Below are 288,358 nucleotides of genomic sequence, written 5' to 3' on the forward strand. Positions count from 1 at the left end.
GCTCTGCTTTTCATTTCTCGTGCCTTCTGTGCTTATTTGGAGATGCCACGTTGGTAGAACTTCTTAGTTCTACTGTCGTTGGAAAGACAACCTGAACTTGTTAGGTCTGTAATACGGACAAGGTCAATGTCAGCCTGGGGAAGCTGTAAAACCGTATTTTGAGTTGTTTGTAGGGCAGCTAGAGATAACTGCGAATGTGTGAAGGGGTGCTAGTATGCAGGAATCCTGTTACAGTTTTTGAGTTCCCGGTGTGTTCCTTGGAGCCTAGTGTCAGGCATATACTAGATGTTCAATTAACGTCATTCTGTGCAGTCCTTGCACTGCTTAGGGGCCTGTGGCACTTAGGGAATCACTGTATATTTGGATTGTGAGGGGGCTGGGATTTAAACTTTTTCTTCTGTTCAGTGTCCTGAATTTATAAAAATGGTGATTATGTTTTACACTTTTGTTAGATGTTTATGATACTAAGAAATGTGATTTAAACGTATATAGTACACAGTAAGAAGCTTACCAAGTTGAAAATGATTAATTTTCCTTACTGAAGACACAAAAGCGTAATTCTTGAAGAAATAGTGTTGCATGGGTAACTACTCTAAATTATTTTGAATAATTTGCTTTTGTTACGTTTTTAGTTTCTTTGCTGTGTTTTTGGTAACGAAGACCTTGACTCTTATATTGCGTTTAAAATATTTCCAATTGACTGACAATCTTATTACTTTCTTTTTCTTGATTCATTTTACCAGCTATAAACAGAAAAAGCAGAAGTCTGCTTCAGAAGTAGCTATTCCTTGTGGTGGAGTCCTGTCATTAGTTACCCTTTCAGAGAACAGCCTCATTGGAGGTATTTAGTCTTTTGGAAAAGCAGACCAAAGAGTTGTCACAGGTTGGCAGGCTCTGTGATAATTTATTCATTTATATCTCTCATGATATACAGAGGCGTGTGGTAGCCAGTGGTCAGAGATCAATGAGATTGGGAATTTTCTTATTGGCTTTGCTATTGTAGCTTGATCAATACACAGTTAATCCCTGTTTTTTGTTTCACCTTGTCCTTAGCTTGGTTCTCAATGAGATGTAATGCTTTTTGTCACCTGTGACTTTAGGCAGGGTTTCCCCATTTCCTTGTGGCTCTTACAAACACACTGATAAGCACTGAAATTTCTAGCCTCATGGATGTCTGGTGTTTGTGGAAGAGTTAGCAAAAGCATTGGGTGCAACATGTGTTATCATTTTGTTCCATTCCTTCCCCCTTTCAATCTCTAAATCAAAAATTTCCACTTGACCCCGTTTGAATGTCTCGTCCTGAATGAATCCCTTCTTGTAGTATTTTACTGGTGTGGTTATTACAGCACTAAACATCCTGCTTGGTGTCATAATTGAACCAAAGGGGCTGCGTTACTGTGTCTTCTCACAAATGCTTGCTGTTTTTGTAATTATATTTATTTCTTCATTTATAAAGTTATTTTGAGTGCTGTTCTGTGCCATGCACTTACTTAGCATTTTATGTGAGTTATCTCATTTATTTACTTTAATTTATTTTTGGTATTTACCGACTTTTTAAAAAAATTTATTTAAATTGTGATGGTAATATACACACACGTACATATATACTGTAAAATTTGCCATTTTAACCATTTAAAAATGTACAATTCAGTGGTATTAATTACTTTTACAGTGTTGTGCTATCATCACCACCTTCCATCACTAAAACTTTGTCATCACCCCAAACGGAAACTCGGCTCTTATTAAGCAACGCTTCTGTATTCCTCATTCCCCAAGTCCCTGGTGTTCTCTAATCTACTTTCTGTCTCTATGAATTTGCTTATTCTAGAGATTTCATATAAGTGGAATCATACAACATTTACCCTTTTGCGTCCAGCTTATTTCACTTAATGTTCTTGTGTACAAGTGTTTGCGTGGGCGTGCACTTTCTTTTCTCTTGTATATATACCTGGGAATTGCTCGGTCATTTGTTAACTCTATGTTTAAACTTTTGAGGAGCTGCCAGAGCATTTTTTTCCAAAGTACTGCACAATTTTATATGTCTACTGGCAATGTAAGAGAGTTCCAGTTTCTCTACATCCTCATCAGCACTTGGTGGTGTTTGTCTTTTTGATTTTAGCCATCCTAGTGAGTGTGAAGTGGTATCTCATTGTGGTTTTGATTTGCTTATCAAGTGGCTTGAGAGGTTGAACATCTTTTTATATGCAATTGAAATTTAAATATAAACTGCTGTCTCTGTATTCTTTCTGAATATGTTGGTGCTGACATTTTCTCAAGTTTCCTTTATTAGCATCAAAATTTGGAGTCAAGCCTCGAGTTGCATGTAACTTGCCTGAAGACCAAACTTGGGTGATTCTTTGGCTTAGGACAGTGGCACAGTGGTTTGAAAGCAGAAGTTATTCACCGATATTACTTAATTAAATCAATGCATTGGCCAAAATGTATGACAGAAGGCAAGGAGAGGGGCTTCAGGAATTGGGCAAAGCCAACTAATGATAGAAGTAAAACTGTTAAAAAGTCTCGAGAGTTAAAAAAACATCCTGGGGATAGCATTGGACATATGGGGGCTGGATTTGAAACTGGCTGGAACATGCTTAAAGAATGCTAATTAATAAGTCAGTATCAAATTGGCAGAATGTCAGTAGTTACACCACAAACTGCTCAACACTTTTGAGAGTAACTGGCATGCTAACTTACGTGGGACATTCAATTTTTATACCAGAATACAGTTCTTATGCTGGATAAGACTCTTGTTTGTAAGTAATAGAAACCAACTCAAGATCATTTAAGTTTTGTTCTTTTTTAATTTAGAAGTGATTAGTGTTAATTTTTTTAGAGACACAGAATGGCTTCCAGACCTCATGGGTAGTGGACTGCTCCTCATCGTGCGTTCCCTGCTCTCTCTGTACAACTGTCTCTTCTTTTTTCTTTTTTTTCCCCCAGACTGGCTGGTGATGGGAAGGCCATCAAGATTCTGGCTTCGGATCTCTACTAACTGATGTCATTCTTCTCTCTCCTGAAGCCTTTCATTACATTTTTCTTACTTCTGAATCGACAGCCCAAAAACATAGTTCCCAACACTTTCTGAACTTGAGCATCACACCTGGGTGAGAGTGTAGCAGGTGTTCAGGATAAACTCCAGATAACCTCAGCAGTCCAGGAGGGCAGGTAGAAACCTGTTAGATAATGTTTAAAAAGCATGAATGTATGTTCCACTTAGAGTTTGGGGGCAAAAAAAGAAAAAAGAAGAGACAGTTGTACAGAGAGAGCAGGGAACGCATGATGGGGAGCAGTCCGCGGCTGGAGGCCTGACCCCATTCCTGGGCCATGTGTTTGAGGGCCCCCCCCCCCCCAGTACTCTCAGGGCAGCGCAGCCTTTAGCTATTGTTTTCAGCTGCATAATCTGCATTTTAAGTTCCACTTTGAGAAAGTGGGGTAGTTAGAAGAGCAGAAGCAAAATGGTGAGAGTAAACCCTGCCATGGCTAGAAGTGTAATTTTGGTGGAGGAAAGAGTAAATGGCAGATAAGACAGTTTCCTTCCCCTATTAGAATTCCAAGCAGACACAAAGGGACTTGGTCTGGGTTGTTCCAAAGGTGAGAGTTAGCGAGAGGCATATTTTAAATGAATGTAAGAAAAGATTTTGTAATTCTTAGAAACAGAGTAAGTTGCTGCCTAAAAATTTGTGCTTCCTAGGTTGGAACTGGGTTCCTTACCATTTGTCCAGGTTATTATAGATACTGAAGGTATTTTTGTCCTTCAGGAAAAGTTTCCCTAGATCCCTTCTGTACTTTTTGCATTGTTTGTTCACGGCAGTAGTCAATACGTAGGCATTATAATTAGACCATGTCACTATACAGTATGTCTAGAAGTACATGAGAAACGTGCATATACACATTTGGGCATACATTGTTTTTACATGTAGAGCCCTCAGTTTTTTGCATATGGAGAATTTTCTTTCTGTATTCTGTGAGGCCTATTTTACGTTTCCTTCTGCCTCTCCATTGCCCCCAAATCCTTTCAGTTGTCTCCTGCCTCTGTTTGTGTGTTTGGGGCAACTGTGACTAATTTTGATGGTAGCCTAAACAAAATGCAATTAGGGAAATCTTGTGCCAAGCGGGCATCTGCTTCAGTGTTTGCCTTCCTTAAAGTACGTAATCAGGAGTTTGCTTTAAACACCGTATGGACTTATGTTTGAATTGAGGAGGGTGCTGACATTGTCTAGGGACCATGGATGCAACTGTGTACAAGAAAGTAAAGCCAGCAACCCAAGAGACCATCTGTGGTTTGGGGAGGATAATTTTCTTGGTGATTGGTCAGACTTAGATGCATCAGGAATGGTGTTCGAGTGTGCATGTGTGTGCATGTGTGCACACATCAGGGTGTGCTGTGTGCTTTAGCTCAGTTAAGGAAAGAAGACAACAAGAGGTCTAACAAAGAAAGGGAAGGATGTGGTATTAAAATTTATGAGACATATGGCCAAAATTCAATGATAAAATCTGAGTGACACTTGAAGGCTGTAGATAACAATATTGGTATAAAAGAGCTTTTCTTTTCTTTTTACTATGGTAGGCACATTTAATTTAGAAATGAAGCTGAGTTTTTTCTTTTTTGTATTACGTATGCTATTTTGGTGGCAGAAGGCATGTGGGGTTCTACTTATTATCTGGCTTTTTTGATATGAGACAAGTACATGTAAATATAAATCTTCATATAAAATTATAAAAAATTGATTTTTCCCTTTTGGATGTATGAGTGATCATGGTGGAAAATTTGGAAAAAATAGAAAAATAGGAATAAGAATAAAATCATTGCCTTTTAACCCACCACTGAGATAGGCAAGCTATTATTTTGGTACTTTTTCCAATCATTCTTCTTTATTATTAGAATATACAAGTATTATATAATATATAGAGATATGTACATATTCACACACAAATGTATGTACACTTCTGCACACAAATATCTCAATGGTCTGGATATAGGTAATTATGTTATAAAGAGTTTGTTGGTGGTAATTTGAAGGTACATCTTCTCTTTTAAACAGTGTCTTTGGGATATTTTATTTATCTGAAATGTAATTTATCTCAAATTGGATTCTTCTTAGAATATTATTTAGTAGTAAAGAAATATAATCAACAGTCAAAATTGTATTTGGGCACAATTCTCTGCTTTTGTAGAAAGCAAAGAGAGTATTCTAGTTTAAGGGCAAAAAACTTAAGAATCTAAGGCCTTGGTTATAAAGTTTAGACCCTGGTATTCTAAAAACAACAAATTTTACCCTTATCCTGGTGTTTCTTTGTAAACTTTTCTCTACTCTCCACTCACCACTTAAACCTCAGCCAAACTTCAATTTTAATGGTTGAAAATAGAGTTTTTTTTTGTTTTTTTTTAATCTTCATTTTATTGAGATATATTCACATACCACGCAGTCATACAAAACAAATCATACATTCGATTGTTCACAGTACCATTACATAGTTGTACATTTGAAAATAGAGTTTTAATCGTTTTTGAGGGGGTCAGGGATAAATATATTTAAAATAATTTAATGGTCAGAGGAATGACGAATATTTGTTTTTCTTTTATAAATACATTCCAAAGTTATCAGTTGGCTGGTGATAGCTTTGGTCCTAGAAGTTAAATAAATAAATTCTGGGAACCAAATCTTGTTCCTTGTTACTTTGGGGAGATTTGTCTTCTTGCTGAGACCCTGATGTTTTCCTTCCCATTCAGGGATACTTTGAAAGGACAAGTTCCTTAACAGGGGCAGAGTGATGAGTGGGAACTCATAGGGCATTTGTGAGGATGTCCCGGGGGGTCTCAGGTTACACAGCCCTCCTGTTCCTATCCACCTCTTCCTTCCACCCTGAGATTCAGATTAATTTAGAGGGTGTATCAGATCCTCTGGTTCAGGGATATGGAATGGGGTGTATGTGTGAGATTACAGAAGTTCCCCAGATGGTATTGATGCTGGCAAAGGAGAGAGATCCAAAAGGCATTTGGATATGTGCATACAGAGGCGTACAAGGTGCAGTGGAGAGGAACCAAAGGGAAGTTTGAGAAGCAGTTGTCAAAGCCATAGGAGGTGTCTTCATTTCCTGGGGCTGCTGAAACACACTGCCAGAAATCAGGTGGCTTAAAACAACAGACATTTATTGATTCCCAGTTCCTCGGGCTAGATGTCTGAAATCAAGGTGTCAGCTGGGCTGGGCTTTCTCTGATGTCCACAGGAACAATCTGTTCCATGCTTCTCCCTTGGCTTCTGGCAGTGGCTTGCTGGTAATTCATGGTGCCCCATGCCTCAGTCGTCAACTGACATTCTCCCGTTTGTCCGAGTCCAAATTTCTTCTTATAAGGACACCAGTCATGTGGATTAAGGGTCACCCTATTCCAGAATGACCACGTTGTGACTTAACTAATTCCACCTGTAACAACCCCATTTCCCAATAAGGTCACATTCTGAGGTATGGGAAAGTAGGACCTCAACATATCTTCTTGCGGGACACAATTTAATTCCATTATAGGAGGGAAAGTGGGCATTTTTGAAATTATCTTCATTGTATTCATTTCCTGCCTTCTTCTAATAGCACTAGTATATGATTAATGAGTGGGAGCCACCCCTGCCCCTTGCAGCCCAGCAGTGCGCTTTGGGAGGGCTTGGTTCTCCATCCAGCGTTGGCATTCTTCTTTGTGCCAGAGCACTAATCCTGTTGGACTGGAGGCTCACAAGGCTTTTCTGTAATGGTCACAGCATTCAAATGCAGAGACGTTCCCAAAAGATGGGCATAGCTAGTCCTTGCAGGTGCTACGTAGATATAAAGGAGGCTGAAGACCCAATGGCGTGCATTCAGGGTGACATCTGGGAAGGAGGGGTGTTTGTCCAGCGTCCTTTGCTGGCACTAAGCTTGAGAGAGAAGAGGGGAAGCATGCAGAGGGAGCTGTTGCTTCTGTGCACTTGGCTGTTGGGTGGGTAGAGAACAATAACTAGAGATCACTGGGGTTTAGGGCCAAAAGAGGGATTTTTATTTTCAAGTTGGGGGAGAAGCAAGCAAATGTGTGTAGAAGAATGTTTAGGTCTGATCATTTTCTTGAATTATTCACCCTAAATCCCTTCTGCCCATTGAACTTCATCTCAAAACTGAGAATCTCTCTGAATGAGCTTACTATTCTCATCTCTACTTACCACTTAAAAAAAAAATTCCTGAAACCTTGCTGCTTCTCTCTGTTTTCTCCTTGTTCTACTTTGCTACTTATTGTCACTTCAGTGCTTTGTACAGCACTGACCACATGTTAGGTACTCAAGATATATTTGTTGTATGAGTTAAAAAAGGTAGTTTTGTATCTTTCTTGGTTTGTGGCATCATCATCTATCCAGTTCCTCATGTGTCTCCCTGCCCCTCCGCTTCCCCCTTTCCCATTTACCCTTTCCCTTCCTCTTTCCCTTATCCTTTCTCTTCATTTCTGTGGCTCCTGTTTTGGTTTAGATTTCTGTGCTCTCTTGCCAGACCGCTTTCCATGGCTGTTTTCCCACAGTTCTCAGTGGTTCTCGATGGTTTTCAAGTTGTGGCCTAGCAGGAGGTGGCTATAGATGCCCCACTGAGATCCCAAAGTCTCTGTGTTTCATTCTGAGCCTTCAGTTCAAACCTTTTCATCTCACAGCAGTGGTTGAGTAAAGGATGAGTCGGTCGTATCCCGTGCATTTATCAGGCAAATATAATATAATATCTGGCAGTTGGTCCTAAAGGATTTCCTCAGGTTCCATTTTTCATGCCGAGAAAGCTAAGGAACTCTAGCCAAGTGACTGTTGTGGTGTCTTCAGACCTTGGGTAGCAAAATTGGACTATGTTTCCCCTCATTTTTAGCAGAAGAGTTGCCAACTTCAGGCGTGTTGGAAGTTAAGAGTGAGTGAGCGAGATGTGCCAGCCTTTGACGTGTAACTAGAGAATAATGAGATTCCTCCAGTGGAGAGCTGGGGGGACTCCTTGTCCTCCACAGTCTTATCTCATATATTGCCCAAGGGTTGTTTTCATTTTTCTTCTTTTGACTTGTCTGCAGTTGAATTAATTCAGTTTCAAGAATTGTCTGTTGTTAACTGCATAAACTCATTTGGGGAGGAACGAGAGGGCAGGATCTGAAAATATGGTTGTCACTAGAGGACCCTGAATATTTCCTTTGACCCTGTCTTGGATAGCCGGGTTCAAGAGCTTTTTCGGTGAACCTAGGATCCGAGTCTTCAGAGGAGCTGAGGAGTTGGAAGAACTTATCCATCCTCAGCTCTGTTTATCTTGTTGCCTGCTGAGAGGGCAACTGTACAAGTTGAGAACATTGGATGCGTCCTAAAAGTTCTTGTTAAGAATTCTGCATTGAGTGGTTAGTTCAACAGAAGCCAGGACCCAAGTGTTTTAACCCTTGGTTCTCCTCAGGGTTCAAAGCCTAGCTTTTTCTAGAGAAACGTTGCCCTTGTTCCATTGTTAGCCTGAAAAATATCTCAAAGGAACCAAAAAACATGCAGGAACAAATTGTCATTCAGTAACTGGGTGGCCCGCTCTCTACGCCATCTCATGTTACACTTTGAACCTCCCCACCGTCCCTTCCTGAATGATCCTGTGGAAAATGCCCTGGGTGAGTTACTCAGCCTCCCTTGGCTTGACTGTCGTCATCTGTAAAACCAAGGGAATGCTACTAAATGAGCTCTCAGCCTGCTTCCCGCCTTGCATTCTGGGAGTCTGTGAAGCAAGACAGAAGCCAGTCCTGTCGCCTGAATGATAAGGAAAGTTGGCAGAGCTGCCCCTGGGGTTCTCAAGCCAAACAATCTACAAGAATTCCAGGGATTTGTTTTGCAGCGTGTGTTGACCCCCATATGTTTCTAATCACCAGTGTGGAGTATAAACTAAAATCCTCAGAGGGCTCGTATTGAAGTTGTCCTCAGGAACTTTTGGTTGCTGGTCACGAAACACAGCTCTAGTGGTTCAGATTGATAGTGAAACATGTTAATTCCTTGAGACTCTCGTCACCTAGGGTACTGGGTGACAAACCCAAATGACACAGGAGCGGGGAAGGCATATGAGAAAACGATGGCTGTGGGCCTGTGAGACGGCGGAGCCAGGCCATCCTTGAGGGCTGGTTGCTGTGGCCAAGGCCCCATGTTGCCAAATCTTTGTATGTTTCAAATGTCGGAAATCCTCATTTTTATGTGAAATCTCCTTATTTTTAAATATTGGATGAAAAAGGAAAAAACGTTTTCTTTAAACAGCCCACAGTCCAAACAAAACATTATCTGTGGGCCACACACACCCTCAGGCCACCCTGAGGCATTTATCTGGGTGTACAGACCACAGTATTTCTTGTACACGCTATTTTTAAAAAACCTTTTTATTTTGAACAATTTCAAATCTACAGATTGAGGGACTACTATAATGAAGCCCCATACAACCCGCCATGTACCATTGCTTGTTTTCAATGATTAGCAACCCACTCCCCACGGACTGCATTGAAGCAAATCTTGGACACCATGTCGTCTCATCTATAGACATCCATATCTATTGCTAAAAGATAAGAACATAAAAAGCCATATGAACTCTAATTCCTTAATATTATCAAATATCCAGCCAGTTTTCAAACTTACTTTCACTTCACGGTTGTGTTATTTTTTATTTTATTTTGAAATGATTTAAAATTTGCAGGAATGTTGCAAATTCATACAAATTCTAATACAGAGACCTCCAGTGTATACCCCTTATACTGATACATGCTACAATCTGGATGAACCTTGAACACATATTGAGTGAAATAACCTATATGCAAAAGGAGAAATATTGTATGATTCCACGTGTATGAAATAACTAGAACATGCAAATTCATAGAGACAGAAAGTAAAGTACAGGTTGTCAGAGGCTGGGAGCAAGGGTAAAGGGGATATATCCCCAATACCCAAATTTATGAACTTTTAGTATTTTGCCACATTTGTTATATCATTGTATCTATCCCTCTATGTGTCTGTCTATCATCTGTTCTCTAAGCCTTTGAGAGTTCGTACATCATATTCCTTTGCCATTTAATACTTCCATGTATATTTCCTAAAGAACAAGGATATTCACTTATGTAACATTATGTATAATTATCAAGTGAGTAATTTAACATTGATGTGAAGCGTACAGTCTATATTCTGATTTTTTCGATTTTCCCAATAATACCCTTTTACTCCTCCATTATTAGATCCAGTTGAGGATCATATATGTATTTCATTGTCTTGTAATTCTCTCTGTCTCTCTCTCCCTTTTAAAAATTGCGGTAGTGTGTACACACACACACACACACACACACACACACATACCATAAAATATCCCATTTCAACCACTCCCAAGCTTCCAATTCGCTGGCATTAGTCACATTCATAATGAGCTACCATCACCATCATCTGTCACTGGAGCCTTTCCATCACCTTAAGCAGAAACCTTGAACCCATTATGCATTAACTCCCCCTCCCCCTTGCTGCCTGCCCCTGGCAACCTGTACTCTACTTTCTGTCTCTATAAATTTGGATGTTCTTGTGATTTCATATATGTGGAATCATGCAATATCTGTCCTTTTGTGTCGGGATTATTTCACTCGATATGATGTCTTCAGGTTCATCCAGGTTGTAGCATGTATCAGAACTTCATTCTTTTTTATGCTGAGTGACATTCTATTGCATGTATGTACCACATTTTGTTTTTCTGTTCATCCATTGATGGACACTTGGGGTGCTTCCACCTTTTGGCTCCTGCGAATAGTGTTGCTGTGAACATTGGTGTACAAGTATCTGTTTGAGTCCTTGCTTTCAATTCTTTTGGGTATACACCTCCAAGTGGCATTGTTGGGTCCTGTGTTTATGTTAATTCCGTGTTTAGCTTTTTGAGGAACTGCCAAATTGTTTTCCACAGCAGTTGCACTATTTTACATTCCTACCAACAGTGTACAGGGTTCTTATTTCTCTGCATCTGTGTCAGCACTTGTTATTTTCCATTTTTAAAAAATAATAGCCATTCTATAATGGGTATGAGGTGGCATCTCATTGTGGTTTTGATTAGCATTTCCCTAATGGCTAATAATGATGGGCATCTTCTCTTGTGCTTATTGGCCATTGTATATTTTATTTGGAGAAATGTGAATTCAAGTGCTTTGCTCATTTAAAAAATTTTGTTGTTTGGCCTTTTTTGTTGTGGAGTTGTAGTAGTTCTTCTATATTTTGGATATTAAACCATTATCAGATATGTGTTTTCTAGATATTTTCTCCAATTTTGTACAACATCCATCTTGTAATTTTTTTTCACTTTTTTTTAATTTAGAGAAGTTATAGGTTTACAGAAAAATCATGTAGAAAATACAGAGTTCCCATATACCCCCCTCTTATTAATACCTTGGATTAGTGTAGTATATTTGTTACAATTGATGAAAGAACATTTTTATAATTATACTCCTAACTATAATCCATGGTTTACATTAGGGTTCACTGTTTTTGTTGTACAATGCTATTTCTTTTTAAAATTAAAAATTTTTTTTATTCTAGTAATATTTAACCTAAAATTTCCCCTTTTAACCACATTCAAATATATAATTCAGTACGGTTAATTATATTCATAGTATAGTTCTACCATTACCAAAACTTTTCCATCGCGCCGAATAGAAACTCTATATAATTCAAGCATTAACTCCTCATTCCTTAACCCACCCCGTCCCCTGGTAACCCACAGTCTAGTTTCTGATTTTATGAATTTACTAAGTCTTATAAGTTTTTAATAGCTTATTTTTTTATATTAGGGTAAAAAAATAAAATTTGCCATTTTAACCATTTTTAAGCCTACAATTCAGTAACATTAATGACATCCACTATGTTGTTGCAACCATCATCACCATCTACTTCCAAAATGTTTCATCACCCCCAAACAGAAACTTTGTATCTCTTAGGCAATAACTCCCCATTCTTCCCTTCCTTCAGCCCCTGGTACTGCTGAATCTATTTTCTGTCTCTGTGAATTTGCCTGTGCTAGATATTTCATATGAGTGGAATCATATGATATTTGTATGCTTATTTTACTTGTCAGCTCATCTTTTTGAATCCTGATTCAGATAACATCCATACATTGCAACTGATATGTTTTAAGTCTCTTATAATCAATAGATTCCCCTCACCCTCTTTTTCTTTCATATTTATTTTTTCTTATTATACTTTATTTGTTGAAGAGAGCAGTCTTTTGTCCTGTAGACTTTCCCACATTCTGGATGTTGTTGATTGCATCCCTATGGTTTAGTGCAAAATGTACACCCTAATTTAATAGTTTTAGTTTTATAGCATATAAAGAGTCTATATACTTACATCTTACCAGTTTTGCCTCATTTTCCATCTGCTACCACGTGTAGTTTACCATCATGAGTCCCTGCTTTATAGGGGTTTCTCTCCTGGAAAGAAAATAGTATTAAACATGGCCCTGTGTCCTTTTTCCTTTACAAATAAAAGTGTATTTTTACTTTTAAAAATCTGAGTTCTTGTTAGCCTATACCTGCCTGGGTTTGGGATCTGATCATGAGTCTATCTGACACCTGCAAGAGTGTTCCTGAAATATTCTGGGCTATCTTGCAATGTGAAAGCTTGGTTGCTTTTTCTTCGCTTTTCAAACTCCTGGCCACAAATAGGAAGCCTACAGAATAATTTTGGATTTGAATTTTTAGAATTTGAAATCAAGGCACACTGTGGCACGTTAATTAGAAACGTTACATATGTGGCCCAACTATGAAATTCAAATTATATGAATAATTTGTGTAGCTACAAACAGTAAAAATTGCAGGAAAGGTTCACGTGGATGTTTTGAAAAGGTGGAAAGTTTAAAATAAATTATTTTGAAATATTATAGGCCTTATAAGAATGGGGCCCAAGAAATGAAATAGGGAGTCAACATCAATTTAGAATTTTAATTAAAATCTTTCATGAAGTTAATGTGATTGGTGAACTTCTTTTGTTAGCTTATCATCAAGTTGATTAAGTTCCTTTAACATAATATAAATGAGTTAATTTTTTCAATATGAAGCTTTGCATCTAGTTTCTGTCTAATACTGGGACAAGTCTCCCATGATAATTTGTATATGGACTATTTTTGGGTTTCAGCACATTGATTGATTGAAACTTGCTCAGCACTAGAATTTGCTCTGTAGGTCTTCATTTGTGGTCCATGAAGCAGTTTAGAGAAGAAAAACGGCCATTAAAATTATATTGATTAAGTTTGAATTTATTTCAAAATAAAAATTAAAAAAAAATTATGTTGAGATGATTCCAAACAGTGTGTCATTTGAAGTTAAAATATTATCATATAGGTGGGCCATGAGGATGCCAAAAAAAACCAACACACAAGAACGAATCTGTAAATAATGTGAGCAGTGAGCCCTTCTAAGACTTGACGTGATCAACGTGGAGTTACGAAAACTGTGAAGGAACAGAATGTTGCTGTCTTGGTTGTAAAGGAGTGGCTGAGTCCTGTCAGATTCTCTGGCTCCCCCTATCTGGGCTGCACCTTCAGTGAGAAGAAACTATTCTTGCCAAATTCATTTGAGATTAAGTTTGGGTCGAATACCAAGGTATTCAGTTTCCGTTGCTATGGAGATTTCTTCACAAAGAAAAAGAACACAGATACATTTTAAATGGATAGCCAGAGAATTAAGAAATGTATTTTGCTATTTTCCGTCTATCTGCCTGGGTACTTCTAGTTCCATTCTGTAGATTTGTAAATGAAATCTTAGTATGACGTGATTTGAAATCAAGCAAAGAGTTACGGTGGCAAAGCTGTGTTGCCACTCTTAAAGCCCTGTGCTCTGTTTGCTGTTCGTAGTGTTGATAATTGAAAAATACCGTTGAGCCCTGTTTTAAGGGCACGTTGCTTGGGTGGGTGGGGATGAGGGCAAATGCTGACCCAGCCTGAGCTGTAATGTTAGTGTCCTCCCCTCCTCTCCCTTGCCCTCCCTCCTTACCTTCCTTTGGCCCCCGGCATACTTTAAGTCACTACTGTTTTTAGTAGTCCCTAAGTATGTGTATTAGTTTTCTAATGCTGCCATAATAATGGACTACAAAATGGATGGCTTAAAGCAACAAAATTTATTCTCTCAATGTTCTGGAGGCTGGAAGTTTCAAATCAAGGGGTTGGCAGGGTCATGTGCTGAGGGCTTTAAGGAAGCATCCTCCTTGCCTCTTCCTGGCACCTGGTGACTCCCGGCAGTCCTTGGCTTGTAGCTGCATCACTCCAGTCACTTCCCCTGTTGTCATGTGGCCTTCCTCCCTGGGTATCTCTCTGTGCGTCCTCTCCTCTTCTTACAAGGACACTAGACATTGAATTTAGGGCCTTCCCTAATCCACTATGACCTCACCTTAACTAATTATTGCTGCGAAGACCCTTTTTCTAAATAAGGCTACATTCTGAGGTTCCCAATAGACGTGAATTTGGGGGGAGGGTATTACTTAACCCACTCCAGCATCCTGTTTTTAATAGCCCCTGAGTCTCTGGGTAGCATATATTTACTGTAGAAGGCCGTAGTATATGGCTATAAAATGCTGGTCTTGAAGGTGACATTAGCTTTCTCCTGAGGTTTGGCTGGTAGAGAAGAATGGGAGGGGCAGGGGGGTGCTGCAGAGAGCTCACTGAGTGTCGATTCTGGCACTCGAGCCAAGGGTCACACGCTCCTGGACCTCTGCTAACGTAGGGAGGGTCGTGTTTGCATCCATTTGGGACGTGTGTAAGTTCACTAACATCGATGAGGCCATGGCCAGAATTCATTCACCAGGTTCCTGCCTTTTTAATTCCCTGTTGTCTTTTATTCCTTCCCCTTTCCTCTCTGTTCTCTTCCTGCCACCCTCCTTATCATTTCGTTTGTTCATAGTCTTCACCTAATTTCTTCATTGGCTTTTACCTATTTCAAATCTCACCCCATAAGTCTCCAAGATGCCACCTCTTTAACGTGATAGACTAAGAGTTGCTCTTGGCAAGGGGCTAAATCCAGGGTCAAGGTCACCTGTGCAGTTGACTGTCTGTGAACTATGCCAACAGTCCCTAAGGACTAAGATTCATGGCCGTGGTATCCGACAGTGGGGGGTCTGGTTGTTGGGGTGGCCTCTCCTGGGGTTGCCCCTCCAGTCACACTTTGACAGTGGAATTCTGTGATCGTCGAGAAGTACGATTCAATTCAGGAAACAAGTATTGAGCACCTGGATGTTCCAGGTGCTGTGACAAGTGCTGGGGGTATAGAACTAGGCGAGACAAGAGACCCTGTCCATAGGTGCTTAGAGCCCCATGGGTGAGACAGACATGTCAGCAAACACACAGAAAAGAGTATGATAGAGGCAGAAGGAGAGTATACACAAAGCACAGAGTAGGACAGTTGTCGGGGTTGACTGAGGTGATCTTCTCTTCTTGTCACAGACTCTATCAAGGGTCCTTAAACCCTGGCCTGCAGGCCAATTCCTGCCCCCCTTCTCTTTTTGTAAGGCCCACGAACTCAGAAGGACTTTGATATTTTTAAACAGCTGGGGAAAAATTGAGAATAATAATAATAATAATTTGAGCTTGTGAAATTTATATGAAATTCAAATTTCAGTGTCCATGAAACAAATTTTATTGGAACAAAACCCTGCTCATTTATTTACAAATCATCTACAGCTGCTTTCGCCTTGTGACGACAGAGATGGCACTGTCAGCAAAAGCTTAAAAAATTTAGTATTTGGTTCCTCATAGGAAAAGTTTGCCCACCCCTGGGCTATACCATTATCCAACAGTTGTGGTCCCGGCTGCCTGGCCCCTGCTTGCCCCCACCTCCATCAACACATGCCCACTCAGTTGTGACTGTCACCATTCCCTTATCTGTCTGTCCATCCATCCATGCACCCTGGCATCATGGCCTCAGCTGCTCCAGGACCTGCTTATAGAGGAGAAGACAGAACAACCATTCCTGCAGGTAGAGCTGCACTTCTTTCTCCATCCTTGGCTGATGTTCCAGGATGTTCTCAATCACACCATCCCAGACTCACACTTACCCTCCTCGACTTGGCACCACTGTCCTCAGTTACTGGTTGCAGTAACCGCATGGAGCTCGTCCATCTTCCCTGCAGATGCTGGGGGCAGGCGTGGGTATTCAGCCCAGGCCTTTGAAGGGCTTCTCATTTGATCACAATTTCAGTGTGAGAAATGGCGCTGCATTCATTAAGCTGGAAGAGAGCTCTCTGCAAGCATTTTTATTGTTAAATGGCCCTTTGCTTAACTAATTTTCTCCACCTGGGATACTTTTTATATTTTGTGGCCCATAGAAATGTAAAACAATTCAGTGCTGGGGCCTCTGAAACCACTCTAGGAACTGGGGAGCCTGAGAAGCTCACCATGGAGCTGCTTAAGAAAGCAATTGGTTGGTACAACTGTGAAGGCCTTTTTGTCCTCCTGTAAAACGCCAAAATTAATGTATGTTATTAACCAAGATAAAAGATGTGTGAAGTCAACACAAACTACTTCTGCCACCCCGCCTAGCAAGTGACCATCCCTGGAGTTGTCATAGGGCTGCCCTCCCCACCCCCAGACTTTCTCTCATGCTGTTTCTTTCTTGAAATTGAGCACCACTGTTCTCTCTTTAAACAAAGTGCTTCAGAAAATATGCAGGAAGAAGCCTTTTTTAAATTTCCTTCCTGTGGTTCCTTTGCATGTTGTATGGTTTTTAGAGGCACTTATTTTGGCTGTCCCAAGTGCAGAGTTTCCTCGAAACCAGAGTGCTTTCTTTTGGAAGAGCTCTAAGATTCTAATCTGGAAACTGCAAAAGCATCTCCAACTGCTGCTTCATTTTCTCTTCTTAATTTGGGGGTGATCAGCATTCTTACAGAAGAGAGAAAAAACCAAGATCTTCAGCATGTGGCTATTCAACTTTTAGAAAGGTAAAATGAAGATTAAATAAAGAAATAAAGAAGGATGTTAGTTGGGGAGAAAACATTAACATACAGTTTGAAAAGAAATAGAGAAAGTGTACAGACTAACTATATATTTATAAATACACATATATATATTTACAAACATGTAGTATAGATGTGTTTTGTGGACAGATCTTTTCAGCCTTTCACCCCTATAAAACAATATCAACAATAAAATCATTAAAAAACAAACAGAAAAACAAAATCGTAATCCTATTAGTTGGAACTTTGGGTTACAAGGGTCAGAAATCCAATTTGATTTAATGCCAAAGTGGGAATGTATTGGCTCATGTAAGGATGAGGGCAATGCTTATTCCCCTGGTCGAGGGGATTAAGAAGGCACCAGCGGGTCCCTCTGTTTCTCATTTCTGATTCTCCCTGATTAAGATTAGTTCTTACAGGCCAGCTTGAACCAACTATGGACATGGTGCTGACAGCTCTAGACTAACATGGTCATTAAAAAAAAAAAAATCCCAAGGAAGTTCTCTGATTGGCTAACATGGACCATGGCCCCACCTCTGGACCAATCACTGTGTCCAGGGCTGGAGGTTGGATGACTACCCCATTCTCGATCACGTGCCCATCTTTGTGGTTAGGATCAGTGGAAGAAAGTACAGAGGTGCTGTGCAGAAAAAAAACAATCCTGCCCACAAAAGACATCAAAGAACTACATATCCTGTTATATAAGCTGGATGCTAATCAGAAATAGAGTTACTAACTGCCTTGCAGCGTAGAATAGAAAGATAGGGTGCTTGTTGCCTCCAAGAGGCAGTAGGCTGCCATTTCTTTACAAATAAAAATTTAGGCAGATTCATGGATAATGTATCCATGATTCATCATGAGGAGAAAGGCAACATGTTGGGTGGATGGCCTGAATCTTTGGGTTCAATGTGGGGGAAGATAGTCACACCTCCCCACATCTTCGCTGCCACCAGGTTGGAAGCATCAGGTCCACAGTTCATGGAGTCCAGTGGAGAGGAAATGGCGTTAAAAGGGTGGGTGCACTGTGCCCACCTTCATATGCTGCTTTTGTTTTTAAAAGAAAGTCATGGCAAGGGGCATATTCTTATGCCAGTCGTTGGGATTGAATCATGTCCCCCACAAAAGGCATGTTCAGATCCCAAACCCCTGGTCTTGTGGGTGTGAACCCATTTATAAATAGGACCTTTGAAGATGTTATTAGCTAAGGTTTGCCCAGACTGAATGTGGGTGGGCCTTAATCCAATATGACCAAAGTCCTTATAAGCAGAGGAAATTGGACCCAGAAAGAGAAGCCATGAGAGAGGCCAGAAGCTGGAAGTCAACAGGATGCAGAAGAGACGGGAGAAGATGCTGTCATGTGCATTGCTGTGTGGTGGAAAAGCCAAAGACCTCCAGGATTGCTGGCCAGCCAGATGACACCAAGAAAGCAAGTCTTCTGACCTCTGACGGCACGAGCCAATGAATTCCTATTGTTAAGACAATCCATTGTATGGTATGTGTTTTAGCAACTAGGTAACTGAAACACTAGCCATGTATATATATGTATATATGCATATCTACATATATATATGCATACATACATATATGCATACATGCATGTGTGTGTATTCATACACACACATACACATGAATGATAATATTACCTAAAGAAGAATCATCTGCATCTATGACCTATGACCTATTATTAATTTAATAGTTGGAGAAGAAAACCCTAGTGACCAAAGTGTCTCCTTTAGAACAAATAAGTTACCTTATCTGGCTTTAGCTGTCTTATTCATTGAACTTTGGGGGAGATTTAATGAAGCAGTGATATTTATTCATGCTTTTGTATTTATAGCCTAAAATGAAAAAGGATTTCTTATTTTTTGGGGGGGTGGTGGTTAATATTAAATGCAAAATATTTTTCTCCAAGACAGTTTTGTTTTCCTGTGGATTTTATGTGTTCTTCTTAAATTGTGGAACATACTACATATCCAGAAAAGTATATAAAACATGAATATGCATCCTAATGGGCAGTGTGTTCATCACCAGCTTAAGAAAATGGAGCCTTGTTTAGTCCCCTACCTCACACCATATACAAAAATCAACTCAAATGGATCAAGAACCTCAATATAAGAGCTGAAACTATGAAACTCTTAGAAGGTGACATAGGGACAAATCTTTATGACTTGGGATTTGGCAGTGATTCTTAGCTGTTACACCAAAGGCATGATCAGTAAAAGAAACAGTAGATAAATTTGACTTCATCAAAATTAAAAACTTTTGTGCATCAAAGGAATTATCAAGAAAGTGAAAAGACAACCTGTGGAATAGGAGAAAGTAGTTGTAAACTACGTACTGCGCAAGGGCTTAATATCTTTTATAATGGAATGACAAAAAGACAAATAACCCAGTTAAAAAATGGGCAAAAGACTTGAATAAACATTTTTCCAAAGAAGACATATATGGTGGTTTGGAGCTGTGTGTACCCCAGAAAAACTTTCACATTCCTGTGGGTATGAACCCATTGTAAGTAGGACCGTGTGATGAGGTTCCTTCAGTTAAGGTGTGGCCCAGCCCAGTCAGGATGGGTCTTAATCCTATTACTGGAGCCCTATATAAGCAGAATGAAGTTCAGATTTAGAGGAAGCCAGAGGGAGCAGCCAGAAGCTAAACATCAATGGAATCAGAAGAGAAGAGAGAGACCAGGCTATGTGCCTTGTTGTGTGACAAGCTAAGGACCAACGATTGCCAGTAGTGAGCCCCAGAATGTCACAGTCTTTGCAGAGAAAGCGTTGCTTTGATGATGCCTTGTTTTAGACTTTCTCCTAATCTCAAACAGTGCAAATGAATAAATTAATATTGTTTAAGTCGATCCATCACATGGTATTTTCTTGAGAAGTCAAGGAAATGAAAACAATATAGAAATGGCCAATAAGCATATGAAAAGAAGCTCAACATCATTAGCCATCCAGGAAATGCATATCAAAACCATAATGAGATACCATGTCACACCCACAAGGATGGCTAATATTAAAAAAAATTAAATGGAAAATAACGTGTTGGAGAGGCTGTGAGAAATTGGAACTCGTATTTATTGTCGGTGGGAGTGTAAAATTTAGCAGCCTCTGTGGGAAGCAATATGGCGGTTCCTCAAAAAGTTAGATGTAGAATTACTATATAACTTGCCAATCTCACTTCTAGGTATATATCCCAAAAGAAGTGAAAACAGGGTCTGAAACAGATGCTTGTACACCAGTGTTTATAGCAGCATTATTCATGATAGCCAGAAAGTGGAAACCACCCATATGCCCATCAACAAATGACTGGATAAACAAAATGTGGTACCTACACACATTAGAACGTTATTCGACCATAAGAAAGAATGAAGTTTTGAGACATGCTGCAACATGGAAGAACCTTGAAAACATTATGTTCAGTGAAATAAGCAAGGCACGTAAGAACAAATATTGTTTGATATCACTTATAAGCAATGACTAGAAATAGCACACTAGCAGAGATAGGTAGTAGATAGAATTTAACAGGAGATGTGGAATGGGGGTAAGGAGAGTGTTTGGGGGAAAATAGTTTGGCCACTGGCCAAAGGCAGAAAAAAAAAAAGAGAGAGAGAGCAATAGCACCTCCTCTCATTCAATTTCGTAGCCCTAAAAGTGATCACTTTACTATCTAAACAAAATTATAGCATTTCTAGAACTCTTCCTAACAAATGATTACTAATCTTATTCATTTTCAAAGAGACTATCCACCAAGGTGGAGAGTTCAAGAACCATAGAATCAGTAAAACTCGAGAGGCATGGCTATCTGGGGGAGAACTATAATTTGACAATCTTAAAAACAATGCCTCTTAAACTTTAGCTTGCATGAGAACTCTCTTAAAAAAAAAAAAAAAGAAAGGGAACCTTGCCAGCCCTCCAGAAAAACCTCCCTTCCCACCCTCGTTACAGTCTCCTTCCCTACCTCCTAAAGATAACAACTTAGGCTTGACGTTTCCCGACTTTCCTGGAAATCAGATTTAGCTTTTCTTTGCACTGTCACTTCTCAAGTGTGCATACCAAAGCATTGTAGTTTAGTTTTGCTTGCTTTTGAATCTTACATGAGTGGAATCATACGTCATTGAATAATCTGAGTCTGGCTTCATTTCCTCACCCTTTTGTGTGTGTGTGTGTGTGTGTGTGTGTGAGAGAGAGAGAGAGAGAGAGAGAGAGAGAGCGAGAGAAAGAGAGAGAGAGAGAGAGAGTGAGAGAGAGAGAGAGTCATTTCTCTTCGTAACTCGTTTGTCCACTTTCATTGTTACAAAGTTTCATTGCAGGAATTGCCTGTAATTTACCCATTCTACTGCTGATGAACCTGTGAGTTAGTTCCACCATTTGGCTATTATAAATAATGCTGGAATGGACTTTTGGGACATAGTGCCCAGTGCGTATTCTTAGGAGTGGAATGACTGATTCTTCATCTTTTATAGATAAAGTGGTTGACCCAGTTACAGTCTCCCTAGGAGTGTAAGGGAGTTCCTGTGGTTTCTCGTCTTCAGGGAAACCATGGTATTATCAGTCATTTAAATTGTAGCTAGTCTGATAACAATAAGTGGTATTTCCTGGTTTTAATTTACATTTTTCTGATAACCAGTGAAGTTGAACTCCTCTTAAATTTATTGGGTTTTTGAATATCCTCTTGTGTGAACTGCAAATCACTTGTCCATTTTTCTATTTGATTGTTGGTCTTTTCCGTATTGATTTGTAGTTTTTTCCTCCATTTTTACATATTCTGTATAATATCCCCTTTTTGGCACGAGTTACAGATATTATCTCCCAGTATGGCTTGCCTTTTCATTCTCTTATTATTATTTTTTTAATAAATTAAAGTTTTTAATCTGAATGTAGTCAGAATTATCAACTATTTGTCTTTTGTGTGCATCCTATTTGAAAAATCTCTTCTTGCTCCAAGAGTACTTAGTTACCTTAGATTACAAACTCTTGCATAAACTGGGACTTTTATCCCTTCCCAGCTGATACAGGGGCATTAGAATATTTTAACTCCCTTTTACCCCCTACTGGTTTATATGACATTGTTGTTGTATGTATGTATTATTTATACCATTTTAAACCTCCCAAGATGACATCGTCATCGTCATAGTCTCATTATTATCACCCTCATTATTGCACGCATCTTTCTGTCTGTTTCTCTCAAGTTGCCCTTATTACATTCGATATAGAATTCTAGATTGGCAATTATTTTCCTGGACCCTTAGAAGACATCAGTTGATTATCTTCTGGTTTCCGTTGAGGAGTCAGAGTCAGCTGGCAGCCCCATTGGTGTTTCTTTGTAGGTTATGAGATTTTGTCTTGAGGGGCTGCTTTTAAGGGTATGGCACATCTAGGTTTAAATATCTTTTTACTTATTCTGTTTGCACTTTGTAGGGCTCCTTGAATCTGTAGATTGATACATTTTTTCTGTTTGGGGATATTTCCAGCCATAACTTTCTGCCCAATTTTCTTTTTTTCTGCTTATTATTTTCATTGTATTCTCTATTTCTCTTTCCTTCTCTTCCTGCATTTTTCATCTATTTGTCACTTCATGCTTCATCTACCAACCTAGTGTTGTGGAAAGGAAATATTATTTACTTGGTCACCAATTGTCTTTTAGGTCCTTCTGTGTCTAGGTACTGTCCTGGGTCCTTGGATTACTTCAGTGAACAAAAGAGGCAAAGATTTGAGAATTGCCATTAAACAATGAGCATAATAAATAATCAAATGACATGGTGTGTTAGAAGGTGGTAAGTGCTGTTGAAAAGTGAAAAAGTAGAGCTGCGTTAGGGAGGTCGGTAGTTCCAGGGAGAAAAGTTGGCCAATTAGGGTACAGAATTGAGAAGGTGCTATTTGAATGAAGACTGAAAGAATGTGAAGGAATTTGCTAATTGCATGCATAGAATGTTCCAGAAAGGGGGAGGGAGGGTATCTGGAAAGTTCAGGGGACGCAAGGAGGCCAAGTGTGACCGAAGTTGTGTGAACAAAGGAGAAGGAACAGCAGCAGAAGTCAGAGAGGTGACTTTTGGACTTAGCCTTTCACTTCTGGATTGAGTAGAGGAGTGATGTGATCTGATTTACAATTTAAAGGCATCCCTCTGGCTCCTAGGATGAGAAGAGTAGATGTCAAGAGTAGAAAACAGGAGATGGGTCAGGAGGCTTTGGTTGTAGTCCGGTAGGGAGAGAGCAGTGGCTCAGATATAGTGGCAGCAGTGGAGGCGAGGAGAAGAGATTTAGATTTGCATGTGTTTTGAAAGTAGACTCAAAGCAATTTTCTGACTGACTAGATGCGGGAGTGTGGGACAAAAGAGTTCAAACATGGCTCCAAGTATTTTGAGTGGACAATTAATTGGGAGGGTTGAGTTGTCCTCAGCTGAGATGGGAAAGGTGCCTGGTAGACATCCAGATGGATGTGTCAGGACATGGTTGGAAATTTGAGTGTGGATTCTGGGAGGAGCAGTATGAGTTGGAAATATGAATTGAGAGTTAGAATGTGGCTGGTATTGAAAGTCATGAGCCTGGATGGTATCACTAAGATTGCAGGTTAATTTCTCCAGAAGCAGACAGGGAGATGGCATGTTTATGAGGGCACAGCATCTGTGAAAGGGAGGGGTGGGATGAGGGAAGCTGTATTGGACAGAGGAAGAAGTCAAACTGATGCAGACCAATCTGGCAGGGAGCTCTGGAGCTACTCTTGTTCATCAGAGTTGTCCTGGGTGGACTGATGTGACTGGGCCTCTATCCCTGCCTTGCTCAGTCATTGGATATGGGCTTTCCTGGGAAGTGCCTCTCTGTACTCATACCGACCCTATAGGACTGGATGCCTGAAGGCAGCAAGGCCTTCCTTGGAGGGGATCTGGACAGCCATCCATGTACCTCCCCCACCAAAGAACTGAGAGTAGACAGAAGAAAGAGGAGGGCCATGCCCTGGTGCTTTCCAACATTTAAGAGGTCAGGGAAGAGAAGAGGACGAACCAGCAAAGACAAGCAGCAAAGGAGAAAAATAGTCCAAAGAATCATGGTGTCTTGGAAGCCAAGCGAAGTGTATATATGAAGGTGGAGCAAGTAATCACTGAGGTTCAATGCTGCTGATCTAACAGGTCAGGTATGATGTGGAATGGGAAAGAAGCCTTGGATTTACAAATGTGGATGTCATTAGTGACCTTGAGAAAAGCGTGTGAATGGATAGAAGTTTCATTGGAGTGGGTTTAAGAAACAATGAGAAAAGAAGAACAGGACACAGCAAATGGGGCTGCCTCTCAAGGTTTCTGCAAAGGAGGAGAAGAAAATAACAGCATATTTTAAAACTTATGAGGATGATCCAGTAGAATAGGGGTATTTGATGATTTAGAAGAAAGAGAGGAAAATTGCTGGAACATTGTTCTTGAATGATGGGGAATGGGTGGGATAAGACCTAGTCACATGTGGAGAGATTGGTTTTGGATAGGAGCATGGATCCTCAGTCTATGGGAATAGGCAGGAAGGTAGAGTACAGGGGTGCAGATAGATACTTGGAGGTCTACTGTAGTCCTTTCTGATTGCTTCAGTTTTTTCAGAGACGTAGGACAAAGGACATCAGCAGAGAAAAAAAATGTGGGGTTAAAGTTACTGGGGACTTGGGAAGAGAAGATATTGAGATGAGTGGGTGAGTGATGGACAGGGAACTGGGGTGTGGTTAGCCATGGCATTTAAGGGCACCCCTTAAGTTTGTGGCCATGAGTTTCAAGTGAGGCCATTCAGAGTTTTTTTCCCCCTTTAGCCACAGTCAACTGTTTGGGTGCAGGCATGAACAAGGGAGTTTGGGATTTAACCAAGTTGATGTTTTTGCAAAAAAAAAAAAAAAGTGAACAAGTAAGAGAGGGGTCAAGGGGTTGAGGGAAGGAATGTAAAAGTAGGCTGTGGAATCTATGGTTTGTCAAGGAGGAGGCTGAGGCATCCAGGATGTAAGGACCAGCAAGAGGTGGAGGATTGTTGGGGCTGGGGTATGAGAGGGAGTGGTCTGGAAAGATAGGAGGTGATGAGCTACGGGTGGGATGGGAGACTAATTGGTATCTTTCCCCCTTTTGTTAACAGCCCCATTTATTTCAGTGATTTAGCATTCAGCATCTTAAAAAAATTCTCAGTGAGTGTTATGGTATAAATTGAAAAGTCCAAGTATTGTGCATTATTAGAATAAATGTCTATTTCCCCCCCCGTTGTTCCTTCTTTGTCTCCTTGCTGTTTGGCAAGGACTCTGCTTCTGTGGCTAAAGGGGAGCTCTCAGGCCTGAGTGGTTTTGATTATGCTTCTGGTCTTCACCTACATCATGGGGTAATGGATTACTGTGACTCAATTTAAGTCAACAATATTTATTGAGAGTCTGCCATGTGCTCAACTCTCTCTCCTAGTCACTTGTGATTCAGTTGTGAGCCAAATGGATAAACGTTTCTGTCCTCAAACTGCTTACATTCTAGCAGAGTAGAGAAACAAAAACTGGGCAAATGTTTAGTTTGTATATAAAAGAGAAAACAATAAAGTAAGAAAGTGGGAAAGGAAGGGGTTCAGGGGTGGAGGTAGGGGTAGTGCCTGAGAGGGGGTTGCTGTAAAGGTGACACTGAATGAAGACTTGAGTCAAAGGCTACAGGTAAACCCAAGACAAGGACAAGTCCCCACAGGAGCAAAAAAAATGCATTGGAGGTCTGTCCTTATGAAAACAAAAACCCACATTCATGCCAAAGGCCAAGAATATTGTTTTGGGTTATGAAAACGGAATGAGTCAATAGGATCTGTGTATGTGCCAATATATCTACCTGATTGTAGAAATGGACAGTTCATTAAGAGCTACATTTGATTTTTTGGGGTGGTGGGTTGGGGGATGGTGTCTGGTGACTGCTCCTGCAGGAGGCTGCTGACTTCAGACCCAGCCACCCTGACTAATTTTTGCCACTGGAAAGTTATGTGTGCAAGGGATTACAGCTGTTCTTTTAATGAGCTGAGTTCATCTGTGGCCAGAAAAAGAACAAAGGCTCCCAGAGTACAGGGCTTTGGGAGGGGTGAGACATCTGAATCATAAGCCCAAGTCTAAGAAAGGTGTGTGAATTTCTTGCAGCTGAGAAAAGTAAGTCAGAGATGCTCAGCTCAGCAGGTTGGCAGCGTTGCGGTCCAAGGCTGGGAAATTCCTTTTCTCAGAAAACAGACAGCTGGGAGTGAGGGCTGGGCTTTGGTCTTTCAGGTGAGCCCACCCCATGCCGTAAGCATGTGCAACTCTTGGCACCTGGGCCGAGAGCAGTGCGTCATCCCCGTGAGTCACCTACCATGTTTTACTGAGAAATCTGGGAGAGAGTGCAAGCTGGCTCAGCTGCCAGCGAGATTCTGCTCAGTATGTGTTGCTTTGGATTGTGAACCAACATTAGCATTTCAGGAGAAGTGTTGTAAACAGATCAGTATAAAACTGTCCACCCAGTGGTTCATTATCTCTGCCCAGACTTTCAACTTGCTCTTGTGGGAGATCTTGGATCTGGTGAAGGAGGCCAGTGAGTACATGTAGAAATTACATATGCATGCATTATGCATAGTCATTGGCTATTGCCCAATTTAATTTGCTCATGTCACATACGTTTTTCAGGTCACCTTTTGCAGACAAAGTGATGATGAACTTCCAGGAGCTTCATGATGAACCGTAAAATATGTTGCTTGTCTATTCAATTTGGCCTTGAGATGGGAATGAGGTATGCTGTGAGTAAGTGCAGCTTTTGGGAATCAGACTCAGCTCTCTGACTTTGTGAGCCAAGAAGCTGTGAATAATGGAAATAGAGGTGATGATCATAATAAAAGCAAACATCACAGCTGGGAGGATGCTGGGGTCAATTACGATGACAAGACTGCAGCCCACATGTAGCAGTGTGGTGGTGCAGAGCTGGGGTCCTGGCTCGGAGGGCCCCAGGTTTGCATTTCTGTTCTGCCACCTACTTGTTGAGCAGCTTTGGGCTGTTCCCTTAGCCTCTCCGTACCTCAGTTTCTTTATCTGTAAAATGGGGCTGGTAATACTACCTTGTTGAGTTGTTGTGACGATGGGGTGCAAAAGTGGATGAGCAATCCCCTAGCCCAGTGATTATCACATGAAGTGTTCAGTAAATGCGAGAGTCCCATCATCACTGTTATCCTCTCAACGCCTTGAAGGAGAGGCTAGGCTCATTCTTGTTTTGCAGATGATGGTCTATTGCTTTAAAAGATTAGGTGATGGGGGATTAGAAAAGGGACACTAAGCTGGTCTAGGATTCTAACCCACACTGCCTGGCACCCCAGGCTGTGCCTTGACCCCTCTGAAATAAAAGCTTTTGGGATGCACAGTCTCCAAGAGTGTGTTCTATTAAAACATGTGCCCTTTTGTCTTTTCAAATGAAAATTTGCTTTTGATATATGTATATATATTTTTTCCCAAGTACTGTGGTTCTGGACTCATATCCCTCCCTCCCTGGTTTCTTAAGCAACTTTGAAGATTTGGGGCTGCAAGGGGTTGGTGGAGTCAGATCCACGGGAGACGTGTTCCGTGCAGCTGGATATTGTGGACGTTCTTGACATGAAAAGGCATGCCTTGTTTAACCTTTGTAATTGGGAAAGATTTCGTTCGATAGGTTAGACAATCCCATTCCATCTTGTACAGTCAGCGAAGTGGCTCTTTAGGTGTGATTAAAATCGTGGAGATTTGACAGGGAGAATAGGCACATTTTAAAGCTTGGTTAATGTGTATACATGAGAGTTTCGATTACTTTTCTAGCAGCGATATTTTTAAGAGCTACCTGTACCTGAGTAAATAGGTTGAAAATGATGTTAATTTTCTGCATCAGTAGAGACATATTTTAATTTCTCGGAGCTCTGTGGGTAGGACGTTTCCAACTAGGGGCGTCCATGTCTTTGGCTAAGTTGTCCACGTGACCTCTGGGCATGTGTGGATCTGTCCGCCGTCTCCACCAGGCTTTCCCCAAGGTCTTGCTAAGCCTGCTGCTATAATTTTTTTGGGAGGATTCTGGCTGCTAGTGATTCAGACTGCCTTCAGCCAGCCCAGATTGACTACATCCTTCAATCTTAGGTCTCCGAGCCTCTTGTTTGCTTATTTGGGGCCGAGCCCATACATTTCTTATGCACCCCCATATGATGGTTTGCTTATTAGTTCTAGATGGGCTCAGTTTATATTATTTTTATTATTATGTGCCTTTTGTACTATGTCGGGGCCCAAAGTTATACATGCATACACAGCATTTGATGTTTATTTTATGGAACTTGTTTTTAAAAAAGAGATGATAATTGCATGGTGGGCCATTCAGCAGATTCCTTTCAGCCGGTTTGAGTTTTAGGCTGCAGCTGCCCCTGCTTCATTGTGTGAGCCTGAGCTAGTCACTCAACCCTTCTGACCTCGGATGACTGAGTGATTAATCAGACCCCCTTTCAGCTCTTAAATATATGGATCTTTGACCCTTCATGGGTCTATTGCTATGCCTCGGGGCATGTACTATTTTGAGAGACAGGCCTGGTGTATTTCCTGATTGAAAATGATCTTTGCATGTTGAGCTTTCGTTTACATTAGGAAAAACGGCACCAAGTGCTCTTAGAGACCTCTATAGAGCCTAATGGCTTGGCTCTTGGAAGGGAAGGCAAGACAAGTGCATTCTTTTAGCGCAACTCTCCCCCCACCACCGTCACTCATTAGAAGTTACCTAATTTTAATTGATTGTGTGCCTTTCATTAGCAGAGAATCCTGTGGGGTGTCGGGTGTCATAAGGGGGAGTGTGGGTGTGGCCCTTTCATTTGACTGTTGCACCCAAGAGCTAGGCTTGTGGTTCCCATCCTGCATCTTCCCATTTCCCTCCTCCCCTCCTCCCCAAATATGGTTAGGTCCAAAAAATTTGAAATGACAGTTACCACTGTATCTTTAATATAAAAATAGATGCTGTTAATTCGGCTAGCCTTTTGTGCCAAGGGTATGCATGGCTCATGGAATCAACCACCCAAGGGCAAGCTGCTGCTGCCCCAAAGCAGAGGCTCTGGGGGGAGACTCAACATCTCAAGAGGTTCCTCTGTGGTTCTGGGGTCCGGGAAGGGGCTCCACACTCTTGTTCAGCGCACTTCTAGTGCTTGAATTGCACTTCACTTCAAAATAGCACTGTCTTCATTGAAACATTGTTTAAAAATATAAGCTTTGCGTATTTCCTGATTGAAAATTTGGATGTTTCGAGTTCCTTACCATTGAGGAAAAATGTTTGGCATGCGCCCCCTACAGAATCCCATGAGCCCATGCACCCCACGTCAGCTGGCACATATGTAAATTTCCCATTTTACCGAAGGGGAAACTAAGAGGTTTGCTCCGAGTTCTTCTTCTGGTAGTTGGTGGAGTGTAGACTGGTACCAGGTCTTCTAACTGCACACCCTCGCCTCGCCCACTGCAAAGGAACCTCCCCTCCTATGGGAACACTTCCGGACCTAGCTTTGTTACACGATAACGGTGAGGATTCTAGGGCTGTCCTGGCTACACATTCTTTGGAGAGAAGTCAGGAGTGAAATTAAAACTTGACTTTGTATCTTCTTAACTTACGTTATTCAGCATTATCTTACTTTTATTGCCAGTAATAATAATTAGTGTCATTCGTGGCTGCCGCTCAGGGAGACCTCTGAAAGATCCCACACCAGGGAAGGCCCAGATGCTCCCACCCCCACAAACCACATGTACCTCTTGTGCAAGGCGCACGCCTCACTGTGTGTGGGGCTGGGACAGCATCTGGTCCCATATGGTTTATTGCTCGTCGGTGCTAAGGGTTCACGGACTTTTCCTCTGCCTTTTTGGTTACCTTTATCCTCTGGGTGCACTTCCTCTCTTTCCCCCTCCACCCTTCTCATGGAAGCCGGTTATAAATCCAACTTCCGTTACAAGTATGAGGTCCGCCAATGAATCCTGAATCTTAGCTTTGGCATGTTAGATAAAAGTGGTTCTGCAAGGAAGTCCCATTCGGGGCAGTGAAAACAACGCAGTTTTAAAATCATGGAAACATATCGTTGGAAGATAGAGCTGGGAGGCTAGAGAAAATGAAATCAAATATCATCATCATGTAGTTGAAGAAACTGAAGCCCCTGGATTTTAAGGGACTTGCTGCACAGTTTTCTGCAGTGGCATTTAAAGGCTATTAGAATTTGCTTGGCCACACTTCAAAAGACCTTCTATTTTTGAGGACTATCTCTGCTTATTTGTTAGGTAACCAGTTTTCAGGTAGAGTAAACTATTTTAAGAGTCTTTAATTTTTGTTGGTGCAAGGTGTAATTTGAAATAGCCAAACCCTCTCCTATCACATCACATTCGAGACGGCACCCGAAGGAACAAAAGTTATTTTACTCTCAGAGAAAAGGAAGGCCTTGTTCAGGGCAGAACCAAGGGTTTTCAGAACATGTCAGTTTTCCAGAGCACAGCCTCGGATCACCGAGCATGGGAGTTGGTGGGATGGGTCCATATTTAGACCTTTAATCAGTTTCTAGTATAAAAAATTGATTTTGGCATTCAGCAGGTAGCCAACCACAAAATGTATTCATGAAAAACCCGAACTTCCATAGCGACACCATACAATTAAGGGGATCTGTATTTGGAACGGCAATTATGCTGGGAAATCATCTTTTTATTTAGATCCAGATAATTTGACCGTGTTAATTAACAGCCCTGTTGGACTTCACGTAACTTGACGAGAAGAGCACGCTTCTCCCCAGCTCTGGTGCTACTACGCTGTGGCTGTGCTGTTGCTGGGTGACAGCAGGTCCATGGTCAATCTTCCTTAGGCCCCCAGCGCGAGTTGGAGAAGGTGGAGGTATGTTCCATTGCAGGCATTGCCATCAAATTCTCAGACCTTGTCGGCCCAGCTGATGGCAACCCTTTTGTGTGCAGCTGCCTAAATTCCAAATCAGGTTGGTTCCAAAGACGCTGGAACAGAAATCCAGAAGATCCTAGCTTAAGGAGGCCACTCTTGCTATTGAGAACATAATTTCAGGGGAATTGAAAAAGCTCTTGAGGATGTAATAAAAACAGTAAGATAAAGACTGAATTAAAATCTTTGGGGGAAAATAAGCTCATTTTCAACTCTCCATAGGTCTTCATTTCTGACTGTAAATTCAGCTGACAACAGAGAAAAGAGGTTTAACCCTTTGTGATTTTTCTCCACACACCAAGTGTATTTTGCAACATGTATTTATTTGTTTTTTATGTAGTCCTCTTAATGTCTGTTTCATTTGCTCTTGCCTCAATATCCATTAACAGTACAGATACCTTAAAAAGGTGTCAAGGTTTATAGTTTTCTAAATATTTTTACATAAGTGTTTCATTTGAGTTAATGTGTGATTATTTTTGTAACTAGTATTATTTATCATTGTCCTCAGGTTTATCTTCATCTTGGGAAATTGTTAGAGACAAAAGACAACTGTGCTCCCTCTACTGGTTGCATTTCTTCAGAGCAGAAATTCTGTAACATTCACTCCTATGTTGGTTGTTTTTGGTGGGACTCGTAACTACCTTTGTGTTGTCTTTCTTTTTCCAAATTCACATGGCTTTTTAAAAGCAGAACTAGTGGCTTTCAAAACTACGTGGTAAGAAGGGGATAATTTTTAAAGAGGGATAGGGTGCTTTCCTTGCTACCCATTTGTTTAGTGGTGTGTGGAGGGGATACCCCAACTTTGCATTCCTCTGAGTGGGGGGCATGGCCCTCCTGCTTTGGTAGGAGAAGAGGCACACTCCCGGGGGGCTTGTGACCCCCATCTGGGGGCCTCTGGGGTTCACCTTTAGAGGGGCAGCCTTTTCTGGCTGGGTGTTCTGAAATCTGTCAGCCACTGAACGAAACCAGCACATTTTACATGTTAATTACAAACTCAGGTTGTAATGTAGACGCTTTAGGTTGCTTTAGACTCTTTACCTTAAGGTGCCCTGGGGAGTTCTCCAGAAGCAATGGTAGGGCACCCGTTATTTTCAGGCCTAAGAGATGGGAAGTCGGTGGGGACTGATTCAGTTCAATCCAACATGCATTTATTGAGCACTTACTGTATGTAAGGATTCAGGGGGATTCAAGATGATCAGGGTCATGTGCCCCTGCCCCTCTTTTGAGAAACACTGAAGGAGAAGGGGGGGAGAAAAGCTCTCCTCCCATTCTAAGCATCAATTAAATAATGTCAGAAAGAAGAAAAAAAATATGGCCTTCTAGAGTTAAGAAACACTTTTTAGGTAATGATGAGACAGAAAGCCTGTAGAAAAGATGTCTTCACTTTGTAAGACTATCACTTTGACTGGTAGACTTCATGCTGCTTACATCTACTCCCCCGCCCCCCACCTTTCCCAGGCGATTTGTAACTTTCTTTTTGATGAGGCTTAATGAGATTAAACGTCCTTCTTGTAAACAGAGTGTTTCCAGCCCAGGCTAATGATTGTCAACGGAAAAATGACTGATAGGGTCCAAGCCTTCCTTTGTCTTTCTTTTGCATCTTTGCATATTGTGCACCCCCCCATCCCACCCCCACTGTGCTATCTTGGATTTTAAAGCTCATACCACAGCTTTACATCATCTTCTTCCAACCCTCTTCTTGAGTATTTTCATTGAAGTCCTACAGAAGTCTTTAGCTGAGTGAGTTCATGGACCCCAAAGCTGTGTCCCAAACCACGGAGTGCTTTTCCACTTCTGAGCCCAGCGCCACTTTCTTCTGAGCCCACACAGATGAATCTCAGCCACGAAATACTACTTAACATTACGCAGATTAAACAAATAGAAATGTTATGTTTTATTTATAAGTCCCTGGAGAGTCTCTTCATAATGTTGATGATATATGGAATAAATTAATTAAATGGCAGCTGATGGTGAAGCCTCTATCCCAGTGTTTCTCAACAGCAAGATGATTAGCATTTGGGGTGAGATACTTTTTTGTTGTGGGGGACTGTCCTCTGCATTGTAGAATATTTCACAGCATCCTAACCTCTACTCATTACATGCCAGTAGCACCCCTCCTCCGCAGTTGTGATAACCAAAAATGTCTCTAGACTTGGTTAAATATTCCTGGGGGCAAAATCTCCTCTGATTAAGGTCTACTGGTCTGTCCAAAATTCTCATCTTTCATTCTGCTTCTCCAGAAGGCTTTTTCATGGGTGGTTTTTTGTCCATTTGTTCATTGAATCACTCATGCATTCATTTATCAAGTCTTTATTAAATTTCTACTTATGCCAGCGAAGGAACCAGGAATACAAGATGAACCAGGCATCTACTTCTTCTCATTCATATAGGTATGAAGAATATATGTGTACATATATATATTTGAGTCAATTTTGAATGCATCCTGGTTTCTACCCTGTAGATTCTTATTATTATCCTGAAAGTTCCCTTTTCTGAGTGTTGCTCCCAGGCTGTAACTCTAGTTGGCATTTGAGTAATTATGACTCCTTAAATGAATGTTGTGTTTCTGTTTCTGTAGCCCAGGTTTTTGAGGAAAGCCCCTACAGTGTGGGTCAGTTTCCTTGGCTTGCCACAGCTGTTACCTTGTAAAATGATAATGCTCTATTAATCTATCAATTTTATCCTTGAATGCTGCCCCCGTTTCAGATTCGGCCTCTCACTTGACACTGGATCTGCTGTTTCCTGATACTGTGATTTCTTTCATTCTCTTTAACCAGCCACCTGCGGCTTTATTCAACCTACTGGTCATTGTAAGTTTTATGTAATGAAACTTCTGTTTGGGAACCAAGGTCCACCCCAGCAGAGGGATACTCATTTAGCTGGTTTCTGGCAAATTCTGTTTAAGTTAGCATGTTTCCTTTACAATTTTTAGAAACTGCAATGTGAGAATGGCCAATGGGAAATCAGATTTATCACAGTGTTATTTCTAGGGGGAGGGAAGGAGAGCATATTTCAGGGAGGGGTTGACAGCTTTAACTATGTTGGTAATTTTTACTACTTGTGCTGGATGGCAGGCATTTCAGCATTCATAATATTATTTTAAAATATATTTTTGTATACCCAAAATATTTTGTAGTAAGTTTTAAAGAAAAAAAAATAGCCATTTGAGAGGTCTCTCTTTTTTTTTTTCCCGTCTGTTGCTCTTTTTATATAGATATGGGAGCTTGGGCTTCAGTAGCATAACTCCCCAAATTTCTGTCCCTCAGGGGAGAAGAGGAAGGGGAGGCAGTTATTTGAGAGTTCTAGCTTTTTAAATCCTGTAAGAGTTGCCTTGCTTACTTGTCATGTGGTGTTGAAAAAAATTTGACGGGAACTTAGACTGTCGGTGGGGTGAAGAGGTTCACCTATAAAATGGGCAAGTTCTGTTATAAATAAATTTCTCCTATGGATGTAAGGCAGCAGGGTCCCGGCGCTCGGAGGCTCTGAATGACAGCCGCCTGAGGTCTGGCCTCGCCAATTCCGAAGGGGAGAATTAAATTGGAGAAGGAGGCGGAGAGGAGGGAGGTGGTGATGGTGGGTGGGGAGGAGCGACAAACCCTCTCCAACACACCCAAATGACCAGATTCATCATAGCACGAAACTTCACAAGTTACACCCACTCCCTCTGCCAGAAGCCGAGGGAAGGCTGCTGCTTCCTCATTTCTGTTACTGGAAGTTTGAGAGATGTGAAGGCAGGAGAACATGTGCGCCTCGCTGAGCCGTGGTGAGCTGTAATTTTAAAACCGATTCTTTCTCCCGGCCAAATTTCGTGGTGTGGGGTGGCGAGGGGAAGTGGCCGATAGTGCAGGTCTGGACCAGAAGCGGCCGGGTGAGAGCCCCGAGGTCAGCTGGGGCTGGGGGAACCGTGCGCCCCCGAGCCCCGCGCCTGCTAAGAGCGGGCGGCGGCTCCATGCTGCGCCCCGGGCGCTGCGCTTTTCCTGCTGAGCTTGCTGGGGACGCCGCGGTTTACTGTGGTTCCAGGGGAAAAGGGCTCGGGGCTTGGAAAGCGCTTCCCCCTGTCTTCTGTAATCCTCGATCGCCTGGGATCCGATCGTCACCCTCTTGGGTGGGGAGGCTGCCGGATCATGTTACCCACTGAAGATGCGCCCTGCCCCGCCCCGGCTGCCCCACTGCCCGTTGAGTAATTACAGGTCACCGTGGTTGAAAATGAACCCCGGGAAAGGCTTGGGGTTGGAGTGAGCCCAATTACCTACCTTAGAAAACCTAAGCAGTGGCGCCTGACGGGCAACTGTCTCTCGGGCTTCTAGTGTAGGGCATGGAAGTCTCCAGCGTCTGTTAATTGTGTGTTGAAGTTAGTTCCGCTCCAGGCTCCTGGCTATTGAGGTGCTATTTGTTCATCTGCAACTCTTTGACAATGTCAGTCTTTTTGGCCTGCAGCTGGGTTATCTTCTGATTTGATTGCCTAAGTCCATTTCGGGGAGAGGGAGGAGGTTTAGGTGGAGAGTGGGACTACGTTGGGATCTTTGCTAAGGGACACTTAATGGCCCAGCAAAGGATAAACTTGGCCAAAGGTAAACTTTCTAACACCCGTTCCTTAGGTTCTCTTTTGAGCCCTTCTAAGAGCCTTCCTTTGGCATATCTGGCTTTTTGCTGCTGGCATCGAAGGTCAGATTGAGGCTTTTGGTTTTGACTGTTACATGCTTCACCCATTTCCTATCTGATCAGTGGTTTAGTAAGTAAGGCACAGCAGTCCCAGCAAGTTTTTGTTTTTGTTTTAATTTTTAATTTTTTAAAAGCAAATCCTTCATAATAATTCTTAGAGAATTTCCTTAGAGAATTGCAAGAAACAAAGGTAAAGAACTGTGTGGCTCTTGTTAAGCTTACAGCCAGGCCAAAAATTCATTTTACAGTAGTGTTTCTCCCGGTTATGGGGTCGGTGCCATTGGGAGGGAGTTAGATGATGTCATCATCTTCCCAACACCAGAGCAGGTGTCTTGGCGTTCTCAGCATACCTGCCTCGGGAATTTTGGGGTTAAGGGGACAGGTTGCTGTGGCTGGAGTTTACTTAGTTTACTTTGACCCCCAGCTTCCTTGAGGTTAAAGATACAGAAGTAAAAGGAAATTACTTTTAAACCAACGTAGATATGTCTGGGGAAGAGCGACAGGTTGCACAATCCAGTGCTCTGACACCTGCTAGAGATCCGTGTTGCAATTCCCTGTGGGCCCAAGAAAGTTCTAAGCAGGCAGAGGTGTGCATTGTGCTAATGTGATGCTTGGGGCCACTCCCCTGTCCCTCCTAGTCCCTTTTAGTAACTCGTCGAACATGAAAAACGACCAAATCTGATCTCATGATAGTGCTGGTGAAACTGACTAATAGACCCTCGTTCATGGAATTTTATGAAACAATAATCCATAGCTAGAGAAAGGGGAAGAAATTATTCACAGAGTAGAGGTTTTTTGGTATTGTCACATGGTGCTGTTAGAGGACCTCATTATGTAGCTATTCAAAATTGGGGTTAATTTTATATGACAGTGCAGGTGTGAGAGAAGGAATTATTGCATCATGACTTTTCTTATGTCTTCTCTCCTCCCGCCCCCAGGAAACAACCTGATTTGGCTCTGGCTGTTTGTATTTTAATTGAATCATAAACAAACACTACCTCCTTTCTTGAGTTTGCATGCATTTTAAAAATTCTGCCCTTTGGAACCCTGTCAAAAAGATTTCAGAAGCCCTTGAAAACAAGCAACTGAATCTCTTAACTGCAAGGAGGAAGACATTATGTATTTATCTTTATGTGTCTTTGACATAGAAAATGTTTTTAGTTTTATGATAAAAACATACCTGGTATTCTTGACTATCAGACACATTGGACCAAATTGTTCCAAGGTGGATTTTTGTGTTTTCACTGGGGCATACCCTCTGAAATTTTTGGAAACACCGAACTAGAATTTGCAAAACAGTTACTTGGTAATCTAATGTGAATTGTAGCTATTTTCAACCCACTTGACAATACAGATTTACTTTCCACCGGGGCAGAGCAAATTTCCTATAATGACTGAGGAAGAACATTTCATTTTGGTTAATATTTAATGCATGAGGCTTGGCATTTTAAAGATTTCTCAGAACTTCCTCTTTTTGAGCACGTGGCAGTGAAAGAGCAGGAACTGTGGAGTTGTGAAAGACCTGGGTTTGATTTCTGCCCTGCCACTTTTAGCTGTGTGGCCACAGGAAATTCGCCTAACCTCTCTGAGTTTATAGTTCCCCAACTGTGAAATGGGAATAATGAAAACTGCTGTGGGGGGCTGTTGTGAAAATGCAATGCGAGTATTCATTTAAGGTACGTGTCTTGGGGTCTGGCACTTTGTAAATTGTAGTACGAGAGTTGTTCTCTTGTACCTCCAACTTCGTAATGTCTATGCCTTCTTTCCAGAAATATGAAAGGTTATTGCAATAGAATAAAACAAAAATCACTTCTTCCTCTTTGTCCATTTATTTGTTCTCTCTTCACTGTGGGCAAGTGGTGTTACCAGTGTTACTCTCCATATTTTCAATATTTTCATCTCATTATCTTAATTGATTTGTGGTAAACTGGCTGCATATCTCTCCTTCAATTTTTATCTTACCTTCCCCAGTTCATCTCACTGCTCTATTCTTATTTCATCTGTTTGCTATGCTTAGGGTACAAATGAAGTGAATTCGAGCCTCAGACTTGGCAGAAACTGGGATGTAAGTGGGGTCGCATCTATCAGGCCACGTTTGTTAAATTTAGCTACTCAAGAATTTCACTTGGAGATAGATGGTTCCTATAATTGCCGAATCACTTTTTATTGGCGTTGCATTTTTTGAGAATGTTTCTCCAGGCTTTGAAATTCCTGAGTACTTTTGTGGGGGGTTGAGGGGTATGGGTCCTTGAGTGCTATGGTTGACCTTGAAATCAAGAAAGGAAATTAAAAGCCCAAGGCAAAAGCTGCTTGGCTGGTTAACATTCTTCCACAAAAGAATATAGAGTTATTGAAGTTGCTCAGCCCTAAACCATTTGTTCTCCCAAGGATTTGTCAGTTGAGAAGGTCCTAAGGAATATAGGGCATGATTAGTTAGGGTATTTATTTGTGCATGTAGTATTGCAAGGGGCTGAACTGGGGATATGAGGGACTGGGACTTGGGCAAAGGTTTCTTTTGCTTTATGTAATGTGCTAATGTCATTTGCCGTTTTGCCCAAGGAGTAAGTCTGGTTTCACGTTGTGTGTTGTCAGTCGTCCTCAGGTGTGGAGTTACTTTGAAAAAGACAACTGGCCAGCTGTACATGTTCTGACATGCCTTCTGAGACCCAGTGTGCTGAGTGACAGTGCTGGTGATGCCATTTTGTTTCACTTTGTGTTTTTTGAGAACGGAGAACAGGGAAGAGTGGTTTTCAGAAACATTTTGCAACCTCTCTTCTCCAGGTTATTTTGATGCTGTTGCTTGAGAACATGTGGGTTCTATTAGCATGGCATTCACTGGTAAAGCTTTTGGGGGCAGGCTCATTGCTTTTGAAAAGTTTTCTTTGTCTAGTGGTTAGGTGTGAATTTGTGAGATCTTGCACTGAATCCCGGAGCCGTGTGTGGTACTATATACACCAATGTTTAGGAACTCTGATTTCCTTAGATAGGAGATGTTGATAGGCAAAAATAACTGTTGTCAAGGGGCTTTCTATAAGGCCATAGTTGAATAAAGTCCTGCTTATATCTTCTAGAGTATTAAAATACTAATTGCCAACATTTATTGAGTGTGTATGACATACAAGGTACTTTTTCCATGTTATCTCATGTTTCTAAGGCTGATCTTGCAACCTTGCAACCTTGAGAAGTATATGAAAAATTTGCACAAACCCATTATTTTCTTATGTCTACTCTTGTAGGTAGAACTACTGAGCGCTGGGGCCCACCTTTCTAGACCCAAGAGGAGGAGAAGGACGAGGTGGGTTGGTTCTGAACCTCGCCTCTGACCTAGGGCGCGAGCAGCCCCTGCGGATGGCACGTTTGGAGATCTTGAGAAAGCCTTTTCTGTTTGGGATGGGGTAAGTGTGGCATTTGCAGAAGACTGGGGAATGGAGGATGTCAGCTTTTAAAGTCCTTGTTTGTTTTGCGATCCAGCCCAAATCCAGCCTGTTCAGGGACAATGTCAAGTTCATTATCTGTGACTATTGGTTTGGCGGGAAGAGGGACTGACCCTGGCCAATTGTCCCCACTTGCAATCGAGGCTTTGATTTTGGCTTCCTGGGAACCTTCTGATATTTAGGGTTCCATTCTTACTGGGTTGTTACCCAGGACAAGCCAGTCGTGGGTTGATGGGACAGCCCCCGTGAACCACGGCTCACTCACTGGTGTCATTTCCTTAGATTCTCGGATTATATGGTTGTGGATATTTTATGCAGTAATTATCCTGCCTGCTTCTTCCTGACTTCCCTTTTGCCACCCCCATGAGAGTGGGGATGGGGAAGGAGGAATGGATTTGCACTGCAGCGGGGGAAACTCTGTATCAGAGTGTGTTGCTCCTGGGATGTTGGCCGTGAGATCACGTTACTTTTGACAAGAGAGGATGAGCCTTCATCCAAATGGCAAAGTGGGGTTGGTTAAATAGTGTTTCACCTGGGCCTCAGTGCTGTGCTCACATTGGAGGTGTTCAGTAGATGCATTTTTTTTTCTCCAGAAAGGATCAAGTGGTTAAATCACAAGATTCACAGTCATTGAGAGGAAAGAAATATGCTGCAAAGATGCCTTCCTTACCCCTCTGTGTCCCTTCTAGGGACAACCAGCAGAAAGGGCTGTGGGCACTTGAGTTTCCCGTCTGTCAAATGGGGACAGTGTCATCTGCTATCCGCCCTCCGCCCCCTACCCCCATCCCTGCAATCTCCATCTCCATTTACCTTACAAGGGTAGAATGATTTAGACCAAAAGGGGGCTGTATAACTATACGAGTTGCTGCTGTGCTTTTCAGATTTGCCTTCCTCCCATGAACAAACCCACCCAAACTTTGTTAGCTGGGGACATGCTGTGATACTGACATTTTTCAGGTGTTGTTTGCTTGCCACGGAACTGGAACAAAATTTGAGACTACTGACTCAGCAAACCAGACTTGCAGATGTTTCCGTAATCAAGGTGGAAGATCCTTGCTGCTTTCAAAGTTTCCCATCTAGCATTCCAGGCCCCACTTTGCAGTTCTTGCTGTGACTTGTTTCTCTGGTCTTACCTGTTGCTGCTTTCCGCCCAAATCCAGACTTAGCCCCTCCCTTCCCTGCCTGTGTGCAGTGGCTGGTAGAGACCTCTCTTGCAGTACTTGGATCAAACCGTATTTCATACTTGGGTTATGTGCTTTTATTTAGGGAGTAAAAAATAAATACATAAGTAAATAAAAAGGGAATACAATAATAATAATAATAATAATAATAATAATAATAATAATAATAAAAACCCAACTAACCTTGGTGCTCTGCCTTGGATCTCCTGTACCTTTTGTGTGATCTCCCCCCCCACGTGTTTTGCTCCTGTCTAGTGCTCCCCTCCCCCATATTATTTTTGCCCCTGTCTGGCCAGCACCTGCCTCTCTCTGTTGAAAGGCTGCCCTTAAGGGCTTGGATCCCACTCTCCTGAGTGTCTGGGATTCCCTTGTGCCCCCAGGGCAGCCCTGAGCCAGGGCTAACAATTCCCCAAGTGCACATAGTCCAGGGCAACTCTGAGCTTTCCCCCGTCCTGTCCTGTTTCCAGAGAGCCCCGTGGCTTCCTGCCATGTCCCACGCACCCACTCCCCGTCTGGGTTTCTCTGGAAACGCTTCCTAATAAATTACTGAAACACAAATTCTCATCTCAGGCTGACCTGCATAACTTGACCGAGCAACAGAGTACAAAAGTGGGAGCTTGGATTCAAACCAGTGGGCTGCTGGGGGTCCCTCCAGGGCTTGTGTTTTTCTTTCTGTTTGCCTTGGCATGGATGGCAGTGACTGCCACAGCGTGAACAGTGTTTGCTTGGTGAGTGGCTGATGAGCCGGGCTCTCCTCTGTGCCGTCCCCTGCACCAGCCTGTTTCCTATCTCTGGGCCGTTGTACTTGCTGGGTTTTACACCTGGAACGACTTCCCACCAGCTCTCTGCTTATTCAGACTCTACCTCTCCTTCAGGGTCAGCTCAAACCCACCTTCTCCGGGCCTTCAAGGGCCACCTTGTCTGTCTGCACAGTCCACTGCCATTTTTTTTTACTCTCAGGACTAGTGTTAGTGTTAGATGTTTCTTTTTCTATCTTCTCCCCCTGGCCCAATGTATTTGCGAATAATTGAGAGCTGTGATTATTCCCTGTACCATGTAATAAATGTGTGATTCTTTTTGGATGAATTAAACCTGGTCGGAGCTATCCAAAGAAATAGATGTTTCCGGGCTTTTGGAATGAAGGGAAATGATGGGGTGAAAGAGCAAAGCTAAAATAAGTGAGGGGCAGATCTAAAAATTGTCAGGCCAGGTTGGTGTGAGCCGTGTGTGTGTTTTCACACTGCAGCTGTTCATGTCGAATCATAGAGTGGATGGCTCATCTCTTGGCGTCAAGCACAGCGACTCCCTCGTGTAACCCCCACCCCCACCTCCTGGGAATTTAAGCAAATTGATGTGATGAATAATGTGGATTCTTTTCCAGTACTTAGGAAGCGGTTTAATAAAGTTCACGCAAATGGTAGGTGAAACATGTCATGCATCTTTTTTTCCTCCCCAGAAATTGCTAATATTTGAAAGATAACAGAACCGTCCCTCTTCCCTCTGCAGACACAGTGTGTTGAGTTTTTGCTGTTGGCCAGCCAAACAGTGCACAATAACCCCTTGACTTTTGCCTCTTGGCTGTGCCTCTTTTGTTAGCTAGTAGAAACAGGGCTAAGGCTGCAAGTGAAGATGCAAAGGAAGGGAGACCAGCATACATTGAGCACGTACTGTGTACATAGCATTCTACTGAGTGCTCACCAATTGAGTCCATGTTTGAATCTCACTACAACTCTATAATGGGCGTATTCTTATCTCCAAGTCTAAACTGACTGGAAATCCATGTGACTGGATGAAAATTACTCCATGGTGGTGGCGACTCTGTATTTGAACTCTGTTCGAACTGACTTTCAAATCCGTGGCCGTTCACATGATGCTTCTGGATATAAACGGGTGTTTGGACGACGATGTCCAATGTTTGTATCGACTCAGAATTCTGAGAGTCCTGGGCTCATTTCTGATCCATACCTTTTCCATTTCAGCCAGTTTCTCTTAGTGCTTCATTGTTCTTGAATTTGTAGAAGTAAATATTGTCTGAAATACTGTGTTTGGGAGGGTCTTTGGAGATAACAATATTTTACATTGGAGATCTGACTTTATTATTTTATTAGTTTCTGTTTATTTTTGTTTGGCTTTTTTTCGTAATCGGTTTTTAATTTTTTTTTGCTCTCTTCGATTTTTTAAAAAGTTTCTTCATTTTGCTTATTGTTTTACTGTATTTTTAGATGCCCATTCATAGATGAATCGATCGAGCTGGTTCTTTGAACACCCTCAAGAAAGTTGAATAACTTTATCCTTCTTTGTAAGTCTAAGGCTTTCCTCTGTGTGTCGTGTTCTCTGGCACAAGCCCGGGATGTTGCTTTCTTGGGTATGATTCTGCAGGACGCCCTGGAGCTATTCCCTGTCCTCTCCCTCTCCTGCCCACATTGCATAAACACCGGTGTGGCAGGACAGATGGCTGCTCCGGGGCTCCTTTGATGTCACATTTGGTTGCCTGGGCAGGGGGTAGGGGTAGTTGCGGCCAGTCTCCGTGGGAGGAGGAGCTAACTGGGAATTGCCCACTTGCCAGTGGGTAAACAAAAGCTGAACTCCAGGAAAGCTGGGCACCTTGGTCCCCGCACATGCTGGGGCAGTCATGGAGTTAGATTTACGTAAGTGTGTTGAGCCTGGGAGGAAGCCAGTCTGCTCAGAGCACAGCCTTTTCTCTCTGCTCCTAACTGATGCTCACTGGAGTTGGGTTTTATTAGGGAAATGTGAATGAACGTGGGGAGGGGAGAGGGATGGTGATCAGAGTGACGGGGCTGCAGATAGTTACGTCCAGAGCTAGGAAAAAAAGAGATCATTCCAGAGGCCTGGGTTATCTTTACTGGATGCTCAGGTAAAAGTACCTGGAATCCCAGGGAGTCAAGATAGAGCAGTAGGTGCCCTGTTATCAGGCAGACTATTTGCTGGTCAAACAGCATCAATCTGAGTAATGGGGAATGAAGGTTTTAATGGCAAATAGGGAGTGAGAGGATAAACACCCAAACAGGAAGGGAATGAGACAGTAGAGACATTCCTGAAAGAAAAATCAAGAGTTGATAGTCCGTGAAAATAAACTGGTTTTTAATGGTTTTAGCTTTAGGGGGACCTCTGGAGGTAATTACAAGCACCCACATGCAAACCAAGCATGCAGTTATCGAAGTGCGGAAGCCGAAGGCCAGGAGGGTCAACTGAATCCTTTCCTAGTCTAGCCTCTGGATAGTAACTGCTGCCATTTATTTTTCTAATGTATTTGCAGAAGTCACAATGCGCCAAATTAAGAGAATGTATTCAAGTTAACACAGCGACAGTTTCTATGCTTCCTGTTGATTTTGAGGGGGAAAATGGGGGATCAGCTCATCCATTCATTCTTTCAACAGATACTTCAGTGAGCAGCCATGGGTATTTTTCTGTATTGGTGGCAGTGAGGTGTGACTTACAGATCTTGCCTTCAAAGAGCTTACAGTCAAGTTGGTAAGAAACTAGAATGCCATGAAGACCAAAGGAGGGGTCTAAAGTAGGAGCTTGGGAAAATTGAAGGGTCAGGACATTAGCCATTCAATGGTGATGGCTAAAGATGGGAAACTTACTAACCATAATATTATTCATTTCTGCGCCTATTGAGTGATTGAGTGCTTGTTCTCTCTGTCACAGTTCTAAATGTATCAACACATTTAGTCTTTACCGAAATTTGGTGAGGTATACTTATCCCAGTTATACAGATGAGGAAACTGAGGCTGAGAGAAGGAAAGGAGACACAATTAGTGTATGCCCTGGCAGCTTGAACACCAAACTACTACTGCCTCGGTGTCTGGCTGCTTTGGGTAGCGTAGAACCCCGGGCCTCCGTGGTTTTCCTGTATTGGTAGAAGCATCAGTGCATCTGTGGTTTTTGTTTCTTTTTAAAAGTCAGTGCAAGACAACCAGAGTGGGCTCTTAAGAGTTTCTGCTTCGCTTTTCTCAATGTTTAGAGAAGTCTAGTTTGTGTGGATGATTGTCAGGCCATTTAGTCCTGAAACCATCTGAGCAGCAGCCTTTTTAGGTCAATGAGGGTTGATTTTAATTATCAGATAAATAGCCTATGAATATGAGTGGGAGTTTTGTTACTCAGTTCCTTGGTAGTGGTTTGAAAGTTTTCTCTGGGTGCATCAGTGTTGAAAGGGGTAAAGTGGAGCTAGAAACTGTCTCAGGTTAGGGCAGTCAGCTGGTGATTTTTGTTTCTTTGGTGAGTGGTTCTTTTTGTTTTTTTTTTTTTTTAATTGAGGTATGTGACGGTAGCTGTAGTAAGTTCAGTCACTTATGTTTAATCAAAATGACTAGACATCGGGCTAGGAGTCAAGAGACCCAAATACTCCTGACTTCTCCCATAACTTTTTGCCCTTTAAGCAAGCCAGGTTGCTCAGGAAATTGTATTCTCAGCATCCTTGTGGGGCATAGGAATCTCTACAGGCAAAGACTGTAATACAGATTATTTTGTATCAAAACTCAACTTTTAGCTTGTTATCACTACAGTACATTATTATTTAAATGTATTGTTTCACACCCAGCTACAGTGGCTAGATTTTATATTTTGGAGTTATATCTAAAGGAATTGTCATCTTCTGGTTGTGATCTGGAAATAATTTTCAGCTGTAGAGAAATTAAAGGAGGAAAATACACCTTTTTTGTTGCTAGCCAGACAAAGGGAACTTAGGAGCACATACTTGATTTTTCTTGGTAATTGGATACATTATACAGGAGGCTACTCTTTTGTTGGGACCTTATAGCTAAAAGAAAGCATAAAGCAGATCTGAATGTTAAATATTTCCCTCTTCTCAAGAGCACATCAACTTGGGGTTTAGACTCATTTTGCTTACCTCTTATTTCATTAACTTAGAATCAGAACAAAATGGTGCAAGTGAGAATGTCGGTCTTTTCAGAGATCAAGGCCATGACCCTTTTCTTTGAATTCCCTGGAGCTTTTTTCTCACAAAGTGGGGTGGGCTTGGAGCCCAGGAATACATGCAGGATATGGGGAATTCACCCGCAATATGTCAACCTTGAGTAGGAAAGAAAGCACTGAAAAACAAAAGGCCTTCCAAAGTGCCTTTTGATTTGATTTGATTTTTTAAAACTTTTATGGCTCAGTAGAGGATTTCCAGTCCTGAGTTGTGTGGTAGTGAGGGTCTTTCATACCACGAATGTGTTTTCTATTTTAGCAATTGTTGAGAAATGGTTTCTTTTGGAGTATCGTGTCTTAAAACTCTTTGGGGATTTTGGACATTGGTTGTCCTCAAGTTTTCCTTGAGAGTTACGGGGTTGGTAATCTTTTTTGAGTAGTTTGTGTCTGGGAGCCTGGGATCTGTGTTTTGAGGTGGTGGTCTCTTGTTTTCCAGGAGACAGGTCTATCTGACTTGAGATGTATGCGTTTTTGTGATTCTATTTAATGATTAGAATGTGGATTTTGATACACAATTGGCTGAATCTATGTTTGCTTTACTAATTCATTTCTAGACCTGGGTCCAGGTCCCTGGGTCTTTGTATTAAAATTTGCCATAATCCTACTTGTTTGAGTGTTTGAAATGCATTCTTCAGTCAACAATTTTTGTAGCACCTGCTGTGTGCCTCATTCATCAAGAGGGTCATGGAATTCAAATACAAATATGGCAGATAGGGTGGGCCCCTCAGAGGGCTAAGTGAAATGGAATTGGCAACAAAAATCCCACAGGCAAGTTTTATTAGTAAGAACAAAAGAAAATTTTCAAAACCTATTTGATGTTTCAGACTTTATAAGTACATTTGAAGTGCTTAAAGAAACCATAATGTTAGAAATGGATGCATGTGTGTATAAAACTGAAACCAGACTCCTTTGCCAAATCCAATTCCTCAAAAACATTCCTAGAAAGAGGCGCTTTCCCGGAGAGAACGAAGCCAATGTCATCTTCAACCGCCTCTGTGGATCTTGTGCTCCGCTAAGATGCTGTTGAAAACATGCAAAACAAAATTGAGGTGACACAGCCCAGACATCTCTTCACAGGGACTCAGTGTAATGTCTCTGACCCACATTCCTTCTCAGAATCCTCTACCGCTTCTCTGTCTGCTTAGCCATCCGTGGGTAGTACAAGGGGATCCCTTGTTAAGCATGAGGCTCTGGTATTCAGCTGGTGAGAACTGGTGGCTTCTTAGCTTCGAAAGCATTGATTTCAAGATCTTGTTTCCTTCCTTCTGGTCGTGTGTCCTGCCAGGGCTGTTCATACTAAGGACAAGAGTTGCCTTTTTAGGTGAGTGGATTATGTGATAGAGTCCATGTTTGCCAGGCTTGCCTGTATTGGGGATTGCTGGGTCGTGGGTTGAGCTTTGATGATAGTATTTGAAGGTACGATGGCTTGGGGACCAGAAGTATCACAGCCTACCTTGACCCTGTCCCCCTTCCCTTGAGAAGTTCTTAAAGGAGACAGGACACATAAGTCATGAAGCTGAGTAATTCTGGAGATTCTTCTGGAATCTGACATCAGTGTTTCTCCTTGAGGGTTGTCTTTCAACCTTTCTGAAGGCTCCTTTGTTTCTTCAACACAAATTTATTAAGCACCCCACTTTGTGTCAGGTGCAATTCCAGCTACTGGGGATATAGTATTGAAGAAGACTGAGAGGAATCCCTTCCCTTGCATAACTGACATTCACAAAGGGGAAGACAGACAGTAAATGAATAGTTTAAGCCTGTAGTATGCCAGAAGGTGGTAACTGTTATGGAGAGCAATGAAGCAAGGAAGGCATCTAGGAAGTGTTGGGAGTTTGAACTTTTGAATAGGGTGTTAGAAAGGCCTCACTCATGGATGATATTGGAGCAGAGATGGCAGTGGGTGGAGAGAGTGAGCCTCTCTGGTAACTAGATGGGGAGCCATCGAGGCCGAGGGTTGTACCTGCCATATTGGAGGCCCGGCATGGAGGTCATGAAGACCTGGGTGGAGAGAGAAAGGGGACAGTCGAGAAGAGGAACACAAGAGGGGTGGTATGGGGAGAATCGGGTAGGACTTTTGGCAACATGGCAAGTGTTTTAAGGATTGTGGCGGAAGAGAGATGTGATCTGATTTAGGTCCCAATAGGATCAACTCTGAATGCCCTGTTGGGCGTAGGCTAAACAGCTTCCTCATTTTGACGATGGTGTTCAGTAATCATTGTATCTGGGCGATGATTAAGCTTTGTTATTGTGCACACAACCCAGACCTGCTGGTGCTCTTGGGTCTTTATTAGTTTTTTTGCAACTTCTCTAGCATAAGTCTCTTTTCTTTATAGTTGGTGAGAAAAGGGACTTTCATAATGCAAGGGTAGTTAGCTGATGAGTTTTATAATGAGTATAAGAGTTTCTGAAAAGTGCTTAAAGGTAATTTGGGATTCTCTGCAGCCCAATATTTCATTTATCTTTAGAGCAGAAAAATCCTCTTCCCTCTGTTTAACTGTATTTTGCCTCTTAGACCCTCTGTTCTGTCTTTAATCATAATCCAACTCTCCTTTTCATTGAAGACTTCCCTTTTTGGTTCAGGCTGCTTATCTGGAGCTTTCAGTTCTGGGAAAAAAAAAAAAAATGAACCATACGTCATGTGTATTACCTTTTAACTGGAGCCACATATTGAATCATAGCCTGAATATATTTTGTAGATCTCTGAGCCTTTCAAAAATACAAACCTGAGTTTTTTTGGCTTTTGACCCTTCTGAGCCCATTTTAAGTGGCATGTGGTAAACTTTTCCACAGATGTTAGTTCTGTGTACTTTGAAGAAAATAATAACTTTCACATCTGGTCTTCTTTTCATCTAGAGATCTTAAAACCCCAAGTGCACGTTAATTCCACCTCCCATTACTGGGAGGTAGGGAAGGATGGAGGGCCTTGGCTTTAATCACTGCTGATGCAAAGGGGATGGAAAGACAGCCTCTGGGCCCGACAGTAACCAGCATTTTGCATTTGGCGAATGCCTTTCTTTTAGTATTTTAAATACTACGCAAGTATTACCTGTTGGGAAGTGCAGTGTCCTGTGTCTCTGCATGGAGCTGGGACTATCCCTGGAAGCTAGGGACTGGTCACTTCAGTGTTGTCACTTCCCAGGGCTGTTTGCTTTCTCATTCCTGGGCTCCCAGGGGCTTCCTGTGGATGACCCGGAGTCTCTGGTGCTGAGTGCAAGTAGGGGCTGTTTGGTTTTCTTTCCATCTTTTCCGGTTTGTATGCAGATAGGGCAGGAGTTCCGTTCCAACTTCGGCTGCCTTCCAAGCTGGTAAGGAGCAACTCTCATCGAGAGTTGCTCACCTGAACCCCCTCCCTCTAAAATTTCGCCCTGGTGTCTTGGAAGAAGAAAAAGACGGCAGAGAGCCAGGTCTTTCTCCAGCGCCGCCCAAGTCCATTCCTGATAAAGGAAGGCATTGGTTTTACCCGTAAGAAAAACAGAATGGGACAAAAACCCAAACTAGAAAATAGTCATGTCATGAACAGGTGGGAAATTCTGCTGCTCACCTGTGGGAGGGGAGGTAACTGGAGGTCACTGAGATTGGAGTGCTTTTAGACACAGCCACTGTCATTCAGGGGGTGGGGTGGGGGCTGCTGCATGATGAATGGGGGGAAGGCAGACCTGGGGCTGCAACTGATTTGCAGAAGGATTAGACTTCTTTGATTTTAAATAGAAAGTCTTTAGCACTCTTTAAAGAAAAAAAATTCCTAAATTCCAATATAGAGAATTTTATTAATTTTGCAACATAATGTTGCCTCTGTTCACAGTTACATGTGGAAAGAAACCACGTAAATACAAAATGCTGAAAAGTTTGGGTTCTTTGAATGCTCCCTCCAGGTGACACATCAGACCGTAGGAGGAGCCTGCCGGTTCCTGATTTCTTTTCATCTTCTTGACTTAAAAGGTAGAAAGATGTCTATACTTCTGCAGCATGAGATGAATGTTCATGTTATTTTAGGTGACGAACCTTCTGAGTAAATTTTAAAAGCACGCCCTGGGAGAATGTTTCCTTCCTTGATTCTTATCTAATCGTTTTGAACTGCAAAAAAAAAAAAATACTTCTGTTCTTTCATTTAATTCTTAGAGTGTTGGTGTGTTTTTTGCTTATTTTGGTGGAACTGTAGTGGACAGATCATCTGTTCTTAATATACTGTTGTGGAATAGGTATTCACCATTTCCTTGTTCTGTGGGAGCCCTAGTTGGCAAGGCAACTCTTGGAAAGTTCCTTAAATAGGTAAATAATTGGAGGAAAGAAATGACTTAGAAAACCACTCTGTTATTTGGAAAACAAAACAAGCCCAATAATCTACCTCCCTCATGCAAGTCACTCTTTTTAGTTGAATAGCTAATCCTTTTGCTCCTGGCAGTGGCAGGGCCCTGGAGATGGAACCCTATAATTCTGAGATAGCCTTGAGGCCACCTGAAGGTAGAGGCAGCAGAAGAGATGGCTAAGAGCAGTGCACTGAGAAAGTTCCTAGGCCACGGCTTACTTGCTGTGTGACCTTGGGCAAGTCACTTAACCTCTCTGGGCTTTGGTTTTCTCATTTATAAAGTGGGGAGTAATACCTTCCTTCGAGAACTTTCAGAAGATTCAAACATTTCATCAGTGTCTGACATATATTGCAGTTGCTCAAAAAGCGTCAAGGGCTATTGCCGTCACTGTAGGCAGGAGACAAATGAGTGTTACTGGAAGTCTTAGAGCTATTTGTAGGCCCTCTCTTACTAAACCCTTGTAGGATTTCACACTTTGCATTCTGGTATATGCCTTCTCAGGCTGGGTCTCCTGCCTATGAAGTTGAAAGTCTCCCTTTCACTATCGGCAGGAGATGGCCATGTGATTGCAAATTACTGTCCAGGCCTTTGTTTTCTGCTTCTTTTCTTGATGTGTTGGTAGCACCACTTGTTTATGGCGTCTTTGTGAATTTCCTCGTCTCTCTTCACTTTGCCTGGGAGGGCCAGAAGTGTACATAACGCTCCACCATGAAGTTCACCGGGGAACTCCAAAGTTCCCCAGGCAGCCCCGAGTTCCCCAAAGAGGAATTTGGCTCGCTGCTTCATGGCTGAGGGGATCACACTCGAGCTGTGTGGGAGAATGTGAAGTGGGCTCAGGCATCAGTGACTGCTTGCTGCACCCATGAAAATAGAAAATGAAGGCATACGTGTGGCATGCCCGCATCATTTAAAAAATTCATCTGGTCTGGGAAATACTATTCAACAGTAATGTGAATCAGTGACTGTAACAGAACCAGCTCTGGGATGGATATTGCAGATGGAGATCGATGAGATACAGCCTTTGCCTCCTGGCGGAAGTGATGGGAAGGTCAGTATTCAAGGACAGAGAGGAAGGCAGTGGCGGCAATGGAAATATATGCTGGAAGGGGCACGGGGTCAAGGTTCAGACCGTGGGAGCGGGAACCAAATTGGGGTGAATGTGGACAAGTTACTGCCACTCTTGGCGCTTCAGTTCCCAGACTTGTAGGGTGGGGGTAATGGTACCCACCTCATGGAGCTGGTGTGAGGAGCTGGTGTAAGAGGAGGGTCTGGCCTCTTCAGTCAAGGTGAGCTGGAATCATCCTCTGTCCTGTTATGAACACACAGAGCAAGTGCGATGGAGTCCGGTGGGCAAGGGGAAGAAGGAGCAAGGGAGCCTTTTGAGAGAAGTTAGACTCCGAGCCAGCCTTTTCGTTCTCTTCTGGATATTTTTAAATGGTCACGCCCATTCGCTGAAGAAAGAGTAGAAAATACAGATAAGCAAAAAGAAGACTATAGAAACCACCCCTTAACCTGCATCCAGAGATAGCCTCTATTAACATTTGGCATATTTTTTCCTTCTAGATTTCTTGTTTTCCTCCTTTTGCCTCTAACATACCTAGATCTAGAGCAGGTTAGATTTTGTGCTCGCTGCTGGCCTAGAAGATCCCAAAGAGACGAGGAAGAAAGTTTGAGCTAGGTGTGCCTGGTCTTTCTCCCAAACCCGACTGCTCATGTAAGTGACTGCTTCCCTGGAGATGGGCATGAGCCCGTGGAGAGGCCCAGAAGTTTATCACAGCTGAGGATGGGACACACCTGCCATTAAAGGAATGTATGCTTTCTTTTTGGACATGGTTTTACCATGGTGGCCCTTTTTCTTTCTTAGAAGTTGAGTCCAAGAGTCCGATGGTCCCACTAACATTTTTACTGTCTTATATCCTACCCCATCTGACCACAGTTGTTTTCAGGATGCTGCTAATGTTAATAAGTTTTAATCTTACTGTTGAAGAGTTTCTCTATTTTTCTCAATATTCAAATGCTTTTTTTTGAAACCTTCTTCATCTCAGGATCAATGTGATCCCTACCCCACTGCCACTTAACTACCCGATGCAAGACCCTTAATATTCCAGAGCCTTAGTTTTCTCATCTGATAATTGTCCCTGATACCAATATTCTTCTGCCAGGATTGTGCAGAAGACTAAATTAGTTTATAGATGTAAGATCCATAGTGTGCGAACATCTGTCATGATTATTATTAGTTGTACTATTGTATACTATGATTATTATTATTAGTTATACTATTGTATTCTATGCCACCATCTCTTTAGATATTCTGAGAATCTGCTAAGTCGTCTACTCTGGCTGCACTGACTAAGCAGGCATGCACTCTGGGGCATAGTAGTGTTGTCGTTTCTAAAGCATCTGTTTAATCTTTTTTTAAATTTTTACTTTTTAAATGTTGTCTGCTTAACTCCTGATTTATTGTATAAATTATTTTACCCCCACACATCATGAATGTCATTAAAAGAACAGTCTGCCTTTCCTTTCTCTATATTGTGAACCAACATTCTGTTCACCTAAATGTTGCAAATGTTGATTTTTTGGAACGCAGATGGGTGTCTCCCCCGAAGACGTGGAATAAAACTTAAACCTCGAGTGTCAGGATCTGATTAAAGTGAACATCGTAAAAGAATACACAAAGAGCGTTAAGTAATTTTCCTAGTGCCCCCCTCCCAGAGGTACTTTTTACAGGTACCATGTTGATCTTTAAGGAAAGAGGTTTGTTGAATTTCCAGGACTATCAAATATACTCAGAGCAAATGTCAGTCCCAAATAAGAGTATTCAAATTCATAGGGAAAAAAAAGCAGTTATGCATAAAAACCTTGTACCTGCACCACTTATAGTGTATTGGAAGAAGAATTTAAGTTTGAGCTTGCTGTACATTATAAAATAATAATACGTAGGACACATTGTATGCCTATAAACATTTTTTTTGGCACTGTAGGTGAGCAGCTGCTGTAATTTAAGGGCTGTGTGTGATGTGCATTTGAGTGGATTGCCAAGCTGTTTCCCATAGATCTGACCGACCTGCATTAAAATTGTGCCTCCACAACTCTTTTCTGTACCATGGCCTACACTTTTATTTCTGCCCCCTTTACATAATATTTTCATATTCTCTTTTCTTTTCTTGCCCTCATTCTCCCTGGCTATAAAACCTTCCCTTAGGAAGGTGTACAGTTCCTAGAATCTAGCAGAATTCTATAGGAAAGGGGACATGTGCTTGAGGTCAAATGGGTGGAATTTTTGTTGGGTTATTTCCAAGAACTTGGGCAAATTAGTTAACTTCTTTGAGCCTCAGTTTGCACATTTGTAAAATGAACCTATTACTATCTGTGGATTCAGTGAACACTTTGATACTGATAAAAATTGAATTACTTCCCTTAAGGGTATCTATTTTATTTTTTTAGGTTTTAAGGCAGTTGTAGGTTTACAGAGAAATCATACAGAATTTCCATATCCCACTCCCCACCCTCTCAACACTTCCCCCTCCCTAGTCTCCCTATTATTAGCGTTTTGCATTAGTATGGTACATTTGTTACAATTGATCAAGCAGTTTTATTATAATTTTATTATTAACTAAAGTCCAGTTTATATTAGGGTTCACTCTTTGTGCTGTATATTCTATGTTCTGTTTTTGTTTTTTAAAATTTTTATTATAGTAATATATATATATACACACAACATAAAATATTCCATTTTTAACCACTTTCATAAAGTGTGCAATTTAGTGGTTTTAATTACATTTATAATGTTGCGCTACCATCAACATCATCCATTGCCAAAAATTTCCCTTCCCCTTAAACAGAAAATCTGCATCAATTAAGCATTAACTCTCCATTCCCCACCTACACCCTGCTGCTGATAACCTGCATTCTAATTTCTGACTATGAATTTGCATCTTTTTTATTTCATATAAGTCAGATCATAGAATATTTGGACTTTTGTGTCTGGCTTATTTCACTCAACATGAGGTCTCCAGGGTTCATCCATGTTGTGGCATGTATCAGAACCTCATACCTTTTGCAGTTGAGTAATATTTCTTTGTATGCATATATTATATTTTGTTTGTCCATTCATCTGACGGACACTTGGAGTGCTTCCATCATTTGGCAATTGTGAATAATGCCTCTGTGAGTATCGGTGTTCAAATATGTCTTCTAGTCCCTGCTTTCAATTCTTTTGGGTATATACCTAGAAGTGGGAATGCTGAGTCATTTGGTAATTCTATAGTTAACTTGCTGATGAACCACCAAACCATGTTCTACACCATTTTACATTCTCACCACCAGTGCATGAGAGTTCCTTTTTCTCTGCATCCTCATGAACACTTGTTATTTTCTATTTTTCTTCTTTAAATTATAACCATTCTGGTGGAATGTGAAGTGGTATCCTTGTGGTTTTGATTTGCATTTCCCTTATTGCTAATGATGTTGGGTATCTTTTCATGTGCTTATTGGCCATTTGTAGATCTTCTTTGGAGAAATGTCTATTCAAATCCTTTGCCCATTTAAAAATTGGGTTGTTTGTCTTTTTGTTGTTGAGTTGTATGCATTCTTTATATATACTGGGTATTAACCCTTATCAGATATGTGGTTTCTAAAAATTGTCTCCTATAAGTTGTTTCTTCACTTTCTTTATAATGCCCTTAGGTGCACAAAACTTTTAAATTTTGATAAAGCCCAGTTTATCTATTTTTTCTGTGTTGCTCATGCTTTTGGTATAAAGATTAACTAAGAATTCATCACCTCATACAAGGTCCTGAAGATGGTCCCTTATGTTTTCTCCTGGTTTTATATTCTGGTTCTTATAATTAGGTCTTTGATCCATTTTGAGTTAATTTTTCTATATGGTGTGAGATAAGGTTCCACTTGAATTCCTTTGCATGTGGATACCCAGTTTTTCCAGCACCATTTGTTGAAAGACAGTTCTTTCCCCTTTAAGAGGACTTGCTTCCCTTGTCAAAAATCAGTTGGCCATAGATGTTTATTTCTGAATTATCAATTCTGTTCCATTGATCTATTTGTCTGTCCCTGTACCAGTACCATGCTGTTTTGATTATTGTGGCTTTGTAAGAAGTTTTAAGATTGGGACTATGACCCTTCCAACTTTGTTGTTCTTTTCTAAGAGCTTTCTGTCTATTCAGGGCCCCTTGTTCTTGCATATGAATTTGATGATTGGCTTTCCAAAGAAGGCTTTTGAGGTTTTTATTAGGGTTGTATTTAATAAGGTTATATGTCTCTTATGAAGAGAAATAATTTAAAAAAATAAATATGCCATAACATGGATGAACCTTGAATAATTAAAAAAAAAAAAACAACAGAAGAATTCTTTCTAAGTATTTTGTGAACAAAAGGGGTCTTTATAGACTCCATGAAATGTTAGGATTTCTGTCTTCCTACTATTTGCCTCTGATAGTATATGCTACACAACACATACTAATTATACTAACTAGTATTTATTATCTTTTACGTTCCAGTATTGTATGCTGTGTATACTATCTCATCTACCCTTCATAGCTCACCTTGATTCCAGAGGTATTACAAGGAAGCCCATTTATAGATGAGAAACTGAAGTTCACTGGGATTAAGGAATTCATTCAATATTCTTTCTGACCCCAAAGCCCAAATTCTCAATTATTGCTCAATCTTCTATCTCTGTAAAGAGCTGGACTTGTGAGTCAAGAATAGAAATCTACCCCTGCACGCCCACTCCTTTTTTGGGGTGCTCCTTAGGCACACATTTATTCTGACATGGAGGAAATAGAGCTTTTTGGGAATTTTTACTTAGACCCAGGTGTGTGAAGCTGGGCTTTGAAGAAATTATTCATTAAATAGGGTGAAGAGTGATGGTAAAACCACCTTCCTTTGCTATTTGGGTCAAAATCTATACCCTAAGTCCCAAGAATCTTGATGGGCATGTTTGACTTAAATGTTTAAAGCTTTCATCTTTTACTTGTCAGTGTCTTAAAGAGAAAACAATTTGTTAGTAATATAAACTATTCCCCAAATCAAGTCAATCTCCTTTTTAGGAAACTGGCAGGCTTCGAAGGATATTAATTCCTCTAAGTTAGCAAATTTTTATAATAGTCTTCTTGTTGTATTGACCAAGAAGTGTCAGAAAATATTTCATGACAATGAAGAAACAGGGGAAGAGAATTGAGCTTTTTCTCCTTTGTTCCAGACAAGTGTCCTGGCTGTTCACTGTTTACATATTGTGGGTGAGTCCTGCCAAGCCAGTGCAGGTGTTGCTGACTTGTTAAGACAAGTAGAAGTTGACTTTGTTTTCGCTTAAGAGAAGTTGGAATGCAGTCCTTTGTCAAAGGATCTCATTACACTGGTTACCAAACTAAATGTAAATATATAAAAATGCAAATTACGCTCTGCTGTAGAAATATATATTTTGACACCCTGCCTTAAGCAGTTTTCCTCAATGCATCTGGCTGGTGCCATCCCCCACGTCACCCCTAGTATTGTATAACCTTTCCTTTTGGGTTTTTGGCTACAATAATGAGAGGACTTTTCCAACTTGTCTGCTGTGTCATTTTCGTGTCACCAAATTGGTATTAGATAATGAAGTAGCTAGAGGTTTCTATTTGGTTTCCATTTGGGAGCTATTAAATCTGGGTTTTCAGGATTCAAGTATGTCCAGGTCATAAACCTGCGAAATTAATTAGCATTTATGACAGTAAATTTCCAAGACTTTCTTTGCATCTATCTTTTTTTTTTTTTTTTTTTTTTTTTTGTAGCTTTGCAACCATCCAAAAGATTCTCACAGGAGTTTAACTCACAAAGCAGGTTTTTGTCAGCTCAGGCTGCCATCTGTAATATACAACCTGAAATTTCAGTGGCTTCATACACACAGCGGTTTATTTATTGCTTATGTCATAGAGCTGTGTGGTTGGCTGTGGGAGGAGGTGGTGGTTGCTCTCTGTCTCTCTTCAAATGGTCATCCAGGTGTCCCAGCTTCTTCCATCTGGTCGGTCCTAGGTTGGCTCCTCTGTGTCTGGTGTCCAGGGAAGCAGAGAGAGCATCCCTGGAGGATCTCAGGGGACTTTCTGGGGTGGGGTCTGGAGGTAGCACACGTTCCTTGGGTCACCTTCCATTGGCCAGAACTTAGGCCTGTGGCTCCCGGGTAGCAGTGTCTAGGATGGGAAGAGTACATTTCTTTACTGCTCAGGTGAAAAAGGCATCCATTTAGTGTCTCTGCCACAATGGAGTATTTAAACTTAATCTTTAGGGTTTCTGAAAGTGAAATGTTTATTAGCAAGACCTTGGTGGCGGAATGTACTTTACTTAGTACCTATTTATTTGATCTGGATTTCCAGATTCATTTTCACCTTAGGTGTTTATGAGCCTCCCACAAATGGGGAAGAGGGGGATTTGGGGATTTTGTTTTTTAAAGTGGTGCACTAGAAACTTTGCTTCTTTGTTTGATGACGGGTTTATAACCTGCTCAAAGACCCCGGATAAATGTCTGGTCATGTATGATGTATTCTAGTTATAATCAAATTTGGGGTTTTAAAAAATTTTTTTAATTTGTTTTTATTGTGAACTTTAACAGATACACTTAACAGTGATAACTTTCAAAGTACAGTTTTACAAGTAGTTAGAAAGCAAATTTCAAAGTATGTCATGGGTCACAGTTCCACAACTTCAACCATTTCCATTATAGTAAAATGTAACATATATACAGAAAGGTGTCATCTCTCGATGTACAGCTCAACAAGCAGTCATATAGGTAATTTCAAAAATTGTTATGGGTTAGAGTTCCACAGTTTCAGTTCTTTCCTTATTATGCAATACAAGGTATATACAGAAAGGTGAAGACCTTCAAGGCATAATTCAATGAGTAGCTATAGAGCAAATCCCAAAGGATGCTATAGGCTACCATTCCATATGTAATTTACCTCTTTCTAGCCCTTCCAACATCCCAGCATCCAAAAAAAAAAATCTATAATTATATAGTTTCAGTATTCATAGACCTTTGTTAAATCTTATCTTGTTTGTTGCTACCCCTTCCTCTCATTTAATCTCTTTCTCCAACTTTAGGGGTCTCTAGACAGTGAGCACCCTAAGTTGTTCATATTGAAAGGGGGTGTTGACAGCATGAAAGGGGGCCACATCTGATAGTTGATCTTAAACAGGCTGTTGCCTCTGGGTTTTAGGACTTGTCTGGTATAGGAACACTCTGGTGGATTTAAGTTTCTAAAAGAGAAAACTTGTGAGTGCATCTTTTATAGAATCCCATGTAGGCACTTAGGTATTTGGAGACTACTTTTGGTAAGGGCATAGCATACTGTGGTCATTTGGCATGTCTAGCTGGAGCTTGCATAAGAGAAACCTCCAGAATACCCTCTCATCTCTATTTGGGATCTCTCAGCCACTGTAACCTCGCTTGTTACCTTTCTGTTTTCCCCCCTTTTGGTCAGGTAGGCATTTTCAATCCCTTGCTGCCAGGACCGGGCTTATTCCTGGGAATCATGTCCCATGTCACCAAGGAGATTCATTCCCCTGGGAGTCACGTCCCCATGGTGGGGGAGATTGATGAATTTATTTGCCGAGTTGAGTTTAGAAAGAGGCCACATCTGAGCAACAAAAGAGGTTCCCTGGAGGTGTCTCTTAGGCATAATTATAGAAAGGCTCTGCCTCCCGTTTACAACCCTAAGTTTCACAAGAGCAAGTCTCAGGTTGAGGGCTTGGTTTATTAAGTAATGGGTTCCTAACTTCACTTAATATATTTTCTATCAATTTTTTTTTTTTTTTTTTTTTTTTTTTTAGTGGTTCCTCATAGAGATCTCTGCTGACTTTAGAGGTAATGGAAGGTTCATCTCTGTTCCTTGCTTTTCCCTGAGTTTATCGCTGACCATAGCTTTTCAGAGTTAGAAAGGCCCATCTTCATGTTTTGTCATTTGAGAAGCATCCGTCCTGACTTTTCTAGAGAAATACAGCAAGACTTTACTATTTCAGAGCACAGGATTACATTACATGATTTTTCCTGATAAAAGATATTTTGCTATTAATACCAAAATACCAAGCACTTAAATAGTTGTGGAAGAATCTAAAACATTTCATACCACTTCAACAAATAATTAAAAAAAATTTCCTACCGTTTCATACTTTTACCATTCATCTTCAAAAGAATATGTTAAGCATACGTTAATCTTTAGATATTCCCCCTGCTCAATTCGATCATTAAATTGTGCTGAGATTTGGTGAAGCAGAGGCTCTTGAGGTCTGTTTAAGACCCAGAATGGTGAGACTTTCCAGTTAATGACATTTCCTTTTCTATGATTGCTTCCTTCCCCCCATCACCTCAGGTGTGGTTTTCCACCCCGCTGTCCCCAGCACTATCCCCTCCAACTCCCTGCCTTTACTTTGCTGTAGTCCCTCAAACCAGATAACCCGAGATTGTTAAAATTGAGAATCTGTAGGCCCTAATGAGAACTAGAGCAGAGTGACCATCCCGACAGACCCAAGTTCAGACTCCTCAGCCTGGCACCTAATGACCTTTGGCAGCGAGCTAATCTGGTTCCAGCCGATTGCAAAACGCAACTACCCCCACCCTCATCACACACACAATGCTACCCCCTCTTCCCGAGCCACGCTGGGCTCCTTGTTCTCTGAGCACCCCAAATTATAATAGTAATAAATACAAATAAATGTTAATTGAGTGCTTACTATGTGCCAGCTTCTCTTCTAAAATATCCCAGTGCATTTAATCCTCTCAAGGACTCCACCACCTGGGGCTATTTTCTCCCCTTTACACATGAGGAAAGGAGATGCAGAGAGGTTAATAACTTGCCCAAGGGCACTTAGGTGGGGACAGCTGAGCTGTCCATCAGGCAGTCCTGACTGCTTGCAATAGCAGCTCTCCTCTGCCGAGCTGCCCTCTGCATCCTTTTAGACTAGTTGGGGGCAAACTTCTCTCATATATTTTCTTGGAATAATGCACTTTATTTTTAGAGCAGTTTTAGATATACAGAAGAATAAAGTACCTACAGTACAGAGAGTCTCCCCACCCTGTTTCTCCTGTTATTAACATCTTGCATTAGTGTGGCACCTTTGTTACAGTTGATGAACCAATTTTGATACATTATTGGTAACGAACCCCCAGTTTTTATCCCTCCCGCAATACAACTGAGCCTCTACATCTTTCTGTAACTCTCCTTCATCTCACACTGTGGCCTCTGAACAAGATTGTGCCGGTGCTTGCAAAGTTTTCCCTGACTTGTCAGATTGTCACATCTGTTCGCTAGCTTCCCTCCCAGTGCTAGACTTTGAGATTCTTAAGGACAGGGCCAGGGCCTGGCAAAGTGGCGGTGACCTTTTATTAAGCACCGGTGGTTTGATCAGCATTAGAGATTAGCAAGTCCAGCTCCCCATTTTCCAGATGACGTAACTGAGGCTTAAAGTGGTATTGTGCACAGATTTCTCTGGGATGGTTCTGGGATTAGAACCCATGTCTTCAAAGTCTGTGAGAACACTGACTTTGGAATCGGGACTCAGCAGAACTTTTGGTTTTGTTCTTTAGTTCCTGGCAGGGTTTTGCATGTCTATGGGCTCTCAGATACGGGAAGTTTTTCTGAGCATTCCGTGTACTTATCATATACATGAGGTGTTGGCTGCAGTCATCGGAGTGGCTTGTCAAGAAAAGACATAAGGTGAAGCCCCAAAATGACACAAACCTGCTGACTGAGGGCTCCAAGATTCTGGTGAGGACAAGAAGAGCACATTAATGCATGCAGCTAAAAACTATCCCCTTAATATGAAACTAGCCGATTGCACACATTATTTCATTAATTCTCATATTTAATGTAGTAATTCACTTGCTAAATTGTTTCATTATACAAATTATTTGTCTGTATCTGTACCTGTATGTAACTTGGAATAAATAAGTTACCAAGTTTAAAATTGTGCTTTTCTCTTGATATTCATCACAGACTTAGAGAAGAATTGGCAGTACAGTACAGAGAACTTTATTGTCTTAAAGCATTTGAGAGTAAATTGCCGTTAACCTGGATATGAGTGCATTTCCTATAAACAAGGACGTTTTCCCAAATAACCACCATCCAAGGATCAAAATCATGGAATGAGCTGGAATGTTCCTGCATTCTACTCCTCAGCCCCCATTCCAGGGTTTGCCACTTGTCCTGAGTGAGCATGGGGCTGGTGCCCTTTAAAATAGCAGACGTTCCCAGTTGAGAATCATGTGCTGGGTTTCGTCATCGTGTATCCTTAGACTCCTTCAGTAAGGAAGAGTTCCTTGCTCTTGGCAACCATGACCTCGCTTCTTTTGAAGAGTACAAGCCAGTTATTTCCATTTGGGTTTATCTGGTCTTTTCTCGTGATTAGATTCAGGTTCTGCATTACCGGAAGACGTGCCATCAGTGACAGAGTGGAGGGTCCTTCTCGCTGGGTCTCCTTGGGGAGCTCCCAGTTTTGACTTGTTCCATTTCTGTTGATGTCTATGCACTTTGATCACTTGATTAAGCTGGTGTCTGCCAGGTTTTTCCATTATGAAGTTACTCTTTTCCTCTTTGTCATTAGTAAATGCATTGTGGAGTGAAACTTCGAAATGACGTAGATGTCCTGTTTCTTATCAGACTTTTTATTTAGTTATGTATCTCTGTGGACTCATGGTGCCCTATTTTATTTGATAAGTTATAATCTGTTACCATTATTATTCTTCTTTCTAAGAATCTTTTTTTTATTAGAAAAATTGTAGGTTTGCAGAAAGATCATGCAGACATGCAGCAAATACAGAATTCCCGTATCCCCTCACTGCCATCCCATTATTAACACCTCACAGTACAGTGGTACATTTGTTACAATTGATGAACAGATATTATTATAATTATATAATTAACTGTAGTCCATAGTTCACATTAGGGTTTTCTGTTTGTGTTGTATAGTCCAGTGGGTTTCTAGTAACATATACCACCTAAAATTTTGCCTTTAAATTCTTCAAATATATAATTCAGCGCTCACAGTTATGCTTTGTGGCTTAAATGTCCCCGATTCGGCCTGTGCAGGCCCATCTGTCCTTTTGTTTCCTGTCCGTCCTCGCTCCCACGTCCCATCCTTCCTCCTCCAGCTGGACCCCGATGCACCTGTCCACACTTGTCCCCCGTTTGGGTACTGTCATCCCCATGCCAGGTGCCCCCATGGAGGGTCAGCTCCCCAGCACCCCCAGTCTATTAACAGGTTTTTAAATGCAAATTTCTCCTTCATTATATTGGGCATAAATAAACCACAGAACTTTTTAACTGTTTCAGGGAGCATTATTTTTGTTCCTAAACTGAAAAAATGAGGCCAGTCTAGAATTTGCACACTGTGATGCCTCTCTGGAGCCTCTCTGCCTCCAGGTGCCTTTTTATACAAATTATTAAAAATCTTAGGAGAAATTCAGTCATGTTAAATCCAAAGATTGAAAATGTTGTAAAGCCATGTTCTCCCGGCATCTGGGTGTTGATAAGATTTCCAAGGAGAGGTGTGGGTGGGGCAGTGGAAATCTTATCAGAGGAGTTTGTAAGGATTATTTTCAGTCCTTAGCCATGGTTCTGTAAGGAAGGAAAAAAAGCTGATAACCTGTTTGTTTATGTGTTTTATAGTTTATGCTTCTCTTTCCTTCATTTCCTTTCTTTTTCTTTACCCCCATTGTTCCAGTTTGCTAAAGCTGCCATTATGCAAAATACCAGAAATGGATTGGCTTTTATAAAGGGGATTTATTAGGTTACAGATTTACAGTTCTAAGGCCATAAAAATGTCCAGACTAAGGCATCAACAAGAGGATACCTTCACTGAAAAAAGGCTGATGGCATTCGGAACACCTCTGTCAGCTGGGAAGGCACATGGCTGGTGCCTGCTGATCCTTTGCTCCTAGGTTGTGTTTAAAAATGGCCTTCTCCAAACTGTCTCTGGGCTTCTGTCTCTCTTACTTCTCTCTCTCAGTTCCTTTGCATCCTTGCTTCTTCTCCCAGGGCATTTCTCTCTAAGCATCTGGGGGTCCTCTCTTAGCTTCTTGGTGGCAAACTCTGGGCTTCATCTCTTAGCTGAGCATCTCCAAACATCTTTCTGTCTGCATCTCCAAGAATCTGGTCTCCGTCGGCTCTGAGCTCTCTCTCTTGCGTGCGCATTCTCTCTTTCCCTCCCTCCCTCCCTCCGTACCCCTCCACCCCCCAGCTCTCCTAAGGACGCCAGTAAACTAATCTGGACCCACCTTGAATGGGTGGGGTCACATCTCCCTGGAAATAATCTAATCACAGATCTCACTTACAGTTGGATGGGTGCATCTCCATGGAAACAACCTAATCAAAAGATCCCACCCATAATAAGTCTGCCCCCAAAAGATTTCATTAAAGAACAAAGTCTTTCCTGGGGGTACATAACAGATTCAAACCAGCACGCCCATCCTCATCCGTCCTGTCTCCCCATTGCTTTTGAATCCTGTGACTGTCTTTTTGACAGCTGTTGAACCAAGCACTCAATCGTTTTCACTTAATTTTCCATATGGTTCGTTGTAATTTGCCACACTAAGAACAATCATCTGACTTCTTGTCCCCAAGTGTAATTTTAAGAAATTGTTTATAGATTCATGTTTTTTTTTTAAATAATAATATTTTATTGGAGTGACAATCATAGTGAACATTTCTAGTTGCACATCTTAAGCAGAATGTTTAAAATTTTTACCATTTGTTTTCTGAACACAAGTCTGTACACACACATAAAACCACTAGTCTCCACTCAGGCCAGTGCAATGAAATAGATTTATCTGAGATAGGAGTTGGAAACATTTATAAGTTAAAAACATGTCAATGAAATAATATTGCAGTCTGTTAGCAGAATTAATTAGGACTAAAGTTTTTTTTTGTCACCTTGAATTTTAAGTAACTGAACCCACATTAAACAATATCTTAGCTATGTTCCTGTTTTAGCACATCACTCTGACTTTGGCGCATTGGAGCTGCTTGGCTGAAGTGAATTAAGCTGGACCATCAGTTTTGAGGTTTGCAAGATAGACTTTTTTCTTTTTGAAAAGCAGTTTTATTGATAGATATTCACATACCATACAATCCATCTAAAGTGTCCAATCAATGGCTTTTAGTTTATACACAGAGTTGTGCATTCATCACTATAGTCAATTTTAGAACATTTTCATTGCTCCAAAAAGAGAAGCCCCATACCCCTCAGCAGTCACCTCTCCATCCTTCTAGCCTTCTCTATTCCTCCGTAACCACTAATTTATTTCTGTCTCTATAGATTTATTTATATTTACATTTTATGTAAATAGAATCATACAAATTATAGGACTTTGTGTTTGGTTTCTTTCACTTAGCATGATTTTTTTTAGTTACTACTATTATTTTGTTAATTAGAAAAGTTGTAGAGTTGCAGAAAAACACTAAAAAAACCAGCATTCTCATATATCCCCCATTACTGACACTTTGCATTAGTGTGGTACCTTTGTTACAACTGATGAAAGAATATTATAATAGTCCTGTTAACTATAGTTCATCATTTACATCAGGATATTTGTTTCTCTTATATGACCCTGTTATTAACACCTTGTATTAGTGTCATATACTTGTTATAGTTCACGAAAGATCATCCTTATTCTTGTACTGTTAACTCCAGTCCATGTCCACAACAGGGTTCACGTGTTACATGTTTTATCTCCTAACTTTCATTCTAGTAACATACACAACCCAAAACTTACCTTTTCAATCATATTCACATACATAATTCAGTGCTGTTAATTACACTCAAAAGTAATGTGCTACCATCACCACCATCCTTTTCCAAACCTTTACAATCAACCACACTAGAAATTCTGTGCACATTAAGCATCAGCTCCCGTTCTCTGTCCCAGTCTATCCCCTGGTAACCTGTATTCTAGATTCTAACTCCACGTGTTTGCTTGTTGTAGTTAATTCATATCTGTGTGATCATACAATATTTGACCTTTTGTGTCTAGGTTATTTCACTCAGCGTAATGTCCTCAAGGTTCATCAGTGTGCATGCCTCAAGATTTCATTCCTTTTTAGAACTGAAGACTATTTCATCATATGTATATACCATATTTTGTTTATCCGTTCATCAGTTGAGGGACATTTGGGTTGCTACGTCTTTTGGCAATTGTGAATAAGGCTGCTATGAACACTGGCCTGCAAATCTCTGTTCAAGTACCTGCTTTCAATTCTTCTGGGTATTTACCTTGTAGAAGAATTTCTGGGCCACATGGTAATTCTATATTAAGCTTCCTGAGGAACTGCCAAACTGTCTTTCACAGTGGCTACACCATTTTGCATTCCTATCAACACTGAATGTGTGTTTCTGTATCTCCACATCATCTCCAACATTTGGAATTTTCTGTTTTTTTCTAATAGTAGCCATTATGGTGGGTGTGAAATGGTATCTCATTGTGGTTTTGGTTTGCATTTCCCTAATAGCTAGTAATGTTGAGCAACTTTTTATGTGCTTTTTAGCCATTTGTATGTCCTCTTTGAAGAAATGTCTATTCAAGTCTTTTGCCCATTTATTAACTGGGTTTTTTGTCTTTTTAGTGTTGAGTTGTATGATTTCGTTATATATCCTAGATAGTAAATGCTTATCGGATGAGTGGTTTCCAAATGTTTTGTTCTATTGAATAGGCTGTCTTTTCACTTTTGTGGCAAAGTCCTTTGCACAAAAGGTTTTAATTTTGAGGAAGTCCCATTTTTCTATTTTTTCTTTTGTTGCTTGTGGTTTGGGTAAAGTCTAAGAAACCATTGCCTACCACAGGATCTTTATTTTTAAATTCAATTTTATTGAGATATATTCACATACCATACAATCATCCACAGTTACAGTCAGTTGTTCACAGTACCGTTATATAGTTTTGCATTCATCACCACAATCACTTTTTGAACATTTTCGTTGCCATAAAAAAAATAAGAATAAAAAATAAAGTAGAAAAAAGAGCACCCAAAACGTCCCGTACCCCCCATCCCTCCCTATAATTCATTTACTTTTTGTCCTAACTTTTCTACTCATCTGTCCATATACTGGATAAAGAGAGTGGGAGCCACAAGGTTTTCACAGTCACACGATCACACAGTGTAAGCTATATGGTTACACAATCATCTTCAAGAATCAAGGCTACTGTAGTTCATCAGTTTCACGTATTTCCTTCTGTCTATACCAATAAACTAAAAATTAAAAATGGATATCCATATAACATAAGAATAACCTCCAGAATTACATCTTGACTCCATCTGAGATCTCTCAGCCACTGAAACTTTATTTTGTTTTATTTCTCTTCCTCCTTTTGGTCCAAGAAGGCTTTCTTGCTTCCACGATGCCAGATCCAGGCTTATCCTGGGAGTCATGTCCCACGTTGCCAGGGAGATTTACACCCCTGGGAGTAATGTCCCACGTAGCAGGGAAGGAAGTGAGTTTACCTGCTGAGCTACCACAGGATCTTGAAGATGTTTCTCTACTTTTTCTTCTAGGTGTTTTATAGTCCTGGTTCTTTATATTTAGGTCTTTGATTCATTGTGAGTTATTTTTTGTATATAATGTGAGACAGGGTTCCTCTTTGATTCTTTTGCATATGAATATCCAGTTCTGCCAGCACCATTTGTTGAAAATACTGTTCTCTTGGTAGTCTTGTCAAAAATCAATTGGCCATAGAAATGAGGGTGTATTTCTGAACTCTCAATTTGATTCCATTGGTCACTATATCTATTCTTATGCCTGTACCATGCGTTTTGACCTGTATAGCTTTGTAATATGCTTTAAAGTCAAGAAGCGTGAGACTTCCAGCTTTGTTCTTCTTTTTAAAGATGTCTTTGGCTATTCAGGGACCCTTACCCTTCCAAATAATTTTGATAATCAGCTTTTCCATTTCTGAAAAATTGGTTGAAGGGAATTTTTTAAATTCAGTTTCACTGAGATATATTCATATACCAAACAATCATCCACAGTGAACAATCAACTGTTTACATTACCATTATATAGTCATGCATTCATTTCCACAATCAATTTTTGAACATTTTTATTACCACACACAAAAAAGAAGAATAAAAGTTGAAGTGAAAAACAACACCCAAAACATCCCATACCCCTAGTCTCTCCCTATTATTTATTTACTTTTTGTCCTCATTTTTCTATTCATCTGTCCATACACTGTATAAAGGGAATGGGAGCCACAAAATTTTCAAAGTCATGTGGTCACACAGCGTAAGCTATATAGTTATACAATTATCTTCAAGAATAAAGGCTACCGGGTTGCAGTTCAACAGTTTCAGGTATTTCCTTCTAGCTATTCCAATACACTAAAAACTAAAAATGGATATCTATGTAATGCATAAGAATACCCTCCAGAATGACCTGACCTCTCAACTCTATTTGAGATCTCTCAGCCACTGAAAATTAATTTTGTTTCCTTTCTCTTCCCCCTTTTGGTCCAAAAAGGCTTTCTCAATCCCATGAAGCCAGAGCAAGCTCATCCCCAGGAGTCATATCCCATATTGCCAGGGAAATTTACACCCCTGGGAATCAAGTCCCACATGGGGGGAGGGCAGTGAGTTTACCTGCATAGTTGGCTTAGAGAGAAAGGCCACATCTGAGCAAAAAAAGAGGCTCTTTGGGGTTGACTCAGGCACAATTTTAAGTAGGCTTAGCCTCTCCTTTTCAGTAACAAGCTTCATAAGGGCAAGTCTCAAGATCAATGGCTCGGCTTTGTAAATTGGTAGACCGCAATGCTTGTGAGAGTATCATTAATTTCCCAGGTGGAGAAATTTGATATTCCCACATTTTCCCCCAGTCCCTCATGGAGGGTTTGCAAATGCGTCTTTATTCTCTGTCCAAATTACTCTGGGATGTATTGGGGCTTCACACTAACCTGTACAAACCAACCAGATTTCACTCCCTATTCAACATTCCATGTAATTATGTTGTTTGAATAAATGGACCATACAAGTTAAATTATATAGTGTGTTACAAAAAATATAGATTTTGCACCTAATAAACATCTCTTCCTTTGGTCTCACACAAAAGTTGAAGTTTTAAAACACTGTCAATATCATCCTTTACTCTTTAGTCTGATTTACCTTAGTCCTAAGCAAGTCCATTTTGTTCATATCTGTAATTGAAGTCTGATCTCTTTTTTCAGACTCCTTAACATTTGCTGTGTTGGGTAATGCTGACATTCGTAGCTACTGGACTCTGGCTCTGAGTCTCAGGTGTCACACAGATACCCAAAGTTCCAGAGACCGACCAGGTTATACACAAAGAGCTCAGCATCTCAGAATTTAGAAATAACCATTACAACTCAGCAATAGATATAACTGCTGTAAGAGCTTACAATGTAGGAAACTTTACAATAAGCCTTCCCCTGATAATCAACGTTCTTAGACTGAATTCTCAGAGTTTGCACATTTTAGTTAGTCCATATTAGTGAGGCATTATAATTTTTTTTTTTCCATTTCTGGTTAGTTCACTCAACATACTGTCCTCAATGTCCATTCACCTCACAACTTCACTCCTTCTTGTAGCAGCTCAATATTCCATTGTATGTATATACCACAGTTTACCATTCTGTTGATCAGTTGATGTACCCTTAGGCCATCTCCATTCACTGCAAAATGTGAATACTGACATCATTAACCCTACTGTGCATATGTCCATTTGTGTCCCTCTTTTCAGTTCTTCCAAGTATATACCCAATAACCAAGTTGCAGGACCATAAGGCAACCCCATGTTTAGCTTTCTGTGGAATCACCACACTGTGCTCCAGATCAGCTGCACCAGTCTACTTCCCCATCAATGGTAATTAGATACATCCCTTTCGCCACATTTTCTCCAGCACTTGTATTGTATCCCTCTGTTTATTTTTCTGATGATTTTATTCACACACCATACATTCCATCCTAGGTAAACAAACAGTGGTTCCCTGCATAATCACATAGTTACGCTGCATTCACTACCACTGTCTATATAAGGACATTTCCATTTCTTCCACAAAGAAAAAGAGGCAAAAACACTAAAAAAAAAAAAAAAAAAAAAAAAAAAAAAAGACAACTAAAAACCAACAACAAAGAAAGTAAAATTAAGATACAGTAAAAAAGTCAGACAATACCACCAATGCCAAGAATCCCATATCCCTCCCTTATATTCCTCTCTTATAGACATTTAGCTTTTGTATATTGCCTTTGTTACAATTAGTGGAAGCATATTACAATGTTACTGTTAACTATAGACTCTAGTTTGCATTGATTATATTTTTTCCTCAATACCACTCCATTTTTAACACCTTGCAAAGTTGACATTCATTTATTCTCCCTTATGTAAAAACATACTTGTACATTTAATCACAGTCATTGACCACTTTAGGTTTTATTAAGTTATACCATCCCAGTGTTTATCTTCTGTCTTTCCTTCTGGTGTCCCACATGCCCCTAACCTTCTCTTTCAATGATACTCACAGTCATCTTTGTTCAGTGTACTTACATTATTCTGCTATCATCTCCTAATATTTTGCTTCAAACCTCTCTCCCCTGTCTTTTCCTATCTGCCTGTAGTGCTCCCTTTAGTATTTCCTGTAGAGCAGGAAATCTTGTTCACAAACTCTCTCTGTGTCTGTTTGTCTGGGAATATTTTAAACTCTCCCTCATTTTGAAGGACAGTTTTGCTGGATATAGAATTCTTGGTTGGCAGTTTTTTCTTTCAGTATCTTAAATATATCATACCACTGCCTTCTGGCCTCCATGGTTTCTGCTGAGAAATCTGCACGTAGTCTTATGGAGCTTCCCTCATATGTGATGGATCACTTTTCTCTTGCTGCTTTCGGGATTCTCTCTTTGTCTTTGATGCTTGATAATCTGATTATTAAGTGTCTTGGCATAGGTCTAGATCGATCTTTTATCATATTATTCTTTTCCTTTATTGGTCCTGTGTCTAGATGTTCTATCTGTTGACAAGTGGTGTATTTAAATCACCAACTTTATTGTAGAGGTGTCTATTCCTCCCTTCAATTTTGCCAGTGTTCACCTCATGTATTTTGAGGCACCATTGTTGCCATAAATGTTTATGATTGTTACTTCTTCTGGGGGGTTGGCCCTTTTACTGCTATGTGGGATCCTTCCTTGTCTCTTACAAGAATTTTGCATTTAAATTCTATTTTGTCCAATATTAGTATAGCTACTCTGGCTCTGTTTTGGTTACTATCTTCATGGAATATCATTTTCCAACCTATTACTTTCATCCTATTTGTGTCTTTGGGTCTAAGGTGAGTCTCTTGGAAGCAGCATATAGTTGGATCATGCTTTTTTTTTTTTAATCCATTCTGCCAATCTATGTCTTTTGACTGGGGAGTTTAATCCATTAACATTCAATATTAATATTATAAAGGCAGTAATTACTTCAGCCATTTTATCCTTTGTTTTTTGTATATATATGGCTCTTTCTTTTTACCCTTTTATTTACCTTTACTGATAATCTTCATTTCTTCACACTGCTCCAAGCCACTGTCTCCTGTCTTTTCCTTTCAGTTTGCAGCACTACCTTTATTTTTTCTTGTAGGGCCGGTCTCTTATTGAAGAACTCTCTCAGTTTCTATTTATTTGTCAATATTTTAAACTCTCCCTCATTTTTGAGGGACCATTATGCCACATAAACAATTCTTGGTTGGCACTCTTTCTCTTTCAGTACATTAAATATATCATACTACTGTTTTCTCACCTTCATGGTTTCTGATGAGAAATCGGGACTTAGTCTTATTGCGGATCCTTTCATGTGACGAATCTCTTTTTTTTTTGCTGCTTTCAGAATTTTCTCTTTTCTTCTTTGGCTGTTGGCATTCTGATTAATATGTGTCTTAGGGAAGGTCTGCTAGGATTTATTCTGTTTGGAGTACGTTGCTCCTCTTGGTCATTTATATTTTTGTCTTTCGTAAGAGTTGGGAAATTTTTGGCCATTATTTCCTGAAATATTCTTTCTGCCCCCTTTCCCTTCTCTCCTCCTTCTAGGATACTCATGTCGCATATGTTTATGCACTTCATGCTGCCATTTAAATCCCTGGGATCTTGCTCTATTTTTTCCATTTTTTTCTCTATCTGTTCTCCTGAGTGCTAGATTTTAATTGTCCTGTCTTCTAGTTCACTTATTCTTTCTTCTGCTTGTCATAGCTCCTGTTGTATGCTTCTAGTTTATTTTTAATCTCTTCTGTTGTGACTTTCATCCCCATTATTTATGTTTCTTTTTATACTTTCAAATTCTTCTTTATCCTTACACCTTGTCTTCTTAAAATCAGTCATTATCTCTTTAGCCACATTTTCCTTCATCTCCTTGAATTGATTTAGGAGATTGTTTTGAACATCTTTGATTAATTGTTACAAATTCTGTGTCTCTTCTGAAGTTTTAATTTTTTCCTTAACGAGGCGATAGCTCCATCTTCTTAATATGGCTTGTAATTTTTTGCTGATGTCTAGGCATCCGGTTATCTTGCTGTGATTACACTGGAGGTCAGTTTCTCTCTCTGGCTTAGGGTTTTATTGTTTGGCTTGTGTTAAGGCTCTTCTTTGACACTTGTTTCAACTTATTCTAGACCTTTAGAAAATCCTGTGTTTAACTGATTAGGTTTTTTCAGCTCTTCTTCATCTGATTCTTGCCCTGTACGTGTGGTACAATATTTAAGATTGCACTTCTTCTGCAGTTGTTTCACCTTCAAGAGAAAGCTTCCTTTTCTCTGCTCCTTCTTTGGAAATCTTGTAATATTCTGTTTTTGTTTTGTTTTTAGTTTTTTGTTTTTGTCTCTATAATTGTTACTCTTCTTTGTCTCCAGCTGCTTTTATCTGAAGGTCAGATTCTGGGAAGAGGGTCATCCTGGAGAGAACATTCCCAAGTCAGTATTTACCAACCAAAACAGGGTCAGGGACCCAAGAATGGTGTACAGAGTAGCCCCAAAGTGCCCTGGGGTTGGGATCTGGAAGGATGCCAGACGCTTCTTTGATGTCTTCACAAAACTGTACTTTCCTGGCCTGCGCAGCAAATGTATCCCTTTAGCTACCTGTTCCCCCAGCCCTGCAGAAGTGCTGCGTCTTTAAATCTCTACCACCTTTGCCCCTGCCTGCGATGGTGTTGAAATAATGGCTGTCCAGGGCGGGTTGAAACTATCTTATAGCTAGGACCCAGTGATCTGAATTTGCTAATCAAAAACTGTGATCAGTGATTGGCTGTTCCCACCCTTGTTTTGGGGGAAGAGTATTCTTATGTCCCTTTCTTCCACCGGTGAGCTACCCAGGGACTGGACCGCAAGCACCCATGAGTGTGGGGGATGGGCACTGGCAGCCACCATGTAAAAAGAGCAACTCACTGCTCTTTTCTGTACTTTATTAGCCTCTTCCTCTCACTCTGCATTGGTTGCTGTACAGTGTTCTGGCCTCTGGAGCCCCCAGACATTTGTTTCAGACAATTCCTGCTTGTTTAATAGCTGTTTTGGTAGAAGGACTTCTACCAATCTTCTCCCAAAGTCTGACTTGGGATAGGTTTCTTAAGAATAGATTTTCCTGACAGCTTCCTATGAATGAAGAGCATTTGAATCCTGAGCACTTTGAATTAAACTTTCCGAGATTTATTTTTTTCTCTCCTTCATTTTCCTTTCTTCCAACAACTCACTTGGAGGACTACCATTTACTGTTTCTTATATCTCTGGTACTAACTTAGATAGAAAACCTTTAGGTCAGCCTGCAATTTGTGATAAAACTGAAAGAGTTTTATATTTGATTTAAGAGTTAATGAAGTCTATGAACATGTCTAGCTTTCACAGTCAAATGGAGGCCGTAATTCTCAGGAACACTGCCAAGCAAATGTCATATATTTCATTGCTTTTGGTAAGTAGGACCCTGGGGCAGTGTTACATATGTATTCACTATGTAATTTGCTTTCTCCTTTATCTTAGTCATTTTTTCCTAAGAGTCGGTATGTTGTTGTTGTTGTTGTTGTTCAGGGCCTACTTCCTTTTTGTTTTAACACTTGTAATCACTTTGATGCTAATGATTGTGAAGGCAATACTGCTTTATAATCCAGAGTGTCCAGAAGTTAAAATTGACTGTGGATAGCATTGCAAGACTTTTGCAGAATATTTGACATCTTAAGCATGTGTTGAGTAATAATGTTTTTATTCTCTGAGTATGATATCCTACCTGGATAGCAGGGACAGGCAACCAAGTATTTGTGTTGTATTTTGATTCATTTACCAAGAGTTTAATTCCTATCTAGAGTTTAATTCCTATTTATAATCCACAAATGTCCTTAGTTAGTGCTTTGTCAATGTTCTTTAGTTATGAGTTGCATACTAAGCAAGTCTAGAAAAGAATGAGAGATTGAACTCAGGGCTTGTATTTTATAGTTGTAAGTTCTCCTGTAGCAGTGTAGCTTTTATGAACAGGGGCCTAGAGAAGGCCACTGGTTTCCAGCCCTTGGTTCCTGGTCTGGGTCCTTCCTGGCTAATTGGCAAAGAGAGTCATATCTATACCACAGAGTTGATGCAACGCCTCTCCCTCTCCCCAAGGGTAAGCACTGGAGACATACCATCTCATGCGTAATAGCTGTTGTTTACAGTTGTTAGCAAAAAGTGATCAGATCACATCATGTCTCTCTGGGTGAACTGTGCTCTAAATTCACAATTCAGATTGTTCCTGTCACTTCCTTATAGAGCAGTGGGGTATCTAGTCTGAGTCATATTTTTGTTGCTGGCTTTTCTGAGTTAACTTCATGGTAAGCCCTTTTAGCTACTGGTGCCTCTTACCATGAAATATTCGGCTTTTACCACTCCTTAGTGTGCCCTTTTAAATCTTACAGAATTAATTATATTACTATAAATTAATATCTATAAATACCATAGGATTACTATCTATATAAGTATTTTAATATGATTGAAAGTCTCATTTGCTTTGTGCCTCCTGGTCCAGTTCTGGGTCAGTAATAATGTATCACCCATTGGCAATATTCTTTCCAAGACTTAAATTTTTGTTTTCAATCATCTTTAATAAGTAATGGTTACTGATATTTAAAAGATGAACTTTTGTGATTTTTAATTTTGGGTTACAATAATCTTTTTATAAAGCTTGCAAAGATGTGAAAAAAAATCAGCTAGAGATTTGGTGTGTTATCTTACAAGGCAATGATCTTGTAAAGAGTTGTCATTTCTCACCCTTGTAATTTATCTTTGATAAGAGATGCTGGATGTCCATCATAACTTTTTATGTAGCATGCCTTCCCATTCTATGTGAGGGTTTCATGTGTTTTTATTGTAATTAATAAGAAAGGAGATTTCATTAACACAGACACTAATTTCCCAGAGCATCTTTTCATTATTGCATACTAGTTTATTTTTTGAAAACTTTTAATTATGGAGCAGGAGCCTGGAGACTATGATGACTAATAAATATCTAGATGTAATAGAAGATCCTACATTGTTTTCTGCCATCTATTGATCACTTCTATGACTCAGGCAGTAGACTGTGTAGTTTCCAATGGATTGTTCCATATAACAACCCTATTCAATGTCAGAACTCTCATTATTTCCATTTTACCAACGAGGAAACTGAGGCTTAGTAAAGTGAAGTAACTCCCCACAGTCATTTAGGCATTACGTAGCAGAAGCAAATCCCCGCCTGAGTTTCTCTGCCTGTCAAGTTCATGCTCTGAGTAATAATCTCTGTCTTGTGTGGCTTGTATGGCTAAGGTAATGCTGTTGGGTTTGAGACTTCTCTTGTTTGGAAACAGTCCTTATTATGATGGATGCCTTTGGGTTTCTTTCATCATTGCTCAAGACCTGTTCTTTATCTGTTTCAGATTTCATTTTGAGATTAATAATTAACCCTTAAGGGCTTTTCCCATTGTGTCGTGTTCAAACAGAAAGAACCTGACAAACTCCCATTATAAATTGAACATACGTAACAAACAGCACAAGCCCTAGCAAGAAGTAACAGTTGACAGGTTTAATGTTTCCGCCACTGAAGACTGGGCCAATGTCAGCAGTTAATTGCATTCTCAGAAATGGCAAAGAAGGGGAGGGTGGTGATGTGGTTACATGGCCAGTTTTACTGTTTGAAAACCAGGGATGTGTTTTCCATCATTCTGGAAGGCATGGGAGGCTTATTTTTAATTGGATCCCATAAGGAGATATCAAAGTCTATTTAAGAATTAAATATGCATACCTTGTTACAGATTGTTTTTGAACAATTCGATGCTGTGTCTTAAAGGTTTTTGGAAACACTGTGTTAAAAAAGAAAGAAAATAAAAAATAAATCTATGATTAAAAACTTTAGTTCCTGGTTATTGAAGTTTTTGTTTGTAATTAGTAGGAAGAAGCTGCTAATGAGGTATATTAAAATTCAAATCTAAGTATTGTTGCTGAATTAAATCACCTGCCAAACCTGTGTGCTTGCTCACCCTGTACCTCCTTACCTCTGATATACTTATTTAGGGTAGAGTGATATATTTGTTTCTCCTCTGACTTCCTGATGCCGGGTCTTGTAAAAAGGGTTAAGTATATTTACCATTATACTTTTTTTAAAAATTATTTTTTAAGCATTTATTCCAGATATTACACACACATACAAAGGCACCCACGAACCTCCAAATGGATCTGATCTTTGCCCAGTGGGTAAGAGGTGGGTGGGTAAGAGCTGAGGAGGATGTCGGGCTGGTCATCATTGTTTTCTTTGTGGTCTGTGTGCTACCTTTATGGCTGAGGGAAAAATTTGGAAGTTGGAAGATAGAAAATTGATGTGGGAAGATAACCTGATTAGGGCAGTGCTGGCACTGCAAATTAAGGAAACACCTTGATTAAGTTGGTTCTTCATTCCGCAAGTAGACTGGGTCTGTAGTAATATGAAAGAGCACATTTCCTTAAGATGGTTTCCCATAGTAGTCATCCATGCAGCACTAGTTGTTCCACAGATTATTGACAGATAGTCCACAAAATAAGGTTCCATGATTAAGAAAGTTTGGGAAACGTTGGGTTAAATAAAGTAAAATGCACCTCTGGATTGCAGAAGTTGGAGTTCCCAGTTTTGACCACAGAATGCCTATTTCTTGGGGTACCTATAGACATTCCTTCTGTTTCTACAGAATACATGTAACTATTAGAAGGCATGTGAAGGAGTGAAATTTTTGAAGGAAGTAGACCTGGGCTCCAGTGATGGCCAAGTCACCTGGGCTCCAGTGATGGCCAAGTCACCCTCCCATCCAGGAGGCCATAGCATGTTACTTATATAGAAGTGGGTGTAAAAGAAATACACAACCCCGCCCCCTTGGGTCATTGTGATGATCAAATCACGTAAAACACTTTCACATTATTAAGTATCACAAAGATACAAGTTATTATTCCCCCTAAATTTTTATGATGTGGGATGGGTCTTTTTTATTTATTTTTCCAGTTTACTACCCTGGTACCATTCTTGTAACACACAGCACAGTGTGGGAAAGGGTGCATGCATTTGGAGAGCATTACCCGGAGCTGCCTTGTACAGCCAGTGCCCACGCTTTCAGGAGAGGGCCCATCAGGGATGTGCCTTTGAGAAGAGTTGATAAAGAATCCAGTCCTGCCTCAAATTAGAAATGAAAGGACTCTTTCTTCTTAAACCAGGTACTTGAAATAGAAGAGACATGAGTTTCAACACCTGGGTATTGTCTCTTATTCATGAGGATGATTTATGGACTCACAGGATTTTTTCAATTTCATATTTCGTCCTAAAATGGTGGCTTTTGACATGGGGCTCTTTTTGGGAAACCCTTCACAACTTTTAGGATAAAAATTGTCCATTTCATATATTTTTAATTTTTTTAATTTTTGAAATACTTTTAAACTTACAGGATAGTTACAAAAAATAATAATACAAACCTCATGCAGGGAACTTCAGCATGGTACCCCACCATTTCATATTTAAATAGCCTAGTATTTGAAATTACTTGATCTTACCTATTTAAATAAAACCTTTTGAATGTGTTCTTTTAGAATGAGTATTTTCCTCTTTACCATGTTTTTATGGTAAAATTATTTATCCAAGTACAAAAAAAAAAACCCATTCAAAATTAGAAATGTTTCTTTTCCCCAAGGATTTCAGCAATATTCTGATGTAGATAGGTTGGTTAAATAAAATGCCAAAATGATGATCAGATTTGTTTCCTTGGTAATCATAAAGTCCAGCTAAAAAAATCCCAAGTCAAATTAAACTGCCATTTTATCCTATTGTGTATCCTGTCAAAAGATAAATGTATTTTTACCTTTTCCCTGAAGCATGTATTGAATTGAAAAGAGTTTTACTTTATCAGTGTTGTCTTGGTATGAAGAATTTCATTAAATTGTTTCCCACCCTCCCTGTAGCACTTGAGTTCATCATATGGCACTTAGCTCTTCTGCCTCATCTTATGTTTTCTGGACCCTCGTCTCATTTCTCCCCCCACCCCCGCTAAGTGAAAGATCATGTGGGTTCTTAAAGATCAGTAAGCCTTCCTCATCTTAGTTTCCCCTGTGGAATCCTGCTTGACCTGTGCACCTTCCTCAGTGTGGGTGCTTAGCACCCATGCAATAGAATCAGGCTGAGAATGAATTGAGACCGAAGTTTGAAAGCAATAATCGAACGAAGTTTTTTTTTCTGATGAAAAACGACGTCAGGATCTCATTTACCTTCGTGGCAAGCCGAGCTGAGGGACGGCACAGCGCAGATGGCAGGCCTGTTCCTGCGAGTGGTGAGGACAAAGTGAGAGAAACAGAATGAAACAGGTGGTTCAGGAGCTGGCACCCTGGTGCCGACATTAGTTCCAGCCACACACGGTCCCCACGTCCCTGTGCTTGTGCAAGTGAGGCATTGGCAGCACCAGAAGGCTAATGTTATTTTGATCATCAAGCTCTATTTAGTGAATACACTTGATTAATCTCCCTCCCTCTTCTCATGGCTGCTACTTTGAATGGAAAATTACTACTGGGGGAAAAAAAATCCCTATAATTTATTATCACACAATACCTTTTTCCCATTTTACACGCCATACCCAGCAGCAGACTTTTCAGCAACACCTGCCATTTTTAAAGCACTTACTAGGTACTGAATTTTCTTGAGGAAGAATCTGATAGAATAGAAAAATGAAGCAATCTGCTTCGAGTTAAGAAATTATCCTGGTACTCCAAAATGAATACGCACCACGAATGTTCTTTGGTTTAGCCTTGGAAAATTCAAGACCCCTGCCTCACGGAAGAAGCAGAATTAGAAAGGCGTCCTAAGCCAAAACTCTCAGCTTGCTTTCTCTTGGAGTGAATTTTTCCCAAAAGGCTTGGGGAGATTGGGAGTTAGTCAGTCTTGAGCCTCCTGAGAATTGGTTTGGTTTAAATGTGGTATTGTCAGTTCTAACTAGCTGGGAGGAAAGGCTTTCCCAGTGTGAGGCATTAGTCACGCGGAGGGTGTAGGAGGGTGTTGAACAATCATTCTGACCTTCCCCCCTATTTCTGGGTTTTCAAGCTGAACTTAAAGCCCAGCTGCATCTGACTTGAGGACTTGCTGTGGACCCTCCCACCCCCTCCTGTTGTGCACTGGAAGCCTCGGCTTAGAGGTGGGAGAGGGTGGTGATTTCAGCTCTGTGATTAGAGCAGAAATGTCGCCCCAGAGAAGCATGTGTACCCAGGAGCTTTGTAATTTGGGGGTGGTGCTATTAAAAATAATGGTTTAACCTGCTTCTGATTGCGCCTAAGAGTCTCCCCCAGAGAACCTCTTTGTTGCTCAGATGTGGCCTCTCTCTCTAAGCTAACTTAGCAGGTAAGCTCACTACCCTCCCCCCTACATAGGACCTGACTCCCAGGGGTGTAAATCTCCCTGGCAATGCAGGATTTTACTCCCAGGGATGAGCCTGGACTCGGCATCAAGGGATTAAGACCATCTTCTTGACCAAAAGGGGAATGTGAAATGAAACAAAATAAAGTTTCAGTAGCTGAGAGATTTCGAATGGAGTCAAGAGGTCATTCTGGTGGGCATTCTTATGTGCTATATAGATATCCCTTTTGAGGTTTTAGTGTACTGGAATAGCTAGAAGTAAATACTTGAAACTGTCAAACTGTAACGATTGTCTAACTATGTAGCTTACATGGGGTGACAGTGTGATTGTGAAAACCTTGTGGATCGCACTCCCTTTGTCCAGTGTATGGATGGATGAGTAGAAAAATGGGGACAAAAACTAAATAAAAAGTAGGGTGGGATGGCGAGGGATGATTTGGGTGTTCTTTTTTACTTTTATTTTTTATTCTTATTCTTATTCTTTCTGGTGTAAATTAATGTTCAAAAATAGATTGGGGTGATGATTGCACAACTGTGTGATGGTACTGTGAACACTTGATTGTACACCATGGATGATTGTTCTAGTTTGCTAATGCTTCCAGAATGCAAAACACCAGAAATGGATTGGCTTTTATAAAGGGGGTTTATTTGGTTACACACTTACAGTCTTAAGGCCATAAAATGTCCAAGGTAATGCATCAACCATTGGGTACCTTCACTGGAGGATGGCCAGTGGTATCTGGAAAACCTCTGTTAGCTGGGAAGGCATATGGCTGGCGTCTGCTCCAAGTTCTGGTTTCAGAATGGCTTTCTCCCAGGATGTTCCTCTCTAGGCCACAGCTCCTCTCCAAAATGTCACTCTCAGTTGCTCTTCGGGTGTTTGCCCTTTCTTAGCTTCTCTGGAGCAAAAGTCTGCTTTCTAAGACCATCTCCAAAATGTCTTTGTAAACTGCAGTTCCTCTCTCAGCTCCTGTGCATTCTTCAAAGTGTCCCTCTTGGCTGCAGCAAGTTCGCTCCTTCTGTCTGAACATTTATAGGGCTCCAGTGAACTAATCAAGGCCCACGCTGAATGGGCAGGGCCACATCTCCATGGAAACTATCCAATTAGAGTCATCACCCACAGTTGGGTGGGTCACATCTCCATGGAAACACTCAAAGAATTACAAACTAATCAATACTGATACATCTGCCCGCACAAGATTACATCAAAGGTAATGGTGTTTTGGGGGACATAATACATTCAGACCGGCACAATGATTGTATGGTATGTGAATATATCTCAATAAAGCTGAATTTAAAAAAAAAAAAAAGAGTAATGGTTTGAGAATAATGAGGAGGGCACTCAAGACCCAGGAGATGAGGTATAAACTACTGTACTATCTGTGACTGTGTGTGAGTGTGAGTGTGTGTGTGTTCCAATCTGCCAGTATAAATGTTAAAGTCACAGACAGCCATGACCTTGTGATGTTGGCTATGAAGAGATGCAAGCTGGGAGGGGAGCTGTTGTCTAGAAAGGTGTGGTAAAGATGGCATCATGGAAGCCGCACCTTTCTCCTCAGCATCTCTCCATGCCCTGGAGCCTGTAGCTCTCTGGAAAACCCTGAATGGACACTGTTTCGGGGCTCAATCGAGTGGACTTCTGGGCTGCCAGAGAACCAGTCAAGAGCACCTGCCAGATATTCTGTTGTAAACATTCAGTGGGGGAGTAAATTTTATCCTTTTGCTTCCTTTGGCTAATATCTGTAGCATTGCTAGGTCTTGGAGAACAACTGTTGGGGGACATGTGACATGAAGCACTGTGGCAAAAAGTAATGAACTGATCCCTCTGCTCACGGCTTGCAATCCTATCAGACGAGACGAATTAAGACCATCAGATGGTCAAATAACTGCTAACTATGGGAATTCAGAGAAGAAAAGTGATGAAGAACATATTGGAAGACCAGAGCTTTGCAAAAGCTTCCAAGAAAGCACCCCTACATTAAAAAAGAATTAACTTCTAGCCACTCTTTTGAAGATGGATATTTCATCTTAGAAAATAATGCAAATTTTAAATTTTACTCCATCATCAATCTGCCCCAACTTTCCTGCCCTTCCTAACGTCTTGAGTAAATCCTTGAGTAAAACTGACTCTCTGAAACATGCTCCATTTCTCCTATGGCTTTCCACTCTGTCTATGCCAGGGGAGTTTGTACCTCAGTTAATGGAGAAGGGGTTAGAGTGGTGGCATTCTCCACCACTTAGGGACATTAAGTGCACCTCGAATGTGCATTCCATAGATTATTTTTGCAGTGAGGTATGTGTTGGGTGGATTGGAGGGTGATGGAGATAAGAGAGGAATATTAGCAATGGGGAGTAAAGACAAGGAGACATGAATTAGAAGGATTTTGATAGGAATAAAAGTGACCGGACAGATAGAGAAGATATTTCAGGAAAAGATAGAATAGGTGTTTGAAGAGAAAAGGTGGAAAGGAGGAGGAAGAAGGGAAGAAATTAACTTTTATCAAGCCCCAATCAAATGCCCAGGAACACGGCCTTCCCCTGCCGTTCCTTGCCTCACCTAATTCCCAGCACAGACCTGCAAGGCAGATGTCATTTCTATTTTGTTGATGGAGAAATAGACATAAGTAGCTCACGCAGCGTCACAGAGTCATTGAGTGGCAGTTTAAGGCTAGGTCTGCCTGAATCCAAAGTCTCTGTTACTTTTGCAGATCATGCAGACTTCCAGGAGAAGTGATAAGTGTGTGTGTATCAAATTTGAGCCATCAGTGGGAAAGCCACTGGAGGGCCCAGTAGGAAGTTAGAAAGAGGGGGTTTGTGCCGAAGACCAAGATTTAGATAGGTGAAAGTGTGGAATGAAGTGGAAGAGTGTGTTAAAGAGAAAAGTGCTATGTGGAGAGGCAAGTAGGATGCTGTGGACGGAACGTACAGCTAGAGCTGAGAGGAAAAAATCGGAGGGATGTAAACACATGGAATCCAAAGAAAGGGAGCAGATTTTGGTTTTTGTTTTTTTTTGAAAGGGCTGCATATCAGTAGGTCAGATCCCAGCCAGAGGCTGAAGGTATATTAACTCCCAAGCAAGAGCTCCTTCTGTCACTAGTGGCTTTCTGGATTGGAAACTGGCCAGTGAGAGAGGATCTCTTCCACAATAGTCGTAGTGCCATCTACGAACACTCAAGCTTTATTATTATTATTTTTTTAAAATTGATTTAAATAATTTTCCTTTGCTTGTTGTTATTAGACTTCATTCTTCCAGACTGTAGAACCAAAATTTCTTGGCTACTCAACTGTGTCTGAGGTTACTCATTCCAGAAATGGTGCTTATGGCTGGAAGTGTGTTTTTGCTTATTGTAATTTGGCCAGTCGTGATACACTGTATTGCCCTGTAGTGGGTGAGGATGAGGGGGTTACAAAAATGCCTCCTTACTTCTTATAATATTTTCTTATTCTGCAGATGGCATTATTTCATTAACTCCCAGTGAAGAGATTTATTACTGTTTTTTGGTGTAAAAACACCACTTAATTTAATGGTCCCTAGTGAGAACTAGTGTTAGCAGCAGATAATTTCATACCCGTGTGACATTTTCTGCACATCTATGGACCTGGTCTCTTGAATGGGGTGATATTTTATCTTCTTGAGATTTTGATGCTCATCTTATTTTGCTTCATACAAAAATTTTGGTTCTACAAGTGGAGAATGAGGAATTTTGCAATAAATAGGTACAAAAATCAACAAAATGATGACTATGATTAATGAATTTGAGGGTAGCTTTTACCATAGATGAAACGTTTTCTGCTGCTGGATTTCTCCTTGGGGGCTTGCAGACCCTACCTGTCATCCAGGTAGGCACCTGCCTTAGGTGGGAAGAGGTGCCGCAGTAAACGTAGCAGGGCAGGGGAGAAGGAATTGATGCTGTCAATGTATGTGTTCTTGCTGAGGCTATGTGCCCTGGGAATGAAGCATTCCTAGAAGTTTTCCACAAGCTGCATTTCCTTATTTTTATCATAGTTTTCACATCGTCCTAGAACAGGTTTCAGTGTTGGATGGATGTGACAAATGCGTCCATTAGGGTGTGGGAAGGAAATTTCAAAATTTAGATTTCTTTTTATTTTATGCATTTACATTTCTGTCTATATTTATAATGCGCTTAATTTTGGGGGACAGTAGTTCATTTATATAATTGATACATTAATTAAATAAAGGAGCAGTTGCACACATCACACTGTTTTGGATGGGCATGTCCAAAAATATTTTGTTGAACGAGGATCCCGTGCACTGGATAGGAGTGTCCTCATTAGTTCTCAGAAGGCAGGCCTGCTATCTGTTTCCCTTGCTTTGTGTGTGGTCCCATAGATATTACCTGGCAATGAATGTCAAGCTTCTAGGCCGGTTACAGTCATAAAAAACAGATTTGCTTTGTAATTTTAAGTATCAGTTTTTCTGTATGGGTACTTTGATGTATCACTGTTTCTGAAATCTTCCCAGGAGCTGGCTTTATGTTGAAATAAGCCGATTATCCTCTTATGACTTAAGGGTGGGGCTGATATACTGTTTGATGTTTCCTTCCTTTTTTTTTTCCCCTGAACTATTTATTTTGAAATAATCTCAAATTTAGAGGGTAGGTATAAACATAATACAAATCTAATACAAAGAATTCCAATATACCCCCACCCATGTACTGCAGTTTACCAACTTTTAACATTTGGCCACATTTGTTATAACATGCTATCAATCATCTATCTGTCTATCTGTATTTTGTAAAATTTGAGAATATGTTTATATATCATGCTCCTTGAACACTTAATACTTCCATGTGTATTTTCTAAGAGCAAGGATATTCACTTATGTAACCAAGTTCAAGAAGTTTAACATTGATATAAAGCATGCAGTCTATATTCTATTGTTTTCAGCTATCCCAATAATGACCTTTTGGACATTTTCTCCTCCATTATTAGATCCAGTCCAGGATCATGTATTGCATTTAATTGTCATTGCTTCTTTGGTCTCTCTCTTTTGAAAATTGTGGTAACATATATACAGCATGAAATTTCCCATCTCAGCCACTGCCAAGCGTACAATTCAGTGAGACCAATCACATTCAGTAGTGAGTTATCCTCGCCACCATCCCTTGCCATTAGATGTCTCACCATTTCTAAAACGTTTCTATGACTTCCCAGGAACTGTATGTTGAAATAGGCTGATTATCCTCTTATGGCTTCGGGGTGGGGTGTAAATGCTCTTTGATTTTTTTCCTTCTATTTTGAAAAAAAAAAAAAATCCCATTTCAGCTACTCCTGGTGGCTTTTCTCTCTCTCCCAATTTGTAATTTGACTAGCATGATTGTTAGTTTATTCAGCCTAAAACACTTTTACCCGCATTTCAAGTGAAAATTGGTTGCTTTTCCGTCTTGCCTTCTGTGACACTTTTTGCCTTAACTGAAAAAAAGAATGCCCCATAGAGAGAAGCTCATGGTGGCCTCAATATAATGCTGATGGTTTTTTTTTTTAAATTCAGTTTTATTGAGATATATTCACATATCATACAGTCATCCATGGTGTACAATCAACTGTTCAGAGTGCCATCTTATAGTTGTGCATTCATCACCCCAATCTACTTTTGAACATTTTCCATACACCAGAAAGAATCAGAAGCAGAATAAAAAATAAAAATAAAAAAAGAACACCCAAATCACCAGCCTCCCGATCCCACCCTATTTTTCATTTCGGTTTTGTCCCCATTTTTCTACTCATCCATCCATACACTGGATAAAGGGAGTATGATCCACAGGGTTTTCACAATCACACTGTCACCCCTAGTAATCTACATTGTTATACAATCGTCTTCAAGAGTCAAGGGGTTGGAGTTTGGTAGGTTCAGGTATTTACTTCTAGCTATTCCAGTATATTAAAACCTAAAAGTGCTAACTATATAGTGCATAAGAATGTCCACCAGAGTGACTTCTCAACTCCATTTGAAATCTCTCAGCCTCTGAAACTTCATTTCATTTCATTTCAATGCTGATGGTTTTTGAGCAAGTTGAAGAAACATGGGTTTCTTTTCAGGTGTAGGTAATATAGAAACTTCCAGAAGATTTTAGAGAGAGAATGGATACTCAGAAGGGTTAGTTTGAGTTCCTGTGGCTCCATAGTTAACTTCATGCCTTTCCTGCTGTCTGTCTGTCCCCTTTGCCATGAGCCCTGCCCCCAGCCTTCCCAGGCAGGATCTCATGACGTATCCAGAGCATCGCCTGAGATCTGCGTGGTGTTTTGCAGCTACCGACTTCTCACTTTGCTCACTCACAGAAAGGTTAAGAGATTATCCTTAAAGGCTACATTTGTTTGAAGTGGCACTTGGATGCACTGATTTATGCATTCCAGATGCATTTCAATATGATTTCTGCGATTTCTGAACACAAGCCTTGCAGCAGACGATCTTATTTAAAATAATAAGCCTGATCCCAAAGGTGTGCATAAGGAGTCTAATGTATGTCTTGTGGGCCTAGAGAGTTTTGGAGGCTAAACTCAAACATGATAAAAATTTTTACTTTATGTTACCAAATCAGAGGCATTTTTGTGTTAAATTCGTGATACCGTTTAATCCATTTGGAGGTTCAGATCATGGTTTAAACTTCTGGCCCCTCACAGGTTATTAGACGTGGTTTTTAAACCTTCCTCAGTCATGAGGTGGAATTGGCCCATAGCATGTCTCCATTCTGTGATATCCTTTCTGACCTAAGCTTTTGGGGATTATATTCTCTTTTCTTTTATTGCTGCAGTAGTGTGTTCCAAACCTGATATCTTTGTTTGGAGGCCTTTTCTTATGGAATGGGCACCACAGCTTTAGTGGTGTCTTCGTTTCCTAAAGCTGCTGTAATAAAGTACCACAAATGAGGTGTCTTAAGAGAAATGTCTTGTCTCACGATTCTGAAGGACAGGAGTCCAAACTCAGGGTGTTGGTAGAGCCGTGCTTCCTCTGAATTCTGTGTGTTTGTGTGTGGGGGAATCCTTCCCTGCCTCCTTTAGCTTCTGCTGTTGGTCTGTAATCCTTGATGTTTCTTGGCCTAGAGCTGCCTCACTCCAATCTCTGCCTCCGTCTTCAGCTGGTCTTCTCTCTGTGTCCAGATTTCCCTCGTCTTACAAGAACCCCAGTTATATGGGATGAGGGCCCACCCAAACCCAGTTTGTCCTCATCCTCACTGATTACATCTTCAGAGCCCTGGTTTCCAAATAAGGTCACGTCTACAGGATTGGGGGTTAGGACTTGAACAGATCTTTTGGGGGGAGGGAGGGCACAGTTCAGCCCCAAAAGGATCATGAATTCCAGGCTCAAGGATAAAACTTTTGAATTAGGTGCTCCATTCAACCTAAGCATGGATGATATTCTTATTAACTTTTCATTTTTTTTCCAGTTACCCAACTAGAAACTTCTGAGTAGACACTTGCTCCTTCTCCCTCCCTCCCTCTTCATTGGTGTAAATGTGACTCCTGAGTCCTGATGATTCTACCTGCCTTTTCTCATTACTTTCTTGGTACTCATTGTCCCGGATGCGGCCATCCCATCCCCTTCTCTACCAGGCTGCTGGTGGGAAACAACAGGGTTGATCATGTAACTCCCCAATGAAATACCTTCACAGGCTCCATCACACCTAATAATGTCGAAATGCTTTTGTGTAGCATCCATAGCCCCAACCCATCTTTTCAGCCTCATCATTTCCAGCTTTTATATAGGCCCTTGACTCCTGCAACATTGGGCTGATGGATTTTTCCTTCCTGGGAGCCTTTGCTTGTATTCTTCTCTTTTCCTGAAAATTTTTGCCTGTCCTAATTTTGCTCCAATTCTTTCCTATCCTTGTCCATTTCCTCCAATCCCATGAGCTAAGCCAAGTTCTGTTAACCCTTCAGGACTAGGGTCAACTGATAGCTTTTCCAGGCACCATTGATCTATTTCTTCCCATTGTTTTTTTATTAATAATGCCAGTCCAGGCTTTGCAACTCTTATCTTATAGTGAATAAATATCCAAACATATTGTTAGGTGCTCAATAAATGTTGGTTGAGTTGAATTCAATGGCCACAGTCAGTAAACTCTTAGGTAGATGCTCTGTTTTACCCAAACATAATTCTCAAACAGATTTTAGATAGTCATAAGTATAGCTATTTTTAAATCTATTTTTATAGAAATTATGTTTTACATCTTAAGAGTTCATCATCTGAATTGAATAAGTGCAAAAAAAGTTTGAAGTGATTCGCAAATAAAAACTGTGATCACTTTTAAAGGGGTTTTCATTTAAAAATGAGAGGAAGGGAGCGTTTTGGGAAAAGTTCCCAGGGGTGACTTGTAAGTATCAGCTGGTAAAACTTTGTTTTTCACTCTGTCTTAGGGTACCTCTGACAGAGACACCAAATTTGAGCTTCTGATTCATCTCTTTCAAAAGATGGGGACTTAACAGTGAAGAATCATCTGTTTTGAAAATCCTTGTGGAATTCCTTTAAAAAATTTAGAAAATCATTTATTTAACTTCAAAACACGACATTTTTTGTTGCATGGAAAGAATTGATTAAGACTGTTTTACTTAGTCTTTTATTAAAGTCCTGTATCAGGTTGTGCCACCAAGACACGTCAAAGTTGATGTTCACTTCTAAAGTAGGAAAGTTATACTTTCCAACTATTATAATTGCTTCATAACTTTTGGTTATTAAATTAAATCGCTAGTGAAACATTCACACACATATATACTTGATCTTTCTAGATTCTCTTCCTTCCTCTCTACTTCCAATGCCCCAGCCTTAAACTTAGCCTTCTTCCTATTTGGATTACTGAAATTTCTCCTGAACCATTTTCTCTGGCTCTACTCTTACACTGGGGAGGGATTCTTAAAGAGGTTTGCCATCGCACATGCTCTGTCCTGACAACACAGCAGCAGCAGCAGAACCACGGAGGAAGTAGGAGGCTCATGCAGGGAGTGAGTGATTCTTTCCGGATGGTTCCTTAGGGCTCAGAGTGTGAGTGGCAACAAAGCGGCTTTGGAGTGGCCCTGCCTGGGTGACCTCCCCAGAGGCTTTTGTAACATTCTCTCTGTCCTCTATGAAGCAGCCAGTCCCAGCCCTCATTGCTGACTGCCATGCTTGCCACATGGGCTGCTGGGTGTGTGGCCTCACCCAGAGGGAGCCCTTCCCCGATTCACCCGGGTTGCCCTCCCACTCTCTGTGAGAAGGCAGCTCCAAGACAAGGAACTGTGGCTTTTCGGGCTGTGAGGGAATGAAGTCACCCATGGCGTGAAGGCCAGTGAATGGTGGCCATGTCCTACTTTGAGTCCTGATGAAAGAAGGACCTCTGGCCACCCGACTGCATTTTTGGCTGAAAGACTTCCCTCCTGGCTACGTACGGTAAGGGAACAGTTTAAGGGGGAGGCCATGGGTTGTAGCCATCAGAGACCATCAAGGAAATTGCAAGTTGCACTTTCCTACTTTTGAGTCCCTTGCGTGGGTTTGTGGGTTTTGGAGGAAGTCAGCAGCTGTGGCGACTGGGGGTCCCTTCTCTTGGGGTGTCTTTCTTCTTGACTGCCGTGTCTCTACGCTGTCTCAGGGTCCAACTTCAGGCTCGGAAGACCAGAGCTTCGGTCTGAAATTCTTCCTCTTTACCCCGCCCTCACCCTGCCCTGGCAACTCAGGACTTGTGGCTTCTTCCTCTGTCCCAGGGGTGCCTACAACTTTCACGGGAATTGAAGACAAGTCTGCCTTGATTTTGGAAGTAGGTTGCTGGGTAAAGTGATTTTATTTGTATGTTCTTGAGAAGATGAATCTGGGGTGCAGTTTAAGGATTATACCCTTTTATGTCCCATGGGAGGGGTGAAAGTTGCTTTCGACAGAGTACGGTCCTCTCCCACTTTCCTCCTGTGAGCACCCAGATAACCCAGTTCTCTCGCCGGGAGCACCCTGTTAGGTTAAGCCACAACATGGTGCAATATGTAAAGGACAGATGTCAGCATTGCCGGTTAATTACCCATTTCTATTTTCTTTTGGGATCAGATGTTCCCATCTCCCCTACAGTGGTGTCACTGTGCTTTTTTTTAAAAAATGTGACTCAAACTTGGAATAGGGAATTTAGGAACTGTGAGCTCAGAGCTGTGTCCTCCCATCACATGGTCACTCTCCTTGGGGTATGAGATGAAATTCTCATTCATCCAATAGTTTCGTGGCTTCAAGACTAGGTTATGGGGGTGTAGGAGGGGTGGTAGGGATGATGTTATTGGATTTTTGAGGAATCATGTGATTCTTGTGATCTACCCTGAAAATGCTAGTAAATCCATTTTGGTATGCTGCAGCCTCATTTGAGCCATTCTTAGGGGGACAGGCTGTGGGATGTGCGAGAGTTTTGACAGCCTCTGTGTAATACAGCCCTTTGCTAGGGACTGGTAGTTTCCAAACTCCCTCCGATGAAGCCAGGAGGGAGCCTTGCAGTGCACGATGTAATGTCAGAGCGGTAGTGCCTTGGCAGTTGCCAGCTGGGGGTGTCTCACTATCTGTTGCAAGACAGATAAACACCAAGAACTTTGGGAAACGTAAATGAGTATTTTGACCTGAAGCCATTAACACAGTGCCAGCCAAGATAGTAAGCAATCGATACATAGTGGTTCCCCCTGGGTCCGGTGGAAAGTAGTCCTTCATTTGGAAATGCACTGCCTTTACTCCTAAGAAATCTGGTAATGCCTGCCCCATTCGAACCGGTTGAACCTGTTAGCTAAGTATCGCCAAAGAGCCACTGCTCTAAAATGAAAGTTGTTACTTTGGTAGATACTTCCTGATTTGTAGCTGGCTTAAAAATATAGATTCTGTAAACATGTTTCTTTATTTAGTTACCTTGGGATATGTTTGGGTATGCTAGGAAGTAGCAGCGCTCAAAACTAGGGTGGTGTGTGGCTATGGGAACTTTGGGGGGATTTTATTTGACTTTTTGGGTGTCTGTTTATAATTGCATTAAAAAGACGGCTGGGCTAACACCATGTCATCCATGCTTTATGGAGTAGCAATTGAGCCCCCGTTGCTTATCTATTTGTCCCACAGAATCCTGCCCCTGGGTCCTCAGTGGGGCATCTGATTTACCCAAGAGGGGAAGGTGGGGCCCTCGCCTTTGAGCCTGGGTCCTTGCTGCAGTCCCAGCATTCCCAGAGCCCTTAGAGCACATCCCTGGTGGGACGGTCCCTTTTCGGCACACAGGGGTGAGGTCACCTGGCAGCATGACCCACCCACACTCTGGCATGAGCCGGAGAGCCCCGTCTCAAGCTCACCCCCTCTCAACTGTGATCCAACACACACTAGAGGGAAAACAGTGTTCAAAGAGAATTTCTCGGAAGATGCACGGTCTCTCCATTCTTCAGCAGTGCTGCTCCTCTCCAGAACGGCTGTTGCTGCATTGCAATTGTCTTTTTTAATCAATGATTCGATGAGAACCATTGTACGACATTTGTCACTGTGCCCCTGTATCAGGATGTGGTCCTGAATATTACTCATCCTGTCACATTGGCCTCAGAGGACCACCAGCAGAAATTCTGGCCTGGCCTTAGGATCTGGAACACTTGCCCTTCTTCTGAGCAGTTGATTTGGACATTGTGGGTTTTGTAGCCCCCTTGTTTTCCCTGTTTTAGTTGGCTCTTGCAAAGCTTACTGCTAGATTGAGCAGTGTGTGTAGTTCAATGTATTATGCATTCTTGCCCGTCTTTTCTTCCTTCGCTTTGTCTCAACTTTTGTGTTTCTTTTTCCTGTAGTAACTTATTCTATTCTATCTTTTTTTTTTTTTTTTTTTTTTTAAATTCAGTTTTATTGAGATATATTCACATACTATACAATCATCCATAGTGTACAATCACCTGTTCACAGTACCATCATATAGTCATGCATTCATCACTCCAATCTATTTTTGACCATTTTCCTTATACCAGAAAGAATCAGAATCAGAATAAAAAATAAAAATAAAAAAGAACACCGAAGTCATCCTCCCATCCCACCCTATTTTTCATTTACTTTTTGTCCACATTTTTCTACTCATCCATTCTTACACTGGATAAAGGGAGTGCAATCCATAAGGTTTTCACAATCACACTGTCACCCCTTGTAATCTACGTTGTTATACAATCGTCTTCAAGAGTCAAGGCTACTGGGTTGGAGTTTGGTAGTTTTAGGTATTTACTTCTAGCTATTCCAATACATTAAAACCTAAAAGGTGTTATCTATATGGTGTGTAAGGATGTCCACCAGAGTGACCTCTCAACTCCATTTGAAATCTTTCAGCCACTGAAAGATTTCGTTTCATTTCACATCCCCTTTTTGGTCAAGAAGATGTTCTCAGTCCCACAATGCCAGGTCCAGATTCATCCCTGGAGTCATATCCTGTGTTGCCAGGGAGATTTACACACCTGGGAGTCAGATCCCACATAGCTGGGAGGGCAGTGAGATCAACTGCCAAGGTGGCTTAGCTTTAACTGTTTCTTGCGCCCTAAGAAAAACATGTTTCTGCCAGTTCTTGCTGATTATTCAAAGCTTCTGTGGCAGGATGGACCTTGGAGGGTTTCATTCTGCCATCTTGGTTGGGGCAGAGAGCTATCAACTTTTTTATCATCCGAAATAGATATTCAGTACCCATTAAGCAATAAATCTCCATCTCCCTCCCCTCAACCTCTGCTCATCTCTAATCTAATTTCTCTCTCCATGCATTCACTTATTCTAGATTTTTCATATAAATGGAATCATAAACTTTTGTCCTTTCACCACTGGCTTATTTCCCTCTGTGTAATGTTTTCATGGTTCATGCATGCTGTACTATGTGTCAAAATCCAGAGTTGCCTGATTACCGTGTGCTGCATGGTGTCTGGGCCTCCTGATAGGTTTTTTTTTTTTTTTTTTTTTTTTTTTTAAATCATCATTTTATTGAGATATATTCACATACCACGCAGTCATACAAAACAAATTGTACTTTCGATTGTTTACAGTACCATTACATAGTTGTACATTCATCACCTAAATCAATCCCTGACACCTTCATTGGCACACACACAAAAATAACAAGAATAATAATTAGAGTGAAAAAGAGCAATTGAAGTAAAAAAGAACACTGGGTACCTTTGTCTGTTTGTTTCCTTCCCCTACTTTTCTACACATCCATCCATAAACTAGACAAAGTGGTGTTTGGTCCTTATGGCTTTCCCAATCCCATTGTCACCCCTCATAAGCTACATTTTTATACAACTGTCTTCGAGATTCATGGGTTCTGGGTTGTAGTTTGATAGTTTCAGGTATCCACCACCAGCTACCCCAATTCTTTAGAACCTAAAAAGGGTTGTCTAAAGTGTGCATAAGAGTGCCCACCAGAGTGACCTCTCGGCTCCTTTTGGAATCTCTCTGCCACTGAAGCTTATTTCTTTTCCTTTCACATCCCCCTTTTGGTCAAGAAGATGTTCTCCGTCCCACGGTGCCAGGTCTACATTCCTCCCTGGGAGTCATATTCCACGTTGCCAGGGAGATTCACTTCCCTGGGTGTCTGATCCCACGTAGGGGGGAGGGCAGTGATTTCACCTTTCAAGTTGGCTTAGCCAGAGAGAGAGGGCCACATCTGAGCAACAAAGAGGCATTCAGGAGGAGACTCTTAGGCACAAATACAGGGAGGCCTAGCCTCTCCTTTGCAGCAACCGTCTTCCCAAGGGTAAAACTTATGGTAGAGGGCTCAACCCATCAAACCACCAGTCCCCTATGTCTGTGGTCATGTTAGCAACCATGGAGGTGGGGTAGGCGAATACCCCTGCATTCTCCACAGGCTCCTCAAGGGGGCACTACATCTTTTTTTTTTTTTTTTTTTTCCCCTTGTTTGTCTTTTTTCTTTTTTTTTCTTTTTTTTTTTTTTTTAACTTTCCCTTCTTTTTTCAAATCACCTGTATGAAAAAAAAAGTTAAAAAGAAAACAAACATACAATAAAAGAGCATTTCAAAGAGACCATAGCAAGGGAGTAAGAAAAAGACAACTAACCTAAGATAACTGCTTAACTTCCAACATGTTCCTACTTTACCCCAAGAAAGTTACATAATATAGCAACATTTCAGTGAACTTGTTCCTATTACAACCATCAGAAATTAACAGACCATAGTCATTTCTGGGCATCCCCAGAACGTTAAATAGCTTATCTGTTCTTCCTGGATTATTGTTCCCCCTTCCTTAATTGCTCTCTACTGCTAGTTCCCCTACATTCTACATTATAAACCATTTGTTTTACATTTTTCAAAGTTCACATTAGTGGTAGCATATAATATTTCTCTTTTTGTGCCTGGCTTATTTCGCTCAGCATTATGTCTTCAAGGTTCATCCATGTTGTCATATGTTTCACCAGATCGTTCCTTCTTACTGCCGCGTAGTATTCCATCGTGTGTATATACCACATTTTATTTATCCACTCATCTGTTGAAGGACATTTGGGTTGTTTCCATCTCTTGGCAATTGTGAATAATGCTGCTATGAACATTGGCGTGCAGATATCTGTTCGTGTCACTGCTTTCCGATCTTCCGGGTATATACCGAGGAGTGCAATCGCTGGATCGAATGGTAGCTCTATATCTAGTTTTCTAAGGAACTGCCAGACTGACTTCCAGAGTGGCTGAACCATTATACAGTCCCACCAACAATGAATAAGAGTTCCAATTTCTCCACATCCCCTCCAGCATTTGTAGTTTCCTGTTTGTTTAATGGCAGCCATTCTAACCGGTGTTAGATGGTATCTCATTGTGGTCTTAATTTGCATCTCTCTAATAGCTAGTGAAGCTGAACATTTTTTCATGTGTTTCTTGGTCATTTGTATTTCCTCTTCAGAGAACTGTCTTTTCATATCTTTTGCCCATTTTATAATTGGGCTGTCTGTACTATTGTCATTGAGTTGTAGGATTTCTTTGTATATGCAAGATATCAGTCTTTTGTCAGATACATGGTTTCCAAAAATTTTTTCCCATTGAGTTGGCTGCCTCTTTACCTTTTTGAGAAATTCCTTTGAGGTGCAGAAACTTCTAAGCTTGAGGAGTTCCCATTTATCTATTTTCTCTTTTGTTGCTTGTGCTTTGGGTGTAAAGTCTAGGAAGTGGCCTCCTAATACAAGGTCTTGAAGATGTTTTCCTACATTATCTTCTAGGAGTTTTATGGTACTTTCTTTTATATTGAGATCTTTGGTCCATTTTGAGTTAATTTTTGTGTAGGGGGTGAGGTAGGGGTCCTCTTTCATTCTTTTGGATATGGATATCCAACTCTCCCAGCCCCATTTGTTGAAAAGACCATTATGGCTCAGTTCGGTGACTTTGGGGGCCTTATCAAAGATCAGTCGGCCATAGATCTGAGGGTCTATCTCTGAATTCTCAATTCGATTCCATTGATCTATATGTCTATCTTTGTGCCAGTACCATGCTGTCTTGGCAACTGTGGCTTTATAATAAGCTTCAAAGTCAGGGAGTGTAAGTCCTCCCACTTCGTTTTTCTTTTTTAGAGTGTCTTTAGCAATTCGAGGCATCTTCCCTTTCCAAATAAATTTGATAACTAGCTTTTCCAAGTCTGCAAAGTAGGTTGTTGGAATTTTGATTGGGATTGCATTGAATCTGTAGATGAGTTTGGGTAGAATTGACATCTTAATGACATTTAGCCTTCCTATCCATGAACATGGAATATTTTTCCATCTTTTAAGGTCCCCTTCTATTTCTTTTAGTAGAGTTATGTAGTTTTCTTTGTATAGGTCTTTTACATCTTTGGTTAAGTTGATTCCTAGGTACTTGATTTTTTTAGTTGCTATTGAAAATGGTATCTTTTTCTTGAGTGTCTCTTCAGTTTGTTCATTTCTAGCATATAGAAACATTACTGACTTATGTGCATTAATCTTGTATCCCGCTACTTTGCTAAATTTGTTTATTAGCTCTAGTAGGTGTATCGTTGATTTCTCAGGGTTTTCTAGATATAAGATCATATCATCTGCAAACAATGACAGTTTTACTTCTTCTTTTCCAATTTGGATGCCTTTTATTTCTTTGTCTTGCCGGATTGCCCTGGCTAGCACTTCCAGCACAATGTTGAATAACAGTGGTGACAGCGGGCATCCTTGTCTTGTTCCTGATCTTAGAGGGAAGGCTTTCAGTCTCTCACCATTGAGTACTATGCTGGCTGTGGGTTTTTCATATATGCTCTTTATCATGTTGAGGAAGTTTCCTTCAATTCCTACCTTTTGAAGTGTTTTTATCAAAAAGGGATGTTGGATTTTGTCAAATGCTTTTTCAGCATCTATTGAGATGATCAATTGATTTTTCCCTTTCGAGTTTTTAATGTGTTGTAATACATTGATTGTTTTTCTGATGTTGAACCATCCTTGCATGCCTGGAATGAACCCCACTTGGTCATGGTGTATGATTTTTTTAATGTGTCTTTGGATTCGATTTGCAAGTATTTTGTTGAGGATTTTTGCATCTATATTCATTAGGGAGATTGGCCGGTAGTTTTCCTTTTTTGTAGCATCTTTGCCTGGTTTTGGTATTAGATTGATGTTAGCTTCATAAAATGAGTTAGGTAGTGTTCCATTTTTTTCAATGTTTTGAAAGAGTTTGAGTAAGATTGGTGTCAGTTCTTTCTGGAAAGTTTGGTAGAATTCCCCTGTGAAGCCATCTGGCCCTGGGCATTTATTTGTGGGAAGATTTTTGATGACTGATTGGATCTCTTTGCTTGTGATGGGTTGGTTGAGGTCTTCTATTTCTTCTCTGGTCAGTCTAGGTTGTTCATATGTTTCCAGGAAATTGTCCATTTCTTCTACATTATCCAGTTTGTTGCCATACAGTTGTTCATAATATCCTCTTATAATTTTTTTAATTTCTTCAGGATCTGCAGTTATGTCACCTTTTTCATTCATTATTTTGTTTATATGGGTCTTCTCTCTTTTTGATTTTGTCAGTCTAGCTAGGGGCTTGTCAATCTTGTTGATCTTCTCAAAGAACCAACTTTTGGTGATATTTATCCTTTCTATTGTTTTTTTGTTCTCTATGTCATTTATTTCTGCTTTAATCCTTGTTATTTCTTTTCTTGTACTTGGTTTAGGATTGGTTTGCTGTTCATTTTCTAGCTTCTTCAGTTGATCCATTAGTTCTTTGATTTTGGCTCTTTCTTCCTTTTTAATATATGCGTTTAGTGCTATAAATTTCCCCCTTAGCACTGCTTTTGCTGCATCCCATAGGTTTGGTATGTTGTGTTCTCATTTTCATTCGTCTCTATATATTTAGCAATTTCTCTTGCTATTTCTTCTTTAACCCACTGATTGTTTAGGAGTGTGTTGTTTAACCTCCAGGTATTTGTGAATTTTCTAAGTCTCTGATGGTTATTGACTTCTAATTGTATTCCATTGTGGTCAGAGAATGTGCTTTGAATAATTTCAATCTTTTTAAATTTATTGAGGCTTGTTTTATGTCCCAGCATATGATCTATTCTGGAGAAAGTTCCGTGAGCACTAGAAAAGTATGTGTATCCTGGTGATTTGGGATGTAATGTCCTGTAGATGTCTGTTAAATCTAATTCATTTATCAGATTGTTTAGGTTTTCAATTTCCTTATTGGTCTTCTGTCTGGTTGATCTATCTATAGGAGAGAGTGATGTGTTGAAGTCTCCCACAATTATTGTGGAAACATCAATTGCTTCCTTTAGTTTTGCCAATGTTTCTCTCATGTATTTTGTGGCACCTTGATTGGGTGCATAGACATTTACGATTGTTATTTCTTCTTGCTGAATTGCCCCTTTTATTAGTATGTAGTGGCCTTCTTTGTGTCTCAAAACATCCCTGCATTTGAAGTCTATTTTATCTGAGATTAATATTGCTACACCTGCTTTCTTTTGGCTGTAGCTTGCATGAAATATTTTTTTCCATCCTTTCACTTTCAATTTCTTTGTGTCCCTGTGTCTAAGATGAGTCTCTTGTATGCAACATATTGATGGTTCATTTTTTTTGATCCATTCTGCGAATCTATATCTTTTAATTGGGGAGTTTAATCCATTTACATTCAACGTTAAAACCGTGAAGGCATTTCTTGAATCGGCCATCTTATCCTTTGGATTATGTTTGCCATATTTTTCCCTCTCTCTATTAATATCCTTTATTGTACCCATACCGAATCTCTTTAGTACTGAACCTTTCTCGAAGTCTCTCTGTCCTGTCTTTGTTTCTCTGTCTGTAGGGCTCCCTTTAGTATCTCCAGTAGGGCAGGTCTCTTGTTAGCAAATTCTCTCAGCATTTCTTTGTCTGTGAAAAATTTAAGCTCTCCCTCAAATTTGAAGGAGAGCTTTGCTGGATAAAGTATTCTTGGCTGGAAATTCCTCTCTCTCAGAATTTTAAATATATCGTGCCATTGCCTTCTCGCCTCCATGGTGGCTGCTGAGTAGTCACTACTTAGTCTTATGCTGTTTCCTTTGTATGTGGTGAATTGCTTTTCTCTTGCTGCTTTCAGAACTTGCTCCTTCTCTTCTATGTTTGACAGTGTGATCAGTATATGTCTCGGAGTGGGTTTTTTTGGATTTATTCTATTTGGAGTTCGCTGAGCATTTATGATTTGTGTATTTATGTTGTTTAGAAGATTTGGGAAGTTTTCCCCAACGATTTCTTTGAATACTCTTCCTAGACCTTTACCCTTTTCTTCCCCTTCTGGGACACCAATGAGTCTTATATTCGGACGCTTCATATTATCTATCATATCCCTGAGGTCCATTTCGAGTTTTTCAATTTTTTTCCCCATTCTTTCTTTTATGCTTTCATTTTCCATTCTGTCATCTTCCAGGTCACTGATTCGTTGTTCAACTTCCTCTAGTCTTGTACTATGAGTGTCCAGAATCTTTTTAATTTGGTCAACAGTTTCTTTAATTTCCATAAGATCATCCATTTTTTTATTTAGTCTTGCAATGTCTTCTTTATGCTCTTCTAGGGTCTTCTTGATTTCCTTCATATCCCGTACTAGGGTCTCATTGTTCATCTTTAGTTCTTTGAGTAGCTGCTCTAGGTGCTGTGTCTCTTCTGGTCTTTTGATTTGGGTGCTTGGGCTTGGGTTATCCATATCGTCTGGTTTTTTCATATGCTTTATAATTTTCTGTTGTTTTTGGCCTCGTGGCATTTGCTGTCCTTGATAGGGTTCTTTTAGGGTTTGTAGACCAGTTGAAGTCCTTATCTCTAATTTATCAGATCTACAGCTTCGTGGAGTACACTTTCTCTAACTAACCAGCAGGTGGCGTCCACGAGCCACCTGTTCTCCACAAGCCAGATCTCCCCTGCTTAGCCTTTTTGGTGAGTGGGGGAGTGAGTCTTGTGGGGCCCAATTGGTGTCCCAAGCTTGCGTGTGTAGTTGGTGTTGCCTGCCCTGTATGTGGGGCGTGTTTCTGGGCAGTCGGGGAGGGGGGGGTGGCCCTAACAATCAAATCTCCCTGATGATCCTAGAGTTTTAAAGCTACTGCAATAGTCTAATCCTTCAGTTCAGTCCTGCCACAGTTTGTCTCTGCCACTGACCCACAAGTCTTTGGTATTGGCGTATGGCTCCTGAGACTTGCAAGTGGGCCCCCTCTTCCAGGCTGTGCACCCCGGGTCCTCTGTTGAGGGATGACTGTGCTATGTCACAGGTGAGTGCCGTCCCCCCAGGGCAGTTCTGGGCTGCTGGGCTGTGTTGGGACGCTCCCAGTCTGCTCAAATGATGGCTGAATGGGGCTCTGTTAATTCACACTGCTCCCCCTTCCCAGCTCTGGGACATTCAGCTGAGGTTGCAGGGAAGGCTAATGTCCACGCCCAGTTTTGTGGTGTGTGCCTGTTATTTGAAGCACTTCCGTCACATTGGGTTGTCTGGGGCAGCTCTGGGCTATGGGGCTGGCGATGGGCAGGAGTGTTTCCTGTCCACCAGGATGGTGGCTGTGAGCGGACACCCCCCTTTTCTTGGGAAGTTGTGTTGTTTAGTGAATTTTCTCAGCCACTGGATTATTGCCTTTTGTCTCAGAGCTCTCTTATTTCTGCTCTTGACTTGACGTGCCCAAATTTCAATTCTTTGAAGCTTTCTGTATTGAGCTTCTTAGAGTAATTGTTTTAGAAAAAGCAAAAAGGATTTAAAAAAAAAAAAAAAAAAACAAAAAAAAAAAAACGGCCCTCCTCAGAGATCTAATGGGTTATTGAAATGCTAATAGACAAAGCAACCAGGGCCATTAAGGAAAGGTGCCCTGGGCAGAGAGATCAGCCTTGCTTCGGGATTTGCATATGCGCCTCAAGGCCTGATCTCCGCCCTTCCCCTTTCTGTGTTCACCAGAACTCCAAAAATCCTCTGCTTTTACTTTGGAGCTTCTCGTGTTGTTTTCCTTCTATGCCCGTCTCCTCTCTGCTGGGCTGGCTGCTCTCAGAGTCTCTGGTGTCTGGCCTCAGTCTATCTATGGTTGGAGTTTGAATCAGTAGAATGAGTTTCCGATGAGAGCAGCCACTGCAATTCTCCCTTCTCCTTCCTGGAGCTGACAGCCCCTCCTCCCCCGGGACTGAGCCTGGCAGGGAGGGGCGCGGGTCCCCTGGCCGCAAAAACTTACAGATTTCGCTGATCTCAGCAGTTCCACGTTTTCATGAGTGTTGTATGAAGTATGCCCAAAGACAGATTGCTCTGTGGTGTCCAGTCCACGCAGTTCCTGGCTTTTTACCTACTTTCCTGGAGGAGTAACTAAAACATACAGCTCACCAGTCTGCCATCTTGCCCCGCCCTCTCTATTCTATCTTAGATTATGGATCCTTGGAAGTCACTCCTGAATCCTCTTCAATAAAGGAGCAGTTAAAACAACTAAATAACGAAAATGGCTGATAGAAGGGGCCATTTTCTTTAACCTTAATTTTGGAATCATTTAAAAGTTTCCAGGGCTCCAGATCCATTCATCCATCCATCCATCCATCCATCCATCCTTCCGTGCAATTAATACTGATTTTGGGCTAAGTATGAATACTAGAACTTAAATCATTTTGTTCCTTATTACATATAAAATAAACATTCAGGATACTGACTTCTTTAGACCTTGTGCCCCCCTCCTCTTTTTAAGGTTCAGGGTAAGAGGAAATTTCCTGATTCTTGTGTATTCACCAATTATGGAACATTTTGGGGGCACTCAACTGTGATAAATGGAGTTAACATATGTATGTAGCATTATGTAGTTTATAATGTTTTGTGCTGATAGTCTAATTTCTTTCTTTTAACAGTCTTTTCAGGTAGTTGTTAGGTCAGATAGATAATATTACATCCCTTTTTCTCCTGGGGGTCTCGGAATGGGTAATGTACTTCCCCAAGATCACCTAGTTTAGTAAGTAATAGAGCCTGGTACTTGAACCTGGGTCTTTTGAGGTCAAGTACAAAAACCTTTTCTCTATACCACTTAATAACACTTACTAACCACTGGAGCTTGCAAGAACTTAAAAATAACCAGATGCCCCTTATGGGTTTTTTTACTTTTTTTTTTCTTTTTTTCTTGTCTTTCTTTTTCAAGGTGAAATCGAGTTTTGATCTAACAGACTCTTTAGGAAAGGCCATGGATTAAAAGTCATGGACACAGTATTTCTGACGCTGTATTTTCATCTTAAACAGACTATAGGATTTTAGTAGGAGATTTCTCAGCCCTGTCAATTCTCACAGGCATTGGAAGCCTCAGATTAATTTGGTAATACCTTCCCCACCTCCAACACACATACTTCCCTGTGAAACCTGGTTCTTTTGATGCCTGACACAGAAATTGTTGATGTGAGTTGAGCGTGAATCAGAGTGAGACTGAAGAAGTTGGTACGCTCAGCGTTCACTTCTTTATGGGTCAACTTGTTGTTCTGGAAGCAGGCAGACCGGTGCGGCCAGATTTGTCAGCACAGTTTGAGCTTGTGCGTGAGCTGTGGCAAATTCGGTAGATCACATTTTCCAGCTGGATTAATTAATTTCCCATATTGTTCTCCAGTGGACTTAGGGTGACAGGTTTCATCCAATTTGTCACATAGATCCAGTTTCAGTGAACAGACACTGTTTGGGTATCATGTTGCTAAGGAAGCCTCCATAATAGCGGCCCTTCCCGTGGCCTGCTCCTTATGGTTCATAAGTGTTAAATAATAGTGGAAATAATAGCCAATGTTTATTGAGAACTGACTGTGGGCTGGGCACTAAGTTACTCACTTAACATAACTTACTTAATTCTTGTGGCTATCCAGTGGGTCCACCTGTTATCATCCCCATTTGCAGAAGGGTAAACTGGTGTTTAGAATTTGCTCCAAATCACCCTTTTGGTAGATGGCGAAGCCAAGATTTGACCCGATGCAATGTGACTCCAGGTTGGAAATCCCAGCACTGAATTGGGTGCATAGCTGCCTCCCAGTGAAATCAAATGCTGTACAGCTTTTGAAGAAAACCCTGAGTAGTGGTGGTTCTCAAGTTGCCGTGGCCTAAAATTACATGGCCATGGTATAAAATCACACAGGCACATTATGCGTACTTGTTGCATCTTGCAGCCTAAGTGTATCTGATGATTGCAAGAGAACAAATGTGGGGGGCGGGGTGTCTTCATTAGTCCATATTATAGAGCAATTCTATAGACAGGGTCACATTAATGATGTTTTTTTTTCCTTAAAAGTAGAAAAAAATTATACCAAATGGGTTTGGTTTTTTTTTCCCCTGCTTATTTTATAAATAATGTCCTATAACTTTCATCTCCCTCCCCATATAGTTTTTCTGCTCAGAGATTAGAAGACCATAGACAGGGAAAGATTTTAATTCTGGTTGTTTTTTTTTTGTTTGTTTGTTTTTTTTAAGTATAAAAAATGCATTATCAGCCTCCATTGTGCAGGTGGAAGGACCGTTGCCTGCAGGCCCGTTTGCCAGCAAGAATCCAGCCTTGCAAATTATTGGCAGCTGGCGCTGTAATGAGTCCATTTCAGTACAAATGGGCTGTTGCTTATTAATTTCTGCCAGTTCCTAAGCAATTCGAGAACTGCTTTGAAAATGTGAAAATTTGCAGAGAGTGCTTTAAGGAGGGTGCCTAGGAAAAGAGAGGGAATGGGATAGCAATGGGGGAATTATGGAAAGGGCAAGTACTGAGGGGTTGATAATGGAGTATTGCTGGGAACTCATGCTCTTTTCTCTGCAAGCATGAGCCACTAACTTCAGTGCTAAATAGCATGTTTTCCAAGATAAGAACAGTAACTTTTCTTGTGATTCTGTTCTGTATGGTTGGGTATATTTATTTATTTATCAACTGGTTGCAGTCCCATCCACAGTTCTCAGTGTTGCTGCAAAAAGCATTGTCATCTCAGGTTCCCACCTTGCTAAAACCACTGGCAATGGGTGGCGGCATTGGGCAGCCCCCGCAGGAACATCCTGTAGGGAAGTAATAACGTGTAACAACCCCAAGGAGCCTTTCAGACCATTCTCCTTTTTCAGTATTTTTTGCAGTCTCACCTCAGAAGGTAGGCTTTTTAAATGAAATTTTTTTTTCCTCAAAGACTGTTACTGCTTCATATTCTTGGAGCTATTCTTGCAAATTTATTTTCTCTGTTAAGAAACAGTTTGGATATTTTGCCCACATTTTTTCTTAAGAGTATTCCTCATGAGTTTCCTCTGAGATGGTGTTTGCCAGCGTAAGAAAACATGTATACGGTTAGAAGGTCTACACATTTGGCCTTTTGTGTTACTGCCTTTGAGCAGTTTTTCAACTTCTTCCATTATAAATATAGGTCTACTTTGAGAGTATTGGATCCTCACTTGTTTTCTGTCATTTTTCTCTGTATTTCAAGATTAGAGGGGCCATTCTGTAGTAATCTGCTTCTGTTATCCAACACATTAATCTACAGTGTCATAGTAAAATGAATTAAAAAGTTTAGTTTTAGAGCTATTTATTACCATAAATGTAAATTGTTTATATTTATTTATTTATCTGATGAGTCTCATAGTTTTGTTCCTGTAGCTAAGTGTTGCATTGTTTGATTTGGGGGTTGGTATTTCGCACGGAATTGGTGTTGGAGAATTGATGACATTGGGCTTGACAGAAAATGCCCCTTTTCCTGCTAACCATGTCCTTTCTCTTCTTCTATCCTGTCCTCTCCAGACTTCTGGCGCATTCTCACAGACTCAGATGAGAGGGTGATAGTGACCCCATGAGGCAGGTGCTAGCTGACTCCCAGCCCTCGTCACTGTTCATCTTGACGCCATCTCCAATCTCAACATCTAAATGCCACAGTGCTCTTGGGGCAACTTGGGCTGGGGACCACTGTTGCCTTTTAAGGTAGGTTCGTGCAGGTATATTTGAGCTTATATATGTATTATATATGTACATATGAATTAATGAAAATGCTTCACGTGTAGAGGGACAGATGCATTTTATTATAATTGGAATTGCTGTTGTATGTAGCTTGTGGGAAAAAGAATTTGGAATCGCTTCTTTGGATTAGGGTTACACCCAGTTAATAACTCAAAAGCATTAGCGTTAAAACTGGAAAGAAAAAAGAAAAAGCAGGTATTTATGAAATCTTTTTCTCCCCATGGATTGCCCTCGAGAGCTTTTAAATTTATCGCTGAGATTCACCACCTCTGTATGGGATTATGTTTGAGAAAAGGCAAACCTGGCTTCAAAACCTACTTCAAAACAATGATACATTTGCTTTATTTCTGCTTTGGATAATCTTTAAAAAGCAAAAATAAAATCATGACAGTAATCTTTCCTAAATTAAAGATCATCTTTTATTTGTTGCAAAACTTTCCTGTTTAGTCTCTTGTATTGGGGTGTTTGCGTGTGACTTAGGAAAACTGTTTTCATTGGTTTGTAAAGATTTATGAAAAACTTTCAGAACTTGATCTCAGTTTAATCTTAGCTCTTTTTTTGCCCCCCTCCTGTCTTTGAGCTCAGCTTCCAGTAGGGAAAGAACAGGCTTGAAACCAAGACCTCCCACTAAAATCTAATTTTAAATTTGCAATCTGTTGTCTTGTGATTTTCACTTCAAATTTAACTTTGAAATAAATACATTTCATTCTTTCTCCTGCAGTTTCGGAGGTCTGTTTTCAAGTCATAGAAGGGTAATTGTCACGTTTATTTTAATAAGTTTTAAATACCTCAGGGGAGTGAAAAATTATATTAGTAATAATTACAATTTATATATATCATTAAATGCTTTATGGTTGGATTTCAGAAATCCTTAACCAAAGACGGAGAAAACCTCATTTTAGCAGTTAATTTTTGACTTGAATGTCATGGGAATTGGGTGATCTTGGACAAACCGATGGGATATAATATTTTATATATTTGAAGCATCTTTGTGATAGGGCAGTCTCAACCCCGAGCATTTCCACTGAGAAGAGCTGCTAAATCTTTAATATTTCACAAGGGCAGATATGATGACTAGTAACACAATTCCTGCCATTGGGATATTATAATAAAATAGAGAGGGGCACATACAAAACAAGTGTATCAGTGTACAAATAACCATGGCACAGGCATAATGTGAGAAATTCCTAGCCAAGTGCCTTTGGAGCTTAGAGATAAAGAGTGAATAAATCCAAGCTAGATAGTATTTTCTTTATCTTAGGTGATTTTCCAAGCCATCTGTTTTAAATTTGGGTTTGGTAACTTTTTATTGTATCCATGTCCTCACTTTCTTCAGTTATTAAAGAAAACCCCAGTGCCTTCAAACAAGTTAATAAGTTTTAATTATTTTTCTTTCCTTAAAACAAATTACACGTTTAGTATAGAAAATTTAGAACAGATAAAAAAACATTTTTGTATAATTATGAAAATCAGATACCCATAATCACTATCCCAAATAGTATTTTCTAAAATTCTTACACAGCTCTATCATGTATATGTGAATTATTTACTTATTCATATTCTCAAAGAAAGTTTGGACTTACTCAAGACCGGTATCTTGGGTGTGCATTTCAATGGTGAGTTTTTACTTCCTGAGATTTAGAAGAGTTTTGATCCAGAGAGGTTGGCCCCAATGTTAAGAGTTGTCTTTGTGATTATCTGAATAGGATAATCTCTGGCAGGCTGACCCATGAGGTTGGGATTTGTTCATGAGGATCTCCCCTGCTCCTCAGCTAAAAGGTGGGGTGCCCTGCTGTCTGGTTCCAGGACTGCTTGAACCTCTTGTCTCACCTAATTAATCCTGCTAAACTGTAAAAATATTATTATAACATCCTTAGTCCCTAAGATGATGAGGTTATTTTCAGTTTCTCTGTGTCTTCTTCTTCCCCTCCCTCTTTTCTCCTCTGAACATCTGCAGGCTTCAGGAGTCTGTTTTTTTTTTTTTTGTTCTCTCCACTCAGGTACTTTGACATAGGGTGGCTGTCTATTAACTGGAATGTTTTCTCATATAGTACTGAGAAAATATAACATCAACATGCTTTCAGGCAGCTTACATGTTATATCTTAGATCATATTAGTTTTACCTTTTTAAAAATGTGTTCTATTTTTCTTCTCATCTATAATAAGCATGGATGTTCATAAAGATCCTGCATAGACATTGCAAGTAGTTTTTAATTTATTTCAAGAGTGTTTACCTTTACCTCACAGAGCAGTTATAATAGCTGCTTTAAAGTGTATGTGCAATAATTCCAACATCTGGGGTGGAGGCTCTGATGCCCAGTTTCAGAGCCTTTGCTGTGCTGCTTTGGGTTTGTACCATATATGCATCACTCAGGGGGGTTAGTCTGGGGTTTGGGCTGTGGTTTGTATTATAAACCGGGTTTCAAAGCCTCTGCTATCTTCCTTGAGTTGGTCTCAAACTTGTGCATTTGAGGGGTAAGCCTGGAACTTGTGTGGATTCATACACAGAATTAGAAGATGCTCTTCTCCAGCCCTCTTTTCTCCAAGATTCCCTCCTCACTCTCTGGCTCGCAGGGACAACTCTTCTTGGTTCCTCTGGTCACAAGGACAGAGTCTGTCCCAGAGTTTTGCTGCCTGTTCCTTAGCTTGCCCTTGGTGCAAGGCTGGGAGAGAAAGTAGGAAGAAGAAACAAAGCAAAATGGGAACTCACCCTTGTAGGAGTGGCTTCTTCACGTTTTGACTCCCTCCTCCCACACCACCCATCCACCTATATTTGCTTATTTTTCAGAGTCCTTATTAGTTGCTTTTTAATTCAGTCTAGACTTTTTAGTTATAATCAGTGGGAGAGAAAGTAGTAGGTGTTCTGGTTTGCTAAAGCTGTCAAAATGCAGTATACCAGAAATGGATTGACTTTTATAAAGGGGATTTATTAGGTTACAAATTACAGTTCTGTGGCCATAAAAGTGTCCAAAGTAAGGCATCAACAAAAGGATACCTTCACCGAAGAAAGGCCGATGGTGTCCAGAACACCTCTGTCAGCTGGAAAGGCACATGGCTGGTGTCTTCTGGTCCTTTGCTCCCGGGTTGTGTTGCTTTCAGCTTCTGATTCCTGTGGCTTTCTCTCTTTTTTTTTTTTTTCCCCATTCTTTTTTTTTTTTTTTTTATTAAATTCAGTTTTATTGAAATACATTCGCACACCATACAATCATCCATGGTATACAATCCACTGTCTACAGTATGATAACATAGTTATGCATTCATCACCAAACTCTATCTCTGAACATTTTCCTTACATCAGAAAGAACCAGAACAAGAATAAAAAATAAAAGTGAAAAAAGAACACCCAAATCATCCCCCCATCCCACCCCATTTGTCCTTTAGTTTTTATCCCCATTTTTCTACTCATCCATACACTAGATAAAGGGGGTGTGATCCACAAGGTCTTCACAATCACACTGTCACCCCTTGTAATCTACATTGTTGTATAATTGTCTTCAGGAGTCCAGACTGCTGGGTTGGAGTTTGGTAGTTTCAGGTATTTACTTCTAGCTATTCCAATACATTAAAACCTGAGAGGTGTTATCTATATAGTGTGTAAGAATGTCTACCAGAGTGACCTCTCGACTCCATTTGAAATCTCTCATGTGGCTTTCTCTTGAAGCATCTGTATGTTCTCACTTGGCTTCTCTCTTAGGCAAAACCTGGGCTTCATCTCTTAGGTTAGCATCTCCATAGTCTGTCTGCATCTCCAAGCATCTGGGTCTGCGTTGGCTCTGAGCTCTCTCTCTCTCTTTCTCCCCGAGCTCTCTTAAGGACTCCAGTAAACCAGTTAAGACCCACACTGAATGGTGGGGTCACATTTCCATGGAAACAACCTAAACAAAAGATCCCACCCACAACAGGTCTGTCCCCACAAGATTGGATTAAAAGAACATAGTCTTTTATGGGGTACATAACAGATTTAAACCAGCACAGTAGGTACTTCATCTTGGCTGGCACCAGAAATTAGCAATTCAGAAATTAGCAATTCAGAAATTAGCAATCTCCGGTTACTCAGTGCTACCTCTCTATTCAACCTCACTTTGGACCATTGATCTGTGTTCGCTTTTTATTTCCTGGTAACATTGTGTCAGTTGATGCCCAATAAATGCTTATTTTTTTGATTGCCTAATTTCCTGAAGTATATCAGAACAGTGTAGATGGTTTCCAGCTAAAGAAATGTATTCAAACAGATAAATTTCCTTGTAAAGAAACCTCACTTTAAACAAAAAGTCCATTTAACCAGAATATTGCAGTTAAAATTTTGTTTGTTTTTGCTTTTCATTTTGAAATAATCATAGATTGACAGGAAGTTGCAGACAGAGTACAGAGAGGTCCTGTATACCTTTCAACTGGTTTCCCACGATGGTTATGGCTTATATAATGTTAGTGTAATACCAAAGCCAAGTATTTGACATTGGTACATGTGCGTGTTTACTAGTTCTGTCATTTATTAAAGGTTAATAAATGGAAAAAGGCAATCCCTGAGCAGTGACCACCTCCCTGATGTATGCATGGAGCACCCTCACAAATGATTGTGCTTGGTGATAGAGCACCGTGAGATCCGCTTTATATTCGTTGACTATGTATTTAATTTGATGAATTGAAAGGTGTTAGGTTAATTACTCATTGAAAGATTTAATGAGAAAAATCATGGTCTTGGGAAGAAAAGTCACACTCTCTCTGTGTCCTTGGTCCCTGTCCCCAAGCCCTCCTTTGGGACCCTCTTGATCTCTAATTCCACATGGGAGTGACCCCCCCACCCATCATCCCACTGTGTGTGTGTCTGCTCTGCCCAGCAGTCTTTCATGTTGTCCTGTGCTCTCTACCGTGCCTGCAGTTGGTGGGCGGGTGGGGTCCTCTCAACAATTAACCCTTTCCTAAACCTCTGCAGAGGCAGCTCCAGAAGAAAGAGGGAGATGGGAATCAAGGACAAGTATTAAGGGGAATGACACAGGAGTGAGGCCTTGATTCTTTTCCCACGCAGCTGGGGGTTGGGAAGCACAGTGAGTGGAGCAGGTGGAACCCTTTAAACCAGTTCGTAGATCAGGATTCCAACCCGGGGATCTGGAGCAGAGGGTCTGCAACCTGGCTGCGGGTGGAAGGGACCCAGAGAGCAGCAAGAACATTGGAAAACCGTGTTTTCTCCAGGCCCCCTGAGAGAAGAGGCTAGTGTATTTAAGGCTGATGTGTGTTTTCTCTAGTCAGTCACACTGTGGTAATGTTCTCACCCGTATTTTATCATAGCTGGGTGGGTTTTTCACATTCTAGATTAAAGTGTCGTTCTTTCATTTAGTGTTTTTTTATTGCGCACATATCACTAAGCAGGCACTGTTCTAGGCTCAGAGGATGCAGCAGTGAACAAGACAGCAAAACTTTCAGCCATCAGGAAACTTGACATTCTAGTGGCCGGAGGGGAGTAGATAATAAATAAGTAAAAGATATGGTTTGTTACCATTGTGATAAAGGAGAAAAAAGAAAAAAAGGAGGAAAAAAAGAAGAGGGATAAGAAAATGTTGAGTACTGGGGAGGGGTTGCAGTTTTTGATGGATGGCCCTGAAGGGCCTCCCTGAGAAGGTGATATTTGTCAAAATCAGAAGGAACTGGAGGGAAGGTTCCAGGTCCAGGAAAGCCAGAACTCAGACCCTTAAAAAATAGATGAGAAGCAATAGTTGGGGCTTAAATACAGAGAGTTGTTCTTGTGCTGAAGTCTTGCCCACTATCTCCTACTTAATACCCTTCCCACTGCGCCCTGAATATGGGAGCTGTCGGCATCAGTAGAGTGTTCTACAAGACAGTAAGGCATGGACTACAATTGAGAATTTAACGAGTTTTAAAAGCAGAAACGTTTTTTTCAGCTTTCGATCTGGTACCTATACTCTGATACTTTTTTTTTTCGAGTTCCATCCCAAATTTTACCTTTCAGCCTGTTCTCTCCCCCTCTGTAGAGGCTACCAAAAAAAAAGGAAAGCCACTTTCTGCCCTGAAGTTGCTTCCAGGCTCACAGCAAAGACAAGACCTGTGTAAATATAAGCCAGGTTTTGTTAGTTTAACTTTTGCAATGCATCAACTTTTGGGGGGTTGCTCCTGAAAGGGGAAGATCATGCCTCTTGCATTGAATGTGCAAATTTTCATGTTTATGCCATTTCTGAGGCCCCCCAGTTACCCCACATGGGCCTCCATGGTTCTTATCAACCTTTCAGGAAAAAGCTTTCAAATTACAGGGTATTTCAGGAGTCCCCAGAAATTTACTTTTTAAGTAAGTTTACTTTTAAAGTAAAGTAAGGAAGCTCTAGTTGTCTTCAACTTCTTGCTGATAACTCTGCTTAGTTCATCTCCTGAGAATTTCTCGTGGTAGGATTTAGGAGATTTGGCATTCATCTCTAAATTCTAGTTCTGAAGATAAAAGTAGCTCCTTTCCTACCTGGCCTGGCTGAAAAGAATCTTGCTACTAAAAATGCTATGAATACAACAGACCTGTCACTGTGATGCATGGAATGCTGTATTTCTTGGAGTTTGGGGCCATTTCCTTTAGGAAACCTCTTTTGAGGCTTTTAACTTGATGAGTTTTCTGTTGGCAGAAATAAGCCTAACACGAAATTTGTTGTGCAAAATATGCCTGTCAATTTCTGTTGGCAAACTTATGATATATATGATAGAGGAGGGTAAATCCTGGCATATTTGAGATGACAGTTTTGCTTTTTCCTCCACTTAATTTATTTCACCATAACTCTTTTGCCCTTTGAATTTAAACCTGTGTGATTCCTAAAGTGGAGACTGTGGCTAACATTTGTTCTAAGCCTTTTATTATTCATTGGCGAAGCATATAGACACATAGACACTTCCAGGCATCTTAATTTATACTTAAAAAAATTGTGAGCACTAAACATCAGTCATGGCCTTTAATGTTATTAAAATGCTTATGTTGTTTTTAAAAATTTTTTTTAACTTAAAAATGTAATACATGCTATTGTTAGGAATTTAGATAATATAAATAGTCATGCATGGACTGTTGATCTTTAAATTTTTCCCCATATTGATTTATCTTTTTTTTCTTGCTTCTTAAAGACACCAGAGAAATGTGAACATATTGCTTTGAAATATACTCACTACTAATAAAAAGGAGATTTTTGGAAAATTCCCTCTGAGACTCCTATGATGTGTGACCTAGTAGGTAATATTCCGGAATGTGAAGACTTTAACATCTGGTATCTGTATGACTTGCCTCTGAACTCACTGGAAATTTATGGCAGTTCCCCCTTCCTATTGCCACAAATTTTGTTTCAGTAAAGATGTGCTTATGAGATTTTAAGTAGCCTCTTAGGGATGTGGAGTGGCTCCTGGACCAATTGTGGAAGTATATAATCTTCCAGGATGTCTCCCACCCTTTGCATTGGGCACAGTAATTTCACTCCCCATTCTCAAGGTGCCAAATACCCCTTCACATTTTTGTTTATTAGGCACCTTTCCTGGCTAGAATGTCAGTTCCTTGAGAGTAGGGAATGTGTCTGTTTTGTTCACTGCTGTATCTCTGGCTTCTAAAACTGAGCCTGGCACATGGTAGGTGCACAGTGAATATTTTCTGAATGAATGACTCTGTAGGTGGTTAAAAAATCAGCCCATGGACATGCCCGGCTACTCTAGCTTTCATTTTCCCTTTCTGACCATTTTCACGCATGTATCTGAAAGGCACACAATTTGCAGTGGTACAGAGAGTTCTCATTGTGGGGCAAGAAGAAGATGCTGAATAGAGTCACGGTTGTCAACTTTGAAGAGTTTTTCGTTTCCGCAGATGGTGAACAGAATTGTGTCATCAGGTCAGTGAGAGAGACTGGAAAAATGTCTTTGTTAAGTAGGGACTTGAATTTACCTGGGTAGCTCCAAAAGCTGGATCACATTTAGTGGTTTCATAATGTGAATTTCTGTTTGCAAGGCATTTTGTACCAGATTAATGTTCTCGGATTGGATTTGCTCCCAGAAATAAACCCATTAGTCCAATGCCAAGTGTGTGTGGGGCGGGAGCAGGGTCTCTATTTTGCTTTGCCCATCTCCCCCCTACCCAAGTTACCACCCCTGCACCTCCACCCCACCCTGTCCCCAAACCAGGGTCTTTAAAATGCTGTGAAATTAAAGGCAAAAGCCCTTTTCCCTTTTGGCTTTGATTTATTAGGAAGAGTCGATCAGACTTCACATCTTGAATTTTTCCATTCTTGATTGATTTTGAAATGTGGTTGACTCCTAATGAAGCAGGAAAATCACTGGGAGCAAAGGTGGTTACCAAATGTACCTCTTGATTTATTTGCCTTTTTTTTTTTTTTTTTTTTTTTGGCTCATATATAATTCAGAGTGTGTGTGTGTGTGTGTATTTCAAGCAGAAAGTCACTCCTTTGGCAGTTTTCAATTTATGTATTGGAGTAGAACTTTATGTAATTATAGTGTCTAGGAAGGCAGAAAAGGATTTCAGGGTGCTGGCCCCACAAAAGCAGCACTCCCTGGCGGGCTCCAAGGGCATCTGTGCTCCGGGCAAAGGCAGATCTCACTCTCTAATGCTCTTATTTTTGCTCTTTTTTCAAATCTCAGGGGCTGTCTCAGCAGGTGACACGAGCTCTGGTGCCCCAGCCCATGTACCTGCCAGGAGCAGAAGCCAAGGAGCTTCCCTCCCTCCATCCTGGGTCCTTCCTCTTAAACTGCCCACCCATATTCCTCACTGCATTGATTTTTCTCTTTTTTCTTTATTACAGACCTTAAAACCATGGGAAACGCGGAGAGTCAAAATGTCGAGCACGCATTTTACGGGGAAAAGCATGCCAGCCTGGGGCGCAAGCACACGTCGCGCTCTCTGCGCCTCTCGCACAAGACGCGGCGGACCCGGCACGTGTCCTCGGGGAAGGTGAGCCACCGGAGCTCCGAGGTGAGCACCCGCTCCAGCAGCACGCCTAGCATCCCCCAGTCCCTGGCCGAGAATGGCCTGGAGCCCTTCTCCCAGGAGGGCCCCCTGGAGGACTTCGGCAGCCCGATTTGGGTGGACCGTGTGGATATGGGCCTGAGACCCGTGTCCTACACCGACTCCTCCATCACCCCCAGCGTCGACAGCAGCATCGTCCTCACGGCAGCCTCGGTGCAGAGCATGCCGGACTCCGAGGAGAGCAGGTTGTACGGGGACGACGCTCCGTACTTGGCCGAGGGAGGCAGGAGGCAGCGTCCCTATACGTCCAACGGGCCCACTTTCATGGAGACGGCGAGCTTTAAGAAGAAGCGCTCCAAATCTGCAGACATCTGGCGGGAGGACAGCCTGGAATTCTCACTCTCCGATCTGAGCCAAGAACATTTAACAAGCAACGAAGAAATCTTGGGTTCCGCCGAGGAGAAAGACTGCGAGGAAGCCCGGGGGATGGAAGCAGGGGCGAGTCCGCGGCCGCTCAGCACCTGTCAGCGTGCCAACTCCCTGGGTGACTTGTACGCTCAGAAGAACTCCGGGGTGACGGCAAACGGAGGGCCGAGGAGCAAATTTGCAGGCTGTTGTCGGAATTTGGTGTCGGATATTCCAGATCTTGCAAACCATAAGATGCCACCAGCTGCTGCCGAAGAAACTCCTCCGTACAGTAATTATAACACGCTTCCCTGTAGGAAATCTCACTGTCTTTCCGAAGGTGCCACCAACCCACAAATTAGCCATAGCAACAGCATGCAAGGCAGAAGAGCAAAAACAACTCAGGTAAAGTGATCGGAACTGCTTGCAATCTTTTGGAAATGGTGCATGGCTTTAAATGCATGGCTTTGCTCTTCCCTGCTTCCCAGCTTTTGAATCCGATTTTAACCTGTTTGCACGGCAGCTGCTGCAACTGGTGCTGCTTCTCCGAGAATTCGCCTCTCTCTTTGGTTTCCTCTTGTTTTATAGTTCTGTGGTTAAGGGGTGGGGATTACCGGAAAGTGGGGGGTTTGTGATAGGAGAGGGAATAAAGCTGATAAGTTCGGATTGGGAAACTGCCTCTGAAGCTCAGCTTTTCAGCAGCATCTCAACTCATTCAGAGCTTCGTTTGTAGTGTGGTCCTTTCGGGAAGCAGACAGGCATGGTGGCCCATGGACTCCTGGAGCTTGCTTCTTCAGTGTAGCAGGTGGGAAGAGGTTAGTGGGAAGCTCATTTGAGGAGGCATTTTTATTTCAGGACAGGCTCAGGTCATTTTTCAGCTTCTCTCTGTGGTTGGCAGGCTCTCTCTGCCTTACCAGGAGCCATTTCAATTTCCTGTTTCTTGCAATGTTAGCCAGCCCTGTCTCCGGAGGGAGGTGTAGCGGAAGGGATAACATGGGTGGGTTCCAGGTCCTACTAGGCAGCCAACTAGTTGTTTGACCTTGGGCAAACCCTGGCTCCTAGTTGCTCCTCTGAGAAATGGGATAGAGATGCTCAACCTGCCTGTTTGTGGGTCTAGTGCATGAGAGAGTGGGTGTGCACACATTTTAAGAAGATTTTAAAAGTGTCCTACTAATGAAAGGAGGACCCGTTGCTGTAATTGGTAACTATAATTAGTATTAGGATAATAAAATATCACTCAGTTTCTGCATGCTTCAGTCCTTGTCCAGTTACTGTGTTCCTGGTTGCAGAGTTTAAAAAGTCTTGGCTTGTGCTGAGGACAGGGAGGAGTTTGCAGGGATGGTACTACACGTTAGAAACCCAGATGGGACCCTTTGTCTTGCAAGGTGTGTCACCCACCAGAGTGATCAGCAAACTCCCCTGGGAAAGCAGCAGGTGTACTCTGACCCAGCCAGTAGGGGGTAGGGCTACGGCCTCTGGCCTTTCTCTGGTATAAGTCGATGGTCATTTCAAGGTTAAGTTCAGTGGTTCCAAATACAGTGGGCAGATGGCAGAGAACCTGGATGGGGGAGTGCAGGGCAAACTGTCTGCATTCCTGCCTGAGGCAGGTTCTTCTGATGGGTAAGCCACTGGTGCCCGGGCTGGTCAGTCCTGACTTGAGTCCCAGCTCTCCTACTTCTTGCCTGGTGACTTTGGGCAAGTTACTTAAGTCCTTCTAAGCCTTAGTTTCTTCATCTATGAAACAGGATAACCATCAGGCTTTGAGAAGATGGAATTAAGTAATTTATGCAAAGCCTAGTGCCAGTTACATAGGAAGAAGGCAGTAAGGGGGAATGTTGGTTGGTGTAATTTTCATTATTACTGGTATGGTGTTAGCCGAGGACCCAGGGTAGTTTGGTGTTTGTATCAAAATCTTGGGTCTCAGAAACAGAGATGTTCCAAAGGCCAGATCTGTGGTCTGGGAAATGTGCATCCAGATGTACTACTTGAATTGTTCCCCATCGCTTCTGAAGTGAGATTGTAATGACCGAATGACACCCGCCCACCCCCCACCCCCCATTCCTTTACCCTACCCTGGGAGGGTTGCCCTTGCACTTGTCAATTTGACAGGTTAGGGAGACAGGTGAGTTAGAAGACTTATTAAATGCCCATGTGAAAGGCACCGAAGGCTCTGTCTTGAAGGCACAGACAGGTTGGCACTGCAGGACTGGTTCAAAGAGATGGTCTAATGGCCTTCCAAATTTGCAAAAGGGTACATCAACCTGGATGATTAGAAAGAAGCATTACCTTAGACTTGTACTTTTACCTGGAACAATAAGTGAGCTCATGATCTCAGTAAGGTCAAAGAGAGATGGCTGGCTGTGTTCTCACTCCTCGTCTTCATGTTCCCAGCTGTGGGTACAGCCAGTCTCTGCTTCCCTCCACAACCTCCTAATGGGGGTGAGAGGCTTGAGTCATGGGTACCCCTGGAAGAATGATAAGCTGTTCTCCCCTTCGTAGACTGTGCTGCCAGGAGCTCTCATGTGTAATTGTTGCATAAATTTTGCATTCTTTGGCTGGTCGCCTTCTTAAAATTGTTAATATATGGAAGTGAGATCATCTAAATGTGGTGTCTCATAAAGTCACTTCTTAGGCAGCTTAATGTAATGCAAAGTGCAGTGGCCTGGGAATCATAGAAGCATTTGCATCCTGGCTCATCTGCTTACTTAACTGGGTGACCTTGGGCAAGTCACTCTATCTTGCCGTGTCCCACAGGCTCCTTTTTTGTCCATGGAGATGATATCAGCCTCTGGCAGGGCTGTTAGTTGGACCAAATGGGATACCATGTGTGAAAGGGTTTCGTGGAGTCTCTAAAATGAATGGGAAGATTATTTTCATATTGACTTTAAATGTTGAGTGAGCCTCTTTAATGACTTGAAACAAACCCCAGAATTCTGCACAACACTGTCCATCCACCCACACTTCCTAGTCTAAGTTTGGCATGTTCATCCAACGCTATTTCTTGAGAGCCCTCTGTGTCCCAAACAGTGTATTTTAAGAGGCAGTGGGTGTGGAAACTTCCTTGAAAATAATTTTCTTTTTTTCTTTTGGTAAAAGTTTTTGACCAGGGGACTTCTCCAGTGAGCTTGGATCATAGATATTAAAGTCTCCTCATCTGCCCTGGTGATGTAGTTGAATCTGTAATAGTCCTGTCAATAGTTTTACTCCCCAGAAAAGAGTTCCTGGCAGACATCTGACCCAAGAGCCTGGAAGAAAAATACATTCTATCTGAAATAATGTGACTGCTTCTTTTGATTCGAAAATGATCAAAAAAGTGTTTTTGACCATTCCCCCTGGTTTTTTATTTTTATTTTTACTTTGTTCAAGAGTTGGATGTATTATTGAAATGTGAAGGCACTAACACTCACATTTAGATTTTTTTTTTGTAAAAGTTAAGCAATAGAAGGGTCTTTTATTCTAGATTAAAGATACTGAATTTTAAGCCAATCACTAATGACAATTATTAGAGCAGTGTAAATATACAGTTACATAATATTCTTTCCATTTCATAGATATTATACTAAAATTAATCCATGTGACTTTATATATGCAAGAAGTGTTGTGTATATTAAATATGAAATGAACCGACAATATGAAATTGTTCCTTAAGATACAATAATTCCTTGATAGCATGTATAACATATAAAATAATGCATCACTTTGCTCAGACATTGCTTTGGTTAGATCAATAATACCATCTTAGAAAACACAGAAACAGAAAAATCCTTTGACCACCACAGGCAGCATTTTATACTTTATTTCAAAATCTTTATGTTCCCTGCCCTCTTATATAGTTGGTTTAAAAAGTTAGAACCTCAAAAAAGCCAATAGAGGCCTCACAGGTATTTTCAACTTCACAGCACAAGTCAATAAGCTATAACACATTTAGATTTTAATAAAGGGACACATATGTGCCAGTGTGTGGCACACAGTATGCTCAGGATTTGTTTGAGTCATATGTTTAAGTGTGTATGTGTGTGCACATGGGGTACATAAAAGTTTGAGTTGCAAGTCACTCTGGTATTTAGTTCTCAGGAGGCTTTGCCTCATACCTCTTGAAGCAATATAAGTAGAAACAAACATAACAGGTTGCTCCTGGGATTTAGTTGATAGCCCGCCGGTCTTTTTGGCCTCTCTTGAGAGTTGGAAGGTTAACAAATAAAGGAGGGGTAACCTGCTGCTGTGCAAAGAAGGAAGAGGTTCTGCAGCGCAGCAGGTCTGAGGTGGAGAGTTCTAGCTCTGTAAGCTGCAACCTATGGCTCTCAGTGCCTTTCATGAGGAATGGTTGTAAAGGGTTCCAGGAGGGGATGGATGTAAAGCTCCTGGCCGTGTCTCGCACATAGTAGATGCTCAGTGAATAGAGGTGGCTCATCGTGATGGTGAAATTTGGCTTAATCTTCGAGAGGTCAGCTCTCCTGTGTCTCGGGCTTTCAGTGGGTGAGGTGGAGATAAAGATGGAACGTCTGCCTTTCAGTCAGGTGCACTGAATATACCCCAAGGGGCAACAGCCTCGGGAGAGCAGCAGCTGGACCTGTGTTTCAGAACACCTCACCCAGATACGGTGCTTGCCATTAGTTTTGTATCTTTGACACACAAATTCTTCACACATGTATGAAGTGAGAAGGAAATAAAGCAGAGCTCTGAACCAGAGCTTCTGCACTGTTAGGGACTGACTCCTGTTCCCCACAAAGACATATTTGGGCCCTAACCCCCAGTCTTGTGGATGTGAGCCCATTTCTAAAGAGGCTCTTTAGAGATGTTATTAGTTAAGGTGAGGCCAAATGGAACCAGGGTGGAACGTAATGTAATATGGCTGGAGTCCTTACAAGCAGAGGAGATTTGGACACAGTAGGAGGAGACAGATGGGGAGAGAGTTGGCCATATGGCCATGCGACAGAGGCAGAAGTTACCAGCAAGTATACCACAGGCTTTAGAGAAAGCACAGTCCTGCAGACACCTTGATTTTTGGATGCCTGGCCTCCAAAACTGTGAGACAATGAATTCGTGTTACGGAAGCCAACCAGGCTGTGGTATTTGTCACAGCAGCCCCAGCAGGCTAAGGCGGGGACCTCGTCCACTCTCAGGGATTCATTTCAGTGTGATTTAAGAGTCACCAACTCTTTGGAATTTTGCGGAATTTCTCCATCCAACCCCATCACTTTTCAGGGGAAGGAGCAGATCTGGAGAGATTAGGTGACAAGGGCTCAAAACTGGATTGAAATCTAGGTATCCTGACTCACAGGCTAGGGTCCTTTCTTGCAAAGCACACCCCCATACCACACTACCTCCTCATGCTCCAACAGGCTTCAGCTCAAGTGTCCTCAGATTTTAAGATCAGAACCTACCATTTTGGTACAGGAGTGAAAAAGGACATGATGCCTGAAAAGAAAATAACTTCTTAGTACTGTGGCCCGAAACAGTCGTTGCTGAGAGAGATGGACAAGATAACTAGATGGAGCCGTTCCTGATGCTGGCTCTCTTAAGGAAGCAAGAATTAGACTTTGTGATTTTAGCAAGATGAAGGGTACAGCATTATCAAAGAGAATTTTTGAGTTCCTCAAAAAGTTCTGTTGATTTTTCAAAATTTCATTTTGGTTTACAACTCGGCTTAAATGGCTCAGAAGTCAGTATGTTCCCTGAGCTTAAAGTTGACAGAGTGATCCTTAACTGTTGGTCACGGACTCCTTTGGGAATCCAATAAAGTATTTGAACTTCTCCTTCGAGAAATACATGGACCGCCCATTTTGCATATAATTTTAGGAGATACATGGATCTCTACCCCCAAAGTCCATCCAAAAGCTGATTAAGAACCCCAATTTAATTCTTCATGAAATATAATATTTTCATTTAAAACCTTTTAAAACAAAAAACCAAAACAACCTCTCTCTTCCTTCCCTCCTCTGTCTTCTGTTCTTAGGTTCTTTCTTGCTTTCTTCTTTATCTTTCTCTTTCTGGCATGTAGGTTAAGCTATGAGGTATTTCTTTTGAAAATGAGCCCATCAAATTTCAACAAGAAATTTGTGACACCGTTTGCCCAGTGTCACTTTTTGGGGTGGGTGAGAGGGTGGGTGGGTAGTTGAAGGATGGTTTATTTCAGCAGTTTGTCAGATTCTTTGCTTTCAGGACCCCTTTTATACTTTTAAAAAGAACTGTGGCCTCTAGGAGTCTTCTGGTTATGTGAGCTCTATCTATGGATATTTATCACATTAGAAATTAAAAGAGAAATTTAAAATAAATACTTAATTCACTGAAAAATTATAGCAATAAACCCACAACACATTCCTACACATAACTTTTAATTAAAAAAACTATATTCTTAAATAAAATAAATCAGTATGAAGAGAGGCATTGTTTTATGATTTTGTACATCTCTCTGACTAATGATATAATAGAAGTCTCTTGCCTGCTTCTGCAGAACACTGTTTTGGGGAGTGTAATTCAGGAAAATGTGGTGTCACCTGGCTAGTTAGAAAAGGGAGGCTCTCCTGGGCCTCTGAACTTATCTCGGGGAGCCCTGGACCACACTTTGAGAACTTCTGAGTGATGCTAAAGTAAGTTGGCAAAGTTCAATCCTTCGATTCTAAGTTTAGTACATGAGGAAATTCTGTGCTCCTTCATTCAAATTATGTCACAATAGTAGGCCCTGTTGGTTTCCTAGCATAACCGAGGAGGAAGATCAGGAGCTTAGAGCACTCTGTGCAGGAATGAGGGCCGTTTTCAGATGTGGCCGTGAAGCCAGCCTGCCAGGAAGCTCTGAGAGAGGGTTTCCCCTGGAGCCCCATGGAGAACTTAGAAAACACCCTGACAGGCTGTTCCCTGTTACTTGAGCTCAGTTTGCTTTGGACGACCCTCTGACAGAGTATCCCTTTTGGGCCATGAGATAGCCCAGTAGGTCTCTCTTAATTTCTCTACTTTTAAAAAAAGTTAAAGAAAAACATTTCTTAAAAAATAACTCTTAAAAGCCTGGTTGTAGAAATAGAACAATGATAAAACTGGATTGCTTAAAGGTTGCCGATCCAAGCTTTACAATTAGAACTGATTTGTCACCTCATCTTTAGCTGAGTATGAGCTGAAGCTGGAAATGATTAAACCTTTAAATAAAAATGTAGTCCATGAGAAACAGTTTTCTTCATTTTGAGATTATGGAAATGAAGAACCATCAATTCATTCAATAAATTTTTAAAAAATGTCTACCACTTGCCAATTGTTGTTCTTGACACTGGGGATGTGTCAATGAGAAAAGATCCCAGAGCTCATGGAGCTAGTTGGGGTGAAATGGGGGTGTGTATATATAAACATTTTGCATTATAAGTAAATTATATACTGTGCAGATAATAAAGGAGCAAGATGAGAAGGATCAGGCGGTGGGGGTGTGGGGCCGGCAACTTCAAATAGGGTGGTCAGGGTTGGCCCCCTTGAGGGCAAACTTAAGTAGAGAATTGAAGGGGGTGAGAGTTAGCCAAATGGAACATTTGAGAAAGAGCGAAGAGGTCAGGGTGGCTGGAGTAGAGGTGGGGATGAGGAGAGGAGAGGCTGCAGAGAAGCTGGCAAGGGAATTGGAGGAGGGAGAGAGTGTTTCTGCTGTGGTGAAGGAGGTACTTGAGTTCAAGCTTTAAAGATAAGTATTTTTGGAAGCAGGAAAAGTTGGGGGTATGCAGTGGAGTTAATTCTCCAGTTTCACTGGCAGGTAGGGTGCAGCCAAAGCTCAAGTACTAGCACTGGACATTTGGTCAAGGACTTTAAGTGGTAGACTTTAAATGGAAGATTTACCTAGCAACAGTGCATGGGATGCATTAGTTGAAGGAAGATACTTAGAAGAGAGAGCTTATTGCTGAACCAGGGATGTGGCCCTAGGGAGGGAAGGAAAGGGACTGAGTGTGTGATAGATTATGGGGTAATGAGGGGGAGAAGGCTGCTTGCAAGGTTTGAGGCACCTACACAGAGAAACAGATGAAAGGAGAAGATGATTCATTTAATTTGACATAGAGTGCTCTCCTATCAGGAGTTACCTGAAGCAAAATTTTAAGCACTTGTCAACTTATTTCTTTCTCTTTAGACAACAGTAAGAATTTCAGTTCCAATGCCTATGACTTAAGAGAAATTGAGTCAGTCTCATTAGGAATCATTAGAGAAGAGAATGGGTGTCAGAAGCATAAAAAGAAGTAGTGATTTTGCTTGGGAAAGGAGGAAGAGGATAAATAGCCCCGGTTTTTAGAAATGCCCCAAAGGGAGCTGGGATGGGTGTCAGAGGGCCAATAGTGGGAGACCCAGGAGGCAGAATTTTACAGATTTCAGAATTGGAAATTCAAAAAAGGCACTGAACATCTGGGTAGGGACAAAAAAAAAAAAAAAAAAAAAGCCTTAGACTGGTGGAAAATGGACACTGTAATATTTCTAGCAAACAGGGTGGTAACTATTAGTGATCATTTGTTACTAATTTACAATGTAAGAAACATCACCGTTTTTGTAGTTTACTGTGCTGTTTTTTTGAATATGGAGAGAAAATTACAAGGGATGTCATGGGCTCTCACCAGCTTTAGTCTGCTTACCTGTTTTTCCCATGAGACCTCCAATTCCTGAGCTATAACACTTCTTCCAGCTGGTGCAGGAAGCTGATAACTGAGGTCAGACAGTGCCCTCTCTTCTTGGTCTGAGATGTAAGCAAGACTGAGGATGAGACGTCAGTAACTATCTTTACCATTTTTGAACAGTTGTTACATGCTGACACAGTTCTCCACACTTTCCTGGGTTAACTTATTCAGTCTTACAGCGTCTTACAAGGTGTCCTACAAAGTCTAAGAATTTAATGCTATTCCCCACAGAAGAGGAAACCGAGGCACAGATGGGTAAAGTAACTTGCCTACAGTTAATATTTGGTGTCCTGAGATTACCAAGAGAGAGATGAGAGCCAAAGATGGTAGTTTGTGTATATATTATATTTTGGGGCACTTGAATTTTGGGGATAAGAAGATGATAAACCAGAGAAGCAACATTTTAGAATTTAAGAAGGCAGAAAATATTCTAATCCAAGGTGTCTGCAGGTCAGAATTTCCTTAGTCCACTTTGAAATTCAGTGTGTTTTCCTATGCAGTATTTCGCTCCTCTACATAGGTATAGCTAAGCTGGATCCATCAGGGACATTAAACAAAATGACCACAAAACAGCTATCAATTACCTTTGACTTGTAAGTACATATGGCTGATTGATCCTGTAGTCCCCAAAGTGTCCCTGGGTCCTTGCATTTTGTGGCTAATTAACTTTCCAAAATTGTATCCACACATCGTGAACACAGAAAACCTGCCCCCCAGAGTATTTGTAAATCCCTGTAGAAACAAGTTGAGCCTCATCACAATATTTCATCAGCCCACATTATTCTGGGCGAACCTCCAGTTTTCAAGGCAGTGAAAATAGGCTTTGAATTCGCCTCTTGGTTCCCCCATTTTAGAACAGGAGCTCATTTAAGCATTTGTTGCCCAGCTAAAATGGCTAAGAAAACTCTTGCCCAGCAGCTGTTTTCTGTTTTGGGCTACAGCTGGGCACTTGTGTATCCAATAGGGAAGTACATACATTCATTTTAGGAGAATGCTGGTGGAATGGAAACTGGTGAGTGCTATGAAAATCTGGCTTGGGGAGGATTTGTCTTGGGACTGCAGGATGTAAGACCCCCCAACCCAGCATATGGGGCTTATAATCAGAAGCCTCTTCCGTGGAGGGTTTCTGCACGAGATCGTTTATTTTGAGCAGTTTTCAGGACATCTGACTAGTTTCTGGACAGTGTTGAGAGTCATTTCTCTGTCTAGGATGTCGCCCATTTTCCATCATCTCCTGCGACTTTTGGATTAAGATATGGCATTTACTTAAATCTTTTAGGACAGATTAGATACTAAGACATTTAAGTAGATACAGAGGCACGTACCATGTATTTCCCACAGAGACATCTGAGGCTCCTGAGGGGCTGTTCCTTGGTGTCACACATCTTCTGGATTCCAGGGCTGCTGGAGAGTGGGAGGTTCGGCAGGTGCTTCTAGGTGTGGGGACACTCAGGTTTCTCGAGTGTGAAGTGTCCTGGAGTCAGAAGTGGGTAGAGGGAGGAGCCCTTCTGAAAGATGACAGCCAGGACATTTTGCATCATAATGAGGAAGAGAACAAAAGAACAGTTTTGCTGTCTTTCTTCTGAGCTGCTGGATGCTACTTTAGGGTGTTAGGGCTCCCTGGCATTCAAGAATGATGCACTTTCTGGGATGCAGCCTTGGAGGGATGGGTGAGATCTTTCAAAGTGTGGTTCCCAGAACCTCCACATCAGAATCATCTGGTTTTGGTTAATAATAGAGATTCCCTGACCCTCTCTGAGACCTATTATATTTGTATTTTGGGGTGGGGCCTGGAAATCTGGAAAGATTCCCCTAATATAGGTGAGTCTTAGAAATCTTAGAAATTTGAGTGGGGCTTGGAAATCTGGAAGGCTCCCCTAGTATAGATGAGTCTTTCCCACACTAAAGATTACTGGTATTTAGGACATAGGAGTCACTCGTTGACAACTCAGGTGCAGGGTAGTTCCTCTAGTTGAGTTGTCATTTCCTGTGAGGTTAGAGCACTGAGCTGGCTCTGGGTTCAGGGCTTCTAGGTATTCGGGGCATCTCAAGCTTCATGACTGTACAGGGGCTGGGTCTTGGCAGCCAACCTTCCACTTCCAAAAGAGCTGGGCCACATATCATTTGAGGGATGTGTAACACTGAGCCTGATTAACCACTTGTGGAGACAAGGTAGAGTCTCTGCTTGGATCCCAGATAAGAGAGCATTCCCCAGTGGTTGCCTCGGATCGTGTGCTTCCAAAGTATGCCCTCAGCTAGGACTATCAGGCCTCTTTTCTGGAGTAATCCATCCGCTCTGTCCGTGGCCATCCCGGAGTTGAACACACCCAACTGGACTGCTGCAAGGTTACAACGTCAGTTGGCATGAGCAGATGTTCAGGTCTTACCAAGAGGTGAGTGTTCTTCTAGACATTAACTCTTAGTTTAAAGACACTTTTGCTAAGGGGTGAATAGTTTGTGGAAATGGAGTAGCCTGTTAACAGACACAGCCTGTTGGGTGTCCTCTCCCTCCCGGACCCATCTTTCACCTTTTCCTGCCCTCTGTTTTGCAGCTGGTAGCTCTTTGCTGGGCAAGTCAAGGTAAATAGATGAACAATCACTCAGCCTATCCAGGCATTGCTAGTAAAAGAAGCGGAAGGCACGAAGTTGAATATTTCGACTAAAACTGGTCAGGTGCCACCTGCAGCTGAGCCATGGGGCAGCCATATGAGAGTGGACAGTGTACTTGGAAATATGGATTCCAACCTCATCTCTGTCACCGGCCAGACTTGTGCCCTTCCGTGCCCCGGTGTCTTCATCTATTAATCAAGGAGATGGCTTTGCAGAATTTCTTCTTGTTTGAGAGCTCTGGGAATTACTGGAAGTCCAAGATTGTTTCTCACCTTTTTTGTACTTAAATCTTGCTCTTGTGAATTACTGATGTGACTTGTGGTGTTTATCTTTCCTTGGCTTGCAGAGTAGTCCGTGTATTTCACCTCTTTGCAATTTAGAGGAAAGTAATTACAGTCAAGTAATTCCTTCACTTCCTACCTTCTGTCAGAAAAGGACTTGAAACAAATGAAAACGAATCCAAAAGTTTGGAAAATTCACAAACTCATCTCCTACCACTCTATGTTGAATCATCAATGACGGTTGAATTTTCTTATCCAATTTTTGTCTTATTTCAAAAGGGAAGCATATGTTAAATGTCCCCTCCAGGGAGAAATGTGGGTTGATAACAGTGTTTTCTTGTTTGCGTAGAGGATTTTTACCGACTGGATCTGTGTATTTCGTGACTGTCTGTGGTGGTTAATAAAGCAGGAGAGCAGATAACAAAGCAATGGGACAACAGTTACAGGGCTCTGCAGCTAAGTGGCAGTTACAGGTTCTCTGTTCCCCTCAATTCCTCTAACTGTCAGGTATTGAAACCCATTTGAAATGTCCTTGATCCAGAGAAGCATGCTCCACCACCTCCTGCTGCTGTCTCCCCCTGCCCTCTTTCTTTTTTTCCTGTCTGGCTGTATGCCTCTTTTAGATGCTCCCTTAGTTTTTATTTATGAGGAAGGTGAACTTTGAGGGCCCTAACTCAGAACTCACCAACTCCCTAACTTAGATGCATGGAGATAGACGCAGCACCTGCCTGGGTCTCATTTAGGGCAGTATTTGTGACTTGGTTCGTTCTGCCCCATTGCCTCTCAGTAGAGTTATGAGCCCAAAGCATTCATTTTTATGGTAATTGAGAATTCCCTGTTACTTTAAAAATTTTTAAAGCATAATTAGCTATTTATGAAAAAAAAGGCTCAAAAAAAAGTGGTTAACCTCCCAAACCATTTATAACTTCACAGTGTCTTCCATGTCAGACTCCTGTTCCCGTTCTCTTCCTTTGCGAAAAAGAAGTCTCATTTCTCATCCAGGAGATTGTTGAGCTGTTGAGTCCAATATCACTGTCTTTCCCTCCCTTGATTACTACCGTTATTTGATTATTGTTTATGGAAATGCCCACAGCACTTTAGAACTTCGGAATGAAGATTCTGATTTAAGAGCAGACCTGTCTTGTCCCAGAAATGTTCCATTGCAGGAGCAGAGGCAGTGCTTTGGAAGTCCCAAATGTTTTTAAACTGGGGGAATTGATACCCCAGCCTCTTGGCAGATACACCAAGCTGTCACTCAGCCCTGGGGCAGCGAGTACCTGGCTGCCGGCTCCTAGCATCCTGGCTTTGAAAGGGCCAGGTAATTGGAGAGCCACCGGCTCTGCTGGGCCCCACAGACTGACTTAGCACAATGGAGCAGGAGAGGCCGCTTGTTTTCAGGAGGCTAAGCTGATTAGGGCTCGGAGGGCTGTGCCTGCTCCTGGGAGATGAGCACTTGCTGGGTGAGTGGGTGCAGCATGGTAGTAGATATCTAAAAAGATACCGCATTACACAATAGAATCCTAAGGAAGCCCTTTGTTTTATTTTATTTTTTAAAGTCTCAGCTGTAAAGACTTTGTTATCCATTGTAAACGCCCACCTCCTCTGCCTCCAGAACAACGAGCTCATCAGCCTGCAGCCTTCCCCAGAACTCCCAGACTGGCTGGTGAGGGTGAGGGCACGAGGTGCCCAGTGCTCTCAGCCCGGTGGTGGTAGAGTCTCAGTAGCCGATTTGCCAATTAGTGAATTATCTAAGTCAGATAAATAATGAGCTTTTTGAAATGTTCCTTATTCCTTTTATATTTCTCGAAATCCCCAGATTGTTTGCATTCATGTTGGGATAGGTTAGCATTTCCTGCGGTCTCTGTGGGTCCAAGGGTTAAGGAGCAAGTGGTGTAGGTAAGGCTGGGAGCCGAGATGCCTAGTGGGTCCCCCGCTGCCCCAAAGCTCCCTGGCTGGACTTCCAGGAGCCCCTGGGTTACTTCTGGGTTGTGATGCATGTCTTCTTCTTCCCCCCCACCACCATCTTTCGGCTCCCAGGATGTTAACGCAGGCGAGGGCAGCGAGTTTGCAGACAGTGGGATCGAAGGGGCCACCACCGACACGGACCTCCTCTCGCGGCGCTCCAATGCCACCACCTCCAGCTACTCGCCCCCTGCCGGCCGGGCCTTCGTGGGCAGCGACAGCGGCAGCAGCTCCACCGGGGACGCCGCCCGCCAGGGGGTCTACGAGAACTTCCGGCGGGAGCTGGAGATGAGCACCACCAACAGCGAAAGCCTGGAGGAGGCGGGCTCGGCGCACAGCGACGAGCGGAGCAGCGGCACGCTGAGCTCCCCCGGCCAGTCGGACATCCTGCTCACCGCCGCGCAGGGCACGGTGCGCAAGGCCGGCGCCCTGGCCGTCAAGAACTTCCTGGTGCACAAGAAGAACAAAAAGGTGGAGTCGGCCACCCGCAGGAAGTGGAAGCACTACTGGGTGTCCCTGAAAGGTAAGGGGCGGCGGGAGCCCACCTGAGCGCCTGACGCGTGACGCGCCAGCCTCCGTGCGCAGTTCAAAAGGTGGTCTGTGTTCTTCACCCTTTTCACATTCAGGCGAAAGAAGTGTCTAATGGCTCTTTTCTGGCTCTGATGGCAGTTTTGGAGGATAAATGCCCCCCCCCCCATTTTTTTTTTTTTTTTTTAAAGAAATGGTTCAAGTTTTTAAGGGTTGAAGAATGTTAGACTATGGCTAATTTTGTAGGTTTCCACCTAATGTTTTTTCGAATGACTAAACAATCATATGTTCGTGAAAAAGGCAGTTACTGTTTTACAGTCAAACTTTGTATATTTGTGTGTCTACAGATATAGACATACATGTATAAATCACTATTTTCTTTTCATTAATAACCATGCTATTTTTTCCTCTTTTTTTAAAAATCCAGTTTTATTGAGATATATTCACATATCATACAATCATCCATCATTTACAGTCAGCTGTTCATAGTACCATCATATAGTTTTGCATTCATCACCCCAATCTATTTTTTTTTTTTTTTTTTTTTTTTTTTTTTTTAGAATCACCATATAACAACATCTTTTATTAAGTCTGCAATTTTTTTACTTAACGCATGCTCTCAAAGACTATTTCATGATGCAGTGGTGAGAGACAAAAGCAACGTGCAAAACAGTATACACAATCTGATCTCGATTTTCTAAATGCGTATTCACACATAGCCCCTCTACTTCCACGCCGGTGGAGGAACTCACTTCCTCAAGCTTTGGAGACAAGGTGTGGTCATGTGACCTGCTTCAGCCAATCAAATGTGAGGGAGGTAACCTATGTCACTTCCGGTTGGCGGTGTTAAATGGCTGGCGGCTTTCCCCTGCGCGTTCCTCGCTTTCCTCGGGAGCTGTGGGCGCTTGTGTCCAAGGGGCCAGCGGCTCTGAGCTACCATTTGAATGTACAGTAGCCCTGAGAGTCATCCAGATGCTTGTGATCTAGGAATGAGTAAAAATAGACCTTCCTGCAGCATGTTCTAACCTATACTGAGCAATATAATAAACCTATGAAATACATGGGAAAAAATACCAGCAGGAAATATTGCAGCTGATGGCAATTTTTATTTTCATACTTTTCTAGGTTTTCCAAGTTTTCTACAGTCAGCATGTATTTTGTAAAAAGTTGCTAGCCATACGTATAGCAGGCTTTTTTTCAGATAAATAAACGTGTCCTTGATAACTGTGCTAGAGATTTTACCAATGTCATCTGGTTGCATTACCATAAAACCCAAAGGATTTTTCCCATTTCACAGGTGAGAAATCTGAGGTTTAGGGAGAGTTGTTGCCAGGCACTTGACACCTATTTTCTCCTTTATCTCCTCAGAGGCTCGAAGTATTTTGTTTCGGTTTTAAAGATGGGGCTCAGAGAAGTTGGTTGGTTGATCACTTAGGAATTAATGGACATGAAATTGAAACAAGTATAGCAGCACATACCCTTTATTGGATCTTCTGTGTGCCAGGCCCATGCCTCATCTCATTTAATCTTCTCAGTAACTCTGTGATGGAGATACTAGGATACTCCCCATTTATAGATGAGAAGAGCAACTTGTCAGGCTCACACAGCCAGTCCTTTGCAAAGCTGGTACTGGAACTGTGGTCTGTAGGCAGATTTTGGTTTGCTCATTTTGCTGAGATGAAGGGTGGTACAAAAGGTGCCTTTGGGTAACATCCACATGAACACTTTAAAATTAAATTTCTCTTTTTATCCAAGTTTTCATGTATTAAAGTTTTAAAGTCAAATGATGCTGTGAACTGATAATGAAAAGCAGCAGTCGTGCCTCTTTTCTCTCCGCCACCCAACTCCTTCCTCAGAGGCAACTACTTTCAACTATTTTAGCTGTTCCTTTTCACATTTACTTTCATGTTTCTAATATTATTCTTTACCATTGTTTTTTTTTTTTTTTTTTTATCATCATTTTATTGAGATATATTCACATACCACGCAGTCATACAAAACAAATTGTACTTTCGATTGTTTACAGTACCATTACATAGTTGTACATTCATCACCTAAATCAATCCCTGACACCTTCATTAGCACACACACAAAAATAACAAGAATAATAATTAGAGTGAAAAAGAGCAATTGAAGTAAAAAAGAACACTGGGTACTTTTGTCTGTTTGTTTCCTTCCCCTACTTTTCTACACATCCATCCATAAACTAGACAAAGTGGTGTTTGGTCCTTATGGCTTTCCCAATCCCATTGTCACCCCTCATAAGCTACATTTTTATACAACTGTCTTCGAGATTCATGGGTTCTGGGTTGTAGTTTGATAGTTTCAGGTATCCACCACCAGCTACCCCAATTCTTTAGAACCTAAAAAGGGTTGTCTAAAGTGTGCATAAGAGTGCCCACCAGAGTGACCTCTCGGCTCCTTTTGGAATCTCTCTGCCACTGAAGCTTATTTCATTTCCTTTCACATCCCCCTTTTGGTCAAGAAGATGTTCTCCGTCCCACGGTGCCAGGTCTACATTCCTCCCTGGGAGTCATATTCCACGTTGCCAGGGAGATTCACTTCCCTGGGTGTCTGATCCCACGTAGGGGGGAGGGCAGTGATTTCACCTTTCAAGTTGGCTTAGCCAGAGAGAGAGGGCCACATCTGAGCAACAAAGAGGCATTCAGGAGGAGACTCTTAGGCACAAATACAGGGAGGCCTAGCCTCTCCTTTGCAGCAACCGTCTTCCCAAGGGTAAAACTTATGGTAGAGGGCTCAACCCATCAAACCACCAGTCCCCTATGTCTGTGGTCATGTTAGCAACCATGGAGGTGGGGTAGGCGAATACCCCTGCATTCTCCACAGGCTCCTCAAGGGGGCACTACATCTTTTTTTTTTTTTTTTTACCTTGTTTGTCTTTTTTATTTTTTTTTTTTTAAATTTCCCTTATTTTTTCAAATAACCTGTATGAAAAAAAAAGTTAAAAAGAAAAAAAACATACAATAAAAGAGCATTTCAAAGAGACCATAGCAAGGGAGTAAGAAAAAGACAACTAACCTAAGATAACTGCTTAACTTCCAACATGTTCCTACTTTACCCCAAGAAAGTTACATAATATAGCAACATTTCAGTGAACTTGTTCCTACTACAACCATCAGAAATTAACAGACCATAGTCATTTCTGGGCATCCCCAGAACGTTAAATAGCTTATCTGTTCTTCCTGGATTATTGTTCCCCCTTCCTTAATTGCTCTCTACTGCTAGTTCCCCTACATTCTACATTATAAACCATTTGTTTTACATTTTTCAAAGTTCACATTAGTGGTAGCATATAATATTTCTCTTTTTGTGCCTGGCTTATTTCGCTCAGCATTATGTCCTCAAGGTTCATCCATGTTGTCATATGTTTCACCAGATCGTTCCTTCTTACTGCCGCGTAGTATTCCATCGTGTGTATATACCACATTTTATTTATCCACTCATCTGTTGAAGGACATTTGGGTTGTTTCCATCTCTTGGCAATTGTGAATAATGCTGCTATGAACATTGGCGTGCAGATATCTGTTCGTGTCACTGCTTTCCGATCTTCCGGGTATATACCGAGGAGTGCAATCGCTGGATCGAATGGTAGCTCTATATCTAGTTTTCTAAGGAACTGCCAGACTGACTTCCAGAGTGGCTGAACCATTATACAGTCCCACCAACAATGAATAAGAGTTCCAATTTCTCCACATCCCCTCCAGCATTTGTAGTTTCCTGTTTGTTTAATGGCAGCCATTCTAACCGGTGTTAGATGGTATCTCATTGTGGTCTTAATTTGCATCTCTCTAATAGCTAGTGAAGCTGAACATTTTTTCATGTGTTTCTTGGCCATTTGTATTTCCTCTTCAGAGAACTGTCTTTTCATATCTTTTGCCCATTTTATAATTGGGCTGTCTGTACTATTGTCATTGAGTTGTAGGATTTCTTTGTATATGCAAGATATCAGTCTTTTGTCAGATACATGATTTCCAAAAATTTTTTCCCATTGAGTTGGCTGCCTCTTTACCTTTTTCCAATCTATTTTTTGAACATTTTCCTTACACCAGAAAAAGTAAAAATAAGAATAAAAAGTAAAAGTAAAAAAGAACACCCAAATCGTTCCCCCCATCCCACCCTATTTTTCATTTAGGTTTTGTCCCCATTTTTCTACTCATCCATCCATACACTGGATAAAGGGAGGGTGATCCACAAGGCTTTCACAATCACATTGTCACCCCTTGTAAGCTACATTGTTATACAATCATCTTCAAGAGTCAAGGCTACTGGGTTGCGATTTGATAGTTTCAGGTATTTACTTCTAGCTATTCCAATACATTAAAACCTAAAAAGGGTTATCTATATAGTGTGTAAGAATGTCCATCAGAATGACCTCTCAGTTCCATTGAGAATCTCTCAGCCAATGAAACTTTATTTTGTTTCATTTCACATCCCCCTTTTGGTCAAGAAGGTGTTCTCATTCTCATGATGTCAGGTCCAGATTCACCCTTGGGAGTCATATCCTATGTTGCCAGAGAGATTTACACCCCTGGGAATCAGATCCCACTTAGAGGGGAGGGCAGTGAGTTTACCCGCCAAGTTGACTTAGCTAGAGAGAGAGAGGGCTGCGTCTGAGCAACAAAGAGGTACTCAGGGGGACTTAACTTAGGCACAATTATAAGCAGATTAACCATGCTGTTTTAATATCATTGCTATTTAACATGCATTTATGAACTATACATATATATTCTTGCACATGTCTTGGTAGTATAGAGATTATAATGCATTCGTGAGCTTCTCAAGCATGCTTACAATTTTTGTCACATGCTAGATTTAAAGCAGGGTTAGTAGATGGCAGGCGAGGTTAGGTAGGTTAACAGGAAGGAAGGAGGGGCACAGGAGGCAATAGCCTGGACTGTCTTAGTGTAGTGCATAAACTAGGCCATTTGATCTGGATCTCACCAACTGTGGTTGGCGTGGGAACATCCAACCCTAGAGGCATGGAGGATCCTGGAGCCACACTTGGTGAGGCGAACACAATGCCTCTGCGGTGGTGGCCAGCCCGACCCCCATGAGCTGGGTTTGGGTAGGCCCACCACCAGTGCTGTCAGCTTGGCCAATCAGGAAGAAAGCATGTTAGCTAGAATACAGGTTTTGCTGCACATCGCAGACCCACCACAACAGTGCCTTAAGTAAGACAGAATAATTTCCCTCCCTGCTGGTAAGAAGTAGACCATCTAAGGTTGGTGTGGTCACTCTTTCCTATGAATTTGTCCAGGGGCCCAAGCTCTTTCTGTCTTGTTGCTCACTTCCTCCCAGGGCATCTTCTTAGTCTTGTGGTTGAGAGAGCTTGCCACCAGGTCTGTGTTCCAGTGGAAAAGTGGGGAAGTGACACGTGTATCTCTTTTTTCCTGAGAACCTAACCTGGGAATTGTGTTTTATCACTCTGCTTACATCCCATTGACCAGAAACCAACTGTACCTAGCTGCAAGGGGGCGGGGATGGCTGCTTTAATCCTGGGTGCCCTTGGGTCCAGCTGAGCACAGTGTCCTATCACTGCAGAAGAAAGCAAGAATGAACATAGTAGAGCAACCAGCTGTCCACAGAGAACCCATGTGGTCTGTGTGTCTGAGAGGGATGCCTTTTTAGGGTAGGATGCTGTCTTCCTCTTCATGTCTGGGTTTGGGCCTTGCTGAATTGTTACTTCTTGTTGATCTCCTTCCAGGAATTCCTCAGGTACAGTCAGATTCTTTCTCATGTCTTTTTCTCAACCTGAAAGTCTGAATTGGTGGTTTTCAAGTTTGAACACAAGACGGGACACTGACAATCATAATACTTTCTGTGGAAAACCCCATGAAATATGGATATTAAACTTTCAATTTTATTTTCTATGCCAAATAAAATAACTATCTTACAGTACATATAGAGAATATACTAAAATTTTAACACAGATATGGAATGAGAACTCTAAGTTGGAGAAAATTCTATTAATGTATGTGTATACATGCATGCTTTTTTTCCTCTTTTTATTATGACTTGGGGAAATATTTTGATTATTCTTGTAATAGTAATGATAATAATAATAAATTCTATATCTTATCAGATGTAGCGTCCCTGCTTGTGGTGAAATACAGATGTTCATGCTGCGGGGCATTTTGGATAATTGCTAGTGTTTTTTCTCATTCGTAACCTGCTTAATTTGGAAGCGCTACAGGTTGTGAGGTTCCGGTTCATGCCAGCTGCCCTGCATTTGTGGGGTGGGATGAGATGGGGGGAAAAGCCCCTTCCTGTTCTACCTTCTGCTCCTCCCCACTGGAGCCCACTACTGGGACTGCAGCCCCTGCTCCCTGTCTTAATCATTTACTTTATTAGTGAGTGCTGAGGTTTTTTTTGTTTGTTTGTTTCTTTTTGGTGGTGTTGTTTTTTACTTTAAAATTACTTTATTTATCAAACAAAAAAACAGTTCCAAACAAAATAAAGCAAAGCAATGGGAGTGCTGAATTTTTAAAAGCCTGAATCAAAGACAACCAGTGTCTCAGTCAGCAGAGATACTTGTTGAAGAAGGAGATTGCCAGGTTGGACTCTGTTCTAGTTTGCTAATGCTGCTGGAATGCAGGACACCAGAAACTGGCTTTCATAAAGGGGATTTATTTGGTTACAGAGTTACAGTCTTAAGGCCATAAAGTGTCCAAGGTAAGTCTTCAACAATCAGGTACCTTCACTGGAGGATGGCCAATGGCGTCCAGAAAACCTCTGTTAGCTGGGAAGGCACGTGGCTGGCGTCTGCTCCAAAGTTCTGGTTTCAAAATGGCTTTCTCCCAGGACGTTCCTCTCTAGGCTGCAGCTCCTCTTCAGAATGTCACTGTCAGTTGCTCTTGGGGCATTTGTCCTCTCTTAGCTTCTCCGGAGCAAGAGTCTGCTTTCAACGGCCGTCTTCAAACTGTCTCTCATCTGCAGCTCCTGTGCTTTCTTCAAAGTGTCCCTCTTGGCTGTGGCAAGCTCACTCCTTCTGTCTGAGCTTATATAGTGCTCCAGTAAACTAATCAACACCCATGCTGAATGGGCAGGGCCACACCTTCATGGAAATTATCCAGTTAGAGTCATCACCCACAGTTGGGTGGGGCACATCTCCATGGAAACACTCAAAGAATTACAATCTAATCATCATTGATACATCGCCCACACAAGATTACATCAAAGATAATGGCATTTTGGGGGACATAATACATTCAAACTGGCACAGACCCCCATACCTGCTGGATGAGAAGTTTGGCGAGGGTGGGGGATGGGGGGCTGAATTTGTGGTTTAAACAAGCTTTCTGGGTGATTCTTAGCCACACTGAATTTGGGAACAGCAGTGTTAGTTGTTTAGAGTGCAAATAATCAGGCAGTATTTTACTTGGGATGCAGCAGAGGGGGTTGTTTTGTTTCTGTCATTCTCAGAGAGAATGAATGACACGGGAAGCCAGAGCGTGGGTGTTCCAGGGCCCAGCTCAGAGCACGTTACAGGAAGGCACTTCAGTTACTTGGTGACCCAGATCTGAGTGACACAATCTGTCAGGATCCAGGCCCAGAACACAGAGCCCCCGAGTTCTTCGCTTCTTAGTCCTGACGGGCTCCCATTATATATTGGCATTCTGTAGGCTTGTCCTTGTCACTCTAAAGGAGGACTTGCTGCTGACTTTTTCTTAACAACCCTTGGATATTGAGAAATAAAAAGCAGAGCACTTGGGAACTTCAGGGCAGAGATTTTGCCAAAGATTCATTCAGACGAGACAGAATAATTGATATTTCTTTTAAAAAATGATTTCATTTGGAATCGGTTTCTGAAGTGTCTCCATGGACAACTGAAGGGGATACTGAACATAACTGAACATTATTTGCAAGTGAAGATGAAGGTCCATGGACCACATTCAGGGAGTGTGGGGTTCTCAGATTTGGTGTTTCATGTTAGTAGTAAAATTGTACCAAGTTGATAATTGAGTAAAACCCGGTCTCAGCCCCCTAGTGCTCTGGAAAGAACTTCTAAAGCTTCTAAGGATGATTCTAAACCCAAGTTGAAAAATGATAAAAACAACTATTTGGGTAGACCATAAATGTTTGGCATGTGTATGTACTTGGATTTGTTGATGCTCCTTGTTTCTTATCCATAGATCTCTTTCTCTGTTCTCAACTCCTGATACAACTGTGTTGCTCCTTTTGTGTTAAAAATCTGCTAATCATTAGTGTGGTAAATCCCAAGGACTATTTAGAGCAGAGTTTCTCATTAGTGGCAATGTTGACATTTTGGGCCTGATCCTTCCTTGTCCTGGGGGATGTTTGGGGCTTTGTAGGATGTTTAGCAGCATCCCTGGCCTCTACCCACTAGCTGCTGCTAGCAATTCCCTTCCCCTAAGTTGTGACAACAAAAATGTCTCCAGACCATGCCAAATGTCCTGTAATGGATAAAATTGCCCCCACTTGAGAACCACTGATTTAGAAGAAAATAGTATCTTCCTTCTGTTTTTTTCTTCTTCTGTTTCTCTTGGAATCAGTGTTAGCTTATGCCATGGAAAGGGATGTGTTCCTGAAAAACAGAGAGTTCTTCAGAATAATAGGGAGTATAAGAAAAATAGGGTTAGGGCAGACTACTCAATTTATGTAATTGATAATATGTTGCAACTTCTCAACCAGAGAACTAGATTAAACATAACAGCTCTACTAAAACAAATACTTACATAATTAAAAAGACATCTTAATTTTAATGATAAATAAATACCACAGAAAACATAGGACTTTACCATTTTTTAAAAAGGCAAATATGACTTGATGGACATAGGTAGAAGGAAGATTTGAGGCCCCTGAATTAGGGAGACAAGGGCAAAAATTAAAGAATCATAAAGTTTCAGGAGCACCATCCAACATGGACTTTTACGCAGAACCCATGATTATACAGCACCAAGGAGGAAAAATGTGGAATCAAGGGATGTTGTCTATTGATATGTTACATTCCACTTTGTTTAGGTACTTTGTATTCAGCTACATTTTAATGTACATTTTAATGTTACATTTTAATGTGAAATCTTATGTGTTGTCTGGGAAAACAATACTTTGAACCAATGTTTAAAAAAAATTTGAACCAATATGACTTTCCATTGATTCACATAATTCTACATTACTAAATACACATGGGCAAATTTGTTTAACAGAAACTCGTGTTGTAGCTGAATAGACTATACTTTGAAAGGCATTTGCAATTCACATAAAGTGTGGCCCATACTTGTGATAAGGCAGATGCTGGGAGCTGACAGAGTGGCTTATGTTGAAGTTGGGAAAGAGTCATCAAGTTGGACCTGGGCTTCCCCTGAAATTGGTTTCCATTTGTTGATAGTAACTGTTCAGCTAGGTGCAATTACAAGTCTTATGTTTAGGCAATGGTGAAGGGTATGCATTGAAACTAAGTTGCCCCAAATCTATGGAAGATTTCCATTGCTACTGACTCAGTTTCATAGCATCAGTAAGTACAGACCAGGGTCCTGGCTTCTGCCCCAGACCTTCTTATATGTGCCATGCATTTCCTCTTTCAGTAGGAACAAGGATATGCTTTATTTTAGAAAAAAACATTTTATAGAAAAGATCTCAGACCAAAACTTAACAGTTTCTTTCCTTGTCTTTAAAGCATATATTCAGTCTTATATTGTCCTCTCCAAAGGCATAGTCAAGAAACCCAATACAGTTTCTAAAGTTTTCTGGATACATTTCTTGTGAGACATACTTGGGCTGGGCTCTAATGAGACAGTACTGGTTAGAGCCCTCACACAGGGCTAGTTAGAAACGTATTTGCAGTTTCCTCTGGACTGAGGAGTCACAAGTCCTGCGTATGCCTGTGAGGACACCTATAAGACATTCCCAAACAGAATTAAGAATCCTGAAGAACTTGGGCGTGTTTGAAGGAATGCCATTGTAGGTTGAGAAGCTGTGATTTCAGACTCTTTGCTTTTCTCTAAGCCTGCCCAAGATTTGAGTACAAGTGTGGCCCCATTCTCTTTACTTCCTTGGTTTCACATGCTTTAATTTCTAGTCTCTTCCTTGTGACAAGACACAAATGATAGTTTCCACTTCTAGCTTTTTGTTGCACAAATGCCAAATTACTCATGCAGACCTCTGTTCTGTTTCCTAGGGTGTACGCTGTTTTTCTACGAGAGCGATGGCCGGTCTGGAATAGATCACAACAGCATCCCTAAGCATGCCGTCTGGGTGGAGAACAGCATTGTGCAGGCTGTCCCCGAGCACCCCAAGAAGGACTTTGTCTTCTGCCTCAGCAATTGCCTGGGTGATGCCTTCCTCTTTCAGGTTTGTTGGGCACTTCCTTTGCAGGTCATTTCAAACCTCTGATCCAGATTTCTTCTGCTCCCTGTGTGCCCCACTCTTTTTTCTTTTTCATGATGAGTTTTACTTTTTTCTCATTATAAAAATAAAAATGATGAATGTTCTGGTTTGTCAATGCTGCCTGTTATGCAAAATACCAGAAATGGATTGGCTTTTATAGAGGGGGTTTATTTGGTTACAAAGTTACAGTCTTAAGGCCATAAAAGTGTCCAAGCTATGGTGTCAACAAGTATAACTTCACTGAAGGAAGGCCAATGGTTTCCAGAAAACCTCTGTTAACTGGGAAGGCACATGGCTGGCAACTGCAGATCCCAGCTTGTGTTCCAGCTTCTCTCTCAGCTCCTGTACATTCTTCAATGTGTCCCTCTTGGCTGCAGCACCTTCTGTCTGTGAACACTTCTATATGGCTCCAATGATTTAATTCAGACCCACCCTGAATGGGTGGGGCAATACTTACATGGAAATGATCCAATCAAAGGTCTTGCCCTCAGTTGATTGAGTGACATCTCCATGTCAACAATCAGTAGGTTCCAACTAATCAACACTAATACGTCTGCCCCCACAAGATTGTATCAAAGAGCATGGCGTTTTGGGGGACGTAATACATCCAAACCAGCACAATGAATGAATAGCAAAGTAAACTGAATTCCAGGAATGAGAGAACTCATCCAGAGGTATCCCAAGTGAAGCCTGGGGGAGGGAAGTTGGATTTGAGAAACTTGTTCTGATTGCCATGGGTTGCCATCATCATTTGTGTAGCACTAGGATGGGATCATGAATTCCTTAATTTAGACAGGATTTGAGCTGTTATCTATCATAATATTTTCTCCTTTTTAATATTAATCATCAAGTAAAACAATGACTTTTCAGAAATGATGGGCTATCTCCAAACTGTTTCTCTTCTTGACCTCGGGGTTTTCTACTCAGCATTCTTAAAATCTGAATTTTTTTTTATTAAGAAAAATATATCCCTGCTAATTGTTTGTGGTAAAAAATTTACTCTTATAAGGAGTCCTTTGAGTTTGGTGAATTATAATACACCCTACCAGAATTTATGGTAGAGTCAATTAAGAGGGCTTCACTCATTAACCCCCAAACCTTTATCTAGTGCTCACTGTATTCTCTGCGCAGTGCTTTTGATAATACCAAGAAGATCTTAACACATTTCCTGCCCTTAGAATTGTCCAAAGGGAAAAAAAAAAAGTGACCACAGATAATAGGGGAGGTAGGCACACAGACAGCTCCTTGTAATATCTTTGTAAGGCCTAAGAGTGAATATTAAAGGATGAGCAGGGATGAATCAGGTGAAAATGGAAAGGTAGAATATTCCCTATAGAGGAGAGAGTGGGAACAAAGGCATGGAAGGGAGAAATAGTTTATTGAACCAAGTTTCTGGCTTTGTACCCAAAAGTTATTTCCATTTGTGCATTGGACTGTAAAGCGGTAATTATGTTTGGTAAGGACAGAAAGCATCTATTGTGTTTTTTTTTTTTTCTTTCAAAACTCTGTGATATAGAACGCACATAAAGAAGAGTGCACAAAATATAAATGGATAGCTCAGAGAATTATCACAAAAGAAATATGTAACTGTCACCCAGGATAAGAAATAAAACATCCCAGTACCCTAGAAACCACCCCCCTCCCTCCACGCACAAGCAGCTAACTTATTGAATAGTGTGCCTGCATATTTTAGCATCCAAGCCAGGACACTTTTGTTTATCTGGAAGTGTCTTAATTTTGCCTCCATTTTTGAAGGATAGTTTTGCTGGTTATAGAATTCTTGATTGACCGTCTTTTAATTTAGGCAGTTTGAAAATGTCATCTCATTGCCTTCTGGCCTCCATGGTTTCTGATGAGAAATCAGCTTTTCATATCTGGATCCCTTGTGTGTGATGAGTTGCTGCTCTACTACTGCTTTCCAGATCATCTCTTTGTCTTTTTGACAATTTGATTATGATGTGTCTAGGTACTTATCTCTGTGTTTATTCTTCTTGGAGTTTGTTGAACTTCTTGGAAGTGTAGATTAATGTTTGCTTTTTTAAAAATTAAATTTGGGAAGTTTTTACTATAATTTCTATTCTTGAAGCCCATATTGCTCTTGCGTCTTCTTCTGAGACTCCCATTATGCTTAAGTTTGTATGCTTGATGCTGTTCTCCAGGTCTTCAAGGTGCTACTCATTTTACTTCAATCTTTTTTCTTTTTGCTCCTCAGGCTGGATAATCTCAGTTGACCTACTTCAAGTTCACTGATTCTTTCTTCTGCCAGTTCAAGTATGCTGTTTAGCCCCACTAGTGAACTTTCATTTAAGTTATTGTACATCTCAACTCCAGAATTTGTATTTGGTTCTTATTTATGATTTCTGTCTCTTGCTTGGTGTTCTTTATTTGGTGAGATACAATTCTCATACTTTCCTTTAGTTCTTTAAACATGGTGTTCTTTATTTTGTTGAACATATTTACGATAGTTGACTTAAAGTTTTTGTCTAATAAGTCCAATGCCTGGGTTTCCTCAGGGGGCAGTTTCTATTGACTGATTCTTTTCACGTGTATGGGCCATACTTTCTTGTTTCTTTGCATGTAGCGTAACAGTTTGTTGAAAATGGTACCTTTTAAATAATGTAATGTGACAACTTTGGAAAATAGAATCCTCCTCTTCCCCAGGCTTTGTTTTTATTTTTGTTGTTTGTTTAGCAACTCACCTGAACTAATTCTGTAAATCTGTGTTATTTGCTGGTTTTGGCCACTAACGTCTCTAGCTCAATGGTGAGTGAATGATTGGACAGTGATATTCTTAAATGCCCGGAACCAGTAACTTTTCCAGTCTTTACAGAGGGGCTCTGTGTGCATGTTGGGGTATACCTTCACTGCCTCAGGTAGGCCATCTACAGCAAGTTTGCTTTGCCTTCATTTCCTGCTTGAGTAGTGTGTCAAGGTTAGACAGAGGTGAGAGCTATGGCTGTCTCAGGTTTTCCTCGGTATATGCACAGCCCTATGCATGTATGTGACATTCTAGATTCCCTTTCAAAGCCCTTTATGATCATCATATTCCCCAGCTTTTCCTTTAAGTTTTTTTTGGTAAGCTTCTTTGCCTCAACTCTTATCACCTTTTCGGACATCCAGAATGTTACACGATTGCCACTGATTATTTCTCATGAATGCCCTTGGGCTGTTAGCCTGAGGGATGTCTGAGTCATATTAAATAAAGACAAGCTCTGTGAATCGGGGTTTCCTGGGAACTGCCCCACAGGTCAAGTTAATGATAGATCCCTGAAAATTGTGTTTTTGGGGAACTCTAAATCTGTTCTGCCCCCTCCAGTGGCTACTAAGCTGCTGGTTTTCACCGCAATTGTGGAGCTCGGGAGAGGGTATGGGAATAGGGCAAGTTGAAATGCTGTTCTTGTGAAGATTCAGCCATTTCTTTTCAGGAGATTCTGACCATTTTTTTGCCAGTGTTCTCATTGCCTTTAAGGAAAGTGGCCTTTCATGGTCCCATTCCTTGTTCCTGTTGACAATGCTCTTTGGAGGCAAGACAGTTTTTAGAGTGAAAGGGTTGCTGTTAACAATTCTGCCAGGAATTCAGGAGTAAGTTGGGGCAGCTACAGCCTGGTTGGACATATGTCAACCTTCCTGTAGATACATTTGGGTTGTTCTCAGGTTTTGGCGATCATGGGCTTTACTGCTACGAGCCCACTCTTGTACCCTCTCTTGGGATATGTTTTCCTACATTTCTGTTAGGCACCTACCTAGAAGTGGCATTGCTGAGTCATAGGATATGCACGCATTCAGGCTCTTAGATCCTGCCAAACAATTTCCAAAATGACTGAACTAATTTACACTCCCATTAGCACCTGGGAGAATTCTAGTTGTTCTTTGTCGTTGCTGATTCTTTGTATTTCTGACCTTTCTTTGAAAGCGGTTAGTGTAAAGTTGAGCACATTGCCATATGTTTCATGACCGTCTCGATAGACTCTCTCGTGATGTACTTATTTCAGTCTCCGGCCAATTTTTCCATTTCTCTATCTTGTTGATTCAAGGCAGTTCTTTACATATTTTGTATATTATCTCAGCCTTGCACATATCTTTTCCCATCGTGACTTGCTTTTTACTCTTTTTAAAAAAGGGTCCTCTGTTGTACTAAAGTCTTAGATTTTAATATTGTCAAGTCTGCCTTATAACGGGCTGTGCTTGGTGTGTCTTATTGTTAAAAATTTTGTATGCCCCAAGGTCATGAAAATTTTCTTCTATATATCTTAAGAACTGTTATTTTATTGCATCTGGAATAGGTTTTTTATTTATTACTTGGAAATCTTGCAAGTGAGGAAATGCTTAACTGCTTTAATAACACTAATCACAACCACAGTAACAAAAACTTTATTGTGATGCCAACAGTTCTCTTCTGTCGAGTGCTGACCTCGGGCCATGAACTTGAAAGCACTTTATAGTGTGGGTCTGCTTTAATTCTCGCCGTAATCAGTGAGATGGATTGAAGATCTGCATTTTATCCTGTTGATACAACTTGTCTTCCCCATTTGGCAAAGTGGGGGCTCAGAAAAGTTAGCAGCAGGACACTGAGTCAAGCAGCTACTGAGTGTCGAGACTGGATTCAAACCCAGGCCTGCCATGCTTCACGGGCTCTTATTGCCCGGGGATACTATTTAACTTACTACTGTTCCTCTTTACCCGATGGAGAAAATGGACAAGCTACTCATTAGGACTGTCTCTAAATGGTGACCTAATTTTGGCCATCCTTGCCCTCACTACCAGGTTACATGATAATCCAATTGATTTCGGGAAGCCCCCCTTTTTACCCAGTGCTCCTTCGATTTGAATTCCTTTTCAGAGGACCTTTTTCACGGTAAAATTGCTAGTTGAGTCTAAATACCCAATAGGTCACATTGAATAAAACTCTTTTGTTCCAACATAGGACCTTATTCATGAGAACCTCTGTGTCTTCTTGTTATGGTGAAATTTTTATGCTACTTCTGTGGGAAAGAGCTCAAAATGAACCTTTTCAGAGGAAATTACTGTTGTTTGGGATCCGTGAGGCCATTTTCTGCCTTGTACTTATTGTCATCCACATAACTCTAGAGGGGCCGAATTTGAAAGAAAGTGGTGTGTGTAGGGGGTGAGGTTAAAGCAAGGGAGATCAACCATGATTAGGAGAGTAATTTGTAGGTTATTCCAGCCCTGGGGCTCAATTCAGTGCACATATTTTCCAGAGCCTGTATGCTGCTGATTTGACGCGTTACTAAGACACCCGCAGATTTGTCCACGGAAAGGCGATTCATATTACCAGCCAAAGGAGAAAAGGGGTTTTGTGTGCAGGGTGGGGGTGGGAGTGAGCGTGAATGTTAGAGCAGCTTATATGGAAGAAAGTGCCATACTATCTGCAGCGCGAGCCTATAGCTCGTACATTTAAGTGATTTTAATTAGAGTTCTTCTTTCCGGCTTGAGGCCAGTGACAGCGCCTACCTGCCCACAAGGTACAATTTCCTGCCAGGTCTTTATTTGTCCATTACTTGAGGATGTCACATATGTTCCAAAAAGTGTCGCGACTTTTATGGTAACCTGTCCTAATAGTTTTAATTCCTATATTTAATGCCCTGGGAGCACAATTACCAGGCAGGGTAAGAATGACACATGACTAGATGTAAAATTATATGCAATTATGTATCTAAATAAGTGTAGAAAATCCTGTCCCTAGGGGGTCATTGATTTCAGTCCATAGAAAGTTTTCTTCTCATAATTTAGAAGATCCTTTGTACAAGAGTATAGTTGTACATCTTAAAAATATGTGTATGTGTACATATTAAAAATATATGTATATTATTAAAAATAAAAAGTATAATATCTACACTATTATGCTGAATTGAGGATTAAATGTGACAATGAAAGGAAGGTGTCTGATATATAACAAATGCTCAAGAAGTGTTAGTTACATTTATTATTATTAAAAATAAACAGACTAGTTTTCTGTGCTTCTGGTAATAACTATCTTTTTACTCTAAGGTGAATGTAACTTAACTATGAAAACTCTAAAGGTCTGAGTTTGTGAGACTCTGGAGATCTACCTTGGAGTGTCACATCTAATTTGCATCAGACTTGATGAGGGTCATTGACACATGGGGCTGAGTCTTGACAAAGGCAGCCAGGAGAAGGTGAAATCTGGAGATCATCTTTTACAAGGATGTGTCAAGTGGACTTGGTAGACAAAACTTTAGAGGGGTAGTTAGCATGTTGGGCTTGCATGGACTAAAGTCCACTTTCCCTCTCAGGCCAGGCACTGTCTCTGGAAGACCCTTGAAACCAGTCCCCATTCCTGGGGCGCATCCTGCTTTTCAACCATCACTTTAGTGAGTTAGCTCTCAATGCTAGGAAGTTCTTCGTCATGTTGAGATAATATGTGCCTTCTGGTGATGTTTCCTATTTTCCCTTTCTTTCCATATTTACCGCCAGAGCTAGTACAAGTCTTCTGCTTAGTCTTTCTCATCACCTTTCAAATACTTTAACACAGTTCCCGTATGCCTCCATTTGCCTCCCAATGTGTCTTCTCTAGGCCAACTGCCGAAGGTTCCTCAGCCTTTCTCCCGATTGTGCAGCTCCTCTCCTCGATGCTCTTCCTTGTGACCATTCCCTGAGCTCTATGTGCTGTCCTCAGTGTGGTCTACCTTGTGTCTGCAGCCTGCAGTGTGGTTCCCGCCATTCTTGTTACCTCCACAATGCCAGTGTCAATTTTGCTTTGATTTATTAGAAGCTACATCAAATGGTTGATTCATACTGAGCTTGTTAATTAAACCCCCGGCATAAACCATTACCCAACAACAAATGCAGACCTTAAATACACCACTTTGAAATTTTGTCTTTGTGGCGTTTGTCCTTCTGATGAGCCCGTTGAAATCATTTTGGATCTGAATTTGATCTTCCATTAACTTCAAGTTACCTGTCAATGGCCATGCCGAAATGTGAGGTCGCACACTTCATACTCGGTGAGTTGAAGCCTTGACTTAGTCTACTGCTAGGACCCGTTTTCCCATCACTGTAGATCCTATCCCTGTCCCCTAAGCCAGCCACGTTAGAAATATTTACCTTTGGTTTTGGCATGGATTGGGTGCCAAGAAGGGCCAGCTCAGGCATGTGTGGAGCCCGAGGCAGATATTTGTTGTGGGGTTCATGTAAGTCACCCCGTATCAGCTTGTCAGCACCATTCTGCTCAGTCTCATATGAGCTAGAGAAAGAAATTCCCGCAGGCCGGCAGGGGCAGCCCACTTGCTATAGAACTCCTCAGGGCATCTTGTTGACACCACATATGGGGTACAGTGTCAGAGAGCTCCCTGAAGCGGAAAAATAGGGCCAAGATGCTTCCTGGCCCCCTTCATTTCCAAACACCAGAGGCAGACATTTAAAATGTCAAAGTATGCACTCCAAAGCCTGGGGTCCCCTGAGGTACAGGGCCCAGGGCTGGGACCGCTGGCTCCAAGGGATGGAGAATATGGGTGTTGAAGTACGAAATGAATACACAGGTCAGAAAACCTCTTACGGTATGTGCTCTCCTTTTGGTGTGCACGAGGTTTCCACACACATGTTAAAAGTACAGTGCAGAGATATGATCGTGGCTTACCTAGATCTTAGTATATGGTTTGTGTACTATTATGTGTCATCCAAATAACGTGTTACTAACAGTATTCATCTTCCTGTTGTTTTACATTCTTTTACATTTTTATTAAATTGAGTACATAGTTTATAAAAATTCGATTAATCTTCAAAGACTTATAGTGAAATTCTCTTCCCATTCCTCTTCACTTGTAGCCCAACTCCCCAGAAACAACTGTACTCTACTACTTTAGCTGCTGTTTGTTTTTCTTTCCATCCCTCTTTCTGGCATGTACCCTCATTTTGTGTGTTATGCTGCTATTTCTTAATCAATTTGAGACATTAGCTACTGATTTTTTTATGATAGGTGAATATTTAGCCGTATTTTGTATAAACTCTCCTTTCCTTGTTTTCCTGTACAGTTATAGCAGTTAAATCAGAAGTCAACAGTATGTTGTAATGACCATATAAATAGTATTTGCTGCTGAGCCAAGTATTAGATTCTGGTTATGTTTCCTTTCTTGAACAACTGTTTGTTTTTTTTTTCTGTAGTTAATGATTGCCTCATCTTTTCTTCCCAGTTTGCTCATTTTTCCAGTTATGTAACGATGATGTTTTCTCCGTCTCTGATGTATTACATAGTTTTCAGTACCATTTTTTCCCTAGAACCTGCCCTCCCCTGGCCCTATATCCTCCTGCTCCAACCTGGTTTTTCTCTAGGCCTTACACTTACCAGCCATCCTGGGGTTTCCCTTCACAACCCTGTTAGAGGCCTGGTTTTATATCTTCCTTTTACTTAAACTCCTTTGTTTTCATAAAAACAACCATTAGTAACTTCCAACAAAATGGTACATATTTGAAAAGGTCATGATTTTTCCTCTTACTTGGTTAGTATTTGAGTGGTTTAAAATTTGGGTTTGAAAATCATTTCCCCTTTGCACAGGTATTTTCTGCTCCCATTCTCTTTCCCAATCATTTTGTGTAGCTTTGTTTTTCTTCCTCTTTTGAAGCATTTAGAATCATTTCTTTATTACTGTGTTCTGATACTTCATGGTGACATGTCTTCTATTGAAATTTTTAACTTTTTTTATTCTTAAGAAGCCTGCCTCCCCCCCCTCCCTTCTTCCCCTCCTTCCCTCCTTCCCCGTCATTGTTACCTTTTCATTGTAATCTGTGATGATTCTTCCCTTCCTTCCTTCTTTCCTTCCTTCCCCATCGTTACCTTTTCATTGTAATCTATGATGTTTTCTTTTTCTTTCTTTCTTTTTTTAACAGTTTCAGTATCTCTTGACTCTCTGAGAATTATTACAGATTTTAGAGATTTTCCTGCTCCAGGCATCATCTCTCTTATCTCCTGGTTCTTTTTTCCACTGCTTGCTTTGGTCTCTGCCTTCATGCTGAAAGCTTTCATTAAATGCCTGGTGATTCTTGACTCTGATCATATTTAAGCGTGAGATACCGAAGTACTGCTGGGTCAGGGTCTGTGCACATTGCCAACTACTGGGGGCTTTTACAGCATGAATGGATGGTGAGTAGCCTTTTTGTTGAGGGATTCCCAGTTGATGGTATTTGTTGGTCTTTTCTCTGAGGCTGCTTGGCTTTCCTAGAGACGAGTCCTGCTGTAACATCCGTTGGGCAGGCTTCTGTTTATTCAGTTAGTGACACTGTACCTAGCTCCTGCCTTTTTTGTGCCTGGAGACCTGAAGTCTGGAGCCTCCCTTCTTTCTCCAGAGAACTAGCCTTGAATGGCTGAAGTGAAGGTGGGAGGGGGTGGGCCTGCCTGACTCTCTCCAGTGGGGCAGGGGAACCCCATATTCATCTCTTTATACATATGAAAAATTATGTCTAATTAAGGCTTGTATAAATAAACTCTAAGATATGAAAAATGTAGAACCAGTGAGAAAAAAGACTTTGAAGAATTCATCCAGAAACTTCTTTCCCATCTAGCATCTTAAAAACAGATAACTTTTCCTTTTCATTCTTTTAAAATGAAAAAAAAAGTTCTACTTCACAAAGATTCTCATGCTTATATAAACTCAAATTACCCAAAATTTTAGTTTCCTAGATCTGGCATATTTTCTTAGTATTTCTCTTGTTTAAATGAAATTCTCTTTTCCTGCCACTCAACATAAACCATTGATTATCTGAAATCACTGAGCGTCCTTCACTCAGTGGGGATAATTAAAGCTAGATCTATTTAAATGCATCTTAACTCTGCACTCGGAGGGACTTTTATGCAAAATATTGTTTTTGCTGATTATATTCCTTTGCTTATTCCCCTCACTGAACTTCATACAGTATTTATAGCTTCCTCACATGGCAGAGGAAGAATCACCAAATTCACTCCCTACCTGTCAGCTGCTGTTTGTTTAATGGAAGGTGATGAGTGGTAAGGATATCCAGTGGATACTATTGGATGTTCTCTTCTCCTTCTTTCTTTTCTGAGTCCTGGAGTCTCGTGAGGGATCCTTTAGTAGACTTGATGATCCTAATTAAACTTGCCTGGTTTTAGAAAGTGATGCAAGGTTATGAGACTTGAAAACCTTTTTCTAACATGTCAGAATTTAAATCCTGGACAGGCCACACTGGAAAACATCTTATCAAGCTAGTGGTCTGCTGTGATCAACTCCAAAACTGTTAAGTCTGTAAACTGTCATTAAATGTTTCAAGAATTTTCTCCACTTAACTCCTGGTTTAGGGCAGTCACCTAGAGGTTCCCGACCCTCTCATCTACACACAGCTCAGAGCCTGTCATGGAAAAGGGACAAGCTTTGTTGAAAGGCTCATTTAGTGAATTGTGTTTCTTAGAAATTGATTTGGCTTAATGTTAGTGAATGGCAGGGACTGGCTGTTTTATTTAGACAGGGCTGTGGGAGCAGAAACTCTCCCTAATGGAATTGTCCACAGTCACTGACAGGTTTTAAAAGAGTTTAAAGGGCTGAGACCTACTTAACGGTTAAAAGGGTTGGTGGCTAAATTTTTCATGAAGCTGTGCTCATACATTGCTTTATATGTTTCTCTCAGTTTGGGGGGGTTGGGATGTTGATTTTTTTTTCCCTCTCTTTTTTAAATAAAAAAGTTCCGGAAAAGCTGCTGTTTGGGTTTGCTAAAGCTGCTGAAAATGTGATATACCAGAAATGGGTTGGCATTTACAATGGAGATTCATTAACTTACAATTTACAGTTCTTAGGCCATGATAATGTCCAACTGAAGGCATCAACAGGACAATGTGTGGACTCTGGAGACAGGCTGCCAGCATCCGGGACACCTTTGTCACCTGGCGATATCTGCTGGTCCTTCTCTCCTGGGTTTCATTGCTTGTAGCCTCTGGCTTCATTGGCTTCTCTCAGCTTCTCTGGGGCTTTGCTGAGTTCTCTGGGGTTTTTCTGTGTGTCCTTTATCCTCTTATAAAGGACTCCATTAAGGGGATTAAGAGCTACCTTGTGTGGGGTGGTTCACATCTCAATTGAAATAACCTAATCAAAAGGCCCCACTCACAATAGGTCTACACCTACAGGAATGGATTAAAAAAACACATGGCCTTTTCTAGGGTACATAGCAGCTTCAAACTACCACAGTTCCTTTGCCAAAATTAAATATACACCTTTCCAAGGGTGTTTAATGTTATCGACTGGTATCAGCTTCCTTCATTTCTACTTCTTAAATGGGAGACAAATATAAACTCTGACATCAAAACGGAGTGTGTTGCCCTTGGCTGAATTTGGCTGGGAACCTCCCAGGTGGATGACAGAAGGGGCTCCCCTTCCATTAAATTAAGGGCTGTTGTTTTAAGGAATCTTCAGAGTGTGGCTGTTCTTGGGGTTGAAAGTATAATATACAGACTTTTATTTGAACAATATAACCTATTTTGAAACGGAATTCTTACTTTGCTTATTTATCAGTCAGGATGGGTTAGATTTTGCTGCAGTAAGAAGCAGCCCTTAAATCTCAGTGGCTTAACATAACTTCTCATACCTGCCACATGCCTGATAGGGATTGGCTAGGAAACAGTCCTGGTCCTGAACACTTAGAGACCCAGACTGGCAGAAGTGCCGTCCTCACCTGCTTCCACAACTGCAGGCAGAGGGATCAGAATGGGGTGAATCGGGCTTTTTGTTTCATGGTGACATGTGCCCCTTCCCCTCACATTTCACTGGCCAAAGCCAAATGACATGGCCACGCCCACCCTCAGAGGGGGCAAGAAAGTTCCTCAAAATATTGGGTGGACAACAGTAATGACACTGCAGCTTGGCATCTAGAGCAATTGATGAGAGTTGGGGGGTTAGAATAGAGGTGTATATGAAGAAAAACATTAAAAAGTGTAACATGGGCAGAGATCAGGGTTAATCATTTGCTGTGTCATCCCTAATTTTTCTGGGCTTTTGTTTCTTCATCTGTAAAATGGTCTGAGCTCTTTCTAGATTAATATTTTTATTTTATGTATTAAGGTCATGACTACTATTTAGCAGAGCTTGCCGTTAGTTGAAGATGTTTCCAGTCATTTGTGTGTGATGTCAGGGTTGTTGGTGTTTCTTTTCCTTACCCTGTGAGCTGGGGGGATGGAGAGAGGTGGGTTGCAATTGTGGCCGATTGAGGAGTGTCTTAGAGAAAGGCATCCTTGGATAGAAACCTCCCATGGAGCGTTGAAGTGCCAGGTGTTTTGTGCAGGAAAGGTTCCTGCCGCCTCGAAGGGCTTCATCTGATGTGCCCCACAAAGAAAACACCAGCTCCCCGACATCGGAAAGCTCCCTGTTTCCAGTGAACCGTGCATGCAAAGGGGAATGCATGCTTCTGTTCAACTCTCCCTGTCCAGTACACCCTACCAGGCACTTTGAAAGACCAATCGACCCTGAAAGAGGTCTTGCTTTTTGGAGTTTCCATTACAGTCTTGTAGAGGTAGATTTTCATGAAAGATAGAATTTACTGCATATTATTTTAGGATAGTTTTAGAAAAGTTATACTTAAATATAAGGGTAATGTAGTTTGGAAGGATTTTTTTTTAAAACTTTCAATTAAACGATTTTATATATATATATATGTATTTTGTACATGTACACAGAAATGTACACAGCTTGATGGTGTTTCACAAACTCAACATACCTGCCTAATACACTGGCGCAACCAGCATCCAGATCAGGAAACACCTGTGTTATCTGCCCTTGTGGCCCGCACCCCAGAAGCCCACCTTGCGCTTCCTTCCAGTTGCTACCCCTCTCCCCATCCCCACCAAAAACTCCTCTCCCAACTTCTAACAGTGTGGATTAGTTTTGCCCATGTTTGGGCTTTGTATAAACAGAATCCTATCGTATATACTTTTTTCGTGTCTGGCTTTCTTCCCTCAGTGTCAAGTTTGAAAGATTTATCTGTATTGTAGCATGTAGTTATGGATGCTTCGTTCTTGTTGCTGTATGGTATTCTTATGTTGATAGGCACTGGGATAGTTTCCAGTTTTGCCAGTTTAGAAATGGTGCTGCTTGGAATCTGATGGTTCATATATCTTGGTGAGCCTACAGAAGCATCTCTGTTGGGTATATTTTTCTGGGGGACAGGGTGGACACATGTTCAGCTTTAGTAGACAGTGCCAAACCGCTTTCCAAAGTAGTTGCATCAGCTCACTCTCTTATGCTCCCACCAGCCATGCAGGAGAGCTCTGTTTTCCAGGTCCTTGCCAACACTTGGCATTTTCTTCTTGGAAGTTTATTTCAGAAAAGAATCCTTACTAGATTATTTTGCCATCTGAGCTGGATCCTTACCTAATAAAACAGAGGGAAAAAATAATCCCCTTAGTAATATACTTGTTCATGATGATGCAGGAAGAAACCCAAATGGCAGATGTTGTACAAGGCAGGAGCAGATTTGGTGGTTTTGTTGTATATGGGAGGATCCTGAATTCTATTTTTGTCTTGAGTAACTCTAATGTGATACGGTAGGACAAAATGTAAGATAATGACTTCCAAAAAGGAGATAAATATTAAACATTTGAAATAAAGGCGAGAGTTTAAGATGAATCTCATATACAGACATGTGTTTTTGTTTTTGTTTTTTCCTTTTTAAGTCTCTCAACCTACAAGTGTTTACCTGTAGCCGCCTATCCTCCTCCCACTCAGTCCTCACCAAATGACTCCATCAGGTGGTACTTCTGCTTCTTTAGAAAATGTCTAGCTTGTTGAAATCTTCCCTAAACATAGAAAAGATATGTTTAAAAAATATATTTACATATATTAATAAATGTAACAAGTGCCAGATTGTTTAAGTTTGTCCAATGTGAGGTGGCTCTTTTGGCAGAAACCATTTCTAACACTTGGTGCAGTGTCTTTTGTGGCAGACAAAACCGATGGATTCAACAATAATACAGGCCTAGTGCTTCCTTGACTTAAATTTTATTTGCCACCCAGCACAGAGTAAAGTGCTGGTGGGATCCCATCATAGAGTTCTGTCTTCAAGCCATCACTCAGTTGAGTTATAAGACTTGACAGGACACATCAAACTTAAAAAACAAAAAAACAACTTTGTTTGTGCATGAAAAAGTTATTAGCTATTTTAGTACCGTAATAGTTGAATAGACCATTTCTTCTGATAGGCTCTTTCTGGGCATTTATTAAACTTTGCTGGGCTTAAGAGCATAGCTAGAAATGTCTAGTACCCCTCACTTACAAATACTCATTGATTGAGTCCCTAAAGAGTCATTAATAGCAAGTTATTACCCCACGAGCTACCTCCCAAATGATATTTTCCGACTTTCACCTTTCTGATGCTCCCTGTCCACTGGTGGGTGTCACCCAGCTTTGTCTAAACATCCCTCTTGAGCGTGCCATTCTTGGCCCCTGGAGTGCTGCTGGGTGGCTGCTATTTCCAGACACTCCTACGTGGTCCCCTGAGACACTATGACTTATGGCTGCCATGATCTGCTTCCCCAACCCTAGTTTTGCCCTTGCTGATCAACGCTGGATTGGACATTTGCATTTGGGTCCCAGCGGCTCACTAGGGGGCAGGGCTCTTGTGTCTTCTTTCAAGGCCAGTGATGTACCTGTGGTCCACTCATGCCTTGTAACTGCCAGTTCCCTTCAGGAAGCTGACCGTTGCCGCAGAGCAACCTCTTGACTTGAAATTGGAGTTTTCACATAGACAAGTGAGTTCAAGAATTACATTGGGTGAGCAGATGTGACAACTTCATTCTGGACAGTCCTGGGGGGCTTGGGTGTCCTGATCTGAGACCAACTGCCTGAGAACAACTTTTCAAATCACTTTTCTGAAGGAAGAGGTCAGAAAGGTTAGCCATACCCATGGGGTATCTAGACTTGTCTCCTTGACTCCCAGGAATTGCTTCTCTGGAAATATGTGGCCTCACCTCTGTTCACTTCTTAAGAGGTGGCTGTTTCTTTCCGTCCCCTGTCCCTTACAGACCACCAGCCAGACGGAGCTTGAAAACTGGATCACCGCAATCCATTCTGCTTGTGCAGCTGCCGTTGCGAGGCACCACCACAAAGAAGACACACTCCGCCTCCTGAAGTCAGAAATCAAAAAACTGGAACAAAAGATTGACATGGATGAAAAGATGAAGAAAATGGGTGAAATGCAGTTGTCTTCAGTCACGGATTCGAAGAAGAAGAAAACTATATTAGATCAGGTAATCATTCCTGTGTTTTCAGACCTGGATGAAATGGGTGGGTTTTCTCCTGCTGTGGAATCACAAAACACTCCGGTTGTCTCGTTGTCAGCCTGTCATCCCAGCTGCTAAATTCTTTATTGTGACTGTCAGTTTTCCTCACCCATTGTTCACAGTTGATTGTTAGGAGCTAAAGGGAACGATATTAACTTTGAATGAAAGAAATCTGATAGAGATTTCCACTTCCCCCCAATAGCATGCTATCCTAAGGAATCTGTGTAATTAGAAAGTGTGCAATTTCATTCCCCACATTGTCAGGTCAACTTGGAGCTGAACTATGGTGGGGATTCATTTCTGACTCCTTAATAAATTGAGAAAGACTTGTTTCTCTCAGATAAAGGTGGAGTATATTTCAAAAATATATATGTAGTTGCTGTATATGGGCGTAAGTATATTTCATGCTAAAAGGGGAAGATTTAGTAAAATGAACAGAGGACATTATTGCCTCCTATTCAGTTATTGTGAAGTCAGGTCTAGACACCTGACTTTACACATAATGTTTAGGAAACAACTATGTGAATAAATGATATTTGTATAATTTGAACAATCGATTGAAGGGGCTAGTGTATGTTCTTCCACATTTTGTTTCCCCATTACCTGATGATGTACTTTAAGTCAAGTAAAATGGTAGATCTCAACTATTTGTCATTTTCTGTATCAGCGTCTACATCACTGAGCCTTCCAAACTTGCCAGACCCGGTATCAACTCTAATCCTTACATTATCTTAAACATCACACTGGCTTTAGGTGGTTGGGATTATTTTCCCACTTTCAAAAATGAGAAAATGTTTTAGGTATACTCTTTGATTGCCAGTATGTGTTCAGGAATCTGGTTCTTCACCATCTAGGGATTCCTACTTCCCACTCTACTACTTTCCACCCACCCCGTCCCTCTTGGTCCGTTTGCCTCTTTTCTTTAGTTAGCCTCATCTTTTCTCGATGTACCTCTAATGCCTGTAAACATGAAATCCATGAGGGTGGGCACAGAGCAACTATTACTATACTTTCTGTTTATCATACTGAATTTATGGCTACAGATCTTTGCAGAGAAAATGTAAGCTCTGACATGCTATGTACCTAAGAAACTTAGGGTACCTGTTGTTGATCCTTTAGGACTGTGTAATTAATACCTTTGTAGTATATATAGTTGTAAGATTTGTGTTAACATTTGCTTTCCCCTTTTCTCCTCTCACATTTTCACCACTGTAGATCTTCGTTTGGGAACAAAATCTTGAACAGTTCCAAATGGACCTATTTCGGTATCGCTGTTATTTAGCTAGTCTCCAAGGCGGGGAGCTGCCAAACCCCAAAAGGCTACTTGCTTTTGCCAGTCGACCAACAAAAGTGGCCATGGGCCGCCTTGGAATCTTTTCTGTGTCATCTTTTCATGCCCTGGTGAGTAGAAGCACTGATGTAATGTTGAAAAATATCTTTCTTGACCGTTACTCCGAGTAGAACTTGATAAAATCTCTAGTTTAGCTAAATTTCTTGTTGAGTGTGGATTTCTGACATGTCCTCCCTTTGCAGCAGATGCACATCTTTGCTTGAACCTATTCTGAAATTTATTACTCAAGTCTCTCTTGAAGGGGCCTCGATTACTGTGTAAAGAAAACGTGAAAGATAGGGGCTTAAGGGATGTTTGTGTGTTGTTTGTTGATCGCTCTTGTTGTCTTTAGGCAGTGTCCTGTTTTAAACCTACATATATTTTTATATTAACTTTATAGAAATGGTGAGTAGCAAGCTCTCATAAACATTTCTTTTTTGCTCTCTCCCCCCACCCCTTTCTCTCACTCTCTCTCTCCCCCTCCCTCTCTTGCTCTCTTCTTTTCTCCCCCACACCCCCCACACAAGCCCACCCATATATTGAACACTGCTATCTTTGGACTTGGTTTTCTCCTTTCTCACTTTATTTTTATTTTTATCATTGCTTTGATGATCATAAATACTTGATGCCTTAGAGGAAAGTGAAGAACTTCATGATTCATGAGGCAAATATATGTATTGCTTGGGGAATGGAATTTTCATCTGACATCCAAAGCTGCAGATTGTATAGTTGTGTTTTGTGTTTGCAATCTGTAATTTCATGTACTTGCTAAATTGCGAACAGCTCTTTATGTACTTGTGGCTCCTTTCTTCTCAAAAATCGCTATCTGAGTAACATGAATTTAGCCTATCCAAGTCGACACCCACTTAAAATGTACTGCACCTTAGCCCATTTGTCATGGAACTAAATGTTAAATCTCAGGTTCCAGAAACTGCTTTGGAAAGCCTTAGCTGTGCTTCTCCTGTCTTGCCCTGTCAGCTGTACCCTTCAATTGAATTCAGAGCTGTAATTGAGTCAGAGGCGTTTGTGTTCTTTATAAATAGATTAGCGTCATCATTCAGATAATTAGGGGTAGATTTACATTTTTAAAGAAGTCTTAAACCAATTTCTGGAGTTATTAAAACTGGCATCCTGATTTGTTCTGCTAATTACAGCTCAGCTCTTGGTCTCCCTGACTACCACCTCTCCATATAGCTAATTAAGTCCTATTTTTTTTTAGTAGTGGTGGGGCAAAGTGCTATGATGACTAAATCTTGCAAGCCGTTCCAATTTATGGCCCAAATCTGTTTCTCTGAGACCTGGGCACCAGTTTTTAGCTTAGCCAAATCTCAGTGTGCCTATTCTGCAAAAAATACTGGGATAAAAGTTGTTATTTACTCCCAGGTAGGAATTTTATAAATTAAGGGAGCATTTTTATTATGGGAGCTCAGAATGATAATGAAGCAATATCAGTAATGATCCCGAACCCCAAGCATCCACATAGCTCCCTCCTTTTGCTGCGGCTGATAGATCCTGGAGAAAATAATCTTGCTTTGGACCTAAAACTTCTGGGCTTTAATTATTTTCTTCCAAACTGCTGGCACTAACCTGTCTGAGAAGAGGAAGTAAAAACCCCTGTATTTATCTTTGAACCTTCTAATTTGCTATCTCAATACCTACGATTTGTGGGTACTCCGCTCTTGCTGGGCAGGATTAAAATTTGCCGGCTTAAATTGGGGGTGGCAGAGTTAGTAACTCTTTTTTTTCTTTTCCCCCATCGGTCGGTGCTTTTAAAGAAGAACAAATTCCATGTGTTCACCTCTGCTTCTTCTTTTTGCTGGCTGCATCGGCGGTGCAAATCTGCGCATTTTTATGTCCTTGCAAACTTGTCTTTTCCACGAGGGGTTTCATTTCAGATAGAACAAGATAGGCGAGCCTGTTGGGCATCTGCTCCTGTTTGCTGCTTCGGCTGCTGTCAAGGATCCCCGGCAGGGCATTTTATAGGCTGATTTATTGAAGACTTATTTTTAACTCTTCTCCTTGTCATTTGACCCCAGGGAAATTTTTTTTTTCCTGGGAGTTGAAACATTCCTCAATTTAGCCTTTGTCCAGACATCTTCTTTTCTTTTCTTTTTTGGTCCTTTCAAGTAGGGAGAAGAGGGAGGAGGTGTGAGAGCTAGGGAGGAGATTGGAGCTACAATTTAAGCACCATTCACTAGGAGGGCTTCCCATAATGCTGAGTGATTTGCAGCAATTAACTGAAGGGTCCCTGCTGTAGCCTTTGAAAGAAGGTTATCATTGTTCTTGTTTGCACAGATGAGCAGAACGATAGAATCATCAGGTTCCAGCTACAAAGGGAGGCTTTGTGTGAGCAGAGACCGTCATTGAGAAACTCTTGAGCGTTTGTGCAGTAGTTTTTCTGCCAGCCTTTCTTCTAAATCCGTTTGCTCATTTTGAGTCATTATTGTCTTGGGGGTAGGGGTTACTTTTGTGATTTGGAAGGCCCCAAACAGTTGAGAATAATTACTATAAGGACCTTAAATAAAGTGCCCATTGCTTAAACATTAGAGTGTAAACATCTGGTCCACTGGTAATTGAGAGTATTTGTGCTTCCATGAGTTTCTCTTCTGGACTCTTTAAAAAAATATATATGTAACTAAAGAGTTACGGTGTAATCACTGTGGCCATGTTGTGTAGGCGCTCTGCTTTTGCTTTTTGGTGTTTATTCATTAATTTATTCAATCAGCAGATAGATATATGCCCAATGGTAACTTAGTGATTAGGGTCAAAGCAGTGAACAGCACACAGTTCCTGCTCTATTGGAGTTTGTATTCTTGTGGAAGAGAAGGATACTAAATAATTAAGCAATTAAATACACACAGTAAGTACAGAGTTTGATGTGCATTCTGAAGGAAGTAGATAGCACAATATGTATAGGCACAGATACATATAAGGCGGCCTGTGTGTTTATGTTTGTCTCTGTTTAAAATCGATTTGTTTACAGATAGATATTTACATATAAGAACAAAAGAGCATTTTTCCCCTAGGAATTTTAAATTTAACACAGTTTGTTCAGTGGTTCTCAGAGTATCTCATTTTATGATACTCCTACTTATCTAGTCCTTTGAGCATATGTGTGTCAACACATTATAATTTAATCCTTTTATGACCTTTGTTTTCCTTTAACTTAGAGAGTGATGAAAAAGGAAGGAAAATTTTTGCATATTTAGCGTTGCCTTTTGTTCTGTGATTTTGTTCCCCCATAACACTTGGGACGTAGTAGTAGGTTAAAGGTCTTTCATAAAAATTCCCACCAGCCTCTTGGCTGCCACGTTTTTCTCTGCCCTGATCTGGGTTTTCTATGTGCTAAGCTGAGAAAATACAAAACCTATCAGCTTGCTCATCTTCCTATTTTCATTGGAACTAAAAACCTTGCCCCTAATACCCTTGCAAAGAAGCCGTTTTAATTCCCATTTTTAAGGGGGTCTTGCCAATGTATTTGTGGGGTTTACCCTGTTAGAACTGAAAACCCCAGAGGCGACACGCCGACTGCTGGGGAGGCCCCTTCTGTTAGCCAACAGGGTTTCATCCCTCACTGCCTCCCAGTTGGCATCGTCACCTTGGGAGTTACTGTGTGGGAATCTTTGGCAATTAGGTTCCAAGACAGTCACCTCCGGCACCAGAGTGGGCGGGGAGTCTCATTTCAAGTTGTTCCTGCCATTCGTCCTGCCACTCCCTTTTGTGAAAGGAGAGCCCGTGGGTGGCCTAGCGAGGCCTCCTGGCAAGAAGTCACCTTAAGCTCCCAGAACTTTGCTTCCAAGCTGTGGGATAAAGTTCGAACCTGAGTGTTTTTGCCTGGGAAGGGACTTGATGGCGTCCACTTACCAGGTGAAAACATTCAGCATGCACTTGAGCAGTTATCGCAACGGCAGGTTTAGATTTGGGGTGTTTCCTTTGGAATGCTGTTTCTGGGTTGTTGGTTCCTTGTGAGTATCTCAGCAGAGTTTCGTGCCCCGCCCCCTTTCTTTTTAAAACAAAATACGATTTTTATTTCCTTTTCACCTGAGCTTAGGACATGCAGGGCTAGTGAGTGGCTTTGCCACCTTTGGGGACCCAGGCCCTGAAGTTTTGTTGTTCTGCCATCCTTGAGAAGGTTCTCTGCTAAGGTACCAGAGCTGCTATCACACTGGGAGTTGCAAATACCCCTTCCACTTACATCCCCTTGACGAGAGCTTGGTCGCAAGCCTGCTGCAAGGGAAAGGAAGTCAACTTTGGAGGCCATGTGCTCAGCTACAGGGGAGTTTCTCTGAGTGAGCAAGAAGGGAGAATGGATATTGGGGAGCAACTAGCAGATTGCCTGATGAGGAAAGTGATTATATGTAATTCTGAGAAAACTAAATAAAGGAGATTGGTAATGTTGGATTTACTGTGGAATCATGGGAAGCCAAATCTGCTGTTTTTCACTACTTTTGCTGACCCGTGGGTGCCGTTTTTCATTAGAATGCAGAGACAGCTCTGCAGCGTCTGGGGAGAATCTCAGCAAAGTTTCACTTGATGCTGGAGTGTGAACCAGTGATAGGAAGGACACTTACTGGAAACTTAACACATGTGTATATAATATTGCTATTTTATATGTTTTTATGGATGACTTCAAATTAGATAAAGCTTTTTTCTTTTGAAAGCAAAATGCATTTTTTTAACTTTTTAAAAATTAAATTCAGTTTTATTGCAATATATTCACATATCATACAATCATCCATGTGTATAATCAACCGTTCAAAATACCATCATATAGTCATGCATTCATCACTCCAATCTATTTTTTAACTTTTTCCTTACATCAGAAAGAATCAGAATAAGAATAAAAAATAACAGTAAAAAAGAACACCAGAGTCATCCTCCCCATCCCACCCTATTTTTCGTTCAGTTTTCGTCCCCATTTTTCTACTCATCCATCCATACACTAGATAAAGGATTGCAATCCACAGGGTTTTCACAATCACGTCACCTCCTGTGAGCTACATCGTTATACAATCATCTTCAGGATTCCAGACTACTGGATTGGAGTTTGGGAGTTTCAGTATTTACTTCCAGCTGTTCCAATACATTAAAACCTAAGAGGTGTTATCTATATAATGCATAAGAATGTCTACCAGAGTGACCTCTTGACTTCGTTTGAAATCCCTCAGCCACGGAACCTTCATTTCGTTTCATTTTGCATCTCCCTTTTGGTCAAGAAGATGTTTTCAATCCCATGATGCCAGGTCCACATTCATCCCCGGGAGTCATATCCTGCGTTGCCAGGGAGATTTACACCCCTGCGAGTCAGGTCCCATGTGGGAGGTGGGGGTGGGGCAGTGAGTTCACCTGCCGAGGTAGCTTAGTTAGAGAGAGAGAGGGGCCACATGTGAGCAACAAAGAGGTACTTGGGGAGACTCTTAGGCACAATTATATGCAAGTCTAGTCTCTCCCTTGCAGTAACGAGCTTCATAAGGGCAAGTCCTATGATTGAGGGCTCAGAAAGTGCATTTTTTTTGAAGTGCTTGGAAATGATGAAATTTGTCAACGTTTCATTTCCATTTTGAATCTGTGAAAGGTCCTGAAGGTCCCAGTGTGTTTGAGTCACAGGATAAATGCTTTGGGTGGCAGGGTAAGTGTTGGCTGGAGTGATGGAGGTTGGGATTGAGTGAGGACCGTGAAGAATGGGTGGGCAGCCCTGACCCATCTGTTGGTGATGCTTCTCCTTGCCATCATCAGGTGGCAGCGCGCACTGGTGAAACTGGAGTGAGAAGACGTACTCAGGCCATGTCCAGATCTGCAAGTAAGCGAAGAAGCAGGTTTTCTTCTCTATGGGGTCTGGACACTACCTCCAAAAAGAAGCAGGGACGCCCAAGCATCAATCAGGTAAATACCAGAGTGGGATGAAAAACAAATCTATGCAGATTGCTTCCACAGCCACCTTACTTTGAGCTCTGTGTGTATGTGTGCGCATCTGTGTATTGAAGCTCACGATTATTTAAAATCAGTTAGTTGACACAAGGAAGTTAGTTGTGCTTGATGCTTTTAATAGATAATGCACACACATAACATCAACTCTGCTATTAGTCCGTCATCATGCTCCGCTTCCCCACCTGCATCCTCTCCAAACCCTGATTAATTATAGACCTACTGAAAGTGCACGACTCATCCCAAGTCTTCCGAAAAAGCCGGGCTTGATGATAAAGCCAAGGGGGCACCTGAGCACAGAGTCTTTTAGGCTACCTCTGGTGCTGGGTCAAAGGCAGCCTCCATGGAAATCTGATTGTTTCTTTGTCCTTGGCTCTTTGGGGTTGACATTAAGTGGGCCAGTTCTTTTGCCAATAGAAGTGAGGACCCAGGACCCAGGAATCTGAGAGCTCTCACTCACCACCGGTACCAGGGCTTGGAGGGGATCTTGGTACCTCGCAAATGGCACTGGTGCCCGGCCTCTGATAGGCATGTGCTGTGGCCCTGATCTTCCCAATTAACATTACCCAAGGCCTTTTTCCTGTTGGCGTTACTTCTGGGAAACCCACTCTCTGTGGTTATTTTCACCTTTTCCCTTTGCCTTAGAGAAGTATCTCTAGAATTGCTTGTTTAGATTTTAGGGACTGAAGGAGCGTGGGTATTTGTCTTCTTGTGAGAAGGAGGATGTCTCATTTGTGGGATCCAGTGGCTGGAAGGTCAGGCATGGAGCATTTGGGAGGTCACGACTAGAATTGCCCCTTTAGGCTGTTCATGCTGTGTCTGATGCAAGGTGAGAAGAAGTCCACTGACTGTTTAGATAGTACACCTTCTTCTTCACTCTGATGATTCTAGCAATGAGTTGACTTAAGAACTGAAAGCTGCTGTACTGAGTCCCTCTGGCTGGCCAACATGGTCACCATTTAAATGTGGAGGGTCTCTATTCTTGATGGAACCTGCCAGAGACCAGAAGAATAAATGGTAAGTGAGCTTCAGATCGAGTGATTCTGCAATTTGCTCTGTGATCTTTGGGGTGAATCTAGTTTGCCACCATGGGTTTTGCACCTGTGTAAATCTGGAGAAGACACTGTTTGGGGGAAAAGTCAGGTTTTCATCAGAAAAATCACAGAAGAGACTTGATGGCTCTTGATTAAACCTGCACAGAGAGGACGTGAGCAATCAGGCTTTCTCCCTCCTTTTGAGAGGTGTTGGATGTTGTTCCATTTGCATCCTTTGTGGTTACAGATGACTCAGATCACCACTATCAGTATGCCTGGACTTTGCAGTTGGCAGCTTGCTCTGGACTTCTGTTGTATCAAAAGCCTTAGTTCTTGGTGGTCTGTTTTATTGGGATCAGATTATGTGACAGCCCATTGCCACTGAAATATATGACTAAGTTTAAATGAATCCAAGGGAATATTTTAACCAAATTTTTTTAAAATCAGAGGATGAGGTAGTATCTTAAAAGGAATTATTGTTATTCTCTCTTAAAAGAATTTTGACAAACTTTTCCTTGCTTAGCCATAAGCATACTAATAAAAATTCAGTACTTTGAAATGGAAAAAAAAATCATCTTTCTGTATATATAATTTGCATTGGGGTAAAGTCTATTAAAAAAATATTTACATTATCCTGATAGTATACACTCATTTTAGAGGTAATGCATAAAATTCCTGGTATCCAGGAGTTGGCTTTTGACTCTCTAGTGCCTTCAGCACCCTTTTGTGATTTTCATCATATTTTCAAGTCAGCAGGATTAATTACATTTCAAAGAATAGACAAACTCCTTTTTTTTTTTTTTTTAAATTAAGAAACTTTGCAGTGGCTAAAAAAATTATAAACTTATATTTTCAGGTTCAAATCAGCAAAATATTAAATAGCAAATGTCCAAGGCTATCTCAGAAATTCTCCATTGTGAACAAATCTAGTTCTTTACTTTTGGCAATTTATTTTCTTTAAATTCAGATGAATAGTCCAGATTTAAAAGAAAACTTTTTTTTTTTTTTTTTTTTTCAGTTTTTGAATTGTCAAAGAATGTGGAAAGTGATCTAGATATAAGGACATGTTTTTCGCGGTCCACTGCCATAAATTATTTTGACCTGCCTTGGGAGTATCTGAAAAGTTCTCTAATGCTTTCTAATTGCTGTGCCCATTTTCCATCCCACTCCCCATGTTTCATTTGCCATCTTGCAAATTTCTTTTTAAGATGAAACTTTTGTATATGCAGGTGTTTGGTGAGGGAGCTGACTCCGTAAAGAAGTCTATAGAGGGAATATTTGATGACACTGTTCCAGATGGCAAGGTAAAAATAAACACGTGTTCCTTTTCTAAAAGTACCAATACACAGTGCAGTGGCTTATGGGATACTAAAATGTAAAGTATGCTCAATGTTGAAACTGAAATTATTGGTTAAGTTATGTAACAGGTCAATGAGAGATGAAAAACCACTTTATGTTTAAAACTTGGTAATAAGAACACTCTCCTGCTGCCATAACATTTTCAATACCTATCATTTGAATATATGTGTCCAACCAGAGTGTAAGAGGAAGTTTGTGTTTTAAGTAGCTGAGTATTTTATGCCATTGTCTGTTCCTTTCATACACAAATTCTGTTCCCAAGAGGTGAGTTCTGTTGCCCTCCCTCTCTTCCCACACATGCTATTTTGATCCCATTAATTTCAAAGAACCTTTCTGATAGTATGTTCTTAAAAAAGTGCATTTGCCTCCCAAGTCAAAAAGTATTCAATTAAAGATACACAGACTTGGTTAAATCATGTGCTTGGATTTAATGGGAACTTTCAAACTGATCTGATTGAAAGCCCATGTGGAGTACTGATTTTTTTTTTCTTGTCCACTTTTTTAGCCTCTAAGTAAATGGACATCCCTAGTTTCGAAGACCCTACTAGTGATACTGGTGGTCTCTTTGTTTGGGGAGTTTCTGATGTTGATATTGTGACTCTGTTACTGGACTCAGAATCAATATTACAGAGTTCTGCTCTTGGTTGCCATGGAAACAGTGGTGGTCAGTCAGCAGTGGCTGAGGCGTCCTTTCGACAAAGCTGAGCCTCTGAGCTACAGTACAGCAGGAGTTAAGGCTCTTGGAGGGAGAGGAGACAGGAGTGGCCCAATGGGAAGGCTGCTTCTCTCTTTTTTACCCAAACTACTCATGGGTTATGTCATTGTGCATACAAAGGCAGCTGTCTTTGGAAAAACCTATCTAGTGGTGTTGTCTTTGAGCATCTCTATCTCTGATGAAATTAAACTGCTGTACCCTGTGCAATCCAAGCATGTTTTTTCATGTTAACACATGCATTTCTAAAATTGGCTAATTCGTTATGCATACCATTATTAGTAGGCTTTTAATGTTGGGAATATCCTCCTCAGGCACACAGAACCTGGAAATAGCCAAAGGTTTTTCCATTGGATTTCTGTGTAGCTCTTTTGTTTTTCCACTTTTACAAGGTACCTCTTTACCCCACTTCCTGGCTAGAATGACTTGTTCTCAAGGCGCAGTTTAGGTGCAAAACATGGTCTGATCCATTGCTAAGGGGCACGGAGTCAGAAGATCCCAATTATAGTTAATGGGGTTTAGATGATTTGGTTGTTTTTTGGCAGTTCCCTCACTGATGTCCAACTTCTCCTGGAAAGCAACAGCCTTCAAAGGCATGGCCAAAATTGTCTTCTGCAATGGGGTTTAGTTAGTGGCCTTTACTAAAAATACCCCCATTCTTTTTAAGTATATAAGTTGTTGTGTTACCACCTATTAGTCTTCGTTTGGAAATTTGCTGCTGCCTGTAATCTGATACCCACCTTATTTTCAGTTATCTGTAGAAACGTATTTACCAACCAGTAGCCTGGCTATAAACCAATAATCAAGGCTTATTTCTTAGCACATTTTGAGGATCAATATTATGTTTAAATTGCTGGGCACAATTCTTTCTCAGCTTATTTCACTGGGCTCCTAACATTTCATCAATATCTGGAGTGTTTTCAACATCTAGAGTTTAGCTGTTTAGCTTGTATAGTTTTAACCCAGCTGCTGAGTGAGTATAGAAAATGTGTCTTCTCTCACACTCAAGCTACTCCTTGGTTTTCTGGCAGCATGACATAGAAGAAGGAGTGATGGCAATGGCATACAGAGGCTTGTTTTAGTCATGCTGTGCCATAAACCAAGTTCCTGAAGCGCCCTGCACCTCATTTGGGTTTTGGAGATCTCTGTCTCCCAGAGTCGTGCTAGAGGTCAAACGAGAGTACAAAAGTGATGCTACCTTGTCAACAGGGAGTGTTAGAGCGTTATCTTTATTTTAAAAAATTTTCATGGTGTCTCATTTTTGCCTTTGAAATATAGAGCTCATGTGGCAGGTATTTTTAGAATTTTCCACCCTGAATTTTAAATTGATTTGTTGAAGAAATAGTAGCTATAAAGCTGAGCTGAGTGGATGGCCTGTTTCTCAGCAACTTCCACGTTTTGGTTCCCGCTGATTCACACCATGCCGCCCACCTGTGGGTGTCATGGATCACGTGTGAGGTCCCCTCATATCTGAGATTAGGGTCCCCCCCCCATAAAGCTCCTTTCTCAAGTCTTCCCCTCTCTCCCTCCCTCCCCCTTCTCTAATAATTCCAGAATTTACCCTGGACCGGTGCCACCGTTTCTGCCCTGTCTCCCTTTCATAGGAAAGGATAAACCCCTATGTGCAGCCCGGGTACCTAAGATCATTAGAGATAACTGTTGCTTCTCTGCTAACTTTATTTCTTATTATAGAGGGAAAAGGAAGTGATCTTACCTAGCATCCACCAGCACAATCCTGACTGCGACATTTGGGTCCATGAATATTTCACTCCATCCTGGTTCTGTCTGCCAAATAATCAGCCAGCCCTGACCGTCGTCCGGCCGGGGGACACGGCTCGGGACACCCTGGAGGTGATCTGCAAGGTATGGGGCTACTTGGGGTTGTTTCCTTGAGAAGAACATAGTGGGATGGAGGAAACTAAGGTGAGCCCGGAAACTCAGAGTCACTTGGGAAACGAAGAGGACTTTAAAGCACACCTCTATTTCAGTTCAGTGCAGCAGTGGGCTCCTTTTTGATAGTGTACATAAGAAATATAAATGAAATCTTCACCTTTGGGTGGGGGGAGGAGTTCTTTTGAGTAGCTTCTTTCTTTAAAATATGAATTTTATAAATTTGTAATAAACATATCATATGCTCATTGCAAGAATTTTAGAAAATTTAGGTAAACAAGAAGGCAGGAAATGAAGGCCACCCTTCCTCACCAAATCCATAAATAAACACTGTGACTTTTTTGGTGTCTGTGTCTCCAGAGTTTTTCCAAGACACACACACACACACACAGATATGTTTTTAATGGTGTCATATTCTGTGTACTGTTTTGTAACCTGATTTTTAGTGGCTAATGATACACCATGAGCCTCTTTCGGGTAGGGGAAACCTCTAATGTGAAATATGTTTGACCTCTGTGATGGGGTTTTTCTTTCCTGTGAATACATAGCCAGTTTCATTTTTTTAGCCATCCATGGTTGTGCTCGCTTCCTTTACTTTTGTCTTAAGCTGTAAAACTTCCTGATCTTTTCCAAGGTGAACCTGATCTCACTTTCTCCCCTGAGTCAGATGAATGATCCCAAGTGAGGAAGGGGGTAAGGAGAAGGAAGAGGAAAGAAAGGAGCTTTTCTTCTGTGCCTGTTTTTGCTGTTACATAATTAATAGCTTTATTCATCTTATTTTGAAGTCACAGCAAGTCTAAGAAAGAGCTGCTACTTCCCCATTTTACAGGTGGAAAAAAGTGAGGCTTAGAGAACCTTAATTCATGGCCTGAGGTCACATCACAGTCAGTAGCAAAAGAGAGACTGAGCCCAACGCTTGTGCCCTCCAACCCATGTGTATTCTGCTGTGCCAGGTGGATGGGTCATGAGAACTGTTCGAACCTGGGTCAGTCATCCGGAAGGATTGTCCATAAGGGTCGGAGGAATCTAGGATATATTCTTAGGCGAGTAAAACAGTCTCGCCTGGGAATGCTAAAGGGAAAGTGAAAACCTCTTCTATTATCAAGGAAGGCAGTTGGGTGGATAAAATGATGTTTTTAAGAATCCTCATTGAATACAGTGGTTTATGGATACCAAATAGCTTTCAGTACCTCAATTATAACTCCACCATCAGCAATTTTTGTATTTATTTTTAAACAAATCACTGGGGCCCTTCTAAAGAGAAAAATATGGCTTTTCATATGAGTGGGTGAAATGCAACAGTCCAGCTTGAGTAAACCTTTCACATAGTCTTATTTGGAGGAAGAGTGAAAGGGTCGCTTGTTGAGGGACAAAGCTGAAATGAGCCCCCACGTAGGGATTAAAAATAAATGACATAATCCTAAGTGTCTAGAATACTTCATACACATGAGTTCTAGCTTTTTTGGAGATAATGGTATTTCTGTTCACAGCCTTTCATTTTAATTACTTAAAAAAATTGGTCTATTGAGGATCTTTGCATTCCCTTATTTATAGATTAGCACAATTCATTAGAGACCATTAATATTCTGCAGAGCTGTGGGGGTTACTCTCAGAACTGCCCCTGAAGAAGGTGTGGAAACCAGGAATTTCTGGCCTTTTGTCTAAGCCAAACGGTGAAGGGTCTTTCCAGGGAGTGGCATCGCGTGGGGTCCTCCTGGCTTGAGACGCAGTTGGGAATGGATTGTTAGGCCACATTTTTCCAATAACCATTGATTGGTTGAAAATTAGTCCGTGATTGGGGGAATGAGTAATTGGTCTAATTTGAGGTACTTTTCCAGCTTCTGCTTTGTTAGAAACTAAGGGAATAAGAAATAATATTATCTCCTATAAAGTATTTCTTTCTGTCACTTAAAAGATTTTTCATGGCATCTTTAGGGGACTGACACTCCTCTGACTTAGATAAAAGGTGGTCCTGCCCAATTCTCCCTAGGTCTTTGGTACTTTTTCCCAAAACGTAGAAATAAAAACTAAAACAGCACGTTGTGGAGCAAGCTCATGTCTCCTGAGTTTAAAAACAGAAAACTTTTGTGTGCACTTGAATAAACTGATGGTGTCTTGGAAAAGCATCTATGTTGGATAAATTATAGCATGCTCAGAACCAAGTGCACTTCTAAAGCTTGCCCCTCTTTTGTAATTAGTGCAGCCAATTTTATTCATAAGTGGGAAAGAGATAATGGGGAAAACAGTACCACTTGTTATTAACCATCAATGTGTGGTGAGTGCATTTTCATTTTTGGAGGAGAGATTGTAAAGAAAAAAAGGTGATCGTAAGAATGTCTGTTGTTTGATTACTGTCATTCTCAGCATTGGTGATGGGTGCTTGCTCTAATATTTAATAATCAGTCTCTTTCTTCCGTCTCTTGCATTCAGCTCATTCTCTTTCCTATTCTATCTGATCCACATCATTTCACATCAGTTTGCCATCTGCCATCTGAGCACCAGTCAAGTTCTGGTATAGTAAATGTTTCATGTACACTTCATGTTGTAGATGTTTATTAAAATGATTGCTGCTGAGAATAGCAGGTAAACACTTTGGCCCTAAGGGTTGTGAATATTTATTCTGGTATTTGCAATTACCAAAATAATTGCAAAAGAATTTATTCACTCATACTCACTGACATCATTCATTTGGAACCATGGTGTCAATTTTATGTCATGCTTTTCAGTATGTTGGCCAATTGCCTAGGATATTCTAATTTTCATTGGCTTTTAAAAAAAATAAAAAGTCACTTTGAAGGAGAGGTAAACAATCCTTGGGAATTCTGCATTAGCACTTTGTGTGTGCATGTGCATGTGTGTGTGCATGTATTTCTGTATGTGGTGACTGCATGCTTGTAGGTTTCCCAGAGAAGTTTTACTGAAATAGGGAAATATGTAAAGAAATGAAAGAGAAAACACAAATTGGAAGAGTTTAGGCAAATTCTGTAATCCATTGTGATCTATTTTAATTGACGCAAACTGTTTACTGAAAAAAACTGCATTGTGCTTTGCGTTTCATCCTTTGAAATAGTAAGATATGAATTTTTAAGAATTATGCCAACAAAACTAATACTTTTCCTACAGTGATATTTTTCTTATGGTATAATTTGCCACTGTATTCCCTCAAAATGAATTAAATGTTATTTGTGTTCCTTAACTAAGCATACATTGGAAAACAAATTTTGAACCATTAAAATTTTTTTCCTAACTCGATTTCTCACAAATTGGGAAATTTCCTCTTGAATGTTTTACAAGTCTTAAAGAGGCCAAATGTTTAGAATAACTATGTTAAAATACTCATTAAATATGTGTAATTCTTTTTGCACAAACAAGTATTATGAACATGGCCAGCTGTTCAACTTGCCTTGAAGAGAGAAATGGTCACTATTATATAGATTTTATTAGCTTTTCACAAATGCAGATATCTAAAGAGCATACAGTTCTTCTTGAGACTTCTGATGATCTGATTTATCTAATTAATTAGAATTTTCCCTGTATGTTAGATCAGCCTTGACTGATGAGGTTTCATAATTGAAAAAATAAGGCACACTAGTCTATTGATCCAACATCCCATTTTTATGGTAACTGTTTACTGACCAAATGAGTAAGACTATTATAACTTTTATGTTTGTTGCATGTGCTTATTTTTTAAATTTTCACAACATTATTGTAACTTAAAGGAGTTTTAAAAATATGGTGGTGGGGGTGGTAGCAGCGATAATCACCCAAAGTGCCTTATTGTATTGATCTTTCTTATGTTCCCTGCATTGTGTTTATAAATGAGGCACCGTGAAAGCTGTGTTAATTGTTGTTTATCATCGTCTGTACATCCTTATACATGTTTTCACACTTGTAGCTTTTAAGGGATAATGGGAAACTCCACAGCCTACATCAGGACCACATTAAGCTCTTCAGTGCCTGACAGTGGGCTGTCTCTCTTATACTGTAGGTTCGGGCATCTGAAGAGTTTCAGGTTAGCTTGCTGCGTGGGTGGGCCTGATTTCTGGAAGATGGTCTAGTTAAGTGTCAGCCTCATTAGGAGTGGCCGCAAAGTGTTTATTAATGATGACGATGAGGTTGCCAAGTGGATTTGTTCCTGTTACTAAGACCCCATGAAATTTCATTCCTCTTTCCCTTCCGCCTCCATTGGAAACAGATGGTGAACCAAAATTTTGTGCTTCTAATTAAAGATTTCACTGAGGACCTGGGTAGGTGAGAAAGCATTTGCAGCATCCCTCTCTGAGATGGAAAACTTTTCTCACTGACTGTAGACCTTAAATATTATTTTTTTGGTTTGTTGGTTGGTTGCCTCGGTGGCTCTCTGACAGGCAGGAGGTAGCACACTCTAAAACCTTCTGTGTGTTCTGTATCCCTGGGCTTGCACATCCATGCATTTTACCTGTGATATCAACAATCCTGAACCTGTCAGACAGTGAGCATCTGGTCTCAGATGCAGACACAGAAAGCACGAAAGCCAGGTGCACAGGAATGTGTTAGCTGAATGGGGTCTGTGTTCAGCACAGCAGTTTGCAAATTCTCATGTTACTCAGAGTAAGGTACAGATTGGGGCTTCCTGAGAATCAGTGATGGGAAGCTTCTTTATTGTTCTGCTGGGTATTTAGAGTGAATGCATATCCACTTTATAGAAATTGCTCCTGTAGTGATGCACAATGCCTGTCCTGTGTGTATGTATATATTTAAAAAGCAAAATTACTGCCCTGCTTCTCATTTTCTGCACTTCCCCATTCCCCTTAAGCACACATCCTCTGGAGGACTGCATTTAGGTCTTATTATTGTCACACTGTGTCTAGCACATTTAAAAGTTTGTTATTTATGATTAAATGGATAAATATTATTGGAATGCTGGATATTCTTAGTTTGGCTTTAAAGTTTTTGGGGGGTAGGGGAGGACATAGTAAGTGGAAGGAGTATGGAACCAGTTAAAAACTAATTTCATTTATTTTGAAATGGTTCTCTTCTGGAGAGCTTTGGTGTGAAAAGATATATTTACTTTATGAAAATTTTCAATCTTACATCAAAAGAGAACAGTGCAATGAACTCCTGTCACCCAGATTCTATGTTATCAAATCATGTTTCAACTATTCACTCACTCATTCCCACCCACCCCCTAGTCTGATTATTCTAGAAACGAATTCCAGACACCATATCATTTTATCTATAAATACTTTAGTGTGTATCTCTGAAAGACAAAAGAGCTTTAAAACAATTAGCTAATTTAAACCTCTTCTGTCTAGCAATACATTTTAATTTTTTAAAATGTAATTTTATTGAAATATATTCACACACCATACAATCATCCAAAGTGTACAGTTGTTCACAGTTTTATCATAGAGTTGTGCATTCATCACCAGAATCAATTTTTGAACATTTTCATCACTCCAAAAAATAAAAATGAAAATAAAAATAAAAATAAAAGTAAAACAGAGCACTCAAAGCATCCCACACCCCTCTTCTCCCCTCATTTACTTTTTTTATTGAAATAGATTCACGTACCATACAGTCATCCAAAGTGTAAAACAGTTGTTTTCAGTATCATCATATAGTTTTGGATTCTTCACCAGTCAAATTTTGAACATTTTCTTTACTCCAAAAAATAAAAACAAGAATAAAAATAAAAGTTAAAAAATCACTCAAAACATCCCGTAGCCTCCTCGCCATGTAACTTTTAAAGAGCATTATTTTTTTCCCTTTGCGTCCTCTTGCCTATATATGGCAAATTATCTACAAAGCCATGTTGTCACTATTGCTTTTTCCTCAAAGTTAATTTAAGAATGACTTTCTAGATGGAAAACAATCCAGTGACCTATCTTATGTCTTAGACCAAAGGAGAAGGCCTGGAAATTTCAATCCCTAAGTATTTTAGAATTGTTTTCTTTGGGCAAGCCATTCAGTGTGTTTCCCGGGTTGGCCATATGCCTGTTTGCACTGCTTCCCTAGGGAGTCTCACTCGGGGAATATATAAATAAGACTGAAATCCAAATGCGTTGTCTTCACACTGACTCGCTTGCAAATGAACTGTTAACAACTGTCCCGGAGTCCCCATATGGTTAAAAAATAATCTTTGAGCGCAACTTTTTTTCTACCATTGCAAATGCATTTTTGCCTTTCTTGTCACTTTTCTTCTCTGATCACCTATGTATGTTTGAAATTATGCTTAAGGGCTAATACTTTTTGTTGCAAAATCAAATTAATGAGCACAATGAATCAAATAAAGTGAAAATGTAACCCAGTTGTTTCCATTGCATCACAAGACACTATGGAATGTTACTATGTCCAACAAAACTTTTTTAAAGTTTGAGGTTTGGATGAAGACCTTTTAAGTATAGAAACCTTACATCCCTTTTTCTCCCAACTAACATCACCCTCCATAACAAATCCCTATTATTCTTGGACATGAACAATAATATATTGGCGGATTACTAATTACTCCATCCTATTTACTATTGAACATTTTCTTTTCTCTCTCTCTCTTTTTTTCCACCCCAGACACATCAACTGGATCATTCTGCTCATTACCTGCGTCTGAAATTCCTAATAGAAAACAAAATGCACCACTACGTTCCAAAGCCCGAGGAGGACATTTACGAGCTGGTAATATTTATGACTGTTGTCCAAGTACATTCTTTAGGAGTTTATTTCTAAATTGTATGTGTACTCATGTTAATTGGGGTTGGTGAGGTAGAATGAGTTCTAAAATAAACGAGCCTTATTCAGAGCTCTTAACGTTTGTGGAGAGGTTCTTTCTGACTACAGTATTTCCGCAGAGTGGAAATGCCACCTTTGTTTATGCAAGGAGCAGTGTTTGCTATTATGAAAAATTGAAATCCAGAGCTAACTCTCAGATGGAATTTTAGTCATTGTTCTTAGCTTCCCTTGCAGTTTTGGCAGTCTTTTATTTTAAATTGGTGACTTAAAGATGTCAGAAGAAAAAGCCCTAACTCCAATTTTGTGTGACTTCTACCTGCCTGTTGAAACTGATGGCTTGGATCCTGTCGGGTGAAGAAGCTGCTATCTAGAAGTATACATCCTAGCCTTTTGGAATCGTCTGTATATGATTCTTGAGGACATTTGTGTTTGAGCTGCATTATGAGTGTTGGGTTCTGAACTAGATCTGGGTCTTCATATCCTCTCTTCTGGGTGCTAATTATGTGGTACTGAGATAGTGCTTAATTGGTAGGGTCTTGACAAAAACTAGAGATCATGGTTGACACAGTCAAGGCTCAATAAATGGTTGTTATAATACAAAAGTGAAAAGGTTCTTTCTCGTCCTGTGAGTGGTGTGTTTTTCAGTTCCAGGAAAGGAACATTTTGGGAATGAGGCGCCTCCGTCTCGCAGCTCATTCTTCTCCCTGCACTTAGTCATTCCTCTGGAGGCCGCTGAGCTGCTCGCCATGGATATGCGGATGATAACAATATGACTTCACACAAGGTTTTGCCACAGGAAGCAGAACTGAAAATTTAAATCCAAATATTCTCCTTTTGGAAAGGGGAAACATGATTTAAAATTTAGTAGGAAATTTTGGTTTTAGTCAACTTTATTGAGGTAATCTTAATATAAAATAACATTGACAAGTTTCAAGCATGCAGTTTGATGAGTTCTGGAAAATGCACACAGTTGTGGCTCCAGCATCATGATCATGATTTAATTTTGATTGTGAACATTTGTGTCATCCTAAAAAGTTACCTTGTGCTTGCATACATGTTTTTAAATAAATATGAGAGGGTGTGCTTTTGTCACTCTTATACTATACAGAACAGGGGAGATAAAAATGATGAGTCCATTTTCACCTTTCTTAAATCAGTAAGTATTTATAGAGAGAGTGCATTTGATGCAGAGAGTGGCTTATTTGTTCTCTCTTTGGCTTGGGGAAAAGCTGAGTCCTTGCTCTCTCTGAGTTCAGGGGAAAAACCTCTTTTCCTTACTTGGAAAAGAAAAGTACTTCGTTGATAATCCTGGAATAACCATTAGATCATCTCTTTTGCACCTTGGGGTTAATGAATCTTTCACATCCTAAATGGCAGGGATCATACCTAACCGATATTGACTACCCTCATGTCTAACATGTAGTAGGTGCTGGATACATATCCACGACCCTCATTTCTAACACATAGTGGGTTCTGGATACATATCATTGGAAATTGTATTAACTCAGTTTCTGTTTTTAAGACTTGTCCATAGTGTGGTCTCATCCAACATAGGGGACTAAGGTACACCAAACTTGGTCTGTTTGTATCTATAATAGCATATGTCTATCATAATTTTAATTTTTAAAATGTATCTAAAGCTCAGAGAGACCTTGATGTTGTTTCCTGCCCTGTTGCAGAAGGTCTCCATCCCAGAGACACTTAACGGAGCAAATGTCATGGTATTTCTCACTTTAGCACTTCTATTTATACCTTAACCTTTTTTGTTATTATTAAGAAGTGGGGGAGATGAGTTATTCATATTTTAAAAGTTAAGTTTGGCTGAAATGAGAAACGGGATTTTTCTTTTCTCAGTGAAAAGTTTAGGAACCATGGCTACCACTGCTATCTGATAGATGTTATTTTCCTATCATCATCTTAGAACTCTTGGCCTCAGTTGACACTTCTCCATCTTTTAAAAGAGGGATCCTCAAATGAATCATAATTTAGCAACTGGGTAAAACCATGAGGGATTATTTTAAGTGAGTAGACAAAGTAAGTGGCTTAGAGCATGAAAGGAGAGAAGGAGAGGTGAAGAAGCCAGAGAAAAAGCTAGAAAGAAACTTTAATTTCAGTATTCATGTAAGTTTTGTTGTCATACAGAAAAATATAATTTAATTTTAGGGTTTTAAATTTATTTTGAATTACATGGCGGAGGTTGGGAGCACCCCATCTTAACCTTTTTTGAGCCTTTGGATATCTTTGGCAGCCTGGTGAAGCCTATAGATCTTCTCAGAATTTTGTTTTTAAGTGCATGAAATAAAACATGTAAGTTTTACCTGTGACCTAAGGATATTAAAATAGTTATTAAAATATTTTATAATTATGGATAATATATGTTCTTATTTATTAGCTCATTAAATAAGATCTAGAAGTAGGTCTAATAGCTACCAATATTTTGAAAGAGTGATGAGCATAAAACTTTGAGAATATTTGCAGCAACTGTAAAGTAATATGAAAATAACTGTGATTCCTTATTCATGACAAAATCACAGGCACTGCTATTATTATTGTTCGTTGTCTACGTTTCGTTTATGATGGAAGGAACTGCTAAATTACAATTAAAGCCTAGTGAATATAAAGATGTCATTTTTTTTCCCCCAAGTTCACAGACCCTTTGAATTTTATCCATGGGTCCCTGGTTTTCCAATTCCTGCTTTAGGCCATTAAGCTGGGTGTAATGTCATTCCATGTCATTTCTTGTCTTTTCCTGAAGAAACATCAGACCACACATGATAATTTTTTTTCACTAGCCTACCTCCGTCTTTTCACTGATAGACAAGAGAAGTTGGCCAGTGTTTGAGTCAATTTCCCCATAAATATGTCATTCATTTATGACTGTCCCAAAATATTTTACTGTCCACTACTGTTTTGTCAAGCATTACTTAAGTAGTAATGTCAGTAATTATTAGTAAATGCATATACTGGGTATTAAAGATTTTTGGGGGGAAGTATCCAATATTCATTTTGGGGGCAGGGGATTCTCTTGCTTATGAATAGCCAGGTATAAGTTAGTTTTCAACTTATCTTCATTTCTGGTTACGTTTTAATATAGATGATACCTATTTGTCTACTTTGTCCTGGTTAGTCGTTTGTTGCGTCCAATCCATGAAATGCTAGTGAATATAGTTGTAGTGTATAGAAGCACTGGCTTTTCAAAAACCCACACTAAATGTGTTTTTCTTCATATGAGAGGTAGGAATAAAGAGTTTGTAGAAACACCTATTTATTCATTCATTCATTCATTCAGCCATCACTTATTTGGCATTTATTATGTGCCTGGCACCATTCTAGCAGTTCTAGGCCCTGGGATACACACAAAAATATCCCTGCTTCTCGTGGAACCCACATTCAAGCTTGCAAAGAAAGGTATAAAAATATGTAAATGTGCATATATATATATAATAAAGTGAGTAATATGTATATTATAAATATATAATAAGAGTTGTGAAGAAAGGTAAAGTTAGAGCAATGGGATGGGGGGGCAATATTCGGCATTGGGGGTTGCTGCTCATTTAGATGTGACGTTCAAATGGGGAGTTGCATGGAGTGAGGTGATACGCCATGGAGCTATTTTGGAGAAAAGTGTTCTTGGATGAGGGAACATACTAGTCTATGTATAAAATTAGTGAATTTCAAAATTTCCAGTTTCAGATACTGAGGTTAAAATATACATTATTTTAAAATAGCATTAGAAACATGTATTAAAGGACAGATCCTTCTTGAAATTTTATGTATTCAATTAGTGGGCTAGTCAGACCAAACCTGGGTTTGGTCTGACTAGCCCAAGCAAAGACTTTGTGACCAAGGGGTCTGTCTAGATGGTGATAATTTATCATCTCAGACTAGTAAAAGACATGGAGGCGCTCACACAAATTACAAAGGAAAATAGGAGGCAGTATTATGAAAGAATAGGAAAGATTATTCACACAGCTCTATTCCCACTGGATCTTTGGTAAAGTGACTATTTGGAACGTTTGAGGAGGAGATTTGAACAGTGATATACTGCCACCTGGGGGTGAAGAGTTTGGCTTTCAGGGAAGTTAAAAAAAATAAAAGTAAGGCTCAAATTAAATTGACGTTAACACATTTGGTAAAATTTTATTGAGCATTCTGTGGTGTTAAGAAATACTTTGTCACTTTTACTGTATTTGTTATTTGTAATTTTGGTGACCATGTCTTCTGAAATAATGAAAGTCTATGTAATCAAGTTCTTCTGAATTGGGAATGAAACATTTTCTGAAGTTTAAGAACAAAGCCACATTGAATTATGCCCTTATGACACTGCATTTGGTGGAAGTTGCATTGAATTAGGGTGTCACAGAGGACAGTGTCCGCTTGGCATTCTCTGATAGCAGCATAGAGCTGCCGAATCATTAGCGTTATGCTCACCTTTCCCGTGACTCAGTGCCCGAAGAGAGTAAGGACAAAGAATTTGGCCTTCTTTTCTCCTTGCCTGAGTAAAATTATTTCTGGATGAATGACTATAGTCAGAAAAGGGGAGAAGTTCTGATAATCCCTGAGACTTCTCTTTTTAAGACTAAAGTTCCAATTTCTGTTATTGACCTTCGTTCAAAGTCAGTTTTCATTTCGAAATCAGGAAATGATATTTGAATTACAGATTTGCCTTTGACACATTTACTGGTTTGGGAGTATTTTTAATAAATTTTAGAAGTGGCCTCTGGCATACTTACTGAAGAGAGGCATTATCGTATAGTGAAGAGACGTTGAGCTCGGGAGCTGAAGAGACCTGAGTTCAAATCCTGGCTCTGCCTGCACTGGTTTTATGACCTTAGGAGTGAACTTTCTCTCTAGCCTTATTCTCTTTATTTGCAAAATGGAGATACAGTGGTCTCGTTATGATTGCGTAAGGGACAAGGGCACATAGAAAAACACCATCAATTGTCGTCTTGATGATGGTAGGTCCAGACATATGAAAATATCAAATATCAATTAAATTAATTTAAAGAAGTTTCCTTCTGGTATGTGAACTACAAATTGATCTCTTACCTTGATTTTATGCAAAAGCTGTTTTTCCAAGCTTTCTTTGGTTTGTGGAAGGGTGATTAATTAGTGTACTTAAGTTTTCCAGCTGTTCTTGGTATAATCCATTGGCTAAAAGAGAATATTATTTGTCTACATAATTTATGGTCTGGTTCAATGCTATAATTGGCCCCCATCTATTTGTACTATGATGAACTTTTTGGGAAAAATGCTATTTGAACAGAGAAGAATGGAAGCACAGAAATTTCTCTTATTTCCATGAATCCCATACCAAGATCTTCATAACCTCTTTCTGATTTTTTTCATTGACAATTTTATTGGGATGGTAGTAGGTTTTCATGTAGTTGTAAGACTTCTTTCTCATTGTATTATTATAATAATTTTTTTCCTAGTCATTTACTTTAGCATTATTTTTCCAGTCTGTAATAGAGATAGGGTGGGAGAAGACAGATAGAATGATGGCAGAGACTTAGCTAGATACCAGGACTGTAGCTAAGTTTGGGAATGTGAGTTACAAGTTTCTATTCTGACTTAATGTGTTCAGTTAAATAAAAAGACTGTGATGTGATGAAAATTTGCATTCAAGTATCAATTGTGAAAAAATAGATTTACACAATGATGACCATTACTATTAAGCTATTTGTAATTAAACCCTAATTAGACTCCTCTTTGTAATTTTCAGCTGTACAAAGAAATAGAAATCTGTCCAAAAGTCACACAGAGCATCCAGATTGAGAAGTCAGATACAGCCGCAGATAATTATGGTACGTTTATTTTTCTTCAATCTTTGCTGTTTGTGTTTCAAGTCAAAGTGATTCGTATGTAAACATGCACTTATTTACAATTCAATGCCTTTAGGGCCTATTTAAAATGGATAGTACATCTGGCTTCTGTGTCCTGCAGAGCAGCCAAACTAGGACTAAAGGGATATTTGCCTGGTGTACAATGAAGACATTGGCCTTAAATTTCATAATTTTAGTTATTGGGGTTCTACCATCACATAAAGAAAATAGATATATTGGGAGTAGATTCTCTTAGATTATGCCTTAGTAATGCCAGAATTATCCTTTCATACTCCTTTCCCTGCGAAATATGCATACGCTTTGAAATAATATTAAAGGAACTTGTTTTGGTATCTGCATATTTAAATATATAATCCTTTGCAATTGTTTAAACTAGTCTTCTATACTTAGCATTACACTGAATGGCCTGAATCATAATGGAGTTGGTACTTGAGTAAAATAAGTGGGGAAATCCACACTGTGCCAGATCAGTCAGGAGCGGGGAGGTTAGCTGATATAACAAATAACCACCAAAGCCTAATGGTTCAAAACAGTGAAATTTATCTCTCACATCTATCCATTGTGGGTGGCCAGGATCTTTCTATCTGGTGTCCTCACTGCAGGGCCCAGGCCTGGAGCAGCTACCTCCTGGGACATTGTCTGTGGCTTGGCAGAGGGGGAAGAGAGAACGTGATGAATCAGGTGCTGCCTCAGAGGCTCTGGCCCAAGTAACGTACATCACTTTTGCTCACAATTCATTGGCCAGAGCAACTTACACAGCTGTACCCACCTACAGTGGGGCAGAGATGTGTAGTCCTACTGTGTGCTAGAAGGAGGAGAGCTGAAAATACCTGGCAGACAGACTTAAAAGATACTGCATATACTCACTTAAGATTTCTCTCTGAATTAAGTCATTAAGCTCTTTAGTGTTTGAAATTCTTCGAACTGTTTTCTAAACAGCAGGATATTATATTCCTTCTGCAGTATGTCCTGTAGGCAACCTATCCTCATCTCAGAATACTCAGAGAATTTTGGCCTAATGAAGAAAACCTGATTTTGAGCCTCTAGCTACTTGCATTACACCTTCACACTCTTTACTTCTTGACCTTAAAACTCAAGCCTGAAGGATGTTTTTGATTGCAAGGGATAAATGTTTATGTAATACTTATTATGCAGCAGAAGTGTGACCTCAGTAATTAAAACATAATTGGTAGCCATGGTGTAAATAAATGTCTGGGTCCTTCAAAGAAAGATGCTCTGAGACTATAACTCTTTTCTCCTTAGTTTACTTAATTTCTGTTGAGTAAGGGCAGACTGTACCAAGTCACAATTGAAGGCTAAATTTCAAAGCACTTGGAATCCAATTTAAAGGTTGTGTGATGTTTGGACTCAGAAACAGGAAATGGGCCTGAAACCACTGTATTTTTCTTAAAGTGATGGAATCACTCACAGAAACCATTTCCATTTTTACACCGAGGGAGTTATAGGGGACCAGGCATCACTTGAGAGACTGTGAACAGTGCTTCTCAAACTGTCCAAGGTGAAGGAACAGGTGTTTTTATTTTATTTGTTTGGTGTTTTAATTTCTAATCTGTTGTGGCCCACCCCTGCTTTTGCAAAATAAAATATGCCATCCATGGATGTGGTAGCAATGTCAAACTGCTGTATGTTATTCTCAATGCTTAATATCAATTTCTGTCCTTACGTTACTGTTGGCAACTAAGAGTGTGCACCTGTTCCTGGACTTCACTTTGGAAAGCCCTCCTCTGCACCACTGATAACTAAGATTTAGTTAAACCATTTCTTCTCAGTTGCCAGGTTCATGTTGTCTAAAGGTGTTCCAATAGCACATTGATTGAGAAGGCCGTAGAAACCACTCTTCCTCCCTTCCCCCCAGTCCTAAGAGAACTTTCTGCCTCTGACCTCAAAAGCTACCCAGGATTCTAAATTCAGCCAACTGATAGCTAACACCAACTCCTCTCTCTCTGTGGCTACGTGGCATCTATTGAGTTCAGTTTATGTAAAAGGGACTAGCACAAAACCCCAACACACACAAACAACAAATGATGCAAACCAAATGCTGTCTTCTATTTTAGAACACTTTAGGGAGGAAAACAGGATTTAAGTTTCCAACTGCCTGACAAATTTAAAGATTCAACACATGCTTAATTCCCTCTCTCTTGTTTGCTGCATCCTGTGCCTTTCCCCATCTTGGGGTACGTCCCTCTCAGACCGTCCTGTCAAAGATAACTCACATCACTATCATGGAACCATTTGAACATGGTCCCCTAGACTGCCTTGAAGTGGAAGAACGTATCATTTCAGCAACTTCATACTTCTTTTCCTCTGGTACTTCCTTTTTTTTTTGAAATTCTATATATATAAACAAAATTTTCCATTTGAACTATTTTTAAGAGTACAATTCAATAGCATTCATTACATTTACCATGTGGTGCTAACGTCCATTACCAAAACCTTTTCATCATCCAAAGCAGAAACAGTGTACTTTGGGTACTTTTTATATTATTTACTATTATATTTTTGGTCATGTGTCCCCTTTATGTCGAAGGTCTCTGCCCTCGTCTCATGTTCTGAATGGGCACTGTATCCTGGATTCCCATTTCTTATGCTGTCGTCATTTCTCCTTGACCATGAAGTTCATCATGAGGGATATTCTAGTTGGTCATCATATGAGTTTGGTCTTCATGGTTTCTCTGGTTAGTTTTAATCACATCCTTCATTCTCAGGATCATTATTCCACTTGGCACACATGGAGCCTCCCAGTCTTTGTAGCTGAAAGCTTTCTGATTTGATGGATACATTGAGTTTATATTGAATAATCTCCCTTTGCTGTTAATTGGGCAACAATTTCAGACTGCATTGGATTTGTTTGCTGGGGATTAGAACATTGCTATTCTATTGAAAAGCAAAAAGAATTCTGACTTGCTGACAAGTGGTTAAAATTCTTTTTTTCATTTACCTCAAAATAATCCAGCTGCAGAGTATTCAAGGTATTTTCATTATATTTGTTCATATAGGGGATGATTATAGTTTCTTCACCCAGTTTGCAAATCATTGGCACCTTAAAACTGAAGCTGTCCTCCGGGGGCTGAGACAACCCAGTAGTGTATGTGCTGCACGGCCAAGTTGGGGCAAGCTGTCTTTTTGAACTTTCTTGAAAGGAGCTCGTGTTGTCCTGAGCCCTAAATGGTGTCCTCCAATATGAATTCCGCTGCAAAGCTTAAGTGCCAGTTACATTTTGTCAATTTTTGGCTCCCACTGCAGCGAGTTTTGAAAAGGAGCACATTATCATTATCTCTTTTTTTCAGTCCCTTTTCCTAAAATGGAGAGCTGTCCATCAACTCAAGAAGTCAGATCCATTTCTCAGATCCATTCCTTGTCCCTGGCTGTCCGCTGGGAATTTCCTAATCAAAAACAGTCACCAGACTGGACGTCCCTCCCTTTTGACTATTAAAAAGGAAGACCCAAAAAAGAAGAGAACGGAGTGAATGAAAACCTCAGCCCATCGCGGGTGACTTTGGTTTAAGACGACTTGCAGCGTCTCTCGGTGCATTGCCTGGAATCCAGTAGGCTCATCCCCCTGACATCCCAGCCGTGTGCTTGGTCTTTTTTTTTTAAGTAAAAAAATAAAAAATCTGGTCAAAGACTTTTTAGAAAGGAAATGCCTATTTTTTGATGAACTCTATTCATTCTTTCCCTTTGACAGAGCCCTTGACTCTGTGTGTCTATCTGTTCTAACAGAGTAAAGAAAAAACATTCTCTACTGAAATGTGATAGCTAATGCCACTTCAATGGTTCATGTATAAGATTATTTTTAGTTGAGTAGGACCTTTTGAAACTTAATCAGAAAGTTGCAAGTTACGGTAAGAATGGAATTCAAAATAAGAGAATAAACTGAAGACTTTGGAAAGTCCACAGGGGTGGCCCGGTGCCCTGTTTGAGGGTGACAGCAGTGGAGTGGGCGATGGCAGTTGTCAGTTTTGCCTGCGTGTGGTTATCCATTTCCTGGTTCTGTGAACTAAACAGAGAAGCATGTGTTCTTTATGGCAGGGATGTAGACATTTCAATGCCTCCCTGGAACCTGGTCCTGAAATTAAAGTTTGTTTGTTGTTGTTTGCGTGTTTGTTTTTTTTTAAACCGTTTCCTCTGCCCTCAGCATCAAGACAGGTGTCTGTATTGTGGGGTTATTTTTCTTCCAGAGCTGAAATTACGGCAGCTCCTTACAACTGCATTGATTTCCGCTGCCCTTTTTAGGAGTATTAGCCAAGGTACTTTCATCCTGTGTGGAAGTGGGTCTCGGTTGTGGACGTTCTGTTGATTGATGAGGAAAGGATTTTACGTGATACTGTTTCGAAACAGAGGTGACCAGGGCTTGTAGCCATATGATAGGGACTTAGAACCTCTTAGAAGGTTCTAAGGTTCCCCAGGCCACTGAGAACCTCTGGGCTTTGCTCTGCCTTCTTTTCTGAAGGACGTGGCGAAGCTAATGGGCTTTGTGATTTGGAAGTCTTAAGTTCGACATTAGGAGAGCTGCAAAATCAACTAACCAGCGTCAGTAAGAAATGGAATTTATAAAATGAGGAGCCACTTATACCTGTTTGTAGAATTTTATAAAATTAATGCACCATCCATATAGCAATATGTATGTATGAACATAGACCATACACTTAGTTGTAGAGTTATAACATATCCTAGGACATAGATTGGCTGAGTAAAACTGTCAGAGACCCAGATGAGATAAATTGATCTTTCTGCCTTGTGCTGTGCAGATTATAAAACGGCAAACCCGTGGCATGTACTGGGAAATTGGGTAAAATCAAATAATGTCCTTCCATTTGAGTTGATGGAGTTGATAGGTAGGTAGTAGGTTTATTAAGATAAACCTAATAATACTTTTTTAACAAGTGGTGACTTCTTTTAGACTGATCTAAAAATACATATTTCTGCCTTATAAAATAATGTAAACAAGGAAAAACAATTGCTTCAAACTGTAGACAAAACATTGAACATGCCTAGTTCACGGCAGGCACTTCCTGTTATTTGCTAAAACACTCAGATTGTGTGTGCTTTACCGTTCTGACTTTTTGTTTCACAGGTTTTTCACTTTCTTCTGTGGAAGAAGATGGTGTTCGAAGGCTCTATGTGAATAGTGTGAAGGAAACTGGTTTAGCTTCCAAGAAAGGTAAGTAAAGGAGTGTCCTTATCTATCTGTCTCTTAAATTCCCTTTTAGGGCGGGGCAGGGGATGGTTCTCTAGTTGGTAAGTGAGAAAGATATGCCCCATGCGTTCATGTGGAAAGAGTGTTTGAACCTTGTGTCATTGAAACCCCTTCTAGCGAACATGGATTTTATTCCACAAATTCAGGTGTGCAAGAAGGATCACCGTTTTGAATTTTCTAAAAGCAAGTAAATCTGATTCTGAGCCCATTTCCAGGGGGCGGATGGGAAATTCCATTCGAATTACCTTCTAGAACGGTGAGGGGGCCTTCCCCCAGGCAGAACACTTGGGAACATCCTGGTCAAAGCTGACATTTCCTTAAGCCTGCAGAGGCCCTTAAGTGCAAATGTTCTGTTGCTCCTCTTTAGGAGGGAATCTTTGTGGAAGTTGAGAAGCTGGTGGTTCCGGATCCAGCCTTCTTGCTCCGTTAGGTTGCTCTTCCTGCTATACCCTGCCTGTGTCCCAGTGACCCCGTAAGGATAGTAGGTGCTACTTGGGAGATCCCGGCTCTCCATCCCCGTTCTACTCTTAGAGACTTTTTAACCTTGCTTTGTTGCTAACAATACATATACATTAGGCAAGTAGGTGGGGCTTCAGATCCACCTTTGTTTCCTTCTTCTTGCTGTGGGATTTTTAGTTTCATCCAGGCTGTGGTGAAGTAATACCAGCTGAATATAAAAGACAGACACATCTGGGACAGTTGTACCTTGCATCTGTTTTAGGAGAGTGCTGAATGGGGCAACCGAGGAGACGGTAGAATGCCATCCTTTTCCACCTCCTTCCATGCTGGGTACAGCTTCGTTCTGGATGGTTCCTGGCTCACCAGTGGCCCGTATAGGTCATTTTGCCCTGGGCTATAAGCATTAGCGAAGCACACAGCCCACAGGCTTGGCTGTGCACAGAAATGGGAACGGTGCAACAGATAGGAAATAAAGGCACAATCACGGATCAGTGCTAACTGTAGTGGAGGATGATTTGCCATCATTTTTCTTCCATACTTTTTAGGCCAAAGGCAGCCTGGAGGCCAGAGTTTGACACATTTACTGAGCTACAGCTTAGCTAAGGATGGAGGTAACAGGGTTTACTCCCCATCAAGCCCCCAAACTGATTTTTATCTCTTTCAGCAAAATGAGTGTGCTGGTTGACGTGGCATGGGGTGGGGAAATCTGCCACCCCGGTTTCAGTCATATCCTGTTTTAGTTCTCTGAATCCGAGAACCCGAGTGTCGATGAAAACTGGCTTGTCTGCTCCCACCCCCTTGTCCTATATAGCATATCCTGTACAGATGTAAGGGGGGTGTCCCTTTGTTTCCCGGGGCCTGGCATGTAAAAGGCAGTGTCGAGAGATTTGGAGAATATTTTATGAACTCCCCCCTTTAACAGAGAGCTCACAATGGACCATATGGCCTCTTTCTGGACGTCTCTGATGATAAAAAAAATCCTCCTCCTTCAGCTTCCATTCACTGTTCTAGGATCTATACAATTCTTTATATCCATCGGATCAGTCAGATTTCCACCAGATAGAACCAGTAGGGAATCTGCGTGTGTGTGTGTGTGTGTGTGTGTGTGTGTGTGTGTATGTGTATGTACGTGGTCTGTGTGTATGTATGTATGTATATAGAAAGAGATTTATGGCAAGGAATTGCCTTAGTTAATTGTTGGGAAAATCCAGAATCTGTAGGGCTGGTCATCAGGAATTCCAGGCAGCCTTGTATTCTCTGCAGCTGAAGGTGCTGCCACGGGCAGAATTTCTTCTTTTTCAGGAAAGCCTCAGTTCTGCTCTTAAGGCCCACACAGATTATCTAGGAGAATCTTCCTTACTTAAAGTAAACTGACAGAGATGTTAATCACATCTACAAAATATCTTCACAGCAACACCCAGATTAGTGTTTGATGGAATAACTGGAGGTAGCGCCTAGCCAAGTTGACACATAAAACTATCACATCAGCCTTTGTTCTCAGTCATGTCTTAACTGCTGAGTCTTTACTTTTCCAGGTTGAGCACTTACAGATTCCTTCAACCATTCTTTAGATTGCAGAAGACAACACTGGTCATTGCCCTCTGGACATAATCCGGGTGCTGATGACCAGAATATGGTATAATCAGGGAAGAGTCTAGTGGCATGCTGCCTAATTGGATCTGAATATTCTGTTGGATTTAATGTAGCCTCAGTCTGGTTTTACTTCTTTATTCTTGTTAGCCACATCGAGCCTTTGGCTTGTAAGGAGCTGATGGCTGATCCCCAGATTCCTGCCCCTACCTGCTGTTGGCACATGGTGGTTGCCTTTAGTTGGACCTCACGTTGGCTGTAACTGTAGAACTGACCATTTGAACCTAATTTCGGCATGTTTGTATTGGCCCATCTGTCTGCTCTTGGAGTCATCTAAAGTTGGGCCAGTCATCTTCTTCGTTGTCATCTAAGTTTTCTACCCGAAGTCTGCATGGGACAGAGCCAAGTCTAGAAAGCCATGTGCCATTCTGCTCTGTTTGTTTACTGACCTATGGATGCATGCACTCTGTGGGAACTTCTTCAAATAACCATAAATCCATTCCTCTCCCAACAATTGTCCATCTTGCATATTTAAATTTTGCTCATCTGGGTACCAAAAACGTTGCTGAAATTGGGGGAACTGTAGGTGAAAAATAATGCCTCGGGTGTAATGTATGAAAGTTGATCTTTCATCCCATAACTTAACCTTAACTCTGTTTTGGGTCTGGTGGAAGGATAATCTAATTTTATTTCCATTTTTTTTTTAAATCTTAGATTTTTAAATTTTCTTCACATTAAAAAAAGTCACGTGGCAAGCTGAATTTAATGCATCAGTTTATCAAGGTTTGAAAGGCCTATAAATCCACCTCTTCTCATGACTTGTTTCCTTGCATATCTGATTCAACTCAAGTTCCTGTGCAGCAGCTTGGCTGAGCTTTGTGAGTCAGATTATGTCACACCCCTGATCAGTTACCCATGGGATTTGTAACAGTGATTCTCGACTGTTGGCCATTTTGCCCTCCCTCCACCGAAGGATGCTTGTCACTCTCTGGAATTGGTAGGTGATACTGATTTCCACTCAGCAGAGACCAGGGATGCTGCCACCCATCCTGCAAAGCACAAGACAGCCCCCCACAGCAAAGCATGATCTGGCCCAAACTCTTTGTAGTGCCGAGGTCAAACAAGCAATGTTTTATTCTAAACAGTCATATCCCTTACTTTAGATGTGCACGCTAGCCCCTGTACAGTCTGGCTGCCATCCGTCTTCTGGCCTCATGTCATGTAACCCTTCCTTTCCTCTTCATTTATGCTCAGTTTTAGTCCTGGAGTACTAGTACTAAATCTTAGTACAATTTTAGAAGAAGAGAGCCCAAATGGATGGCTGTTTCTAATTTTGGTCTTGGATTCCTGTTGGACTCCTTTGCCAGTTCAGTAGGTAGAAGGGAAGACGTATTGCCATCTTCTCACCATCACCACCAAGCCATCAGTATTTTTCCAAGTGAGGAAATAATGCTCTCCAGGCAGTCTCCAGAGTGAACATGGGGTTAATCATAAGCAGAGGAAGTTTTGCTCATGAGAATAACCTTATGTCATTTGAACTGAGCAGGTGACCCCCTCACCTGGTGGCTGACAGCCCCATCCCCAGATACACGCAGTGCCCTCCACGGTGCTGCTTTTTTGTTCTTTTCATGTTAGATGGGTTAGATCCATTCAGCAAAAATGCATGCCTCTTGTTTTGGCAAGGGTGCAATACCATAAAGATAAAAAGCTTCTGGAGTTGGAAGGAAAAGGATGTTCCTGCTTGGAATGAATGCAGGCCGATCAGTACAACTTTTACCTGCTTCACAACTTTTACCGTGGTTTAGTCGGGGGTTATTTCTGAGCAGGGTACAATTTTCTTTTAGAAAGAAAAGTTTTCCTCTTGTACCAAATATTAATAACGAGAGCTAATGTTTATTGAACACCTTCAGTGTGCCAAGCTCTATGCTGAGTGTTTTACATGGATTCTCTCATTTAATCTCATTCAACCCATTACCCCTGTTATCATGTGAGAAAACTGAGCTTGGGAGATATTCAGTAACATGGCCACGGTGAGTTTCATGGGAAAGCTGGGACAGGAAGACCTAGGAAGGTTTTCATTGTTCCCACCACTGAGCCACCTCCTCTCACTTATTAGCGCTGAGAATAACTGAGCTTGTCTACTTTCTCAGTTTCCTAGGGCTGCTCTAACAAACTACCACAAACTGGGTGGCTTAAAACTACAGTAGTGTATTTTTTCTTAGTTCTGGAGGCCAGAAGTTCCAAATCAAGGTGTTAGTAGGGCCAGGCTTCCGCCAAAGGATAGAGGGGACGATGCTTCCTTGCATCCTCTAGCTACTGGTGGCTCCAGGCCTCCCTGGGTTTGTGACAACTCTGATCTCTGCCTCCATCTTCACATGGCCTTCTCCAATGTGTGTCTCTTATGAGGACTCTTGTCATTGGATTTAGGGCCTACCCAGATCATCCAGGATGATCTCATGACAAAGTACTTAGTTCAGTTATGTCAGCAAAGACCCTTTTTCCAAATAGGGTTATAGTCACAGGTTCTGGAACATGAACATGTCCTTTTGAGAGCCGCCATTCAACCCCACCTGCTCTACCAGTTAATAAGTCTGAAACTTAAAATAAAAATCACTTAGATGTTTTTAAGTTTTTTTTCTTTCTGTCTCTTCTTATATTACCTCTTCCAATATATGTAAGCAAAAGAATTGTCTCCAAGTGAGGGTAAAAAACAAACAAACAAATCTATTTTCATATGTGGAAGTTTTTGTATTTTCAGTTCAAATGGTGTGATGCTAAATCTTATACCTAAAAATGAAATGGTTAGCTTCCCAGAATTCAATAATTTCACTTCCTGTTATGGAGTAAGGCAGTCTCATTTCCCTGCCATTCCCTTCCCACCCATAATGTTTCTTAGAATATTCTCTGTTAAAAAATTGATTTCAAATATTTTGGAAACCCAAGTAAGGCTGGCCAGGGTGTGTGACTCACTGAAGTTGGGAATTGAGAACTTCTCTACAGAATCACTTTTCTTCAGAACCAGAGGTGGGAGCAATGGATTCCCAAGGGACTGGGCTGACTTCTCGTTTCTGCAATTCGTCATTTTTCTTGGCCCTTTGCTCACTTCCTTTTTTAAGCTTGTTTTTCTACACTGGTGTATACAATAAGAAATTGGAAAATTGGACTGATTTTCCCTTCTTGGGTAAAAGGATACTTTATTTCCTTTCATATTTTTCCCTGCTCTCTTGCTTTCTCAGACTGCTGGAATTTTAATACTGGTTTGAACTAACCTGGGGGACTAAGACACCGTCTTGTCCTTGGCTGGGCTTGCTTATGGTGGGTCCTTTGATAGCCAACTGTGGCAACTCCCCCAGCATGCTTTGCAGAGGTAGGGGAACTACCAAAAGATACTCACCCCAAGGTCTTGATGGAGGAAAATAAAGGCAGAACATGGTAACATTTGGTTCTGGAAACTGTGGTCTGTGTCTATACTTGAATAAGACAGCCTTACTTCTGCAGTCACAGCTAGAGGGACCTCACTGTGTCTTGGTTCCATAGAAACAATTGATACAGACATTAGCTCACTGTGCCACATGTGTTCGCTGTGGTGTGAGAATGTACAAAACATACTGATCCTAGTAGTCAGCGTGCATTTCCATCGTTTCCCCACAAAAATTGTAAGAAGATAGCTATAATTAGCATTTGTGCAGAGAAATGACCAGATACCTTAAACACATATATTTTAAAAAAGGAGTAAATTTGTTGAGTTAGTGTATTTCGGATAAGGTGAGCATTGTAACATCTTGAGTCTAGAACCTTCCAAAGCTGAGGCTCATGTTTTCACCTGATGATCACTTTTGAGCACTTCAGCCTCTGTTTGCAGCACCTGAATCTGTGAAGCTGGGAGCAGGAGATCTTGGTGTGCCTTTTACAGGAGGACTGCTAAAGTATCATGATCTGATTTGATGATGCTTCTGTTTTTTTTTTGTTTTTTGTTTTTGAAATTAAACATTTTCCGTCTTGCGTTGGCAGGCTTGAAAGCGGGGGATGAGATTCTTGAGATCAATAACCGTACTGCTGGCACCCTGAATTCATCTGTGCTCAAAGATTTCCTCAGTCAGCCGTCCCTGGGCCTCCTGGTGAGGACCTACCCCCAGCTGGAGGGAGGAGTGGAGCTGCTGGAGAGCCCGCCCCACCGCGTGGACGGCCTGACGGACCTCGGCGACAGCCCGCTCACCTTTCTCACCAGCAACCCAGGTATAGCTGTGCACAGTGCCTACTCTTCTTCCCTGCTTTTGTCTCTCTTTCTCTTGCGTTTGTTTCCTGGGACTGGGGTTATGTCTTTTGCATCTTTGTAGCACTTGATTTGCTACCACAGGTGCCCCATCTTTTTCAACAAAGCAGTGAATGTGTGTCCATTTTCAAAGAGGAACAGTGTGAATTGGTTTCACATGTTTCTCCATGACCTTGTTCTAGAATTTGGGTTGATTTAGTAAGTAAGTTGGGGTTTGGGAAATTTTTTCTCCTTTTAAGGCTTGAGGTACAAAAAAATAAAGCCTTCAGTTTCAAAATCTTTAGTAGGTACTTTGGAAATTCCTGCCACAGCCATTGTTGCTTTTCAGATTGCCTTCTGAAGTTTGGCTTGCCCAGAAAGCAGAAACCTGTGGATGATTCATTCTTTTGTTTAGGCTTGCTGGAAGAATTTGACAAGTTAAGGCTTCAGAAAACTGATTACACTTAGTTATTAGTGCCTTCCTTGGCTGGTTTTGTCATTGTGGCATCCACACCCCAACCAGATCCTTTAAAAATGGCTCCAGTGAGTTGTACACCTTTAAAAAGAGGGACTTGAGACTGTGAGACATTTCTTTTATGTGACCACAAGATGGCAGGCTCGCGCTCATAAAACTTGTTTAACAGGTAGCGTTGTTTCTGTAATGTGACTAAATGAAGCACCTTGTGTCAGTGTAGAATATTTTAAAGATTTTATTATAAGGCTTGTATGTGCTCGTCTTTCTTTGGCTTTTTTTCTGTCTGAATCCTTCCTCTGGGTTAATGGGTACAAACCCAGTACTGGGAAATTATAACCCACAGATCAAATCCTGCCCTGTTTTTGTAAATAAAGTTGTATTGGAACACATTCATGCCCATTTGTTTATGTGTTGTCTTGCTGCCTTCTTACTAGAGTGTAGTTGTGACCGAGACTGTATGGTCCGCAAAATAAAAAATATTTACCCTCTGGTCTTTTGCTGACATCTGAGATAAAATATGACTGAAATTGCTTATGATTTGCTGCTTTGCTTTAAAGATAGTCACTATTAATATATTGATATATTCTTTTTTAAAAAGCTTTATATATATCTCTTTTTTTCAGATATTTGAGTATATCCTGCATATACAGTTGCTATCTTGCCTTTTTATGTAATGGAGTTTTAAAGTAAACAACTGACTTTTGCAATTCAGACCAGTTGATCACCTTTGGAGGCCACGTGCTTAGTCCATTGAACCTACCATTGTTTAAAACATGCTAAAACTGCAATTTAGAATCATGCTTAGAGCATTTATTCATTTATTTGTTTTTTCCAATTAAGTGATCATAACTTGTAAGTCACATCTGTTAAGCACTTAGTTTGTGCCTGCATGGAGCTAGGTGCTGAAAGTATGATAATGACTATGACACAATCCTGTCTTCAAACTTAAGTTTTAATATAGTTCTTTGCTGTGTAATTGCCTTATCTTTTAATTTGCAATGGTCAAAAATTATTCGGAACGATAATTTTTTAAAGTTAGATAACCAGATTGGTACAGGAAGAAAGCGTGAAAGTTGTGTTGATTTTCTTGTAAGGTTTCAAACTTGGCTTCAAAATTAGTAAATCCCAGAAGAATTCTCAAACGCTTTGGACAGTGGCAGCACTATTGGACTGGCTGAGGAGGACAAGGCTGGGTCTCCGCCTGCCTTGCCTTCTGGTAGCTTCCACTTCCCACTCCTCATTTAACAATGGAAGATAAAAGGGGAGACAAGTAAACAGGATAAAATAACCTGAAAGTTTGCTCAATAATGAGGCCAAGATAAAGCAGTATCCACAGGCAGCTGAATTTAAAATAGAAAAGAAAACAACTGAAAAAAAAAATGTTCAATGGGCAGGCTGGGCAACAGCCTTAGTCTAAAGTGAGAAGTCACTAAAAATAAGAAACATCCTGAGTGGCAGGTCTGAGATTGATGCAGGGACCATCTTACAGTGGCCATCCTGGATGTCTGCAGCCTTGGCAGAGGGTCTCACTGTGGCTCAGGGACCCCAGAGCGCCGCATAAGCCTGGCTGGTGTCCACCTCCCTGGAGTAGCCTGGCTGAGCTCACCCTCTCCCCCAAGTGCAGGTTTATCTGCTTGGCCAGATCCTCCCCCAGAGAACTGTGGTTGAAATACATGATTCCTTTTTGAGTTTGGATTATTTCTGGGCCTTCTTCTCACATATGGGTTTGTTTCTTCTTTGTAGAAGCTTCACAGCTTGGTAGGTAAGACAAGGCTCCGGAACCAGGTCCTTTGGGACCAAGTCCCATGTCTATGTTCATTAGCTCCATGACCTTAAAAGTTGCTTAAGCACTTTCCTTCCCAGTGTCCTCATCTATAAAATGGGGATAACCAACCTCACTAGATTGTTGTGAGAATTAAATGAGTTATATATGTAGAGTGTTTAGAATAACACCTAGTTAAGTGTTCAGAGAATGTTATGCGTCCAAAATGTAACCTCTTACTGGGGCATGAAGAGTCTGGCTTCTAACCAGAGGCTGCTCTTTTTCGATCTCCTCACTACCCTCTACTCTGCCTCAATCTGCAACAGGTGAGTCTCTGATTACTGAGTTGGTGAACCACACCTTACTTAAAGTATTTCTTTTTCCCACGTGGAAAAGCTGAAGTAAATTACATAGGTCCTGAGTGCTGAGATGCCTGCACCCCCCCTTCACTTGGTCTGTTGTGGGGCCTGGGTTTGCATTTGTAATTGTTTAAAACTCACGGTGATTCTCAAGGACAGCTAGAGTTGGAAACCCACTACCAGAGGTCACCAACTCTTCCTCGTTATTCATCCTCTTGTTTTTGTCTTGATGAAATAAGATGGTTAACGTGTTATGGTGACATTCAAACCTTCTATGGTCGTACTTGTTAATAAGATTCCATGGCCTGCTCATCGAGATTTTTGTAACAAAAACCATTGGGTGGGCCTGGAGTGCATCAACAGTTGATGTAAGAAGGCAGTGTGGCCAAGGGATTGCTGAAGTGGCTTGGAAAGTCAAGGCCTGGAGAAAGAGATTCCATCCTAAGACTTCTCTCTAGAAGCTAGTCTCCCATGCTTTGCCATTTGCCATCTCTGAGTCCTGTTGAAATCTTAGCAGATCTACTTTTATCATTTTTTTTTTAAGTACTTGTTTATATACGTATTGGTAGGACAATGGGGAAAGGATGTACAGGACAAAAAGTTGGCCCCTTGGTGGCTGTTATTATATTATGGTCCTGGAGTGAAGAGGAAGCTAGTGTAGGAAGTTGCAACACTGCATTTGGGTGGGGTTTTCAAAAAGCCTTGGTAATGTTCTTGTGCACATTATTTTGAATACTGACATCAGCCTAGGCCAACAGTGGTTCTATTGACATTTGTAGCCAGACAACTTTGCTGTAGAGGGCTGTTCTGTGCATTGGTGCTCAATCAGCAGCACATCCCCCTCCAAGTTGTGCCAACCAAAAATATCTTCAGGCATTGCCAAGTATCACTTGGGGGCAAAATTGCCCTCTGAAACCACCATCCTAATCTATTAAAGGTGTACCTGCATTGCCCAGCAAGGGAAATATCTCAGTGTATATCAACATAAGAAAGCAAATCTAGAGCTAAAGAAAAGATTTAAAAAAATGAGTTTTATAATTATTTATGAGGTAATTTCAATTAAAAATACTCTTTTCTGACTTTTTTATGAGGCAAGGGAAGAAAAAGTAATTGTTTATTCTGAATATTGATGGTTTACCTAAATGTGAATAAAATTGTTCTGCCATAAGGCGTTGATCACTAAAATTAACCACTGAAACAAAACTATTTCAATCAGTATTTATGCAGAACCCCAAATTTTATCATAGTTCAGCTGGCATCTATGGTGTTCTTTTCAAGGCTTGCAAGCATCTGTTTCTCTCTCTCTTTAAATTCTGTCCTTATGGCTCATATTCCTTTTACTTTGATGGTGAATTCAGTTATACTTTATCTTCCATAGATTTCCCCTTGACCAGTTGGGGGTGAAGCAGGCACCTTTGTTTGCTCAGTAACCAGCTCTCAGTATGAAAATAAAAAGTGCCAGAGCACAGTGGCCACAAGTTGCTTTTTAGTTAAAACCACTTGTCCCTGGAGTTGAGTTGGAAAACGCTGAGCTTCCATGGATAATCCCGGACCCATTGAATGTTCCAGACAATTAGGGCCAATGCTGAGCTTTGAGAGTCGGACCCCTTGATATATGCCTCAGGCACACCTGTGTGATGCAGAGGCTGAGCTTGCCGTCTGTAGCCCAGTGCAGCTGTCTCTCCTGCAGGAAGCAGACTGAATCAGCATTTGTGGGGAGAGGTTGTCTTCCGGGAGAGCCCCGCGAGCCTGATGCGCCTGGATTCAGACAGTGGGGAGTTGCTAAGCCTAGAGCCAGGACAGCTGGTGGGTCCACGTGGGCAGAGCACGCTCCTTCCCAGGACCCGTGAAAGGTAGGGTTGTGTTTCAGGAGATGTTTGGAGATCGTCTGGAAGCAAGAATCGCCAGCAGAAGACAATCAGGCAGCAGGGAGGGGCAGCAAAGAAAGAGGAACTGCACAGATTTATCTTCCTACCAAACAAATACGGTCCAGTTCTTCAGATTTTTCGAAGTTTCCCCGACAGCAGGCACACATGCTTCCCTGTTTGTTTGTCATTCAAGTGAGCCTTGTAAACAGTGCATGTGATGCTTGTTGTCATAACAGCACTTCTGTGAGCTGTGCTGGGGGCATCAGAATGCCTGGGCTTGGTTTCCTAGCTACACTTGAGGGTGTGAAAAAAATGTTGTTTCAGAGATTGAGCCTCTGTTTCTCTATTCTTTACATTTGGATAGGGTTTTTATTATCTTCAAAGAACTTTAATGCACCTTATATTTAACTTTCACGACATTGCTGACAGGATCAGTAAGGCCCATGTCTACAGTTTTTATAGGTTTTTAAATTTTTCTCAATAGGAAACAGAGATGCTGAGGTTTTGTGACATTTGACTGGTAAGAAGTTATTTTTGTCTACCAAGTTAAAGTTGTAATACTTCCCCCCTTTTTTTTCATAGTTAGATTTATCTTTTCCCAGTGATTCTTTTTTTTTCTTTCCTGTTTTTTTTGGTTTTCTTTTGTTGGGTTTTTTTGTTTGTTTGTTTTTGGTATATAATTGTTTTGTAGTTTTGGTGGGGAGGGTTGAGGTCACTGATCTCATACATTATGCATATTTCTATGGAATTCTTATACTCTTTTAACAGTAAAATGACTGAAAAGCAAAATAACATCATAGCCAATCAGACTTCAGTCAGATTTTATCTTTTGGCAGTGTCCAAACTTTTCATACCCCTTTCCCTCAATCATTTCCTTCCTTCAGAGATTTAACCGGCCCTTTAAAAAATCAGTGTTATAACTGGGTCCTTTCTGGAAACGTTCAAAGTGGAAAATCTGCTTATTGAGTGAACATTGTTCTTATGTCATAAAGCAAGGAGTTTTTCCTTCTTCCTTTAAATTTAAGTCCCAAGTGTGCTTAAATGAAGCCAAATGCATGTATCTACTACAAGCCAGTTAAAGATGAACTTCCATTAATGTGTTTGTACTGCACTGAGGCCCTTTGCTGTCTCTTCTGCTAAAGATGTATGGGATGTGCTGGTTGAGAAGGTTTTCTGAGTCAGAAAAAAACATTATGATGATGTGATAATAATTTAAAAGGCACAAAACTGATCTCACCTGTCTACAACCATGAACATTCTCTCTGGCGGCTTTTGAGGTAGTTCATATAGGTCCTGTCCCGGGCAGAGGGGTCCAGCTCAGTTCTGTGCTTCCTCTTTTTCTGGGTCTGCCAGCTCCCTTCTCTTACTTTATCTGTGTAGGGTCAGTCTGCTCTGCCCAGATGTATGGGTGCCTCCTCTATGCCAGGTTGTGTGCTAAGTGCTGGAGACCCAGTGGTGATGGACTGGGCAGTTTTCTTGTTCTAGCTACTTCTTCAGCTGTTTCTCTTCTAATCTTTGGCTTCGTCTTCTCTCGGATTGTTAGCAGAGCAATCTGTGTGTTTGTCGGTAGGTTAACGGGAGCAGGAACATCTAGGCGAGAGGAGATCATTCCCTCAGGGTCTGCTACTAGAGAAAGGTCTCTTGTAGAGAAGAGGCTGGAGTAGGGAGCTGCAGATCTGTTCATGTGGGGTTTCCCCAGAAAACCTCGATTGGATCAGCCGGGAGGTATTCAGAGGTCTCCAGGTGTTGGAGCAAGAATATGACTATTTCTGATTCAATTTCCTGTTCCTGCCACTCGAGAGTCCCTGCTTTCTTGGAGTACCCTACTGTCAACGTCTGCCTTTCTTGCTTTCTTTGATTACTGAATTCCCCTTTAGCCTCAGATATCTACTGCTCCATAAGAAACAACCTCAAAACAACTTTCTTTTTTTTCCTCATTGTTCCATAGGTCAGCCATTTGGGCTGTCTCAGCTGGGTGCTGTTCCACTGTCCTTACCAGGTGTCACTCGTGTGGCCGCATCCTCTGGTGGCTTGATTGGGGCAGGTGGTTTAAGACGGCCTCACTTACAAGTTTGGCGGGCAGTTGTGTGGGGCTGGGTCTCCTCTGGGCCTGTGTCTCCTGGGGGCCTCTTATCCCTGGGAAGGCCAGCTTGGGGCTGCTTCACAGGGTGAGCTGGGTGTTCCAAGAAGGTAAGCCCAGAGACTGCAAAGCCTCTTGAGGCCCGGGCTTGGAATCCAACTAGGATTACTTCTGCCATATTCTACTGGTGAAAGCAAGACATGAGGCCGGTCCAAGGTCATGGGTGGGGAAGAAGATGCAAAGATGTGTGCTTGCACGATGGAAGGAGCCACCACGGTCATTGCTACAAACCTTCCACCTCAGACTCTATTACCCTTTCTCTTTCTCTACTGTTCCCTTAATTTTTATCTTCAGTTAACAGTAGGAACATGGCCTAATGGTCTAGGAAAGAATATGGGCTTTCGAGTCAAATATATCTAGAGTTATTGATCTGTAGGAGAATTTTTGTAGTCTAGATGTTAATATTTTGCTAGTTAAATGTGTTGAAGATATCTTTGCTCAGTTTTGTCTTTGCTTTTACAGTGCTTTTTGGTGAACAAAAGTTTTTAATTGTAGTAAAATGTGATTTCAATCTTAAATGGTTCTTATTTAAGAAATCCTTCTTTCCCCTAAGATTACAAAGATCATCTTCTGCATTTTCTTCTACAAGATATACAGTTTTGACTTTTCACATTCTGATTTATACTTACCTGGCAATGATTTTTGTGAATGTTGTGAGTTGAACCTTTTATTCCTATCTATTGGGTGCTTAATTTCAGTGGTTGTAGTTCTCATTTTCTAGGAACTCGATGAATTCACCTGGTCTTTTTTGAAAGTGGTCTTTCCACATTCTTTTATGTTTTTATAGTCTGTGCATGCTTCCTTGCCATTCTGTATCTGGTAATTGCAGTTTCAAATTCCTTGGGTGGCTGATTGTGCTGCTTGTGCTTTTTGCTGCTTCTCACTCATGGTGACGTGTTTCTTCCTGTGTTTTATAATTTTGGATTTTTACTGTCCATGCTTTATCTCTGGGCATTATGTGGTACCATCAGGAAGGATGAATCCTTTCAGAGTGGATAGGTTTGTTTTTTGTTTCTGCCAGGTGCCCCTAGCTACCAATCCAGAATGACTTGAAGACAATTTTTCGTCTTGGGGTTTCCTGGATGATGTACATGATGCCAGTTTGAACCCCAAACATCCATGAGGCCAGCCCTTGGCTTATAATCACTGGGAAGAAACCCTCCTTGCTCCTGTCCACTCCTAACCCAGAGTACATGCAGAATTAGACAAGCTTCCTTTATTATTATTTTTTGGACTGTGGCTACTTTTTTAGCCTTTCACTTCTTTTGCAACTGAGGGTACAGCCTTTCAAGGAACTCTGTGAATGTGGTGGACACATTTCCTCTTCCTTGATTTGTACAGACCCAGTGCCTGCTTTCTGTCTTGTGTGGCTTTACAGTAAAAACTAATGGCTCTAGGGCCATGGTTGCCAAGCTGTAGTGGAAGCATGTGGGTGCTTTTTTGGTTGTCATGGTGACTGGGGAGTGCTAAAGGTATTTAGAGCTTAGCATCCAGAGAGGGTAGTGATAAGAGTACCTGCCAAATGCACATTTCTACCCCAAAACAGTTATCTCCCTCGTAGTACATTGGTTCTCACCCCTTTGGGAAACACTGCCCTAGGAGTTAGGGATTCATGGATATGCTTAGGGTATCTATGGCGTTGGCCCTTGCCAGATCCCTTTAACTTTACTTTGGGCCATGGGGATTTCTTAGACCTCAGCTTTATATTTAAAAAGTATATTTGTTGTATTTCACTTAGCTTTTCTAGGTGTGTCATAGAGGTAGAGTTTGTGTTTTAGGTCACCTAGCCCATTGTATCGTTAGAAGCAGTGATCCTTTTGTTCATTTTTCCACTATTTTGGGAACATCAGCTATATTCTAGGCATCGTGTTAATTAAGCAGGGGACATCTGCAGGGTCACAATGTTTGCCTGCATGGGCTGTGAACTGTGCAACTCTGAGAGGCCTCCAGTCTGCAGAGGGCTCTGTATGCAATGCTGAGCAAGCTGTGGTTCCTGGGATCGGACAGCTTGATGCTAAATGAGTTTGTCAGCTCCTCCACTTCAGGATCAACTCTTGTCCTTTTTTTTTGGTCCCAGTACTTAGGTCATTGACTCCATATAGTAATTATTCAATCATTTTTTTTTTTCCAATGGAGGTGACAATGTGACGTAGTCAATGTCCTCCAGTGTAACTGAGCCTCTTCCTTTGACTGCTACCACCGTATTATAGAGTGAGCAAGTCATTAAGACAAATGTGAGAAAATCCACGAGCCACAGGGAGAGAGAGCAAAACAGACTGAAATGTCCAGGCCAAGCAAGGCACACTCACTCAGTGGGTGTTTTAGTCCAGAGAAGGGGAGAGGGACAGCAGGAGGCAGCCTGGGTGCAAGGTTTGCTCAGAGGTGAGTTTCCTCCCTTAGTTTTCTGGCCAACTTAGAATTTGAATTAGAAAGTGATGCCAAGCAGCTTGTGGCTGAGATGGTGGCATTGGAGCAATTCAGTCTCTTTTGCAAGCTGAGCCTTTCATCCTTAGAGCCAGAAAGAGGCACTTTCCATGCCTGTTTCTCTCCTACCCTCTTCCCCTACCTCCTTCTCTTTCTCCTTCCCCAGCACCCCTCCTTCTCCCTCTCACCTGGTTTAGTGATAGTGTTATAGCCCTTGATCCAGTGCCTGCCATATTCTAAGACACTGGTATTCAAACCAGGGGCATATCAGAATCAGCTGGAAAAGGTTTTTAACTATCCTCCAGCCTTGCTACTCGAAGTGTGGACCTGGGGCCAGCAGTAATGGTATCACCTTGGAGCTTTTAAGAAATGTGGAATCTTAGGCCCAAACCTATACCTGTTTGAACCAGAATCTCCTTTTAACCATGATCCCTGGGAGATGCAGATGCCCTTTAAACTTTGAGAACTACTACAGAGGGAGGTGATTCGAATATTCTCTTCCCCTGTGTAGGGAAGTACTATAGCAGGTACTCAATTAATAGGGAAGGAAGGAAGTTGCCCATGCCTTTTATTTCAATTCTGGTGGCAAGAGTGGATGTTTGTAGTTTGCCAGATTTGCTCCCCCGCCCCCCCAAAAAAAGACATAGTAGGGTTTTACAGATAATGAATTTGGGACATTCATTTATTTATTTATTTGTAGTGATACTTCTCAGAATGATTTCTTCAATTATTTTAAGCCCAGTATTTATGATAGAATGATAGCTATTGTTAACAATTGTAGTAAGAGAACAACTGAAACTAACATATATCCAGCTGAGGTCATGGAGCAAGCACTTGGAGACCCTAATAATATACATGCACGTCACTGGCCCAGACCCCAGACTCCTCCCCCTCACTCCTTGCACAGGTTTGGCTTTTAACAGTTGCTGTATGAATTGACCCAGGTTTTCTCCTGATTTCATTGGGCAGGTCACAGCCTCTGCAGCGAGCAGAGCAGTAGTGCCGAGACTGCTCCAGAGGAGGCCGAAGGACTGGACTTGGAGTCCTCCGATGAGGCTGACCACAGCAGCAAGGTGAGAGATTTTCATTTTCACATTACATAGCCCTGACCAACTGAAGAATCACGGCTGACACATCGCCTTTGCAGCTGTCTCTGGTTAGAAGGCCTCTCCAAGGAACCAAGTGGTTCTGCTTTGGAGCTGTTGCTAAATGGTGTGATATGAAACCCAAGTTACTGCCTGCATAACAACCCTCTCTGTGAGGATATATGACTGAAATCACTCTTGATGAACCGAAGTTCTTTTTCTTTAATTTCTGCTGCTGCTGGAGTTCCATGTCAGTGCCATAATTCCATCTTATTTCCTGCTTACACCTTCATTTGAATGTGATGAATCCACTTCCAACATTTGTGCAATTGAGTCATTTATACTTTCTTGCTATTTATGGTGTCAGTAATGAACTCCTTTTGAACAATTCCTGTTTGGCTCTTGTTAAAGGTCAGCATCTTTTACATTAAGGGGAAAGAAACAATCTCAATCTAATAGACGATGAGAAGGTGAGAAGTTTCTTATTCTGAATCTTTGGTGCAAGATACTGAAATTGTTTCCCATAATCTGTCGTGCTTTTATTCTGCTTCTTGGGGAACCCCAAGGATCAAGAGCCTTTTTTACATCACAGATTCAAAAACAGCACATTTGTTACCTATGTTTAAAAAGACTTCTCCTCTCCCCAAAAAAGCAATTGTGTGTGATTGTCTTCTGTATTCATTCATCTTCTTAAAAATGTTGATGTATTTACATTGATCCTTCTTCCTATCTCTCGTTCATTCTTTTGTCCCTATACTTACCAGTCATTTAACCTTGGGTAAAGCACATAATTAAAATTATACTTCTGTTTTCTCATCTGCAAAGTCTGGGTGATTCTTCTCTTGCCCATGTGATTAGATTATTGGATGGGTCAAATGACATAACTATGAGAAACTACACTGATTATAGAAATATCCTACTCAAATAGAACGATTTTTATTTTAAATGCCTGTATTTCTACGTGCTTCCTTGTTTCTCTGCGTGTTTAAGGTAATTTCTTGGGTGCATATGTTTGAGTGGCTTTCAATATCTCTTTTACCCATATGTGTTACTATTTCACGACTGTATGATTGTCATTCTAGAATCTTAAGTGGGGCACAGTTCAAAATTTAGTATTTGAATATAATATTGAAAATAATGTTAATATTTATTGACAAAAGGCTTAATGTTGTTGGGTTAAAGCCAAAAAAACCCAAACCAAAGAAAAACCTACTTAAAGTTACTTTTTATTTATGTGGTCCTTAACATGACTTTTACCTACTTTTTTGGAGGTTTTAAGTAGAGGTCAGTCACCTTCAAGAGAAACAGATACCTCTGTACTGGTCAAAGATTTTGAGGTGTATTTATTAAGTTTTTCTCTTATAGAAGCTAAAAATATTATTTCTCAATTTCTAGTTTGATTTAGGAAAACAACTATTTTTCCTCAATCCAATACATTTATTTCCAAAATATTTTGTAACTTGGGTCATTTTTACCTCACTGTAATAGCCCAATGTTCTCATCACCTTGTTGATTTTGAGAGCGATTGTTTCCGTTTTGAATTTAGTGAATTATGAGGGCCTACACAGATTCCTGTATGATATTAGGTTAGTACAGTGGAGAGGAAGGAAGAGGCCCAAGGCTTTGTTGACTGATTCTGTGTGTTTCTCTGCCTTCATTTTTCCTTCTCCAAAGAACAGGGAAAGCCTTGAAACTCAGCAGGCCTGGAACAGAGAGGGTCAAATGTAGGAACAAATGATGCTGTTCTTGATTTCCCTGAAGAAATGCGTGGTGGCCTTTCTAAAAGGAGAAAGAGTTTCCTCCCAAATTATTGACCACCAGGTTGTGTGAAGATCTGAGTATTTTTAAAGATCATGCAGTGGACTGTATTCGATCTAAAGGCTGCCAGGTTGGACTTTGGGAACACTGCATAATTCTGTACCTGGAGATGTTTGAGTGATTCAGTTTGGATTTGATACAGGTTTCACCTTCTATGTTTGAAATACTTTATCATGAATTCACACTATGTAACTAAAATGGATTTTAACGAATTAAATTTCTCACTTAGGATATTTAAATTGAGCAGAGGGTTCTGGGACTCTGGGGTCTTTCTGTGTGTTAATGATGGGCACTAACTCTTGTTTAGTGTTTGCTGTATATTGGGCTGTTCCGTGTTAACTCATTGCATCCTCAAAACATCCCTAAGAAAGATATTATTATTTTCAATCTTTTACAGATGAGGACTGTGGGACAGAGAAGGTCACACAGCTGCCTGTTGGCAAAACCAGGATGTTTAACGCAGGCAGTTGGTCTCTGGGACTTATATTGCTGACACTACACTAAGCTCCCTTTAGGCCAGATAGTTAAGGCCTGGTATTAAAAATTCCAGGCTTCAAAAAGTTAATTAGTGGTGCTGTAAGAGAATTAGTGATATGTTCATTAGCTGCTTAGAAATTTCCCTAATGCTTCAGTTTCTGAAGGTTTTTGTTTTCAAGTAACAGCAAGCAAACACCTTAAGTTTCTTGATTCAGGTTGACCATATTTTAGTTATTAATTATTTTCTGTTAGAGAAGTTGTAGGTTTACAGAAATATGCATTAAATATGTAAAATACAGAGAATTAATTTTTAAGTTGTTAGCAGTTTACACATGGATGGATGATTTAGCCTGTCTGAAAGTACCAGGCTGAGTGTAGAAATGTACAAACAAACAAACAAAAATTCCGAAACAAACAAACAAAAAAGGCCAAACTTTGTTCATTCCAGCTGAATAAATGAGGTTATTTAATATATATTTTTTTTGTTTCTTCTTTCTATAAATGAGTTATTTACAAAATACTGGGAAGATAAACAGAAACTATTTTGCACTGATTTGGGAGTTTTGTTTTTTTCAGTAGCAGTTTTTGCCATGCATGGTCTCTTGGGTTTGAGCTAGTAAATAATTGCGAGCTTGTGGAGGTGGCCCTGGAATGTCACATCCACAGGGTGGGCAGTCTAGCAGCCTTTCTTTGTCAGCCGCCTGCCTCCTTCCTTCTGTGGCTGTAGGTGACGACCTCAAAGAGCCGCTCCACCACTGGCTACAGGGTTCCTTTGCTTCTGACTCTTTTCTCTGGAAGTGAATGCTCTTTAGCTCAGGGCAGTTGCATCCTGCATTCCAGACCCCCAGGAAACTGCGATAATGTTTTCCAGTTGGCAGAGGTGTTGGAATAATTTTCAGAACATTTCCATTCTGGAAGGCTTCTTCTGTTTTCTTTTGTAATCCAGAGTGCCATTGTCTCCGAAACGTCTGCTTTTGTAACCAAGCATTAGCGGAAAATGTGAAAATATGAACTGCTAAAGTGCACGTTGCTTTCTGGGCGCGGGCTCCGGGCTCGGTGAGCGGTGTCTTCAAAGTTGCGGCAGCCGGGCGGCCCCGGGCGGCCTGGGTTCGAGGCCCCTGCGCTGCGCGGGATGCGGCCAATCAGCTGGTGCGGGCCCGGCGGGGTCGAGCCGCTCGCGTCCCGCGGCGGGTGTTCTCCGCTTTGTTTTCTTTCCTGTTTTGGCTCTCCCCGGCTGGAACTTTTGTTGTTTAGCCAGGTGAAATCACAGCCTGGGTCCTCGTCCCCGGCCGAGCCTTTGACGCCCTCCCGGAGGGCTCCGGTGGGAGCAGGCGCTGCACGGAGCGGGGCGGGCGGTCGCCGTCCTGCGGGCACCGAGATGCAGGCGCAGAGGCCGGCGTGGGATAGCCCTGGGAGAGGATGCGCTCTCTGCGGAGCCGGAAGGCTTTTTTTTTTTTTTTTTTTTTTTTTTTTTTTTTTTGCTGCTCTCGGAGTATTTTCAGAAATTTCCATTTCTGTGCGGAACATGTCAGGTGGTAGAATCACCGTGAGAATAGATCCCTGACGATGTCTGCCCTGTGGAAAATGAAACGCAAGCCCAGGATGGAAAACATTAAGTCCGGTGGTTCTGTCTACCATACACTGCATCTGGTGAGCACATTGGCCGTTTTTTTTTTTTTTTCAAATCTAAAAGACGGTGATCATGCTTGACCTATTTCCCCATAATTAATCCCTTTGCCCTCTCTACCCCCTTGTTGACAAAGAAGATACATTGTAGCATTCTGGGAGGGGGCTTCAGTAGTTGGTGTGGAGTTGAATTAGCCTAGGGTCTTTATATTTATCCTTTCATTCTTAAATGGCAGAAAGATGTGATCTGCAGGCTTTTGCTGACATTTGAATTTTCCCCCTTTTTTGTGATTATTGGGATTTTGAGTGTTGTGTGTTTTATGCCTAGCAAGTCTTCCCCCGTGCCCACCCCTACTGGCTAGTCTGAGTGTTCAGCTGGCAGTTCCTGAAGGAGTGTGGTCATCTTGCCTCCTCCCACCAAGTTTGAAGTCTTTTTGACCTTATTTCTGCTTTCTTGAGGAGGTGAATTTTGAAGTGTAGGCTGAGGGGATGTGTTAACAGCTTAACGTCTGTATTGATTGAACAGGTAAGTTCCTATAGTAACTGTTGACTCCCTGGTGAGAAAATTCTGTGGGTTAATGGCAGGAAATAATTTAACAAAATCAAAGTAACTCTTTAAGAATTGATACCACAGTCTGTGAACCATTAGATTTCGTATCCTTTAATGAAACTTGTACTTTGACAGTGAGTGTGTGTGATTTTCCCAAATATGCCTTTGTCCTTGGAAGTTTCTTCAAAGACAGTGAGAAGGTGATGGAGACCTCTGGGGACAATCTTTGTATATAACGGTCTCTGAAGTTATGTAGTACATTGCTTTGCTATTTCTCTCCAAATAAGCTTAAATAAAAGTGTATAAGAATTTAGGTCACTCCGACCCATTTTATCTGTGGGATGTGTTAAAATCGGTCCGATTCAAAGGATAGTTTTAGAACTCTGAGCCCTGCTAGAGATAGAATTGCCTTTAGTGGTTGCATAACAGGAAGACCTTAAACAGCTGGGTAGCTTGAGTTGCTAGCCTGTATTTAAAAGTCTATTCCCCCTCCCCCTTCTTTGTGCTTTCTTTTCATCTTCCACAGGAAGAAAGGGATGTTTGAAACATTGCACTTTATGCTGGTCTCAGTCTAAGTGGCCATTTCCTCCTGCAGTTGTCCTCTTCTTTCTCCTCTAGCTGGATAATTCTTAGTCCTGACAGCATAACAGTTTTGCAACCCTTTAGCGATTTCAAACTGCCAGCTCTAAAATGCCCTTGAATGCTTTCTGGTTTCCAGGGTGACTGATGGCAGTCCTCAAGTGGGGAGTGGTTCCTGCTTCTCCCAGTGAAGAAGTCTTGGCTGTCCTCTTCCTTGCAGGAGTCCTTAGCTACTTGCCCCAGCCCCATGAAACTTGGCTATCAGGAGTGTGTTGAAAACTTTCCACCACGGCTGCCTTTCTGGGCACTTCTGGCTACAGCGTTTGGTGGGTGAATGACCGGAACGTCACCTAATACTCAATGATGCAGTGGGAGGTCGCTGCACTCAGCCCCTCCTACATCTGTGCTTGGCTGAGCTACGTGCAGAAGGTCCTCGTGGATTTCGTTATGAAGTTTGACTGTCGTAAAGGGGAGGTGGAATTAGCTTGGACAACAATATGTAAAATCTGCAGATTAGTGGTATCCTAAACAAGCCTTGCACTCCATTCTTCCTTCAAAGGATCTTTTTTCTAGGTTATAATTTAATAAAACAATTTTCAAACTTGACAGCATCCCCTTAAGTTAATGATTTTCATACAAAAATTTTAAGAGCTCAGTAAATAACACCCTTTGGCATTTACACCCATCAAAACCTGGAATCCTGAGGTATTTGTTAGTTTTTATTTAAATGACATGTTATTGCCCGTGAAAGCGTTTCTGTCCATTTGGACTCAGCTCCTTGTGGTAAATCTAAGAGTTGATACTTTGCCCCCTGTTCGACCTCAGAGACCACCTGGCTAAATCAACCCTGGGCTTAGGAATGTGTTTAATAAAGAAGGGATGCCTGAGGCTCTGTGCTGTCAGGAGAGGACCCAAGGGTGTCCCCTGGGATACCACAGGCACTTCCAAAAAAACTCCAGGGCTTTGCTCAGGAGGGTGGTGCTGGAGAAAGGTGAGTAACTTGGGTTGTTTGGGGATGGGGTCGAGCAGTGTATAGCTAGGTTGAAAGCTTTAAAGCTCCAGCCCACACCCCACTAACCTAAGCTTTGCCTAAGGGCCTGTTTAAAACTAAGGACGCTGAACCTTAGAGGTGGTGAACTTTACACAGGCCAAATCAGGAACCTTACTCACCCTCTAAAAAATGGAAATCTCAAGAGTATTTATGTGTAGCTGAGGGAATGAAAACCCAGGCCTTCCATTCTATTATGCCGACACGTAGCCGAGAGTGGCGTGGTGTGACTTGGAGGCAAAAAGGGGAACAGAAGTAACTAAGAAATTTCCTGCCTTTGAAATGCGTCAGAACCCCTTTTTGTTAAATCGTGGGACATCCTTGGTACAGTTTATGGAGACACCGAATTGCATCTGGACAGCTGGTCTGAATGGTAAAACTGCAGAAAGGTTTTCTATACCTGAGTGGACTGAGATGGTGGGTGTATTTATCATGAGTAGTAGCTCTGATGTTAATTTGTGTGTGAGGGACACACGGCTGTGTTTACAGTTGGGACGTTTCAACTTTGTGTAAGCAAAGATACCGGGTATTCATTTACTCTGTTAGGTTCCGTTGCTGGTGCCAAGTCAAAGTAACAGAGGGGAGTCTGGGAGAAGATGGGGGCAGTTGTCAGTACTGTCTGTCCATGGGATTTTCATTTCGGTGAGAGTTTCTTTCCTTTGCATCATAACCATGTTATAATGCAATTGCCTATTCCAGGTGTTGTTGAATTATCTAAAGGACGTGTGAACATTTTTGTTAAAATGGATGCATTGGTTCCTTTTTTTCGTTCTTAAGACAGAACCATATCTGACTGAATATTTGAGAATGACTTTGAATTAGTAACTAAATAAAGCTGTTTAGCTTATTTCTACTAAAACAAGCTTTGATTAAAAGCATTCTTTCTCTTCTAACAACTTTATTGAGTATAAGTCACATACCATACAATTCAGCCCATATTGGTGAGTTTTTCCAGTCAGTCAACTCAGGTAAAGTATGTACATAGAGAATATTGAGCAGTGCCACCCGCAGGAGATTGGTGCTTTCTGGTGTATGAAATCAAGGTTAGTGCTAGCGACAAATAAGCTGTGAAAATTGGAAAAGACTTGAAGTAATAATTATGCAGATTTGGCTCTACTCCTGTGATAACCACTGCTACTGCATCCTTTTCTTTAACTTTTAATTTTGAAATAGTTTCAAACTTACAAGACCATTGTGAAAGATGCAAACCCATACAGAGAGAACTTCATTGTAATTCCCCATCCCCAGATACCCTAATCTGCCAATTTTAACATTTTGCCACCTATGCTGTATTGTTCTTTCTATAATCTGTCTGTTTTCTGAACATTCAAGAGCAGGTTGTACATCTCACACTGCTTGCACACAGAATACTACCATGTATATTTTCTGTGAACAGGGATATTCACTTATGTAATCACCTAAGTGCAGTTATCAAATTCAAGAAATTTAACATTGATATAAAGCTTATATTCTATATTTGAATTTTTTATGGCCCAACAGTGTCCTTTTTTATTCGAGTTTATTGGGATGTATTCACAAACCATAGTCATCCACAGTGTACAATCAGTTGTTCACAGTATCATCATATATTGTACATTCATCACCACAGTCAATTTTTGAATATTTTCATTCCTACACACAAAAAGAATAAAAATTAAAGTAAAAAAGAACACCCCAAACATCCCATACCCCCCTATTATTCATTTAATTTTTGTCCCCGTTTTTCTGCTCGTATGTTCATACACTGGCTAAAGGGAGTGGGAGCCACAAGGTTTTCACAATCACATGGTCACACAGTGTAAGCTATACAGTTATACAATCGTCTTCAAGAATCAAGGGTACTGGGTTACAGTTCATCTCCTTCTAGCTATTTCAATACACTAAAAACTAAAAAGGGATATCTATATAATGCATAAGAATAACCTCCAGACCTCCCATCTCTATTTGAAATCTCTCAGTCACTGAAACTTTATTTTGTTTCATTTCTCTTCCCCCTTTTGGTCCAAGAAGTCTTTCTCAATCCCACGATACTGTATCTTTTTTAGGCTCTGATTTTCCATGTCTCTGTACTCTCTTCATTCTAGGTTTCTGTCCATCCCCCACCCCCCCACCCCCCACTTTTCCTTTTTTGTGTGTGTGTGGTAAAATGTATATAACTTAAACTTTACCATTGTATCCATTTTTTTTTTAGTGTATAATTCAGTGGCATCAAGTATAGTCACAATGATACGTGACCATTTCCATAGCTTTTTCCTCATTTCCCCAAACAGAAACTCCATACCCATTAAGCAGTAACTCCCCATTTCCTTCCCTTTTGTGTGCACTAATGAAGGAAAGGGGATATTAATGTTAGTTGCCTTCATCTGTGTTTAAAAATTGCGCCATGGAACAGGCTTGGCTTTAGCTCCTCTTTCGCCCTACACAAAATGCCAGCCCTGGCTTTCAGCTTTGTGCACCAAACATTGATTTAGGGAGGCTATCCTCTCATGTTCCTCCAGAGGAAGTGTGTAAGAGAAGTAAGTCTTTACGTGCACAGGTATTTATTGGAAAGGCTTTGTGCCTAGAGCTGCACTAGGCAATAGGAGCAGGGAAGTATGAAAAGGCGGCCCCTCCGTTCAAAGAGATCCCCATCATATAATTGTACAGCAGTGCATTTGAACAAATACTGACACACTAGATTTTGTGCTATAAAATGGCCTCTGGAGCAGTTCGATGGAGAGCTTTAAAAAATACTGATGCCTGCATATCCCACTCCAGAGATTCTCACTAAATTGCTCCCGAGTGTACACTGGTTTACAAGCTCCCCAGGTGATTACAATATGCAGCCAAAGCGGAGAACTACTGGTATCACTGGGTTTTTCTTAGGAGCCCAGGCTTTGGAAAACTGTTTGGCATGACCTGAAAAGTTGGAATTTGGAATCTTAGAATCTCAGACTTTAAATGGATGAGAAAATCTCCTGCAAACGTTCTGGCCTTCACTGGAATCATCCAGTACAGGGGGCATTGAGTGGAGGCCCAGCTCTATTCTCTGAAGGCAGTGGTACCTTCCTGCCTTTGGAGAAGCTGGAGAAATGGACACTTTTTTTTTTTTTTTTTTTTTTTTTTTTTTTGTGAATGCTTGGGTATCTGTCTTCATCTATAAAATTGCTTCAGTGTCAATTATTAACAGAGAGGGAGAGTCTTAGCTTGTAAAATTGTCATATAACATTGCAAAGTGGTAGATAGTGCACTTAAGTGGGAGTCTGACAATTAATTCGCCTTGTACTTTGGATGAAATGCACTTAACTTCTCCATGTCTCCTCATATATAAGTGGAGTGGGTAAGAACTCAGCTTTGCAGCCCTACTGTCTAGTCCGCATCCCAGCTCTGCCACTTACAAGCTGGGTAATCTTGGATGAGTTATGTAATCTCTCAGGGCCTCAGTTTTCTCAGCTGTTCAACGGGGATGGTAATCACCCTGACTCACCACGTTGTGGGGGTGGGTAGGGATTAAATGCTTCAGATCTGTACCTGGCATCCAGGAAGCGCTCCGTGAATGTTAGCTGTCGTTATTAGGCTTGTTTGAACACTCAGCGTGTGGAGCAACTCATGAGGTGGAATTCACGTGTGACATTTCGTGAGCCAGGAAGAACACCTGTGGGAGGGACACCATCCAGACAAGTCTCCTGATTAGGGATAACTGCATCTGCTTTGCCTTTTCAACTGTGCTCTGAAGAGCACAGAGCAGGTGGCCGCATTTTGCCGCAGTCTGCACGAGATGAACACGACTGACTCGAGCCCGTCTCCCCAGGACGCCACGGGGCCCCAGCTGGCAACCATGAGACAGCTCACGGACGCCGATAAGCTGCGCAAGGTGATCTGTGAGCTCCTGGAGACAGAGCGAACCTACGTGAAAGTACGTCCAGCTCTGCCCGCCTCCCCTGTCCTACAGGGCCTGCCTTCCCTCCTCTTCTAAATGTACTTATATTGCTTTTGTAACTATGGTTGACAACAAAGATAACTCCCAGTATAAAGAATATCTTGGTCTCCTGCTTGGAATTTGGCCTTTATTCTGAATGTGATGATGACCTATTTTGCTTTAAGGAAGTATGATCAGTTCTTAAAGCAATATATTGATAAATGTAATTGATATATTGACGAAGAAAGGAGACTTGGGTGAATATTAAATTATCCTTTTGGCCAATCTAAGTGTGTTGTTGGAAGAACACAAAAACTCAGTTTAGTTTTGGAAAAACTGGAGGGTGTTATTGTCATAATCTAATTTGAGCCTAGGCAGAAGGGTAATCAGGCCTGTTTTCTTTGCATTATCATCTGCCCTGACATTCACAGATACCCCCATTTTAAAAGAATGTAACTGGTTTTTAATTCTCTATTTTAGTCTTTAAATCAGGAGTTAGCAACTTATGGCCTCTCTGCCAAAAATCTAGTTCGCTCTGTTTTTATAAAGTTTTATTGGAACACAGCCAGCTCATTCATTTACAGATTTTCTTGCCTGCTTTCATGGTACAACAGCAGGGCTGAGTGGTTGTGGCAAGGTCTGGAATGTTTACTAACTGGCCCTTTACAGAAAAAGTTGACTGAGCCCTGCTTCATTGGCTCTTAATGAGTGAAAGACTATAATGTTAGCATTTGGGACATAATCTGTTTTTCTCCTTTAGATTCTTCATAGGCTTTTAGATGCACTAATGAGATTTCCTTTCCATTAGGACTTAAACTGTCTCATGGAGAGATACCTGAAACCCCTTCAAAAAGAAACTTTTCTCACCCAAGATGAGGTATGGTAGAAATTGTCTTAACTTTGTAAGCATCGTGCTGCAGTGTTGACTTGTTGGTAAAGCAGAAGGCGTGGGGAGCAACACAACACTGAAAGCATTTCAGATTCATTTAATCATAATAAATAGGTCAAATTGTTTCCCCATTACACTCTTTGGCTTAGGCTCAGAGACTAAGGAGCTGCCCACTCCCTCTGGTCGTGGGATCACTCTCTTAACTGATAAATATTGATACAAATATTATGTATTAGTATGTAAATTAAGTTTCTGAACACTGATGAAATACGGTGTGGATTAAATTCTTTTTCGTTTTCCAGCTTGATGTGCTCTTTGGAAATTTAACCGAAATGGTAGAGTTTCAAGTAGAATTCCTTAAAACTCTAGAAGATGGGGTGAGACTGGTACCTGATTTGGAAAAGCTGGAGAGAGTCGATCAATTTAAGGTACATCTCATCCTCAAATAGCATAACAGTGCTTCCTGGTGTCTTAGGTGGGCTAGCCTGTGGGTCCATTTGAGTCCCCCGATAAAACATTGCAGGCAGCATTACGCATTTTTGGTAAGTTCTTGTGCTCATGGTGTTGAAGTCTTCGTTGGACTGCCCAGTGGGGGTTCCTTCCTAAAGGGAGCCCACGAGAGGCACTGCCTGTGTCTTGTTTGACTGTCAAAGGCAAAACCAATGTCATTGACTCACATTAAATCGGTGCATCTTTTGGAAGATGTGCTAACCTTGACCTTTTTTCTATTTATGAGGGGACCTTTAATACTTTAGCTATTAGCAAATTAGAACAGCCCCCCAGTAAACAAATTAATTTATCCCATTCTGGGGAACTTTGCTTAATGGAAATGCTTATCATTACCCAGAAGGAAGACAATCTCCCAGCACACAGTGTCCTTGCAACTCTAATGAGGATTTATGATTAGTGCCTTAGTAAGAATGGTTACAGCTTATTTCCTCCTCCCTGGTTGACTTTTCCTTTATTGCAGAGATTTCCTGTGCTGCACTTCCAGTCGACAGAGCTCTTTGATTCGCATGCAGTGGTGATGGCTTACAAATCTCCATCATGCACTTTAAAAAAAAAAAATAAGATTAATTGAAGTGAAATTGGCATACAATAAACTGCACTTGTTAAAAGTGTACAGTTTAATAAGTTTTAACATATTGTGTATACTTGTGAAATCATCACTGCAATTGGGGTGGTGAACATGAATGTCATCCCCATTTTTTCTGCCCCTTTGTGACCCCTTTCTCCTGTCCCTCCCTGCTCCTGTCTCCCACCCCCAACCCTCAGGAAACCATGCTTTGCTCTCTGTCACTGTAGATTTGTGTGCATTTTCTGGAATTTTATATAAATGGAATCTTACAGCATGTAGTCTGTGTGTAGGTGAGTTACTGAACTCCTAGAGCCGAGCATGTTTCTTTCTGTAATATGCTTATGTTCTTATCTGCTCCCTGCTGGAAGAGAATAGTGGTGTTGGACGGGGGTGGAGGTAGTGGTCAGGGAACCCTGTTTTCTGGGTGTTTTTTTGGGGTGAGCGTCCCCTGCCTTTATTTTGTCCATCACTTCCACGTCCCAACAGGAGCTAATGAGAGAATTCTACCTTTTCTAAAAGACTTTCCCCAGATTGCCATATACATTTTCTCATCAACATTCTAACATTGCAGACAGGGACTAGAAAAGCAATGACATCTCCACTGTAAATACCTAAGAAGACAAAATCCAGCATCTGGTAACACAAAGTTATACTTTCTAGTAGGCAGGTTCAGAAGCATCAGTGAGACAGGCCTGAGTGATGGTAACTTAGGGGAAGAGTTGGGGCTGTGTGAACTTTGCTTTTGTTCCACTCGTATTTCTGCATGAGGATGAAGAAGAACCACCTGTGCTTTTTCTCATTAAATCCAGAAAGTGCTCTTCTCTCTGGGGGGATCCTTTCTGTATTACGCTGACCGCTTCAAGCTGTACAGTGCCTTCTGCGCCAGCCACACAAAAGTCCCCAAGGTCCTGGTGAAAGGTAAGGCCTGCGAGGATTGGGTGGTGGGGTCGTCATGTTAGTGGTTGATTCACCCTGGCTTGGCTGCCCGGTTGGGCAGAAATCTTTACGAGTCATTGACGTGCCAGCTAGATGTTCCAAGAAGCCACAGATATGGGCATTGAAGAAAGAAATGCGTTAATATCTCAAATTAGTAGTTTTGTTAGTTTTCTTATAATGAAAGTTTCAACTCAAGCTATTTTTGGCTAGAATTGAGGGGTCATTTTGCAATGGTATAAAACAGGTGGTTTTGAAAGCTGCTGTTTTATTCCTATTTGCTATTAATTTCTGTTGTAACCTGTCATACTTCATGTACCTTTTCATGGGGTTTCATCTTCCCGTCACCTATTTTTATTCCTATGAGTATGATAATAGCCAGCACCATTACTACTAATGTTTCAGTTATTCAGGAAAATTTCTCAAATTGTGATTATGTTTTTCTTTGTATGGATCAGAGTAAAACATATTTGCAGTGTCCTTCATGTTCTGAGAAGATGCAGAACATTTTGCCAATGTCAAGAAAGTAGTTGTGCTACTATAGTTCAGGTTGTGGTTGTTGGTGAGAGGTAAAAGGATTAAAGAAACCTTTCCTGGGCACACACTGGAACCAAGTAGAACATTCGATTTCCAGGGCTCTCTGGAAACCAGCTTGCTTTACCTTAAAACTTCACTGTCTTCACATAAACAGCTACTGATCAAGCTCTTGAATATGTAAATAATTTATCAGCTCTTCTGTTTATGTTTGCTGCTAAAGAGTACTAGTCTGACTTCATTTAAAACCTATTACAGGAAAAAGAATATTAATATGCCTGTCCATGGATAACAAAAGGCCTGTGCCAGATAATGACAAACTTAGCAATAAGCAATGCAGTGCAGTTCTAGTTCAGCACAAACATTTAAAGGGCACCTGGAGATTTTCTTGTCCTGCTGCCTGACCTAGAACATGCTCCTGTGTCACTGTGTTGTCGTATAGCTGTGTGTGTGTTTGTGTGTGTGTGTGTGTGTGTTTTAAAACCTTTAATTGATAACTGTTGTGAGATTGTTAAAGTAACTCATTTAGAACCCTTTGCTCTACAGTGAAATTATATACCCATTACAATCCTTAGAGCGATTTGTGTTATTTTTAATCATTCAATTAAATTAAACCCTGCACAGTAGATTATTCTTAATTCAATCACGTTATTTTTTGCACCTGATAAATGTTATAGCCTCTTTCAAAACTGTCCCTTAAAACAGTAGGTGTGACCCACTTTCTTCTGATTGCTGAATGTGCCAAGAGTGTGAAGAGAGCTCTTTGATTGAGATCAACAAAATACATGCCTACAAGTCCTAACTGGCACATAGCTAGGTTGGATGGGAACAATCTGCCTGCACCATAAGGTGATGGGCTACCTGCCCATGGCCATGTCGTTACACTTGAGGATTTGGGGGGTTCCCTAGAAACTTTCCAGATTTGAGTCTGATTTGGGATGTTCCCACAGAAGCCTGAGCCTCCCAGGCACCAACTCTAGGCCTGGCCGAGTCTCCCAGGCACATGGGTCAACCCATTCCCTCACTCTCAGTCTCCTTTAGGGGTTTGTTCTCCTCTAGAAGGAGTAGAAATGATGGGTGCACCCATGGAGTCTGGCTCCTCGAAGTGGGGTTTAAAGGGATTAAAAGAATCTGGTCTTTATGGCACCATCCCTCATCCCTGCTGTTTTAGCTGAATCAAGATAGTGAGAAGAACCATTTTTACATTTTCACAATTCCCTTTTACAGTATCTTCCTACCCTGTCTCACTCTCCTGGATGCTGGAGATGGACATACACTTTTATCAGAAACTTTTTTTTCTCTTTAATTTATGTCCACCGTTAAGTCAACTCTGACATACTGTCTTTCCCACTTCCCCATTTTTTGCCCTAACTCGAGATCTTCCTTTCCCACTGCTTGCTTTGCACCTGGAAGGCATTAGCCGTGGCTTCCTGACTCTCTACTGGCTGGTACCACTGTACCTGATTAGGGACCCACACTCCTGAGAGCTGTTTGTCAGTGGAGCTGAGAAGCTAGGCTGGTGAGAAATTGCTGTCTGGGTTGCATCAGGTCAGTTGTTCATTCTTCTCTGAGATGACTCTACAGCCCTGGCCGATGGGGTCTGCACTACAGATGCTAAAACCTGGTGTTTTGGTTTGCTAACACTGCCAAAATGCAGTGTACCAGAAATGGATTGGCTTTTACAATGGGGATTTATTTAGTTACAATTTACAGTTCTTAGGCCATGAAAGTGTTCAAATTAAGGATCAGTAGTGTTACCAGATCCGACTTCCAGATTCTTGGCCATGCTGCAAGAAAGAATTCAAGGGCACAGCACAGCATAGAGGAAGCAGGCAGAAAATTTATTAGGTAGGGTGAGAGGTGAGAGTGTTACCAGAGCTCCTTTGTTACAAGAGCCCCCGTTTCAGGCTTGATATCTTGTCGTGAGAAGGAATTTAAAGATGAGACAAGCAGGTATAAGCAAGTGAGGTGAGGAAAGTTTATTGAAAGGAAAGAGAGTACATGCTTTAGGGGGAAGTGTGGGTGTGCTCAGGGAGAGTTGCGCCAGGCTGTTTGGCACATGGGTTTTTATTGGTTTAAACAAAGCAGGTAGGATTAGAGACGTTGGCACATAAGGCCAGCGGTGACACTGGATTTTTGTGAGGCGGGCACGAGCAGTTTCAGTGATTAGATTTAGATCAAGCTCTTTTACATGCAGGGTCTTCATGGCTTTTTCTTGGTTGATTCTCAGGAGTGTCAAACTTTTGTCTTTTGAGGAGGGAGTCAGTGATTCACTGGACCACATGGTGTTCTTAATGCTATTCTGTTGTCTTATTTTTGTAAGCAGAACTGAGAAGGTCTAGTTAATGTCCTTCTGGACACTGGACCACATGGTGTTCTTAATGCTATTCTGTTGTCTTATTTTTGTAAGCAGAACTGAGAAGGTCTAGTTAATGTCCTTCTGGAACTAAGTACAAAGAGTAGATTGCTAAGCTCAACTGGGGGAAGCATATTTTTCAGCTATCGGTAGGAGGATACCATCTCTGAAGAAAGGCTGCTGGCATCCTGTGTTCCTCTGTCACATGGGAGGGCACATGGTGACATCTGCTGGTCCTTTGCTCCTGGGTTCTGATTTCAATGGCTCGCTCTCTCTCAGCCCCTGTGTGTCCTTTTTCTTCTCTGGGTGTTTCTCTCTCTGCTCTAGCTGTGTCTCTGCCTTATATCCTCTCATACAGGGCTCCAGTAAAGGATTAAGACCCCCCTTGAATTGGGTGGGTCACATCTCAATTGAAACAACCTAATCAAAAGGTCCCACCTCCAATAAATCTGCACCCACAGGAATGGATTAAAAGAACTTGGCCTTTTCTGGGGTATGTAACAGCTCCAAACCAGCACACCTGGTTGCTGCAAGTTTACAGAGAGCGGATCATACATAAAAGGCATTTACTGTGGCAGATCCAGTTCTCTCCATTAACCAGAGCTGCGCAGGGTCTTGTCCTGCTGCACCTGTTGTCTTTCCTGCCTTTCCTCAAGCGTGGTTCTACCAGTGGTGAAATGCTTGAAAGAGCAGCAGAAACGGGGAGAGGAGGATAAATAGCAGCCCCTGAAAGACCACGTTTGTAGTATTTGCAAACTCTGCTACCATTTAACTCATTGGGCCTCCCAGCGAATGCACAAGCAAATAATCCCACTTCCTGTCCAGTCCTGTAAAAAAAGCCTCTTGGAGTAAGTGACTAAAATTGTGATAAGGGAGTCCTTTGGGCGTTGCTCTCTGACAAGCTGTATTTAACTGTTCCAGCCAGGACAGACACGGCTTTCAAGGCGTTCTTGGATGCCCAGAACCCGAAGCAGCAGCACTCATCCACCCTCGAGTCTTACCTCATCAAGCCCATCCAGAGGATCCTTAAGTACCCACTTCTGTTGAAGGAGCTCTTCGCCCTAACAGATGCAGAGAGTGAGGAGCACTACCACCTGGACGGTGAGTTCTGGGCTGCCCAAAATGATGTTCTGCTTTCCCAGCTCTCTAAATAGCCTCTTCATTTCATTTCATAACCTGTTTTCCTATAGTGGCCATCAAGACTATGAACAAGGTTGCCAGTCATATCAATGAAATGCAGAAAATCCATGAAGAGTTTGGCGCTGTGTTTGACCAGCTGATTGCTGAACAGACTGGGGAGAAAAAAGAGGTAAGGACCCCCTTCTTCTCAGGGCACCCATCTCAGTTCACCAGGGCTGCTATGACACATGCCACCCAGTGGGTTAGCTTGCACCAGAGGAATTAATTGCCTCGTGGTTTTGCAGGCTACAAGTACATCAGAGTTACGGCAAGGCCACGCTTCCTCTCAGGTCTGTAGGGTATGGTGCTGGCTCTGCTTCAGTATGTGGTATTCTCCCTCGCTGGCCTCTTTTGACTTCTGCCTTCTGCTCACTTCTCTGTGTCTCTCTCTAGATTTCTTCTCCTTACAAGGACTCCAGCCATATGGATTAAGCCCATCTTGACTCAACTTGGTCTCATCCAAACAGAATCTTCAAAGACTCTATTCACAAATGAGTCCACACCGTAACTAATAACCACATCTTCAAAGGTCCATTTACACGTGGGCTCACACCCCCAGGAATGTGGCTTAAGACTTGAACGTGTCTTTATGGGAGGCATGATTCAATCCCCAACAGCACCGATCAGTGAAGCTGTGTTTGGGTCTTGTTTTTTTAAAAGGTGCTATTTGAAAATAAAATAGTCTCGAAGATTTTGGTGGAACTTTTATGCCTTTACCCTAGGCTATGTGAATTTTCTTCCTTAGCTGGATTAATTCTTAACATAGCTAGCGTGTTTATGATGCTCACCCGTTCACCCTCAGGACCTCTGGTTTTCTTCTATGTTAAGTGAGGGAGTGAATTTCCATTACCATAATCTGGACTCTGTCCCTCAGGATGTAAGCAAACGGGAGGGCTGTGTCTCCACAGGTGAAGAAAAATGTCTGGCACATAGTATGTGCTCAGCAAGTATTTGTTGAATGAATGAAAAGTTTCAACTTTTTCTGAATTTTTTTTTAAGTCTCCCCAAAATCCTACTTAGAAGAAACAATAACAGGACAGATACACTTGAAAAAGACTTAGAGTGAACTGTAAGGTGTACTTAAGTCATTGAAAAGGGCTGACATAAAGAAAAATGCTGATACTACTGAGATGAATTGGGGGGCATAATATGTAATAATATTCATCAATGTTTCTGTCCCCTGTGATGAGACTAGAATATTGTATTCAGTTTTGTTTTCCACACTGAAAAAAATGAGAAAAGCTTCAGAGCAAACGATGAGGAAAATCACTATTGCTGTGATTGGAAGGATGGTGTGTGGTGGTTTGGAGCTGTATATACCCCAGAAAAACATGTTCTGAAACTTAAGCCATTCCTGTGGGGGGTGAATCCATTGTAACTGAGACCTTTTGATGAGGTGACTTCAGTTAAAGTGTGACCCAACTAAATCAGGATTGGTCTTAATCCTATTACTGGAGTCCTTTATAAGCAGAATGAATTCAGATGGATAGAGAGAAAGCCATGGGAAGCAGAAGTTGAAGGTCAGTGGAAACTGGAAGGGAAGGGAGAGGCAGGAGAGACGCCATGTGCATTTGCTTGTGACAGCAGAGCCCAGGATCAAGGATCACCAGCAGCCAGCCCCAGAACACCAGTCTTCAGGAAGAAGCATCTCCTTGATGATGCCTTGATTTGGAGTTTTTTTCTAGCCTCAAAACCATGAGCTAATAATTCCCCATTGTTTAAGCCAACCCATTGCATGGTATTTGCTTGAACAGCCAAGGAAACTAAAACAGGCGGTTAGAGGCCAGGGCGTGGGGTGAATCTGCTTGTGTAGACGAGAGAAAACAACCTCATTTTCAGAGATATAAGGGGTTCATTTTTATGTCCATGGGGAAACAAAACATGTTTTCTGACTGTTAAAAGATCATTTTCAGAAAATGGTAAAATCCTGACTCATACAGATGTAAAAAGGAAGGTCTTAAAGAATTTATTTTGCTCGTATGATATGAGAGGACCAGGCAGATGTTATGAAGCATTCAAAGGAAAAATGAAAATAGCACAGATTTATATGAAGTAAAGAAATGTTGAGATGAGTTGTAAATGGAAAAAAACAAAACAAAACACAACTGGTTTTTCCATAGTGGGGAGGAAGTCAATTACATCACTACCCTGATAAGACAGAATCTGCATGTCTATCAGTTACCTGCACCTTACAAGGAGTTGCAGTATGGCTCAAAGACAATGAATAGGGTTAGAATCTGATAACCTGGTAGGGTAAGCTGTAGAGGATGCTATAGAGCATTCATAGTTTACACTGAAACCGGGTGTGTTTCTTGTTTTGTTTTGTTTTGTTTGTCTACAAGAAGTTAGAAACGGCATGGGAATGTTCTCAGTTTACAGATAATCTAACCTCTCAGAAGGTAGCACATTCTTCAGGACACTGCTAACTCTGGATTTTCTTCTCATTTTCTTGTAAAACTCGTAAGAGAGAAGATATATTATGCTTATTAAGGAAAATCACAAAATATAGAAAAGGGCAAGAAGAAAAACTGTAATCTCAACACAATTTACTATTCTTAATGCTTGGTGTTTCTTTTGAGTTTTTGAAATTACATGCATGAATATGTGGAAATAGCTATGTTCTTAAAGTAATTTTGTGCCTTGATTTTTTTTTTTATATTGAACAAATAATTTTCATGTTACTTTCAAGTTTTCAAAAAAAAATCTTTTTAATTATTGCATAATATTTTATCAGGTGACTGAGTCATAATTTACTTATTTTCTGTCACAAGGGAATTTTCCTGGCTTCATTTATTGACTGTTATGAATAATACCACAAATGTTTTTTGATCATGTAACTTCCCCCCTTTATTTTATTTTTGTATTTTTATTTCTATTTTTTTGTTAGAACAACTCAGCAAAATAAAATTCCCCCTTTATTGTAGATTATTTAACTCTGACAAAAGCAGATTTTACTGGGTCAAAGAAATGAACATTTTTTTTAAATTGTGATACCTAATTTAATTAAAAAAATTTTTTTTTAGTTTTTATTGAGATTGTTCACATACTGTACAACTATCCAAAGATCCAAAGTGTACAATCAGTTGCCCATGGTACCATCATACAGCTGCGCATCCATCACCACAATTAATGTTTTTTTCAATTTTTTGAACATTTTCATTACTCCAGAAAAGAAATAAAGACAAAAAAAGGAAACTCAAATCCTCCCATACCCCTAACCACCCCTCCTCCATTATTGATTCATAGTTTTGGTGTAGTACATTTGTTACCGTTGATGAAAGAATGTTAAAATACTATTAACTGTAGTATATAGTTTGCAATAGATGTATTTTTTTCTCCTAGATGCCCCTCTATTATTAACTTCTAGTTACAGTGTCATACATTTGTTCTAGTTCATGAGAGGGATTTCTAACATTTGTACAGTTAATCACGGACATTGTCCACCACAACATTCACTGTTTTACGCATCCCCATCTTTTAACCTCCAACTTTCCTTCTGCTGACATACGTGACTCTAAGCTTACCCTTTCCACAACATTCACACACCATTCAGCACTGTTAGTTATTCTCACAACGTGCTGCCATCACCTCTGTCCACTTCTAAATGTTTTAAGTTTACCCTAGTTGAACATTCTGCTTATAATAAGCAACTGCTCCCCATTCCTTAGCCTTGTTCTATATCCTGGTAACTTATATTTCATGTCTGTGAGTCTGCATATTATAATTAGCTCATACCAGTGAGACCCTGCAATATTTGTCCTTATGTGTCTTGTCTTATTTCACTCAGTATAGTGCCCTCAGGGTTTCTTCATCAACCCATTTTTTTAAGACGGTTTTGTTCACACACTGTACATTCCATCCTAAGTAAACAATTGTTGGTTCCCTGTATAGTCATGTATTTATGTATTCGCCACCATCACCACTATCTATATAAGGACATCTCCATTTCTTCCACAAAGAAAAAGGAAGAGTCAAAGAAGGTAGAGACAAAAGAAAAAAAAGAGAAAAACAAATAAACAAACATGACAGCTAGGAAGTGACAAAAGGAAAGACAGCATTAAACTAAAGTAGAATAGTCAGACAACATCACCAATGCCAGGAGTCCCATACCCTTCCTCTGTCTTCCCCCTCCCCCATATACATTTAGCTTTGGTATATTGCCTTGTTATATTAAAGGAAGCATAATACAATGTTTCTGTTAATTACAGTCTCTAGTTTGCATTGATTTTATTTCCCCCCCATCACACCCTATTTTTAACACCTTGCAGTGTTGACACTCATTTGTTCTGCCTCATGTAAAAACATATTTGTACCTTTTATTACAATCATTGAGCATCCTAGGTTTCACTGAGTTATACAGTCCCAGTCTTTATCCTTCATCTTTCGTTCTGGTGTCTCACATGCTCCTAACCTTCCTCTTTCAACCATACTCACAGTCATCTTTGTTCAGTGTACTTACATTGCTGTGCTACTATCTTCCAAAATTGTTTTCCAAACCTCTCACTCTTGTCTTTTCCTCTCTGTCTGCAGTGCTTCCTTTGGTGTTTCCTGTAGAGCAGGTATCTTGTTCACAAACTCTGTCATTGTCTGTCTGTCAGAGAATATTTTAAGCTCTCCCTCATATTTGAAGGATAGTTTTGCCAGATATAGGATTCTTGGTTGGTGGTTTTTCTCTTTCAGTATCTTAAATATATCACATCACTTCCTTCTTGCCTCCATGGTTTCTATTGAGAAATCTGCACATAGTCTTATTAAGCTTCCTTTGTATGTGATGAATTGCTTTTCTCTTGCTGCTTTCAGGATTCTCTCTTTATCTTTGATGTTTGATAATCTGATTATCAAGTGTCTTGGCCTAGGCCTATTCATATCTATTCTGTTTGGGGTACGCTGCGCTTCTTGTATCCATAATTTTATGTCTTTCATAAGAGATGGGAAATTTTCATTGATAATTTCCTCTATTATTGCTTCTGCCCCTTTTCCTGTCTCTTCTCCTTCTGGGACACCAATGACATGTGCATTCCTGCTTTTCTTTTTGCCCTTAAGTTCCTGGAGACATTGCTCATATTTTCCCATTCTTTTCTCTAGCTGTTCTTTTGTGTGTAGGCTTTCAGGTGCATTGTTCTCCAGTTCCTGAGTGTTTTCTTCTGCCTCTTGAGATCTGCTGTTGTATGTTTCCATTGTGTCTTTTATCTCTTGTGTTGTGCCTTTCATTTCCATAGATTCTTCCAGTTTTTTTTTCGAACTTGCGATTTCTTCCTTATGTACGCTCAGTGTTTTAATTATATGCTTCATCTCTTTTGCCATATCTTCCCTAAACTTTTTGAATTGATTTAGTATTAGTTGTTTAAATTTCCGTATCTCAGTTGAAGTGTAAGTTTGTTCCTTGACTGGGCCATAACTTCATTTTCCTTAGTGTAGGTTGTAGTTTTCTGTTGTCTAAGGCATCTGATTTCCTTGGTTACCCCAAGCAGGTTTTCCCAGACCAGAATGGGCTCAGGTCTCAGTAGGAGGCAGTAGTATCACATCTCCCTCAGGGTTTATCTTAGAAGATTGGTACAACCTGTGAGGTCTCAAGTCACTGTGATTTTCTTCCCAGCAGGTGGCTCCTGTCAGCTTGTAGCCCAGACTGGTGTAAGGAGGTGTGGCCCATGGGTGTTTTCCCCTGGGCTCTGGGGTCTGGGTCTGAATGGAAGGCAGGTAGTAGAGCTTGGCACCACCTTCTTCCTCTTAGGGAAAATGCACGCCCCAGGGCGAGGTCATTTACATTTGAATAGACTCTCTTCCTGTGCTGTCTCCACCCTTGTCTGGTCAGAGCACTGGGAACTGACAATGGCAGAGGCTTTCTCCAGTGAGCCTAAAAAGGGACAGAAAGCCCCCTTCAGGGCTAGTCCGTGGCCACCCTCCAGCTCTCCAAGGTCAGTCATCGCTAAAAGCCTCTGTCTGCTTGTTGGGGATTCATATCTTGTATTGAGTAGTCCACGTTTGTTAAGTAAAACCCCAGTTGGAGCTCAGCTGAGCTATATTCGCTTGCTGGGGTAGTGCTGCTCTCTAGCACCATGAAGCTTTGCAGTTCTGGCCATGTGCGGAGGGGGCTCCTGGCTTGGATCCACAGTTTTTAATTACGGATTTTATGCTGCGATCTCGGGCATTCCTCCCAATTCAGGTTGGTGTATGATGAGTGGACCATCACGTTTGTCCCCCCGCAGTTATTCCAGATTACTTACCAGTCATTCCTAGTTGTTTATTAGTTGTTCCACTCCTCTCTATGCTGCCATCTTCTTCCGAGCCACCTAATTCAATTTTAATAATCTTAGGAACAAATGACCTAAATGCTAAAAACTAGAGGTGTGATATTGATAGTGAATTACAAAGAATTTAGGAACAAAAGATAGATATGATTCAGAGACTATGAAAAGGAATATGGCTTAAGTGACGTTGGAGGTCCTTGACAATTAAAGTCTGACAAGCAAATAAGAAATCTTCCCTGTAAGAAACAAAGAGATAAAATGCTATACCAAGTGTTCTCTCATGAGCTGAGATTGTAAAAGGAAATGTGTAGAAGATAGAAGGAGGAAGATTTGACTGAGTAGCAGTATTAGAGAGTAGGAAAAACCTGTATTGGTATTAGGCCCACAGCTCAGAAAAATGAAGGCTTGGAAAAGATGCCAAGAAGAGGAACAAAATAATTTGTTTTAGCTCTAAGCAGGCTAAGAACAACAAGAAGGAAATAAGGCCCCTCACTGGGGCCAGATGTATAATGGTCAAAGGCGACTGATTATGAGGGAAAATGAGTCAAGTTCCCTTTTATCTCTTTCTTCTCAATTGATGGTGTTCAGATTGGAGAGGATAAAATGAACTTGATGCCACAAGAATGAAAACTTAGCAAGGAGGAGGTGCTGAGGAAATAGTATGGTCTACATTCTGACCAACCGTAGTTTCACAGTACCACTTGGATGAGCATATTTGAACAATCATAGAGACTTAGAGAAGCGGACCATTGGAGCTGCATTCATTATGTCCTGCTTTTCACAAAGGTGTTTTCTGATAATCTGATTTTTTTCCTTTAATTCATATTAAAATGCCAGGGACTCGGGGTACCTGAGTCCTGTCTTCAGCCAACTTACCTTGGGAGGTCCCTGAAGGTAAATATGTTCACAGGGAACAAAACTGGCAAAGAAACATTTGATGATGTAGTGAGGGCTTCAACCTCTTAACCTCATGTTAAACTCTGGAGAGCTGGGCTGGACCACGTACCACATCACTTTTGCTTGGGCAGGAGGAAGAGAAAGACAAAGAGGGTATTTCCCCTAGAAGAAGGCCCCAGAAAACCAGCTCAGTAGTGCAGTCCAGGCTTTGTTAGGGTAGAGGCCTCGCAGGCGAACTCACCTGCAGGGTTTGGGAGGAAGATTCGGAAGGAAACCCAAGGCAAGAAACAGTACTTATAACCTGTACCCCATGCTCTGCCTTATTGTACTTGCTGTGTGGAAACATGTCAGAAGAGAAACCATATGCCCTGAGACTATGTTAGCCCATTTTTACTGGGTAACAAGCAACGTCAAAATCCCAGCAGTTCATGACAACAAACTTTTATTCCAGATTTGGCTGAGCTTTGGCTTCTCTTGGTGAACTCCAGGCCTTAGGTCAGGCTCAGGTGTGCTCCGTGCCCCCTCCTTCCAGGGTCCAGGCTGCGGCAGCACTAGCTGTCTCGGTCGTGGCCTTTCCATGGCCACAAGGTAGAAGCACAGGAGGGCTGATGGAGGCTTGTCATGTCAAGTCCATGGCCCACGTCACATGGCCAAGCCCAGAGTCAGTGGGGCAGGGATGGCTCTTCTGCCTGGTCCAGTGGGTGGCCCCGGAAAATTCCATGGCACAGGAGGCAGATGGATCATCCTATTAGAGCAGGAAGTAGAGTTTGGACAGTAATTTACTACAGCGATCTTAGCTGTTTTCAAAGACATACCCCTCTAAGGGAATTTGTTTTATCCTTATAACCACTCGACTTCCACAGGGACATTTGAGGGGGTTGGGAGTCCATGGAAACTGTGTCATTCCCTTAGCTGAAAATATCCTGGGGATTTGGTTGGCTAGTTACTTAATATACACCAGCAAAGTAATATGACTGCTTAAAAAATCATTTTTCCCTTAGTTGTATTAATGATCACCATCCAGACAAAGAAGGCAGTTACACCACCGTATTCTGCACAAATTGAACCATCTCTAGTACCCTGTTCAGGTGGTTCCAGAAGGGCAATGATGAACAGTAGCATAAACTAGGGCCATTTATCCATGAGAGGCTCAGTGTCACATCTTCAGATATTTGAAATGCTGCTTGAGGAAGAGGGAATTGGGTTTGATTTCTCTGGACCCAAAGAGTAGAAGTGAATGGATGCTACTGGGAGGCAGGTTTGAGGAAGAACTTCCTAACCATTACAGGCAGGTGCGAATGGAATGGACTACAGACCCTGATGGTGGTAAAGTTGTGTCCTCTCATGTATTTCCATAGAGACCAGGATAAGAGACGAGATGATTTTCCCACCTGAATAGGCTGCTAGGAATATCCCCATACTGGGTAGGAGATTGGAATTTTGCAAGACTTGGAAGTGGGCCAGTGGAATCCAGTGAATCTGGAAGACTTGCTGATTTGAGGAGTCAACACTGCACTATCTACAGAATCTCTGGCATTGTCATGTCTGGTGGCTCTAAAATGAGAGGAGGAACTTGTCCATCTGAAATGGTTTAGCTTTGGACCCACGGGGGCTTTGGCTGGACTCATGAGCTCTGTGGACCCCAGTGCTCAGGCTGATGCATTGTTCAATGAGGAATACTTCTTCCTCCTTTAAAGTGAAATGAAATCTTCTTTAAGATGAGTAGGAAGAAGAAAGGGATTGAACTCTCAGGCAAAAATGTCTACAGTTTTCTGGGGTGGACCTTTTGCCTTTGATGCTCATTGGTATCTCCTCGGGGAACTGTCTCTCCTTTAACACAAAAGGCCTCCAATTTTGTAGATCTGTTCTGACAGATTTACTGCTTGTGAATTTCAGAGCCCTGATGTGTACCTTTTTGCCACCTTATTCCTGAAATTTGGGTAGACAAATATAGGAGAAAGGAAAAACCACTGAATGTTTATAGAGACAGCCTGCTGCATGAGTATGTAAAATACCTCGCGGTAAGTTCTACTATGTCCCTGGCTTTCAGGTCGCAGATCTGAGTATGGGGGACCTCCTTCTGCACACCACCGTGATCTGGCTGAACCCACCGGCCTCACTGGGGAAGTGGAAAAAGGAGCCGGAGCTGGCAGCATTTGGTATGTATCAGCAGAGAAGTTTGAGGAGGGGAAAAGGGCTAGCTTTTTTTTTTTTTTTTTTTAATTCAGTTTTATTGAGATATATTCACATATCATACAGTCATCCATGGTGTACGATCAGCTGTTCACAGCACCATCATATAGTTAGTTGTGCATTCATCATCCCAATCTATTTTTTGAACATTTTCCTTACACCAGAAAAAGTAAAAATAAGAATAAAAAATAAAAGTAAAAAAGAACACCCAAATCATCCCCCCCCACCCCACCCTATTTTTCATTTAGTTTTTGGCCCCATTTTTCTGCTCATCCAGCCATACACTGGATAAAAGGAGTGTGATCCATAAGGCTTTCACAATCACACTGTCACCCCTTGTAAGCTACATTGCTATACAATTGTCTTCAAGAGTCAAGGCTACTGGATTGCAGTTGACAGTTCCAGGTATTTACCTCTAAGGGTCTTTTCCAAGACACTCCTCATTCCAACACAGTTAATTCCAGTTATCCGAATTGGTTTTCCTGCTATTTGCACCAGCATCTCTTATTAAATTAAACCTTCCAGTTTTAATAGATACAGTGTGGCTACCAGCTCTGTGGGTAGGAGGAAATGGCTGTGCCCAGGTGTGCTTTGGGTACAGACATATAGGCAGAGAAAGAAAATTTGTTGCTAATGCTTCTATATGAGTATAATTTCAAATTAATGGGTTGATAATCAGCCAAGGAAAAGGTAAAGTGAAAAATCAAGACAAAACTATCTATATGCTTGAGGCCCCAAATCCTAGAACTTTTAATCTCTCTGACTCTGTGTTACTGTGTATAATGCTGGAATTCAAGACATAGGTTCTAATTGGAACTGTCATGGTAGCATTGGGGGGGCTTGATGAGTTGGGAGATACAAATTATTACTAATAACAATGATTTGTTTTATATGAATTTAGAAAATAAATATAAATATAAAATTATTTAGTTTTTAATAAAATAGCTCAGATTGATGCCTAGCACTATAATTGGAGACCTCATGTGATTGTTTTATAATACACTTTCTTTGAGAGGAAAACTATGGATCAACACAGTGGGAATTGTGCATAATCCAGGAAATCTGGCCTGTTGCAGTGTAAATGCTTATACACCACAATGCAGTGTTGTTTCTGAGTATGAGCTGATCAGTAGTCCATGTTTGTCTTCTATGCTGTGCTTTTTCTAAACTCACCCTAGAAGATTCATAGGTTGGAACATAACATAAAGTAATTCTGCAATATTTACCATTCTCTTAATTTACCTTATTTTTCTGGGCTTTGTGCAGATTGTTTACTGCTTCTTTAACTGAACTCTTTCGTCCTCCATGATGAGAATAAAGTATTCCCAAATGAAATATTCTAGTGCTATTAAATTCACTTACTGGACTCTTACTTAGATCACTCAGCCTCCATGAGAAACTTAGAATACTCCTCAAGTTTTCAGAGAGCCACTGCTTGTTGTTGTTACCATTTCACAAAAAATAACAAAGGCACATGTAAGTGTGCAAGGAAAAAGTGCGACTGTGATATGTAATGGAACAACGGGGTATTTTAACATGTTGGTAGTTTTGGTGGGAGTAGGTTTTTGAAGCAGGGAATATTTGTTTTCTTTTCAATGTCACCACTTATGTTTCTTCTATTGCATTTTTTTTCCTGAAGAGGTCTGGGAGTTTTCTGCTGTTACCTGGTGGATCATTTAGGGGACAGTTCTCTGAACTAAATGGCCCAAACCATCTACCTGTTTCTGATGTTGGGCTACAAATCAGCCATTCCAGAGTTCAACATTTGGATTTATCATGGCTTGTCCTCTGAATTCTACAGATTGTCTGTAGCATGAAATAAATGGATTTAGAATAAGAAAATAATGAGTATGGTAGAAATTAGTGGTTGGCAAGCTTTTTCTGTAAAGGGCTATATAGTAAATATTTTAGGCTTCGCAAGCCGAGAGACCACATACTCGGCCAGTTTGGGGCAAAAGCAGCCACAGACAATACATAAACAAATGAGCATGACTGAAATATCAGGCTGTTTAAGCTGGAAGCTGGCCAGATTTGGCCTGTGGACCATCGTTTGTTGACCCACAGTATAAAGGGTTCAGGAAAATGCCTGTTTTGAGGTTTTGGGCTTTGGGTGCCACTTGCGCCACAGGCTCAAATGGTGGGTATGTGTGTCACTCTGTTCCCTGCCCTTATGGATTGTTTAGGAGAGGGAGGTGTGAACCCATCACACTTGTCCCGGTTGTGAATGGAAGCTGCGCATCCAAACCCCAGTGCACCACACTGAAAGAAAACTCTGTCGGGGCCACCGTTAACAAGATAGAAACTGCGATGAGAGGCGAGCTCATCATTATTCAGAATTTTCTTCAGAGTGATGGTAAAGAGACCTGGAAAGGATTAAAACAAGGGTGACAGACAAAGGCAGTCAGAATAATGAGCTTATTTATGTATTCCTAGTCATAAGAGGTGACATGTTTGACAGTTTTGCTGTGATTTCAAGTAACAAAGCAAGGCAGACCTCACAGAGCCTTAGAAATGTGATTTGAAATAAAGTGTTGCTCTAGGGGAAGTGGGTTAATTGCCATTGAACAGGCAACTTTGGGGTTAGAACATGATCATCTTTTGTTTTGCTTTAAACCTCTAATCTCAGGAAATAGTGCAGCCTTCTTCTGAAACCGAAGTTGACTTGCTGCCAACCTAGCACCTTGATGTTTCACTCCCAAGACTAAATGTTGATGATCATCACCTTTATTTAAAAAAAAAGAAAGAGCTTATCTACACAACTTCTCTCTTAAAAAAAAATTTTTTTTGGCTAGGCTTCTGCCTTGAAGGATATTAAATGTTCACCTTTTGGGAAACAGAGAAAGTGCTTTAGACCAGCAAGCCTAGCCAAGGAGTTTTAGAAATCAAGGCCAGGGCAAAAGCATAGGGTGAATTGAATGAGAATAGTCTGGAGGGATCAGAGAGAGTTTAAGGAGAGGCAGAGTCAGTTCAGGCCAACTTCACTCCCTGGCTCCATGGCTGTGAGCTCCGAAATGATTTCACAAAAGACGTAGGAGGTTGAGGCAGGGGAGGCCAGCGAGGTTCCGTGGAGACCGGCCGTCATGCCATGGAAACGTGCTTCCAGTGACGTGGCGGGTCAGGGGAGAGTAGGATGCCTGGGCACCCTCTCCTGGGGGAGCACCCTCTCTTGCTTTTTAAAAGGACCTAACTGTCCACACCGTGGCGATACCCAAAGGCTTCACTGTGGGAATGAGGAGGCTACTCAGGTTGACATCACTCGGCCCCTGTGCTGGAGCAGGTGTGACGTCCTTAGGTCAGTGTGAACTTCCCCATCTGGCATTGTTTCATCCTTGGCGTTGTTTAAGGAATTGTACAGAAGATCATAGAACAACTCCAGTGTATCACCTCATCCCCCCCACCACCCCCACCCCTCCCCCAGGATAAAGCCACACATTTCCTGTCCTGAAAGAGTTTCCTATGATTCCGTGTTTGGAAGTGGTATTGCATTTTATGTCATAAACTAATTTTCATTTCTTCAGGTCAAAAGATGAATTATATATAGTTCCTGAATAAATATGTGTGTGTGTGTAAGATATTAGCTTATTTTGTAGAAATGTAGATCACCTTAAGCAATTGTTTTGTCTCTCCAGTTGCTGAACTAGTTTTTGATGGATATGTGTCTGCTGCAGTTTTAACCTTGAAATGGTACCATAGTTATTTTGCGTTTTCATCTAAAAGTTTCTGGGGTGATAGTATTTCCATTCGATTTAGTTTCTGTGTTTGAACTTTGAACCTGGAAAATATTATCTCGAGTGCCTTTTGATTTTTGCAGGTGCAGTGAATAAATGGAAGGTGGGAGTCAGCTAACTGGGATCGTAACTGTAGTGTAATTACCGCAAGCTGTGGAAATAAGGGGGCATCCCCAAACGTTCCATGCCGTAACTGCCTTTCTTTCTTTTTTCCAGTCTTCAAAACTGCTGTGGTCCTTGTGTATAAAGATGGTTCCAAGCAGAAGAAGAAGCTTGTAAGACTCCCCGTCATTTGAAAGTGTCTGTCTTTTTATCGGCTTCTCAGTGATATTTACAGAAGATTCTGCTTGTCGGGCACAAGCGCTTTTGTGATTTCTCTCCGTTTTTTCCTTTTTTTTTTTTTTTTTTTTTAAGTGTTGCTAAGGGCTCTGGAGGGGCTCTCCCATCCTTCCTTCTTTCTGACAGGCTCCTCTTTAGAGCTTGGTCTCCCTTGGCTCAGTACCTTCCTGATGCTATTGCCACTTCCTCCTTCCCTTCCTTGTTTTGGGATCTGTTTTCTCCTCTTTCCTGTGTCCCTTATCTGTATTTGATTAGGAAAGTTTTTTGCACACCCTCTGCGTTTTTGCCCTCTAGTCTCTCACTTTCTACTGGATGAACAAAGGAGCACAGTTGGGTGGAGTTCCTTGGGGCTTCAGGAAGAAGTCAGTCACTGGTTTAGGGCATAGAGAGGACTGGTCCAGAGTAGAGCAGGTTGGTCTTAGGTAGCTGGTTCTTTGTCTTCTACAGGTAGGATCTCACAGGCTTTCCATTTACGAGGACTGGGACCCCTTCCGATTTCGGCACATGATCCCGACGGAAGCTCTGCAGGTTCGAGCTTTGGCTAGTGCAGGTAAATTCTGGAATGTGGTTTGGTTACATATTTCTGATGTGCACACGTATTTTTGTCTGAATCCATACTCTTGGTCTAACCACCCTCTCATTTTTTTTCTTCTGTGCTTAACTTTCTTTTTCCTTGATCTCTCCATTCCCTCTTATTTACCTGTCCATTTATTAAATATTCAAATGAATGAATGAACCAGGTGAATGGATGTAACATCCTCAAAATTGCTCTGATGAGTTCTTGCCATTCTCTTATATATTTGAAAAATATTATGACTAACACCTGACTAGCATGAATTATCTACTTCTGGAAAGAATCCTTGAGGCCACGAGGAGACAAAACCCATATAAATGACTCATTTGCCTTTTAACCAGGAGACCAAAAAAAGACCACCAAAATCACAAAAAAGCACCGTCAGATAAACATTTTGTGTTTTTGTCCTGAGTATGACAAATATTTATCTTCAGTATTGGTGTGAAGGCTTCTGAAATGTCAGTCCTTTTTCTGTGATGCAAAGGTTAATGAAGTGAGCTGTTGGGTACTGGAGAATATACTTGATAATTAGATGGTGCGTTAAGCATGTGAGTAGAGAGATAAACATCAGTGGGGTATTGACCAAGAAAAGCAATATTTCTGCAACTCGGAGGAGCCATACAGGTCTTCACCTGGGGCCAGGTTCTAGGGAGGCAGAATCAACAATGACCTTCCGGGGCACCCCCTGGAATGAACATCTTCAGGGAGTCGAGGGGGATTTCTTGGGCCACACCTATTCCCCATCTCACCTGGACAGCAGGTGCAGCTTTCTGGTAGTAAAGTAGACACCTGCACATTCAAGGTGGCCCTAATTTCTGTTTCATGCTTCCTGCATCTCAGGTGAGTGTTAAGCTCTTGGTGTCTGATTTGTGTTGCTCTGCATCTCCCCATTTCCATTTGTCACTTCTGTGAGCAATAAAACTGGATCAGATCCTGATCCAACCACTTCACCCTACTCCAGATCATGAAGAGAAACCTCTTGTAATATTTGGTTAACCTTCAGTTTCTCACCAAACTTCAATGAGTGGCATATTCCTTCTTCACAGTGGTTATGCCCTGGAGTAAGAAAATACAAATGCACAAACCAAGACTTGACTTCAAATATATTCAAGATGATTATTTGCTTTAAAAAGGTTTCTCTCTAAAATTCCATCACAGTGGTTTCCCCTGATGCTTTAATAGTTATGATTTGATTTGCAAAAATGATTTGCACATGAATTTACAGGAACCCACAAGTTGTAGGTCTCAAAACAGCTGCACTATATTTTGAAGTTTGGGCACCTAAATGGGCCTTGTCTTATTTTGCAATCTTAAGCTATAAATGTTCTAGTTCAAATCATGTGCCTGGTTTATAAATGGGAACACTTATGACTATAGCAAAACTGCAGGCGTCTCAGCCAGGAATTTTGCCTTCATTGAGAACTAAATGTTTAAAGACTGTATTTTGAAAACAAAGCCATCTTTGTGATATGACGTTCCATTCTCCCCCTCTATTTTTCATTCAAATCAAATTGAAAACTATCAAGATCAAAGCCTATTTTGATAGAGTTTAAGGACTAATCAGTGCATCCTTGCTTATGCAATATATTCCATTGAGTTTGAGAATCAGAAAGTGACATTCCTAGATTTCTAGCTTAGTGTAGGAAAGTGTATGAAGCTTTCTGTGAATGGGTCCTGGTGAGGGTTAAACAGCAAAGGCTGCATGAGGTTTGACGGCCCAGGTTCTGAAACCACTGGGTCAGGATAAGACTGCTCAGTGTGCAGAGCAGATGGTTGAAGTGAATTGTGCCTTTCACGAACGCTTTATTCATGACCGAAATAAAATGGTTTTCTAGGCTTTGCAAGTCTTAGAGATTTAAACTATACCTGTTTGTCACCTTCTTGGCTTCCCTCAGATTGTGCTCTGAAAGAGCCCCTTAGGAGCCCATGGCCAGGATGTGCCGGGGACACTACATCTGGTTGCTCAGTGGTCACTCTTTTATGTCTCTGGCCTAATGTAACCAGAATCTCAGGCTCTGTCTAATCCAGCTGTTTCCCAAATAGTTCATCACTTAATTGAAATAGTTTGGCCAAACTGTCCATGTGGCTGATAAGGTCAGTTGTTCAATCAGTATGATAGAATGTTTGTCCTTTTCACCATCTAGAAGTTGATTTTAGCAACTGGGAATTTTCCAAATGTTCTTTTTCTTAGCCCCTGTTTAAGCTGGCAGTCACTTCGTGTTTTCACATCTCAGGATAGCTGTGAAGTTTCTTTGGTCTTATGCTGCTCTGTATTATCTGATTTCCCACCAAAGCATAGAAAGAAAGCACTTTGGTAAAAATGCAAGTAAAACCATTTGAAATGTATCTTAATCTGTCCTTGTTTTAATTAATCTAGATGCAGAAGCCAATGCTGTGTGTGAAATTGTGCATGTTAAATCGGAATCTGAAGGGAGGCCGGAGAGAGTGTTCCACCTGTGCTGCAGGTGAGGCCAGAACCGGGAAATCGACCTTCAAGGCCCAGAGGGAAGGAATGTGACACGCTTGGTGTCTTCCAGCACCCTCTGGCTTCTGCCAACCTGCTCCTGCATCCCTAGACTCTGCATGCTTTTTTAACTCATTTAATACTTACTAAATAGTGGTAATTGGAATGATTAAACTAATTTTAGTAGACTATGGGCAATAACTTTTTGAAAGAAAATATTAATTTTCAAATACATTCAATATTCCAAGGAGGGCTTTCTTCCCATGTTTACATTTGATAAATTAGCAAGACCTGGTCCTCTTGCTGTCCTTAGTTTTGGTGTTTGTACACATTATCTTTACTGCAATGTCTCTGAGATGCAGCAGATGGAGGCTGAGGTGGGAGGTGGTGAGACTGTGCAAGTGTTACCAGGATGCCTCATCATTTACAGAAGCTACAGCACAGAGGTGGACACAAGTTGCTCAGGATGATCTCCAGATCATGGGTGGAAGCTGCTCCTATAATGTGGGTCTTTATTTCATCTACTTTCTAGTCCTATGAGAATGTGATTATGATTATTATTATCTTATAATGCTGTTGCTAATATGGTAACAAGCACATCCTGACTAAGCACTACACGTGCAGTATCTCATTTCGTTAGACTGAGGCCCTGTTGTTGTCCCCATTGTACAAGTGGGGAGCCCAGGATCATAAAGGGTCCTTTGCCTAAGATATTAGAGCGAATTACCTCTGGGTTCAAACTCAGGTGTTTGACTTCAAAGCCCATACTTTGTGTTTCTCCATCACCTCTCTCTCCTTTGGGTGACAGGGAAAACAAAGAACAGCTACCCAGGGAGCCATCAAAATTAGAATGGAAAATTTTCTTAGATAACCCACATGTGGATTAAGCCCCAGTTTTGCCACCTATCTGTGATTTTGTTGGTCAAGTGAGCCATATTCCTTGTTAATAAGTAAGAATAAAAGTCCATTGAAATGCTCCAGGGTGAAAATACTGAGAACTTAACAGGAATAGTAGCTCTTACGCAGGAAATATTCTTTTTTCAGTATGAGAATTAGGATTTGGGAAGATTTTACAGTTTTTTAACAATGTAGTTTAATATTTACATGTTGACGCTTGTCATGGAAGGAGCTGATATTTAAAAGGAGGGCAGTTCTAGAGGAAACTAAAGACGTTGGGGTAGCAGTCTTAGGGTGCTCTGCAGAGCTGCCAGAATCTTGTGCTTAATTTTGCTCTAAAAAAAAAAAAAAAAACCTGCCCAAAGAACTTGGCAACTCAATAGTGTGAAATCCACCTGTCTGTCAAGATATTCCGCACTGCTCTGCCCCAGATCTCTACCGGCGACGAATCACAAAGCATGAGGGGAAAGGTGTTGTATGTTCTTTGTTCCCAGCTATGAAAACACGGCTCAGCATAGAAACTGGAGTCGCAGCCTCGGACTTGAACCTTGGGTCCTTGAGGGTATTTGTTTGGCCGCATCTGATAACATTAAATGTTCTCCGCTGCACCCGTGTACTATAAAGGAATTGTTAGAAAATAAAGTTGTTAGTTAAGTACTGCCTCCCTAATGTGTGTCAATCTTTTGTAGCTCCCCAGAGAGTCGAAAGGATTTCCTGAAGGCCGTGCACTCGATCCTGCGTGATAAGCACAGAAGACAGCTCCTCAAAACAGAGAGCCTTCCCTCGTCCCAGCAATATGTCCCTTTTGGAGGAAAAAGATTATGCGCATTGAAAGGGGCCCGGCCAGCCATGAGCAGGGCAGGTACTGTGGGGATTCAGACATTCAAGGTCCTGGTCAGCCCCACTCCACTGTAGAAATCAGTGCACTTGACCTCCTTGCCGAGCAGGAAGTAGTTTGTGGCGTGCAGGGCTGGGGGGGCTCATGTTGGAGTGAGGATATTCTTCCCTGATGTGAGGTTCCTGGCCCTTGCCCAGTCCTATGGCTCCCTGGGGATCTGCCCTTTGTCTTCCTTCTCTCGCCCTCCCTTCAAGCCTTCCCTTTGCTGCCCTCCTCCTTTTGGCTGGTGAGCTCCTCTCTCCTTCGCCATGCCAGGAAGCGAGCACATCCTCTTTCTGGATCCCTCAGCCTGCCCGCGGAATGAAAGCTGCTGCTTTGCATGACAGCCAGCTTTGTCCAGCAGAAGAGCAGTGTGTCGTGTTTCAGCACGGTCACAGCCTGCTGTTCTGAGGACACGGTGGCTTCGTAATCTGGAAGCACAGCAATGCCCGTTCTCAGTAGGAATCCCAGGTTTGGTAGGTCAGGGGATGTCTGATTTTTTACCCTTGCTTTGTGCTTGTACCTTCATTTTTAGTGTCAGTGCTAATTTGAGGAAGCCTTGAGCTGCTATTGGAAAAGAGGCATCCAGAGTTTAAATGGTCCTGGAGTAATAAATACTCTTTTTAGGACTTACTCCATCACTTTGGAGCAGGGAGGAAGGAAAATTGACACTACCACTTGCAAATGATCATACAGTATTTCTGGAAAGAAAGATATTTTCATAGTACTCAATGGCATCAAGATACTAGTATTTTTTCATAATTCCTTTTTTAAGAGGCAGCCTGAAATTTTATGGGGAGGATTCCTGTGACAGAGGCTTTCTTTGCATTTGCCAAAAGGTCTCTGTCCTTTGTCCCTATTATCTTTCTACCTGTTCTCAAGTGTGTCAAGAGGTGTGGCTGGAAACGTGAATGGTTGAAGGTCTTCACAGACATAACCTACGTAGCATTGACACAGATTAATGTGTTCTTTAACCACCTTAAGTTTAACTAATGTTCAAGGGTTAGTTATCTTAAATCTAAATCTGTTCTCCAGTCACATCTTAAATCTATTACCTTAAATCTATTCTCCAATCAATTGATCAAAAGTAATGATTGTCAGCTTAGTGCAGCAATGATCCATTGCTCTGCTGTGTTCTCCAAGATATCTCGAGAGAGTCTCGCGTATCCCCATACCCACAGTTTCTCATGGGTTTTCCATGTAAGGAAGTTCCACTTATCCTTTTACATCTCACTGTAGAGAATTTCATTGTGGAATTGTCTCACCTGTTCCTTTTGCTTGCTAGGGAATATTTAATAAAGACGGGGAATGTGTCCCAACCTCAGGGAACCCTGCATACTGTTGGCCTGATTTCAGTTGTTAATCAATAAACTTAAATTCAGAGCTGCATTCACTTGGAAACTGAGCACTTTTAAAAAGCCTGTAGGACACTCAGAAGTTTCCCTGCTGAGATCCCTTTGGAAAGAAAAACAAAACCAACCTACAACCTACCCCATCATGATGAATATCAAGAGAAAGCCTTGATGTCAGAGCCTGTTGGATTTGTCTGACGGAATGATTTTATGCCTGGTGGCTCATTTTTGACAGAAGAAAATTCTTTTCACTGTCCTTTTGAAGCACCTCACTGTCACCAGGATTTAAAGATGATGCTTGAATGAGTCAGTATAGCCCTAGCCAGTCCCATGAACAGTGAACCCTAAAGATACTTAGATCAAAGATTATCTCCCTGAAAGACTGGGAGAAACCCAGTAAGACTGGTTGGGTTATTAAATGTCCTTTAACAAAGGATAGATACCCATGCTCCATTTTGCATCGGGCAGGAATACCCAGGCAGTTTACTTCTCCCTCTGTTCTGATAGGATAGAAAATCCAAATTCAACCCTGAATCTAAGAATGCTGTAAAGTCTGCCTGTAACCCAAATAAAATTATTTTTTGTTCTAACATTTTCTTATGAACATTTTCAGACCCATAGAAGAACAACTGAAAGAACTGAACAGTGACTATTTATATATTCCATATATTCAGTATTCTGTATGTTCATTATATTCTGTAATGAATATTTTTCTGTATTTTCATTATCATGTAATCTATTCATCTATCACTCATCAACCCATCTAATTTTTTGATACATTGCAAAGTTGCAGACATTAGCACACTTCACCCCTAAGAACTTCATTATAACAAACATTTTCCATAATCCCATATCGAAGTGGGATAGTTCTAATATAGTGGATGGAGAGAGCCAGTTTCCATTATAGTGATGTGAAGGTAAATTAGAACAGGAGTTTTTGCTTCTTGCCAATGAATTTGGGGTTTATTTATTTTTTTGTTGTTTTTTTTGTTCTTCTATTCCTGGAAATGGCTTTCACTCCCCTCCAGCCAGGATGGTGTCCATTTGCTCTATGCTCTGAGATGGTGGGACACTCAGGAATGGCAGTGGAAGCACGGGGTTCTCCGAGGCAGAGGATGGCCTGGATGGAGGCCAGTTTAGGCCAGTGTCCAGCTCACTGACCTTGCGCTTTTTGTATGTGAAGCCAAGGCTGCAGTTGACAGTAATCGAGAATAGCCGTTTTATATCTAGCCACACTGAAGCTATTTATGGTTTTTAGGGCTTAGGTGGTAGGAAAGCAGCCCCTGGTTGGCTTTTCTTTAGGCTCTTCCCCTTCATTCGAATGCCTGTGTTGCATTTCACCTTCTTGTCTCTTAACAAGGCCGCGTCTTTGCTAGCAAGGGAGAAGCAGCTCAATTCCCTGTTAGCCATCTTTTGTGTATGTGTGTGCGGTGGGCTTATTTGTTCGTTGTCCTGATTGGGGTGATGTTTTTTATTTGTTTGTTGTAATAATTCCAGCTTTCCTAGAGGGCAGCAGGATGAAAGAAAAAATTGAAAGATTTATTTTTCTTACCTTTTTTAGTCAGTTTATAGCAACACTTGTTGATCAAGTGCTTGGGTGTCCTCTGTATTGCTCCTTCCACTTGCTCACTATTTTAATTGCTTTGTAGAAGAGAAGTCAGTGATACCCAGTATGTAGTCAAAGAGGGATCAAGACTCATGTTGGCTTAACTTCACAGTTCATAGGGGACTTAGCAAGAGGAGGACAGGGTAAAAACTGGAAACTCTCATGAGACCCCTGAAAGCCACCTTTCTTTTCTGTGGGCTCTCTTAACACGGATGTGTTCCTTGTAATCTAAGTGCAACTCCTCAAGAAATGTTACATTCCATTTCCCAAAAGGCAGCATAACTTGGACCAGGGTCCTTGCCTCCCCAATATCTCATGGAGGTTGATACAAAGACAGTAACACTCCACAAGCATCATCAACCCCTACTAATAACATATTCCAGTTAGGTGACCCCAGGACAGCCCTGGGGGTTCCTCAGAGCATAGTGCCATGGGAAGCACTCAAGGTTGAGGAGGCTGACCCTCACTAACCCCAAGATCAGTGTCCACTTCTCCGGAGGATGCGTTACCTATCTCCCAGGTGCCCAGGTGAGAGTAGTCAAAGACTCTTTCAGAGGAACTCGAAATCCCCTTTTCCCTTAACCTACAACCCCCTCGCCTACCATGTCCATCCCACACCCCCTCACACTCCAGACATTTGCTGCCACACCTGCACAAGGTGTAACGACTGTTGCCAGTGACAACTGAGACGGTCTCGTGCAATCCAGACCTTAAGCCAGCCCCAAGGGATATCGAGGCACTAAACGCATACAAACCGTGCAGCTTTTACTTTTCCTTTTATCTTATGTGCTTTCTGGATTTTCATCTCAGGTAAAGCATGTGGGGATTTTATTTTTATATTTTTGTGTGTGTGTGCAGTGTCCGCCCCCAGCAAGTCTCTTGGGAGGAGGAGGCGGCGGCTGGTTCGAAACAGGTTTACCATCGATTCCGATGCCGTCTCGGCAAGCAGCCCGGAGAAGGAGCCCCAGCAGCCCCCCGTTGGCGGGGACACTGACCGCTGGGTAGAGGAGCAGTTTGATCTTGCTCAGTATGAGGAGCAGGAGGACATCAAGGAGACAGACATCCTCAGTGACGATGACGAGTTCTGTGAGGCCACGAAGGGGGCCTCGGCGGACGCGGACCTGCAGGAGCGGCTTCAGGCCGCCTCCATCAGCCAGCGGGAGGGGGGCCGGAAGCCCGCGCAGAGCCACGCCTCCCGCATGGCGCAGCTCAAGAAGCAGGCCGCCCTATCGGGCATCAACGGAGGCCCGGAGAGGACAAGCGAGGAGGTCATTTGGGTTAGGCGCGAAGACTTTGGCCCCTCCCGGAAACTGAACACTGAGATATGACCTGAGCGCGTGTGGATGACTCCGCCCCGCCCTCGCTGTTCCCACGCTCCTGGTGCGCCGAGGAGACTGTTCCCTGTGTCTCTTGCACACACCGTTCGGGCAGCTGACTTTGTTCCGAAGCCATGTAGTCACCCAACTTCGTCATTTTTACCGCCACCACCAGAAAGAGTTCTGAATTCTAGATAAGCTTGAGTCCTATCTTCTGTATATTGCTAAGGGCTTTTATTTATTCTCAATCAGGGCCTGCAGAATGAAAAGAGAAAACAGAATTCGCTAGCGCTGGAAAGCAAATAACCCCAGGAGTTTAAGGATGCAGGGCAGATTAGTTTAGGGAATAGCACACACACAAAAAATTAGAATTAAAAATGATCGCTCTGTCTGAAATAGATGCGAGTCTCCTCGTAGATGGGGAAACTGCCTTCAAACACAAAATGAGACAAAACTGTACAGCTTGCTGTGTTCTTACCCTTTTCCCTCATAAGTGTCTGAGAGTATCTGTGTATTTTAGGAATGTGTGAGGAGAGGGTGGAAGGTTATGTTTTGATGAGCCTTTTTTTTTTTTTTTTTTTCCCCTCTTTCCGTTTTGGTCTATGGCTGGTCTTAACTTGATGTCGGTGTTCGGAAGCTCTAGTTTTGCATAGAGTTATAAAGATGCCAAACTCTTGAAAAAGAGATCCAAATTTATCACTTGAAAAAAAGAGAAACAAACGCTATTTTTTGTATTTTTACCTGAGATGCAGGGCACAAACAGAGGAGAATTTTACAGTGTTAGTGTAACTCTGAGTCTGAAAAATGAGGATATAACCTTTTACAGAGAGAGTGAGGCATTGGTGATTTTATATTTATATATGAAAGGCTAAAAAGAAGCTTTTGCTTAGGATGAACTTTTTTTCCAAAAGCAGATTTTTTTTTTTTTTTTTTTTTAATTTTAGTGTTTGAATCTATCTTCGAGATGGGAGTTTGGTTGGATTAAACAGGACACTGAATGGGCAAGGTGTGTGTCTGTTGCACCTGGCAGGGGAGGTCTGGAGCCTCCTTCTCGTTGGGGTTGCCATGGCGATCATGTTTTCCCATCAAAACTGCAACTTCATCCATAGATTACCTACCCCTTCCTTGACAGTACATGACCAAACCTCTTAACAAAACAACCTCTTCAAAACCATCTCTTACGTTTAACACTTTCTTCATGCCAACAAAACAGGGTAAACATGCTAAAAATCTAACATTCTAAAGAGATTTCCAAATAAGAAGAACAAAAACAAGTTCTAGCACTTTCCTTTTTTTTTTTTTTTAAGGTTTATAGCTTTCTCTTTTTTTTTTTTTCCCCATTTCACAATGTCCACTTCCTAAGGAGGGTTTAAATAATATGAAAACTTTCTTTTTGGGGAAAATATCTATTTGGTGTTTGACACATCAGTAGGTACTTTAAAGACCTGAATTTTATAGTAGCTTTAGGAATTATATTTTATAAAAATCAGTTATGACTTTATATTTCCAGATAATAGAGAGTTCAGAACATCATGCTCCTATGCCCCTGCTTGCTTTACCTGCTTTCCCACCTTTTATCCCTCCCCTTTCGGGTTTCCAGGGCTTTGAGCTTGATCTTTTGACAGTTTTATTCTATTAAATTTTTGCTATATCTTCTGGTTTTCTTAAAAGCTTTAGAATGGTTTCTGTACCCTTTGTGTCACTGCATTGTTCCATATCATCTCCGGTTCGATTGCTTCCGGATGGGTATTGAAGCAGAGGCTTCTGACAGTCACATCTACTCGTCCCAGTGCAACGGGGTCCGTGTGAAAATACTGCAAAGTCTGGTGCTTGGTGAGGGTGCCATTGTCTCTTGTACATAAGGTCATGACGTGTCTATGTCAAAAGTTCTTATATATTTCTTTTATAAGCTGAAAGAAGGTCTATTTTTATGTTTTTAGGTCTATGAATGGAACGTTGTAAATGCCTGTCAAACAATAAAATATTGAAACGTGTCTGGACAGCCCTGTGCCTTTTTGTGGATGGGAGGATGTGTTTGAATGGTTGGCTGAAAGGGTATCTGGGAGAAAATCAATTCCTGGGAATGTCTTTTTTTTTTTTTTTTTTTTTTAAATCTCATGATCAAGGGAAAACCATCTTGGTAAAGCTTGAAGTTTTAACAAAAGAAGTCATCGCAGTTGCTTATAGATTTGGAGAGTAGGAAATACTCTCTTTCTTGGTGCTGGGCACCATGGTTTTTTCCAGTCCCTTGACACCTACCAATGGGAGCAGGCGGAGGGTTGCCCGGGGTCATCTTGGGGTGCAGCAGAGAGGTGGACCGTCCTGGAGGGCATGGGCTCTTGAATCCAGTGTCTGCCTTCACATTTTATCCCTGGTACCCAGGTCTGTCCCACAGTCACAAAAGAGGCAAATGTGGTCTTTTGCAACTTCCCCTTCCCTTTCAGAGTCAGTCCCTTAAAAACCATATTAGGTCAAAGTTTACCCCACCTGCTCCTTCAGGTGATAACTAGAAGTTGGCTGCACACTACAAGTTTCTCTCCACAGATGCTTGTGCCTTGTTACTCACAGTTGAGTCCACCCGACCAGCAGCATGGAGCCCAGCATGGGCTTCAGGATCTTCGGGGACAATGTCAAACATGCAGAATCTGGCGCCCCTCCTTTGCCATGTGCAAAGAACCAGAAATCGCACGTGATCAGGATTCTCCAGGAGCTTCATGTACACATGCCCCAGCTTGAGCAGCATTAATTTGGTGCCCTCCAAACTTTTTGATGTTGAAAAATGACGTTGAGCACATACTGTTTTGTTTTAGTATATGTAAGCATGACTACACCAATATATATGTTTTGTGATACACAAAGATTTCTTTCTATATCTTCAGCTGACTGAAGCCAGCTCGACACCTACCCGATGAAATTATTCAAACAGTTTGTACTCTGGTGCAAGTGAAATTTAAGCAGTTTGGGCTGCTTTCCCGTCCAGTTGCTGATTTTATGTGTGTAGAGAGTTTGGAGGAACAAAGTTGAGTACACTAATTATCATAATGCCTTTCTCCCCTAACAATTAACTTTTTTAGGCTTGAATCTCATCAGGCTGGCAGGAGAATCACCCCCTGGCTGTCAAGGTTTGGGGGAGACTTGGGGTTCTCCCCTCCCGTCTTGGGGGCATTGGTCCACAGAGATTACTGCGGTGATGGCCATTGTCCCTGTCCACATGCAAGCTTCCAGGTGTTTCCTTTCACCCAACTCTCCAAGGCTTGCCCACCTGGAGCCCCTCTGCAGCCTTGCCCCTCGGATTTTGTCTCCTCCCTGGGATGTTGCCAGGATGCCTTGCCCAGTTTCCCGCTCCTTCCATCCCCCAGATGTCTCTCTCCTGCCCATATCCCCAGCCAAGGGATAGACCTTTCTGTGCGTGAGTGGTCGTGGGAGGGAGAGGAGGAACAGTGGAGGGAAGCCCTTCCCTCACTTTGGTTTTTCCAGAGTTTCTGTTAATACCCAACTTTAACCTGAATGTTGCAAGTGATTCCTGCTTTCCATCTTGCCACAAACCTGCCCTGGGGTAGGGAATCTCTATGGCAGGGATTTCTTCTTGAAACAGAGAAACTGAGCAGGTGGGGGTGAGGGAGAAGTGAAAATACAGAGAAAAAAAGTAAAAATTTACCCAAAACATTCAGCCACTTCTATATAAAATGTGTGAGATCAGAATCACAGCTTCTCTAAAATTAGCAATGTTCAAAGAAAGAACGAGTGTTCAGAACACAGATCATGAGTTCCTGTGTGTGTAGGGCCTCTGTAAAGACACACACTGTGGATGTCGCTATGTTACTGTCTTCTGTTGACTATCACAATGATAGGAACCTCCTGGGATCACTACTTAATAGTGGTGGTAATAGTGTAGAATGCATTCTGTGTTAAACCTCATTCATCTACAGCAGGGTTGATTCTGATCTACTCCATCCTTCCTAGAGTATAACTTTTAGCCTATACATTAGACTGTTTCACTATGTTGGTGTCTGCCATCACCTGTGTGCACCACCTCAACCAGGTACCCCGGTGAAAAGCAATGAATCGACAAGTCTTCCTGTCCTGCTGTCAAACAGCAGGCTCTTACTATGGTGGTTTCTAATTTGTGGACAATGGATCCTCAGCTGTTGGCCAATGACTTGGGATTATTCAAAACCTTTGTAAGGGGTTTAGAGTGCACATGCACACCTAGCGTTATCTGTTTAGGCAGCTAATATAACTGCCTATTTTCAAGCAGGGCATGGAACTTTATTTTAAAACCTAAATCCAGGGTCCTTAATATTCTAAAAATCAGTAACCACTACTGTATTAGGGGATGTCTAAGGAAAGAGAACCTTACATGAGCTATATGTAAATAGTATGAGCTTTTTATAAGAACTGTCACACAATTGTGGGAATGAGCAAGTCCAAATTGTATAGGGCAGTCTGCAACCTGAGAAATCTGATGAAGGTTTTTGATGAATTCCCTAGGAGAAGCTGGCTGCTGAAGTGGAGATGGTAATTCTTCTGACTGCTGAAATCACTTTTCCTTTTAAAGCTTTCAACTGATTGGATGAGACTTCACTCATTGTTGAAGGCAATCTCCTCAGATGATTGTAGATGTCATCGGCCATAGATGCAATCAACTTACTGATGATTTAAGTCCACAAAATATCCTCATAGTACCAGTCAAGCCAATGCTTGTTTGACCAAATGACTGGACACCGTACCTGGCCAAATTGACACATGAAATTAACCATCGCACACTACAGAATGTAAACCCTTATAATAGCTTTGTTTTCCATGTTTTCTCAACATGCTGCATACCTGGGTCGAGCTGAAGCTATTTTTCTTTTCTTTTTTAAAGCTCTTAAGACATTAACAGAATTGGCTGTCATCTTTCTGAGCTCCAGGTCCATCCTATTTGGCTTCAGGTTGAAGCTATTTTTCCTGAAAGCCACCTGAGGCCTCCTGGGCTATCTCCTGAGTTCACTGCCTCCATATTAATCAGACCATCTCATATTCTGTTAGCACTCAGTTACATGCTTGTTGTTTTCTGCCCATTAACATGTTAATAGATGGATCTTCATAACCTGTTCTCTTTCAGTCAAGACATTGACATTTCGGCACATGTATACACACATACACACTTACAAAATGGGTTCATATTACACATGCTATTTTATTAACCTAGGTTTTACTGTGAATGATACAAGTTGTGGACGTTAGGTGTGTGTCGCTTTAAGTTATGGTCACATCGCAAGCTATCTTAATGGATGGACCACAGATTACCACAGTTTCTATAACTAATTCCCTGCTGAGAGATGTTAAGGATTCTAGTTTTTGTTACCATAAAAAAAGGCATTCTGAACATTCATGTTGCATTGTCTTTGTGCACTTGTCCAATTACTACCCTAGGGTACAATCAGAGAAGTCTCTTTGGGTTTAGCTATATATATTTTAAAAGGTTTTGATGCATGTTTCTAAATTGCTGGATGACTTCATAGTGTCTTCACTTTGTCACAGAAAACACCCGTAGCTTTGCCATGGGAAACTGACTTTTTCACCTGAGCTTTTATTTTGATTCATTGGGCCAGATAATGCTTGGTGAGCTGGGCCTTCTCCTTGTCCTATCATCCTTCCTCCGGTGCACACTCAGTTTTACTGGAATGTTTGGCTCTTGGTCTACAGGATTTGGAGGTATTTGCAGTGGCAAGGGTTAAGCATCAGTGCATTCTCCCTTCAAAGCCCCACAGGTTTTAAATATCCCCCCTTTCCATACATGCTGCATCTTGTGTTTTGCCTCCTGATTTAAATGAAATAATAAAATCAATTTCATATCACAGACATGCTTGAGCAATCCATTCCTCTTCCCAACACCCCCATATATCTAATGAAGAGAATGACCTTTTTAGAAAATAAGATCTTTATGGATCATTTAAAAACAATGAGGTTTAAATAAGACTCGAAAGTAAATGAGAGATTCACTGTCCGAGGACCAGATTCTGACTCAGAGAGTCCATAATTTTTTCACTAATAAATAAAATCTACCCAATGGAAAACTGATTGTGGCTTCAAGAAATAGGGTTACTTCGTTTGGGAATTGGGTGAAAAGGCAAGATAGGGATTGGTGGTTGAGAGGAAGTTGCTGTTACTTGAAACATATACTGATGTCTTTTTAAAAAAGCCATTATATAACAGAATGCATTTTTTGTAGAACAGGGAAAGAGGCAAGCATTGGTGGATTTATTGAAACCTTTCAAGTCTTAACAGGGTTTTGCACTGCTAGTGGGAGAAGGGTGAAGTGGACTTATAGAACAGTGATCCTCTAACCAAAGCATGACTTTTCAAGGAGTTCAAGGAATCAGATAGCATGCAGACAATCCATGTCCAAATAGTTAATGTTCAAATGTTCTTTCCTAAAATTCATCTGCCTAGTATTGCGCTTATGTAGGAGGTACAAGTTCTCTTTCCCTTCTCTTCTTTCCACTCATTGTTCTCCCACTTTATAAAAGGCACTTCTCTCTTCCATTCTGAATCATACTTGGGGGCAGGAACCTCTGGGACATCAAATAAACAAAGAGAAATAGTGTGTTGAGAAAATAAATGTCTACCGACTGGGTAGCAAATCCTTTTTGCAAATCAGGTGGTTTTTAATTATTTACTTTTTACTAATTCGAAAGGAGACATGTCAAGTTGTCAGGTGATAAATCAAAAATAATTATGCATGATAACTGGTTTTGTTTTTTTTTTTTTAATTCAAGAGGTCAAAGAATTGCATGGCACTGCTATAATAAAACTACTTTCACTCCTGTTTATTTTTCAAACAAAGTTTCACTGTGCTTGCATCTATGAAAATAGAAATAGAATTGATGCTGAACTCTGTCTAGCTATAAGTAAGATCCATTCATTAATGCATGAACCAGTTTTGGTTAAAAAAAAAAGCCCTATCCATTTCGTTAAGAGACAATTTACAATGAAATTTTACTTTTCATGTTTAATAATTTTTTATCTATATATTTGTGTATTGATCAATTATGTACTGAAAATAATGATAAATTAATGCAGAAGTAATTTTTTTTACTAGTTGGAACTATATGGTCACAGGAAATGCCAACACTTTTACATCTTTGTAAATTGTTGTAAAGCAGTATGATTGGGTAATAAAGGATTTGAAAATTGAGTTCAAAGAAAAAAGAAATACAAAAATTTCAAGCATTTTAAACTAATTTTTAAATGGACAATAGGCATCAAATTGTTATGATATTTGCATTTCATCAGATACTTTAAATATAATATAACATCTTTATTTTAAAATATTAAATTTTACAATATGTCAATGTACTAGTCAGGAGTCTCCAGAGAAACAGAGCTAGTAGGTTGCGTGCGTGTGTGTTTGTGTGTGTTTATAAAGAGATGTATTATAAGGAATTAGCAAGTCTGTTGGGGAGGCCGGCAGGCTAGAAACTTAGGGAGGAATGGAGGGTATTGTCTTGAGGAAAACTACTTTCTGATCCCCAGCACCCTCAGTTCTAGTTCTAAAGCCCTCTGACTGATTAGATGAGGCCCACTCACATTATGGAGAAACCTGTACTTGGTCTCAGCTGATTGTTGAGCCTTATCCCATCTATGAAAACCTCCACCAACACAAGGGAGCTAACAGTTGGCCAATGACTGGACACCATAACCTAGCCAAGTTGACACATAAAAACAACCCTCGCAGTCAGTGTATCAGGTAGCTGTTGCTGTGTAACAAACCATTTGTTGTTTTTATGATTCTCTGGGTAGCTGAGCCATTCTTCCTGCCCTGGCGTGATTGGCCTATCTCTGTGGGCTGAATGGTCTTACTCATGTCTTCCGGCCTCACTCACATCCCGTGGCCTCACTCATGTCCCGTGGCCTCACTCACGTCCTCTGGCCTCACTCACGTCCCATGGCCTCACTCACAGCCCATGGCCTCACTCACATCTGGCCTCACCTGTCTGCCAGTTGGAAGGCTGTTTGGTCTAGGAGGGCTCAGCTGGGGTAGCTTGTCTGCTCCTTGTGGTCTCTCTTCCACCACTAGGTTAGCCTGGGCTTTTTTACATGGCGGCCTCAGGGTTTCAAAGAGCAGCAAGGGCAAACCCCAAGGCACAAGCAGTTTTCAAGCCTTTCCTGACTTATATTTGCTGATATCTCAATGACTAAATCACGTCCTGTGTTCAAACCCAGAGACAATTTGGGAAGGAGTTTCTTAAGGGCCTGGATCCAGAGAGTTGTGCATCATTGGGGGCGAAGACTGCAACAATGCATCACAGCCTGAATTACATCCTTCGAAACTATTTAAATTGATGATGAAAAAAACTAGACGTCAAATTTAAAATGTGAGAGGGCTTACATTTGTTTTTTCAAAATTAGTGAGTTTTTTTTAATTTTTTTTATTTTTTGGCTTTTATAAAGGGGGTTTATTTGGCCATAAAGTGTCCAAGGTAAGTCTTCAACAATCAGGTGCCTTCACTGGAGGATGGCCAATGGTGTCCGGAAAACCTCTGTTAGCTGGGAAGGCACATGTCTGGCATCTGCTCCAAGTTCTGGTTTCAAAATGGCTTTCTCCCAGGACGTTCCTCTCTAGGCTGTAGCTCCTCTTCAAAATGTCACTCTCAGTTGCTCTTTTAGCTTCTCCAGAGCAAAAGTCTGCTTTCAACAGCTGTCTTCAAACTGTCTCTCATCTTCAGCGACTCTCCTAGCCCTTGTGCATTCTTCAAAGTGTCCCTCTTGGCTGTTGAGTGAGTTTCTGAGCAAAAATTGGAAATGACTACCTCAGAAGTTTAGATTCTTTTAGAGGGCAGTCCATGCTTTCTCTCCCTCTCTATTAAGAATAAGGGAGGCTGAATGGAGAGCAAAGGGGCTTTGGATTGTGACCCCTGATGCTTGAACCCCTTCCATCTACCGAGGCTTTGTGAATGAGGTAAGACACCCAAACCATCCCAGTCTGTTTCCTCATCTCTAAATTGGGGGTAATGAATGTAAACCACCATGTGACTCAGTTACTGTTTGCTTCCTGTTGCCCTTGTCCCCAGGACTGGGAAGCAGCAGGCTTCAACCTAAATGGCAACTCAACTCACTAAAGTCTTGCGGTGATTAGACGGTGCCAAGTTTGCTTTGGAAGCTTCAAGCCCTGAGTTTGGCCAAACAAGTGGAAATTGGCATGTGTAGAGAAAAAGCTGAAAAAGGCCTTTATTTTTATTAGGGATTTGAATTCACTTGTAAAGTTATTCATCACCTGGCTAAGTATATTCCAGCGCACATGCAATTTTTCTTAGTTGAAATCAGTATTGACTAGATTTCTTATATAAAACACATCTGGGTAATTGTGAAAACCTGACGACTGACACTCCCTTTAGCCAGTGTATGGACAGATGAGTAAGAAAATGACCAAAAAATAAATAAATAATGGGGGGGGGGATAAGGGGTATGGGATGATTTAGGTGTTCTTTTTAATTTTTATTGTTATTGTTATTTTCATTCATTTTTGAGTAATGAAAATGTGCAAAAATTGTGATGAATGCACAACTATATGATGATACTGTGAGCCATCGATTATACACTTTGGATGATTTGGTATGTGAATAGATCTCAATAAAATAGCATTTTAAAAAGAGCATACTGTGCTAGTTTAAACTGTAAGTTTGAAATGGGGATTAATGCAAAATGAGAATCTAAAAGCCACTTAATAATTAGGCAGTTGATGCAAGAAAGCCAGACTCAGCCAGAAGTTCAGGAAATCTTCAGGGTCAACACATCAAAAGGAATAAAGGCATAGACTTCACTTCCTAAGCACATGTAATTTATTTTATTTAAAATATTTTATTACACCACAAATCATATGCAAAGAAAATACATATACTATATTAATATAATGTCATCATGTCCCACATTCAACTCCAAAGAATCTAATGATTTTTATATATTTATTTGAACTCTTAAATATATATTATTAGTCATGTCTGTGCCCCCTGGGGTTCCTTTCACTCAGTTTTATCAGAAAAACCATGATTCCAGATTGGTGTCTATTCTGCCTATTTATTTGTTAATTTTCATTAATGATTGTCCAGTTTAATATATTGTAATTTTTTTGATTAATGGTATTACAGTGTTAATTTTGCAGCCTATCTTTTCCCCTCAGTTTTTTTTTTTTTTTTTTTTTAAATATTTCTGATAAGTTGACATTAATATTGAAAAAAAAACATCTGGGAATTTTACTATAGTTTTATTGATCCTTTCCCTTACCTTTTTTTTTTCCCAAAATCTTCAAACTGTTGATGGCTTTTAAAATCATTTTAAAGGAGAGATCTTTGAGTTTTAAAAATTACAATCAACTTATTTTCCTTTGCTCATTTTACTTTAGTAACCTAGAAAAGTTGGTGTGGTTTTTGTCTATGAAGAGCTGTACAGCCAGCCCGGTGTAGTGGGATCTCGGGGGCCTTTTTCTTGACTGTAGATCATGTTTTCTTAAGTTAACAAGTGGCAACAGCTTTCTACAAGGAAATGTCCCTACTGTCCTTTGGTGGAGATTAGGCTTGCTTAAGGAATTCTGACATTAGAAAAATGAAATTCCCTTGGGGAGGTGGGAGGACAGCTGGCATCTCAAGTTGGAAAAGACCAACTTGTTCATTAGGCTCAGGGAATGACAAACAGTTCTGGCTTCATTCATTAACATAACTAGAGACGCCATCCAGATGAAAGACAGGTGTTGGGGGAGTTTCAAGAGAGGGCAAGGGATTTTTTTTCAACTGACTTTTAAAGTTGAGGTATAACAGGTATTTAGTGAAGTGCACTATATAAGGAAATGCATTGGTGGTTTTTCTTTCCCTATTTATATCCCCTGTAACCACCACTCAGAGCAAGACATAGAACATTTCCAGCATCTCATAATGTTCTCCTGTGTCCCTGGCCGTCCATACCCACCTCCCTTGCCAGGTTATGGCTATTCTGACTTCTGTCATCATTGATCAGTTTTGCCTGTGTCTGAATTTCACGTAAAGAGGATCAGATAGTATGTGCCTTTTTGTGGCTGGCTTCTTTCACTCAAGGTAATTCTTTGAGAGTCATCCTTGTTATTGCGTGTCCTAGTGGTACATTCTTTCGTATTGCTGGATCTTATTATATGAACAACCCCTAGTTTACCTATCCACTGAAGGATGGATCTTAAAACAGTCTGTCCAGGGTGAGGGATGGCCTCCTCAAGGCTACAAAATGAGGCCATCAGGCCCCGCTTCTGGCCTAGGACAATTCATTCATTTATTCAACAAATATTTACTGAGTGTCTATTCTGCTTATGAAACACTTCCTCCTGCTGGGGGAGTTAAGGAGAACAAGATCAAGTCTTTGTCCTCGTAGAGCCCTTACACTGTGGTGGGAGGAGATGGGTGAAGATACTGAGCTTGACTGGAAGGCTAATCCAGTCGTGGGGATTGAATCATGTCCCCACAGCAGACAAGTTGGAAGTCTTCATCCACGTTCCTGTGGTATGGACCCACTTTTAAATGGGACCTTTGTGTTTATTAAAGACTTGCTTTATTTGTGACTAGGATCTTCCAAGATCCTTTTTGGGTGTGGCCTAACTGAGTCACGGTGGGCCTTATTCCCTATGAGTGGAGGTCTGGTAAAGAGAGGAAATTCAGATACAGCCAGTCAGTAGAAACCAGAAACTGGAAGACCCCAGAAGATGTAGAAGCCAGAAGTCAGAGAAAGCTCAGGGAGGAGAGAACGAAGTGTGATGAAGGAATGTCATCCTCAGAACGCTACCCACTCCAGAAGAACGAGATCCTCCTGACATCTTGATTTTGGACATCTAGCCTCCAAACATGACACAATAAATGCTTGTTCTTTAAGCCACTGTGTGGTTTTTGTCATAGTGGCACCAGGAAACCAAGATACCAGTCTTAGTGAACAAGTGTAGAACTTAGAACAGGCCAACTGAACAGGGCTGGGGGAGAGGGGCAAATGGGGAAAGGTGACACTATGAGTGATCAGTGCCTTGGAGACTTCTTGGAGGAGAGTGACCTCTGCAAGGTCAAAAGGGGTAAACCTAAAGCCATGCGGGGAACACATTTGAAAGAAGCTTCTTTACCTCCCCTTCTTAGATACAGATGAAAAATTAGGAACCCTGTTCAAAAAGGCGCTGGGGTTCCAAATAGTCCTGGCAGCTGTGTGAAGTTTGAAGAGTTTGACCTGTAGACAAGAGTAGCCACCCAAGACAAGACCTAGAGAGAATTCTATGGGAAGGTTTCAGATGGAGCCGCAAATGGGCTATGAGAAAGATAGACCAGGATGTATAAAAAATTCAAAATAGAACACCAACAAGGGTTTACAACTGAGTTTTCACATGTTGTTGCTTTTTTAACTTTCCATGTGTCTTTTTATTTTGTTTCCTCATAGAATTTCTAGCCCCAAAAGGCTTACTTGTGCTTGTTTTCTGGGACAGCAATAAAGCGAAGATTTAGTTCCATAATTTACTCGGCGTCCACTTAGTGTCTGCCCCTGTGCTAATAGGAGGTAGTTAAATCTGGGATGTGGCAGCTGTGAAGTGGAGGAGAGTGGATGAATCCCTGGGTCATGCTTCTCTGCAGGACATTTTCACTGAGCATTTCCGGCAATTCCGAAATGGCACAATCCTTCCTCCAGGGGAAGTGCACGTGAGCTTTATGTGCACAGACACGTGCTCAGAGTACGAGGTGGTCTTGTTTTGGATGTCAGGTAGCTGGAGTTTTCTTCTGATGGTAACCAGGAAAAGTATGATCAGGAAATCTTATGCATAGTTTCCCGACTTTGAGTAGCTTTGGAAATAGACTGATGCCAGGACCCACCTCAGACCAAGGGAACTGTGATCTCTGGGCTTGGAATCCGGGCATCTGTGTCTTTAAAAGCATCCAGTTGGCTCTAACATGCCAGTGAGGCTGTGTACGACAGGTTGATTCCAACACAGGCATGAAATATAATCCTTTTTCTCTTCTCTGTCTTGTAATCAGGTTGAGAATTGTTGACTCTAATTTACCTTGATAATTTGAAAATTCATACATCTAACTAACATTTATTGGGTGCCTATTGTTTGCATATATGTGGGGATATAGTATGGATAATCATAATTCTGACTCTAAGAAGCTTACAATCTAGTCGAATCAAAAGCATAAAATACCCTGATATGTGCACATCATATAGCACTTCTATTTACAAACAGCTGTTTTCTCTTCCTTCTCCAGACACATTCTAAAATGGAGATCAACATTTGAAACGAGGAGTAGGGGATTTTCAAGGGTGTATGGTCTAAAATTCCTTGAATTTACTGATGTACATGCACTTGAATTTTAGTGTTTATAAAATTACTAAATTAAGTTCCTATTATATAATTTATATTAATTTATAATTTATATTAATTACATGTAATGTATATAATCATATGTAATGTATATAATTTGTATGAACACAATGCATACTGATGTATACATATTAATGTATACATATAGAAATTAATTAATATAAGTAAAATGTAAAAGTACATATTTATATCATTTATATCAATTTATAATTTGTGTGAACACAATGTATACATAACTAATACAAATTGATTATATTTATTTAAGCAAAATATAAAATGCAGGGAAAAATCATCACTTACTGTTCCATTACCTGTTTCTCTGCATTCTAGAAAATGACACAAGACAGCCATGTGCAGAGGATCCAGTCTGCCCAGAAAAAACATAGCTAAAATTTTGGGTATTGCTTTCCATTTTATCGATTTTTATATGTGTATGCATATCTAATTTGTACATAAATATACACAAATATTTAAACATTGCTATATATTGTAGCCTTATCGATACATCATGAAGTTTCTTGTATCCTTAAGCATCCTTCCAATTTCGATGCCTTATATATTTTTTCTTGCCTAGTTGCTCTAGCTAGAACTTCTAGCACAATGTTGAATACCAGTGGTGACAGTAGGCGTCCTTGTCTTGTTCCAGATCTTAGAGGAAAATCTTTCAGTCTTTCACTATTGAGTATGATTTTAGTTGTGGGTTTTTCATATATGCCCTTTATCATGTTGAGGATGTTTCCCTCTATTTCTATTTTGAAGTGTTTTTATTAAGAAAGGATACTGGATTGTGTCAGATGCCTTTTCTGCACAAATTGTGATGATCATGTGGTTTCACACCTTCATTTTGTTAATGTGGTATATTACATTAATTGATTTTCTTGTGTTGGACCACCCTTGCATAACTGGGAAAAAAACCCATTTGATCATGGCATATAATTATTTTAATGTGCTGTTGGATTCGATTTGCATGTATATTATTGAGGATTTTTGCGTCTATATTCATAAGAGAAATTGGTCTCTAATTTTCTTTTCTTGTGGTATCTTTATCTGGCTTTGCTATTAGGGTGATGTTGGCCTCACAGAATGAGTTAGGTAGTGTTCCCTCTTCTTCAATTTTTTGGAAGAATGTGAGCAGGATTAATATTAATTTTTCTTGGAATGACTGGTAGAATTTACCTGTGAAGCCATCTTGTCCAGGGCTTTTCTTTGTTGGGAGGTTTTTGATGAATGATTCAAGTTCTTTACTTGTAATTGGTCTGTTTAGGTTTTCTATGTCCTCTAGAGTCAGTGTGGGTTGTTCATGTGTTTCTAGGAATTTGTCCATTTCATCTAAGTTGTCTAATTTGTTGGTATACTATACATTTATAGTATCCTCTTATGATCCTTTTTATTTCTGTGTGGGCATTAGTAACGTTCCCCCTCTCATTTCTGATTTTACTTATTTGCATCTTTTCTCTTTTTTTCTTTGTCACTCTAGCTAAGGGTTTGTCAATTTTATTGATCTTCTCAAAGAACCAACATTTGGTTTTGTTAATTTTGTCTATTGTTTTTCTATTCTCAATTTCATTTATTTCTGCTCTAATCCTTGTTATTTCTTTCCTTCTGTTTGCTGTGGGATTAGTTTGCTGTTTTTTTTCTAGTTCCTCGAGGTGTGCAGTTAGGTCTTTAATTTTAGCTTGCTCTTCTTTTTTAATGTAGGCTTTTAGGCTTATAAACTTCCCTCTCAGCACTGCCTTCACTGCATCCCATAAGTTTCAATATGTTGTTCTTTCATTTTTATTTTTCTAGAGGTATTTACTGATTTCTCTTGCAATTTCATTTTTGACCTACTGATTGTTTGAGTCTGTTGTTTAACCTTCATGTATTTGTGAATATTCTAGTTTTCTGCCTGTTGTTGATTTCCAGCTTCATTCCATTACAGTCAGTGAAAGTGCTTCATATTATTTCAATTTTTTTAAAATTTATCGAGACCTGTTTTGTGATCCAGCATGTGGTCTATCTTGGAGAATGATCCATGAGCACTTGAGATGAATTGTACATCCTGCTGTTTGGGGGTGTAATATTCTGTATATGTCTGTTCTAGTTCATTTATCAAATTATTCAACATCTCTGTTTCCTTATTGATTCTATGTCTAGATGTTCTATCTATTGATGAAAGTGGTATATTGAAGTCTCCAGCTATTATTGAAGAGACGTCTATTCCTCTCTTCAGTTTTGCTAGTGAGTGCATTATGTATTTTGGGGCAGCATGATTAAGTGCATAAATATTTATGATTGTTATTTCTTGAATTTCTTGATGGATTGTCCCTTTTATTAATATATAGTATTCTTCATTGCTTTTATAACAGTTTTGTATTTAAAGTCTATTTTGTCTGATATTAGTATAGCTACTCCAGCTCTCTTTTGGTTACTGTTTGTATGGAATAACTTTTTCCAACCTTTCATTTTCAACTTATTTGTGTCCTTGGGTCTAAGGTGAGTCTCTTGTAGACAGCATACGGATGGGTCATATTTTTTTAAAATTCAGTCTGCCACTTTGTGTCTTTTGATTGGGGAATTTAATCCATTAACATTCAATGTTATTACTTAAGTAAAGGCAGTACTTACTTCCACCATTTTATCCTTTGGCTTTTATATGTCATATCTTACTCTTGCCTCTCTTTTTACCCTTTTAGTTACCTTTACTGACAATCTTCATTTCTACAGTCTCCTTCAAGCATCTCTCTCCTGTGTTTTCCTTTCAGCCTGCAGTATTCCTTTTAGCATTTCTTGTAGGGCAGGTCTCTTGTTGACAAATTCTCCCCATTTCTATTGATCTGTGAATATTTTAAATTCTCCCTCATTTTTGAAGTATCTGTCTCTTTTTAATCTGTGCTTATCTATATGTAATTTTTGCCTAGCCATTTGATAGGAAATCTCAGCAGACATCCTGACATTTTTTCTTCAGTCTACATCAACTATGACAAGGACAGCCTTATACATAACCCTATACAAAATATACATTTTAATGGTTACAAAGAATTCCTTTGAATGGACACACTCAAATACTTGATGAAAAATGAGGGACTCAACTTTCATAATTTCTGATGCTTGAATCATCTACTGTTTTTGGCTATTGCAAATAAAACACTGTGTTGTGAACCTCACCTTTAAAATAATTACATCTGGCTTTTGCATCCATTTTATACATTTCACAGCACCTTATTATAAATTATTCTGTTTGACCTTCACAAAAACCACGAGGTGGAGTAGCCACACGCCGTCATCTCTATATCAAGGTGAGAAAATAAGGCATGTTTGTTGTTAAGTGTTAATGATTGGGATTAGACCCCATCCAGAGAGACTGGCTGACCAGTTTAAGCATTTTCAAGCCAGAAACACTATAGATTGGCTGTAATAACAGCCCCTGAAAGCTTGAATTCCTGCTTCTTTTAAAAAGAATAAACTGCATGTCCTAGACTCTAAAATAGTCTCTGACAATCTATATTTTTAATGGATTATCCCAGTAATAAGGATAACAGAACAAGCTTTTGTGTTAAACATCACGTGAAAAGTTTTTTTGCCAGGGAAGCTTTGCAGGTACCACGTGTACACTACTGCCCTCTGCTGGAGACACTGCAGATCGTCCCAAGTTTTTCCTTTGCAGCGTTGATTTACCAAGGAGTTGCGCATAATGTAGCCGCTAGGCTGTGAGTTTGTGGAGTGGGGTGGGGGAGGATGAGTAGGGAGCAGGAGTCCGTCCCACGTTCGTCGTTTCGCTGAAGGGATCGCGGAGGCTTCTGGACACATTGCTCAGACAGAGCTCAGTAATCGTTGGCAGTAAAAAAAGGCGCTGCTTTTTTACCTTAAAGTAATAAAGAGTGTAAAGCTAATAGAATTGGATGCTGGTGTTGTTTATTGAAGATTTTTCCAATCCAAAGGTTTTGCTGAGTGAGGGGATGTGAAGGATCGTGGTCCTCCGCAGCTCTCCTCTCCGCCCCAGCTTCCCGCCAAGGTGCCCTGACTGGCCGAGGCCACGACCATTGCGGCGCTCTGGGGGGCGCCTCTCTGGTGCCGCCTGGTGGCGGATAGTCGAAATGCCGCACCTCACTGACAACTAGAGAAGAGCGGGGATGAAAAGGTCTTCTCCTCTAACCCTCTCATTTTACTGATCAGCAACTGAGGCCGGGAGCGGTGAAGTGAATTGCCCGGACTCGCGCACCCAGTCACTGGAGTAAGGTGGATTCAGCTGGGGGGCTAGAAGAGGGTAACTCCGGCATGTGTGGAGACTAGAGAGAGATTTAGTGATTCTGGGAAGAGTTTGCCGTTATCGGTTGGATGTAACATGCAAGGCCACCAGATGGTTGTTGGTGCCACCAGCTGAGCCCAAGATTCTGGAATCTTCCTTGAGCTACAGACTTACAGGCTCCTCAAGCTCAATATTTCCAAAACAGAATTCATCATTTCCACCCTGACTTTATCGTCCTTCAGACTCATGTTCCATCTCAATAAATGGCACCGCCTTCGATACATCCCGTTGCTCAAACTGGACAACTAGTCCTCTCTCTTTCTTTCTCTCATCTACATCCAGTTTATCACCGAGTCCTCCTCTCCCTCTGAAGTTTATCTTGAATCTGTTTACTTTTCTTCTCCACTGCCAAAACCTTTCCTTGACTTTTGACTTTAAAATCTGTTTAGTGGACATCTGCCAGTTTTGGCTGCCCAGCATCATTTGAACACCCGTCTTACATTTAGACAATGTCTTACTTTGGCAGCCTTGTCCTGCCATCTCAAGGTAAACTCCTTCCCTCAGCCTGCCTGACCCCCTTGCAACCTGAATGCAGACATTTGTTCTAGTTTTCACCAATTAGGTGCAAACTCTGGAGTCTTCAATATGGAAATGAGCAACACGAAGATGGAGCTGGTTGTTCACCGGGTTGTGAGCATCCTGGCAGGCAGGGTGGGAAGATTTGAGAGGAAGAGGGTCAGGGGTATCTTGTTTATGGGGAGAAGAAGCATAGAGCAGAAGGAACATGAAGGTAGAGGAAATGTTAGATGACATGGAGGCTTAATTTTGGGCCATGACACAAGGTGGCCCAGATGTAACACCTGGTGTTACATTCCTCAGGTTTTCAAACTGATTTTAAAAACCAGTTGCTTTGGCACAGAGTAAGCCAAGGTCCCAGGTAGAACTACTGTAATGAGTCACGGAAGCTGGCACGGGAAGCTTTCGCAGGAATGGGCCCTGGGTGGAAGCAGAGCCTCAGAAGCAGGACAACAAAGCCGATGCAGGAAATAGTAATTAAGTAGGTAATACACCTGCCTTCACCTAAAAATGAGGTGTTGCTGAACTGGAGTTAGAACATGCGTGTATGTGTGTGCATGCGTTTGTGTTAAACCTATTCTGACAGCAGGTACAGTAGACGATTATTGAGTAAAAGTATCCTTGTTAGAATGATGACTGTCTCCCTGCAGGATCACTTTGAAGGTCAACACCCGTTTGACTGTGTTGGCTTGAATGACATACTTGCAGATGATCTACCTTTATAGACATTGCTTTCCTTAGCAAAGCTACTGGGATTTTGTGAATTAACAGTGGGACTCTACTTTGGGCTCTTATGGAGGCTTATCGGAAATGTAACAGGAGATTGATTGATGATTGAATATATACATATGTACAGGTTTTTAATTTCAGCAGCAGGGATAATCCCCTCACTAAGACATTCTCTCTTGGGGGTATCTGTTCTCTGATTAACTTGGATATTGAACCAGGGTTCTTGACTCATAATATATAGTCAGTAGGTTTTCCAGCAATTTCACAAATATCTGAAAAAATATTGCACTGGGAGTCTTTTAAGATCTTTTCAATCTAGTGTAAAAATGAATAGCTTCAGGATTTTAAAAGAGTGAGCATAGAAACAGAAGAAATAGTAACGCAAATATTGGGTTACGATTTGATAAACTGTCTTAATTTGCCAGACTGCTGTGACAAATACCATACAGTGGGTGGCTTGAACAACAGGAATTCATTGGCTCATAGTTTTGAGGCTGGAAGTCGGAAATCAAGATATTGTCAAAGCTTGCTTTCTCCTGGTAAACTCCTTCCCTCAGCCCACCCCGAGCAACATGAAGATGGAGCTGGTTATTCACCGGCTGTGAGCATCCTGGGGGTGACTGCTGGCAATCCTTGGGGTTCCTTGGCTTGTATCTCTGCCTCCCATCCCTTGGTGATGCTTGTCCTTTCATTGGCTCATTCAGGTTTCTGCTGACTTCCAGCTTCTGACTCCTCTTGTGTTTCCCTGATACTGGCTTCGGTTTCTTCTCTTTATAAGGCCACCAATAATATGGATTGAGACCCACCGCAGTTCAGCTGGCCACACCTTAACTAAAAATAACAGCTTCAAAGGTCCTCCTTGCACTTGAGTTCACACCCACAGGAATGTGGATCAAGATTAAGAATGAGCCTTTGCTGAGGTTCATAACTCAATCCACTGCAGAAACCAGAAGCTCTGTTGTACCCAGTGAGAGAGAGTCCACGCTGGAAGTGGACTAAAATTGTTACACTTTTCCGACATGACTGGAGTTTCACAGGCTCTCTTGCTTCGTCCTCATAGTAGTGCTAGAAGGAAGGAGTTTCTGTGCTGCTGTGAGGAGAGGGCAGACTGCTAAATCAAGGCCCCAAGTCACCCAGGCATATAATTCACATTCAAATCCAGCTCTGTCTGGCTCTGAATGTTCAGTCCCAGTCGTCCAAGTGCCCTGCATCTTCCTATTATGTCAGACAACAAGAGTGGTCTTTGCTCCTGAATCATGCTTTGGAAAAGTTGCTTCACCACGAGAGGGCACCTTTGACCTGACATTACTTTAACTGAGGAAGATGATCCCTGTTAAAGAAGAGAGATTGGACAGGAGCAAGATCATTATCAATCCTAATGTTTCATTTGAATTTTAGAATTCATCACTCTTAGGACACTGAATTTGACCTGAGCTTGCTAGTCTATGGGGTTCCTTTTAGTGAGCAATGACACATTTATTAAACTTTGGATGCAATGATTTTTCAATGGAAAGACAAATCCACCTTGGACTTTGGTAAGAAAGAGAAGTTCTTGAATTTCTTTTGTATGACCAGAGGAGGTCGCTCTTTCACTACAAATATTTTTAGGGTGTGACCTAAAGAACAGAGCTCTGACTAAAAATTATTGCTCTTATGCTTATCTTCTCTCTTTTCTTCCGCCCTCTCTACCGTTTGTGTCCACCCCCTCCATTATTTCAATCGACCGGCCTCGGATGCAAAAATGATGTTTCTGCGCATTATGTTCTTCGGACATTTATTCACCTCTTGCCTTGCTTGCTTATTTCCCCTAAAGGCAAACTCCTGGAGTAAATGGACCAAATGGCAAAGATATTTAACCTTTCCCTTTATTAGCTTTTAAGGATGAAAATGGACTTTTGATTATGCCAAATAAACAGTTGAATAGTTGCTCAACTGAGAGTCAGTGTTTTTTTTTCTTAGTTGTTCATTTTTCAGAGTTCAATCTGTCCTGGCTCCAAGGAGGACAATATGGGAGTTATTTAGAAAAATTCATTGGCAAATCTGGGAATCATTTAGATTTTGACATTTGACAGTTAAAACTTATTTTCTCATGGAGACTGTAGGTTTCCAGAAGTTCTTTGATTAAGCAACTGGAAGGAAATTTAGATTTTATTACATTTTATTTTTTTACTGCTCACTAACGAACCATTTTAGAAAAAATATTTAATGCTTTCACCCAGGTTTCTGATCTCCTTCCCTTTCTCTTATCCCTACCTGTGTTACTCAAGGGAGGTATCCAGTCAAGGCCTTTACAGGGAAAGTCGACAATCAAAGTCAAATTTTACCTAGAGGGAGGTATGGTTGTTCAACATTGTGAATGTACTCAACGCCACAGAATTGTTCACTTTAAAATGCTTAATTTTATCTTCTGTGACTTTCACCTCAAATTAAAATATCAAAATTTATCAATTATAAAAAATAGGAAGATATTTTAAAAAAAGAACACTGTAGCCTGAGAGACCAGGGAAATAGGGTATGTGTGTGTGTGTGTGTGTATGTGTGTGTGTGTGTGTGTTGTGTCGGGGGTGGAAAGGGTATGTGGGAAATACAGATGGCTTCTCTATTTCAAATTACCTTGGATAAGTAAAATTATTTACTTTAAGTAGGAGGTGATTCCGGGCTCCAAAGAAATGTTGCCAGTCTGCAGAAATGCCTCAACACGCAACTCAGCGAGACCCTCAGTGGACTTTGTGTTGTGGATGCTACAGTTTTTAGGGACCTGAAGTGTCCTTGGGGACTTAGGAGGGGGAGGAGCTTCCTTGGTTTCAATCACTGTTATCCACAGTTTTCCTTTTGGTGTCAGCCATTCAAACTAGTGAGAGGAGTTTCAACTCTGCTTTCCATCACTGGTTGTATGAGCTTGAGCCAGTCTCTTAACCTGTCCAGTTTTCAGTTGTCCCAGCGGAATTAGGTTTCCTCCAAGGTTTTTCAAATGCCATTTCATGATTCTGTCTACCTGTCTTCTTCCAGCCACACGATTCATCTCTGATTTACTATTCAAAGTGTCTTTCTCACATTAGTATAAAGAAGTTGATCATATCATGAATTATAATTTTTGTATTTGTTTTTCTCTTGGTTCTGGAGAACCTTTTGACACAAATCTCTGTAATCTTAATTGGACAGGAATGGGGAAAAAAGGAAAGTGAATCAATAAAATGAATGATGAAGAACCCAGTCTCTGGAGCCCAGCTTCCTGGGTTCGAGTCCTGGCTTTGTCACTTACTACCAGTGAGTGGACAAGCTTTTGAAATTCTTTGCAATTGCAATCAACAATGTAAGCATTTTCATGGAATTTCACAAACTTTATTTACCATTTATATAGAACAGCAAAAGACCAAAAATTTTGCCATATTTGATCTTAACACTTATTATAATATAACCAAACAATGTGGCATTAGCCTAGGAATATACAAATAGACAAATGGAACCAAACCAGGGTCACACACACACACACACACACACATTTTTTCATCTCAAAAATGGAATATAGTACTTACCTCATGGGATTCTTGTGAAGATTAAAGAATTAAAAATTTGTGTTTATGTTTAATACTTGACAGCTATGATCATTATACTTATTCCTGCCAACTGCCAACTTGGCTACCATGCATTTTAAGAGAACAGCTTCTTCCTTTTCCTATTGTGACCCATGAACAGATGTGTCAGGCACCGATTTTCTGAAAACACTGCCCTGAGTCCAGTTCCTGCCTTCCTAGTATCTGTCATCAAATTGGAAGGGTAAGCCCAACATACAAGAAAAATGTCAGCTAATAGTCTGAGAGGCGGCTGTTTAAGGGATATACTTCAAAAGTCACAGATATAAGGCAAGAAGAAAAGCTTATTGTTGACATGGGAATCAATAGGGAGTCAATAATGTTCTTTATAAAAGCTGGGGGTGGTCAAAGCTATGTTTTAATGTGATTGATAGAGCTAGGAGTCAAGGATGAAGAAAGGCCATGTCAGTGTAGGGAAGAAGTTGTGCTTCAGTGGAAAACTGCATTTTTACAGAATCTTGAGGAGGCCCCTTGGGGTTATCTGGTTCAGATTCTATGGAAGTTCTTTTACACTCTGTGAACTGTAGACAGTTATGCAATGCGAAATGTCTTGCCTATGTCCTGGCCACTGGAGGTGCACCTGACGGAGAGCCCTCCCTCCCCTGAGTAAACCCAGTTTTGTCTCCATTCACATATGCATTTCAATATCCCCGATCTAGAAATGTGTCTGTTCTTAGAATTCTCTTTTGAGCCAGCTATAACGTCTACCTGGTTTCCTCGTGAGTTAAATAAAATCTTTAACATGAAAACAAAAACAAACAAACAAAAAGTCACGGGTCATACTCCTGGGTCTCCCCTGTTGGCTTTTTTGCCGACAGACCTGCAGGGAGCAGGAAAGTCACAGCCAGATGTGGAGAAGAGCTGGGGCTAAGCCAACACATCTGACATTGTGTCTGAAAAGGTAGCCTAAGCCTTCCTGTGGGCTCTAATCAAACTGCGGTCCTTGAGCAGTAGACTGGTATTTGGCATCCCTGAGAGCTTGTCAGAATCTAGGGCCTCTTCCAAGTCTGGCAGAGTCAGAATCTACATTTGGACAGGATTGCACAAGTGAGTTTTTAAGTTGAAGAGCTCAGACTATTCTTTAAGTTCTGGTTTTGCCGCTGAAGTAGATTATTATTAAGGATAAAGAAGTTATGCAGAAACTGACAAAAATGTCCTCCCGGGCTTCACTGAAGACAGAGTGACCACGGTCACAGCTACATCAGCCCAGTTCTCCAGATTGGAATGTGTGAATTCACAGAAGAAATTTGGATTTGTGTGATGCTAAGGAAACTAATCTCCCTTTCTGTCCTGCTTCCACTTCTGTTGGAGGGGTAAAAAGAATTATTCTGGTCATCTATGTAAAATCAAAAGGGACACTGCTTGAATATTTGAAAAGTGCAATATTCAACATGGAAGATTTTGTGGTATGTATTTCAAGCAAATAGCCTTTTATTCTCATGATTCTGTTTCTCTTTTAACTTGTTTTGATTTTCAAGGTAATGCATATGCATTTCTGAAAAACAAGATAGGTATAAGATGGCAGAGAAAATGGAAACAATCATCTAGAAGTAACCTCCCTTTATATAGATTTCTACTTTTCCCTCTATATAGCATATATTGAATACTGCTTTATAAATAGCCTTTTTCTCATCTTTCGATTGTATGGATTGCCTATGTCATTGATATTCCAAACAACCGAGATTCTCAAATGTGAGCAAGACTCAAAATACAGATTGCTGGCCCCAACCTAAGAGTTTCTGATTCAGGAGGTCTGGGAGGGGCCCAAGAATTTGCATTTTCAACAAGCGTTCTAGTTTGCTAATGCTGCTGGAATGCAAAACATCAGAAATGGATTGGCTTTTATAAAAGGGGGTTTATTTAGTTACACAGTTACAGTTTTAAGGCCATAAAGTGTCCAAAGTAAGTCATCAACAATCGGGTACCTTCGCTGGAGGATGGCCAATGGTGTCCAGAAAACCTCTGTTAGCTGGGAAGGCATGTGGCCAGTGTCTGCTCCTGAGTTCTGGTTTCAAAATGGCTTTCTCCCAGGACGTTCCTCTCTAGGCTGCAGTTCCTCAAAAAGGTCACTCTTAGATGCTCTTGGGGCGTTTGTCCTCTCTTAGCTTCTCTGGAGCAAAAGTCTGCTTTCAAAGGCTGTCTCCAGAATGTCTCTGTAAGCTGAAGCTCCTCTCAGTTCCAGTGCGTTCTTCAAAGTGTCCCTCTTGGCTGTGCGCCTCTTCAAAATGTCACTCACATCTGCACTGAGTTCCCTCTGCCCGTCAGCTCATTTATATGGCTCCACTGATCAAGGCCCACCCTGAATGGGTGGGGCCACGCCTCCATGGAAATATCTCATCAGAGTTATCACCTACAGTTGGGTGGAGCACATTCCATGGAAACACTCAAAGAATTACAATCTAATTAACACTGATAGGTTTGCCCACACAAGATTACATCAAAGATAATGGGTTTGGGGGACATAATACATTCAAACTGGCAGAACAAGCTATGTTGAAATCTAATAAGGGATGCTATGCTGCTTCTGGGGACCACAGTTTGAGTACCATGGCCATACATCATCTATTTCAATGACCTTGGACTCTGTGATATTTTCAGAGCATCTAAAGTGATTCTGATGGTCCACCAGGCTTTTGACTATGAACAAACAGTGGTTCTTAACGTAAGGTGTAAATCCGAATCTGATGACTGGGTGGGAGAAGGGGTGAGGCATATGTTGGCTATAGATGGATGGCCCCCTTGAGAGATGATTTTTTTTCTTAAGAAATACACAGATCAAGGAAGCCTTGGCTATTTTTGCTTACCTTTAGGAAAGGTTTTGAGGGTAGTTGTGAAACAATTCTTCAAAAAGTTTTACAACTTCAAAAGACTGTTTTACAACAACTGTGTTGGTTCAAAATGGAGGGAAATTGATTAATTATCACAGATTGTCATTGTTATAAGAAAAAGAATATGTAGGACAAAGTTTAATTAAGCAAGTGGCAGCCTGAGAACCAAGCACATACTGTCATCAGGAGACATTGACCTCCAATACCCAACCTCCACTATTCTCTAGTATGTATCTTTCCAGTTTCTGATATCAAGATAAACAAAGAAACAAAACAAAACAAGGAAAGTGCCTGAAATATTTAAAAAATAGTTCCCTCTTCTGTGAGGAAAAAAACATTGTATTGCCTATGGGAAATAATTTTAACACTGAATGTTTAAAAGTCATTCTTCCTACTTCCTTCACCTGTTGCTGAGTGGCTTTGGGATGTCTAAGGTGTTTTCCAACAGAGGGCACATGAGGTGAAGTCATTTGGGACGAGCAGTTATACAAACCGTCACCTGCAGGGGACCCAACCATTGTTAAGAGCAGGTGGCGGAGGTTGTTCTTAGGACTGAAATGTGTGCGAGTTCCGGTAAGGAGAGGTGTGGTATCACTGTCCCTAGAGCAGTTATTGTTTGATGGGCTCCATGGCCCTGTGGCTGTAAATACAACAGGGAGGACACACTGAGCACAAAAGGTTGAATCCAGCTGTTTAGGCCTTCTCTTTTCCACTGTCATTAATTCCCAACTTTTTTCCTATCTTATTTTGAATGAATAGGAAATGAATAAATGAAAATCCAAGGAAATGTTTCCAAGGGATAGCATTTGTGTTACTTTTGCTTTGAAGGTTTGTGACTTAAGGGGGTTTCTAAATTTCTTCCTACCCCTGATTATCAGAAATGACTTCATACACTGGGTGACTTATTGTTTCTGTGTCAAAGAGGAGATATGAAGATCCCATAGCCACAGAAACTTTAATATACCTAGGAATAAATCTAGCAACAACTGGGCAAGACCTTTCTGGAGAAAATTTCATATCACTATTGAAAGATATCAAAAGAGATCTGAATAAGTGAAAAAGTCTGCCATGTTTATCAGTGGGAAGACCCAGTATCAAAAAGATGTCAATCCTTCCCAGAAATTCAGTGCATTTCCAATCAACATTGTAAGGGTTTTCATGGACATTTACAAAACTTTATAGTTTATATGGAATAGCAAAAGGCCACAGATATTTGCCATACTTGATCTCAGGACAATATAACCAAACAATGTGGCACTGGCAAAGGAAAATCAAATAGACAAATGAACAGAATACAGATGGCTAAACCAGAGTCACATACAGCCGGGAGTTAGATTCAGAATACAGGCGACACTGCAAATTAAGTGCAGTAAGATTCAGCAAATAGTTATGATGACTGTTTATCCACTTGGACAAAAATGAATATGCATCCTGTATTAGTTATCTTCTGCTGTTTAAAAGCTCAACCACAACCTCAGCAGCTTAAGATGACACACATTTATTATCTTACAGATTCCGTGGACCAGGATTCTGGGAGGAGCTTAATAGGATCCACTGCAATCACTAGGGCTAGGGTCTCATCTGAGGCTCAGCTGGGGCAAGATTTGCTTTCAAGCACATGTCGTTGTTGGCAGGATTCCATTCCTTGTAGGTTGTCAGACTGTGGGTCTCAGTTTCTCCGTGGCTGTTGGTCAGAGGCCACCTGCAGTTCCAGCTGCACGGGCCTCTCCATGGGTAACTCACACCAGGGCAGTTTGCTTCTTCAGAGCTAGTGAGGGAGGAGGGTCTCCTAGCAAGATGGGCCTTGCAGTCTTAGGCAACGTGATCGAGTACATATAATCACGGCCGTCCCATCACTGTTGCTGTATACTAGTGTTTAGAAGCAAATTGCATGTCGCTGCCCTACTTAAGGGAAGGTGATTGTGCAAGGGTTTGAATTTCAGGAGGCAGGAGTCATTGGGGCCACTGGAGTCTCCCGTCTGCTACAGATCCTCACCTACCATCGACAATAATACATTTCAGGTGGGTTAAAGATAAAAGTGGGAAAGCAAACTTTTAAAAACTTTCAGTAGACAATGAAGAATAACATCTTTATTACCTCCGGGTAAGGAATGATTTCTTAAATGAGACACACACAAACCAACTAGCACACACAGGGATCATACTGATACTCTCAATATATTGAAATTTGAAACTTCTGTTTAGCAGAAAGCATCATAAAAAAATGAAAAGACAGGGAGACTGCAAAAAGATAATTATACATATCTAACAAAGGATTAGTATTGGTGATTTACAAACAACTCCTATAAATCAATAAGGAAAAAATCTCAAAAGAAAAATGAACAAAATTTCAAACAGGCAATTCACCAAAGTATGAAGGAAGGCCAAACATTAACAAATGAAAAGATGTTCAAATCCACTAGTAATTAGACACATACACATGAACAAATTAAAACCACAGTGAGATAATATCTTACATGATCAGTTTGCTGAAAAATAAAGTCTAATAATACCAAGTATTGACAAGAATGTGGAGAAATTGGAATTAGCTTCCATGGCTGGTAGAATTGTATCAACACAGTAACTTTAGGGAGACATTTGACACTTTTTAGCAAAGTTGACGATCATTATACTCTTCAACCCAGTAATTCTACTACTATACAGTGGTGATATTCAACATATTTAACAATGCGTAGGGCTAAGCCACTGACCAATCAGAATTCACACCTAGTTCCGTCAGAGAGGAGGCTTTCTGTAAACAACAGCTGCATCTAAATTGTGAAAAACAGGCTGAATATCAGTCCTGCTTCCAGGAATATTTCTTAGAAACTTCACACACTTGACATGCAGAGGGAGAAATGTATCAGAATGATTATTGCACCAATTATAAAAAAGTTAATAACTTGAAGTCATCTAAATGTCCAAGAGGAGAGAATGGATAAATACATTTTGTTCTATTAAGTAATACAATGCTATGCAGCGGTGAAAATGGATGGACTAGAACCACATGTATCAAGTGGAGTATTTCAGAAACCAAAAGTTTAGGGAAATAACAATGGCTCATGGATAGAGGTTCTGTAAGATGCCATTTAAACAAGGTTTGAAAACTTACAAAACAATGCTGTGTTTTGCTTATGGGTACCCATTCAGTGATAATAGTGTAAAAAGTACTGTTCCGGTTTGCTAATGCTGCTGGAATGCAAAATACCAGAAATGGATTGGCTTTTATAAAGGGGGTTTATTTGGTTGCAAATTTATAGTCTTAAGTCCATAAAGTGTCCAAGGTAAGGCATCAACAATAGGGAATCTTTACTGGAAAAGGCCATTGGCATCCAGAAAACCTCTGTTTGCTGGGAAGGTACGTGGCTGGTGTCTGCTTGTTCTCAGGTTGCATTTCAAAATGGTGTTCTCCAAAATGTCAGCTTTCAACAGCTATCTTCCCAATTGTCTGTCTTAGCTGCAGCTGCCCTGAGGTCCTTCTGTCTGAGCACTTATAGAGCTCCAGTGATTTAATTAAGACCCACACTGAATGGACGGGGCCACTCCTCCTTGGAAGTAATCTAGGCCCAATACCCAACGAGATTGGATTGAAAGATCATGGCTTTTTCTTGGGGGATATAATATATCCAAAGTTGGCTCACATGCATGGCAATGACCATCAACATTCAGGATACTGATTATTTGGAGGTCTGGAGGGAAGGAAGGAGAATGGAGGGGTCTTTAACTTGATGACTTGTTTCTTAAAAAAATGGGAGCAAGTATGGGAAACTTGCTTTGACAGAACTGGTAATGGGTACTAGATATTCAGTGTGTCATTCTTTATTTTTCTGAATGATGGAAATATTTTACAATACCAACTAAAAATTAACACAAACTATATCATGAGTTGCGGGTCTGTTTTCACTGGCCTGTGGGAAGATGGTTGCTAGAATGCTGGGTTCTTTCTGGTTTTGACCACTTGCCCAGTGTCCTTCAGAAAAGACTTTCTCCTCTTGTCCCCATTTTTACCTGCCCTTGGGTCAGAGCCTCTTGGTCCCTTGCTGGGCTCACCAGGAGGATGAAACTGGAACCTGGTTTGCAGCTCTTCTCTCTCTAAGTGGGCTGTCCACTCTCCTCTCCTACTCAGAGACAAGAGTTATCAGGCTCAAGTCAACAATGGCCTTGTCTTGAACTTGGGGCATTTTTGCAGATGGCTCCCAAACTTTAGTTATGATAACATTCTTCATTAACTTGTAGTGTTCTGTCTTTCTCCTCAACTGATCTCAGCAAACCTCCCTCCTAAAGTAAATGGTGTCTTTCCTTGGCACCTCACCTGTGCAGCAGTACAACAACAATGAACTGACCTCCGGCTGAAGGACAATACCCAGATAAGATTTATGCTTCCATGTGAAAGCCTAAGGCTTTGGAGGAAGACATTGAACATGAGTACTTCGGTGAAAAAGGTGCAGGGCACTTTCAAAAGCACTAATGGTGTTGCTGAAACACATACTTTGATTTCTTTAATAGACAATGCACCATTCTACTATATCATTTAATCTCTTCTGCCCTCTCCTCTGAATTGGGTTAGGCTCAGTAGTATTTCCTAGCAAGCAGAAATGACCAACTGTGCTTCATTTCTTTGATTATTGTAATACAGGGATCCTGGCTTTTGGGTAAGAGGAAATGGATACAAATCAATCCCAGCATTTCTGGATGGAGGTGGCAAAACAAAAACTGATTATTTACATTTGGGTGCTGTGCCAGTTTGGATATATTATGTCCCACACAAAAGTCATGATCTTTTAACCCAATCTTGTTGGGTGGAACCTCTTGATTAAGCATTTCCATGGAGATGTGACTCACCCAACTGTGGGTAATACCTTTGATTAAATTATTTCCATGGAGGTATGAACCCTGCCCACTCAAGTTGTGTTTTGATTAGTTTTCTGGAGTATTTAAGAGAGAAGCTAAGAGCTGACATAGACCCAGATTCTTGCTGACACTTGGAGATGCTTGGAGATGCAGACAGAAGGACATTTGGAGAGGTTAAGCAAGAGATGAAGTCCAGAGTTTGCCCCAGAGAAGCTAAGAGAGGAATCCCAGATGCATAGAGAGAAACACCCTAGGAGAATCAAGCAGAGAGCTGAGAGAAGCTAAGAGAGACAGAAGGCCAGGGACATTTTGGAGAAAGCCATTTTGGAACACAACCTGGGAGCAAAGGACCAGCAAACACCAGCTACGTGCCTTCCCAGCTGAAAGAGGTGTTCTGGGCACCATCAGCCTTCCTTCAGTGAAGGTATCCTTTTGTTGATGCCTTAGTTTGGACACTTTTATGGACTTAGAACTTTAAATTTGTAACCTAATAAATCCCCTTTATAAAAGCCAATCCATTTCTGGTATTTTGCATAACAGCACCATTAGTAAACAAGAACAGGTGTGCTCTCTACCCCTTCCCCTGGCTCTTGGGGTGAGGTAAGGGGGTTGAGGGTGCCTGTATGGTCTAGAAGCCCAAACTTGGGCTCTGCAGCTAGTCATTCCTGTTTTTGAAACTTGTAAGAATTTGGGCTATTTATTTTACTTCCAAGAGCTTCAATTTCCTCATCTGTAAAGTAAGGAAAATAGTACCTTCCATGAAGGAGTTTGGTTGGCATTAAATAAGATGATGCATATACAGCAGCTCACAAAGTACTGGGCATCTGGTCTACTCCCTCCCTTTTCTCAACCGGTCACTCTCCCCCACCCCTGCTTGGCATCCCCAAACACACAGATACTTCAAATATCCAGTGTCCTGCAGCTTTCGTTCCCTTCCTCATTCATGTTAAAAATGTTTTTTAGGAAAGTTTTAATTAGAGACTTGGTGGAAGGGGTGAAGGAGATGTGAGGCAAGAGGCTGGTGGGGAATTGGTCTGAAATGCGGGTGCAAAGGGAAGTTGTTGAATTATTTCACAATAATGGTGAATTACTGCTTGATATTACCCTCTCCCATGTTGTTAAAGTTCATCTCTAATTATGATGTAGCTTCTCTGCTCCAGTTTCAGGAATGGTGGGTGGTGAGAAGGAGGAGAAAGTAGCTGGGGATCCCTTCTGGTCTCCACATGTAGCCAGCCAACTACATCCAACAACAAAGGAAAAAGCTTACCCAGGCCTTTGTTTAGTGACTTGGGAGACAGCTGAGTGGATGCAAAGCTTCATGGCTCTCTTATGAGGTGAAGGAAGCAATTCTCCCAGATTCACCAGTGCACTCGAATGGTTCTGTATTTGGGGTCACTTGACCTACTGAGCCTCAGTTTCCTCCTCTGTAGCAGGCAGAATTTTGTTTTTCTCTCCCACCACTGATGGCCAGGGGGATTACAGGGTATTGCATGAGAAAATAGATGGGAAAGAACACTGTAAACTATAAAGTACTGTACAAATCTCAACCTTCATTAATATGCTTGCTCACATCCTGGACAGATTCTGCCTCCAGGTAAAAGGTATGTGAACAGGCCATTGTTTCCACCAGGCACGTGAAGCAATGTCCTTACTTGGTTGATGTTCAGTACATTCTGCTCTTCTTTCTCATGTTAACAAAGCTATTATTCTGTACACCATTTCCCTGAAGTCTGGAGTAAAGGTTAGAGATGCTGATAGGAAGCAAGATTTAATTACTGTTTTTCAGCTGAAAAGATGGGGTCTCTCAATGGGGTGAAGAATTAGGAAAATATGCCACATGGTAAAACGAGTGTGTTTTGATTTGTTCTTGTACTTTTTCTCAGTCTAATTTTAAAGCCACAAAATGATGAGAATTATTACTCAAATGAATATAAGCTTCTGGGCTGATCTCACTGAAAAACCTCAGCTATTGTTTATGTCATCAGGGTCTGAATTGCTTTGAGAGCAGAATCCAGCAAGTGAAAGATCAACTCAACTTAAAAAAATCAACTCAAATTAATTTTAAAAACAAGGATATGGATGGCTCAAGGGCAACTCTGCTTAACTGAAAGACTCAAGGGCAGCTCAGCCAGCATCAGGGTCCACTCTGCTCTTTTCAGCCCTGGTTCCAGCCACAGGTGACTGCCCTTCTGAGATGGCTTCCAGCAGCCCAGCTTATCATCTGTCCTCTCATTCCAACAATTTCAACAAGAGTCCTCTGTTGGCACTGGAGACACACTGAGGGTTTTTATCTAGGGGAAGACATAGATAAGTAAATCTTTTGGAAGATAACGTTGGCATTTGTTTGTTGTGTTATTGCCTACAGATGGTTGTGTATGTGTGTGTGCCTGGTGTGGTAGCAGAGGCTGCAGAAGGTGGTGGGTGGGAGAGGAACTGCCACTGGTTAAAAATGATCTGTTTTCTGGAAACCAGATATATTGGTTTCCTGTGGCTGCCGTACCACATTACCACAAACTGGGTGACTTAACCTCACAGGAATGCGTTGTCTCACAGTTCCGGAAGTCTGCAGCCAACGGGTTGGCAGAACCATCCTCTTCCCAGGGGCTCTAGGGGAGAAAACTTTCTTGCCTCTTCTGGCTTCTGGTGGCTGCTGCTCTGCTGGACTGTGGCAGCATCACTTGCATATCTGTCTCCTCCTCTTTGTGTCTTTTCCCCATCTGTCTGCCTCAAATCTCTCTCTGTCATTCTCTTATAAGAGCACTTGTCATTGGATAATTCTGGATGATCTCATCTCAAGACCCTTAACTTAACCACATCTGCAAAGACCCTTTTTCCAAAGAAGGTCATGGACACAGGCTCTGGGATTTAGGACGTGGTAATATCTTTTGGGGGAGTCACCATGCAATCCACTACATAAAGATATGAATAAGTGTTACGCTGAACTTCCTTTCAGGTCTTAAATATTGTTCTCCAGTTGCCTGAGCCCTTTAAAGCAATGTGTTTGAGTCCAATTATACAGTAGACCAATAAAAGATCTCAACTCTACTTTGAACCCTCAAAGGAGGGGAGAGGGTGGGCTTGAAAGTAGTGAGAAGAACTGATTTGCAAGTGTGGTTGAGGAGAAGTAGAAGATGGAGGGAGAAGGTAGGCAACAGTGGACTCCAGAGAGTGCAAACTTCCTGTTTCTGAAGACAGGCAATTGCTTAAGTCATAGCTTGAGAAACATTCCTCATAGACCCTGCCATGCCAACAGGCTGACATACAATAGGAGACCATGTGTGGTGACCTTCTCAGATTCTCCATGGAAATTTACGTCTCTGAAAAAGCACAAAACTCACACAAACCTGCCATTCCTATAAAGGCTGTCATGTAGAGTTGAACGTTTATTTATAATCCATTTCATTTTCTCCCATCCCAGGCTGGATATACCATTTCCTGAAAGTTGTTAAAGATAATTCACAAGTTTGTGTGTTTAAGTTAGTGGCTCTAATGCTACATTGCTGAGGAGTGGGTCACCTGCATTTTATTTTTATTCAGCTGCAAGTGCTGGGCTTACGACTCTCACCACATCTGTAATCTCTGCTGCCCCTTCTCCCAGCACTGGCTTGCATGTGGTAATAAGCCAGGGCACCTGGAAAGCTCTACTCACTCCTTGAAAATTGAAGTGCCAAGTGGTATTAGTCTGTGACTAGAAAGGAGCTGCAGAAAATAAGACAGGGCCGCTACGGATCTCACACATGCTCCATCTTTGGGAGTCAGCCCCTTAGTCACAGCAAATCAAAGGTTCCACACTTGTCTAAAGCATTTGGGCTAAGCAAGCTTCCATGATGAGAACTTTGCGGACCCATCTTCGCACAGGCAGCTGAAAAAGGTGAAGAGGGATTTCTGTTCCGCTCGATTGTCCTGGTCTGCCTGTGAAGTGCTCCCAGAATAACCATAGGGTCATCTCTGACTCTTCTTGCTATCTTGTGGTCTATGTTCAAGGTATGAAACCCTCTAGGGCCTCTGTCTTCTTCTATGTGGACACCAGAAGTTTGATAATTTCTCCGCTGGTCTCTGTGTCCCTCCGTCACATCACTGATAGCTTCCTGTTTCCATACAGCATCTGGAGATGGTCCTTGCAAATGGGTAAAATGTACCCAATGCTGAAGATGTGCCACCGTCTGTTTGCTATATTTTGCCACAGTGCTGTCCTTTTTCCCTCACTCTAGTTTCCAATGCACTGTACACCCCTAGAAAACAAGGTGTGAATTTTGCCTCAGGTTTTGTTTCCTAAGGAATCCAATTAAGAAAATGTCAATCTATCTTAATTATGCTCTTCTTAGCTCATCTTATCTGTCCCTTATTTATTCCAAACCAACTGACAGAGAGTACTTTTTCTGGGAGACCTCCCAACATTTCTTCATCTCTGAGGCTGATACCCTAAGTTAATTATGGGACAGTAGCTTTTTGAGTGGGATTCAGGATACAGAGTTCAGTAAAGTAAATGTGGGTTACTCCAGTTTTATGCAATCCCTTGATGTGAAAATTCATAATGATCCAAAGGATTAATTTGGAGAGTGATTATTTCCTTTACCAAAGAGTTTCCTATAAGCTTCTATCACATGTAAATAATGATTTGATTAATACATTTTCAGTTGACAATGAACTTCGCAGTTGTAACACCAGTGTAAGAAGCTGTGAGGAGGCTGGTGATTGCTGAGGGCTGTTGCCAGAAGAAAAGACACATCTGCCCTGGGAGATGGGGTAACACCAGCTCTTCTGTCCTCTCTCATGGCTTCTCTGGTGAGACCAATGCTAAAAATTCTAAAAACCCTCCATCTCAGCACTTGAGTCCTTTACAAACATCTGACATTGCTTTGTAGCCATTTGTGTACCTTATTTTTTTTTAATAGGGGAAAAATGTAATTAATATATCATCAAGCATGCTGCATGTCTAGGAGACAACTCTGTAGGTACTCAAAAGAAATACTTCTAGAAGGAATGTCTTGGCTCTCTCCTCCATTAATCAACCACCAAGTTATTTGAGCTTCATCTCCTTTCCCTAAGAAAAGAGGGGTGTGTTAGGTAGATCACTGGCCCCGTAAAATGTCCACATCCTAATCTTCCAAAACTATGAATATGTTATTTTACTAGTAAAAGGGACTTTGCAGAAGTCATTAAGTTGAGGATCCTGTCCTGGATTATCTGAGTGGGCCTAAAGTAATCACAACGTCTTTAATAGAGGGATGAAGGAGTGTCAAAGTCAGAGAGAAAACTCTGCTAGGTTTATAGATGGAGGAAAGGGCTATTAGCCAAGAAGTGCAGGGGGGCTCTAGGAGCTAGAAAAAGCAGAGAAACATCTTTCCCAGCCAAAACAGAGCCAGAGGCCCATTAAGGGGGTGCAGACCAGCTCCAAAGCCCCCTGGTGAGGGGATCAGAAAGTGTGCCAAAATCTTCTCTGAGGGTTCCCCAAAGCTGAGCTTTCCTGACCTGCCCAGCAAATGTAGCTTTCAGCTAACTGTCCCCCCATCCCTGAGAAAGTGCTGTGTCTTTAAATCTCCACCACCTCCGCCCCTGTCCGGGGAGTGTTGAAACACTGGCTGCCACTCCCTTTGTCCTGGCAGATTGAAACAATGGCTGCTGCCGCCTTTGTCAGGGTGGGTTGAGACAATAGCTGCCCCCAGATCCAGGCCCCTAGTGATCCGAATTCGCTAATCAAAAGCTGTGTTAGTGATCAGCTGTGCCCATCCCTGTTCACGGGGAAGAGGACTTTTATGTCCCTTTCTGTCACCAATGAGCTAGCCAGGGCCGGACCCCATGATAACCTGCTGAAGAGTGGAGGATGGGTGCCTACAGCTGCTGCACGGAGAGAGCCATTTACTGTTTCTTACCGTAACTTACCAGCTTCTTCCTTTTACTCTTCCTTGGATGCTGTTGTGTTCTTCTGGTCTCCAGAGCCCCAGAACAGTTGTTTCAGACAGTTCCTGCTGGTTTAAGAGTTGTTTTGGTGGAAGGACTGAATCCTGGAGCTCCCTGCTCCACCATCTTCTCTAGACGTCTTGGTACCTTTCCTGTTGTAGCTAGAAGCCTAGTGAAACGACTATGTCAGCAGGTTCTACTGCATTCATAAGTTTTATCAAATTGAAGTTTGTTTCACAGGTAAGTTTGGATCTTTTGATACGCTTCTTTTTCTCCACATGATTTTTTTCCCCATTAAGAAGTCATTTCTCATTTAAGCCATCCAACATTTCATATTTACCATATAAAAGATGTGGTAATGAGAAGTGGATGCTAGGGAGATAAAGTTTCTTCTCAAGAGGTTTCCAATCTATTTATAACATTGGAAAGGGTCCAAAATATATGACTACTATACAGGGTGGCATATCACCTTTAGTAGAAGGAGATTTAGCCTAGATCCAGAACCCAAGACTCCCTAGATCTTCACCTCAGCTGCCAACCTGTACTAGATCAATACCAAGCACAGGATCCTGTAGGAGAGGAGCTCTTTATTAGCTGTGGCTTTGCCCTGCTTTTTCTGGAGACTCTTATCCTGCTTCCTAGTCTGAACCATGCCCAGCTTCAAGGGATCCCTGAGCTTCTTTAACTTTAGATTTCGAACAGAGGCAGACCATGGCTGTAGTAATCCCTAATCTTGATCTGGCATGATTTACTCAATAGCCTCACCACTGCACACACAAGAGGAGGAAATCCATTAAAATCCTTTTAGAAGCAGATTATTTACCTCATTTTTATAAACCTCTCCCTCCTCTGCCCTGTCATCTCTGTGGCCCAAATGTTCCTTAATCCTTTATTATATCCTACCAGTGTGGCATTTTAAAAAAGTGGTCTAAATGGGGAGGAGAGGAGTCTTGGGCTCCCCCTAGGGGACAGAGTGTGTGCTGCCAGCTATGCTAAGTGTCTCAAGAGACTCTTGGAAATTTGGGTGAAGGATGGCTCCTAGGAGAGGGATGGATCATGGAGGTTAGGGTGTCATAGAACCATTCATGGAGGAAGGGAATGAGCTGTGCCTCAAAGGACAGGACACCTAACTGAGCAGAGAGGAGGAAGGGAGTGCTTTTCAGGCTGACAAGTGGGAAGCTATAGCATTTGGCATCCAGATCCTAAAATCTCTTGAACTGATTTTATAAATGTAATTCCAGTGGTCTGATTTTAGTCTTTCTCAAAATATGGCTGAATTTATAGAAGAGTGCTTAGACAGAGCATAGATTATTCTTAGATGGAGCACAAGTGATTAAGCTGAAGACAAGGCTATGGTCTTAATCCTTTTTAATTGGAATCCCCTGAGGAAACACAGCTGTCTCTGGCCCTTTATTCACCTGCTGCTTAAATGAGACAGATATTAATTGAAAATTTCTGTTGTCCTTATTAAAAACTTGCTTTATAGAGGAACAAAATGAAACATCTGTGAGATGGCGAGGTTTGCAATAGTTTAGCATGATTGCAGCATTAGAGTGCAAAGACAAAAATGAGCTGCAAGAGATAATGCAGGTGGGCTTCAATGCAAGGAATTTACTATCAGAGGACTCTACAGGAAAACCTGTTCCAAGTGAGATACTATTTTAAAAAATATGTATATTTTTCTTTTTAAAATTTGGAATTAAACCCTAATAATTTTGCCTGTACTTAATGAGGAAGAACCTAGGAGGATAGAGCTTAAGCTATCATCGCCTTATGTACAGTTTTCAATAATAGGTTAATTAAGAATCCATGCACTGAGATTCCTTAAATGTGAGATTCTTTAAATTGTTAAGGAACTATTTTGGGTCATAGGGACCTATGTGACACTGTTCAAATTACATAGAACAATCTACTGTAGATATTTAACTCTGCATTTGGGGGATCCCACTATCAGAGTCTTGCTCTTCTGGGAATGTAACATTTTCTCATTTTCTTGGGTTTCCTACTGAATTAAAATCTCTTTCAGTAAATAATACAATCTGAATTATTTAAGCAATTACCAGTCTTATCAGCTGTGGTGGTTTGAAGTTGTACGTATCTCAGATAAACATGTTCTTAAAGCTCATCCATTCCTGTGTGTGTAAACCCTTTGTAAGTTGGACCTTTTGATGAGGTTATTTCAGTTAAAGTGTGACACCCCTCATTCAGGATGTGTCTTAATCCTTGTTCTAGTTTGCTCATGCTGCTGGAATGCACAACACCAGAGATGGATTGGCTTTTACAAAAGGGGTTTCTTTGGTTACACAGTTACAGCTTTAAGGCCATAAAGTGTCCAAGGTAACACATCAGCAATTGGGTACCTTCGCTGGAGGATGGCCAGTGGTGTCTGAAAAACCTCTGTTAGCTGGGAAGGCACGTGGCTGGCATCTACTCCAAAGTTCTGGTTTCAAAATGGCTTTCTCCCAGGACGTTCTTCTCTAGGCCACAGCTCCTCTTCAAAATGTCACTCTCGGTTGCTCTTGGGGCATTTGCCCTCTCTTAGCTTCTTCTCATCAAGAGTCTGCTTCCAACGGCTGTCTTCAAAATGTCTCTCATCTGCAGATCCTGTGCTTTCTTCAAATTGTCCCTCTTGGCTGTAACTCCTCTTCAAAATGTCACTCTCAGCTGCACTTGGGGTATTTGTCCTCTCTTAGCTTCTCTGCAGCCAGAGTCTGCTTTCAATGGCCATCTTCAAACTGTCTCTCATCTGCAGATCCTGTGCTTTCTTCAAAGTGTCCATCTTGGCTGTAGCTCCTCTTCAAAACATCACTCACAGCTGCACTGAGTTCCCTCTGTCAGCTCATTTATATGGCTCCAGTGACTCAACTTAGACCCACCCCAAATGGGTGGAGCAACACCTCCATGGAAACTATCCAATCAGAGTCATCACTCACAGCTGGGTGGGGTACATCTCCAAAGATACACTAAAGAAATCTAATCAACACTGATAACATCTGCCCACACAAGATTACATCAAAGATAACGGCGTTTGGGGGACACAAAATATTCAAACTGGCACAATCCTATTACTGGACAAGCAGAATGACTACAGAGAAAGAGAGAGAGAGAAAAAAACTATGGAAGCAAGAAGCTGAAATCAACGAAACTCAGAAGATAAGGGAGAGAACAGCAGACACCGCCATGTGCCTTGCCATGTGGCAGAGGAGCCAAGGATCACCGGCAACCTGTCTTTGGAAAGAAAGCATCACCTTGATTATGCCTTGATTTGGACATTTTCCTGGACTCTAACTGTAAATGAATAAATTCCCATTGTTTAAGCCAAACCACTTCATGGTATTTGCTTGGAGCAGCCTAGGAAATTAAAACACCGTCTCAAATGGGATTACCTGATAATGGAAGTGCTCGTCCTGCAACACAGGCAGCCAGGAGACAGGGACCCTGGAGCCTAACACCACAATTTTGCCAAGGTCTTTGACATGAGAATGTGTGGCTGGGGCCTCATGTATTCTATTAAGGTTTGTGTGGTCTATCTGATCAGGTAATTTGGTTGCTGGCTGAGCAGAAGGTAATGCTAGCTAATAAAGGGAAAAAATAAAGAAATATGTTGGAAGGATAGAGAATAGCTCACAGAACTGAAGGAAAAGATGGATAAAGAAGCCATAAGCAGAATATGAACCCAGGCAGAGCTGGAGATATAGTGGGGATCGTCCCTGGGGTATCGCTTACGAGATGAATCTGCTCCAATAGTTTTCACTCTCTGAATCTCCGCAAATCCAAAATTTGAATTTTGGGTGGAGGTGGGGAGAACCTGGCTTGACTTATCTCCCTTTGGGGGGAGGACATGGAGGATGACAGCTCCACCAAAGCCACCAGGAAGGGAGAGGGTGGTTCTCCATTGGAAAGGCAAGGGGCTGTTGCTGAAATAAAGGGGAAGGAGTTTGGGGTTGCCATCATCAACAGGTGTCATCTCCAGACAGCTCTAACTTTGCTAATGTTTTCAATTAACTTTTGCTATTCACTTTCAGTTTAAATTTCAGGGTTTCCAAACAAATTTTGTCAAAACTTAAACATAACTGGGCAATCAACACTAGAGAAGTGGGACAATCAGCAGATGCTGCAGATAATTCTCAAGTCTCTTTTTTGAGATCAATGACTTGATTTCCATTCTGAAATAATATAAAAAGTCAAATGATTTATCAACTATTTCTTAGAAAAATTTACATAATATTTTACATAGAATCAATGTGATATGGTAGAAAAAGCCTAAATTTGGAGCTAGAGGGCCTTGTAAATTTGGATGTTTTTCTCTTTTTTTGGCATTTGTTTTCTTTATAATATAGAAATAATGATATCCATCATATAGAGCTGTTGTAAGGTGTGTAAAGCTCTTGGTATATATTAAGCACTTAGTGAATATTAGCTTCCTTCTCATCTACTGTGTATTTATATAAATGTTTCTTTTTATATGTAGATCATATGGACATATCCTTTCCCTGTAGTGATATGAAAACCAATTCTCTTTCCTTCAATTTTACTTTTCTGCTTTGGAGCTGATGTTAGTAACTGGAGCAAATAGCAGACTATTTGCATAGTATCTCCCCTGCCAGCTATGGACCGATCTCTGTACTGGGGTCCATATTACAAAGGTACAATCATCTTCCCCTTGATTGTGGTGAGATGATTTATATGCCTGGTTGTCTTAAACATCACATATGGCAACAGTCAGCTATAGTTTAAAGGCAAAATGAAATCCTCTAGGTATGTGAATCACAACTCGAAACAAAGCCATCTAGCTCTGAGTGCTTGATTGAGCAAAGGAAAAGAAGTGTCTAAGAATACCTGAACTGTAGTGAATGGTAGTAGTATGTCATTCATTGCAATTTAAGTTCTTTACAACAAAATATTTCTTTTTGTTGGTTCAACCAATTCTTCATACTGAAGTGACTTGTTGGGGTGAGTCTTCTTAATTTTTAAACGGGGTCAAAAGTAGAAACTGGCAAAGAAATGAACATGCTGTTTTAGGGAGACGTCTATAGGGAGAAGAAGTGAATAATCTTGGACAGAGTCCTAGGAGAAGGAATAAGTAATCTTGGAAAATATGACAAAATAAAAAACACCTCACCCCAGTCCAAGGGAAACAGTAACCTAGAGTTCCAGAACATGGAGAATGGGCTTCCAAGCAAACCAGAATGGAATTTGAATTCTAGCCTTCCTACTCACCAGTAGCTGATTGACTTTGGAAACATTTCTTAGTTTCTCTGATTTTCCTTGTCCTCATCTGTAAAATGAGGCTAAATAATATATATGTTTGCAGCTTATTGTGAGCATGAAATGAGAATATTTGTAAAGCACTTAGCCCTTATTGGAAAATACAAAACATTCAATAAAGGTTATCATGTTACTATTTTAATATATTTATTAAAATATGTATTCTAGGATTTATAGTAAAATGTGCATTCTTTAAAACTGTACCTGAAACATTTAAATTTATGCTTCCTCCTCCTGGGAATATATATTATTAATTCTTACATAATAATGCTGAAACTTGATGTGATGTAACATAAAAGAAAATACATGGGCTTTTGGATCAGATGGATTTCAGTCTCTTCTGTTTGCAGCTGAGAGGTTTTGATAAGTCACCGCAACTTGCTGAATCTCAGTGTGGATAAAAGATTTACCTCCTGGAGTTGTGGGAGGATTATGAGATAACCCATGAAAATTATCTGTTGTATAGTAAGCAAATAAACACTAGTTATCTTCCCTTTGGTATTATTCTGAAATCATCTAAGAGTCATCTAAGAATGTGGACAGAATATTAAGTCTCAGAATCTCATACATGATATATAATAATATGGAACAGTGAAATCATAGAATATTAAATTTAAGGTGAACCTGGAGAACGCGTAGTTTAAACACTTCTAACTGATACACTAATGTCTTCTGAAACATGCTTGATGGGGAAGCTGCCAGCTGATTTTTTTTTTTTTTTTTTTTAATATCCTCTTCTGGGAAGCCAGATGGGGTCAATATTCAAAATGGCCTGTTTTTTCTTTTAGGTGATCCAACAATCAGAGACCAGATCAGCTGATTTTTGTAGTAACTAGGCCCTCACTACCTTAGGAGAGATAAACCATTCTATTTATAGACAGCTTTACTTGTCATAAAGTTCTTTATATTGAACAAAAATCTCCTTCTGGCCATTTCCACTCATTGATCCTAATTCTAGATCCTGGTGATCTTCACATCACAGACTTTGTTTGCATATTTCGTGGCTGCTGTTTTGGAAGAGCACCTGCCCAAAGTAGGCACTGAGCAAATATTTCCTAAATGAATGAGTGAATGAGCAAATGAGACAAGAAATGAGAACTATGTTTCTTTTTAGGAATTTGTCCATTTCACCTAAGTTATCTAATTTGTTGACATACAATTGTTTATAATATTCCTTTAAATCCTTTTTATTTCTGTAAGATTGTAGTAATGTCCCCTCTTCCATTTCTGATTCTGGTAATTTGAGTCTTCTCTCTGTTTCTTGGCCACTCTAGCTAAAGTTTTTCCAATTTTGTTCATCTTTTCAAAAATCAGCTTTTGGTTTCATTTATTTTCTCTATTGCTTTTCAATTCCCTATCTCATTAATTTGTAATCTAATCGTCATTATTTTTTTCCTTCTTCTTGCTTTAGGTTTAGTTTGCTCTCTTCTTTCTCCAGTGTCTTAAAGCGGAAGTTTAGGTTATTGATTTGAGATCTTTTTTCTTTCTTAGCATAGGCATTTTATGGCTATAAATTTTTCTTTAAGCACTGGTTTAACTGCATCCCGTAAGTTTTGTTATGTTATGTCTTCATTTTCATTCGCCTCAGAGTATTTTCTGATTTTGCTTTTGATTTCTTCTTTGTGCTATTGGATATATAGGAATGTGTTTTTAATTTCCCCGTATTTGTGGATTTTACATTTTTTTGCTACTAGTTTCATTCTGTTGGGTTGGAGAACATACTTTATCCTTTAAAAATTATTTAGGTTTGTTTATGGCCTAACATATGGTCTATCTTGGAAAATGTTCCACATGTACCTGAGAAGAATGCATTTTTTGATGTCTGCTAGGTCTTGTTCGTTTATAGTGCTACTCAAGTCTTCTGTTTCTTTGCTGATGTTTTGTCTGGTTATTCTATCCATTATGAAAGTGGTATATTGAAGTCTCCAATGATCATCGAATTATCTAATGCTCCCTTCATTTATATCAGTTTCTGCTTCATATATTTTGGTGCTCTGTTATTAGGTGAATATATACTTAACATTATACCTTCTAGATGGTTTGGCCTTTTTATCATTATAAAATGTCACTCTTTATCTCCAGTAACTTTTTAATTTTGTTTTCAAATCTATTTTGGCTGATATTAATATAGCCATGCCGGCTTTCTTGCAGTTGCTGTTGAGAATCAAATTTTCTTATAATATTATTTTAATTTTCTTACACTATTAATGATTTACTGTCTATGCTTACAGTTTTAGCACATTTTCTTTAGTGTTGAAATGTAACATATTGGGATTTCCAGTCAACTAAGATAGCTGCATAAGATGCTATGCGGTTCTGTTCCCCCATGGAATCTTTGAACAACTAGCAAAAACTGCAGAGCTGTCTATCTCAAAACTCCAGAAAATAGCTAAAGGGTTGCAGTAATGGGGCAAGTGCTGAATCAATAAAACATAGGTTTAAAAACAGTATTGGAAGCTCCTGGAGCCCTTGCTGGGCCCTCTTTCAACTCCTCCCTAGTGTGGTGTGGAGCCAATCTGCACTTCCATTGTGAAATCCTCATCCTGTTCCAGAGGGAGTAGAGAAAACCCTATGTATGCAAAGGGGTGCCTGTTTGTCGGTGCCAGTCTATTGGGTGGCAGCCTGAAAGTCTGACCAGGGCTTGTCTCTAGCTCACTTTCCCAGAACCTGCTCTGCAGGCAAAAATAGCTTGCACACAGCTAAAACAGTATTAGAAGCAATTAAGTCCTAGCGATCTGGGGCAAAGGATTACCAGCCTTAAGATGTGCAATAGAGCACCTGGGAGAGGGGGGCATCTATTTCTTAGGGAGTAGAGAAGACATTCAGATTCCTGTAAATGGGGTGAATTCCTAAGGCCATGAGCCAGTGCAGGCCAGGGTCAGAAAAGATGGAGAGGACCCTGCACTTCACTTCTGACTCAGGCTGATCTTCTTGAGAAGACGGTTAAACTCTGAAGGCATGCACCAGCCAATGCAGAGTCAGCGTGCAAAGACTTTGAAAGGTATTTTTTCCACTGGTTTGTTTTAATTAGTTCCCAGCAGTGAGGACATCTCTGTCATATCAATAGCTGGGAGGCATAGTTCTTTGGGAACTTTTGTAACAAACTACATATAGACTTATAAATTTATAGCTAAGAAAATTTTGTTGCTTGTATTAAAAGTTTTGCCTAAGAGTTTTGTAACCTGAAATATGTAACTTAAAAACAGAGGCATAACATATATAGAAAATTCGGGGCTTCTTTTGACATAGGGCTACAGAAATACACAGATAGTGGTAGCTAATGAGTAAACGATGAATTCATTCTCTTGTTCCCCTGTTGGGATATCATTGGAGTGGTAAATGAAATGTCCCAACCATAGTCAAATTACTTCTCCTGTGTTGCCTATTGGCTGTCATCAAATCTTTGGAATAAACTTGTAAGGAGGATAATATTTTAAAATATTCTCACATGTTTTTCATTCTCTTCTCTCCTTCTGACACTGCAGCCCTTTTACCATTTAAACTAAGCCACAAAACTTAGGCTGTCTGTGAAGGGAGGACTAAAAACACAGTGTGAACGAAGAGTCAAATTTTGGCTTTAGGTTCTAAAATTGGCTTTTGAAATTCTCATTAGAATCCACAGTCTGAAAGCCATAGCATTTTAGATTTTTGAGGTCTGGATTTTTTGATAGAGAAAAGTATGTGTGTTTTAAAGCAGCCATTGTCTGGAGGACTAAATGGAGGGTTTATGTCATAGACATAGAGTAGGGGAAGATGTGAAATGAATAATTGCAATATTCCCTCCAAAGTACAACCACTTTGAAAAACTCTTTGGCAGTTTCTGATAAACTGAAACATATGTCTATCCTATGACCCAGCAGTTCCACCCCTAGGTACTTAGTCAAGAGAACTGAAAATATGTATCCAAAAATTATTTTTACACAAATGTTAATAGCAGCTGTAATCATAATAGTCACAAAACAAAACAAAACCTGGAAATAATCCAAATGTGCATCAACAGGTGGCTGGCTAAACAACCTGTACCATATTCATACAGTGCAATAACTTGGAACTAATTACTTAAACATGGGACAACATGGATGAATCTCAAAAAACATGATGTTGAGTTAATGAAGTCAGACCCCCAAAAGTACTCACTACATGTTCCATTTACATGAAATTCTAGAACATACAAATCTCACCTCTGATGATAGAGATCTGAACAATGTTTGCCTGGAGAAGGGGGTTGACTGGAAAAGGGCATAAGAAAAATTTCTGGGTTGATGAAAATGGCGTAGTTGACACCGGTATACATTTGTTAAAACTAATTGAACTGTATATGAAATGTGTACTCTGTGCATTGTACTATACATAAATTATATCTTAATACAAGAAGAGGAGAGAAAAGTCTCCCCACGTGGTTTGAGGGGCCTAGATTCCCCAGGTTTCCTCATGGAGAATAGAGCTCCCCTGTGTACAGTGTGGAGCAGGGGAAAGCTGCTGAGAGTTGCCTGTTACCTTCATTTGCTGAACCCCACTCCTAACCAAGATGGAGCATTCTGAAATAGGCCAATGGAAGTAAAAAGGCCTGGAGTTGGGTATGAAGGAAGCCCGCCCTGGATGCCAACTCCCGTGGCACATTACAGCAAATGCCAGTTCATTACTAATCCCCACCCACCAACTCAAATCATTGCCAAGGAGAAAGGGAACAGAAGCTTGAATTGGCAGAGTTTGAATCTGGAATTGCCACATTTAAAAATGACAGTGGTTCAAGTTTACCTTGATTGTCAAAATTAGGTGTTCCACCTGCCAAAGAGAAATGGTTTCTCAAAAATTAAGTTGATTTCAGTTAAAGAGAAATGAGGAAAGTTGTGTTTCTGCTCACCTGAATGTTTTACTTGCTACACTCTGGTAAAGATTGTTCCCACCTGATGCATAGTAGCTGCTCAGAGTCATTTAAAAGTGTTCTCCCCTCTCTTTCCCTCTCCCTAAACTTTAATGACTTAAATGAAAGTAAATCCTACAGCATCTACCATTGATTATGCAGGCATAATTGAGGTAGTAGAGAAGAACTCCAGACATCACATCGATAAGATTACAAAAATTAAAATGCAGTGACATTTAGAAATATGAAATTATCCATGGAAAATAACTCATGCAATTGTGGAATGAAAGATGATTTTGTTTTCAAGGATAAAATGGCATCTGGGAAAACAAGGACATTTTAAAAGTAAAAATAAAAATGACTTTGTTAGCAACATTTTCTAGATTTAGAAAAAATGAACTTAATTGATGCTTTGATAATTTTGCAGATATTTCTTTAACAGGCAATTGATTAGATAATTGTTAATTAATTTTCAACACCAAAGCCTTCTCTTACTTACAAAAAAACACCTCTTCATGTGTGGTATGTTAAAGTCCCAAATAGATGAATATATTTAACAATTAAAATTACTCCTGGCATGTTAAGTTAATGACATGGAAATGGAAAAATCTTACTGAGTTAGAGTAGGGTCTTCTATTTTGATTCTATTTTGATTGTATTTTCTCAGCCCAATTCATTAATTCTTCAGAGTCTAAATTTCTCTTATAGAATCCATTATTATTTTTCTAAATTGAACTGTTTTTCTTATGACAATTTCTTATGAATGTTTGAATCACCTTTCAGGCGAAATGCAGTGAGTCATGGCATTGCAAGTACTGCAGAAACATGAATTTTCCAGAAAGCCGACGAGCTTTATTGTCAAGATATACTTAGACACGGCCTCTGCCCTCACCCCTGGAGGAGGATGCAGTCTTGCTGGTGTCGAGTTTGATTCAAGAACCAGGAAAGCCTGCTGTTTGTAAGTCCATAGATATTTAAATGTAAATGCTTCCAGGTTGGTTGTGTAAACCCTGTGGATTGAAGGGCAGTGGCTCAGTAGTTTTCCACATTCACCGAGACCTTACCTTGAGCAAATAGTGTCAGTGGTAGCTACAGCCTTCCATTAGGAACTTTACAGGTGAAGGGAAGACTTGTTGAAATATGTGGCATCTGTACCTGGGTGCACCTTATTTTCAATAAGGTTTACAGCCTTGGTGAACTAGAGTGGGAACCTAATCTAATCTCATAGTGGTGTGTGGGTTTGTGGTCACTTTTCACAAATTTATATGGCCCACTGGTAAGGATTTCAGAAAGATTTTATTCTTCCTTAGAAGAAGCAAGGATTTTTCTGGAATAGGTAGGATCTAAACTAAGGGGCTAAAGGTTCAGCATAATCCAGGGAGATGGGGTGTCTCTGAAAGAAACTTGCCATTGTTTCTTGGTTGGTTCAATTCTAGCAGTATAGGGACGTTTTAGTTTTGGTAGCACTAGAGTTAAATGTGAAGGACCATTCTGAGATTGAGAAAGAAGAGCTGATATACAAATTGAGTGCCAAGTTCAGTTGTTAAATTTATTCACTCAGATGTTTTGTAATCTCACACACACACACACACAATGCCAATATTAACCTTTCACAGTAAGTAACCAAAGCAAAGGGAAGTTGTAGGAGCCTTCAAAGTGGTTCTGCAGACACTGACCCCTTATCTGTTGTTATCCTCTGGTGACATCCCACAGTGGGGTCACACTGCTCTGTATCCACTACAAGTCCCTAAGCAAAGCAACCTATTTCCTTTTAGGCCATAGGTTATTAACCACCTAGGGTCCATGAGTGGACTCAGGATTTCATAAATACTATAGAATTTTATGTTAAGTATGTTTATGTGTATTTTTCACAGGAGAGTGTTCATAGCTCTTAGATCTTCAAGCAGTCACAGACCCTAAGAAGGTTAAGATCCATGGCTCCCCCACGGGTCTGGGGGAGAACTTATGTATAACAAGGGGCTCTAAGAGATCTCTTCTCTTTAGGAAGTTCATGTGTGTCTAGAATAATCATTCAGGAGATATCTTTACAGGTACCAGGATATTTTTAGACAGCGTTCTCAAGGAGACCCAGTTAATTTCAGGGAGTCCAAAATGATCCTTGCTTTCAGTAATTCCAGTGGACTCCTCATTTGGCCAATAATCTTGGTTTTAGTCTTACATGGCAATTGGAAAACACCCCATCAGATTCTGTTTTTTAGGGTTGGGTATTCCTGCCACAACCACCATCGGGACCTATGCCCTAGGGTGTTTCTCAGACTATCAAACTGCCATATAACACAAAACCAGCTTGGAACAGACGCCTGAAGAACTGTTCTGCCTACTCCTTCTTTAGGAGCTCTTATTCATGCATTAGTTCATCCATTCAGACTTACATGTACTTATTTCACTCAACAATTTTTACTGATCTGTTTTGTGTTTGCAATTATCGTGGAACGGAGGACATTTCACTCCAGTGGAGCCGAGGTGGGCGGGGAGACAAGGGGAGGTGATTAACATTTGTTGAGCATCAGCAGCTTCCTGCACTATGGAAACAGTCTTCACAAACATCATCTCCTGTAATCCTTCCATTGGTGCCATTTTGTAGAAGAAGAAACAGATTCACAGAGAGATCTGGTTACTTGGCCCAGGTGGAGCCTGGTTCCAAAACCCATGTACTTTCCACCCACTACAATGCTCCTGGGACTCTGGGGTCAGCTTTGTCCAACTTGCTGTAGTGTATTACAGGTATCCATGATGTAATAAGACTATTATATTATATTCTTACTGCCAGAGTTGGGCCCTGGGCTGCACAGTCCCCAAGGCCACCATTAGTATGACGGGGCCCAGAGACAACCACAAATTCCCTCTCGTCCTCTCCTGAACAAGTTTTTCACACTGGGAAATTTGGTTAGAATTGACAAACTAGACGCCTTGAAAGGTACATTGTGAGAGAGGTAAGTGGCAGCTGATGGGGCCACTTCTTCCCTTTCCTCACCCCTCTGGCTGCCTCTCTTAGATACTTACTCTTCTATCACTCATTCATTCATTTATTCAAACATCACTGACTGAACCCCCGACTCTGTGTTGAGGCACCGGGCTAGGCCCTGAGGCTCTGGCCACCTTGCCCTCACTGTCATGGAGACTTCCTTCAAGTGGGGGAAACAGGTGGGAATGAATGCAATTGCAGAAACTGAGATGAGCCCTTGAATGGGTTGGGCGGTTGGACAGGGATTTTTGAGGTGGAGCGTTAGGCAGATAACCAAACCATGAGGGAGAGCCAGCCTCATGAAAAGTTAATGGAGGAAGTTTCCAGACAGGGGAATAGCATGTGCAAAGTCTTCCAGCAGGAAAGGGCTTTGGAATGTTCTAGGAACCTAGATGAGACCAGCATGGCCAGAGCCAGAGGAGTGAGAAAGAGGGAATAGCAGTGCAAAGTGAGGTTGGAGAGGAAAGCAGGGGAGGATGCTCAGAAACTTTTGGCCATGGGAGGAGGACCAAAATTGGGGACTGCTTCACTGGGCTTTTTAAGGAACCCATTCAGGAGATGAGCTTCAGGCAAAGCTGATGTTTTTTATGGCAGATTGAATGGGGACCAGTGTAGAAAGGTTTGAAGGAAGTTCTGAGGGATTTCACCACCCAGAAACTCTAACTGTCACAACCCTTAGTTGCCATTCTATCACTAAAGAAGCCTTTATCTTTCAAGTACCTTGGCTTTCTCTGGAAGAGGCTCCTGGTAAGTACAGATAACCCTGGCAGCACATCCCGTGAAGCCTATCAACTGTTTTGCCATAGCATGAATTAGTTTATCAGGTCATTTCTACCTTGACAGCTCAGGGAGCAGCTTGTGAGGGACTGAAATGCATCTGGGCTCTGCCTGCACTATTTCCAACTTTGTGATTTGCCTCTATACCTTCAGTACTTCTGATGTTCTTTTCCCTGTCACCCCATCCTCACTCAGACACTCTTCCTTAGATTGCAGACCCTGCCCCATTGTCCCAGTCTTCTGGGCTCCCTTCTGCTTTGTTTACCTCTGTATGCAGCCAGGACTCCATCATGCCATCGTTTCTGCCCCCAGATTTCCTCACCTCTGGGATTTGGTCACACCCATCACATATACTCTGAATCCTGGGTAATCAGGTCATCTGCTTTCTCTGTTCTGACTCTTCAATTACTGAGACTTACTGAAGAAAATCACATAACCTTGCTGATTGGTTAAGAAATTCCCCCATTGCTGATGCATCGTTGCCAGCTGTACCATTGTCCTTTTTCCAAACTCAAGTTCATCGTTTACTAACACATTTCTCCTCTCTTGGCTTCTTGGCTAGATGCCCAGAGAAATAACCTGTGCTCCGGAATCACAGTCCTGGTTCAAAGCCCTACTCTTCCAGGAAGCTAAACATAGAACTGCCATATGATCTGGCAATCCCACTGCTAGGTATATACTCACAAGAACTGAAAGCAGGGATGTGAATAGTCGTTTGCACACTGATGTTCATAGCGGCATTATTCACAATTGCCAAAAGATGGAAGCAACCCAGGTGTCCATCAACCAATGAATGGACAAAATAATGTGATATATACAGACAATGGAATATTATGCAGTTGTAAGAAGAATTGAAGTCATGACACATGTGATTACATGGGTGACCCTTGAGAACATTATGTTGAGTGAAATGTCAGACATAAAAGGACAAATATTGTATGACCTCACTAAATGAACTAAATA

General features: G+C 41.0%; 1 protein-coding gene across 3 annotated transcripts; it reads left to right on the top strand.

The window, feature by feature from the left end:
- The first annotated feature begins 34,486 nt into the window (after positions 1-34,486).
- Positions 34,487-239,431, top strand: TIAM1 (TIAM Rac1 associated GEF 1). 3 transcript variants are annotated; one of them, XM_037832689.1, is made up of 28 exons: positions 34,487-34,615; positions 38,751-38,909; positions 102,358-102,534; positions 111,351-112,324; positions 125,478-125,925; positions 136,090-136,262; positions 151,291-151,515; positions 152,764-152,949; positions 158,615-158,761; positions 161,067-161,141; positions 163,601-163,771; positions 170,345-170,449; positions 176,229-176,310; positions 181,445-181,531; positions 187,628-187,852; positions 197,866-197,969; positions 207,795-207,974; positions 208,786-208,854; positions 209,169-209,294; positions 210,754-210,862; positions 214,689-214,868; positions 214,958-215,076; positions 224,142-224,250; positions 228,229-228,287; positions 228,799-228,901; positions 231,303-231,390; positions 232,976-233,148; positions 236,980-239,431. In XM_037832689.1, exons 4-28 carry the CDS (start codon positions 111,362-111,364, stop codon positions 237,447-237,449), a joined length of 4,776 nt encoding a protein of 1,591 aa, XP_037688617.1. In that variant the 5' UTR covers positions 34,487-34,615; positions 38,751-38,909; positions 102,358-102,534; positions 111,351-111,361; the 3' UTR covers positions 237,450-239,431. The 3 variants fall into 3 exon arrangements, with proteins under 3 accessions (XP_037688617.1, XP_037688634.1, XP_037688625.1); XM_037832706.1 differs by lacking the exon at positions 102,358-102,534; XM_037832697.1 differs by lacking the exons at positions 34,487-34,615; positions 38,751-38,909 and adding an exon at positions 87,366-87,624.
- Positions 239,432-288,358: the final 48,927 nt, after the last annotated feature.

The sequence above is a fragment of the Choloepus didactylus genome, chromosome 1, assembly GCF_015220235.1.
Source record: "Choloepus didactylus isolate mChoDid1 chromosome 1, mChoDid1.pri, whole genome shotgun sequence".
NCBI classification, from domain to species: Eukaryota; Metazoa; Chordata; class Mammalia; order Pilosa; family Megalonychidae; genus Choloepus; species Choloepus didactylus.

Coding starts and splice junctions, on each gene's coding strand:
- TIAM1 (XM_037832689.1), top strand. CDS start 111,362: ATGGGAAACGCGGAGAGTCAAAATGTCGAGCACGCATTTTACGGGGAA. Junction 112,325..125,477: donor GAAGAGCAAAAACAACTCAG/GTAAAGTGATCG, acceptor TTCGGCTCCCAG/GATGTTAACGCAGGCGAGGG. Junction 224,251..228,228: donor GCCGGAGCTGGCAGCATTTG/GTATGTATCAGC, acceptor TCTTTTTTCCAG/TCTTCAAAACTGCTGTGGTC.